The sequence below is a fragment of the Cavia porcellus genome, unplaced genomic scaffold (genome assembly GCF_034190915.1).
Source record: "Cavia porcellus strain 051 isolate PalLab524CR breed Dunkin Hartley unplaced genomic scaffold, mCavPor4.1 scaffold_11, whole genome shotgun sequence".
Classification (NCBI taxonomy): domain Eukaryota; kingdom Metazoa; phylum Chordata; class Mammalia; order Rodentia; family Caviidae; genus Cavia; species Cavia porcellus.
Genome location: NW_026947494.1, coordinates 34,186,214 through 34,408,575, shown reverse-complemented (window position 1 = coordinate 34,408,575; position 222,362 = coordinate 34,186,214). Strand labels below are relative to the sequence as shown.

General features: G+C 37.0%; 2 protein-coding genes across 2 annotated transcripts; one reads left to right on the top strand and one right to left on the bottom strand.

The window, feature by feature from the left end:
* Positions 1 to 51,309: 51,309 nt before the first annotated feature.
* Mroh2b (maestro heat like repeat family member 2B) lies at positions 51,310 to 116,050 on the top strand. Its single transcript, XM_063257868.1, has 42 exons — positions 51,310 to 51,853; positions 53,194 to 53,255; positions 55,897 to 56,007; positions 56,948 to 57,107; positions 57,799 to 57,897; positions 59,309 to 59,463; positions 61,863 to 62,003; positions 62,242 to 62,334; positions 62,429 to 62,495; positions 63,692 to 63,805; positions 64,604 to 64,677; positions 68,031 to 68,153; positions 69,487 to 69,600; positions 71,110 to 71,266; positions 71,401 to 71,441; positions 72,009 to 72,150; positions 72,660 to 72,703; positions 74,324 to 74,431; positions 76,324 to 76,440; positions 82,763 to 82,870; positions 83,391 to 83,543; positions 86,337 to 86,363; positions 87,339 to 87,458; positions 87,639 to 87,718; positions 96,049 to 96,184; positions 96,277 to 96,372; positions 96,629 to 96,718; positions 97,086 to 97,206; positions 99,342 to 99,439; positions 101,637 to 101,789; positions 104,619 to 104,776; positions 105,361 to 105,487; positions 105,978 to 106,165; positions 107,233 to 107,373; positions 107,761 to 107,875; positions 108,462 to 108,608; positions 108,821 to 109,003; positions 112,484 to 112,639; positions 112,983 to 113,114; positions 113,869 to 113,971; positions 114,919 to 114,984; positions 115,899 to 116,050. Exons 1-42 carry the CDS (start codon positions 51,838 to 51,840, stop codon positions 116,018 to 116,020), a joined length of 4,758 nt encoding a protein of 1,585 aa, XP_063113938.1. The 5' UTR covers positions 51,310 to 51,837; the 3' UTR covers positions 116,021 to 116,050.
* Positions 116,051 to 131,415: 15,365 nt separating this feature from the next.
* Positions 131,416 to 193,812, bottom strand: C7 (complement C7). Its single transcript, XM_003470267.3, has 18 exons — positions 193,664 to 193,812; positions 187,744 to 187,799; positions 185,538 to 185,613; positions 182,053 to 182,194; positions 179,933 to 180,080; positions 178,606 to 178,744; positions 173,789 to 173,959; positions 172,266 to 172,509; positions 170,171 to 170,284; positions 167,054 to 167,220; positions 163,488 to 163,716; positions 161,200 to 161,371; positions 157,415 to 157,502; positions 155,151 to 155,283; positions 146,875 to 147,066; positions 143,054 to 143,144; positions 134,073 to 134,257; positions 131,416 to 132,661 (listed from the first exon to the last, which is right to left on the bottom strand). Exons 1-18 carry the CDS (start codon positions 193,667 to 193,669, stop codon positions 132,480 to 132,482), a joined length of 2,535 nt encoding a protein of 844 aa, XP_003470315.1. The 5' UTR covers positions 193,670 to 193,812; the 3' UTR covers positions 131,416 to 132,479.
* Between the last annotated feature and the right edge of the window lie 28,550 nt (positions 193,813 to 222,362).

Here is a 222,362-nt window from a genome sequence, read left to right as displayed (position 1 = left end):
GTGGAATCTCAGAAGTGTTTTTTTTAAAAAACATTTTAAAGTTAATTGGATCTGCTTTATATTGCTTTATCATCAAGTGATTCTCATTACATTTTTCTTCTAGTGCTTGCCAAAATTTCACTGTACAGAAATCTGGGCATTTGCCAATCATGGGCATTTTCAGATATATAAAAGCACAGTTTTCACTCTAATTGCTAATGTTGTGATATAACTTAAAATTTAGTTAGCATATTTTAGGTATTCTTTGTTTATCTATCTTTCTGAAGACTAGTAATTCAGGAGAGACTAGCTGCAGTCTCATCCAGACCCTAGAAGTGAAGGCCTATGGGCTTAGGTCAGGCCGGGAGTCCCATTTACTTTTCTGTGTTGTTTACGCGTGTGACACGATGCAAGTCTGCTGAATGAGAGGTGAGAGGGGTCTTCTGGAGAACTTCTGAGAAGGGCTGTCTCATTCTTTAAGCTTTCAGAGAAAAATGACCTCTTCTTCTGAAGGTCACCATGTCTGAAGGTGATGCTTGAGAGGGTTGCAGGCATCTTGAACCCATGCAATTTTCATGGTCTAAACCAAAAGGGAAGAGATTACAGCAAAATCATGGAAAGAATCAGACAGTTACTATCAATCAACCACTGAATTGGCCATCTCTAGACTGTCAAAGATTTGGGTTTTACTGTTATAAAATATTTTTTCTATTATTTGAACTACTTTTATTCAAACAATAGTAGAATTTTCTGCTGCTTGTAGCTAAAATATCGTAATTCAGAAATACTCATATTTTTGTAGTTTGTGCCTTAGTAATACTGATAAATATAGCAGGATAAATTTTGCTGTTTAAATGACTGCAGTGTGTATAAAAATACAGAGTATATTTCCATTTAGTTGAGGATACCTTGTATCTACTAAAGAAGAGATGAATCTTCAGAAATTGAACCTAATAGGTAAAAAAAAAATAAATTTATAATGAATCTCTTGAAATCCAATCACCTCAAAGCTTCCCAAATAACCAATAATGAACTATAGGCTTACAAAGCAATCAATACCATGCTTATTTCTCTAAAGAGGGAATCCTAAGGCTTAGTAAGATACTACTAGGCAACAGATTTGTCACATAATTGTTTTATTCAACATTCACAGCAACTCTAAAAGATGCATGTTATAGGCTTCCTTTATAGAGAAGAAACTAAAAACTTTCAGACCAGTTACTTGCTAAATGTCATATATCTTTTAAAAGCCAGAGACAGAATTCAAACATGGACAACATAACTTAAGTACTAGGGCTTATTGTACTATACTGATGTTAATTTATTGATTTTATAATTGCACTGTGCTTATCATAGTGGTTTGGGGTCTGAAAATTATTTGACATTCATCTCATTCAACTGAGTTCCAATTTCCTTCCTTCTTGTCAGACTTGTGACTGTTTTGACTAGTAAAGTATGACAAAAGTGATTCTGTGTAACTTCAGAGGATATCATAAAGACTTTGAAGCATTTTCCTTGTTCACAGAAACACTGATCCTCAGTGCCTGAATTGCCAAAATAGAAATCCAAGACCCTAAGTAGACAAAGTAGAAAAGTAGCAAAGACCCTAAGTAGACAAAATAGCAAAGTAGAAATCCAAGACCCTAAGGCCACCACACTATTGTATAAGGGAACCAAAGGCACATGAAGAAACAAGGTACAGAGGCACCAGGCAACAATCACACGTTAGCTTAGGTATTGAGATATCCAGATCTAGACAAAAGGCAAATGAATGAAGGCTTCAGATGTTTCCAGATCCTTGATGTTTGAAACCTTCTGAGGTTTTGAGTCTTCCCAGATGAAGCTTCAGACAGCATTAAGCTGAGACAAGCCATCACCACTCTCCACTCCAAATCCCCAGCCCACAGCATCCATGAGCAATACAGAGAAACAGTTTCTTCACACTATTAATCTTGGATTGGTGTGTTATATAGCAGTACATAACCAAACTTAAAGAATTTCTCTGTTTTGGGATATATAAACAAAGTATGTAGGAATAAACTCATACTCTCAAATGGCTCAAAGAAAAAATAAATACTTTACATATAGAGAGAGAAAACAAAAATTTTATATGTGTATAGAATTTGTATATATTACACATATGTAGCTCATAAATATATATAATCACTTGCTCAGAGAAAAAATATACAGAGCTAGAAATTATATGTGTGTGTATAGTGTGAGAAGAAACAGAGAATTAGTGATTCTTAATCCATCTATGGAGTTCTTTGCATTATTCTTGAAGATATTTCTGTGACCTAAAAGTACCTAAAAATAAATTTTGGGGAAACTGTGAGTTTTCCACCATAACACGAATTAAATGGTGTATCTGTATAAAGCTATAGCTAACACTCAACAGCAGTATTCAATTTTCTATAAAACCACACAATAAAAGCCACATAATACCATTTCTATGCACACTGTTCATTTAGAAGGGAGAGAATCATAAGTAAAATAGTTTCTCTCTACCTCAGGGTGAAAGTCAATAATAACATAAGAATTGTGATTTTACCCAGAACACAACATATTTTAACATGTACTCATTTTGTATCTAAAAATAGCTTTATAGCTACAATACACAACGTTTGTTCTTTAAAAAGCTCCTGTTTGTATATTATTAAAATGCAAGTGACATCTAAGAAACTAAATTGAAGTTGGTGGCTCACCAAAAATAGACATCCAAGAGATAGTCATCCACTGAAAAAGTTATTTGCTCTTTTAAGTTTAAAAACATGTGAGATCAGATTAAGAAAACACTCTCAAAGAGCCCTCAAAACTGTATTCTGTTAGAGAAAGAACACACTGGCTGCACATAAGGGCTGACAGCAGTAGAATTCTATACTGAACACTGGCAATGATCACAGCCCAGTTTTGTACAACTTGTGGACATAGAGCCTGAGAAAAGATCAACAACAAGGCTGGGAGGCTGAATTTTCCTTGATGAGGCTACTGCCTTCCTTGTCTGATTAATATACTCATTTCATTCACAGCTAGAAATTTCATTTTTCAATGCTATAAAAATTTTGCTCCTAGTTCTAAACAGTGCCTTTGGTCTTTGGCGAGCTGTACCACTGGCCTCTCTTCTCAAAAAGAGTAAGTTAGCAGGAAAAAAGAAAGAGGGCTAAATCTGATGCTCTCAATGCAAAGTCATGAAAATCAATGGCCATAGGACATGCTTTCCTAGAACTATGGGCAACTGAATGAAAGATAATAAAGGAAAGTGGCTTCTAGGATATTAGCTACTAGAAACCATGACTTCAGCACCACAAGAGTGCCCACTGACTAGCGTGAGAAATTTCTGACCATGCCTTTGTTTTCACCTAGTACAATAGTTTCTTATTACTGCTCTAATGAATCAGCATAAACTTAATGGCTTAAAACAACACATCTGTATCACTTTTTGGCTCTGGGGCATTAGGAACAAAAAATTAATCTCCGTGGGTTTCCCCTTTCCTTCATACTTCCAGGTTCTAAGGCCACTGCATTCCTGCATTCTTGAGCCCTTTTCTTCATCTTCAGAGCCAGCAATCACATAGTTCCAACCTCTGCTCCTTTCCTCACATCATCCTCTACGCATGCTCTTCTCTCATTTTCTGTTATAAAGATTTATGTGGTCAGCCTGAACACAGTCAGATAATCTCCCTATTTCAAAACCTTAATTTAGCCCCAAGTCTCTTGGCTACATAAACTCATACGTGCACAGGATTTGAAGATTAGGAGCGAGAATCATGTTCCTGTTGGTCATGATTCTGTTTAATGTGACACCATTAGCCATACAGATGTAGGATCTTTATAGACTCAAAAGGTTTTTAAGCTAATTACAAGCCATTTTACAAGGCAGAAAACCAAAATCATCCTCATTAATACTAAGAAGAACATCTTGACCTTTGTGATTTCAGTCCCATGAGATGAAAGCATAGCAACCAGGGTCTTCTAAAATACTTATTATATGATCTTCCTTTCTCATAAATCTATTTCTTTTTTCATTCCTTTTCCTTTTCACAATAGAAATCATGTGAACAAAGAGTTAAAGAAAAAAATACAAAGCTCAGTCTTGGTTGTCTGAGTCTCAGGTTAAAATCTCAGAGGAAAATTCCCATAAGTCCAAATTTAATGGAGTGTTTGCTCCATATACCAATCAAAGGAAACGTTCATGTAAGAGCAAAGCAGCCCTGGTACTAACCCTCTGGAAGTATGTATGTGGCTTATGCGCAGTGAGAGTGGGATTAATTCCTTTGAGGCTGTAACTACTATGGTAGTGCAATGCCACAACCAACCTTCAAAGTCTATGACATTATCACACAGTGAAACATTTTGGATTGGAACAATGATGTTCCCTTAGAAAAAGGGACACTGTTACAAAATAAGGACTGTGATGAAGATTCCTTTATTATTCAGTGTTCTGTCACTATAACAAATACTTGAGGTGATCAATTTACAACCAGAAAAGGTATATTTTCATTTACATGAATATTTCAGCTAATGATTACTTTGCTCATTGATTTTACACCTGCCGGGAGGCAACATAAGGCAGAAATGAATGGCAGAGAAAAATTGATTATGGCCAAGAAGTGAAAGAGAAAAAAGAAGTGACCAAGTTTCTAGTCTCCTCCTGGTATGCCCGCAATAACCTAATGACTTCCCACTTGGTCCACCTTTTTAGTACTTTCTTTTTTATTTTAAAGATGATAAAACAAAACAAAACAAAGCAGATCAGAACAAAACAATGCAAGCAACATAGCAGTTCAAAGCAAGACAACAGGAAATCAACAGTGGCTACCACAGTGTCTCTTGTTTTCTTTGAAATAGTTGTGCTGATTTTCTATCATCTTGTTTTGAAGCCCAGTAATGCTTTTACTCTTTATTTTGATTGGCTTTAATCTGTTTTCTATTATTTGATTTCAGTACATGTGAAGGAAGGCCAGGGTTTTAGCTCAGTGGCTTAAGCCCCTGCCTGGTAGGCATGAGGTCGTGAGTTCAATTCCCAGTACCACAAAAAAAAAAGTGTGAAGATGTGGACAGCTCTTTTGAAGAGAACAAGAGACATTGTGGTAGCCGTTGTTGACTTTCCCATTGTCTGGTTTTGAAAACTGGTAATGCTTTCATTCCTTTGTTTTGGTCGGGTTTATACTATTTTGTTTTCTTTGAATTAATTGTGAAGATAAGGGTCAGCCTCTTCAAGGTGCTGCTTCTTCCTAGTTGCACTGCAGGCTGACAACCAAGCCTTTAACGCATGGAACTTCACAGGACACTTATCTACACCACTGTAGTTCTCAGACTGGTGGTCATAGAAATAATTTAAGAAGCCTTCAAAATATATTAGTTATTAAGGCCCACCTAAGATCTACTGAAAGAGGACTTAAACTTGAATAATAACACACATTTAACACACATTCAGTAATTCCTGAATCAAGAAAACTCTTTGAGATCTGTCTGAAATTGGCAATTTGTATCAGGAATCAATGCTGCCTATCTGCTCTGAATCTTAAACACTGACCCCAGTCCAAACTCTATCCTTCATCCATTTTCTTGCATCTACTCTAAAGTCTTCCCAGGCTTGTGCTGCTCTAAGCAGATCACCTGCTTTCCAGCACTTTTTTCTAATTCCTTGTTCTTTTAACCATCATGCCCAAGTTTTCTAGCTTGGTCACATGCATTGGTCGACTCTTTCAAGTTGGAACTCACAAAAGTACGTATTTACTTTTAGAGAATACTGTTTCATTCTTGTTCATTATCTGTAAGTGCATTTTGCTTTAAAATACCAACAGATGGAGGGAAAAAGCAAAGAAAATTGCAGTCAGTAAAATGAAAGTCCTGTCAAAAGTGGAGGTGTCAAATGCTGGAGAGGATGTGGGGAAAAAGGAACTCTCCTGCACTGTTGGTGGGAGTGTAGACTGGTACAGCCTTTGTGGAGGTCTGTCTGGAGGTTTCTCAAAAAGTTGGGATTGGAAATCCCATTTATTCCAGCTATTCCACTTCTAGGCATATTCCCAGAAGAACTGAAAGCATCATACCACAGTGATTTATGTGCACCTATGTTTATAGCAGCACAATTTGTAATCGCCAGATCTTGGAAACAACCCAAGTGTCCATCAACTGAGGAATGGATAAAAAAGTTGTGGTATTTCTATACAATGGAATATTATTCAGCTATAAAGAAGGATCACATTGAGATATTTATCAATAAATGGGTGCAGCTTGAGACCATACTCATAAGTGAAATAAATCAATCTCACATGTATGAATACCGAATAGTTTCCCTAATGTAAGTAATGATTCAAATATATGAAAATATGTGGCAATCATGATTCCCCATTATGTGGCCTTGAAGCCTTATAAAATTTTCACTTATTAATTAGAAAGGCTTTATTCCGGGCTTCTTGATATGGAAATATTTGAAGCTATAGTATATGAAGTTTTATCCAAATATCTCAAGGAAAAAGACAGACACTATGGTAACTATTATTCTTTTAAAAAATTATTTAGTTATTTCTTATGTTTATTTTAATTAAGGGAAAAATTTAAAAAATTAGGATATATAATAGTAACTCTTTTCGATTTCCTATTAACTTGTTTTGAAGTCCTGTAATGCTCCCACGATCTTGTTTTGACTGATTAGACTCTGTTCCATTCTGTGGGATAGTATCAGGTCCGAGGGTATAGGCAACTACTTTGAAGGCAGTAAGATTCACTAAGATGCCCATTCTGGTTTGACTATTGTCTCCTTTGGAAGTCCTGTAATGTTTACAATGTCTAAGTTTTATTGGTCTTGTTCTCTACTGTTTTGTCCAACTTTATAATATCTAATGAGATAGACAAATCTTTTTAAGGAAACAAGAGACAACGTTGATAACTATTGTTAATAACCGTATACTCTGTTCTACATCATGTGCTAAGTCTATCCTTGGTTTTCACTGACAGCTTTGTTCTGCCATATTTGACTTTATTCTCCCCCCCCAAAAAAGTAATAAGAACTAAGGAGTAATAAAATCTAAAATGTGTAAATTTTGTTGTAAAAAGAGAGGAAGGGGAAAAAAGAGCTCTAACGGATATAACAGCAAGTGTGTATAGGGATGTTGAATAGCTGACTATATTAATGTTTTTGGATCATTGAACACAGCTGTTTGTAGTCTCTCTGTTTGAATGTCTACTTTGTATTCTTTGATACTGTGATTTGAGCAACTATTTCCAAGATGATAATATGTAATCTATTAACAGGTGATTTCTTACTGTTATGCTTTTTTTTGTAGTTCTGTATTATATGTAACCTTACACTGCTTTGTTTTGTTTTGTGTTTTTCTCTTTTTCCTCTTAAATAAAAAAAAAAAAAAAAAAAAAAAAGAAAAGTGGAGGTGTCACATTAAGGGGTATGCAATTTATACTTTGAGTTAGTATTTTTGAAAAGAGGCATCAAGATCACCTACCAAAATCACCAAAGTGAACTTTCTGAATTATTTATAACCGTGCCCAGCAAGACAATGAACTAACATCAGAATGTAAATCAACAAACCACTGCCTTCATCCACAAAGTCTTCCTGCAACAAAAATACCAGCTAATCCAAGCAGTAACTGATAAAATTGATATGCATTCAGTTACAGGTCCCTTGTTTTATGAAAACTAGTCAAAATCTGTTCTCTTTCAGTATACTTGATTTAGACTACTTAGACAATAGTTATCACAATGTATGACAGGCACAGTTTCAAGCACTTTTCATAGGTAAATATACTGAATCCAGGTTTTATGAGATTAGGTACTATTTTCCTCTTTTTTAAAGATGAAGAAACCAAGCACAAATAATTCAAGTGATTTGTTCAGGTGCACACAGAAATGTGGTTATTCATTGTTCTTATTGCAAATCTAATGATTCAAAAATCTCTTAGCACAGAACTCAGGAATTTTTATTCCACATAGATCTTCACATTTTGAACTCTATAAAAGGAACCCATAAGTTAAATCAGGGAATATGAGAATTTAAATTTTACATTAGGAAGATAGCACAGCCTAACCAATAATGCTGGCTAAGACAAGTAAAAATAGTGGTGATACTGAGATCTGTTAGAGGACTTTTAGAATAAGTAGGACAAATAAAAAGAAAAGGACAAATATCAAAGATGTGCTGAAGATAAAACTTACTTAAATAATTAAATAACCTCCTCATCATCAAGTACCATAGTTAAGCTTTACATTATGTATCTCTCATGAGCATGATACAGCATCGCCCCATCCCAAGAAAACATTATATTATGAATTTTACTGAGGATTTAACAGGTCCTCAGGTGTTACTGACTTACAATGTAAAGACACTAAGAGAAAATCATCCCTTCCCTCTACAAAAAAGCCATAAATCCTGCTCCCACCTATCAACAGTCAGTTCACTATTTGCTGGGCTTCCCACAGCTGTGCTCCTGCTTTTCTACACCAGTGATTGTAATGAAAGATGAACCCAAAGGGCAACTTTTAACACCCTGGACAGCCTTACAGTGGCATCCACAGGATTGACTTTTCTAAATGATAGACAATCTCATGATTTTTTCTTGGACACAATCTAGTTAAGACAAATCTTTTACTTAAACCTTGGAATCTATCATAGTTCAGAGAGCCCTTGCAGCATGCATCCTCACTAAAAGGTCATGAATAACTGTGCCCACCTTACTGCCTACTCATACCTGACCTCGTGATACTCTTCCTTGAGGCCTGTTCTATCATTTTCAATGAACTCTGAAGATGCCGATAAAATTCTAGATGATCGATACTACTACCGCGGCGAACCGAAGGTGAGCGCCCAGCCGAGCCGAGGGGACTCAGGTCCACCCACTGCCTCCTCTGGCCAAGGAGCACACCACAGCTGCTGGCTGGAAGGAGGGAGCTGGGCCGAGCTGCTGAAACCTGCTCTGACCTCGCCTGTGACCTTCTTATGATCTGGAGAGCACCAGCACTACTGCCACTGCCTGGAGGAAGGAGCAGTCCTGCTGAGGAGGTTTGAGGCCTACTTATGCCATAAAGGAACCTTCAATAAGCCTGGGGATCTTTGCCATCCAAGGAGCTGGATTGTTACAAAACATGCAATTCCTGGGAGATTATGAGATCCTTGCTCTAGGGAGTTGGGGGCCCAATGGGCTTGCAGCCACACTATACTGAGCTTAACAGGATTTGGGATTGCCTGGACCACACCAGGTGGCCTTCGATCCCTCAGGGGAGCTTTGCTACCAGAAGGGGAAGCTGTGCAAATTGAGGAAGCTTTAGGTCTACCTGAGAGGAGCCTGGCAAGCCTCTTTTAATCGAGGGGCTCCACTGCCCAAGGAGGGAGCTACTGCAAGAGGAGTCCCAAAAGCCCAGGACATGAGTCAATTTACAACACGACCAGGGGAAACTCTGGAACAACACTTGAAACACAGTAATATAGGAAAATGACAAAACAAAAGAAAAAATGCAATCTCAAACATCCAACCCATCCCAAGACAGCCTAGGAGCCATGTACATAGAAGAAAATACATGCCATATACCTGAAATACCTGAAACAATAGTAACAGAAATAAAGAAGCAGCTCCGGGAAGCTTTGAAGGAATTCAAACTAGAAATAATCTATCAGGGAAAAGAAGAAATAATAAAAGAAATGAAGGAGATGCTGAACATATCTAAAGAAGACACAGCTAAAAAATTGGCGGAACTAAACAAAAGGATAGAATCTGTGGATGAACAATATAAGAAACAAACAGAATATATAAAACAGATGCAAAGAGATATAAAGGAAATCCAAAGCTCGCCTGAATGAATGTGAAGATAGAATTTCGGACCTTGAAGACAAGATTGCAGCCAGTGAACAGGAAAGGAAAGATCTTTCCAAAACAACAAGAAATCAAGAAATAACAATTCAACACCTGCAAGATGACGCAAAGAAAAACAACATAAGGTTGATAAGGATAAATGAAAAAGAAGGAGACAAATACAAAGGATGTCAAGAGGATATTTAGAGAAGTAATTGCTGAAAACTTCCCAAACATGAAATTGGAAACTGATATCAGGATCAGTGAGGCATATAGAACTCCAAATAGCCATAACCAAAATAAAACTACACCCAGACATATAATAATCACCATTCCAGAAATCGAACAAAAGAATAGAATATTAAAAGCTGTCAGAGAGAAAAGACAGATCACCTATAAAGGAAAACCTATCAGAATTACAGCAGACTTCTCAACACAAACAATAAAGGCAAGAAGAGCATGGAGTGAAGTATTTCAGACCCTAAAGGAAAATGATTTCCAACCTAGACTGATGTACCCTGAAAAACTGTCCTTCAAAATTGATGGAGAAATAAGATACTTCCACAACAAAAAACAGCTGAAGAAATTCATGATCACCAAGCCAATCCTGCAAAGAATACTGAAAGACAGTCTAGATACACTTAAGAAAAAACCACTTAACAAAGCAGACAATTAAATAGAACAGAAAGATAAAGATGCAACAACAAAAATATAACATGTGACCAATAAACCAATATAAAACAGTAATAACCATTAACGTAAATGGTCTCAATGCACTAATTAAAAGAAATAGACTGTCAGAATGGATCAAGAAACAAAATCCAACCATATGCTGTCTACAAGAAACCCATCTAACCCAAAAGTATACACACAGACTGAAAGTCAAAGGATGGAAAACAATACTTCATGCAACAGGAACCCCCCAAAAAAGCAGGGGTAGCTATTCTGTTTGCAGACAATGTGAACTTCAAACCAATAATGATCAGAAGAGACAAAGCAGGTCACTACATACTGGTTACGGGAAAACTTCAAGAGGAAGAGATAACTATCTTAAATATACATGCACCAAATTCCAAAGCACCCAGTTAGATAAAACAAGTAATATCAGAAATGAAAAACCAAATTAGCAGTAATACAATTATAACAGGAGATTTTAACACACCATTGACACCAATGGACAGATCAACAGGACAGAAAATCAGCAAAGAGATAAAAGAACTGGATCACACCTGTGAACAAATGGAATTGATAGACATATACAGAGTACTCCGCCCAACAACAACAGAATACACATTTTTCTCAGCAGTACCTAGGTCACTCTCTAAAATAGACCATATATTAACTCACAGAACATATTTAAAGAAGTGCAAAAGAGTTGAAATCATCCCCTGCATGTTATCAGATCATAGCGCTATGAAATTAGTAATTAATGATAAAAGATACTTCAAAATCCCATAAATACATGGAAACTGAATAACACACTCTTGAGTAATCAGTGGGTCACAGAAGAAATTAAAGAAGAAATTAAACAATACCTAAAAGAAAATGAAAATGCAGATACAACTTACCGGAATCTGTGGGGTGCAATGAAAGCTGTCCTCAGAGGAAAATTTATTGCACTGAGTTCCCACATCAGGAAAACAGAACTAATACAAATAAATAACTTGATGCTACACCTCAAACATCTAGAAAAAGAAGAGCAAGTCAAGCACAAAGCCAAAAGAAAAGAGGAAATAATAAAAATCAGAGCAGAAATCAATGCAATAGAGACTAAGAAAACAATACAAAGAATCAATGAATCAAAGAGTTGGTTCTTTGAAAGAATAAATGAAATTGATAAGCCCCTAGCCAAACTTATTTTAAAATGGGAAGAAAAAGCTCAAATTCATGCAATAAGGAATGAAAAAGGTGAAATCACTACAGACCCAATAGAAATACAGAAGATCATCAACACCTATATCAAAAACCTCTACTCTCAAAGGTTTGATAACACAGAAGAAATAGACAGATTTCTAGAAGCATATGAAGTACCAAAGCTAGGTCAAGAAGAAGTAAAACTGCTGAATAACCCAATTTCTATTAATGAAATCGAAAATGTAATTAAGTCATTACCTACAAAGAAGAGCCCAGGCCCAGATGGATTCACTACAGAATTCTACAAGAAATACAAAGAGGACCTAATGTCAACACTCCTCAAACTCTTCAATGAAATTGAAAGGGAAGCAATCCTTCCCAAGTCATTCCTGGAAGCAAATATTACTCTAGTACCAAAACCTGAGAAAGACCCAACTAAAAAAGAGAACTACATACCAATCTCCCCTAATGAACACAGATGCAAAGATCCTCAATAAAATATTGGCAAATAGGATGCAGCAAGTCATCAAGAAGATTATACACCATGACCAAGTGGGGTTCATTCCAGGTATGCAGGGGTGGTTCAATATACATAAATCAATAAATGTAATCCACCATACCAATAGAGTCAAAAGTAAGAATCACGTGATCATTTCTATAGATGCAGAAAAAGCTTTTGATAAGGTACAACATTCATTTATGATAAGAACCTTACAGAAAATTGGAATAGATGGTCTTTACCTCAATATAATAAAGGCCATCTATGACAAACCAACAGCCAGTATCATACTAAATGGCCAAAAATTGAAGGCTTTACTTTAAAATCAGGCACAAGACAAGGATGTCCCCTGTCACCACTACTATTTAATCTAGTACTGGAAATACTAGCCAGAGCAATTAGACATGAAAGAAAAATAAAAGGTGTAAAGATAGGAAAAGAAGAAGTTAAATTATCACTATTTGCAGATGATATGATACTCTACATAGAAGACCCTCTAAACTCCATTGAAAGACTCCTAGATATAATAAATAAATTCAGCAATGTGGCTGGATACAAAATCAATACTCAAAAATCAATAGCATTCTTATATACTAACAACAAAATCACAGAGAGAGAAATAAGAGAAGCCACACCCTTCATACTAGCAACCAAGAAAAGGAAATATTTAGGAATTACTCTCACGAAAGAAGTGAAAGACCTATACAGGGAAAATTATAATACATTGAAAAATGAAATTGAAGATGATCTCAGAAAATGGAAAGACATCCCTTGCTCATGGATAGGAAGAATAAATATTGTGAAAATGGCCATTCTCCCAAAACTGTTATACAGATTCAATGCAATCCCGATAAAAATACCATCAACATACCTCATAGATCTCAAGAAATCAATCCTAAAATTCATCTGGAGTGAGAAAAGACCTAGAATAGCAAGGACAGTTCTAAGCAGCAAAGGCAAGGCAGGAGGCATCACAATCCCTGACTTGAAGTTGTACTAAAAAGCAACTGTAGTAAAATCAACATGGTACTGGAATCAAAACAGAGCCGAGGACCAATGGAATAGATTAGAAGATACAACCACAACTACAAACACACTCAACCACCTTATCTTTGATAAAGGGGCCAAACAGGTTCACTGGAATTATGACAGTCTCTTTAATAAATGGTGTTGGAAAAACTGGCTCTCCATATGCCGAAAACTAAAACTAGACCCATGCCTGTCACCATATACTAAAATAAAATCTAAATGGATCAAAGATCTAAATATTAAAACAGAAACACCAAATCTATTGGAAGACAAATTGGGTAAAAACCTTGAAGACATAGGGGTAGGTAGAGAATTCATGAACAAGACTCAAACCGCACGGGAAATACTTCCCAGAGTCAATAACTGGGATCACATCTTATTAAAAAGTTTCTGCACATTGAAAGAAATCTCTAACATAGTGAAAAGAAAAACCCACAAACTGGGAAAAAATCCTAGTGATCTGTCCCTCAGACAAAGGACTTCTGTCTAAAACACAAAGAATTAAAAAAAAAATCAGACCCCCAAAATTCAAGGACCCCATCCAAAAATGGGCCTCGGAAATGAATAAACAATTTTCAGATGAAGAAATACAAATGGCAAATAAATATATGAAAAAATGTTCAGCATCACTAGTCATTAGAGAAATGCAAATTAAAACCACACTGAGATTTCATCTCACTCCTGAAAGAATGACCAAGATCAAGAAAACCACCAACAACAAATGCTGGAGAGGCTGTGGGGAAAAAGGAACTCTCCTGCACTGTTGGTGGGAGTGTAAACTGGTGCAACCATTGTGGAGGTCAGTCTGGAGATTTCTCAGAAAGCTGGGACTGGAAGCACCATTTGACCCAGCTATTCCACTCCTAGGCATATTCCCAGAAGAACTGAAAGCATCATACCACAGTGATATATGTGCACCTATGTTTATAGCAGCACAATTTGTAATAGCCAGATCTTGGTAACAACCTAAGTGTCCATCAACTGAAGAATGGATAAAAAAGTTGTGGTATTTTTATACAATGGAGTACTACTCAGTTATAAAGAACGATCACATTGAGACACTTATAAATAAATGGATGCAGCTCAAGACCATACTTGTAAGTGAAATAAATCAAACTCACCTGTATAAATACCGAATAGTTTCCCTAGTGTAAGAAACAATAAGAATACATGAAAGTACGTCGTAATCATGATTCCCAGTCACACTGGTTTGAAGCCATATGATGTTTTCACTCATTAATTGGAATGGTTTTAATTTGGGTGGTTTTATTTTATTGTCTGTGATACTACAAATAACTATTTTGAAGAAAATAAGAGCGTAATAGCTAGCACTGATTTAATATCATCCTGTTTTGAAGCCCCATCAAGTTGTTGTTCATTTGTTTCCATTGGTTCTAACATGTGGTATCTTATTATATCTTAATGTATGCGATAGTATAAGCAAGTTTTTTATAGACAAAGAGATAATATAGAAATTGATGTTTGGTTTCTGCTAGCTGGTTCTAAATAACCTGCAATAATTTCATTCTCTTGAATGGTTTCACACTGTCTTGATAAATTTGATGCTTATAGTATACGAAGTTAGACTCAAATATTTCAAGGAAAGAGTCACTATGGTAACTACTATTAATGTCAAGCTATCTGGGGGTGAAACACAACGATGGTTAAATTTTTCGGTTCTGACTGGTGTTGTTCTATTGATATGTTCTTTTTTTATCTCAGTCTCCCCCCCCCTTTTTCTTTCCTTTTTTTAAAAATTAATTTATTTCTTAGTATCTTTTAACTAAGGGAAAACTAAATTAAAAATAGTTCGATAGATTATAGTAATTTTTTGTTTCCCTATTAACCTGATTTGAACCCCTGTAGTGTTCTCCACATCTTGTTCTGACTGATTTTATTATATTGTTTCACTTAAGAGTATCAAGTTTGAGGGTATAGGTAACCATTTGGAAGGCAACCAGATATTCTATGATGCCCGTTATTATTTGACTATTATCTTCTTTGGAATCCTGTAAGCTCTCCAATGTGGTTTTATTGGTCTTATGTACAGTTTTGTTCAGTTCTTTTATACTAGCTGATAGAGGCTACTCTTTTTAGGATAACAAGAGGCATAATGGTAACCATTGTTGATCACCTAGTAATCCCCTTTTTTTTTTCTTTTTTTTCGTTTTATGCTATGTCCATCCTCCTGATCTAACCGACTCTGTTTTGCTTTGTCACATTGGGTTTTTCTTTGGTCTGTCTTGTTTTGTTTTTTGTTTTTTGGCCTTTTTTAAATCTTTTTTCTTTTCTTCTTCAAAGAAAAAGTTAAAAAAAATTATGGAAGTAATGAAAACTAAAATGTGTGATTGTTAGCATAAAAAAGAGAGGAAGGAAAGTGATCTAAAGGATATAACTGCAAGTTTATTTAAATGTGTAGGATAGAGAACCATATTGCTGAGTTTTTCTTGGATCATTGAACAGAACTGACTGCAATCTCACTGTATTAATTTCCACTTTGTATGCTTTAATTTTGTAATCTGGACAGCTGTTTGTAAGATGACAATGTGTGATCTATTAACTGGTGAACTCTTACTGTATATTTTTTTCTCTTGAAATTCTGTATTACTTCTAGCCTTTTACTGTCTTGCTTCGTTTAGCTTTGTTTTTCTCTTTAAATGAAAAAAAATCTAGATGATCTCTTTCCTAGATTGTATCAAGAGATGCTATTATGAAAAAAAATACTATCTGGTGAATGATCCTAGAGGCTCAGACTCTCTGGTAAAATGCTAATGGAGCCAGGAAAAGTGCATCCTCCCCCAGGAAGGAGGATAATCCCTAGGTTAATAATTCTCAGCAGCTAATATTATCAGACATGCTGATTTAATCCATTGGGAGACCTGAGCCCCAGCAATAAGTAATACACATGCAGATTTGTTCTCATGGAAGTGTAGAGACTGTGTGTGGTCAGGGAATAAAGGGAGGCCAGGGAGAGTCCTTCTCCTTGTTTATAAATCTAGTATACCCTGCACCACACCTGGGTGCTTCCTGTGTTCAATATTTGCTAGTAAGTTTCTCATAGGGCATTTACTTTTATTAATCTTGTGATACCTGGAAAAGCATGTTTTTTCATATGTTCTATACTGTATTTTATCTGTATGTTAAACAGAAGAGATGTTCTAACATATCTAACTTTACAGTTAGAGTCCTGAGATGATTACTTTACCTAACACGTGAGTGATCTGCTTAGAATTTTAACACAAGTCTTTCATGCTTTGAAGAATGAGGGTGACTAAGGACAATTTCAAAGTGTGTTACTTCAGTATCTTCAATCATACCTGTGGTTTGGGTAGAAATACGCGTTAAAGGAGGAAAATATTTTAGGAAAAAAACAAATTTAGTTTGAAATCTTTTAAGTGTCATATATAAAGAAAGACTGTAGGGTTTACTAACTACATCTCCTTAAATTGATGGTAATATACATGAATAAAGCAGGTCTGTTAAAAATCTTCCTGCTTCTTAGAATACCTGAGAATAACTGACACACAGCTATTAAGAAGCAAGTGATCAAAGTATTAGACTGATTAAAGTGAAAACAGAGAACAATAAGGGAAATATAAGATTAGCAAATAGGGTTAAAATGCACCATTAGGGACACTTAGTTCTTCTTCTCATAAGTCACAAGATTACCTTCTCTTTTTTGTGGATATTGAAATGAAGTATTAATTAATAATAAGATATTACAAACTTCAGCAAGTGTTGAGAAGGGTAAGAAAACAGAAGGCCATGGTAAGAGAATAATGAGGAGCTAGAACAGCAGAAAACCTCCTGAAAGGAGTTGTCAGGAGACATCTTTGTGAAGGAAACCTTCAAGCTGAGAACTAATGGCTCGTGCTATGGTATAGATCTGGGTGTCCCTCAAATGCCTCATGTGTTTGGATGATCAGAGGGACACATACTGATCAGTAGACTCATCTGGTGAGTTCAGTGGCTGCGCTCTTAAGAGGTATGACTTGGGTCATAGAGGAAGTGTGAGGAGTAGGTTTCCCTTGCTGGCTTCTCCCCTCTCCCTCTGCTTCCTGGTCACCATGATGGGAGCCATTTTTCTCTGCCATGCATCACTGCTGTGCTGATTCTGCCTCAGTGCCAGCAGATAGACGGGAAGCTTTTGCCAAAATAAACCTCTCCTCCTTTTAGTTGTGAGTGTTGAGCATCATGTCTCAGCCATGAGGACAGAGACTAAGACAAATTTGAAAAGCCAAACACAGAAAGTTGTTGGGACACTGTGTGAAGATCACTTTTAAAGAGCCTGAGATGAGGAAGAGTCTGGCTAATTTAACTTCTGCTGTCACATAGGTGAGAGACCAGTATGCTGCTGAGTACAAAAAGCCAGACAAATTTTGAAACAGTATAATTTGAGACACAAGAGCACCATAGAAGCAACAAAGTTGGAAGGGCATAACAGTTTAGAGAAAGAACTTTTGAAAAGTGAGTGACAGATCTACCACAGGACACGTGTAGAGGCTAAGGGCTATAAGTCAGGGTGAGGCACGGGTAAGGGGTCACCATGGGGGAATGAATAATAAGTGTTTCTTCTTGGTTGTTCAGGACTGCAATGACAGAATTGGAGAACTGAATTGGCCACTTTCTTCCTCAACACTGCATAGCAGTAAATTAAAACCTCTAAAGATGGGAGAAGGATTTCCTAAAGCTTCCCTGTGCTATACAGCGAAGAGCCATGGAAGAAAGAAACTGGAGTTGAGAGCCCTTGCAGGAGAGATGAAATGAGCCTGAAAATATCCAAAACTTTTTCCACAGGGACATTTGATATACAAGGATCACTACATTGTGTTTTATATTAGTCAGCTTCCCTGTTCCCGGCACAAAACACCCATCACCCACAACTTAATGGTGGAGAGATTTAATTTGGCTCATGGTTTCAAAGGTCTAGTTCATGGTCAACTTTATCCAAAGCAGGAACATCATATTTGAAAGGTGTGGTTAAACAAAGCTGTTCACTTCATGGTGGCTGTGAAGCAGAGCACAGGGAAAGAGTGCCAATCAGAGATAAATTCAAAGGCACACCCTCAGTGACCCAGCTCCTCCAACTGGCCCAACAGCACATTCAGCTATGAACATCAGTGGGTTAATCCACTATTATCACTTTTACTCATGTACAGCACCTTCGTGATCCAGGTCACTTCTGCAGGAGTCTCCAAATCCAGCTAAACTGACCATTAAGCTTAACCATTGCATAGCTCATAGTAAATTTTTTATTTTATTCTAGGTCATCATTTTAAGTAATAATATAAAATCATCCAATTTGTATTTTTAAAATAAGAATCAGGTAATTTACTTAAGAAGTTATAGTTTTCATCAAGATGAGAGATAATGATATCTTGCCTGAGATTGTTAAATAAATATAGACAGTAACTAGACTCAAGGTATATCTTGAAGATAGGATGATCAGAACTTGCTGATAGGTTGAATGCAATTAATTATTGAAAACAAGACACAAAAGATTAATTTTCAGGTTCTGGGTTGAATAAGATGAACAGGATGTAAGAGAAGGTATTTAGGAGCTAAGGGTAATTACTGAAGTTCACAGGTTTTTCTATGATTATCATATATTTAGTAGCAAAATAAGAATTTATAGGGACCTAACTTTTCTTTAGAAATTGTATTCAATAGTATTATCTTAGTGTATTGTATAAACATAGTGCCCAAAAAATGCACTGAAAGAAGCTTAGTTTCCAGAAGTAGTCAAATAGGAATTTTGTGACTCTTAACATAAAAGTAAAAATGCAAATAATGCCAGAGTCAAGAAATGTGAGTGAAAATCAACTTGTATATGGGAAGGGCTCATTTGATGAAGCTTCTATATCTCTACAACTCAAAGGAATGCAGATTTAATTCTTAAAATGTTACAGTCACTTTCCCGGTGAATTAAAACACATTTACACACAGTTTACCAGCTCCTGCTAATTAGAGGCATAAAATATATGTTAACACATCATTTTGGATTTGAGCATAACTAGTAAATGATATCTGTTTATTTAATCCCATCCAAGAACCCTATTCTTATTCAGCCACTTGAAAATGATGGTGAGCTTCTAATTGCATGAATTTTTCTATTTAATATAGAAATCTAAATTTGAATCTCTAAGTTAACCAAAGCTTAACAGAGGGTCATATCTCAGCTAATAATCAGAACGTATTTTGGTCCAGGAATTAAAAATAATTCCATCTTTACAACAAAAAAGCAAATAAATTAATTGGATTAAAATGTCTGATGCACTGATTGCTCCTCTGAGATTAACTTCTCAACTCTGTCAGCTAGGAAAGAATTAACAGAAAGAGGCAAAAAAGAATGATCAAGGTGGAGACTGCAGAGATCTAGGCAGAGCCAGAGCCAGAGACTTATCAGCAGTGTATTAGCATGTAGGCAATCAATGAGGAGCCCCTGGGGGAAACTGCAGGAAAGAATTATTTTGCACCTATTTCATGAAATTGCTTAATGGGTAAAGCAATTGCTTGTTAAATGTTTCAGATGGAAAGCCATTCAGCAGAGATGCTTCTTGCCAGTTTTGTAATTTCTAAATGTATTAATACAGAACCAAATTTGGCAGCGAGTTAGTGCAGTGTACCTTTGATTGCATGTCTTTTATAGGCTTAATTTTTTTCAAATGTAATTTAATTTTTTAAATATTTACAAGCTTAAAGCGAACCAATTTTGCAACAATTACCATTACTACTCTTACTATTACTATGGTAATAACAGTAATTCTTGATTCTAGCCAAAACAATGACATAAAATTACCCATTAAATGTTTTTATTACAAATGCATAATGATAAAATATTTTCATACAAGCTTTATTTGTATTCAAAACTTGTATTTTCCAGATACCCACAACTATAAGTAATAATTATGGTGCACTAGAACTCCAGACGTACTGAGCTTTGACGTGGAATCAGAATAAATACCTAGAGAATCAAATTCTAGATAATTAATTGGAAAGTACAATGTCACACACACCATAATGGTTAGTTTTTAACCATGAATCCAGGGATGACCAGAGTCTCCTTTCTATAACCAAAATTATTAAAAGACTGGAAATCATTATTAAAAGACTTTTCCTAACTGGAAACAATGTAAACATTTGAGATCTCAAACTTGGGTCAAGCTATCCTACTGGCTTAGACCATGATCAATATTCCTGCATGAAAGAGTCATGTTACCAAAATAAAGTCTGCTTCTTATCAAGACTTCCAACATACAGGGTAAATACAATTGTGAAATATTGACCTAGAGATATGTATATTACTTTGGAAAGAGAAAACACATACAAGTATATATAACTATACACATAAATCTGATACAAGATGACCTACAAAAACAATAGCTAAGATTAAAACATTGGCTTCAAAAGGACTTCAAAATCCTCATAGATGGGAGGGGAGGAAATGAAATGTGAAGACCACAAAATAAAGGCAGCTGATTGTATTAGCTCCTCTCACTATGAACAAATGGGTTTCATAAGATGAATAAATGAAAAAACTAAAGGTAAGAGCTGCATTGTTCTTTTACCTGGGCCCCATTAATTCAATGAAACAGTTCAGCTTCTCAGGTTCCTGATTTGGAAACCATCAAACATCTCAAGAGAAAAAAAATGACCCCAAATGCTGCATATTCCTCTGTGAGCTTCCCTCCCCTCCCTCGACTCTTGCTCTCACTTTCAAGATAAAATCAATAACTATGAAGAAATGTAGGAAAGCATAAATCAAGGAAAAGTAGACCAAAAGGAAAACTGAAATCACAGAAATAAAAATACAATCACTGAAGCAAGAAAAGACAAAATAAGAATCCAACTAATGAGAGAATTAGTAAATTGGACAATAGCAGTTATGAATATACCAGAATATAGGAGACAAAGAAGGAAAAAACTTCAAAGACACAAGGTTTGGACAACAGATGGGGAATATATTGCTCATAGTTTCAGAATTAAAGAATAAACACTTATTTTAGCCAGGCATGGTTGCACTCATCTGCAAATGCTAGCACTTGGGAGGCTGAAGCATTTGGATCTTTGATAGTTTGAGAGGAGCTTGATAATGAGTTCCAATTTGGACTATAGAACAAGACCCTGCCTCAGAAAAGTAAAAAAAGAAAAACCCCACAAATATATATAGCACGTGGTTAAAATTTTTTCTGAATTTCAAAAAGAAGTCTCCAGATAGAAAATATTTCACATATAATGCAACCATTTAAAGTAATCCAGTGATTGGTTTTATTATATTAAGGATGATATTTTTCTAGTGTGCTCACTACTCTGAGGACTTCACTTTGGAGCTTGCACCTGGCACCAGCATTTTTTAAATTAAACTTTCAACTAAGAAATCTGAGTAATTTCTTAAAAGAAATTTACAGTAAGGCATTAGAAATCTATGAAGAAATCAAGGAGTGGTGTAGCAAGTTGGGGGCGGGAAAGAGGAGCCCCAAGACAAGGCTCTTTTGTAATTACCAGCTCTGAAAGGGCAGCTGCGGGTTTGCAAAGCCAAGCTTTACATCAATTCACAAAACTACAAAAATTCAGGGAAAGGGGAGGTGAAAGGAATTAAAATGTATTATGCTCGGGTACCCATCCGCCAAGATAAATGTAATCATTATGTACTGCAAACATATACTAATGAAAAAATATTTTTAATTTTTTAGAGAAAGTAAACAAAAATTTTTTTCAGTTCAGGAACCACAAAGAAATCAGAGACCCTGATAAATGCCCCATGCTTTTATTGAAACATTACAGAGCTGAACCCTTCAAGTTATTCTGAACTAAACTACCTATAAGTCAATGATAGTCAAATAGTTGCAAAACCAAGACAAAATCTTAAAATCCACTAGCAAAAAAACCTCAAAGCGCCAATAGTTAACCTAAATAGCTCATTTCTAAACAGAAATAATGGAAGGCAAAGACCTAAGAACTGTAATTTTAAGGAGCAAAAAGGAGACATCTGTTGATATAGAATTCCCTGTTTAGCAAAGAATATCTCAAAACAAAAGTGATAAAAAGTATTTTGTGAGTAACACTAACTGAGAAAATTTGTCATTTCACACCTACACTAAAATTACAAAAATTGTTCTTTAAAGAGAAGGAAAAAAAGATCCAAATGGAAAAGGCTAATTTGTGGCTAAGTAAACACAGGTGGCATGAGTAGTGTGGAGAGAATATCTCTTTACCGGGATTAGAATAAAATGTGAAGGAAAGTGAAGTAAGTATTACACATCTGAAAACATCACCACCCAATTCCAGAAGACAGTAAACAGTACTCTGTCCTGAGTTCCCTGCATTGTCTAGAGCATGTTGTTTATTAACTTATATTATGGGTGCAGATTGAAATTGCAAGGTCTATTTATTAATTGAATAATAGTGAAAGTTACATAGTAAGTTAATTTAAAAAGGGATATTTAATGATTGAAAATACACTTTTTAAAAAGTCTAAAAGAGCAAAAAGAAATTAAGAAAAGGCCAAATAAGTGAATTAGATATAAATATAAACAAACCAGTATTATATTACATACATAAGAAACATTTATTTAGGCCCTTTAGAAAACAAGAACCAAAAGGAGACATGAAGTACAAAAGATTCACTGGTAAAAATGCAGATGAAGAGGAAATAGCTGTCTAGAGGGAGTCTCAGACCAGATGCAGATCCGACACCAGGGGAAAACCTCAGCGAAAAGGAGGACTGAGTGGGAAGAACTGAGGCTCACAGTGCAGCTCTGGGGAGGCCTTGGCCAGGAGGAGGCAGAGCCCCAGAACAAAGCCCAATGCAGAGTGAACCATCGGCCAGAAAAGGCCTGGCTGTACAGAGAAGGCCATGCTTACTCATTGCACGGAAACCTGAAAAAAGAATGACCTTGGGCTGAAAGCAGTAGAACTCCCAAAGCAATGAATGGGATTCTGTCACCTGCTGACATGCCTCGCAACACATTGTCTCACAGATCTGAGCAATGCATCTCATGGAGGCCACGGTTCATCCTTGGCACTGTGCAAATCCACATCCCACACACTTCCAGGGAGCAGCTTCTTGTGCAGCCTTCCTAGAAGGATTCATGGAAGAGGAGAGTTCATGAAAAGAACAGTAGCCCTCTCATTGTCTTTGATGTTGGGCTGCATCTGAGATTCATCCTCTCCTGCATCCAACCCAGTGCCCCTGGCCCTCAGTGATGGTCTATTTGAGGTTTAATACTTATTTAGTAACACTGCCAAAGGCTCATTTCTGAGAAGTCTGGGACCCCAGAAATCATACCACTCATACCCTTCTCAGGACAGGGTTGTTGCATGTGTCCACTCACAGTTAGCAATAGTTGGATATCTTAATTTTATCCATTTATGTGGTCATTATTATATATTCACTTTTGTGCATGTTTGAAATTTTTCATTTTCATAATAAGAATTTCAAACAATCAATATCAAATAGCTCTAGACATTTCATTTTCCTGTGAGATTTCAAGATGAAAAAAAGTGGGAATTTTTAAAACAGAAAACAGAAATGGAAGTTTAATGCGATAGAATTCAGCAACATGAGAGCAACAAAGCAAGAGAAAAGGAAACGAAAAAAATGGAGCAAGGAGGGTGGAAGAGAACCCTTACATATGATGGAGGATGGTGGTGATCCAAAATGGAAACAATTTAAATGACACATGTCAACGTGTCCTCCATAACTACACTGTGAGTGAAAGAAGTCACTCCTACATATGTTAGTTTCACATACAAAATTCAAGTGATAGCATCACTTTATCTATTTCCCTTCTTTGAGATGCTTTAATCGTGGTCTTTGAATTTGCAAGTAGACAAAGGGAAATTTGTGATTCAGAGGGAAAAAGTGGAAAATATCTTTTATAGGTTTAGAAATCAAGACAAATATCAGAAACAACAAATAATTTGACCACATGGCTGAAGTTAACAAGAATGAAACTCATTCTTAAAAAAAAACACTAAAAATCAAAAACTGTATCTCTTTGTTCATGTTTCTTTCGTGGACTTTTTTTGTTTTGTTTTGTTTTTTTAACAGCTGAAAACTATATAGTACTATATTATAGTAACATAACTTTCATGTTACAAAAGATTTGAATTTTAAAATTATCAACTTATTCTCCACTTCTTTATGTGCCTACTCTTGTTTCTTTAGATACTTATTATCACAGAGCAGAGAAAATGATGTATGTATAGAAATAAAAATGAAACATACAGATTGAATTTCTATAAAAACAGTTATTTTTGTACACATAGAATCCATAGTTTTCCTCTGTGAAGAAAACAACGTATGCTCTTGTCATATCAGTTCTTAGGTCTACTTTGTGATATTTTGAAGTTTAGTTATAGCAACCTTTACTTAACTATGTTCGAATCTATGAATCTTATGGGTTAAATTGTGGCCCCCAGAAAGATACATTAGCATCCTAATCTTGGTCCTCATCCACGCTACCTTATTTGGAAATAGGATCCTTATAGGTATAATTATTTAAGATGAAGTTATACTGAATGAGGGAGGCCAGACTGATTTGACTGATATCTCTGGAAAAGAGGAGACAGAGATGCAGACATGGCAGGGAGGTCACCATGTGATGACAGGGACAGAGGTTGTACTGCAGCTGCCAGCCAAAGAGTTCAAAGCCTGCTGGCCAACCTCCAGAAGCTTGGAACAGTGAAGATTCTGCTTTGCAGAGTTCAGTGGGAGTTGATTCAGTTGACAATTCATAACTAATCTCGCAATAGTGAGACAATGGATTTACATTGTTTTAACCCACCCTTTTTGCTGTGCTTTGTTATGACAGCCCTATGAAACTAATGCCCTAAGTATTTGGGTTTCTAGATTTTACATTTCAAATGGCCTGTGTGCACAGGGAATATTTATTTCTCTTTCATTCATAACTCACATGGAAGTAACAACTTCAAAACATTCAACAAGGGAGAAAAAGTTCCAGGACTCAAGTGGGTTACACAAAGATCACAAAAGAAAAATCATGTTATTTTGATTTGTTCCATCATTATAGAAAATACACAATTTGGAAGTTGTGTATAGTTTTTAAAGGAAGTATAATTCCTTCACTATGGAGAGATAGTTGTGTTAAATTTTTGGCAAGTTTCCTTAAAAACATACTTTGGCATCTTTATTATATAAGAATGAGACATATTGCACTATATGATAAGCTTGAGTCAAATAACAATTTTAATGGAAATATTCTTACAAATGTTTACTTATTTTCATTAAAATGTTTAGTCCATGTATTCTTTCCAATTCATGTACAGTTGGTCTCTGACTTACAAACATTAGAGTTGCAAACTTTCAGAGGTGTACTGTATTAGATTCATAGGTGTACAGTATAAGACTGACTTCTAATGATAAACAAATTTGATTTATGAATGTTCTCCCAGAACAGAACTCATTCATAAGTCAGGGACTTACTGTACTTTTAAATAAAAATTGGATTATACTAATGTATATTGTTCCATGACTTCATTTTTCACTTAATGTTTGGGATTTTTCATGGAAAAATATACAAAATAGTTATATCATTTCCTGTCTACAAATTACCATATTATTAGAAATCAGGAGATCATTAGTCTTTAGCTATTACAAATATCTGTGTACTAAGCATCACTGAACATAAATTTTTCATTCATCTGTAAGTACTTCTAATAACTAAGCTCTTGAAGTGAATTTTCCAGGTTAAAAATATGTACAAACTGATATGCAGGTGGCAAGTAAAAATACTCATCATGACAGAACATTAGAAAACTGCATATGAGATAGTACTACTGCAAATGTATTAGAATAGCTAAACTTCAAAATATCAACAATATCAAATGCTGATAAAGAATGTGGGGCAACAGGAAATCTAATTTCTGACTGGTGGAAATATCAAATTATATAACCATTTTTGGAAGGTAGTTTGGCAGCGTTTTACAATGTTACATCTTTACAGCGTTTGGTCTGATGACACTAAAGTCTTATGATATGATCCAATAGTCATGCTCCTTGGTATTTTATCGAAAGCAGTTCAAAAGATATGCACACAAAAACCTGCACAAAAATTTATTATACTTTTACACCTTTTGGTCAAAATGTGAAAGCAGCCAAGATGTTCTTCAATAGATAACTAGATAAGCAAACTATAGTGTATCCACATTGGAATATTATCACCACATTGGAATATTATCACCAATAAAAGAAATAAGCACAAAATAAGGAAAAGACATTGAAAACCTGTAAATGTATATGTGAAATAAGCCAGTCCTAAAAAGACTACACAACATATAATGCCGTCAAATGACATCATTGGAAAGCCTAAAGTAAAAAGACAGTGATTAATGGGAGGAGGGGCGAATGGGGAAAGGATAGGTACTGCCCATGAAATTTTAGGGCAATAAATCTATTCTGCAATATGGTGCAATAATCTGTATGTAACACTATCTATTTGCCAAAACCCATAGAAGTATATGCTATTAAAAGTGAATCCAAATATAAACTATGTACTGAAGTTGCTGATAGACTGTCAATGTTGTTTAACTCTAACAAAGGTACAATGCAAGCAGGGAGTGATAGGAGGAACTAGAGAGAGAAGGGATATCTGAGAATTACCTTTTTAGCTCAATTCTTTTGTAAACCTAAAACTACCTTAAAAAATAGTCTTTTAGTATTCTAAAGAATTTTTTAAAATTGATATGGCCACTTGTCCTTCATTTTAAAGCTTTCAGTTACAGTCAAATAAGCGTTGATAAATGTCTGTTTTTCTGTTCCAAGCAATACTGCATACAATAACTTTGAGAACACAAAGACATTAAATACTTTCTTCAAAACAGCATTTCATATGTGAAAGAAGGAATAGTTACAAATGCTAGTCACATATTAACTTTTATTTTTCTAATTATATGCTATGAGAGAATAACAAATATAATTGATGCTGCTTTGAACAGGCAACATTTAAAAGGGACACTCAGCTATATTCAACAACTGTTTCCTAAAGCTGTAATCAATAAATACTAGAACAAAAATAAATTAAAAAGATTAAAAATTGCAAATATCTTTCATCATAGCTGTAGAAAAATTAGAAATTACCAAAAGATGGTAAATATTTTGTAACCACGAAGTAAATGAATAATTATGAAAACAATGACTCCTTATCTATCAAAATACATAAGGGTTCTGCTCCTCAAAGCAAACTAAAAATGCACAAAAATTAAAAAGATGAAAAGATTGTAAAAAGAAGAGGATAATCATTACCCAAATTGTGGTTTTATGGACTTTCTAGGATGCCACTCACCATACCCTTTCTTATTAAACTCACAAAATTCCAAATGTACCCTATACACATTTTCAAAATAATGGCTAATATCATAAAGTATATATATATATATATATATATATATATATATATATATATACTCATAATCCAAAATGATGGCTTACAGGGTACAAATACTCTAAAAACTGGACACAGAAGCAAAATTATTTGGAAAATTGGTCCAATAATTTTAGAAAACATGATAAATATACCAAAAGAATGGAAGGCGTTGAAAATACAAGACAAAAAGACAAAACGTAAACATTTATAACCTAAAATTTTTAAATTGAAAAAAAATGCAAAAGATAAGATATTTAAATACATATACCTAAATGAAGAATTAGTAAATTATTTTAGGAATTCTATAAACCATCTTAGATCAAATAGGTAAAGAAAAATATATCAATACTGTAGAAAGAAAAATGAAGAGAAATTAAAAATAACATTACAGGTGTTGATATCTAGCTGATAAAAGTTGATAACAGAAGTTCCAGTAACAGGGAAAATGAAGAATAACAAGTTTAATATATTTAGGAAGTAATCGTTACCATTTTTCTCTGATATTAAGATAAATTCTTTTTTAAAGGACATATAGAGTACACTATGTGCAAAATTAAAGAAGCAAATAGAATAATGCCTTCTTTGATTGTTTTTCTATACATAAATACAAATTAATGGGACAATATTGTACATACAGTTTTGTATGCTGGCATTTTGATCTCATGTACACACTGACACTCAGCCGGAAGGCACAGTACGGCCATTCTGGTTACTAAAATATTGACGTCCTTCCAGTGTTTGTAGATGTCTGTCCCAAGTCCCCTCATTTGTCCCTAGCAAACCCAACTTGGATATTACTCCTGGACTCTCATATTCTGGCAACCAGAGGTACATTTGACACTGCCAGAGATCTCCAGAAGTCTCCTCCAGAGTGGTGGCCAGAATCCAATCTAAGCTAACACCTGATTAGCACAGGTTGATGAACATTTTCTCCATGCTCAAGCCATTCAGTTTTTAATCATCATGAAAAGCCCATGTTGTGTTTGTGCTTTATTATTGAACAATTAAAGCTTGAAAGATATTTTTACTTTACAGCTATCACTGTGATGAGCATCGATGCTTCATTGTTTACCTGTGAAGTTATATTAGGTAACAAAAGTGTGGATACTGCTAGAGCTGTTAGTATATGTTGCCTAATGTTGATAGCACTTTTTTAAATGTGTTGATAGCATTTTTTAAAGGCTGCAAAGCAAAAAGTGCCTCCAAGACTAGAAGACCTAGAAAGTGTCAGAGTACCCTAGAATAAGGGCTTTTATGATATCTAAAAGAAATTTGTACAGCACTTAAATATTTGAAAAAGAATTTTATCATAACATATTATTTCATTGGATATTCAAAATAATTCTGTTGTTGGGCCTGGGATTTAGCTCAGTGGCATAAGTGCCTGCCTGCCAAGCGCAAGGTCATGAGTTCGATCCATCGTACCAAAAAAATAAAACGTGCATTCAAAGAAAAAAATCAGTGGGAAGCTGAGAGTCAAATGACTCTTCCATGTGATACACATAAATACACTTCAATTGCTTGTAAGTTTGCACAAATGTCATGGATTTTTATCTCTAACGCAATAAGATCCATCATACCACTGTCATTCAACTTGTAGGACATAAATAAAAATTAGAGTGCTCTGTGAAAGAAACATGATAAATTCTCCTGATTACAGCATAGAGTACGGTGTGTGTGTGTGTGTGTGTGTGTGTGTGTGTGTGTGTGTGTGTACACAGAGTTAATGTTTTTACTTCAGGGGAAACTTTCATTTGGTCTCATTTCTCCATCCTACTTCACCTACAGGAATGGGCATTCTTGCATAACCAAAGTCTATATTCTTCAGCATTCAAAATATTCCTTCTAAAAATAGACTTTTTACATTTGAAAACTGCCATGACAACAAAATTTTTCCACCCAGTTCTGTAACGTCAGTTTGGCTTCAAACACATCACCTCCTGCACTGCCAGCATGCAGCATCCCTGTTATTTTAGAATTCAATCTGCTGAAGGCTCAGAGATCACTGTGGTGTGTCTGTTATTCATGTTTATTTTTAGAATTATATGATTTTCATTAGAAATCAAAAATCTATCTTAACTCAGTGGAGACTAGTGCTCTGCCAGAAACATTCTTGCCAGGAGAATTTCAATGAACCTGTTTTGAAAATAATTGAAAGAATTACTCCTGCGGAGGTATGAGAGCAGTACAATATGTTCATCTGTATCTCTCATAAGATAAGAGCCCTTGTAGATATTTGATTCATGTAAACAAACAATAACAGATAAAGGTTTTTAAAAAAATATTTTGGGATATGAATATGATAAATAAAACACAGCCCCATAAAGCAAGATTGAAATATATTGGATAGAAAACATGTTTGCAGAGGAAAAGAGATGAAACTCATTAAGTCCCTGTCAGGTTCCAAGAATTTTATGCAATTATAAGAGTAGATATTATTAGAAGTAGATCTCATGACTGTCCTCATTTTAGAACTGACAAAACTGAGTATGTAAATCAAAGAACCAAGATTCAGTGCCAGGTCTCTTTAATTCAAAAACCATTGATCTTTAAGCCTCATTTACTCCAGTGTGTGTTGAATGAGTGTGATATGGCATGTATGTTCCCCGTTCTTTAGTGTTTCTGTGTATACACCACTTACTGTGTAATTGTATAAGTCTGTCTCACTGTGGGAACAAGTGAACCACTCTAACTCAACTGCAGTCTCGGCCAAGTGACTTGATCTGGCCAGTTGGATATCAATAAGCTTAACACAAGCAGGCTTGATAAACATTAGCATGACTGAGTTTGGCCTCTTCTATGTCCTTGAGCAATATAAAATTCACAGGAAAAAATAACACAGGAAACAAAAGCACCCAGCCTGGATCAGATGAGCCCAGCAAATAGAGTCACATGAATGAATGTAACCAAGACCAGGAGCACCATCCAGCCACACCCCATCTACTTCAGCCACCGACAATCCATCCACACATCTGGAAAACTAATACTGCTGTTTCAAGCCACTGGGTTTTAGGATGGTTTGTTACATGATTTAACAATTTTGTGGTAATCACTGACTAATATATCGCTGCCTGTACCAAACAGACCACAGGCATTAGGTAGTAATTTCATGTTTTCTTCTTTTATCCTATGGGTGCAAAAGCCTGCGAAAGACTGGATATTGCTACTATGCACAATAGTGGAACATTTTTCAAACATTCTTAGGAATGTTCCCTAAGAATTTTTGAAATATTGTAATGTCAATCATAAATAAAAAGGGATATGTAAAAATTTCAATCTATAAAAATAAAACTTTAAAACAATTGACATGAAAAAATTTGACTAGTTTTTACTTTTTATTCCTATCATTTTTTTTGCAGTCCCTCTTAGCTCAAAGCATGTATTTATAAGATAAAGATTGGCGATGTAAGAATAAACAGATTGACACCAAGGACTTCTCAGCTTTCTTCATTACAGTCCTAGTACTAACTCCCAGGACAATCTTCTCCTACTCTTTGCTTCTGCAGTTGCTTCTTAGAGCATCCCTTTTTACTATATCTTAAACTTTTACACATGCTTTGGGACTCAGCTATAATTTTCTTTGTTTGGTAAAGAACCCTGTAACTGCTCTCCTTCTGACTTACCACTAACCATCCCCACTCCTGCCAAAAGTCATCTCTATGCCTCATTCTCCATGGAAATACGTCTGCACCATTTTTATAGCATCTTCTTACTTCCCAGATGAACTTTGATTTTTGTGCTTTGTGATCTATCCACTATGCTACAGGTACCAAACTGAATTACCTTCAGAAGTCAGAGCAGTAATGAGAAATAAAGAGCTAAAATGGTGATCTTAGATGGTAAATGTTCTAGTTGACTGAAAAGAGCATGTCCCATAGGAACAGAGAAAGTTAAAATCAGATTCACCTAATGTTTGCCAAAAGGCACATCTAGGATTAGGCTTTACAGATCCATTCATTTTAAAGAGATTTGGGGATCCACTGTTTTTGAGTAAAGTTATACATTTTGTAGAAAAATCTCATTTTAAAATATTGCTGTGATAAATTTCATTATTGTTCTAAATTTCTTATCCCTTTAATATATTTTCACACTTAGAAGCAAAGTACAATTCCTTACCCTATTTAAAAATGAGGTTATCACCTGGGTGTGGCAGTACATACCTGTAATCCCAGCACTCTGGGAATCCCTGGCAGAACAATCTGAGCCCAGCCTGGACAATTTAGCAACTCGGTAAGACTGTCTCAAAATCAAAAGAAGTTTTAAAGAGAAGAGGGTGCGTAGCTCAGGGCAAAGACCCCAATTTTGATCTCTAAACTGAAGGGGAAAAAATAAAAAGCTCAGCTTTGTGGAGCTACACATCTAACTAGAGCTTTAAATGTACTGGCAACTTCTAACCTCAAAATGTGAGATACATAGAACAGACTTGAACCCAGAACAGCAATCACCCTAGATGCCTGCAGAAACATAAGCAAGAAAAGTATATACTTCTTACATGCCAGGAAATTTCTGGAGGTGAACTTTATACAGTGTTATTGTATCTGAAATATGACCAAAACAGTTAACCAAAACTCTGAAGAAAAAAAAAATAAATCACAAAACACCCCCACAGCCAAGTTTAGCACACAGGATTCCAGGCGTCACTCTCCATCACTGAGTGATTTCCAAAGTATGAAGGCAATTCTTTATGTACTGGTTGCCAGCTTGTCTGAGGCAGAACATACTCGCTGGACACGTTACATGAAATGGGTCTGTTACATACAGATAGGCAGTGAGAAACAAAAGAAGCCCAGGAATCACTGTGAGTCAATCCCCAAAGTTCAGGAGTGTTCCCTAGGGTAGCTTGAGTCTTTCTTGCGTATTTTGTACTTGCTTCACATATGAGAGACCCTGGAATGCAGCCTATGCTGAGTTTCATATCCAAGCAACATGACTTGCTAATCTAAAGCACTAAAGGACATCTTCTTTTCAGGAGGCTACTGGAACAGAGGTCGAGCCATTCCAGGAAGTCCTGTCTCAGGACAGTACATTAAGCATATTCTTCAGTTACTCTTTAGAACTGCAGACAAGTCAGTTGAGGGAACTGGGATTATCAAAGAACACCATAGAACTGTCCTGCATCCAGGAAATACATAGTGTGTATATTTCAATTTAATTTCCCTGTCCTCCAATTTTACAGTATTGAACATTTCCTCCATCACAGTAAGCACTAATTTTTACTGGATGATAACTGTCATTTTGTGTCAAATCTCTCCTGTTTTATTTTATTTATTTTTTTGAGAGAGACAGAGACAGAAACAGAGACAGAGACAGAGACAGAGACAGAGAGAGCAAGAGAGTCTCATTATGCAGTAGTCCAGGCTTGCTTCGCAGTCACTATGCAGCCTAGGCTGGCCTTGCAGTGATCCTCCTTCCTCTACCTCTGCCTCTCAAGCACTGTTTCCTGTTTTAAATATAGAAATTTCTTGCTCAATATCATTATAGATAAGCCATTCAAAAGAGGATGGTGAATTACCACTAGAATAGTAAATAAATTAAAAACAAGACCATAATTTTAGTCTATCAAAAGTGGTCAGAGAAATTAATCTAGTGTTTTGGTTTGTTTTGTTTTGTTTTTTACTTATCAGAAAATTGGCATTGGGTAAACTTTATTTGAAATGAACTGCTGTAAATTTCCCAAATTATACTCAGTCAGGTGAACTATATTTATTCATTAAGTGGATAAGGGTTGGCTATTTATTAAAGGTTAACCATAGCCTAGGCACGTTGCTAAGCACAGGGAATGAAAATATATAGCAAAGCACACAAAGTCTTTGCCTTCATGACATTAATCACACAGCAGAAAACAACAACAAATGACTTACAGATGCAAGTGCTCTGTGTGCAGGGAAAGCGGGCAGTATGTAAGCAACGAGGGTGTGAAGATAAACAGCCCTTACAGACGGGAAAAATTTTCTTCTTTTACACTCAAGCACCAACTCTAGCTCTCATTACGACCACTTGATGTTATGGGAGACCTAAATGATTTCCAAAGATCATGCCACGCAGAAAGGTGGCGTATTAATTTCTAGGCTCCATAGAGTTTACCTCTTAGGAATGACACATTGATACAGTAATTCATGTTTATTCTAATCTGGTTTGCTACCTACTTCCTCAAAAAAACCCTTACATATCCTCTATGAATAATAGAAAAGACTCCAGGCATGTGTTTATTCCTAACCACACTCTCCACATTTCTCATGGAAGTCTTGTTGAGCTGCCAGAAATTGTAATTGACTTCATTAAAAGCATCCCAACAGTCAGCGCTCAGCAGAAACTGAAGAGAATGCTGGGAAATTGCCGCTGCTGTGCCAGGATGCTGAGTCTAAACAAAAAGGGATCAGGTTTTCTGTGACAGGCGGATAAGACAGAAGCTAAAGTAGCAACTCTGGATTATATATTACCCAGGATTTCTTTTTTAGAAAATTGTTTCTCTTTTTAGGTTTTTCATTGGATATCTAACATTTTTATGTTTCTTTATTATTTTATGACTCTTGATCTTGCAATGCTCTTACAATGTTGAATACCCCTTGCTTCCTGAACTAGTCACCCCCTCTCTACCTCTTCTCTGCACCTGTGTGCCCCAAAATGACATTCACTCAACTCTCCCCTCAGCCTTCATGTCTGCAGAAACACCCTGCTCTAGTCCTCCTCTTCAGTAGTCAACAAAACAACCAAACTTCCAACACCCAAAGATTTTATCTTCTAACACACGTTGAGTTCCTCCTGTATTCAATAAGGAAAGTAAGAAAGAGTATTATTTGTGAAATCAGGAGATCTTGGACCAGTTGCCAGGTCTGCAGGGTATTTGTCTCCTTAACCGTAAACATAGTTTAAAATAACTTATCTCCTTTACTTTATAGGTTTTGATGACACGAATTATATAAAAAGACTTTAAAAATAAGAACATACTCTAAGCCAATGCCATGAGGGTATTCACTCAACACAATGAACACAGGATATTTTAAAAAGGCCTGAAAATCTGGTGTTTTCATCCTTACAATTGTTCTTTTAGATTGGGACAATGCCCAAAATTTCTCTAAAACAAAACAAAATCAGTCACACAAATGAAAAACCTCATATATCTATCTAATATTATTATAACAAGTAAACATTGGGGAAAGACACCAAAAGAAGTTTACCAGATGATTCCACTTTGATTGCGCCAAATAAGAATGGATGGATACCTTAGAGAATGAGTCACAGCATGGATAAATTAAACTAAACAGAGAAAAATCAAGTTTGGCTGAACCATTGTATGTTTGGATAGGGCACAGAGAAGGAAGAAATTAGAACTAATTCCAAAGGAAAATGTGGAGGCAAACACTGAAGAAATTTCCATTTAACGATTTGACACAAATCTAGACAGTAAAATTCAGCCTAGTGGTAAAAATTATTCAGCTCTCTCCCCACATCTCTTTCACTTGATCCTCTGTAAGTTTCCTCCCTTATGAAATATGAGTAGAAATGCTCATCTTTTAGGTGTGTTAACAGAGTCGATATCAAAATAATGAAATGCACTAAGAATGTGTGTGTGCCCAATAAATACTTGTCCTAGAAGTTTATGGTGTGAAGATTTTATAAGCGTGCAGGAGGAAGAACTGGCACAGAGGACAATGTCATTTAAATTCTGTCCCTGGTGGAATATTCCTCCCTACAAAGGCTAGAAATTTCATGTAGTCCAGGGTAAATACAAGACAGAGGCAAGAGTCTCTAAGAACTGTGTGGAGATGTTCCAAAGCCAGAAGGCAATGAAGTATGCAGGCATAAAAGAATATAAGACTTCCAGGGTTGTTCTTGAAGGAAGGTTTTAGATAGATAAGGAAGAGTGAACACTGCAAAAAGTTAATTGATAATCTAAGAGATAAAGCAGGATGATGCAACCATAAATGGCTTACAACTTCTCCATGAATGAGGATAACTCAGGAAGGAAAAGTTAAAAAAAAAAAAAAGTAAATAAGGCAAGTTAGATAAGGCAAGACTTAGCCCTGTTAAGGGAGATTAAAGTTGCAGAGTTAACTCATGTGTCAGTGTACTGAGACAAACTACAGCTGTGGTCCTGAAACTGTCCATATTATTTAAGCATTTCTTTTTAATTTTATTTTTTTATTTTGAATAGAATAAAACCAAATGTGACAAAAAAAAAATAGAGTCAGTCAAAACAAAAGGATGGGCATAATACATGATGTAAAAACAAAATATAAGGTGATCAACTATGTTTATCATAATAAACATCTCGCTATCTTCAAAAGAATTGCCCATATCATCAGGTATAATAAAAATTGAACAAAACAGTACAGAACAAAATCAATAAAAATGAAACATTGGAGACATTGCAGGACTTCAAAAGAATAGTCAAACCAGAATGGGTATCATAGTAAATCTTATTGTTTTCAAAGTAGTTGCCTATACCCTCAGACTTGATACTATCAAACAAAACAGCATGGAATAAAATCAGCATAGAATAAAACAAGACAGTGAAGGCAATATCGGGCTTCAAATCAAGTTAAGAGCAAATCAAAAATGGTTACCATAATATATCCTACTATCTTTGGAATGAACAGCTATCCATGCCATCAAATTTAATGCAAGTAGACAAACTGGAACAGAGTAAAACCAAACTAAACAGAATGATGAAAACAATATGGGTTTCAAATCATGATACAAGATTAACAATGGCCGCTGCCTTCTCTTTTTAGACAATTCCTCCTCTTTCGCTTTGACAGGGTGCATTGTACATTTTGCATCCCACTAACTTCTTTAGTTTTTAGATTAGGGAGGTAGCCCACTATTTACCTAAGTGATTCTGAACCTTTTTACCCCTGAGCATGATCTCAAGTTGTATCCATTTACCTACAAAAGCCTCAAGGTTTTCTTTCTTTATAGCTGAGTAATTTTCCATTGTATAAAAGTGTTATGGCTTTCTAGCCAATCTGCAGCTCATAGGCCAGCTACCCCCACCTTTATCTGGCTCCTTGTCACACAAAGCATTGTTTTCCCACCTTTGACTTTCAGTCTATAAGCCCTCTTGGGTTAATTGCATTTCTTAGATAGAACATATTGACAGACCCTATCTCCTGATACACTCTGCCTGTGTTTCTTTTTATTGGTGAATCGAGGCCATCCATATTAGTGATTATAACCAACCTTCTCTGCCACATCTCTGCCATGTTATTTTTCTACCATTGGTTGTCTAGTTTTCCCCTTCATTCCACTGTCTGCCTTATTCAGTGAGCCCCCTCTGCCACTACTCCTGAAACCATGGTCTTTTTTCTCTCTATTTAGAATGTCCTTCAGTATTTTTTGTAGTGTTGGTTTGGTGGTCATGAATTTCCTCAGTTCCTCTTTGTCATAGAAGTATCTTGTTTCTCCATTAATTTTGAAGATAGTTTTGCAGGATATATCAATCTAGGTTGGTTATTTTCTTTCAGGACTTGGAATACTTCACTCCAAGCTCTTCTTGATTTGATGGTTTGTGTCAAAAAGTCTGCTGTGATTCTGATTGGTTTTCCTTTATAGTTGATCTGTTTCTTTGACAGCTTTTAATATTCTGTTCTTGTGTTGAATTTCTGGGTCTCAATTATTATATGTCTGGGTATAGATCTATTTTGGTTATAGCTGGCTGGAGTTCCGTTTGCCTCATATATCTGAATATCATTTCCTTTTCCTATGCTTGGAAAGTTCTCTTTAATTATTTCTGTAAATAGCCTTTATATTTCATTTGTATTCACCGCTGCTTCTTCACTCCTGCTTTTTATTCTTAAATTATAGACACTCTTGTCATCTTCTAGCCTTTGTATTGTTACTTTCTGATTCCTTGTTACTTTTAAGAGATCTTTCCTTTTGTGATCACAAGCTGAAAACCTATCTTCAAGTTTTGATAGCCTATCTTTAGTTTCTTTCAAGCAATTTTGCCAACTTTTAATTGAGTTCTTAATTTCCTTATAATCTTTTTGAATCTGTTTCATGTGTTCTAAATTTTTTTATATTCTTCATTAAAGGTTTCCCTCCTTTTTCTGTGCTCCTCTATTCTTTCATCTGTGTCTTCTTTAGAGGTGTTTTGCAATTCTTTTATTATGTTTCTCATATCTTCTTTTACTTGTAATAGTATTTCTGTTCTAAGTTATTGTATACCTTCATGGAATTGTTTCTTTATTTCAGTTGCTATTGCTTCAAAAACTGCAGGTGTGCAACTCCCAATCTCTTCTGTGTTTACATCTCCTGGATCAGTACTGCTTGGGTTGGAGGCCAGATACTGACTTTGCTTCTTCCTCTTGTCATGTTCCTGGTTTCTTCCAGACAAGTGGGTAACAGGGTCCCCACACTTCCTGTACTGGTTATAATTACTCGGAAGTGTGTTGGCTAGGTATTCCTGCTGTTAGCTGCTTTCCCCAGTCTGTTGGTGGCTACTGAAGTGTAAGCAGGGGCAGGGCAGGCTGGGTCTTCCCTTCTGAGCTGGTTAACCACAGGGAGTCTTCACCATGTTAGTGTGTGCCGGGCAGGTGGAGTTGACTAGGGATAGCTTTAGGGAAACCTCAGCAAGTGTCTATTGGACCATGCAGAGGGGTAGGACTCAGCCCAAGCAATTTCCAACAGTCAGCTCTGGACTAGGAGTAGCTGGATGAAGCCAGCTGCACTTCTGTATCCAGAATTATCCTGCCCAATTCCAAAATGGCACTCAGCCAATCTCCCACTCCAGCAGGAGAACTGAGTCCCACACACTCACCAACAGCTATTGCAGTTCTCTAGTCTGCTGCTTCCCTCCTCCACCACGTCTCCCAGCCAAGGCCTTCAGGCTTGCTAACCACCAGCTTCACTGTGCCCATGCATCTCTGGGTTCCACAGCACTTCTGGCATGGTGGTTCTGGATCCAGTGAAAGTGCAGCCAGCTACTGCCTTCTGTTTAAGTTCTTTTTTATTATTATTCTCTCATTGGGCTTCAATTCTAAATTTAGTTTCTTCCTGGGTTGAGGGGACCCACTTCTTTCTTTTTTTCTTCTCCAGAATGCTATATTCCAGCATCTGGACTGTTTCTCTCAGAAAGGCTATTTAGTCTGTTGCTTACTGTCCCGCCATCTTCCCAGATTCAATTTAAGCATTTCATAAGAGAAAGGCACAAGAAAAAAACAGAGAAGAGAAAATGGGCTACTTTTCAAGAGAGAGAAGGAAAGTAAATGATGAAAACTTCAATCAAACACTGCTGAAAATATTTAAGAAAGATTGATAAAATATATAAACTCTTGTAAAAGAAAAATGATGTGATGGCTGCGAATCTGAATGTCCCTCTGATCCCCTCCAGGCACCCCTGGTTGACACAATTCTTAGACTTCTTAGGAGTGCTATAAACAGCATTTTCTTTCAAATGAGCACTTGACAAAAAAAGTCTCTTAACTCTATAATTAAGGGAAATGATCCTATCATGGGAGGATGTAGAAAGAAAAATTTACAGTCTAATTGAGTGTCTATAAATAGATGGAGCAGAGTATACATTTTAAAAAGTTTCCTGTCTTATTATGTGGGAGCTGAAAATTGAAAATTCTAGTGCCAGTCCTAGACAGAGCCACAATTCCTGAGAGAAAAACACTCTGAACGTTAATCCCTCAAGGTCTTCCTAAAATCAGCTGGACCCAGAATCTAATAAACCAAGAACTGATCTTGGAGACAGGAGTAGTAATCCTCAAATTGCAGGGCCAGATCTCTCCGTTTCACACAGATCAAACAGGTCCAGGTGTGAGCCTGTGTGATAAAGGGTTTATCCTTTATCTGTCCCATTAAGTTGCTGTTTTGCCTCTTGAATGGGTGTTGTAAAAAGCCACCGAACACTGTGGTGCTCCTCTGACAGTCCATGATCCTCACACACTCAACTCGTGCCCATCAAAAAGGATCTTTCCTCTCTATATCATCCACAGTTGTGATGTTTTTCCATATTTGTCTGTTACTTGAAATTCAAAACTGAAAACTGCTTCCTAGCCTTACTTTCTTAGTTTCCCTAAAAACATTTATCTTTCCTTTCAATAAGCATGCTTCTGACTCACTGAAATTCTCTTCCTTCTAGCTGGCCCATTACTAAGTATTCTTAAAGCTGAGAATATCCTGTAGGCTACAACTTCTAAATTATTCAAAAAGTGTTTATTTTTAGTGTATTTATTTGCTAAACATCTCTATATGTCTAGAACTTACACAAGAAGGATAGAAAATTTTTTAAAAAACAAGTAAGATTCATACCTACTCAAGATAGAGATATTTAATTTGAACTTTTTATAAAACTAAAAGATATAGTCAATATATAGAGGACAAATTTCAAAATTAAATAGGATTCTAAGCCAAAACATAGAAGATCAAATATAGCAGAGTAATATATTTTTCTCATTTTTATTTATTTCTTATGCTGCAGATATGAGATTTCATCAGTTTATTAAATTATAGAAGTATATATGCTTTTGCTGAATAATTATATGATTCATAGGTATGCACTGTGGGATAAGTAGATCAAGCTAATTACCCTGTCCCTCTGCATCCTTATCATTTATGTGATAAGATCATTTAAGATGTACTATCTTTGAAACTTTCAAGCATACAATTTATCTTTACACCAGAAGCATGTACTATACTCTAGGTTTCCAGAATTTACCTACATAATAGAAACTTTACATTTTTTAACTAGTATCTCCCTACCTTCCCACTACAACTCTGGAAACTATAATTTTTAATATATGTTTTTCCTCTTAGTTAGTGCCTGATAAGTGTACATACTTATGAGGTACAGTGTGATGTTCAATACATTTAAACAATGAATAATGATCAAATCAATGCAACTAATATTTGTATTTCCTTATCATTTCTTTGCAGCCTTTCAGCACCTCTCCTTTATCTCTTCATCAACTATATAAGAGATTGATATAGTCACCTTACTTAATACACCTATATAAAATAATGTGGTTGAATCAGTAATCAATGATTTCCCAAAAAAAGAATTGCCTAGGTAGGCAGGCTGGGGGCTGGGTCAACAAGGACCACATCTGATCTGGCACTCACAGTCTGTCTGGAGCCTGAGTCCATGTAGATGAGCCTTGCATGAGGGTCTGCTAAGGTAGGGCTGATTCCTGGGTGCTCCGAGGCCAGTTTTGTGTGTAATTAAACCTGAGGCCTGAGTTAAAGGAGTCAGGCCTATAAACTGAGTCACTGGAACCTGGTCTTCAGAAATTGACCTAGAAACTGGGTCCATGGGTATCTGCCGAACAGTGGGGTGGGCCTGCAGCCTGGAGCTCTGTGATTGCCTGATCTGGCATTGAAATGGACCTAGATGTGGTCTACAAATACTGGCCTAGAATTTTGGACCACGAATACCAGTCTGGCAATCAGTTTCACTGAGATTAACGTGGTGTTAGAGTTCACGGCAGGATTTGGTGCACTGATTCTCCTTTGCTGGAATAGAGTATATCTCTCCCCACATTGTGCTGCCCAAGCTTAGGGAAAGGGTTACATGGCAACATGAAGCTTTTCTTCTTATCTTGTATATTTACTTTTTTTTATTTCTGTGCTACTGGACTCCTATTTTTTATGAAGATATATTCCTGCATGGGTAGGTTTTTCAAACTGACTGCAAAGGGATGAGCACTGGACAGCTTGTTGATATCACTTTTTTTAAAAAATTAGACTTAAAATTGCCTTGACTCAAATAAAATTAAAGAAGATCGGGTATACTGGCATTTCATGTGAAAGATCTGTTAGTTAGTTTAAGTACAGAAATCTGGAAGCCACTTTATTGAAGAAACTATTAAGAGATCACTTAGAGATTTTTTTTGCCTAGAAAACAGAAAATGTTTGAATTGTGAGTGGTTTTGGAAATCTTGTCAAATACTCTAAATACTGCCAAATTGGGGGGGAGGGGGAGGTTAGAGAATCAGAGATCAGAACAGTGGCCAAAAATAATCTTTCTAAATCCAAGGAAATTGGCTCATAAACTTGAACTTCTCAATAATTTCAGTTTTTTGTAAAAATGAAGCTATCTGTGTAAAAGCAGTGAAGTATCTGACCCAGGAAGTTTTCCAGCTCAGCTGCCACCCTCTAAGAACAAGAAGAGAAGGGTTAGGGAAAAGAAAAAGGGACCTACAGTGGGAATGAGGTTAATTTATTTGACCATCTAATATCCGCTTCAACTTTACAGTTTCTCATCCATATACATCACTTTACACATCAGAGAAGAGAGATTTTCCAGTCATTAGAAAGATACCCAAGCAAGCCTGATGTCTTAGAGAAGATGATCTTCCCACAGCAATGAAAGCTGTATCCAACAAGACAGCACACACCAGGACAAAATGGTCCTTGTGAAAATCACTAATTCAATTAATTAAAGTATACAGGTGGTATTCATGTATTGCATTTTTAAGTTACATTTTTGATAGGCAAGGATAATATCTAAAGGCCAACTTCAGACTTCAAATTTTTCTAAATACTGTAATTTATGAATGGAGTAACTTGCCATTTAGAATGCAAATATGATTCACACATACATACACTCAGGAATTTTCTCTTATATTACATAAGTTTGCTTTATAAATATTTATAAATGAATTATGCAGTGCTAATCTCTTTAACTTTATGTTTTAATTTTTTCACTTTTTGACATAATATATTCTTTCTACAAAAATGTGATAATATGCCCCCCAAAATGCAAGTAAATTATTAATTTTATTTAACTATTTAGTTAAGAGATAGGAGAGGATTTACTTTACCCTTTATATAGAAACCAAATTAATAAATCCAAAGTAGATTGACAGATTAAAAGAGATTTAAGAGGTGTATCAGATAATTTCAGTGGATGTGTCATCATTGTATTTTATTAAAACTCTTTTAAAAAAATAATGAATGTGGAAATTCAGTTCAAACTAAATACTTGATGATATTAAGAAATAGCTGTTTATTTCTAAGTATAATAATAGTATCATGCTTATTTTTTCTTTACAAAGTCTTTTCAACCATTAGAAAGAACTTTTAAAGTATTTGTGAATGAAATTATTATTTCAAGATTTTCATCAAAATAATTTTAAAGAAGGATTTAGAGGGAAATACAAATGAAAAAAGATGGTAAATGACTGGATAGTTACTGAAATTGGTAATAAAAGCATAAATACACACCATTAATACAAGTAATACAATTCTCTTCTGTCTCATTTTCTCATTGCTGAAACAAATCTTCATGTATGTATATTTCCACATATGAGTATGTATGTTTATGTATATGCATACATATCTGTCATGGTTTATGTTTGTGTCCCCCAGGCCTCATGAGTTTGCATTGTTCATTCGTGATGGTTCATTGCATAGTGCTTGGATTGATGGTGTCAGTGCTCCACCCACATAGGGGTGGAACCAGGATGTGGTGTAATGGCAGGAAGAAGGTGTGTTTTTCTCTTTGCTGGTTCGAGTTTGCTGTTGACGACCGCCATGAACTGCAGCCCAGCCATGCCTGTCTTGGAGCCAACTGAGTGTGGACTGAAACCTCCAAAAACTGTAAGAAATAAACGTTTCCTTTCCCAACTTTGGGTTTCAGGTATTTTGTCTCAGCGACGAGTAAAAAGTAACTAAGACAATATCTCTGTTTGTATGTATGATGTAGAGGCACAAAATCCTAAATAAATATTGAAAATAAATAATTTTGAGATTAGTCATAAAATAGTAAGTCAAGATTAAGTAAGCTTAACAAATTAAGGACAATTCTATGAAGTATATTTTATTGAATTTATCTTTCATACCCTAAACTAATTTTATAATCATGTCTTTACTGTAATTTATATTCATAAATTGTATTAAGGCCAATTGCCAAGCAAACCAGAAGGCAAATTCTATAACAGGTAAGAAAAAAGTGGCCACACGTGGCTGCCACTGCCTCCTAGTCATAGTTCTAGATCTAGGCTTGCGACAATCTTGTATTTTCATAAATACTAGGGACATGATAGGATTATTCTGATAGATATCCTGGACTATGTAGTCAAAAGATATTTATTACCTTCTTCTTTGCCTCCCTTGATTGAAAGACTTGGAAAGTAAAATACTCTGGTTTCCCTGCTGTATCACAGTGATCAGTAACTATGTGACCTGGTTCTTACCAGGAGGATGCAGATAAAACACACCACAGATGTCTTTACTACATATTAAAAATTGTAAAATCTCACATGGAAAAAGTTGGATATGCTTCTACTTCCTTCTTGCCTGGAATGCAAATAAAAGGTCTGGATGGATAGCAACAATATTACAAATAATATAATTAAATAATATAGCAAATAATACAAACTAATGCTGGTGGTAATAAGGCACAAAAGACAAGGGAACCTAGATCCATAGCACACTGCTAGAAAGCTGCTCTATTTCTGACTACTTGTTTCCAGATAAGTTTTATACAAGAAAAAGTACATATTTTAGCCTCAGGACTTATATTATGGCTGCAGAGGCCTCTGCACACCTGGATGGCTGAGCATTGTGAGCTTAATCCCGAAGAACCAACTTCTTAGACATCCCTTTTCACGAAGGCTGCCTTGACACACTCTCCTCAAGGCCAAGTGTTGTACTTTTGGTCCCTTGAACCTGAAAAGGGTGGGGTCTTGCAGATGTTCTGAAATACCCTCAACAACACACCTGTCCTATAGTTCTCATGCAAAGTACTTGGCTTATTATTAATGCTAACCCTTTTATTACTAAATTTTTCTCTGCTCCAAATTCACAGGTACTTTATTTCTGAAAAAACTGAACACTTTAAAAAGTTTTTAAAAGAAACGTTTATAGCTGAACTTCTCAGGGTGAATCTCACTAAGACCACCAAGTAGTATTCCTGCAACAGCCTGAGTATTTTAAATTTTTTCCTCCAGATTAATTAACCCATTTCCTTTAATTTCAGACTCTAACTTTCAGGCATGAACAAAATGCTGACAAATTTTTTTACCAACGAATAGCATACACGATCTCAAGTCTAGCTGCTAAAGGAGTTTATTTCAACTTAAACCTCCTGAGCTCTTGAGAAACTCTGATAGTCATTCCTAGGGAAAAATCTCAGAAAAGGAGGAATATAAGTTTCCTCACCATGATAAAGAACGCCTATGAAAAACAACAGTAACATCATAGTTAATACATTGATTGCTTTCCCCCACCAATCAGAAATAAGGTTATGGCTTTCTATAAGTATCTCCCATAAGCCCACGTGTTAAAGGCTTGGTCACCAGCCTTACTGCTATTGGGAGGTGGTGGAGCTTCCAAGAAATAGAACATAGTGGGAGAAAGATAAGCAATATTTCTCTTATAGGGACTCCTTCTCCTCTCCCTTCTTTCCATCCCTCCCTCTCCTTCCTGGATACCATGAGGTGAATAGACCTTGTTACTTTTAATGGATAATGTTAAATGTCAACTTGAATGGATCAAGAAACACCTAGCAGTATGTGGGTAAGCATAGTTCTGGGTGTTTCCAGACTGCCATATAGGTCAGCAAACTGAGAGGGAAGACTATCCTGGTTATGGGCAGCCCCAGACAATTAGCTTGTCTGGGTAGCCTGGGTAAAACAAAAGGGAAAAAAGAAAGAAGTTAGGTCACATTTTGAAGAGCTTCATTCTGCTTGATCAGGTGCATTTTTTGCTAGCATGGTCTGTGGACATCACCCTCCAGTTTCTTCACTCTTCAGGGGCAGATTCATAAGCAGTGACTGCCAGGAGCCTCCAGGCCTCTGAGCTCAGACTCAGGCTACGCCCTTGATCTCTTTTGTTCTGAGTTTTCCAGCTTCTTGGACCGAGAAGCTACTGGATCCTCACACTTTCTACCACACAAACAATCACTGTGGTCTCTTACACCTGTGATCCTGTAAGACTGCCTAATAAATCCTCTTGTGTAAGTTTGCAATCGATTCTACTGATTCTAGTCTTTGACAGACCAGATTTCCTCTGCTATGTGCTGCTGGCATGATGTACCATGCTGCCATAGACTTAAAGCAATCATGGGAAAAAACCTCTGACATTAAAGCCAACATAAGCCTTTTCTCTTATTTGGTTGATCAAATCAGGTTTTTTTCCACAGTAATAAGTATTATTAGTATTATGTAATCTCAATCAAAATTCTAGAATTTTTTGCCAAAAACAGCTGTTGATTTTAAAATTGATGTGTAAGTGCAAAAGACCACAGAAAAGCCAAAACAACTTTGCAAATGAACAGTTACAGGAATTACTAAGTTATTTTAAGACTTATAAAGGTATGATAAATAATGGTATCAATTTAAATGTAGAAGTAAATCAATTTGAAAAAATAATAGAGTCCAGAAACAGGTCCAAGATGTATGTTCCATAGATTTTTTTTTTTTTACAAAGGGGTAAAGCCAATTCTACGGCAAAGGAAACATCTTCTTGATAAATAGTTCTGGAATGACTGAATACTCAATTTATATCTGATGTCATGTACAAAGTAATAACAGTAACAAACTCCAAATGTAACATATATCTAAATGTAAAATCTAAAATTAAAAAACTGGTTAAAAATAGGAAAAATCATGACAATTCATGAGTCAAAGATTTCTCGGATATGACACTAAAAGCACCACCCATACAAGAAATAAAGAATAAATCAGAATTCAAAAAAAATTAAGATCATCTACTCTTTAAGACATTTAAAAGATGGAAAGACAAGCCAGAAAGTGAAATAAAATACTTGTAAATTACTTTTCTGTAAAGGAACTTGTATCCTGAATATATAAAGAGCTTTCAAAACATGAGAATACAAATAACCCAATAAAAATAGGCAAAGATTTGAACAAATACTTTAATAAAGAAAATAAGCCTAAGTAAATGTCATTAGCAATCAGGAAAATAACAAAGTGAAGCTAACATGAAATACGTACTGAACATATCAGGTGACTGCTGCTGGGAATGTAACATGTTGCAGTCACTTTTGGAAACATTTTAGCAGTTTCTGAAAAATTAAACAAATGTCCACCCTATATTATCTAACTGTTCAATTCATATACTATGTCCACCATATATTATCTAACTGCTCAGTTGCTCAGGGAAATTAAGCATATAACCATAGAAAGTCTTGTACCCAAATTCACAGCACCTTCATTTGTATTAGTAAAAGCTATAAAAAATATTTATCAATGTAAATAGACTAATTACAGTATATTTATACAGTAGAAAATCCCACTAATAAAAGAATTAAATTACTGACACACATGAATAATCCTTAAAATAATGATGTTGAGCACAGAAAAATAAAAATAGCTGCACCACACTGATATATTTACATAAAGTTCTAGACATTGTGGTTGCCTGGGGACAAAGGCACAAATAGGATGTTCAGACTATAAATCAGAACAAGGTAATGTTCAGAGTGGTGGATATGTTTATTATCTTGATTGGGGTGATACTTTCATAAGTGCACAGTGTTAAAACTTTTCAATTCCTACATTTGAAATATATATAATATTTCATATGCCAATTGTAATTCACCATATTAAACAAGAACCTTTGCAGTGTACACATAAGTTTGAGCAGAAATACTCCCAAGAGAGCTCCCTTAAGCTTCCCATATACCATGCGCCATTTTATGTAACTTTCCTCTTCAAGCCTTTGATTGCTGAGCTCTTTGAACTGTTTTGCCTAAGGGTGGTGAGGGTACACTCAGAGTTACTGAGACTACACTTTTTAATCCCTAAAGAATTCAATGGTGTTTGTAAGGAAAATGATTACTGTATTAAGATTTTGCAAGAAGGCTGTTTTGTTTAGAATTAATTTAGTTTTGGATAACATACTTTCAGTTGTAAATAGCAAGAGGGATTGATTAGTGTATTTATTTTTATAGAATTAGTATAGTGTCAAGAAGCAATGAGGAATTTTAAAAATTACATATTTTACTAAGGCAATTCAAAAGAGAAATGCTTTAGAAGAATTAGGAACTAATTAATTAACAATCAATTAGCTTTATCACAGCATGAATATGATTATTTCATAGAATCCTGAAAGAACAAATATTCTTAGCTTCAGAAACAATAAGCAGAAGACTTCAGTAAGTAGAATGTTGCTGAGATGATGTGATCTTATTGGCCTGCTTTTCCATTATAATAAATATAACAAGAACAAGCAAAATAGCAAATGACAGTAACTGGTGCAGCATCTTTCCTTCATATTTCTTATTCAATCTGCAGATTGGTCCATTTTACAGATGATGTAATTAAGACTAAAATGAACAGAGTAACTTTGCTACCAAGTATCTCTAGTATTTATCAATGAATATGTTCTATTTTCTGCACTTAATATACACCAAATGGTGAAATGGGCTCCAGCTTTTCACATTCCTGATCCCCTCTACCACTCACCACTACTGAAGAAGATAAAGGTGACAAACACTAACATTAGAACCAGCCATGAAAGTTGCACTGTTTTTCACCCGGATTCATATTATGGTTTTGTGCTTTGGCTCTTTTCCAACAAAAAATCCCATTTATATTTGAATGCTGCTGTTAGGAGCTTTCTTATCCAAAGTCCCTTCTGAATACCTGAAGGATACTTTTAAAACCATATTCTCAACTTTAAAGTGCAGAATGCTTAATGATACACAGAAAAGTAACTGCTGCATGCACATGTCTCACATTAGTAATTCCTGGTTAATATCTCTTGAGAATGTTTAATCAGGAAACATTAATTGAAACTCAGTCATTTGAAACACACTGTATTTAACCCTTTTTCTCACTGTCCAAAAGGCTGGCTGCTTGCAGCCCTTCTCTCTCTTCTCCCTGTCTCACCAGCTGCTGCTGTCTGTGCAGGAAGAAGGAACATTTCATGCTGAGTTTATAATGGGGAAGAGTATAAGAAATTCTTTAAGAAGCATCTGAAGTTCCAACTCAGAACTTCCTTTATAAATGGCTTTGGAGTTACCAAGAAAGTAAAAACAAAAACTTCTTGCTACTACAAATGATCCTGGAGCCAACTAACTGGATCTCCTTATTTTCTATAACTTAGAAATCAGATTCAGTCCAGGGAACTGGTTAATTTTGTCAAAGTAACACAATTAGTGTGAATTAGAACCTAGATACAATTTAAGTTTCTGATCTCCTGATCGCTTGCTGTTTCTTCTCTTTCCTTTTTATTTGATACATTAATCCTGCCTTGAGATTAAATTATTTTGAATGTATTTTGTCATAATAGTTGAACACTGTATATTTTCAATAAAAGTAATGGAAAACAATTTGATAATCCAAATCTTGGTAAATGATATAGAAAACTCTACCCATGTTAAAGAAGAAAAACCTGATTAGAAGATCTGTTTTCTTCTACTTAGGGTAGAAGAAAAACAGGTTTCTCTATGTACTGTGCAGAGGATTTATCTCTGCTTACAAGAACCAACTAAAGCATTAGCCCTGTGCTTCATAGAACTGTGATTTCACGCTCTGTGTTTGCACCTTGATTGTAACAATCTCCATCCTGGCTCCTTCACTGTGTTGTGTCCATGGACTGGTTTCTGACCCTGAACCTTTCCACTGTCAGTTCCTTGAGATCAGAAGATGAGTCTTTAATTATAGTGTAGGATCTCTACCACAGAGCTTTTTGCCTAACAAGCACTTGATAAATGTAATTCAACTCAACTGAATGATGTTAGAAATGACTATTTTGTTATTTAATATAATAGCGAAAATAAAGAGTTATAAAACAAGGAAACACATAATATAACAGGAGAAAAAGGAATCCAGAGAAGAGAAGACAAGAGACCAGGAAGAAAGAAAAAGAGGAAAAAGAAAAAGTCAAGCAGAAAAATGAGAAGTTACTAGCAAAAAAGGCATATTTACTTCTCTATGAGATCCTCATCTAATATTTCTTGCCCCTTTTTTGTGCTGAAACACAAGGGGCTGGCTTCATCTCAGGAAACTGACTAAAAAGAACAACAAAAACCAACAACAACAGCAACAAAAAGGCAGCATCCAATTTCTCTTTTAATATATTTTATAAAACTGATACTTTGGGCTGGGAAATGTCTCAGTGGCACAGGACTGCCTGGCCAGTGAAAGGTCATAAGTTTGATTCCTAGTACCAAAAAATTCCAAAACACCAACAAAAATAACCCTGACATTTTATTTGAAGAATAAAAAGGTTGAGTCAAAATTAAATTAATTTCAGTCTACACTAAAACCATTTAAAATAAAACTATTAAAACCACAATATTTAAACTTCTATAATGTTTTCACATTTATAGATTTATATTTCACCTTTATTACCTTGTTCATATTCTAGTCTGATAACACTTCATTTGAAAGGTGGTCCTGCTGGGATTGGGTACGAGCATTTGACAAATTACATCCAAAGGAGACTGTTAACTCCAGAGAGAAACCTTAGTTCTTCAGCAGGCTGATTTTAGTCTCCCTGACAAAGAGAGGTCTGGTAACAATACCGAATTGTTAAGGTAGCACATGCCACTTTATGAGGTTTGAGAAATAGTGCTTATCATGTTCCTTAGGTCTCAGAGAAATCAAACCTTATATGGTATTGACCTACTGTAAAGAGAAGTGCATCACCAAGGCCACCAAAATGGAATAAAGTGGCTGAAGTTAGCTGTATAAAAATTTAGAATTTTCTAACTTATCTGAATTTATTTTATCTAAAGGAATTTAGTGATGTGCTCTGACTGCCTAGTTGCTAAGAAATCAGGAAAGTTTTATACACAGAAATACAGAAAAATTACTCATCACCATTCATGAGAAAATGATTGTCAGATTACTTAAATGGTTACATTTCTTAGTATTAATCTTACTGCATATTGCTCTTTAAGGTTCTGAAAGTACAAAACTTCTGACATGTTTTTTCCTTATAAGGTAATGAGAGTTGCAGGTTTCACTCATCACCCCATTAATCACCTCTACTAATCACCTGAGTCACCAATTCTCAAATCATTCTCCAATGATAAATAAATCAGGGTGCTAGAAAACTGCAACTGCTATTCTTGTCCACAGCAGTGAAAACTCCCAGTTAAATGCTAAATATTCACTTATCCACTGATCCATGATAGGGCAAGGATCTTGGCCAGTGCTTCTCAGACTTTAATAAATGTAAGAATCACCAAGGGTACTCACTTAAAAATACAGTTCCTGCTTTCTCGTTCTAATTTACCAGGCCTGGTATTTGACATTTTAAATGAAATGAATCTTATGAATCTTATGACAAACCAGTTGTGGACAGTCAGAAGCAATGCTGACTCGGAAGCTGAGAATATTTTTAACCATCAGCCTGCTGAGAAACAAAATTCCTGGCTGTGAGGATAATGAATTTAAAGGTTGAGTTGTAAGCATTTGATCTTTGAATCTCAACTAAGCTTTGTTAATGAAGGAAAGATAGAGACAGCAGTCACCAAACCCCTCACCTCAGCCTCCTTAAACACCCAGTACTATACCCTCCATTATACACCATGTTAACATACACAAGAAAGATAAGAAATTGTGATCAAACAGATTTAGGGTTAAGAGGCAGTGGGGATCAGATTTAGGTCCATGCCAGCAAAATGAAAGCATTTTGGCAAGAAGTCTGGATTTTAAAACTTTTCAAACCAAAAAGAGAGAATGGAATCAGTCAAAGCCTGTGCCTGGATGATGACAAGATCCTGGTCAAGCCATGAGGAAGTGATAGACAGAGAGGCAGAAAGGGATTGGCTTGGCTGCTGTGTCAGTTAGACATTCCATTCAACTGCCCTCAGCAAGTATTCTTGTCCACTGAGCGTGCCCAGTTTGTGCCCAGACTGACTTTTACCAAATAGAACAATCAACAAGATCACCTAAAGGCTTTACCAACATCCGGCCAGGAAAGTGACCACTGAAAACCATCCCAAATTTCTGATCAATGGACCCAAATTTAGGGAGAGGAACTCCTTTGGTCTCCAACAATGGTTTAAGTCCTAGTCTCTAATTTCTTCCTTCTCCAACACTCTGGTCTCCACCAAAAGGACAATACTTGATGAGATGCAGCCATTTTGTTGGTCAGCAGATGCTCAGAAGCAAGAAAATGTCATGGTGGTAGAAGACAGCATTGTTCTCCTCAGCAGCGAGCCATCCCTGAAAGCTTCCAGATCACTGTGCCAATCAAGTGAAGGAAGGACTTTCCTTTAGGGAACCTTCTGTGAACATTATATGAGAAACTTGCCAGACTGCTTCTTTGATTTTTTTTTTTTTTAGCCTTTTTCTTTCTGATACTTAATCATTATCTCTCAGAAGGCCTAAAATAGCCAAGACAACTCACAGCATGGAGGAATCTGTAGGTAAGCATCACTGGGTCTGCAAGAATAAGGGCTCCATAGTGTTTTGTGGCCTAAGTAACCATAGGTCTGTGTCAGGTCTGGGAGTTGGCACACCTCAAAGATTTTATGGAATCTTTTGCTAAAGAAAGGTATTTCTTTCAACTCTCCTTTTATTTTGAAATATTAAAATTCTGTTGATTGTGAAAGACAAATCATAGACTGAGATATAACTGTGGTTTGCTTTAAAATTTTATAATCTACCTGATGAGAAAGTGGCTACATATCCAAGAAAATGAGTTTCTTATTTGTTTTTGAACATTGGAAAAATCCTTTGAAAATGTTTTCTCCAGTTTTCAAGTATTGCTGCCCTTCTGCTTGCCAAGAAGACAGTATTAGTAGGGTATGTTGTTGAATTTGGAGACTCATGGGAAGTCTTTACCTCCAAAAACTTGGTCTAATAACCTCCCATGTGACTAGAAATTGCTCAGTTCTTTGAGTGCTTTTTTTGTTGTTTGTTTTCTAGTACCTAATCCAAAAACATGTATTCATAGAAAGCACAGTTCAAACCTGTTAGGTCTTTCTTAGGAAAAAAGGTAAAGTCTGGTAAGCATGGAACCAAGAAGAAAGACTTGACTGACAGGCTCAGAAAAATAGAAAGAAAGAAGATGTGGGATAAAAGACCAGGGAAGTATCTATAGAAGAGTGGAAGATAAACAGCTGTGTTTCACCATAGTCTTCTGAACCTCAAGTTAAGAGTAAGGGATTTGGTCAGGCATGATGGTGCTCATCTGTAATCCCAGTGCTTGGGAGGCTAGGGCAGGAGAATCACCACGAGTTTGAGACCCGCCTGGTCTACATAATGAAACCCTGTCTCAAAAAAAAAAAAAAAAAAGGGAGAAAGAGAGAAAGAGAGAGAGAGAGAGAGAGAGAGAGAGAGAGAAAGAAAGAAAGAAAGAAAGAAAGAAAGAAAGAAAGAAAGAAAGAAAGAAAGAAAAGGAAGGAAGGAAGCAACCTAAGAGTAATTGATTCAGTCACTCACTCTTACAGCCAACTCTTATTAGGGAGGATATATAAAGCAATGTCCTCTTAATTGGAGGAATATGCAGGATTTTAGCATCTTTTATCTTCTCTTCTATATTCAGTTCATGTCTTAAAACAGCTACTGGGCATCTGCTAGCTTCAAGTATATCAGAGATATGAAATATGAATAATACACAGTTTCACCAACAAAGAACAAGTGGTCAAGGGGAAAAAGGACAAGGAACAGGGCTAGAGAGCCATCGGAGCAATTTATGACCACAGCAAAGTAAACAGGAGGGTATTTTTGATGGATATTTTAATTCTTTTTCCATGCATTTTAGAAATATTTGGAGATATTAACCTCAGTCTTGGGATGCTGGATAAAGAAGATGTAATCAGCAAGGTAGGACAAACGTGGAAAACTATTGTTGCCATTCAGTTTTTCTAGTCCAGTGATTGAAACAGTTCACACACCCTCTTGTTTACCTCAACCTTCTCCTGTTTCTCCTGCTTCTTACCTGGCATTAGGTTTTTTTTTTTTTAATTTTATTTAAGGAAAAAAAAACAGAAAAAGGGTACAAGTAATACAGAATTTCAAAAAAATAAATAGTAGGAAATCACTAGTTAATAGATTACATATTGTCATCTTAGAAATAGCTGTTCAAGTTACAAAATTAAAGCATATAAAGTGGACATTCAAACAGTGAGACTGCAAACAATTCTGTTCAATGATCCAACAAAAACTCAGCAATATGGTTATCTATCTTATAAGCTTAAATATACATGCATTTATATCCTTTAGAGCACTTTCTTTTCCTCTCTTTTTTACAATGACAATTACACATTTTGCGTTTTATTACTCCCATAGTTCGTATTACTTTTTTAAGAGAATAAAACCAAATGTGACATAACAAAACAGAGTCAGTCAAATCAAAAAGATGGACAGAGTACATAATGTAAAAACAGAATACAAGGTGATCAACAATAGTTACCATAATGCCTCTTGCTATCTTAAAAAGAATTGCCTATATCATCAATTATAATAAAATTGATCAAAACCATACAGAACAAAACCGATAAAACCAAAACATTGGAGACACTACAGGACTTCAAAGGCATTAGGTTTTTTCAGAAAATTCAGTTGTAAAATGTAATGGAAGCGATGATGGTACTGAAATAATCTCGGTGCTTGCTTCTGGTAGATGATGCTTTCACTCATGACTCTAAACACAAAGATGTGGAAAAATGGAGATGTCAGACTTACAGCCATTTGGATTAGTCTCCTTGTTTGTATCTAGGTTCCTATTAAAATCTGTAAATATTTCCTATACTTACCCATAATGCTATTTCACTAAAAAGTTTCCCTAAAACTGAAGGCTTTACAGATTTCAGCAACCACAATAACTACCTTTTATTGAATGTTTATCTAGGAAAGGAAGTGATGAATGTTTTCAAACAATTGTGTATTATGTAATACTCCTTCCCCACAACAACTTGAGGAAGTAAATATTGCTATTTCCATTTGACAGTTGAAAATGAAGCATGGAGAAGTTATATGACTTGCCCAAATAAGAACAGCAGGACTCTCTCCACATACAAACTAACTCCATGGGATACTCTCCTAGTAACTGTTCACTGTTGCCCCCTTGTGAAAGGTGGAGCCTTTACCTTTATCTCTTAATTCAGTGATTCGCAATCCTGACTGGTTGTTACAATCCTTAGAGCATTTTGGGAAAAAACAACTGCCAGCTCCCAGCTCCCAGTGACAGGGATTTTGGTTGATCAATCTGTGATAAGCCTGGACATTTACAGCTCTCAGAAATGATTCTCTCATTTAGGTACAGTTGACAAATTTTAATATTAATCTCTTAGTAGGCATTAGCTTACCCATACAGCACTATTTCTCAGACACTAATAAGGACTTGGGAAATTTCCTCCCAATTCCAGAAATACTGAAGGAAAACTTCTAAAGAAGTGACTAAAGTGTGTGTATTGTGAACATGCACCTACAAGTTAAGGAATGTAAATAGTTAGAACAATGAAGAGGTTAAGGTGTCAGTTGAGATACAGTTAGGTTCAGCATCACTGCCTCATAGCACATTAAGCTCTCCACAACTCAGTTGCTTCAGCAATAAACAGAAGTGTGCTAACAGCACCTAATGCACAGGCCTCTTGTAGCATGAATGAGACATTTCAGAGCAGGCCTGGTTCCATTCTAGGAAACTGTTAAGGAGCCTCAAAAGTGTCATCCTTGCTAATAAAACAGGCCTAAAAGGTAGAGAAAAGAAAAGAAGCAAGAGAAAAATTCAGAGCTAGCCAGGCAAACTCTAAAAGTACTTACAAGGAAGAAAACAATGGCAAACTATTCCTTAGTTTTTAATTTTCCAAGGGCTAAGGAGTAATGGAAAGAAAGCCATTTCCTACTTTAAACACTAGTACTGTATCCAGAGGCACATGTTTGAGGCTGCAGAGATTTAAGAACACTGGTTATCTCTTTCGCCTCGCAGAGGACAAACATGTAATCCCTAATTTAGAGGAACCCACTCATGGGTTCTGGTGAAGCCACGTGATTCCTGGCGCCGCCGCTCTTTCAAAATGGGATTCACAACCATCTCTCAGCAAAACAAGAATGAAACAAGGGCCTGCATCTCTCCCTGGAATCCAGTTTCACAGTGCCACAGTCTTTCTCAGAATCACAGTGTGCTTCCTGGTGCCATCCTCACTCCCTGTAGGAAGAGCAGCATTCAGGTGACAGGCATTTCCATCTCGCTCAGGAGCTCTGCCCCAATGACTCTCAAACCATTTGGATGTGTTGGTAGCCTGTCCCCACCTTCAGTAAGATCCTGTCATAGAAGTGCAACAACTTAAAATAGTTATGAGCATTAATTTTTTCTACACATGAAGTTTTTGACTCTTAAAAATATATATTATAGCCAAGAAACTTAAGTTAAACATATAGCTTGATTTGTGTTATTTATTTGGACTTCACCCAATTTCTTTATCTTTGCAACCCAAAAACCTGTGTGTATTTTGTACATTCACAGGAAGACATTTACAGTCATCTCACTTCAGTTATTCAGAATACTGACATTTTGGATGGCGCAATTGTCCAACGGTTGATTTATTACACTTCTAAGGATATGAGAGATGAACATGTGAGTTTGGCTTTTGGTGGTGAATCAGCACTGGCCCAGCAACAGGGTCTGTGTGATCTACCTACATATATGTGGATGCATAAAAAGCTTCTTCTCTATCTGCCAACAGCATCAATGACTTATTTGTTCCTTGTGGTAACTCTAATACAGTTACAATGTCTATTCTTTACCCTTTCACAGACAAGAAAACTGAGACAAATCTAAGGAAGACTATAGAGTAACATCATCTACCTTCCCTTTAGATGAAGATTTTTTCATAGTCTTTTAAAGTAACAGAGCTTTCTGCTGGCAGATGAAGTTATTAGAACCTAGCTTTCTTAGGTCTCGTGACTTCTTTTCTCTCATATGCCTCTCTATCTTGTACTGTCTGGTCTTTTCCAAATCTTAACTCATTAATTCCTTCCACTCACAGTGGGAGCCCTTTGATGCTTTTACAAGTGTGAGGTTTTAGTATTTTTTTCCTGGCCTTTTTATTCTCCTTAGCAGCCAGGTTGTTCAAATTTACCTAGCTTGTCATCAACAAAAGCAGGAGTCTCTCCCAATATTTCTAATACCAAAAATAATTAGGCCAAAGTAACATCAAATCAACTCTCAGCTTCCTGTCTTTTACTGTCCTCCTCGGTCGTTCACCCACATTAATTCTAATCACTTAAACAAAAATGTAAATCCTGTGCTTGTGGTTTCTGGTCAATTAGCAAGAAAACATCTATAATGCCCAAGTTTATAAGAACCCCATTAAAACTACTTTGAAAGCATATTAAAATTGCCTCTGCTTTTCTAGCTACTGACAGCTACCTAGAAATATTTTACTATGGATTTATAATGCCCTATTTTCCCTCTATTCCAAATCCAGAGGAATTTACAATATTATATAGACTATTTCTTCTCTGTTACCCACTCTGCTCTTTCTGTAGTTGTTACTACTTTTTTTTTTCCTCAGATTCCCAGAGAACTCAGAATGCTAGCTGGTGAGCTATTGGTGTCTCTGGCTGCCCATGATTTCAATTCTGTGATGTATGAAGTACAAAGTCACTTCAGGATCCTAGAGCTGCCAGATGAATTCATTGTGCTTGCCCTGGCTGAACTGGCAACAAGCTACGGTAAAAAAGAAATACTTTCCACCTTTTCCTTGCAAAACATGCACCCCCTAACTACTTGCCTAAAACCCAAGTGAGAGCAGATGATGGAAGGGAAAATACCTTTGTTTACTGCTAAACTCAAGAATTTTAACAAAGAGATGTGGACAACCATTTCTGAACCATTTATAAACAAGACGAGCCTGCTGCCCAGCAGTTAGCTCAGACTGCACTGAATTTGCTCTGTCTCCCACACTCACCTTCCTCCACATCTGGCTTTATGTTTGGACAAGCACATTTTCCACAATGAATATTCAACAAACCACTGAATACGTACCTGAAAAAATGATTTCCTATCATTTGTTTCTATACTACTTTATTAGCAGTGTATACTGAGCAACTGCTACATTGTTGGACCTTAAATACTGGGCAAACCTGTGTGAGAGAGGTTAAAATTAATGAAATAATTACCCAAGTAAAACAACTGCCATTAAACAGTACAGGTGGCTGCATTGCTAGTATCTTCTCTCAAATTAATCACTCCTTGGCTTTAAAGCGGTGGAGAGGAGATAGAAAATACCCTCCCATTGCACCTCAACATGCCTCTTCCATGGCACTGTGGCTTGCTTGAAGGTGCAAGAATAATCACAGTACTTCCAAGGGAAGAAAAATAATACCTTTCCTCTCTCCTCTCCTCTCCTCTCTTTCATCACAGTGTCCCAGAGTATCCCCTTTATGATGACGACGCTGCTCACCATGCAAACCATGCTCAGGCTGTGTGAAGATGACAAGATGAAGCAAACTTTCTGTATCGGTGGGTGTCTCTGTGAATCCCTCTTTGCTTAAGAGAAGACCACGCATAGTCTTGCAAATTACCTACTTTTTTCCTTTTTATTTCAATCTTGTCTTTTCTAATAATAATGGCTACCATTTATTGGGTGCCTATCACATAGAAAGTGCTCTTCAAGGAGCTACCTCATTGGCCCTCACAGCAATTCTTCAAGGTAAGCCCAGCCACAAATAAGTAGTCTTATCAAGGGAAATATAGTCCCACAGATGAAAATTTGAGTGCCATGAAAATTGATTAGATAGCACTTTCTCTGCAATGACTACGGAAGTTTACTAGCTCTTAGTAGTAAGTTCAATTCTGATATCTGGTGATAACACAATGTGTATTAAAGAAAAGTAAACAAAGCTACCAAAACACAAGCAATCATGAAGTCAAGAAAGCTAGGCAAGGGTACTATGGGGTGGGGGTCCCTTTACCCTAATGGAATGCATCTGCAGGAATCAAGAGTCCACAAAGAGCGTGTCCTGAAATTCCTAGGGAAATACATGTGTGGTGCAGAAAGCCTCCTTGGATGGGTCTAGGAACCTGGAGTCTTATTCCTGTGCTCCCAGTGACTTCTCTCGTTGCCTCTAAAAACATCAGATGTAATTGTTAGAATCCCTTCATGTCTAACATGACTTTGCACTACTATTTCATAACATTTAAAAGCATACACTGTCAGAAATATCGTCTTTAACTTCAAAAAAGCACCTTTTCCTATTTTGCACATTTCCTCTTGTTCTTCCCTCAATTAAGGTTAATTTTTTTACATGTTGAGAATTTGCTCCATTTGTTATATGTCTGTAACTGCTCTGAATCTGCTTTAAAATAACTTCAACTAACCTTTGCAAATGGGTAATATTTTACCATATCTTACAGATAAGAAAACTGGGACTTAGAAAGATTAAACAATCTGTCAAGTAACTAGAATATAGTAGGGCTAAACAAGTCAAGTAAAACAGTCTGATTCAAGGACCTGAGCAATTATACTAGATTTCTTATATCCATATCAGTAGTGACAAACCCATGTCATTGTGTGCTGCAGGAGGCTTCTTGTATCACTGAAAGTTCTAAAAAGTTCAGCACTGGTCTCTGTTTTACTTTTCAATGCCTTTATTAACTCTATTTACTTATCATAGGTAACATTGCATTTTTGCAAGTAAACTTTTAGTCTCTCTCCAGTTATGTATAGCAGTATCTCTTAGTGATTTGAATTTGTATTTTAGTAATTTTACTGAACACTTTGTAGATGTTTATGTGGTAGAGCAGTAAGATTGTACAGTTGTATGGGAGCTATGATACATTTGCTAATTGTCAGTATTCTCTTTTCACATTATTTTATGTTTTTTATCTTTGTATTTTTCTCAATCTATGACTGTATTCTTTTAAAATGCAGCCCTTGAGAAATTCAGCAAAGCCATTTACAAGTATGTCAACCATTGGAGAGATTTCCCCTATCCCAAATTGGATGCCAATCGACTCTCTGACAAAATCTTCATGCTATTCCGGTACATAATGGAGAAGTGGGCCCCCACAACCTCGCGATTGAATGTGAGTGTAGTCTCAGAACGCCCAGCTGGATCTCCTTCTGTACAGGTTACACCCTGCTTAGTCCAAGTTTAAATAGCATCACATTCTGGTCTTTGTAAGACATGCAGCATTCAACTCCTTCCCTCACTTCCTTTTCTCCACTTGAAGTCATTAAGAAATTTATGTTTTTAAAAAGCTTAGAGTAGTTTAACTATTAGCATGTCACTTTCTTTTCTATACTTTAAGCAATGAAGGTATTTATTTTTTAACATCCAGGGGTTGTTAAAGCTTTAGCAAAATTAGAACTTTTTAAATATTCTATAAGAGCTTTTTTCTCTTTTTTAATTCTATTTTATGTTTGGTGATAAAAATTAATGGGTTTCGTTGTGGCAGAATTGTACATGCACATAACGTATTTTGATCATTTTCACCTCTCATTTGCCCAGAACCCCTGCCCTCCCTCCTTCTCCAAAGTCTTTTCTTTGAGGTACTTAGGAAAGAAACTCCAGCACATATTTGAGGTTGTTCTCTTTGCTTCGCACAGGAAAAGCCAGGCAAGCAAAGATGATGGTGCCTGAAGTAGTTAAGGTAGCACAGGGAGGAAAACTTGTCCCCAAAGGCTGCAACCTTGGACTTGAGGTTGCTCACTACTGGGAAGAAGAATGCTCTAAAAAGGGACTCAGTTCCCCAGAAACATATGTGGCAAGTGAGAAAGCGTGTACACTTGAGTGAAAAGAGTGAGAGAAGAAAAAGAAGGAAGCATAAGACAGATAGAAATGAAACTAGAAAGTTGATTTGGCCACCAAGGGAACAGACTTGAATGTTACACAGGAGTTTGGACCTTTTTTTTAAGCAATGAGAAACCTTAAAGATTTTAACAAGGCTTTGACTACATTAGAAAAATCTCCATGATATCAACACCTAAAATGGGATCATTATAGGGATGAATTGAGGCATGACTATCAGTTAGGAGGCTATAGAGATTCTTCAAATTCATAAATGTATAGAGGGATCAATTAGTGTAGTGTCAGTACTCCTGATCAGAGTAGTCAGATTTTGAAGACCAGTATCAACAGCATTGGCATTAATCGGGTGTTTATAATGTCAGAAATGGAGGCATCAGAGATGATTCCTAGATTTCTGACCATGAGTAATGTTGAAGACATTCATCTGGACAAGCAAAACAGAAGGAATAATAAATCTGTGTAAAATGGATTTAAGGTAGACATTTTGACTTGACTATGGTACTTCCAAGTGCAGACAACACTATGTTTGGAAATATTCAAGGCTGGAGTTAAGAAAAAAAGCAAAAACTAGCTGCATAAGTTTGAGTATCGTAATTGCATTAATGGCTACTGAATAAACGATGTTAGATTAAGTCATTCAAGGTGAGTATGTAGACTGTAAAGTGCTAAAAATAGAGTTCTGTGGGAAAGCAAAAAAACAGGGAGAAATGAGAAAATAACTAAAAGAGCAAAGTAAGTTCAGATCTTAGAAAACTAAGCAAGTGAATAAAGATCTCCGGATAACATATATTGTTACTGGACTCAACCAAAAAGAAAAAAATTCTAGCAAATTATCTACTTTCCAGAAATATAGAAAAACCATCTAGCTGACACATGATCTTGAGTATATGGATGTTGATATAAATAGCCAAATTGTAGGGTAATCTGTTCTACAGTAAAATATAACCAACACAAAAAATAACCATGCATTATTAGCTTTAAAAGTATAGAATTATATATTAAAGAATGATGTCAGTTTTTTAAAAAACAACATATTTAAAAAGAAGGTAGAAAAAAGTAAATCAAATAAATAAAAAATACATTATGATACACTAAACAGTGATTATCCACAAGCCCTTGCAGGTATTATGTTTTTCTTATTCTACTACTTGTGATATCTAACTGTTTATAATCAGTAATTATTATACTTGTATGTTATATTATAGAAGTTGTTCATTTGCAGTGTCAGATGGAGGCCACATTAGAATGGACTGAGGGATAAGGGAGGTGAAAAGTGAGGACAAAACATGCGAATCATCCCTTCAAAGAGATTTGCTCAAGAAAAAAGAAATAAGCAGAATCAGGTGGGGATAGCACTGCAAGAGGCGGGAGTCAAGGTGACACAGGGCCACTAAATACTTCTAAAGATGAATGAAAGTTTTAATTCATTAAGCTATTGAAAAAAAATGCCTACTAGAGAAAGTTACAGAAATAGGAAAGAAGCATTGATATATACATATATATAATCTGTCTCAAGCAATGATCTACACTTGACATTTTTTTGGAGAATCTTCTCTTGCCTGAAAGCAGTGAGTTAAGTTTTTGAGGGGGGTCTCTAAAACTCACTATTTTGAAAAATGGTTCAAAGGCACAACAAAAAGTATTAGAAATGGTGTGCCTTGGCTTCCTCTGCAGATGTTGAGCCTGGTGAAGGCCCATGGCCCCACAGCGAGCCTGCTACTGCACCGGGAGGACTTCTGCGAATTTGTCCTGAACCAGGTATCCTGGCTCCTCAGCCAGTATGGAGACAAAGAGATTGATTTCCACATTACTCAGGTAAGAGCCACACCCTAAAGGACTCTAATCAGAGTGTTATCTAGAAAAGGATTAAAACTGTGCATTCCAAACTGTGGAGGGTTTGAACAGGACAGAGTGGGCCACAGTCTTTGAAGAAAACACATTACTGCAGGAAGAGTATGGGTTCGTTCCCACAAAATGTAACCATTTTTGTTCCATTCCTGTGCTGCGGCTTCACTGGCAACCTCTCTCTGACCTCCAAACGCTTCCATTTCAGAGCCTGAAGCAGATAATGACTGCGGCAGTCCTTTATGATGTTGACCTTCCTAGGGCATTGAAAAAATCCATCTTTATCAATTTACTCTTCCAGGTAAAAAGACCAAGCTATCAAATCTGATTGTATGATGTGTTTAATTCACTTTGCGTTTTTAACGTCTACTGCCTGATTTTTCTTCCCTGTTCAGATCTGCAGAGTTCCAGAGCCTCCTATAGAAAATGAAATTGAAGTTTCAAACTGTTTCCTCATTCTAGGTAGGACCCACCATCCAGAGGGTATTAATAAAAATATCTCCCAAGCGATAAAGACAGCAATGATACAGGATATTCAGACTTTGTTTACTTTCACCCCTGACACACACACACACACACACACACACTCACACACACACACACACTGTTTCCTCAGCTCACAGTATTCTGTACTGACCCTGCCCTGACAAGTTCCCGGAGGAGTAACATAGATAGGGTGACTGATCATGCCTGGGTGGCCAGGTCTGGAGGTGGGGTGCAGGACGGGGGCGAGAGGAGTGTTTGTTCAGGGAGATAGAATGTTCAGCTCTCAAACCAGAAATGTGCCAGGAAAACCAGCAAGACTTGCAAACCATGAGGATAGGAAATCGTTTTTCCCTTTGGTATCTGATTATGAACCTGTCAAATCCAGTTGTCACCCTTCTTTATTCTCCTTGATCATCCCTTTTTTATTCAACCCTTTTTAGCCATCAGTTCTCCCCAACTTTTACCTCCTTTTTTCCAACCTTTGCCTGTCTCCTTTTTCTGCCTTTCCGTGCATCACAATCTGTCCATCTCCTAGCTGGAATGCCTGACACAGACTGTGAAAGGAGATGCAGAGATTAGGGATCAGGATACAAAGCTAGCCTCCGCCATGGCCCCAGCGGCTGAGGAAGAGCAGTCATTTAATACCTCCCAATCCTCTTCTCTCCCCCAGGACATCACTTCTGCCTCACTGCATACCTTTCCATTATGCTCCTGCCTCTGCTAAAGAGAGTCTCTGTCTCTGAACTACTTTCCTCCTATTTCCCTCGCAGGCTAATTAACTAACTTATTTCCACCAGGCATTTCCTCACTCTTCCCTGCTCCTACTCCAACTGCCTCCAGCTTCACAACAGTGAAGCAGCACCCCAGTCTCTGCTTCATCTTCGCACACTGTCCTTTCCATGCTTCTGCCTGTGGCTTCTTCTTTTCTTATAAAGACACCAGTCACTTTGAGCAAGAGCCCTCCCTCTCTGATGATCTATCTATCTTAATTGTATCTACAAGGACCTTAATTTCCAGATAATCCCATATCCACAAGTACAAAAAGGTACAGAAAGTTCTTAGTAAGATTGACTTCTACAATCTTCACGATAATTTAATTGTTATTCACAAATATTTTTTTTACCGAAGATGAAAACAAGTTCTCACAACTTCAATATTTCTTAATCCTACAGCCCATTCAAATCCTGCAGAACTGGTGGAGTTTTTTGATGAACAAATAAGAAGTAGCAATGAAGCCATTCGAATGAAAATCTTGTCATTGTTGAGATCGGCAGTCAATGCTGAAGGTGAGCAATGAAACAAGCCAAATGGGTTTATTTTGTACCAATAAGTGAGCTAAAACGTGTGCATGTGCTAATGTTATCCTATATCTTGTGTAATCTCGCCTGCAAGTAAAGTTTCCTTAGCCTTCTCCAAACTATTCCTTTTAAATAGGCATTTTCAGTTATCTCTCTTTTTTCATGATATTTATGGATACATTTTAAAAATAGAGTTTTTTGAGAACCAAATTTAGGAGATCCAATATATTGGGAAGTGACCCATAATAAACAGAGTAGATGAAAGAAGTGTACAATTCTTTAGAGGATGGTACAGTGAGAAAAGAGCAGGATGCAATGAACTGTCATATTTCATTTATTCCAAGAAGTGTGAATTTTCATAATATTGAATGAATCTTTCAATTAATAGCATCTTCAAATATAACTAACCATTCATGGTGCACCATAAAGTTGATGATATTTAATTCAATAAATTGAATATTAATTTTTATAATATGATATGTCTTTAAATAAGCAGATAAATATGAAGTAGCATCACAAAACTTAAGAGTGGATCAGGTAGGCATGGTATGTTGAATCCATAGTAGAATTTAATATTTTGCATAAGATCAAACAAATGTAACATGAAATAAATAAATATCCTTGAAGAGTTGAGAAAGAAAATAGGGAAAAAATTACATTATGTAAGATGTCAAAGACAAAAATTTTTGCAATTATGTACCAAAATATTTGTGGGTTTTGGTCAATCTTAAAACCTATTGTACCACTATTGAGTCCAACCTCACACTTTCTCCCTTTGACTTTCAGATCCCAAACTGAGGAATCACATCATTTCAATTGAAAAAACCGTCAAAGTCATCATGAGTGACCTCAGTCCAAAAGTAAGAGAACTAACAGGAACTTTTATTTGATGATAGTTTTAGGAATCAGCAAAATGATTCTGATTCTGTAAGGATCTACTATAAGTTTTCTTTATGGAAGACTCAATGATCAATTTCATTTTCTTTTTTTTTTTAAGTTTATTTAAAAGGAAAAAGAAAAAACAAAACAAAACAAAGCGGTGTAAGGGTACAAGTAATACAGAACTACAAAAAAAAAAAAAAAAATTAAGAAATCACCAGTTTAAAAAAAAAAGAAATCACCAGTTAATAGATCACACATTATCATCTTAGAGATAGTTGTTCAAATCACAGTATCAAAGCATACAAAGTGGACATTCAAACAGTGAGACTGCAAACAGTTGTGTTCAATGATCCAACCAAAAACATTAATATGCTATTTAACAGCTATTTAACACCCCTAAACACACTTGCTGTTGTATCCTTTAGAGCACTTTTTTTCCTTCTCTTTTTTACAACAAAATTTACACATTTTGGGTTTTATTACTCCTTAGTTCTTATTACATTTTTGGGGGGGGAGAGAATAAAGTCAAATATGGCAAAACAAAGCTGTCAGTCAAAACCAAGGATAGACATAGCACATGATGTAAAACAGAATACCAGGTTATCATCAATGGTTATCAACAATGTCTCGTTTCCTTAAAAAGAATTGTCTATCTCATTAGATATTATAAAGTTGAATCAATTTCATTTTCAATGAACTCGATCCCAAAACAGATAAACTAATCCAGAGAGAAGCTAAGGGCTTCTCTTGTACAAAGGAAACTTTTGCCCAGGTCAGCACTATTTGCTTTTCAGATTTTCAAAATTAAGTGTTTGAATAAGTTCTTACTGCTTCCAAACAAAAAGTGAAGGAAATAGGAAAATAAGAGAGGGGGAAGAGGATGGAGAAAAAAGAACTGAATGGGGAAAATGATGAGAATCAAACTTTTGCAAAAGGGAATGAGATCAAGAGTTGAAAGAACCAGAGAGAGAGGGGAAGGATAGGAGAAAAAAATAAAACCAACCGAACAAAACAGAATTAAGATGTATTATGTTCATGTATCAATTTCCATGACAATTATGATTGTGTACTGTGACCATGTACTAGTAAAACTTTAAAAATTAAGCGTTAATGTAAAAACTTATATGTGTTCCTTTCTCAAAACAATACCTCTGAAACTTTTTGTTACCATAGATTTCCTGTTTTTTGACTAGAGATCAAGTCCTGGATGCAGAAGATAGCTCATTATTTCCTGATTATTTAATTAAAGTATTTTCATGTTACAAAATATAGGGCTTAGCCAGGCATGGTGGCACATGCTCATAATTCCAGCAGGTGGAAGGCAGAGACAGGAGGACAGTATGCTTTAGAGACCAACCTAACCAATATAGCAGTACTTCATCTAAAAATGCAAAAGAAGAAAGACAAAGAACAGGAAGGGAAGGGAAGGGAAGGGGAGGGGAGGGGAGGGGAGGGGAGGGGAGGGGAGGGGAGGGGAGGGGAGGGGAAAGGAAAGGAAGACCTTATGCTGTGAAACATCAAACAAATTCACATTTATAATTTTTATGAAATCCACATAAACCCTCGCAGAAGCCTATGAAGAGAACATTCCTCTAAATGGCTTTTGTCTCCATTGGCTAATGTGAAAATAACAGGAATTTTGCAAAAAATAAGAATGGAATAACGTATATATATGCAAACCTGGCCCAGTAACTGAACAAACCAATTAAAGAATGATGGCCTGTAGTCCCAGCACTCCAGGAGGCTGAGATAGAGGCTCACAAGTTCAAACCTACCCTGGGCAATTTAATAAATACATAAGTAATGGAAGGAAGGAATGGGGTTGCAGCTTAGTGTGAAAGCCTTAGGTTCAGTCCCCAGTACCACAAAATAAAGAAGGAGGAGGAGGAAGAAGAGACAAAAAAAAAAAAGAGAGAGAAAAGTGGGGAAGTTGTTGTTGTATTGCTGTTTAGAAAAGACACAAGGGCACAGGTACTCTAAGGAAATTATACAAAGTACGATTGAAAAATATTCTGAATAAATTTTAAAAATGGTTACAGTAAAGACGCATAATTGTTAACTCCCATCTGTCCCACTCTTTGCATACATTTATCCCATCATTCTTGCTGTTTTCTGAGGTGGTGCTGGAAGTCCTCCTTCATGAGAGTCTTTAGTTGCACTGGGTGGCCGCATTAATGTCCTAAATCAATACAGAATGTTTTCGTGGTTGTTTAGACTTTGGGGAAGCGTCAAAAGTCACACAGTGCCAGGTCTGATGAATAAGACGGGTGAGAATACATCACCAAGTTTTTACAAAACTGTCTGTATGATAGTAGCACGGCAATAAAACAAAACTGTTTTGTTTTGTTTTATATTGTTTTAATAATCCCTCATAAAGTGACTAAGCAAAACTTCTAGAACTACTTCAGAAAGTGGCAAGAACAGAGAATAAGAATTTTCAAAGCGAGGGGGAGTAGTTTGGGGAGGATTAATGACAATATGTCTTTACTGTAATTTGTTTTAATTTAAGCATTTGCCAAATATTTGATCCCCCCTTTTACTTTCTCTTTCTAACTTAGATACACTACTCAGAGCCTTCACTCTCTGACCACCACACAGTCATGCTTCCCTGTTCAAAATTATTCTTTACTTTTCACTCTTTTATAAAAGACCCACTCACTAAAAGTTGGATCTTAGCATCTTGGCCTCCAGGGAAGCAATCTAAGAAACAAATTTAAACCAAGCATTAAAAACATTATAATACAAGTACATAACATGTTTCTCTAATTCCTAATCAGCTCTATTTCATAATTTATAATTTTCAGATATTAGAAATACATTATTGTGTCAGTAGCCCAGAATCAAAACCCACTGATATTTTTACAAAAAAAAAAAATGCATCCTCTGCCTTATACAGTGGATGTAAAGACTACAAGCAGCTTTAAAATACAGGCAATTAAATTTAGGTTTCACCACTAAAGGAGTTGACACCAATTTAAGAAACAAAAATTCTAGTTTTTAGAGTTTTTTGGATTCCAAACTTGTGAATAAGCAACTGTGGATCTATAAGTCAATCTTTATTGATTACTTTTTAACATGAAGCAGTGTTTTACCCAAAGTTATCACACTATGTAGAAGACAGGATGTGTTTTGGGAAATAAGCAAAAAAAATTTTGTTAAAGAGAGCGTTTCCAGTGAATGTATAAGTCACTCCCTGATTATCCATTTATTATAATTTTATTCAGCTTATACTTCCATCTTGGAATGTTTCATAAAGCTCATAAAATAGGAAAATGTAAATTTCCATTGTGCTGAAACATAACATGTTGCTATTACATTGCTCTTGTGGTAGGTGAGGATCTCCACCCTTCTCCTCATCCAAACCATGTGTGAGAAGTCCTACATTGAAGCTCGGGAAGGATGGCCCCTGATTGAATACATCTTTTTCCAGTTTGCAACATCCAGCAGGAAACTGGTATAAAGACTACAGTTCTAGTTTTGAGTGTTACGCTGTCACAAGTGCAGCTGACTCAACTACGCACTAAAAAATCACTGAGCTCAGCCTGGTGTGGTAACAGGTGCTTGTAACCCTAGCACTTGGAGAGAGTGAGGTGGGAAGACAGTACGTTTGAGCTCACCCTGGGCAACTTAGCAACCTAGCAGCACTATAGCTCAAAATAAATAAATTTGAAAGTGCTGGGAATGTAGCTTGGTGTGAAGGTCTTGGGTTCAAGTCCCAGTACTGGGGAAAAAAAAGATGGGGGAAGAATGAGTGGAGGGGGAACAAGGGAGGGAAAGGAGGAGGGAGAGAGAGACAGAGAGATGGAGAACTCAAATTGATTTCCGAATTATATTTCAGTCTAATTATTTTCACTGAAGACTTTTCTCAGCCTCCAGTTCTCTTTGTTCCCTTTCACTAATATCCTTTCTATCCTACAATAAAGACAAGGTAGGTCTAGCCACCATTTTCTCTGAGAATATAATCTACTTCCAAAGTCCTGGGGTAGGGATACTTCAGGAGGGCAGAAACAGTGAATTGCTGTACAGAAGAAAAAAGGCACCACACTCACTGCACTGGTGTCTGTCCCACTTGGATTGCTAAAGCAAAAGGCCATAAACTGTGTGGCTTATCAACATTCATTTATTCCTTATAATTCTCGAGACTGGGAAGTCAGTGGCTGGCAAGGGCATGCTCCTTCACTGATGCTGTCTGCTCACGTTGTCATACACGGCAAAAAGCTAGCAGGCTCTCTGCAGTCTTTTCCACCAACCCACGCAGCAGGGAAGGATCTGCCGTTGTGCCCCAATCACCTCCCAGAGGCTTCACTGTCTAATGCTTTCATTTTAGAGGTTAAGATTTCAACCCAAGAATTTGGAGGACAAACAAATACCCATACTACAACTGCCACAGTCAACTTCCTGTAGATTAAAACCACTTACATAAGATCTTAGGCACCTTAGCAAGTTGCCAGAACTGAAATTACAGTCTACTTCACTAAGAAACAATACTTTGAAAATTTTAGTCCTGAAGAAAATGGCAAAGGCCTGAAGGAGAAAAATAAAACCTGCAAATCCAAGGTCATCACTACTTCTGCTTTTCTCTTTCATTCAGTGGAATATTTCCAAATCCATCCCTCCAAGAAGTCCCTCAAATAAGAATTTTATGTAGGAGACAAAAATCCCTAGATACCATGAGCCCTTTTAGCTGAGACATGATATCTTCCACTCTCGAATCTGAGAACAGATCCAAATAATGTTAGAGGACCCAACAGTAGGGATTATTATCTCCTGTTTCAACTTTCTTAAAGGAGAAACCAGTGAAAACTAACACCCCAGAAGATGAGATGCAAGAGAGATCTGTTCAAGAAACAAGCCTTGAGGTCTTAAAAACCCTGGACCCCCTGGTGATCGGAATGCCTCAGGTAAGGGTTCTTTCGTTACCACTCACACTTTGATCATCTTCCTACTTAGGAGTAAAAACATAAGTTGGTGCTGCATGTATCATCAGCCTTCTGTGACCAGGCTTGAGGAAGTGTGTCATAATGCCCAGGATCCAGCAAATAGCAGTTGCTCAGAAACAAACGTTAATTTGATGATTAAGATGACTAATACAGACTACTTATATCTCAGTAGTACATAACAATTTCTAAACACCTTAATGTATTAATTTTCTTCTTCCCCTAACCTATCTAAAAATAACATTGAGTACTTTGTGTTGGCTGGCTGTAATGCAATTAATGCCAAACGTTCCCTATTCATCTGGGAAGTCATACAAAACACCCATGCTGAGGACTCACTGGATCCCTAATTAATCTCCTTCTCAAGGGAAGGAGCCTTGGAATCCATATTTACTTTTCTTAAATGAAATAGCCTTTAAGGTGATTTTAGTGGCCAGAAGTACATGGCACTGGTTCAGCAAACAATCAACAACACCCAATATAAGTGGATCAAATGCTTCATCTAGGACAGTGTATGATTCTTGAATTAGCTGGAATATTTACTTCAAATACAGATTTCCAGGCTGCATACCCAACCTATTGAATCAGCATATTTGAGCGTGAGGCCCACAAGTCTAAAACCAATGTCTAATGCATCCTAAAGATCAAAACCTTCTGAGTAGAAGTAAAATTAGAGGCAAACTCTAAAGGACCTGCAATGCTAAACTCTGTGGTTGTTGAGCCAATGAAAATGTTAAGTAAGGGCCTAAACATTGAAAATGGCAGTGGTAGAAGTTATGGACTCACATACAGATAAACTATGAGGAAAGACACATGTGTCAGATCAGACACAGACCAGCAGTGGCGTCATAATGTCAGGAATGAAATATAAAAGGGCATGAGAGGTTTTCCTATGAAAAGGACTCTGCTTGGTGGTTAAATGCAAAGATAGAGAAAGAAGAAAAAGTCCAAGTCTACACCAAGCCTTCAACACCAAGGTTACCCACAGGAGAGCATTCTGACTAAATGAACTACAGATACTCCACACCTGCTGGAGCTAAGACACACAGAATCCCAGCTGCCCACTCCACATCCTCTTCCAGTCATTTTTCATGGGCAGTCCCAGTTCAACCTGGCTCTTCACGTAATGTGTAGAGCATTTTCAGCTGTCACACTGACAAAAGGAATACAGGAACTTTTTGAGTGAATCTTGGGGATGGTGAATTTCCAACAGCGTCTGGAACAATCTCTCACAATGAAAAATGTTGTTTTGTCTCAAATTCCAGAAACAAACCCAGGGAGAAACATCAACTAATGGTTACCTGGAAATGAATGTGCTATGCAGACATTTTATTTAATTATTTCACCTTGACTCGAAGAAATTACAACAATGACAAAAAAAAACTTTTCTAAATCTGAAACATGTAGAAAGGCTTGGGCAAAAGTCATGGAATACAATAACTAATCCTTGCAATTTCCCTGTGTTTCCCACAGGTACTATGGCCAAGAATCCTTACTTTTGTGGTACCTGGAGAATACACAGGAACCCTGGACCACCTACTTAATATTATCAGAATCTTGATTGTGGCAGAGGAGAGGAAGAAGTATACTGCCACAGAGTCCACAGCACTGGTCGTCTCTCCAGGAGCTGGTTCGTACATTCATAAACAAAGCAATGCCTTTCTTATACAACTATAAAAGTCTCATTTCCAGGAAGTCTGCCATGCTTTGATTTGAATTTTTCTAGCTCCTACAGTGATGATGAAAATTGTTTTCTCTTTTTAGTGAAACTCCCTTCACCACAGCAGCTGCTGGCAAGACTTCTGGTGAGTTACAAAGAACCAATGAAAGATAAATTGTAGTTGAAATAAGTAGCTCAGTTCAAAATAAAATAAAAATAAAAATTGCATAAGTACTTCAATCCAAAAGAAAGATTAAAATAGCATAATAATTTTTCTGCTCTACTAATGATGCCCTTAAATATATTGGAAAGATTATCTTCTCCTTCTAAAATACTTGCTAAATGTTATCATTTTTGAGTACTACTAAGTGAATTCCACATTGATTGTGTGTGTTGTCTTTCTTTTTATTGATTGATGGAATGATTTTCTTTTGTCCACACTGTCATTTCTTCAAGCCCTATTCCTCCACGTACATTATTAGTAGATATATTTAAGAGTTGAGGTTTTTTTTTTTTCACTTATTTTTTTTGCTGGTCATTTCCTGTATTTTTCCACCACTGAGATAGAAACACTGGGAGGACTATCTAAGTAATAACTTTGTTGTAATGGTTCCTTAAATCAATTTAGGAATCTAGAATAGTGACAAAAAAGAGGGGCAGTTCTTTTCAATATCTATAAAATTGTTAATCATTTCTCTCTTCCTTCTTTCAGGTAATATCTGTGCTTGCCAGTTTAGGGAAGTTTTGTGGAGTCAGTGCAATAGGACTTTTGAAGATAGTGCCTGAGATGATTCACCCAAAATTGATAGACCTGTGGAAAACACGCATACCTGAGCTCCTGCAGTCAATGGAAGGTACAAAGAGTAGAGTTAGGTCTCTATCCAAGGAGGCAAGAAAATAAGGGTTTCTGTATTTAGTATCATTATTATTAATTTTAGACAATTAAAATTGTAAACTTGGTATACGAGGATGACAGGTCAGTTTTTTTCTTGATTCCTTATATTCTATTTCTCTCTTAATACTGATGGTGGGAAATACAGTTTGCAAGAATTTTTATGTCTGCTCTGATCTTTTTATATATAAAATAAACTTTTTTGGCATTGTACTAAAAGATTACTACTAATTCATAAAATATGATCATTTTATTACTTATTTCTGAAATTGACAACAAAAAAACTAGAGTTTTGCCATGAATTTATCTGATAAGCACTTTAAAATTGCTAACATCGTGAATTCCACTTCAAATACCCTCTCTGAGCAAGCAGATACCTTGAAGTGGAACTCCAACATCTCCCAGGGACCTAATAAGTGAGAATTTGAGTCTTGATTTATTTGTAGTTACTGAATCAATTTTTATTTCTAGGAAAGAATGCTAGCATGGTGCTGTGGGAAACTTTCCTGCTTCAGGTAAACGTGCCTTCCAGACTTATCCCTGACGATGGATAGGAAAGAAGGCCAAGTTGCCTCTCTTGACAGCTAGATTAACAACACAAAAAGTGGACTCCAAAGGACAGTGAACAATGCTTTCTTTACTTGAGGAAACGATTAGAATGTTGGAAGTGATTTTTTAAAGGGTAATTCTCTTCTCAAAATAAAAACTAAACAAATACAGCAACAAAAAAAGAGAATAAACAGAATAATGCTTTTAACCACGTAATGTGGAATATAATCTTCAGTGTTCTCTCATACACACAAACTTTTACGCCTCTACAACTCAACAGGATCAAAAGCAGTACCAAATCCCAGCAATGGTAAGATGCAGGCTGGAGGCAATAAAAGATTTCAGCTTCAGGAAAGGCCATCTGGAGCAGGTCTGAACAGGGAGCTTTTAGTACAGCAGACTTTCACTGCATAAGCCGTCTACATAGGACATTACTGTGACTTCCCAAAAATATGAATTTTCAGTAACTATCCCACAGCATTCCCTACTCCTCTATTCACCACCTTTTGCAGAAACAAAATTTCTGAGAACTGTCATGTTTTTAGGACCTCCCATGAGTCATATTTATCCAATATAGGAACCAAAAAATGCCTACTTTACCAGGCCAAAATTGATTCTAAGATCTACCTCTCCTCTTCCTTCTCTGATATTTCCATCCCTTTCTCAACTTCCGGGTCTGTTTTCCCTCACTACCATTTTAATGTCATGCACTTGGAAAGAAGTTTATTTCTTTCTATCAGAAAACCTTCAAAACAGTTTATTTCCCTTTCTCCCAGTTTTATGGCTCTAATCTTCTTTTTTCCAAAACTTGTGTTCATGTGTCTTATTTCCTTAATCTTCCAAAACTGTTTTTCTCTTTAAGAGACCCATTGGATGAGCTCCTATTTTAAAATACATACAAATTTTTCACCAGCCTGATATTAAGTTCCCTTTTCTAACTTAAAGTGAAGGAAAATAAATATAGGAGAAATATTACTTTTAGAAATTGCATTGGGCTTTGTTCTCCAAAATACAAAAGTATGTTTTTCTATATTAGTGAAGCAGGGCAGACATTAAGGAACTGATTGTGACCTTGACTTAGAACAACTGGTGAACCCAGAAATATTTACTTACTCATTTTCAGAAATGCGCTGATACATCTAACTGGTTCTTTAAGACATTTAGCTCTTTATTTTAAAGTTATTCCATATATGTATTTTTACATATAACAAGCCTAACGAAGATTGACAAATGCAAATTTTCAAGTTTGATATTGAAAAGTGCTATCTTCAATTTAAGTTTCAGTTTGGATTATTTTCTATTTTAACTCTTTCAACAACTCTTACTTAAGTGACAAAAGGGAAGGTACTTACAGAGTTATTTCTACATTCCATGTCTTTTAATGTTAATGAAAGTTCAGAACATACAGAATATGGTTCTTAAAATGAAACAATAGAAAAAGCCCCCAAATAACCAATTATTTTGTGGTAAGAGGATAATTCCATGTAAAGCATAGTTATACTTTTAGAAGATAAGATAGAAAAAAAAAGTACAAGACAGCACATTAAACAGTTACAATCATATCTAACCTTCACTTGCTACAACAGCTGCTCAAAGAATCTTTAAGGAAGATCAGTGATGTGACCTGGACCATTCAACTGAGTCGAGATTTCAGCCAGCAGATGAACAGTTATAGCGACACCTCCACTGAGAAGGTTAGTTTCCAGTTAAGGGACAGCAGCATCCACCTTCTGATACAAAACTTGTCTGCACCGCAAAGAGGAGAGATTTTAAAAAAAAGAAAAGAAAAGAAAAGGAAACTCAAATGCTCAAATGCTGACATGTTTCTCCAAGTAAAGCGGGGACAAAATAAATGCGTGCTAAAGTAAAATTCACAGACTTTTTTAGAGAAGGAAAAAGAATGGATGCAAGGAGACAAAGAGCAGGCTCTGCCACAGCACTGGTTTGATGTCAGTTTATGCATTAAGTTGCATTATGCTTGTCTTGTGAGGCTGACTGCCAGAAATAATACACAATCAACAATAACTTTGAGCTGAGGCAGTGCTCAAAATCAGTCTTCCATTCCTCTATCACAAAATGATCACTCCACGATCCTCCACTTTGTAAACTTTAATTTTAAAAATGTTCGAATCTGATGTCTTTTGCTAAGGTAACCTAAAGGAAATTAATCTCTGCAGATTCTCAGAATCCTCACCTTTAATGAGAGACACAATACTCACCGCAGGAAGATCATAATATAATGAAAATTCAATAGATAAGGTGTAGAAATTCCCTAGTGAAGTGCTTGGAACAACATAGGTGGTCAGTATAAAAGTAGCTTTGAGCGTGGTTATTACAATGTTAATATCTTTCATAAATTTATTTTTCTGGAAAAATATTGCTTATGTTTCAATCCCAATGCTAAGTGCTTTTTCTAACAACTTGCTTATTGTTAACCTTCAGCTCGCCTATGTAATTTCTGAAATTCCTATCCATGATTGGCTCTCCAATTTGGTACAGAGTACTGTTTCTTCAGACTGATCTACCAAGCCTGAGACCCTACATTAAGATGATGTCATGCACACTGCTTCATCTTCTTATCACACAAACCTTCCCTGTGCACCTCACATCATACCATCCAACCAATAGCTTCTATACCCACGAGATTACTCCAGTTTAACTGCAGTGTGAGTAGTCAGAGAAATTTAAGCAATGAGTTTCCTGAAAGATTCTCAGTCCTTGTAAAGAATACAGTAATGTAAAGATGTACCAATAGCTTTTGCTACACAAAAAGCTATTCCTGTTGGATCAAAATGATAGTCACACATTTAGTTCACAAGTTTTCAGTTCAACAATTTTGAGATGGGGTAGCCTGGGCTCAGATTATCACTCTGGTTCAGGTTGTGCTCACTGTGATAGCTGAAGTTACAGAAACAGCTCCATCTATCTTTACCACCATATGTGCCCTCTCATCCCAAGTCAGAATGGTCTGCACAATTTATCCTGTGAGCATTAATTTTGCTTCCTCCTTTTCTACTATTCTTTCTTTCATTTCCATAGATTCCACTTTATGCTCACTCAATAGCTCTAACCGTACAAGTTTTGCAAAATCCTTGAAGTGAACCAGCAATTAGCCAGTTTTCTCTTCTACATGTGACAGAAATGAAAATCCTAAACAGAGAGAATTCTGCTGACATTATACATCTATAAAAGATTTGAACATTAGATAACTAATCAGTCATAGTAAAATTCTCTCCTTTTTCACACAGCATGTTTATTTGTTAAGTATGTATTACCTACCAGGAACTACACACTAGTAATAATGAATAAGACTTTAAGAGTCCAAATTTTGAGCATAGAGTGAAATGAAAATGAAAAATTACAAGAGGGAATGAAAGATATTATAATGGTGGGGAACGAGGTGTAGAGGAATGCAGAAGAAAAGCTCTGGTGATAAAGAAATAGTACGTGATACATGTGTTTACTAAGGGGTTATTAAATCACCCAAATTTCTTTCCCTCTGGTGACTATTGTAACTCCTTCCACTTTCCATCAGAGTCTTGCTTCTTGCCCTTTAAAATTCTATTACTCATCTTTTATTTTGCAGAAATTTCTTTGGAAGGCCTTGGGAACCACTTTAGCATCCTGCCAAGATACAGACTTTGTAAGCTCACAGATTAAGGAGTTTCTGACTGCCCCCAGCCAACTAGGAAATCAAAGACAGGTGAGACCCCTTGCTCTCAAATTCCTGTATGGTGATGACTATTTATCCTGTCCATGAAACCCATGACAATCTTACCAAGCCAGAATTACCCATTAATACATTCAGAATAGGCCAACAATTTTTTAAATGAAATTCCCTTATCATAATATCGGTATTTCATTTTTTAATTTATAGAAGAAAGCTTAAAAAGTTCATAACAAAATAATAGAACAATAATAGTTAATACTTGGCATAGTTTTATCTTTAAAATAGGGGCATAAAAATGTGTCCAATCAATGTTAGCACAAATCTTCCTTTTCAGTGAAATAAGAGACACTAATAGTATTACTGCCTGCATTTTTCCCCTGGTCTCTTCCGTCCTTTCCACTTTCCCGTATCCTAGTTCCTTTTTCCTTTTGAACAAATTTTTCCCATTTCACAGTATCTGTTGTACATTTTAGACCTTATTGATTCTTACCATTTCACACCAGAAAGACAATACTACATTTACACATGTGAGTCTGATTCATTTCACTTATGAGTATGATCTCAAGTTGCATCCATTTACCTACAAAAGTCTCAAGTTTGTCCTCCTTTATGGCTGAGTAGTACACCATTGTATCAAAATGCCACAACTTTTATCTATTCCTCAATTGCTGTGAATTTGAGCTGTTTCCAGGATTTGGTTATTACAAATTGTGCTACTACAAAAAAGGGTGCACATATATCACTCTGGTAAGATGCTTCTAACTCTTCTGGGAAGACTTATCCAAGAAGGGGAATAGCTGGATCAAATATGATCTCTACTCCTAGATTTTTGGGGATCTCTAAACAGATTTTCACAGTGGTTGCAGCAGTCTACACTCCTACCAACAGTGGAGAAGGGTTTCTTTTTCTCCACAGCCACTCAAACATTGGTTTTTGGTTGACTTCTTAATGATAAACATTCTTATTAGGGAGAGATGGAATCTCAGTGGTGTTTTTATTTGCTTTTCTCAAATGACCAATGATGTTAAACATTTTTTCATGTATTTATTTACCATCTGTATTTATCTGAGAAGTGAGCATTTATTTCGGATGCTCATTTCTTGACTGAGTCTTTAATTTGGGTCTGATTTTTTTCAGTTCTTTATATGTTCTACCCAGAACTCCTTTGTCTGAGGGACAATAGACTAAAAATTTTTCCCACTCTGATGGTTGACTTCACTTGTTTGTGCTTTCTTTTGATTTGCAAAAGATTTTTAGTAAGATGAGATTCCAGTTGTTGATTCTGAGAAGTGTTTCTCATGCTGTTTGGCTTTAGTTCATGAAGTATATGCCTACTCCTATATCTTCAAGACTTCTACCTATTTTCTTTTCTAGTAGATTGAGTGTTTCTGTTTTAATATTTAGATCTCTGATCCATTTTGACTTTAGTTTAGTGCATGGTGAAAGACATAGGTCTAATTTTAGTGTTCAACATATAAAGAGCCAGTTTTTCCAGCACTGTTTATTAAAGAATCTATTTTTCTTCCAGTGGACATACCTGGCCCCTTTGTTAAAAGTAAAGTGGCTGATGTACAATAGATACTGTAAAAGGGAAAGAGAAAGAAACAGATCAAAAGCAAAGAATAAGCAGGGTAGGGGAAAGGAGAAAACAAAGAAGGGAAAAGATTGTAGATAGATACATAGATAATATATAAAAGGTTATATCATATATATGATAGATTGCTGTGACTCAATGAAGCTTCTAAGTTTCTTGGGGTTAAGGACTGGCAAGAGGATGAGAAAAATAAAGAAAAGATAAAGCTGGGGTCAGATGGAGCCCTTATCCTCCTGATGGAAGGAAAGGTACTGCTCAACCAATGCAGCATATTTATTTATACCCTCCAAAAGTGAATGTCAATTTCAAGTCCACTGCCTAACAACTTGTTTGCCTGGCAGGCCTGGGCCCCTAACCTTCTTGGTGCTGGAACAATTTGTTTACATAACTTGTTTTGGTCTCTGTTTTTTCTGGGCTTGCTTGCTCCAGCTTAAATGGCTCCCTACAATAGATAACTATGGTATTGATCTCAATGCATCAAAAAGAACAGTTTGTGTTTTCATTGATTAATTGATCATTTTTTTCATGCTTGTATCTTGTAGTCTGAACTAGTTGAGGATAATAATACAAAATATATTAACTAGTGTTTATCTCTTATTATGTTGTTTTGAAATTCTGTAACATTGTTTTTCTTTTTTGTTTTTAAAATTAAAATAATAATAATAATAATTATTATTATTAAGTGGTTTAGTGTTTATAGTGTGTCTGCATCTTCTAATCTGTCCCAGTGCGCCCTCAGGTCTGCTTTTTTGCTAGTACCATGCTGATTTTATCACAGTAGTTTTGTAGTGTAATCTCAAGTCAGAGATTGTGACAACTCCTGCCTTGTCTTTGTTGCTCAGAATTGCTTTTGTTATTCTAGGTCACTTCTGTTTCTAAATGAATTTTAGGAATATTTTCTCTAATTATGTGAAGTATGCTAATGGTATTTTGATGGGATTGTATTAAATCTGTAAAACAATTTTGGGAGAAAGGCCATTTTCACTGTTGATCACTCCTAACCAAGAGCGTGGGATGTCTTTCCATTTTCTGATATCCTGTTTGATCTCCTTTTCCAGAGTACTTTAATTTTAATATATAGATATTTTACTTCCATTATTAGAATGATTCCTAAATATGTACATTTTTTAGATTCTATTGTGAAGGGTGTTGTTTTCCCTAATTTTTCAATGAGTTTGTTGTTTGTATACAATCAACAAATGCTGTTGATTTATTATGGTACTTTGTAATCAGCTACATAACTGAATTTGGTTATTAATTCTACAAGCCTTTTAATGGAGTCTTCTATGTAGAGCATCATGCTATCTATGAACAACAATAATTTATCTCCTTCCTTTCCTATTTTAGTTCCTTTTATTCTCTTATTGCTATGGCTTGTATCTAGATATCCCCCCAAAGCTTCCTGCAATCCTGGGTGCAGGCAGGGTTCTAGAGTTTGTGAATGATTCATGTTCCAGTGCTGGGAATATGAGTGTGGCCAGGTGGGTGTGGCCTACATACAATGTAAGGAACAGAACAAGTCTTCTCTGTATGCTTCTCCCTCTTTGCTCTTGTTGCTTTGCTGTCTTTTGTCACCATGAACAGTTGCTCTGTGCCATAACACCCCACCTTGGAGCCAGCTGATTATGCACTGAAACCTCCAAAAACTGTGAGCTAAATAAACCTTTCCTTCCCTAATTTTGTATGTTGGGTATCTTATTTCAGCAACAAGATTAGCATAGCCAAGACACTTATCTAATTACTCTGGCTAATATTTCCAGAGCTATTATAAGTATCTAATTTTAACAAAAGTTTGAAAATATTGAAAGACAAATTTCAAACTTTTTCATTTAATAAAATCATCTTTGATATATTTTCATGTTGGCTTCATAATTTAGAGGATAATCATGCCTATCAAGCTCAATGAATTTACAAGATGAGAAAAACTTTAAATACCATTAAATTTTCAACTTGTAGAGAGTGCTTTTGTGAAGCATTTACCCATTCCCTATCAAATATGGGCTGCAGAGTGTATGTAACTATACAAAAAAGAGGGCTGTATTAAAATTAAAGAAGCCAAAAAATTCCCCCCAAGTTCAAGAAGAACACTAGACTTTTAAATAAAATCTTATAGTATGTTATATTTCTCTTCAGAAATTCTGCAATGTTCAGGATTCTTTCTCCCACATTCAGTAGAAGGAATGACTAGACTTAAATTCTGAAACTGCTTCTGTGTTACTAATGCTTCTTTTTGTCCTCTGCATATATTCTAACCCTTTATTGCTCTTAATATCATATCTAATGCCATTTCCTCATCTTAGTAGCCTTTATTGTTCTGCTATAGCTAGGAAACAAAGTAAATTTGTTTTAGATACAAGTGCCTATGAAAGCTTTCATTTAATGTTTGGAAGTTTCACAGAGACAAATCTTGGCATCCCTCTGAGCTTCTCAGATACTTGATTTATGTAACCTCACAATCTTGAGTGTCCTGCAAGACTGAGTTACTTAGGATTCCACCTCATATGAATAAAGTGTTGACATATACTTTGTCATTCTCATTGAGACTAACTGATTTTCAAAATCCTAAGCATGACTCTGTTCATTACATAATGCTGGAGTTCAACTCTAGCATCAGAATAGCTAGATTTGAGTCTTGGCTCCACAACCCACTACCTATACTGCTCAGGTCCCACCAAGGTAAAATGAGGCAAAATAGAATTTGGCTTATTGGTTGTGTTCCTGTACAGTCCATGGTGAGTGGTTCCAGATAAGGGCAAGACTTTAGCTTGAAACTGTGTAGCTTAGAAGATCTTTTCTAGGGAGAAAAGACTGATGAAGTAGAAGTAATGAGAGATCTGTGTCAATCTGAGGGTCCAGTTGAAGTTAAAACCAGAAACTGGTGCTGGTTTCCTCAGAGGCATCCCTTGCTTTCTGGCAGCACCCAATACATCAGGCTCTAGGTAAAGTGGATTCAACCCATACATTTTGCCAGAATTAAATGACAGTAGGACAACAGGACACATACATCATAAAATACAAAAGATGGGGAGAGATAAATTAAGAAGATGAGTTGAAAGAGTAATAAACACAGAAAATTATGGGATAAGAGTACAAATGGAATAAAAAAATTAGAACATTTATATTTTAGGACATAGCTAAGTGGCATAGAGATTTCAGATAGTGGGGATTCAAAGAGTTGCTCCAAACATCTTCTGGTGATGGGAGCATGTTAGTAACTTAGTATCACTGGAACAAAATAACCAACACCTGCAATTTAAAGAAGGGAAGTTCATTTTAGTTCATTGTTTCAGAGGGTTCAGTCTATGATTTGTTGGATCCAAGGAAATAATGACAAGGACATTGGAAGAAAGGTATTCAATCTTTGCCAGCCAGCAAGAGAGGCTGACATTATTACTTCTGGGTCACACTCCCAATGACCTACTCCTTCCATCTGAGCCCCCTCTTCTAACAGCTATAAATTCATCCATGATTCATCTACTAATTCATCAATAGATTAATTCACTGGTGTGAGTGCAGTGCTCCCATGATGCAATCATCTTTCTTCAACACCCCCACCTTTGAACACATGAGATTTTGGGGAGATATTCTTTAAATCACAAGAAGAATTGTAACATGCTACTTGTGAACTAAGAGCAGTGCTGTTTGGGACATTGGTGGCAGCAGTCTAATCTATGAATCCTTATGATATCTCTAGTAGGATTATGCAACCAAATAAAATATAAAAGCATTCATGAACAAACTACAATCAAATGATACGTAATACAAATCACAGCAAAAATACTGTGGTGAATTCAGCGCTGGACAAGAGAGCTGGGTAGGGAAAAGTGTGGGCAGGTACTAATATAACCTCAGAGCACAAAACAAGAGCTACCAGCTCTCAAGATTCTCAACTACATAATATACAATAACATTTCAGTAGCGCCGTGATCCTTTAAAAAATCAGTCTGTATAGCTAATAATGACTATACTTCAAAACACCTAGGAAGAATGAGTTTTTAAATATTCTCTTCATAAAGAAACTAATGAAATTTAAGATAGTGAATAGGATAATCAATCTGATTCAATCATCCCATAATGTATACATGTATTGAAAGCTCACATTATACCTATAAATCTTTATGCACTCATTTGTCAGGAAAAAATAAAACTTCATTATAAAGAATGCATAAGATAAAAATATCAGTCAACTCAAACCTACACTGACTTCCCATCTAAGATTACAAATTCAAATGCTTGACTAAAACTCATCTCTAACTCCTGTCTTTAACCACCTCTTGCACTGACTTCCTCTCCAATTACTGGCTTGGTCCTCCTCAGTGGACCTCATGACCATCGTGTTTTCCATTTGAAATTCTTTTCACCATCTCTCACTTATTTCAAGGCTCTGCTCTGTGTTATCCTATTCATGAATGCATCTCTGGGGATCCTATTTCCATTTCACACTTCCTCAAACCCTCACCAGTCATTCCTTATTCTCAGGGTTGTTTTTTTTTTTAAATCTCTGTAGCACCTATTACCACCTGGCATACTATATATTAACACATCTATTGAAATTACATGTTTACCTGTTGCACTTTCCCGGTGCTTCCTGGTCAGTTCCCCTGGACGCATACTCCACAAGGTCAAGGAGTTTAATGTGCTTTGTTCAACACTGCATCCCCATTACCTAGAAGAGTCCTTGGTACATGACAGGTGCTCAGCAAATATATGTTGATTGAATACCTGGTTAAATTCAAAATCTCATGCTTCCTCTGATTTCAGGGAACAGCATCTATTTTAGGATGTTGTGCTGAGAACCACTTGGATACTGTTCTAAAAGTTCTTAAAACATTTCAAGATGAAGAAAAGTTTTTTATGAATCGATGTAAGGTACAAAGAATCATCTTCTTTAAAGTTCTTGGTCAGTACATGGACACACAATGCAATTTCTTCAGTGAATGTCCTTTTCCTATGCTATTTCACTCCTATAACATCAGGTCTCTATTCCATGTCAGAATGGTTCAAGCCTAGGCCCTATAGGCTGTGAGTAGTCCGCTCAGTGGTACTCACCTGGAAGGTCCTAATGAACCCCAAGTGTGCCTGTATTTTTCTTGTCACCAACTATTCAGGACTCATAGCTTTCCTTCTGCCTGCCCTAGAGGAGTGATCCAATAAGAATTTTAAAAGCCTTCTGTAGTTACCTCTGTTAGCCCCTCTGGTGACTTCTGATGGTCCTGGCTGTTCATGTTGGTGTAATTAAGAGCATATGTAATTTTAAAATCAATTTAATCATCCCAGTCCAAATTCTTAAATCCTATAGGAAGCCACAGGATTAGGAAAAAAAAATATGAAAGAGGAAAAAGGAAATCCTTAAGTTACATTATTTTTGTCTCCCTCTCCTGGCCTTTAGAGCATCTTTTCTGGGAAAAAGAACCTAACCAAGACTGATGTCATAGTGATCTACGGTGCTGTGGCCCTCCATGCTCCCAAGAGGCAACTTCTCACCAAGATTCATCAAGACATCATGGCCCAAGTCCTGCATCTTTATGGCCAGTGCTCACAGGTGACAACCCTCACAGGGTGACTCAGTTTCCAAGAGGGGATTCCCAAACCTTGCGAGCGTCAAGTCTCAGCATCCTTGAACTCAATGACCATAGTAAAGAAAGAGAGAAAGGGGGAGGGAAAGAGAAAGGGAAGGGAGAAGGAGAGGAAGAGGGAGAAGGAGATTAGGCAGATTTATAGGACCTGGTGTGTTTGGAAAATGAGAATGCATGCAAACAGAAATATTTACTATGAAAAAGGACAAGTGATTTCTTTCCTTCCTAAGGCCTTGGGAAATTCATATCCCAACTCTCCTGTGATGCCATCCCAGATCAGTTGTATCCATGGTATTCTCAGCCTTGTTTGAACTTAAAAGAATTACTCTTGCCCTACTTCTCTGTAGAGTTTCAGAAGTGCTACTCAGTAGTAGCTGTTTAACCTCCTCTAGGCTGATATTTATAAACCACCAGGACAGTGTGCCACATATAATTAAGTGGCATCTTATGTGTTTTTAAGTAAATAAAACATGTCGTTTATCAGACCATTAAAATTACCTCATCTTGTAATATTTTGCCCTTGCACTTACATCTCAGTCACCCTGACCTCCTTGGTACCTGCCAAACAAAAATATTCTGGCTTCAGAGACACAGAACTAAACTGGAATTCATCCGGCCATTTCTGTCCTTCAGAGCACTTTCTTTCTTTAATAGGCTGCTTTATACATACAGTACACTCAGAACAACTTTGCTTTCCTCACAAGCACTGTGTAGAACTCACTTAAGGATGAAGTTAAAAATATAGCTTCCCAGAGTGATTTTCCAGAAAAACTAAGTAAGTAGGTCCTGGGAGAGATCCGTAAATCTGTACACTTAAAAGGTTTATAAGCACTTCTTATCTGCATGCAGGTGTGAGGAGCTTTCATTGATTATGTGTACATCTACTTCTCCCCTTAGACGGCCTGCACTGCAATGTTAGCATCTGCACCTGAAGCTCCCCTGTCTCCTCTTTTGTTTTCTCCACAAACCACATGTTTGAGCCATATGCACTCTTGACATTTATTCTCATGTGTTTACAATAAGAACAAACTCACAGGGAACTCATAATTCTTTGATATAAGCACACATAAATTAGAGGTTTAGGGCAGTGATTCTCAGACTTCAGCTGCATGAAAACTGCCTGAACAGCCTGTTAAAAATAGAAATGCCTAATAAGTCAGTCTTTAGGGATTGAATCACTGAATCTGTATTTTCAACACGTTCCTCACAAGCTGATTCTGATGCTTCCAAATGTAATAAGCAATAATGAAAATCAAAAACATAATAAAAGATGTTTTATGGTAGTCAATCCTTGAGGAAACTTGCTATAGAAATAAAAGAAGGGTGATAGACAATTCTATACTCTTGACCAGGCAGAGTGGTGATGCCTATAATCTCAGCACTTGGGAAGCTGAAGCAGGAGATTTAGTTCAAGGCCAGCCTTGGCTACATAGTGAGACCCTGTCTAAAGACACATTTAAAAAGATGAGTTAATTTTAACATAAAAATATCTAATACCCAAAAAATGACCCTTTACCTTGAAACATATTGTGCATTATGTCTCAATGGAGAGAAAAGGGTTTTCCAAAGTCCAACATAAAGCCACAACATCAGAAGTGGCTCACAGCATGGGGTAAGCCAAGGTAGCAGGTAGATGTGGAGGGGGGTGTGTGCAACTCAGTTTTGTGTATTCTTCCCAGTTCAGTTCAACTGTGTGCCTTTTACAGGCAAACCTGAACATAAATACAGAATTAGCACATGCTGTAAGTATTCCCCATGTATTATTCTCATTGGGCAAGTTTGCATTTTCAACACAAGTATTATAGCAAATTTGACTGCACTCATAGTTCCTGAGTCACTTGACGGGTGATTGCACATTGTAACTTTTCATTGCTTTCACTTCTGAGAGCTTTTATCCTTTTTCCCCTCCAAAATCCATTAAGAGTCCCTTTAAGCTGATTGTGAATCCTGGTGACCAAAGGTTTGTCACCCTGATCCTGGCTTCTGTAACTCACTCTTGACTTACATGCTGGTGTATAAACTCTCACTTTTTAAAAAATATTTTAATTTTGAAGGTAGTAAAATACAACAGAACAAAGCCAATTGAGACAATGCAGTGAAATTGGTACACAGCTTCACAGCAGGTTACCAGGATAACAGTAATAGGTACCATAGTATATCTCATTATCTTCACAATAGTCGTTCTTTCAATCAGACAAACCAAATGCAAAATCAAACCAAATGCAGAACATTATAGAACTTATCAAAACAGAATATTGAATAGAGCAATACAATTAATCAGAACAAAACTAAACAGTAATAACAATATTTGCCTTCAAAGAGGTGGTAGAAGAAAATCTTCCATATTTGCCATACTGCATATGATCATCCTCCCAAGAGATGCTGAGACCTCTGGCTCCCACTTGCTAAGGGGGAAGATGGGATGTTTGATTCTCAGCCCCCACACCGGTAGGCTCATGGCTGCTTACCAGGGAGGCAAGCAGGTTGCTTTGTTTCCCAGCACTCTAAACTCCAACATGGCACAGATCTCAGGAGACGCTGGCTGGTTCTCTCCCTGGGGCGGCCACAACTTGCTTGAGCCATGGCTGCTTACCAGGGAGGTGAGCAGCAAACTCTCACTTTTCAAAAGAAAGAAAGAGAGAAAATAAATAGCACCCACACCTCTCACTTCTTTCCTTCACAGATGATGGGTGGGTCCTTGGAGCAGGAATCCTACTACTGCTGTTAACTGAGTACCTGCTTTTGCTTTTACTTTCCAGGTTCTGGGCATGTCTGTGGTGAATAAGGTATGAAATGGTAACTAAATGATAGAGATAGATAAATAGATAGATAGATAGATAGATAGATACACAGGTAATAGATGGATTATAGGCAGATGGTAGAAAGATAACGATAGATAGATGATAGATAGATAGATAGATAGATAGATGTTAAATCATGCTCATTTAAAATATCTCAAATGTAAATGTCCTCCTGATTTGATTCCAATGCAAAGGGTCAACTAATTACTCTGATTCTGAAGCCAGGATTCATGAGCCCAATCAAAGACAGAAAACAAGGAACTCTGCTGTAGTTGCAGGCAGTTTACAACATGAGCCATAAACCACAGCAGTGTCTTTCAAATTGTAGGATAGGTCCCACCAGTGGACTATGAGATCAAATTAACAGGGCACAAATTAACAGGCCACAAAGACCAAAAACATTTCAATTTAAAAAAAAATTAAAGGGAGAATAGAAAGATTTGTGTTATAATCTGTTTGTTTCTTCTTTGTAAGAGAATTTTTTGGTCTACATTCTGTACGCTTGAGTAACTAATTTGAAAATGATACACAGTGTATTGATTATGCTTATTCTTGTATTTTGTTATGAAATTTTGTTTTATTTTTTCGCAAAATAAAAAATAATAAAACCCTTACCAAAAAAGAAAACCATATAACATATAGCAATAGTAAATATCTTTTCATTGGGTTATGTATTAGACATATTTGGGCCAAGTAAATCCTGGATGAAAATGTGAACTGTTTTCTGCTGTGGGTTTATAGTCAGAGACTTGAAAGTCAGTGCTCTAGAGAAACTTCAGTCTATGATCAGGGTGGGAGAAGGAGGGGTAATCTTTGCTTCTCAACTTCCTCACAATTTATAACCTAGATTAGGGTGGAGACGAAAGGGAGCAAGATTCATTTCAAAATTAGGTTGCATGCTGATAGACCCTGCCATGGTGCCTAGGCTCTTAGCTTGGACTGAGAGCCATTTCACTTCAGGATATGGATCTGCAGATGAGCTTCACCAGAAGCATCACTGAGATTGGCATTGCGATCCAAGATGCTGAGGATCAGGGCTTCCAGTTTTCCTATAAGGAGATGCTGATCAGCCAAATGCTGGTGAGTATGTGGAGAAAGAGGGAGGAGGGCCCCAGTTATCCCACTTACAAATCAGAAAACCTCCTCAGTGGCACATAACAGATGTCTGCTGTCTTTCTGAACCTAGGCTACCTGAAGTTGGAGCTGCATCTAGGAACTCCCCTAAGGCCTTTTAAAGCATTGCACTTTCCTGTGTTGCAGGACTTCATACGGGATGAGCCCCTGGATTCCTTAGCTAGCCCTGTTCGGTGGAAAGCCTTGATCGCCATCAGATACCTAAGGTAGAGAAATTGTTATTCTAATTAAAAAAGTGTTTGCTCTCCCTCCTCCTCCCCCTGGTCAACGGACAAATCTATTGGATCAATGTGGTCTTCAGTACACCCCAAAGTGAGCACAATCCATTATTTTCAAATAAGAGAATGGTCTCCTTTCATTTAGCACGCTGCCTGAGAAGCCAATCATTTGATGACTGAGCACGACAAAGAGCTGTTCAGCAGACTCAGATTTATGGATAAATGAGCCTGAAATTGTCATGCCAAAAGAAAATCTCATTTGAGATCTTTGCCTGCAAGCAAAATTTAATCTTCCTAGTAAAAACACAAAAACCCTAATCACTGTCTAGTTGGTTAGCAACAGTAAACCTGAAGGAAATAATTTCAAGCACCTTTTTATATCAGATTTCCCACTGAAGTAAAATAAATACAATTTTACTGTTTAAATTTGGAAACTATTTAAAAATTTAATATATTTAAATATTTAAATAAATATTTAGTAATAGACATCTATAGCCACCCTATTATTAACATTTTGACATTTTCTCTCAAGTGTTTATTTCTTACCCCATTTTTATTACAAAGTTAAGATCCTATTTTACATGTGATTATTCACTCTGCTTTTTCTAATTTCATGTTATGTGATCCAATATTCTCAGTTCTTCACAAACATTTTTAAATTTTTGTTGCTGCTTAATTATGGCAAAATATGCTACACAGAATTTATCATCTTACCTTTAAGTGTAACAATTCAGTAGTGTTAAGATCATATTGCGTCCAATCTCCAGAGCTTTTTTGTCTTATAAAACTAGAATTCGGTGCTCAGTGAACAGCAACTCTTTCTCTTCAACCCCTCAAAAGAAAAGAAAGAAAAGGGAAGGGGAAGGGGAAGGAAAGGAAAGGAAAAGAGGAAAGGGGAGAAAAGCAACAACAGAAACAGAAGTTAAATCATATGGTGTTTGTCTTTATGTGATGGATTTATTTCCCTTAATAAGGTGCTTAGGATCTGTCTGTACTGCCAGATTGTTAATCATTTTAAGCTAAATAATATTTTATTTCATTTACTAGATGTGATCCAAATCTATGGTGAATATTTAAATTTTAAAATTGTGTTACAATAAAACACACATTGCAGTTAATATCCCTTGAAATTCTCCTGCTGTCTTAAAACACATTTATCCCAGCATCATTACCACTTTCTGAAGCAGTTTTGGATAAAATCCTTCATGACTGTCTTTAGTAAGTGTCTTAGTTCCTATCCTGTGACTAGACACAACATTCAATACCCAAAACTAAGAAAACATTAACTTTGGCTCACAGCATGTAGAGGTTTCAGTCCACAGTTAGCTGGCTCAATGGCTGGGAGCATGGCAAAGGGGCAACACAGATGAGAAACAGCTCCCAGCACAGTGACAAAAAGCAGAGAGGCATCAAGGGAGGAGGGGAGGAGGTAGACCCACCCCTGCGACCCACCTCCTGCCACCAGACTTCACCATCCAATATCACTTCAGCTCTAAACTCACCACTGGAATACTCCATTCATGAATATCGTGCCCCCAAGACCCTAAGACTTGGAAGTAGACAAAGCAGGCAAAGCTTTGGGGTGACACAATATGCCAAACCACAACACTAAGTGCAAAATACAGTAAATGCTGCTGCCAAGTACTAGCCAGTGAAAAAAGCAGGCTTATAGAAATGTCAGTGTGTCCCCATTCTCCTTATTCACCAAATCTGTCAGCGTGGAAATTCTAACCTTTCCCTAAAGTTGAAATAATCATTAAAAGTAAATGAGATCAATTCAGGACATTGAATAGTCACAAGAGTACAAGTAAAGACATTTACAAAGGAGGACTTCCAGAGCTGCTTCCCAAAGTGGCAAGTGCGAGTAAGTGTGTTCAAAGAAAGCGAGAGTGTTCTGAGGATAATTTATGTCAATGTGTCTTGTGCGGTAATAAAGTTTTTAAAATTTAAATGTTCATGGTATTTTTAGATCACACTTCATATATACTATACCTTATCCATTCGTCTGTCCATGAACACTTGGATTACTTCAGAATTTTAGTTCTAGGAAATAATGCTACTTTGGATATGGTTGGATAAACATCTATTTGAGTTACTTCAACTTTGGGGGACATACACCTAAAGCTGTGGATCACACAACAATTATATAGTTTATTTGTTGAGGAATCATCATATAGTTTTTCGTGCCAGTGACATCATTTTATAGTGCCAAGAACTGTGCTTTAGAATTCAAATTTCTCTGCATTTTCATCCGAACTTGTTATATTCTGGTGTTTTTAGAATAGCTTTCCTAATTTGCAGGAGATATCATCTAATTGTGATTTTGATTTGCATTTTCCTAGTAATTAGTGATGTTAAACTTCATTTCATGTGTTTGTTGGTCACTCACATATCCTCTTTACAGAAATATCTGCTCTGGTCCTTTTTCAATTTGCTATGTCAAGTGTGTTTTGTTTCTTTGTTTGTTTGTTTTTTCTGAGTCATAAGAGTTCTTTATATATTCTGAATACTAACCCCTTATCAGATACATAGTTTACAAATATTTCCTGCTATCCTTTTCTATTCGCCACTAGACTAGGAAGGCTGGCTGGCAAGTAAGAAGTATTCTATAGATTTCCTTTGGCTCTGTATGTGTATTTGATGTACAGAAGGTTTTACATTTTGATGTAGTTTCATTTGTCTATTCTTGATTTTGTTGCTTGTATTTTCAAGAAAACATTTGCAAATTTAATGCCATGAATCTTTTCTCCTATGTTTTCTTCTAAGAGTTGAATAGTTTTAGCCCTTATACTTGGATCTTTAATTCATTATGAGTTGAGTTTTGCAAATATCATAATATAGACTCTAATTGCATTCTTTTCCATCTAATTCCCAACATTTGTTTAAAGATTATCTTTAGACAACAAGACAAAGCTAAGTAAATGAGACTAAATCAGACTGAGAAGATTCTGCACTGCAAAGAAACATCCAACAAAATGAAAATACAAACTGTGGACTGGGAAAAATATTTGCCAACTATATTTTTGATAAAAGATTAATATTCAAAATTGATAAAGAATTTATACAACTCAGTAGCAAGAAAACATACAATGTTTTTGTCTTTTTTTTTTCATTTCTATCGGTACCAGGGGATCGAACTCACAACTGCCTGCTTGCAAGGCAGGCGCTTATGCCGCTGAGCTAAATCCCCAGCCCCTACAATTTTATTTTTAAAATGGGAAAAGATCATGAGCAAACATTTCCCCAAAGAAGACATTAAAATATATATATATAACCAGACCCAAACCCCTGTGGCACTGTGGGTGGCAAACAAGAAGTACTAATCACACACACACACACACACACACACACACACACTTGAATAAATGACTGGCTTATCCAAAAAACACAGGCTGTGATGATAGCTGTGGAGGTGCTGCCTGTGGTGCTTTGCTGTTTCACTAATGCTGCAGGTCAAGGGCCAGTGGTCTGATCTAGGTTCAGAGGATAGTGATACATAGTGTAGCCTCTAGGGAGGATCTCCTTCTGAGGGTTGCAGCCCTTGTTGATTCCTTGTGGTCTTGTTATGAAGTCCTATAACATTTCCATTGTTTTATCGGGTTGAGTTTTATTCTCTTTTGCTTTGTTTATGTTAAATCTGATGGCAGGAAAAGTTATTTCAAAGATAGTAAGATATATTACAGTAGCAATTTTGCATTTATGTGGGCTTATTCTGAAATCCTTTATTTCATTCATGATTTCTATTCTATTGTATTGTTTGATTTTTACTACGTCCAAAGTTATCTGCAGCTATTTTAATATCTTCAAAATCCAGTATGTTTCACATTGACATCACATCTTTCGGTCTTTTTTATTTTTGAGATGAGTTTTCACTGGGTTGCCCAGGCTGGCTTCAAACTTGCAATCTTCCTGCCTCAGCTTCCCAATTAACTGAAATTACAGGTGTGTGCCACCATGCCTAGCCTGACATCACATTTTTTAAAAATTTTATTTAAGGAGAAAAAGAAAAAAAAAACAGAAAAAGGGTACAAGTTATACAGAACTTCAGAAAAAATAAACAGTAGGAAATCACTAGTTAATAGATTACATACTGTCATCTTAGAACTAGTTGTTCAAGTTACAAAATTAAAGCATATAAAGTGGACATTCAAACAGTGAGATTGCAAACAGTTCTGTTCAATGATCCAACAAAACTCAGTAATATGGTTATCTATCTTATACACTTAAATATACAGGCAGTTATATGCTTTAGAGCTCTTTCTTTCCTCTCTTTTGTACAATGACAATTACACATTTTGGGTTTCATTACTCCCATAGTTCTTACTACTTTTTTTGAAGAGAATAAAACCAAATGTGACATAACAAAACAGAGTCAGTCAAATCAAAAGGATGGACATAATACATACTGTAAAAACAAAATACAAGGTGATCAACAATGGTTACCATAATGCCTCTTGCTATCTTAAAAAGAATTGCCTATATCATCAGTAAAATTGAACAAAACAGTAAAGAACAAAACCAATAAAACCAAACATTGGAGACATTGCAGGACTTTGAAAGAAGATAATAGTCAAACCAGAATGGGCATCATAATGAATCTTATTGTCTTCACAGTTGTTGCCTATACTCTCAAACTTGGTACTATCAAGCAAAACAGAATAGAGGAAAATCAGTCAAAACAAGATGGTGAGAGCAATACAGGGTTTAAAATCAAGTTAATAGGAAATCAAAGTGGGTTACTGTAATATATCCTGCTATTTTTTATTTTTTCCTTCATTAAAAAGATAAAAATAAAAAAGTAAATAATGAGAAAAGGAGATTGAGATAAAAGAGGACAAAACAACAAAACAGCACAGGTTGAAACATAACCATTTAAGCAAAATAGTGTTTCACCACGAGATAGCCCAACATAAAAGTAGTTCCTATAGTGTCTCTTTCCTTGAAATCTTTATCACTTCGTATACTGTAGCATCAAACATATCAAGACAATGTAAAACCATTCAAGACAATTGACAGTATTACAGAGTATTTAGAATCAACTAACAGAAAATGAACAATGGTTTCTGTATAATCTCCTTGTCTATAAAAGGTTTTGTTTATATTATCACATATAATAAAATCCAATAAGATATAACATGTTAAGACCAATGGAGACAAGAAAAAAAGCTTGATGGGACTTCAAAATAAGATGATATTAAATCAGCACTAGCTATTATGATGTCTTGTTTTCTCCAAAATAGCTGTTCCTACCATCCAACCTTCTCTGCCTCATTTCTGTTGAGATCTTTTTCTGTCATTAGTTGTCAGTATGTCTTCTTCATTTTACTTTCTGCTCCATTCATTGTGGCCTCTCTGCCACTGTTTCTGGAATCTTGATATTTTTCTTTTTTTAGAATGTCCTGCAGTATTCTCTGTAGAGTTGAATTGGTGGTTGAAAATTCCCCTAGTTCCTCTTTATCCTGGAAGCACCTTGTTTTTCCATCAATTTCTAGGGACAGTTGTGCAGGATATATCAATCTTGGCTGGAGGTTATTATCTTTCAAAGCTTGAATTATTTCTCCCCACGCTCTTTGTGATTTGATGGTTTGTGCTGAGAAGTCTGCTGTAATTCTGATGGGTTTCCCTTGTAAGTGATGTGTTTCTTGTCTCTGACAGCTTTTAATATTCTGTTCTTATATTGGATTTCTGGAATTTTGATTATTATATGCCTGGGTGTTGTTCTGTTTGGGTTGTAGGTGGCTGGAGTCCTGTATGCCTCATACATCTGAGTATCTTTACCTTTTGCTAAATTAGGGAAATTCTCCTGGATTATTTCTGTGAATAGCCTTTGTAGTTCATTTGTTTGTGTTCCTACTTCTTCTTTTACATTCTTAATTCTTAAATTATAGATCCTCTTATCATCTTCAAGTCTTTGTATTATTGCTGTTGTTTTCTTGTTATTTTTAAGAAGTTTTTCATTTCATGCTTGCACTTTACAAGTCTGTCCTCCAGTTCAGATAATCTATCCTTAGTTTCTTTCAAGCTGTTATGCCAGCTTTCAATAGAGTTTTTAGTTTCCTGGTAATCTCTTTGAACCTGCTTCATGTATGCTATGTTTTCTCTATTTTCTCCATCAAACAATTCTGCTCTTTTTTTCTGTTCTTCCATTCCACCATCTGTTTTTACTTGGGCGGTACTTAGCATTTCTCTAACTATTCTACTTATATCTTGCTTAGGTCGTTAAATACTTCTCTTTTGAACTCGTCTATGAGGCTCTGGAGATATCGCTTTATGTCTATTGGTGTGTTGTCTGATATTGCATGTTTTCTGTCCTCATTCTCCTTTACATTTACCTTTCTTGGATCAGTGTTCTCCAGATTGGGGACCGAGGACTCTTTCTTGCTGCTCCCTCTTCCCATACTTTTTGTTCCTTCCATACAAGCATATATAGGAGGCCCAGTTTCTATCTTTGTTGGTTACAGTTTGTTTGTATTGCACCAGCTCAGTGTTTCCACCCACTGCAGTATACTAGGAAGACACCGACCTGGGCATCCTCTGCTGGGCCCGCCCCTCCAGGTCAGTCAACCTACTGAAGACTTCACTGCTAGGGTGCACCGCCAGGTGCTGGGACCTGGTTTGGGCTAGCCTACTGGGTCTTAGTCTGTGGCATCACCCAAGCCAAGTGCTCCCCACCAATCCCGCTTGAGAGGGGAATATGTGACTAAAGTCCTGTTCCAGCTAGTCTGCCCGGTGCCAGAATATCTTCTGTTGGAGTCTCCTTATCTATGGAAGGGTCCCCGTTCCTCTCACTCAGCGCTGGTCGATGCAGGGCTCCCTGCCAGTCCCGCTATCAACTCTGTTTGCCGATTCCCACTCTCAGAGGTTTTGCGTCTCTCTTCTTGCTGTGTTGATTCAGATGCAGCTGCGGCAGCAGGAAATTCAAATATTGGCTTTCAGAGGCATGGGTTCCAGCTTTGGTGCTGAGATTTTATCTGTTCCGATTATAGCACCAGGATTGCATTTCCAGTTGGTTTCTCTCAGCTTAGTTCATTCCTAGGTCGGCAAGGTATATCTCCCCTTGCTTAGGACACCCCACACCACACCATTCCTGGATTCTAAGCTGACTAACTCAGAGAGCCTCCATACCTGCTGTTATCTATCCGCCATGTTCTCCCAGAAGTCCCCTGATATCACATTTTAATTTATGCTAGCCACAACTCAGGTCTTGAGTGAGCACATGTGGCTTGTGGCTACCATTGCTTACATAAGGCAGCTATACAACTTCAAGACTAATCTATGGTGGAAAAAAAAACAATTAGTGATTGCCTGAGTCCAAGACAGAGGAAAAGATGAACAGCAAAAGGGCATTAAGGAGGATTTCAAGAATGACAGAAATTTTCTGTATTAACTACTGTGATGTTTCCATGGGTATCTGTGAAAATTTACTACAGTACAGCTTAAGTGGGTGTCACCTCAGTAACTTAAATTGTATAATTTAAGTGGGTGTTTACTTCAGTAAGTTGATTTTTTAAAGGAACCAGACAATAAAAAATTTTAAAAATCTAGGGTTTTCCCAACTAGTACTGAATCTTATTCCTCTCTGAGGAAACCTATTTTCATGATTTCCTGATAGTATCATCTTTTCATTCCTTTGATAAGTTGATAAGTGACAAGTGGTCATCTAATATCTTAACTTTCATTTATTTAATAACAAATGCAGTTTTTAATATTTATTGAATATTTACAATTTCCCAAGTCATGTCACCTTTTGCTCAGACCTTCATTATTTCTAGTCAATAGTAAATGTCTGAAAGAAGGAAAGAAACAAAAGGACAGAAAAATATTCCTGTGTTTTGCTTATTCACTTATGCATTCATACAAACTAACAGAACTGAGTAAAATATAAGAGGGCAAAAGAAATTGTTAAAGTTCACTGCCAAAGGCTTAGAGTAGAGCTGAGAAAACCTCTCGGTCTCTGTCTCTGTCTCTGTCTCTCTCTCTCTCTCTGCTTCTCTCTCTCTCTCTGGCACATACATACACACACATAATAGAAGAAGAGAATAGTAATGTTTTACAGATTACATAATAAAGTGTTGATGCAAAATAGACGAGGATTTGTACTTCCCTGGAATAAATTAGGACTGAGGCATACTGACTATGAGCATCAAGTCTGATTCTATGTCCCCCGTCTCCATGCTCCTGTCTTCACCTCCTTCAACATCTAGACATTTCAGAAAGTGAGATCCACGTATCACCTGTCCAAATTTGATCAGCAACTCTACAGAGTAAGTTGTATTTCCAATCGTAATATATATTCCTCCACGTGATTCTCATTTCAGTAAACTGAAACCTCAGCTTCCACTAAGCGACTACCTCAATATTCTTGAAGAGAATATTCGAAGGCTGCTGCCCCTTCCTCCTCTAGAAAACCTCATAAGCCAGGGAGAGACAGACAATGATAAGGAGCACATTAATGTGCGTGGCAGTAAGGACCGGGTAGGATGAGAGATGGTGGTGGGGCTTCACACTCTCACTGCAGCCTCGTTCACACTCACGTCTGATTTCAGTTTCTCTATGAACGGTCCATGGATGCTCTAAGTAAGCTTCTGAGGACCATGATATGGGACAACACGAATGCAGAGAACTGCCAAGAGATGTTTAATGTGAGTAAGGCCACACTTGTGGCAGCGCCCTCTCTTCCTAATCTGTCCTCCAATGTGCTGTGAGAATCCCCAACTCATTCTTCACAGGAGGAAAGCTGGCGTGACCCAATGACTCCACTGCAGAGGGCCAGTCCTCTTCAGAACTGTTTGTGGGGAGGTGGGCACTCCGTTCCAGAGGAGATAGAGAGGGAGGGACTGTGGATATGAAATGAATATGAAGAATATCAAAGAAACGATATCTGTTCTTCACCAACAGCTTCTCCGAATGTGGCTTGTTTCCCCAAAAGAGTGGGAAAGAGAAAGAGCATTCCAGATTATGGCAAAAATACTGACAAATGATGTCGAGGCAAGTGATCCCCCAAAAACAGGTTCCACAGCGACTTCTGAGGCAACTCATGCCCCAACTCCTCTCCTGCCTGATGGATCTTGGGGCTCAGTGCAAAGGGCCTCCCAGAGGCCTCCTGAGAGGCTCCTCTAATTCCAGAGTTCAGCAAGCACCCTAGAATTAAACCAGCACCTCTCTTGGTATTCTTGCTTGCTTGGTCACTTCTATACTGCCATTAAGAAGTTAGACACCTTTCAGGGAAGTTTTTTTTTATTCAATTTCATTTTAAGGACCTGAGAGAAAATAAGGGACTTAAGATCTGGTACAGGGACTAACCAGGGACATCATGAAGCTGTCTTATCATACGGAAGCCTCCTTTGTCTTGCAGGCCCCAGAGAACTTCAAGATCGGTTCACTCCTGGGGCTCCTGGCTCCCCACTCCTGTGACACCCTGCCCACCATCCGCCAGGCAGCGGCTAGCTCAACTATTGCTCTGTTTGGTATGAAAGGTGAGAGAAAGGTGGGAGACCCACAGATGAGAGGAGATAATCACTGTCTTTGCCTTCAGTTTTTCTCCTTGTGCATCTATATCGCTTTCATATCCTGACAGGACTCCTCACCACTTCTGTATTTCACTGTTTTACAGTTCTAATACCATAATTACATACAGAATTTGCTTCTCTCTTGAATCTGTAGTGAATCATATTTTTCCTCAGTAACTCTGTTTTCCTGGGTTTTTAAAAGATGACACTGAAGCATTATAAAGATCCATTAAAATGGTAAAATGTTTGAAACTCTACAATTTAAATTACTGATCAACTGGGTATATTAGCAATTCTGCCTCTATCACATTATTTTCTTCAAGAGAAAACTGCACTATTATTACAATGCTAAGAGCCTTTCAAAGTTCCCTAAGACAGACAAATTTCTGGTGGTTTCACCAATTTACTAACCAAGACCTCCTCCTGTTTTCCAAGTATGAGTGAAAAAATATCAACACAAGAAAATATTAACAAATTTAGAAACGTCAGTATGAGGGTGAAACCAACAATCAAGGCCACCTAACCAGGTTAATTCACTCGGTGTTTCACCAGTGACAATCCTACATGGTGTGGCGTCCAGGAGAAGCCCAGAACATTGTCCCAGTTTAATGTCATCTCATACCCATGTTTAACTCTTCATTCTTTTAGGAACTCAAGATATTTACTGAGTTCCTTTCTATGTGTCAAGAACTTCTTTGATGCTGTGATCACAGAGATGTTACAAGTCTAATATCACATAATAATACCCAAGATGATGTATTAAAACCAAAAGGTAGGATTTGGTTGATGGGTGAGATTAATCATCAATTCAGAAGAAAACACTATTCAACAACATTAGAATAGATATGGAGGTCCTTTGGGATATTGGGAAGATGGTTTGTTAAGGATATATGCCTTGACCAATTCGATTATTCAAAAAGAAGAAGGAGGAGGAGAAAAAGGAAAAGGAGAGGAGAGGAGGAGGAGGGAGAGAAGAAGAAGAAGAAGAAGAAGAAGAAGAAGAAGAAGAAAGAAGAAGAAGAAGAAGGAAGAAAAGAAAGAAAGAAAGAAAGAAAGAAAGAAAGAAGAGAATTGCTGAATAAAAAAACCTGTGCGAGAAAGGGAAATCAAAGCAAGAAAGAAATTTGGGTTCCATTATTATTCTGTCTATTCTTTCTGTAGGCTATCTTATTTTATGTATTTTTTGTGAAATACATAAAATTAGGTCCTCTTACATTCTTTGTTAACAAGAAATCTCATACATTAACTCTTTCTTCAGTTAATCAAAAAAGCATGGTAGAGGGACAGAAAGAAGATGTATTGTTGAAAACCTTCTAGGCACAAGTAACTAGTATGAAACTACATTCAGTACTCATGAGTACTTATGAATGTTAATCAGTTTTAAAATGAAATATAGGAAAGTGAGAAAGATATCAGTTACCTGGACCACTGAAAGAAACATAGCTGGACTTTTAGCCCACATATGTCTGAATCCTAAATCCATGTTTGTTCCATTGAGGTAGGCTACCTTGTATAGAATGGTCTGCTTAGTTTCTACAACTAATATGCTTTCAACAAGCATAAAATTGTTACTGTATAGGTTTGTGTTTATAAATTAGTATCAACAATCACTTATGCAATTGCTGATATAAATTTCCTACTACAATTTAAATGTTTTAATTTTCCCCAAAGTGGTTCACTAAAAAATGTAGCTTCAAAAGATACAGCAGTAGAAGAGCATTATTAGAGCCTGGACATTTGTGCTAGACACACCAGGGTTCAAATTCTAATTCCCTTCTTTTTCTCACCGTGCAACTTCAAATAACTGCCTTCACATGTTTCTGCCCTAGATTTTCCATCTGTGAAATAGGAAAAACTACTTTCAGTGGTCTTTATGAGTGACAAATGAGACCAATGCACACAGATTATTTAGCGTGGTTCCCATGTGTAGAAGCCAATCAGGCTGACATAGCTCATGTTCAGAATCTCATCAGGCAGCCTTTGGTGTGTTGGTTAAAGAAAGCCAGGAGCAGAATTAGTGTCACATCAAAATGTAACCAGCTCCCCTTCAACTCTTTCTGGATCTTTGAAGTCTTATATATTTCTCTCTTTGTTGACTGTAGGCATTCATCCGGAAGTGGAAAGATTGCAGAATTTACAGGAAGGGCTGGAATGTGATGACACACAGGTCCAGATCAAGATCTCCTCTAAAATAGCTAAGGTAACAAGTATGGAAGACCGGCCAACAGGTGTAAAGGTGATTCTAGGTTAACTCCCAAACAGGTAAACTAGAGTCCCCATTTTGAATGAAGGTAATAGTTTAGACACTCAAGCTAAACAAAAGACATTTTGCCCCATCTTTTAACTTTAGGCACATGTGCCACTCCACATCTGCTCTGGATCATGTCACACTTAGAAACTTTGTGAACAAAGTGGCTTCCTTAGGATGCGCCATGCAGAGGGGTGGATTGGAAGGAGCCATGTGTAGTACAGTTAACACACATTAATAATAAAATTTTCATTTTTTAGCTTACTAAATTACAAAATAGCACAGCAAGCCAAAGTTTCATAATTAAATCAGAAAACTAATATGTCTGCTTAATAACAATAAATGCCTGTCTACACAGGCACAGAGGTGTAGGCACATTCAAATATTGCTACTGGTAACCGCATTTTATTTGTCGGGTCATGGATCTGATACACTCACATTTCCACAGGACTGGTTGTGTATGGCAGGCCCCATGCTCTCCCTCCCCTACAAAAGTTTCATTTTCACCCACATGGCCCGTGCTCTAGTAGTGTGTGATCAAGTCGTGAGAAATGCCGCTAAACGTCACATAACAATAGGGAAAAGAGGACATTCATTGTTAAAAGCTTACAATCTTGTGGGGCCACTTGAGTAGCTGTCCAGGGTTGCATGCACCCCATGAGCTGTGGATTGGATATGCCTGCTATTAGGGTAGGAAAAAAAAACAAAATCCTCGCCTTCTTTGCAATTCCATCCTGAAAGGGGTCTGAAAAGTTGATATAATATCAGATAATAACTGAGAAAAAGTTAAGTAAGGGAATAAGGGGAAGATGATTCTTTGGAGAAAGCTTTATTGAAGAAAAAAGAAAAGAGCATTCGGGACAGAGGCAAAATAGTAAGTGCAGGACCAATACAAGCAATTGTGTCAGGTGTTGAGATGTAAATAGACCCCCTCACTTAAGGCAGCATTACCCAAAATACATGTGCAACTGACATTTTCCACAGATAGCAATAAAATCAGTACACCGTGACAACATCCAGGGCAAACTGAAAAATCTTCAGGACAAGATGTATCGTCCTGATTTGGAGGAGTCTACAGGGGATAAGAGTGCTCCTGAGAGGAAGTCAGAATTACGTTTATGCAGAACTGCTCTGACCGCTGTGGGGAAATGAGACAGACTGGGAAAAGCAAAATTAACGAAGTGAGTTTGAACACCTGCGAGAATCCAGGTGTTAGATGAGTTAGCGTGGATCAAGGTGGCGGCAGCAGAGACAATGAGAAATTGATGAGGACAGGTGAGAGCAGCCAGCTGGGGAATGCAGCATAAAAACAGTGCTCTCATCCTTTCACTGTGGAATTGTGATAACTGAATAGGGCTGGCAACCACATTCATGGGAAGGAGCTCATTTCTTCCCAATAAAATATCGGATCACTTGATGCAAGGGAAAAGTCCATATGAACAGATATGTTCCATATGCGCAAGCCATTACCATCTTTCTTAGTTGAAACCCCACCTAGTATTCCTGACTCTCATTCAGGGCCGCCACCTCCTGCCTACTTCTCAGCACTCACAAACATGCACACTCATGTACACATGTGACTGTCAAACATTCTCTGCAATTCTTTCACCTAGAGGTCAAAATTGCAAAGCTTTATTTTCTTGACCTCTTATTGACTGCTCTTAATGGTGAAGCATAAAAGACCAAAGCACAGTCTATAATAACCATTTTCCATATGGATCTATCAGTCACCTGGATATTCAGCATAGCACTCAATGTGATAGAGCTGCATGAATTATCAAGGTTTTGAGTCATATTTCTATGATATATGAAAGTATTTCACAATATAAAAATTGCTATAAAATATTATGCTTTAGTTTTGCTGGATGCAGTTTGCTATGACTTTAGGCTTAGAGAGACAAGTGCCTCTGCAGGATTGAGATTCAATAATATGAAATGACAAAAAGACAACAAACACTAGGAAAAGATTGGAGATAAAAGTTCAAAAGTTCAGGCCTCTGCCCTATTTCCCCAATTAGTGTCTTCAGCAGTCTGCTGTTAGGAAAGCCCAGTGCTTTTCAGTATCATATAGCAGACAATAGCAAGTTATCGTTGTCCAGACACAAAATGAAGTTTTTAGCAACATGAGTCTTTCTGGGTACATTCTCAGATTGTCTGTAAATTCATCCCAACTGATGAAATTCAGATGTTTTTGGAGGAAACCCTGGATGGCCTGGAAAGCCTTAACCCCATGTGTATGAAGGCCTGTGGCATATGGATGATTGCAGCCCTGAAGGAGCACGGAGCTTCTCTGGAACATCAGGTGAGCTCACAGCTAGCAGCTGAGTTGAACAGTACTCAAGCCCTTCTAAAATGCCAGGACTGCTACCACTTCTCAATCTCTCCTGTAATGGGCAGCAGGCAAGAGCACACAGGACCTCAGAGGCACCTGGGAGTGGTATGCACACAGGTTCCTGCTGTGGGCCTTTTCCATTGCCTCTCAACTCTGTTGACACAAAAATTTTAGAGGATGTCTCCCTCTCTGGCTGGAGGAAGTGGCTCTGAACAAGGCCATTTGGGTTATACAAATCAGGGTTGGTAGATCTGTGATCAGTAAGGAAGAGCACGGCAAATGGAAGCATTTGAGATGGCCACAAAGATAGAGCTGCTCACCCCTCTGCAGCTCTCCTCACTTTTCTTTCTTGCCCTCAGGATGTAAGACTACCAGCAGGTTGAGGAAAAGTCCTCAATCCTTCCTTCCAAATAAATGTAAGCAGAATGAACAATTGAAAATCAGAAAGCTTAGTTAAGAACTCCAAATGGCGACACCTTTATCCTGCCTTCTGAGTCACCCAGAATAGAAGCTATTCACACATTAATAAAAAAAGGAACTATGAATGAAGGCATCTCAAGAAGAGAAAAGAAAAAAGTGCCTGTCTCCGATATCTCCAAGTCAACTATTTTTGATTTAAAATTCCTCTAGTTTATTTTGTATTTTGAGACAGAGTCTTGATAAGTCACTGAGTTCCCTGTTGCCCAGGCTGGGGTTGATCCTGTGATCTCCCTGCTTCAGATTCCCAGACTGCTAAAATTAGAGTCATGTGCCACCATGCCTAGGGGGTGCAGAGGTAACTTGTAATGCCTTTATATAAAAGCCATATTTATTTGGGGGAGTACCAGTAATCAACCTTATATATGCACAAGGTCATGAGTTTGATTTTAGATACTATATATATATAGAGACAGACAGACAGACAGACACAGACAGAGACAGAGACAGAAAGACAGAGACAGAGAGAGATTTTAAATAGAATAAAAAGAGGCCAGGAATGCAGCTCAGGCTGATGACCCTGAGATGGACTCCTGATATAAACAAAAAGAAAATAAAAGGGGGGAGGAGAAGGAAAGAATCAAGGGAGGGAGGGAAAGAAGGATGAAGGGAGAGAGAGACCAAAAAGAAAATATTTCTCTGCTAATTACTTTCCAATACATCATTTTAAAACCATTTATTGGGCAAATACTGTGTGATAGACACTGGTTAGGCATGGCAGAGTCAAGGTTGACAGATATGGAATTCCCATGTATTTCTGTGTTTAAAAGTTTCTTATGATGCATGGGCCACCACAGGACTGGGAACAGACAGATCCCAGCCTCTACCCACAAGTCAGCACCATTCACAGACCGGGGGTAGAGAAAACAAAGTCACATCAAAAAGCAAACACTATCTGGGAACCAGAATCATGCTCAGGCCACGGACTGGAACAGCCAGACACCAGCTCCTTCCAGTGCGCAGGCTGGCAAACAAGTACCACCAACACCCACACACACACCATATGCGACAGGCTTATCCAGATAAACACAGGCTGTGATGATAGCTGTGGAGGTGAAATGCAATTGGATGCCTGTGATGCTTTGGTGTTTCACTAACATTGCAGGTCTAGAGAGAGTGGTCTGATCATAGGTTCAGAGGGTAGCTGTACAATGTCACATCAAGTGGGGGGGAATCTCCTTCTGAGGGTTGCAGCCATTGTTGATTCCCCATGCTCTTGTTTTGGAAGTCCTATATCATTTCCATTGTTTTGTTGGGTTGGGTTTTATTTTCTTCTGTTTTGTTTGATTATGTCAAATCCGATTGCAGGAGCAGCTATTTCAAAAATACCAAGACATACTATGATAGCAATTTTGGATTTTCTATAGGCTTGTTTGAAATCCATTATCATATTCATTGTTTTGTTTTTATTGTTCCTATTCTATTCTGTTCTGTTCTGATTTTTACCATGTCCAAAGTTATCTGCAGCTATTTTGAAGACATCAAAAGGTATATGGTAACTATTGTTAATTTTGTACTGTTTTGAAGTCCTGCATCTTTTACATTGGTTTGTTTTGATTGGTTTTATTTTGTCTTGTCCTATTTAAAATAAAAAAAGAAGTTTATTTTACATGAACTATAAGTATATAATGACATATATCCACCATTATATCATACAGAATAGTTTCAGTGCCCTAAATACCCTCTATTCTCTACCACTTCTCATGATTTTTTTTAATTTCAAATCCTTACTGGTTTTTCTCTGACAAGGATGCCTTCCTCCTTTGTCTCCATTTTGCCCTTTGGAATTGCTACATGCACTTTAAGACCCGGGCTAAATGCACCTCCAAATGAGTGCAGTCACCTCTTGCTAACTGCCTGGAGCACATTCCTGTATAACATGTAGCTGATCATTTTTGGAAATAAATTTGTCAGCAGCTCCAAAGTTTACTTATGTGTCTATATTTCCAAACTAGCACTCAAAATAGCTAAAACAATCTTTCTGTTGAAAGCACCAGTTCTGACAAATACTCTTTATGAAGTCACTACCCCTTTGCAAAAGGGCTGTCTCTCCTTTATCTTTGGTGTGTCTTCCCGGTGCCTAGCACAGCCCCTGTCCAATGCACTCTTGCACTGAATTTTCACTAAGCTGAACTAAGAATAAATAATTCATCAACAGTCTTCATGAGTGAGAAATAAGCCATGTGAACAATCAATTTTTGTTTCTAATCATAATTCATCAACCACCACCCCCCACCACCACAACATGCTGATAGTATCTTTCTGGGCTATTCATGTAGAAAGGAAATGAAGACTGAACATTTAATTTGGATTCCTTTTTAGTTACTGGAGATCCTGAGCGTAATTTACCATCACATGCCAGTTCTCAGACAAAAGGAGGAAAGTTTTCAGGTCGTGCTAGAAGCCGTCTCGCAGATAGCCAGCTTCCACATGAATGCGGTGGTTCTCAGCCTGTTACAGAAGCCTCTGCCCTTTGACAGGTAGACTCTAACTGCATTCTGTCTATTCTTTCAGGGAAAGCTACTCCACAAGAACTACTATGGGGGGCCAGGGATGTACCTCAGTGGCACAGCACCTGCCTAGAAAGTGTAAGGCCCTGAGTTCAATTCCATTCCCCATATGAAAAAAAAAGAATTGAGGAAAGAATTATTGTTCAACAAAGCTTGAAAATATCTCCTCTGAACAATTTTAAAATTGGTATCTCAATCACAAGTAATGCTTTCCAACTATCTCATTGAACAATGATATAGGTTTTGGTTTTTGTTAAAAAAAAGTGTTCACCATAGTAATAAGTTCACCATAGAAAATAAATATTCCTTTGCTGTCTAGTTTCTAAAATGCACCTTTTTGCAACTTTTTCATCTTGATGGACATTTAAAAACCTCAGTAAACCTAAGCCCAGGGTGCTAAACTGTTAAGTAAAACATTGTCAGCCCCTGGCATGGCAATGTGATCCTCCTCCCCAGAAATTATGATTGTCATCACGTGGTCTTAAAGTCAGCTGGAAAAGCTCACAGTCCACAGAGTTGTGCCTTATCTTCAACTTCCTGCCTTGCCTCTCCAGGGACACAAAGACACTGTGGAAGGCACTGGCAGAAAACCAAACCTCCAGTGGCAAACTGATTCGAGCCTTAATAGACAAACTGGAGGCCAGGTTAGAAGATGACATCGCTGGAATAGATGCAATCGCAGTGAGTTGGACATCTCATCACTTGCCCGAAACTGTGGCTCATGCCATAACCTGTTCTCCCATGGAACATGGTGCTGCAGAATCCATCACATTTGTTCTTTCATATTCTGACTTTACTCCTATTTGTAAATTTGTCTATGGATGATCACTTTTGAGAGCAAACCTCTCATCAGCCCCCAAATTATACACCTATATTTCCAAACCAGCCTTTGGGATACCCAATGCACTGTTTTGTGTTGAAAAATTGCGATGATGAAAAAATGTTTCATCTTGCATAACTGGTGCCACCTGGAAGTTGTGGTGCCAGCACAGCAGCCCTGAGAGAGAAACACAGACTAAGTCGAGAAGTTTCCAAACAACAAGCCCTCCCTTTTGTGTATTTTACCTGAACATGATCAATATGAAAAACAATCACTGGAGGTAAAAACAAACTGGAAAATATGGCCTTGAGGAGAAGAGAGCATCTGACCAGAGGTCTTTTGTCCCCTCAGGTGTCCTGTGCTATGTATGAAGTGCTCTCAACAGGAATCCCAGTCACTACCTTATATCCAGAGCTGTTCGCTCCCCTCCTAAAGCTGGTCAGCTGCACACTGGGCCAGAAGATGCCCACTTCTGTCTTGAGCAACAGACGGCGTGTAATGCAGCAGGGGGAACGGCAGCAGGTCCCAGACCCCTGCAGGTAAATGGCCCAGCATGGGGCGGGGGGGCCTCTAGTGTGGTTCTGATTCCAAGCACCCAAAGAGGGGCTGCGGAAGCTGGTGTCAAACACTTATGAAGAAGCAAGGCTGTTTAATGCTTAGGTTGTGACACCAGGCCTTGCAGTTCTCTTTGCTTGATCAAATGTAGCTGCCCCAAATGAGAACTAAGGAGTAAGAGGCCATGCTTCCTTCCCTAGAGGTCCCTACTCTGTTTCTGTTGGCTTCTTTCATTAAGATTACTCTAGAAAAGCTCAAATTCTGTAATGTTTAAATTTTCAAAGGAAGGAAGAAAAATGGAAATAAAGACTATATGTCATCAAATCTAAGACTTCAGTAATTGAGAGAAGCAATATTATTTTGTGTACCATTGAGAAGAAAAAGACTCCCAATTAATCCATAAGTCAATGCTTTCTTATACTTTTAAATTTTCATTTTATGCTTCTCCAAAAGCTCTTTGAGGATTGTTGGACTTAGATATTCATTCTATATCATGTTAGTTTGTTTCCCTTTCCTTTGCCTAACTTGTCATTCCAACTGCAAATCATGGTACAATCTTTTTAAAAACATTTTACATAACACTTAGACTCCACACACAGTTCCATTAACATGTGTAACTAAAATGACAAAAGTATGAAGAGCTATATCTAAATCCAAGTGTGCACACGTGAATGCAGAAATAATAGCAGCTATATCATAATGACTGTCCAACAGCAACTGCACTTCAAATCCAATTTGAAGATGCATCTTGATTTCAAAAGCATTTGAGCATCAGAGAAATATGGCATTTTTAAATTTCCTTTTCAGAGGAATTTTTTTTCATGGGAGGTTGACAAAATTCTGTGGCATTATTAATCAGTTAATGTCATTTGAATATCCCCTTTGATTCAAGATGAAAAAGCATGAGTGCAGGACTGCCCGTTTTTCTGTTCCGCACATCCATTAACTGAAGGTTAAGAGTATATTCTGAGGGCAGAAACAGAAAACTTGGGAGATCACAACTCTCTGTATGGGCTTGACTTCCTTTTTTGATACCTACTCTTTCCTGTAGGCTCTCGACTACAACTCTGAAGTGCCTGCAAGCCCAAGCCATGCGAGAAGGCCTTGCAAAAGAATCTGATGAGGGAGAAAATTTATGGACTCTAATTAGCAATCCTGGTACTCATCATATAGGAGTATGTGCTCTGGCCAGGTAATGTGAAAATATTGTAGAACTAGGTAGATGTAAAAAAGAAAACCAAAAGCAAAAAATAAAAATGTAATACAGTCAAATTTGCTAAGAGTAACTCACTAACCTAGGTTTTATAGTCAAGGAGACCATTAGGAAAGAAAGTGGAAAGAGGGCTAGGAAGAGGGTGTAGGATCAGACCGAGCTCACCATTCTCCACAAAAAAAGAAAGTATTTAACTGGACAACATTAGACAAGCTATGTTTAATTTGGATACTTGGTATTGGGATACTTGGTGGTCGGTAATCAAGTGTTCCTTTTTAGATAAATTATTTCCTTAGGAATAAATAGATTAAAATTCTTTCCATTGTGTAGAGAAAAAAAAACTCTGATAAACTTTGCATTTTCCAGGAGCATGGCAGTCTGGCAATATGGCATCGTAGTGGCCATCATGGAGCATCTATTCCCCTCTCTCACTTCCTCTTCAGAAAACTACCGCATAACAGGCACAGCGTTCTTCTCAGAGGCAAGAAAAGGCAGCCATCGGCACATGCTCACTGGGTTCCTTGGGGTATTTCTATTAGTCTGGAGCTTGGGAGTTGAATGTGGAAGGGAGTCCTTCAGGGGAGCTTCAGTAATAGAGGGATCAGATCTTGCCAGAGATACTAAGCAGGGAGTGAAAGAAAAAATCACCTAAAACACCTCCTGCTTTTTTACTTCAGAAATAAATTTTTCAAGGCAAAAAAGTAAGAAAAGCAAATTTGGGAGGGACAGAACAAAATGTGGTCAAAAGTGGTACCCTTCTAGCTCTGTAGTAAAGGCTCTCTCAGCCAAACCAGTGAAGGAACAGCATCAGTAACTGCTGTTGTTCATTCCATTTTTCCACAGAGACTAGAAGCACACTCTTATCTAGGTTTTATTGTTCTTATCACCACATAATCTTGATTGTGGGCTGCTTGCAACAAGAGCTTAGCCTCTACAAGACCCAAAAGCTACATCCTTGATTTCCCCATTAAGGAGGCCTTCTGTGTAACTGTATTCATGACACCATCAACACTCCCCTGAAGGGAGGTCACTTTCGTAGCTAAATCATAGAAGTGTGTTCATTTCAGCTTATGAAAGAGCCAGTCCTTTGGAAGCACGGGAACCTGCGAGAGGTACTGATTCTGATGGACCAGAGTGCCTGGGACTCCAATGCCACTCTCAGGCAAATGGCTATTCGAGGGCTTGGGAACACAGCATGTGGGGCCCCTCACAAGGTAAGTGACATTCACAGGGAAATAATCTTTTTAATCAGAGTTTTCAAATAGTGTACTGATCCATACTTGGTAATTGCATAGAAATTGAAAACCCCAGTATATTTATTTGCTCAATACTAACAAAATTTCAATTTCATTGTGAGGGGACTCCTACCACATTCTAGATACACCAAAATCAATCTTTGAGATTAAGAGACCTTATTTTTAAACAGGTGAAGAAGCATAAGCAGATAATTTTGGAATCTGTCATCAGAGGCCTGTATCATTTGGCTCGCACTGATGTCGTCTGTGAAAGTCTGAAGGCTCTCAAAAAGATCCTGGAGCTTCTCACAGACCGAGATGTGAGCTTCTACTTCAAGGAGATAGTGCTCCAAACAAGAACCTTCTTCGAAGACGTAAGTGAGCCTGTTTAGGAATCTTTCTTCCTCACAAGAAGTAAGTGAAAAGAAAAAGCTTCATGGAGTGCTTTGTAGAAGGTGATGTCAGTGTCCTACCAGTATGCCTTGGCCAGCCCCGTGGTCTCTTGCACAGGTTTCCCATTAAGGCTGGTGATTTCCTGTGTCTTTTTGCCTGAGGATGCTTCCTGCCCTGGGAATCATGATTGACCTAAGTGGAATGGGCTGGAACTGGTGAGGGAAGAAACCCTGGGAAGAACCCCTAAATAGTGAGAGACAAGAACCTGTAGACACATTTCCCAGGTTCTTCACACCTCAGAAGGATCGAGTGCCACTTACCCACTCATTACTGCTCCCTTTCTTAGCTTTTGCCTGTATATTATGCCACTTCCCAAAGTTGCTTCCTAATCTCACCTTCAGTTGCATATTACCTTCCCTGAAATCCTCATTTCCAGATTTGCTTTAGAGAATACAAAAATTAGGACAATATTCACTGTGAAATTAGGGCTTGAATAAAGATGACATTACCTTTCAACATGGTCTTTTCCACTTTCCCAGTTCAAAGATTTCATTTCAAGTAGGGATGATAGCCCATGAACCAAATCAAGTCCATAGACTGTTTCTGTGATTTACTTTCTACCAGCTGAGTTGATTAGCTGGTAGAGACTTAATAGTAAAATTTCCCATCACTGGACCCAATACATTACACCAATAATTTAAAGAAGATGAGATTTAATTTCACTACCAATCTGAGTCCACGATCAACTAGTTTCAAATAAGAAACATCATGACACAAGGGCACTGTAAAGAAAGCTACTTAGTGTGTGACATCTGGAAAGCAGAGCAAGAGAAGACTATCAGGGTGGAAGGGTAAAAAAAAAGTCCGCTCTAAGTGCCACAGAGACCACAAAACCAACAAAGTCTAAAGTACTTACTGTTTGCCTTTCTACTGAAAAATTTTGTCAATGTCTGATGTAGGACACAGCCCAATGTTTTAAAAAGATCAGTCAGCAATCCTAGGCACAGGAGAGATATTTCCTTTATATCCTTCAGGAATCTACTTTTTGGTATTTATTTTTGTGTCATTCACGCCATCAATGTAAAACTTTATTTCACGACTTGCATCTGTTATTGTGTCATCCATACTTCTTCATCTCTTGTTGTCAAAGGAAATGAAAACCTTCTATTTGCCTCCTTTAGTGCATCCTACATAAACATTAAGGCTTTATTAAATTACTTATTTACCATCCAGTCTCCACAATTGAAAAGTCTTCATTTCCCTCAATATTCATCATAAGCTGAATTTTTCTACTCAATGAATATTTTATAAACCAGTGACTGAGCTGAATCTCTAAATGAGACCTGAGAAGTATTGAACAGAATTTAAAGAAAAAAATTACCTATCAGCTCCAACTTTTTCCAACCTATTAGGTCCGTTTTTTAAAAATCTCCTTCTGACTCTTGCAAATTTACTAACCATAGAATCTATAGATTTGAATTGCAGTATATGTCCACAATCAAAAATTTTTAAGTTTTATATTTTGTAGTTTACCTTGTTTGTGTGCTGGCCTAAATGTAACCTTTGAAACAGCTTTCTGCTTTATTCACACTTTCTCTAATTTACTAATATCACTTTCAAATCTCAAATTATCCTCAAGCATTTTGTTGGACTCTCACTCAATTTAGTTATCTTTTGTAAAAATAAGGACATTCTGTTTTTTGTTACATAGATAACTGATGGCAATCTTTAACAAAGGACTGAAATCACTCCTAAATTCCCCATGTTTTAGATTACTTGTGCTGTTGCTGAACTAATAATAATTACCTAGAATTGAGCCTTTAGTCTACCTAATAGTTTTGTGGTCAAGATAATGTTTCTCAATGATTTGAGAAAAGAAAAAATTTAAATTCTTGTTGGTTGTTAGGTTAGATCTTTCTTATGGGTGATAGGCATAGATTCCATCACACTTTCATATAAATAAACTTTGAAAAACTCAGGTTTTGATAATGACATGCTGCTTAGTGTCCACTTAGTGTCCACTATCTTTCTGGAAGTATATTTAATTCTATACTTTGTCCCTATATTTTTGTAAAAATTAATCATAAAATTGTCACCTCCATATTTATTCTCAGAAATCTCTATATATATATACTTTCATATATAAATTCTTTCTTGAAATTCACAAAACATACTGATGCTTTAACTTCTTTAATGAAATAGTAGAAATATAAATATGGTTGTCAAATATATTCCAGTCCTTTTGCAATGTTCCGTGCTATCTGAACAAATCACTTAACTCTGCGACCCATTTTCTCAATTGAAAAATGAAGACACTGGACCTGATAACTATTTCTTAGGATCCCTGTCAATACCCTAAAACAATATTGCCACTTCTTTTTTTCTGCTTTTTCATTTTTCTTTCATTTTATTGATGCAGGAGAATTCTAAAGTTGTTTCTTTTCCTGTTTTAAGTAAATGTGTCTTTATTTTGGGGGTATTTTGCTTTTGGTTTCCTTTAAAAAACAAGAGAGAGAGATCTTTTACAAATATATATCTTGACCTTAATACTAATATTTAAAGAACTATTTCCATTTTGATGTCTATTATTCAGGGCCTTTACCATACATTCATTTAGATATTCTGATGTATTCCTAATAAGTCCTCTGTTTTTCCTGGAATGTATCATTTTCCTTTTTCATGTTTTTTGTTCACTAAATAACATTCTACTACACAGGGGATATCTTTGTTCCTATGTACTCATATATTTTTTAAACTGATTTTTAAGCCTGAAAATAAAACTTCCAAAAAACTCATATAATATCTTTATTTTCCTTTGTTGGAACTATGAACTATAACAACAAAGTATATACATTAGATAATAGGAGTTTATCTTCCTTCAAATTCTTACCTTTTGGTTCTTGAAGTCATTGCCTACCATCCCAGACAAAACGCAAGGAAATTCCATAACTTCTCATACACAAGAGAAGAGCCAGGTACTTGTTTGTTTAACCTGAGGCACAAGGTCCCAATTTCTGAGCTCCCTTCACAAAGTATTTAGCATCTTGGAAAAAAAGTTGAGTATTTTAAGTAGTTTAGATTAAAGGTCCCATAACTGTACTAATGATGCCACCAGGTTAGCTTGCATAAAATTGACATGAATCTTATCCGGCACTCTGGTGCCAGTGATCCTGTTTAACATTCCTGCAGCCATGCTTTCCCACTAGTTACTCAAAGACAGAACTCAAGCCTGCAGCTCGATAGCATCCCTGAAACCCTAGATTCATGTTTTTGGTTTTATTTTGTTTTAATTTATATGGTTTGGGGACAAAGTTTCCAGTAGAGAAACAAAGATTTATTTTAATTCATAAAGAGCATTGTTCATGTTTCAGACTTTCCTTACAGAAGTAGGGCAGGACGGGGTGGGTGCCCTGAGGGTACCTCAAGGAATAACCTATGAGAAGATGCTCTTGTCACCACAGGAGCAAGACGACGTGAGACTGACTGCCATCATCCTATTTGAGAATCTGGCATCCCTAACAGGAAGACAGTGGAAGACATTTTTTTCTGAAGAGATAAAAAAGAGCATGATTTCATTTCTTCTTCATCTCTGGGATCCCAATCCCAAGATTGCAGCTGTAAGTGGCTTTCCATAGACACCTGCATCTCCTGTTCTTCCAGGGTTGAAAATTGCCAATAAGCTTGACCTAGATGAAACACAAACCAGGTCTGAGCTCATTCCTCAGGCCTGAATCTGAGAACTGTTTCTCCGGGTCTGGGTTCTTTCTTGTCATCTCTTCCCAAGTTTGCTGTTCCATCCCTGAAACTGCAAAACAAAACAAAACAAAAATGCTAAAACTGATTATATTGCTTTTGGAACCACTGATGTTTACTACTGCTTCCCAGTACTACCCAGCGTCTCTTCCTTCTTGGAATGAGCTTCCTGCCTTGTAGACTGTGACCCAGAAAACTGTTTCCTAGGCTTGTCGTGATGTCTTGATCATCTGCTTCCCTTGCCTGGGCCTTCAGGAACTGTATGGGATACTAGACCATCTCCTTGATCAAGACCTACCAAGAGCAAGAGATTTCTATAGGCAATTTTGTGGGAAACTGGTAAGTGTACAGCAGATGCTACATGAAAAATGCAGAACAATAGTGTAAACCATTCCCAGATGGGCCAGCAACATAAACAACCTCTGGTCAGAGCTGAGACCACTTTGCAGGGATGACGATGAGTCTAATGATGATTCCCACATTGCCCTCTTCTCATTTCTCATAGCATTAGGATCTGCTCTCCCAGGTTCCAGAAACTCACATCTGTTGATTCATTCTTAATCCCTAGTGCCTTCCTGAATAAATATAAATTGAACTGGCCATAAGAAAACTTTCAATCCTTTAATTAATCAATAAATGATTGCATGAATGTTCATTGGCCTTTAGAGTTCTGATTTGAGGACTTAAAAGATGATGTAGATAAAGGATCAAGGTATCACACAGCTTTCCCATTACTAGGACACTGTACCAGACACATGCAATTTAAAAGGGAGATTTAATTTGGCTCACGGTTTCAGGGATTTGGTCCATAGCAAATTGGCTCCAAAGCAGAAACACCATGGCTGAAGGTCATGGCAGAACAAAAATATTAGTTCAAGGTAGCCAGGAAGCAGAACAGGGAACAGTGCCCTAGAAGGAGAAGTAGAAAATAGATACATTACTTAAGGTCACATCTCTATGATACCCAGGGACAGTGAAAAATTGTGCTTTATTAATCCCTTTAGTATGTCTTAAACCAATCAAGCTGACATAATTAGTTCAACCACCACAGTCACTTTCCAGTTGCCCTCTTTATAATGTTCATCTCTTGCAGGCAAAGAAAAATCAGGAAATTCTGTGGATCCTCCACACACACTCATTCACCTTTTTCACCAGCAGTTGGGAGGTGATCAGGAGTGCAGCTGTCAAGCTCACAGGTGAGCTCCATCCACATTCCCTATTCAGATGTGTGTATTCTGTTCTTTCCCATGTAGTTTTTGTTTTGAAAAAGTTACACAAGGCTTAACATTGGTATGATTAGTATGACCCTCACTTCCCCATACAAGTTCCCAAAATAAGACTGTAAGAGAGCATGTTTTCTTTCACAGATGAAAGCTTACAAGTTTTCATCTCCTGACTTACCAACACTCACTTTCCTCCCATCAGAGTGTTCCCCTGCTAAACACTCCATGTTCCTCCTGGTTCCAAGTAATGGAGCCTTTTTCATTTCTCCCAAGTCTTTGCTCTAAGCCCACTCCTTTTCATGCATCCCTTCACCTCATCCCTTAATTTAAACCGTACTCAGCATTCCAACCTCAGTTTAAGCTGAGAGCTTGAGCAGCAACATGATACAAATAGAAAGCATGTAGATGTGGGGACCTGCAGATCCTGGTTCTGTGACAGGTAACTTCTCTGCATTACCTCTCTGCCACATTGCTAATATAAAGAAGAAATCAAATGAATCTCTGAAGATTTTCTATTTTGAAATTCTAAGTTGTGTCTTCCTTCAATTAACCCAGCCTAGAGTTAATAAGTCTACCCTCTTGGATATCTTTAAAATTAAAACCTACAGATTCCTTACTGGATTATATGTATGGTTGCCACAATTACATTATAAATTTGTTAAATATAAGAACATACTGACACAGGTTTAAAACCTGCCCTCTTTCCTCAGAAGTCCATGGTGTTAGCTTTCTCATGTACACTTGGGATGAGGGACCATTTGCAGACACAAGGCTCAAAACCCAGTAAAGTTTCTCCTAACATCAGCCTAGGGAAGGAATGCAGAGGGAGTTATGGAATCTTCTCATTCACTAACCAGACTATCTACCTTCTGATCAGGTAAAGAGTCTCATATAATCCACTTTTTCTCCATTGAATTTAGATGCCATTGTCCTCAATTTGACCAGCCAGTATGTGGAGTTATTAAGCAAAGAACAATTGACCACACGTGAGTGTCAATCCTAGTTTCTGCCCGGCTACAGTTATATTTTAAGGAAACAGAAGCTGTTATAGCTGCAAATTTCACATGAACCTGGAAACAGAAAATGTTTTATAAAATATACTTATTAGTACCTATTAATTTTACAAAATTTGGGGTTTCAATGGGCTTTTATATATGCATAGAACATATTTTAATAAGATTCATCTCTAGAAAAATCTTAGTATACAATTGTCTCTGAGGCTCTCTAGACCTTAAAACTTCTGTCAATTCAAAGCAACCCAACTGCAAACATTCATATGGGTCATTTCCAATAGAGTATGATTTTCTAATTGTGAAACCTACTGATCACAAGCTCAGGACCTCGTCCCTCCTCCTTCTTCCTTCGCCCCTCACTTCTCTCCTCCCTTCTCCCTCCTACCTCCTCCTGTCTGTTTGTCTGATTGTCTGTCTGTCTGTCTGTCTGTATCTATGTCTCTCTGTCTCTGTCTTTTCTGTCTCTCTCTCTGTCTCTTTCTCTGTCTCTTTCTTTGTCTCTCTCTGTCTCTCTCTCTGTCTCTCTCTCTCTGTGTCTCTCTGTCCCTCTCTGTCTCTGTCTCTCTCTCTCTCTCTCTCTCTCTCTCTCTCTCTCTCTCTGGAAACAGAACCCAAAAATTCGCTAACGCTAAGCCCTGACTTTTACCACTGAGCTACACGCCCATCCACTCTTCCCTTCTTTTAATGTTAAGAGAATTTCTCGACTTGTAGCTCCAAATTCTTCCTTTCAGAGTAAAACATGAACATTAGAACCTGAGTCCCACACAGGTGTGAGTCTCGATGATAGCTTTACAGTGTCTCATAAATCTGGCCTTGGCTCAGGGTGTGCTTCCTGCTGGGGTCTGGTTCTCTTCATTCACTTATCCTAGCTATTCTTTCCATTTCAGGGCTCCAAGCACTTCAGCAAGACCCCTGCATCAGTGTCCAAAGAGCAGCCGAAGCTGCCTTGCAGACCCTCCTGAGAAGGTGTAAAGAGACAAGTATCCTTCTGCAAGCCATCAAGAAATAAACTGCTAGGGTTTTTTAAAATTGATTCCTGTCATCATAACATTAATTCATAAATTTATGGAAAGTAAATCATAGGATGGGAGTCTTGTGTAAGAATGTCTTCATTCTCTATAATCTCCTTAGTGGCTTCCACTAGTAAAAAAAATAAATCTCATAAATTCACTTCAGAAATAATCTGTGATTTGAGTGGTGACAGCCACAGAGCTTTGCACAGGTTGGTCCTCTATCTTGGGATGTTTAAATCCCAGCACACATCAAAAAGTGACAGAACTTGACACAATTACACTACAGTAAGAAGAGGGCTACTGCTATTTCCACATATAAACCTTTCCTCTCATATCTTTGTCAGTTTTGAATTACTTTAACCCACACTCTTTCTAAAATATAGTCTTATAATAAAGCTTAACTTATCTATTTTCTGCTGGGTTGTAATTTATACATCAAGACTCTGCCAGATAATTTTCTGCAAAAGACCACTTATGAAATTGTACCAAATCTTATTGTTTCCTTTCCATTTTTTTAACCTACAGAAATACTGCACATCTTTGAGTTCATATTTAGGCTGTAAGTGCTAAATCCTTCATAGTACTGGGTAGAAATTCTTTATTCTTTGCCATGATTTTCAAGTAAACAGTTGCATGCATGAAATTAGGTACATAAAAAGAAGTTCCAACATGAAACTTGGTACTCTTCTAACATCAACATCATAATCATTTATTACCAACATTACTAATATATCCCTCTCAAATATCCTTGAAAATTCCTATGATTTTCAATTTGGGGGCAACAATGGTATATATATATTTTGTGCATCAGTGTTGTTTTAATTTGCATTTCTTAAATGACCAATGACATTGAACATTTTTTCATATATTTGTTTGCCATTTGTATTAATTCATCTGAGAATTGTATATCCATCTCAGCTCTCGTTTTTTGATTGGGTCTTTGAATCTGAGAGAACTGTTTTCTTTTATGTAGAAGTCCTTTGTCTGAGGGACTGTTAGCTAAAATATTTTCACAATCCAGGAGTTTTCTTTTCACTCTGCTGGTGAGTTCTTTTGTGTGCAAAACTTTTTAGTAAGATGTTGATTCTTTGAAGTACTTCCCTCCCATGCAGTTTGGTTTTTGTTCATGAATTCTCTGCCTACCCTGATTTCTTCAAGATTTCTACTGACTGTTTTCCAATAGGTTTCATGTTTCTGTTTTAATGTCTAGATCTTTGATCCATTTTGACTTTAGTTTAGTGCAAGGTGATACACATTTTTTAGTTACAGTTCTCTCATTGTTGAGACAAAGTATGTGATGCCCAAAGTAAAGTAAAGGAAGGTTTATTTCATATAACTCACCTGGCTCAAAGGCAAGATAGCATGGCGGAGCAGCCATTCACGTCCACTGTAAACAGCAACAGTGAACAGAGCAAAAAAGAGAAAAGACACACCTTCTTTCTGCCCTTACACTGAATGTCAGCTCTGTCCCTGGGTGAGTATGGTGCACTCACCACCAATCCCAGTGCTAGACAATGATCCAATCACAAACGCTGGATTCAGCTATATCTATGAGTGCATGAGGCTTGGGGGGAGCATCTGAACACAAACCATAACAGACATGAATCCAGTTTTAGTTTTCAGCATAAGGAAAGGCAGTTTTTCCAGCACCATTTACTTAAAAGGCTGTCTTTCTTCCAGTGAACTTGTTTGGCTGGTTTGTCAAAAATAAAGTGGCTTTGTCAAAGATAAAGTGTTGATTGTTGTGGTTGTATTTTCTAATTTATTCCATTCATCTTCAGATCTATTTTTATTCCAGAACCATACTGATTTTATCACAAAAGCTTTGTAATATAATTGCAAATCAGGGATTGATATGCTTCTTGCCTTGCCTTTGATGTCCAGAATTGCTTTTGCTATTTTAGGTCTCTTCTGGTTACAGATGAATTTTAGGAATCATTTCTCTAGATCTGAGAGGTATGAAAATGGTATTTTGATTGGAATTGCATTAAATCTGTATAACAACTTGGGGAGAATGGCCATTTTCTCTATGTTTGTTCTTCCTATCCATGAACAAGAAATGTTTTTCCAGTTTCTGAGGTCCTCTTCAATTTCTTTTTCAGGGTATTATAATTTTCCTTGAATAGATTTTTTTTTTTTTTTTTTTTTTGTCTTTTTCCTTTTCATCGGTACCAGGGATCGAACTCACGACTGCCTGCTAGCAAGGCAGGCGCTTATGCCGCTGAGCTAAATCTCCAGCCCCTCTTGAATAGATTTTTTTTTTTTACTCTTTTAGTTAGATTGATTCCTAAGTATTTCATTTTTGGGTGTTATTGTGAAGGGTGTGTCTTCCTTTTTTCCTCTCTCAATGAGTTTGTTGTTTTTGTACATGAATGCTATGATTTTTCAGTGTTGACTTTGTGTCCAGCTACATTACTGAATTTGGTTATTACATCTAGAAGTCTTTCAATGGAGTTGGGGGGGTCTTATATATAAAGTAGCATGTCATTTGCAAATAATGATAGTTTAACCTCTTCCTGTCCCATCCTTTTTCCTTTTATTTCCTCTCTCTTGTCTAATTGCTCTGGCTATATTGAATAGGAGCAGTGATATCTTTGTCTTGTTCCTGATTTTAGGTTTAAAGCTTTCAGTTTTTAACCATTTAGTAAGATGTTGGCTGTCAGTTTATCATAGATTTTTTATCAGATTGAGGTAAAGATTATTCTAATTTTTTGTAGGGTTTTTATCATGAATGAGTGTTGGACTTTATCAAAAGCTTTTGCTGCATCTATTGAGGTGATCATATGATTCTTGTCTTTGTATCTAATTATATGGTGTACTATGTTTATTGATTTGCATATGTTGAACCATCCCTGCATTCCTGGGGTGAATCACACTTGGCCGTGCTATATATAATCTTCTTGATGATTTGCTGCATTCAGTTTGCCAGTATTTTATTGAGGATTTTTGCATCTATGCTAATTACAGAGATTGGCCCACAGCTCTCCTTTTCGGTTGGATCTTTCTCTGGTTTTGGTATTAGGATAAAACTTGCTTCCAGGAATGATTTAGGAAGAATTGCTTCCTTTCCAATTTCATTGAAGAGTGTTAGCATTAAGCCTTCCCTAAATTTCTTGTAGAATTCAGCAACAATTTATCAGGACCTAGGCCTTTCTTTGTCAGTAAGGCTCTAATTACATTTTCAATTTTGTTAACTGAAATTGGGTTATTCAGCAGTTTTACATCTTCTTGATCCAGCTTTCATAATTCACATGTTTTTATGAATCTATTCATTTCTTCTGTGTTATTGGGTCTATCCAAGTACAGGTTTTTGAAGTACATATTGATGATTTTCTGTATTTCCACAAAGTGTGCAGTGATATCATTTTCATTCCTCAATGCATGAACTTGTGTTTTTTCTTTCCTTTATTTTTTGATAAGATTGCTAGTAGCTTATCAATTGTATTTATTTTTTCAAAAAACCAATTATTTGATTCATTAACTCTGGATTATTTTCTTAGTCTCAATTGTATTAATTTCCATGCTGGTCTTTATAATTTCCTCTTTTTGGGGAGCCTTGGGCTTGACTTGCCCTTCTTTTTCTAGATGTTTGAGATGTAGCATCAGGTTGTTTATTTGTGTTTATTCTGTTTTCCTGATGTGGGAATTCACTGCAATAAATTTCCCTGTGAGTACCGCTTTCATTGCATTTCACAGGTTCTAGTAAGTTGTATTTGCATTTTCTTTTGCTTGTAGATATTGCTTAATTTCTTCTTTAATTTTCTCTGTGATCCATTGATTACTACAGGTGGTATTGTTTAGTTTCCAGATGTATGGATGTTTCTTTAGTCATTAATTTCTAATTTGATGGCACTATCATCAGATAATATGCATGGAATAATTCCAGTTCTTTTGCATTTATTTAAGCATGTTCTATGGGCTAGTAAATGACCTATTTTAGAGAATGTCCCATGTGCAGCTGAGAAGAAAGTGTATTCTAATGTCATTGAGTGGAACACTCTATACACATCTACTAAGTCCATTTGTTCACAAGTTTGATTCAGTTGTTATTTCTTTACTGATTTTTTGTCTAATTGATCTGTCTCTTTGTGACAATGGAGTGTTAAGGTCCCCTGTTGTGATTATATTTCTTTCCTTATTTAATTTGTCAAGTCTATTAATGTTTGTCTTACATAGATGGGTCCTCCCATATTTGGTGCATATATATTTATGATTATTATCCCTCCCTGTTGAAGTTTCCCCCTAACAAGTAGACAGTGACCTTATCTCTTTTGATCACTCTTGGTTTGAAGTTCACATTGCCTGCAAACAGAATCACTACCACTGCTTTGTTCAGGTTCCTGTCACATGGAGTACAGTTTTCCATCTTTTGACTTTGTGTCTATGAATTTCCTTTTGGGTTAAATGCATTTCTTATATGCTAAATCTTGTTGTATTTTATTTCTTAATCCCCTCTGCTAGTCTGTCTTTTGATTGGTGAATTGAAGCCATTTACATTAATAACTGACATGAATTGGTTTATCTTTCTCATGTTATCTTTGTGTTGTTAGATTCCTATATTTACCCCTTTGTTAAACTGTTTGTCCTGCTTGTACTTTCTATTGTTGTTCTTGGAATTGTGGCCATTTCTGTCTCGTTCAAGGATATCTTTCAGTACTCTTTGTAGGGTTGGTTGGGTTGTAATGAAGTTCTTCAGTTGTTCTTTATTATGGAAGTATCTTATTGCTCCATTGATTTTGAAAGATAGTTTGTCAGGGTACGTCAATCTGGGTTGGCATTTGTTTTCATTCAGTACTTGAAATACTTCACTACATGCTCTTCTTGACTTGATGGTTTGTGTTGAGAAATCTGCTGTGATTCTGGTAGATTTTCCTTTATAGGTGATCTGTGTCTTTTCTCTATTGGCTTTTAAAATTGTGTTCTTATGCTGAATTTATGGGATCTTGTCAAGGTATATTTTTATTTTGGTTATGGCTAATTGGCATTCTGTATGCCTTATGTGTATGTAAGTTTCTTTTTCCACGTTTGGGAGATTCTCTGTGATTGTGACTGCAAATAGTCCTTTTATGTCATCTGTATTGTCTCCTTTTTTATTGGCACCTATCAATCTTATATTGTGGCTGTTTACATCATCTTGCAGCTATTGAATTATTATTTCCTGATTCCTTGTCATTTTTAAGAGCTATTCCCTTTCTCGATCAATAGTTGCAATCATGTCTTCAAGGTCCGAGAGTCTGTCTTCAATTTGATTCATGTGGTTTTTCCAGCTTTCAATGGAATTTTTATCTGTTTCATGTATACTGTTTCCTGTATTGTTAATTCAAGGTTTTCATCACTATCTTATGTTCCTGTATGTATTTATCTATGTCTTCTTTGGATATACTTACCAAATCTTTCATTATATTGTTTTTACCTGAGTGATTATTTCTGATCTGGTTTTTTTCATAGCTTCTTGAGTTATTTCTTTATTTCCCTTGCTATTATTTCAGAGATTTGAGATGTGTGATTTACAAATTCATCCATGTCTATGTTTTCTGGACTTCATCTGGATGGACTGGAAGTTTGAGATTGCATTTTGTTCTTTTGTTTTGGCATTTTCCTGGGATCCTCTGAATCAGTCATATACCAAGTCCTAGTTACTTTCTGTTCTTCTGGGCTGTCTGATAGCAGGCCTCACTTTGGTGCAGATGCCTTGCACCTGTTGGCCTCACCAAGAGTTCCTGGATGAGTACAGGTTGCTGGGCACAGCTTCCCAGTCCCTAAAGACCTCATAGATGATTCGCAGGCATGCAAACTTCCTGTCCTAGAAGGCCTCACCAAGGGTTCCCAGATGACCGTGGGACTCTGGAACACAGGCTCCTAGTCTTTGCAGGCCTCAGAGATGGCCCCTTGGTGTGGGTGAATCACTGGATGCAACTTCCCAGTCCCCACAAGCCTCACTGAGGGTCCCTAGGTGTGGGCAGGTTACTGGGTAGAGGATCTCAGTCCTCACCAAGGACTCACCAAGGTTCCTGAATGACTGTGGGTCACTGGGTATAAACTCCCCCCATTCCTTGTGGGCATCAGAGATGGTATCTAGATATAAGCAGGTCACTGGGCATAGCTTTCAAGTCTCCAAGAGCCTCCCCAAAGGTTCCCAGATAACTGCCAACCATGCTTTTTTAATCACTGTAGCTTTGTGGTATTACTTGAAATCTGGGGTTGCAATACCCCCCTGCTTTGTCCTGTTCCCTAGAATTGCTTTTGCTATTCTATGTCTCTCTGGTTCCATATGAATTTCTCCAGATCTGCAAAAAGTATTACTGATATTTTGATTGGGACTGCATTATATAATAGTTTGGGATGTATGGTCATTTTGTTTATATTGGTTCTACTTATCCAGAAACAGGAGATATCTTTCCATGTTCTGATATTTTCATTAATCTTTTTTTAAACATAGTATAGTTTTCATGGTAGAAGTCTTTCACTTCCTTGATTAGGTTAATTCCTAAGTATTTCAGTTTTCTTGATGTTCTTGTAAAGGGTATTGTCTCCCTAATTTCCCTTTTGGTGAGTTTATTATTGATGCCCAGAAATGTCATTGATTTTTGAGTAGTGACTTTGTATGCTCCTATGCTACCAAATTTAGATATTAGTTCTAGGAGTCTTTTGATGAGATTTTGGGTATTTTCTATGTGGAGGATCACATCATCAGCAAATAATACTTCTTCTCCTGTCCATATCCCTTTACTTCTTTCTCTTGTCTTATTGCTCCAGCTAATGTTTCAATAATTATATTGAAAAAAAGAGGTGATAGCAGACATGCTTATTCTGATCCTGATTTTAGACACAACAGTTTCAGGTCCTCTCCATTTAGTATGATATTGCTTGTTGATATATCATATTTGGATTTTATCAGGTTGAAAAGAAACACCTTCCATTCCTATTTTTGGGGGGGTTTTATCATGAATGGATGTTATATTTTGTCAAATGCTTTTTCTGCATTCATTAAGATGATAATGTGGATTTTGTCCTTGTTTCTAAATATAAAGTTGTGGTGTATTGATTTGTGTGTGTTGGTCTATCCCTGCATCCCTTGAATGAATCCCCTAAGTGCCCACCTCTTAATATCATCACCTTGGGGTTAGGTTTCAACATACGCATGCTGTAGAACACAAACATTCAGATTTCAGCACTTGTAAGGCATTCATAAACCTGACACAGAAACATTGTTGAAATAATGTCAGTTCTACAATGTAAATATTAATAATATTAACAAACTTATTATTATATTCCAAATACTTACATAAACTCAGTGGAACATAAAACCAGATGATTATTCTACCCAATGTGGACACATTCCCCATAACTGATGCTGTCCTTCTTGGAAGGCTAAAGATTAGGTGATTCCTCCAACCCAGGAACTCTCAGCTCACCATCTGATATTCCTACTCAGGAAGCTTCACAACCACTGCTGGACCCCATAAAAATACTGTATTCTTGCCAAAAAAAAAAAAAAAACAGTTTTTGCAACAGGAGAAATTTTTATCTCCACTTCTTCTACAATAATTGTTTCTATTAATACATCCCAACCTCTATGACTTTTCCTCAGTGAGTCATCTTTGATCTACCTTGATGCTTCTCTTTCCACTTGGTTTTCTAAGCACCTTCTGTGATTTAGCCACAGAGTTTAAATGCAAGCATATTATTCAAGCATGGAAGGCTCATTGAAGTTCTCAAAGAAATAATCACAGAGAAAAAATTGTTCAAGTACTTTTGAAGAAATTATACTCTTTTTGTCTCACTGCTTCTGCTTGCCTCACTATTATTTGTACATGCAAAAACTTTTTAACTCATGTTTATTATAGGACAGAGATTCTACAATGCACATGAACTAGCTAACGGGCTAACACTACTCTGTAGGGCTATTAATCATGTTATGTTGCAACTCAGTGGTCTGCCCTTTTAACTCAAGAGTGAGGCCAGTGCTCTGTGGGTAAATTAGGAAATTTTAGTTTGGCTGACCCTGTAATGAAGGCAGCTTTGCCAGAAAAGAGGAGAACAAAAATTACAGATGGGAAGAAATAAATAAGTTTCCAGTGAAGGAATCCAGAGGAATTGTTTATCTGGAGTTGTTCATAAACTGCCATAGTTTCAAAAGATAAAATTCATTATAAGGCATTTCTTTTGGAGCTTTTAACAGATTTGTATTATAGCTAAGGTTTTCTAGTGTTTTTATTACACAATTCGGTCTCCAACCCCACCATTATCTTTCAACTACCTAAGCATAGAATTACAGAAGGCCTGGTCACTCAGATGTAGCAGCGAAGTGGAGGCTAATCAGGAACCCCTGGCAGCAGCTTTCAGACTGGTAACTCTTTTCTGTCTGGCAATTCATAGCAAGCCTATGAATTATCATTTTCTGGAATTCATCTTTATTACTCACATCTTGCAGGTATTCTTTAACTGGAAAAGTAGAAAAAGTGACAGAAGGACAAGGAATATGGAGGATAGTGGAACTCATTACAAAACAATGTGTGTGTCTGTCTGTCTATCTGAAGTCTATGTGTTAATGTATTTATAAAACCACTAAGTCATCACCTAAAAAGAGCATTTGTTTCTACTTTTTTCATCAAACTTTATTTAGCCAACAAAATATTCTTATCTATTTGTGTTCCTTCTGGATAAATTGTGCTGGGTTTTATTTATTGAATTATGTAGTTATCCTGAGGGCAAGTTAAATCTGGAGAATATGAGTTACCACATATATATAACCCATACTTCTTTTTCAATTTGTGAGCCACCAAAAAACACAAGACAAGAAATATCTCCTTCTCTATTATCTACTCCATTCTGCAAATAGTCTCAGCTTACATAAGGATTCAATTGGCCAATGTCCTAACCCCATTCTTAATGACAAAGTGGCCCCAAAAGAGCCTCTTTCTTGAGTACCACTGGTCTGTTGTTTATGGAAGACGCCCCTCTGGAATGCAGTTACCAGTTTCTTCTCATAAGGATGTATGGAAATAACAGTGGCACCAGACTAAAGCAATGTTTCGTGTTTATCCTGGCACAGGAAATTATCCGCAACCTGCGAACCAAAAAAGAACATTTTCACGTTCTTTCTTCTTCTGCCCACCTTCTCACCTCCAGCCCACCCCTTCTGAAACAATCACAATCTTTCCATCTGGTCTCATTAACCCTTGGCTAAAAACCAAATTTTCCTACGCAATTGATGTTTTGAGTGTAGAGCTGGAGCATTGCCTTCAGAGCCTGACAGGAATAAATAAAAAGACAAATTGTAAGTCTTTGGTTGTCACAGCAGGGACTCCTATCATGCCATCAGCTTTCTTGTGCCCAAATGTGTGAACTGCTTGAAAGACCAAGGTAATTGAAAGGCAGTCATAAGCCTCTCTGGATTTTCAGATATTAACGGAAATTGCCTCCTACTGAAATTAGTGTCTGTAAGAGAAAAAGCCCGTTCTGTTTCTGACACAAATATTGCATACAATTTAACCAGTCTATTAGGAAAAGAAAACTCTCAATGGACTAGCAGATAGCAGGACAAATGTATGTCAATTCTCCCAATCCTATTTTAGAAATGACCTAATCTCTCTCTCTCTCTCTCTCTCTCTCTCTCTCTCTCTCTCTCTGTCTGTCTCTCTGTCCTCTGTATGTCTGTCTGTCTCTCTGTGTCTCTCTTCCTGCCTCTCTAACACATGCGTGCACACACACACACACACACACACACACACATTTATATGGTTTTTTTCTCTCCTTTCTCCCCTAACTTCCTCTTTCTTCTGTTCTTTGTCTACCTCTGTCTCTGCTTCAGAGAGATGAAGACAAGTATGTAGACCTGAACATTCATTCCATCTTGTATCAAAGTGTGCCTCTTACTTCATCTTCAAGTTTTTAATGACCATCTTCACTACCTATTACCCTAGCCTCAACCTTACGGTGCATGTTGTGACTTGAGTGTTTCCCAAAGGTCCATGTGTCAAAGTCTTGGTCTCCAATGTGGCTTTACTGGGAGATGCCTTCCATGGAGAATGTGGTACTCTGGGATCTTCCTCTCTTGTTTCTTGACTCTTAAAGCAAATACAGTTTTGTTCTTCCACACACTCCTGCCATAAAGGACCACATTCATCAGAAATCTGTGTGGAGCCATTCAACTTTTGACTGGAAACCTTCAGATCATGAGCCAAAACAAACCTTTTCTCTTTATAAACATTACCATAGTTATTTTGTTATGGTAATGGGGAGCTGACCAATATAACGAATTGGTATGTGTGTACATGAATATAAGGAATTTGAGTTGAAATAGAAGATTTAGGAAAAAAATGATAAACCACAGGGGCTGAACAAATTGACCAATGTACAAATCTTAGGCAAAACAGAAAATTATTGGCGATTTATGTGTGAAGTCATAAACTGTTTCAGAGAATGCTGTATAGAGCAGCACCTGTAACTGAGTGTCTACTCAACATGTGAACGGGCTTCTTACATGAACATGACATTAGCCATGATCTTCCCAGCTAAGCATGGAGCACTCATTCAATCATTGAGATATTTCATCAGATAAGCTGGAGTCCTGGTGCCACTTGTCAGATGTCCCTGCTTGCCACTCTGTACCCCACATGAATAGCAATAACTCTCTTCTGCTTCAAAGTACCCTGACAAGGCATGGGCACATGAAAATCAGTTTGGATAAGACTCATTAAACCTCAAGGAATTGCTAACTAACACTTTGTTGATTACTAAAATGTGCAAGATGCACAGGAAGACGTTGGGAAATCTTCCAAGGCACCCTCTCAATCAAGCACCTTGTAGTCTCCACATAGAAGGTAAGAAAGGTCTGTAAGATATGACTTGGATTCTGTGTAGCTCCCTGAAACTAGTGATGGTTAACACAACTGACAATTTCTTACTCCTCCCCTCCTTTATCTCCTAGGTCCAGATGACCTGGACCAGCACTGCTTTCAGGCTTCTCCTTGGCTATATCCCATTCTATTTCATGTGACCATCACCTGGGATAAAACATAAGGAAAGACAGGCAAAGGGAAAAAGGGAATTCTCATGCACCCGTTTTCTTTGAAGTTTATTTTGTAGATTTGAAAAACATTTTTATAGAGTCAGTGTTGAAAGTAAACTTCTCTTTACAGACCTACTGCAAGAATCCTAGTTCTCTTTAAATAATTGTGGATGTACCTGTTTGGCTTAAGGAGAGATCAATGTGTATAAGGAAATTTAGAAAAGAAAATGAGGGACAAAATTCAGTATTTCAATGTAATATGTCTCTACAAGGACATTTACTTCTTCCTTCCTCCATTGATTCATCAGCCTTTTATTTCAGCTTCAGTAGCTTTGCTGAAATTTTTTATAGAATATTAGTTGTTAAACTTGGCATAGGTTGAAATTGTTTATCCAAACTGCTTGTGACCAGAAAAGGTTCTAATTTCAGAATATCTTTCATTTTAGAATATTTGCATAATGATAATCCAATATTGGGGGGCTGAGGCCTAAGACTAAACACAAAATCCATTTATATTTCATTACCCTAAGATACATTGCCTATTATATACAATAGTTTTAGTGCATCTTTATTTTTACTGCGATCCATCATAGAAGGCCAGACGTGATATTTTTCATTTGTGACATCATGTCAGCACTCAAACAGCTTCAGGCTTTGGAGCATTTCAGATTTCAGATTTTCACATGAGAGATGATTCTCAATCTCTGACAAAATTTGATAACATTGACCATATTCTCTGTCTTAGTTAAGAAGTGCAGGTGATGATACATAATCAGCAGACATCTAACTCCGTAATACCCTAAGTTAACTGGAAGGACACTAAAGTGGCACCTTTCATACGAATTCCTTATTTAGCCTGGATCTCAAAGCTTACATCCATATCCCCCAGCCCAAGGAGGGGTTAACTCCATCGTAACCATAAAAAATACAGCTGAAAATCTAAATATTGTTTTCAATCAATTAAAACCTGCCTCCCTGTAATTTACACCTATTACATCTTCATCTTTCCTCAAAAGTTACTTTGGAACAAGAAGTTAAATCTGGGGGATCCTGGGGAAATGGCAGATTGATAGGTAGCAGGGTAGAGCATCTCTCTGAGAGAAACGCAGATGCTAGAATTTAATTAACATCATGGAGAAGAATAGATGAAAGGAGAGGGATTCTCACGACCCAGGAAGAAACTGAGGAAAAAGAAAAAGGAAAGAAAGAAAGAGAAAAGGTAGATGGAAGGCTGGAGCCAGACACGCTCTCACTGGAGCCGGTCCCACACTGTACTGGGCTCTTTGAAATCAGATGACTCGCAGTCACGCTGAAGTCACAGTCACACTGAAATTGGGATTGGTGAGCCCTTGGCAGGAGGATGGGCTGCAACAGAGAATGCAACTGGCATGGAGAGCTGCACTGACTTGTGGTGAGTGCTTGGAATTTGGTCCTGTGGGAGGGAGTGACTGGCTGGATGACATATGGGAGTTCCTGAACCTGGAACTGCAGTGGCGTCTGTCAACTGCTCCTGGCCCAAAGCGGACTGGTGGGATCTGCTTGGGCTGGGTCACGCTCCTGGTTGGGACTCAGACGAAATTGTACTGAACTGGTTACTCTGCATGGCACAGAATAATGTGGTGAAGGCACTCACTGGTTGACTGGCTTGGAGGGGAGGGGCCAGCCCACACTGCCCCTGCGTGCACCTCACTGATCAACAGCAAACTGGAGAGGGCAGCAATCCCCTAGCCAGTATGCTTCAGAAAAAAACATAAGCAATACAGAAAGGGCCTGAGACCTCCACCATACACCTATCTGAAAGAAAGCAGAAACATGACAAGAGAAAGAAATAAGAAAAAGCCTCCAGCAGCTAACCCAGGGAATATAAGTCCAGGAGAGGTAAATATAGAAGAGACTGAGGGCAACAAACATACAATATTGGATACAGCATCAGCTGACATAAATATCTTCAAAAAAAAAGAAGTATCTTCGTGACCTCGTAGATGAACTTAAAACTGAAATATTAATTCAAGTAAAGCAAGATATAAGAAGATTAATAAAAGAAACACTATGCTAAGCACCTCTTAAGGAGACACAGATGGAAGAATGGAGGAACCCAGAAAAGAAACCTTCAATGAAAAATATTTAACAATCCAGAACACATGAAACAGATTCAAAGAGATTACCAGAAAATTAAAAACTTCATTGTAAGCTAGCAAAATTGATTGACAGAAACTAAAGTTAGACTTTCAAAACTTGAAGACAGGTTTGCAATGTGTGATTGTGAAAGGAAAGATCTCTTAAAAATAACGAGGAACCAGGAAGTAACAATACAAAAGCTAGAAGATAACAAGAGGATCTGTAACTTAAGAATAAAAATCATGAGCAAATAAGCAGGGGTAAACACAAATAAAATACAAATCCTTTTCACAGAAATAACTAAGGAAAACATCCCACGCATAGAAAAAGGAAACAATATTCAGATATATGAGGTATACAGAACTCCAGCCAGCTACAGCCAAAACAGAGCTACACCCAGACAGGTGATAAGCAGGATCCCAGAAATTCAATACAAGAACAGAATGTTAAAAGCTCAATGAATGGGGCAGACAGTGGAATGAAGGAGAAAAGTACACAACCAACAGCAAAAATACAGCATAGCAGAGATGAGGCAGAGAGTATTGGCTATAATCTCTAATGCAGATGGCCTTGATACACTAACAAAAAGAAGCACAGGCAGAGTAGATCAGGAGATAGGGTCCATAAAGATGCTCTGTATAGGAAATATAATGAACCAGAAAGAGAGTCTGTGAACTGAAAGTCAAAGATGAGAAAACAATGCTCTATTTGACAGGGAACCAGAGAGAAATAGGGACAGCTCATCCCGGAGTTGCAGATAGGTTGCAAAGTCATGACACTTTTGTGTGGTGGAGAACTACTCAGCTATAAAGAAGGAAAACCTTGAGGCTTTAGTAGGTAAAGGAATACAACTCAAGATCAAGCTTAAGGGAAAAAAGTTCAGAACCACTTAGGCAGATAGCAGGTTGTGCCCCTAATCTAAAAATCAGAGGAGTTAGTGGGACCCAAAATGTACAAAGAACCTTGTGAAAGGGAAAGGGGAGGAACTGTCTAAAGAAAAAAAAAAGGAAGGCAGAAGACATTGTTAATAGTGTATCAGTATTTAAAAGCCACATTATTCATACTGTTCTGTTTAGTTTGATTTTATTCTGTTTCAGTTTGTCTACTTGTACTAGATTTGCAGGCACAGACAGCTATCCCAGAAAATAGCAAGATATATAATGGTAACTATCCTTAATTTACTATTACCTTAATCTGAAACCCTGTGTTACTTACACTGTCGTACCATAACTGATCTTATTTGAATCTGGTTTTTTAGATCCCTGTTTCATCTTGGCTGATTTTCTTTGAATTTGATATGCTTGATAGTATCAAGTCTGAGAGTAGAGGCAACTACTCTGAAGGTGACAAGATTCAATAGGATACCCACTCTGGTTTGATTATTAACTGCTTTTGAAGTCCCATAACATTTCCAATGTTTTGTTTTTATTAATATTTCTATGTACTGCTATGTTCAATTATACTACGCCTGATGATATAGATGATTCTATTGAAAATAATAGACATTATAGTAACTACTGTAGATAACCTAGTATTGTGGTTTTATATGTCTTTTTTGTTTCATGTGTTTCTAGGAATTTGTTTTGTTTTGTTTTGTCTTGTTCTGATTTGTTTTTCTAATATAGAAAGGACAGGTATACATGTAGAGACTCATGCATGGGTAGAACTTCTAAAAAGTTTATGAGAATTGATAATATAATGCATTATGAAATGAACAGCTACTTTGAAGAAAAAGAGACACTAAGGTACCAGTGCTAATTCTGTAGCATCCTGATATAAAATACAGCAATACTATTATTCCTTGTTTAGAGTGATATTAGTCTGTTTTGTTTTGTTTAATTGCAACATACATAAAGGTATGGACAGAGAACAAGAGACACGATGGCACCCATTGTTGACTTCCCTATTGTCTAGTCATGAGACCTAAAATGCCTTCATCACACCGTTCTAACCAGTTTAATACTATTTTGTTTTGTATGAATTCACTGTGTGTGAAGATATGGACAACTATTTGAAAGAAAACAAGAGACAATATGATAGACAGTGAAGATCTCCGGTGGTCTTGCTTTGAAATCTGTGTTTCTTAAATTGTTTTCTTATCATGTGTTTTGTTACATTTAATTTTACCATCTTTAAAATAAAAAATAAAAATTAAACAAAAGTTAAATCTGGTTCAGGCATAAAACCTCAGGCAAAAACACCTTATATTCTTAGGATATTCATAGAATATTTTCTAATATCAAATATACAAATCAAACATTCTAATACATAATATCTTTAATGAGTTTGCTAATCCTTATCATCTTAGAAAAAATGTTTTTAAACATATTTACTAACATAAAATTATAGGGATAGCACTTATATATAAAAACATATTTTAAATTCTAGTTAAGCCTTTTCATTTTACCTCCTGTAGCTGCTTTTTTGTTTTGGTAAAAGAACAAAGAATAAAAAGAAGACCAAACTATATACTTACAGAAAAATCTACGAGTATATCCGTATTAAGTAAGGCTGTTCTCAAATAGTCATTATTCAGTAGACCAGACATGAACTAATATTCATCTTAAAAGAGGTGAGGAGTGGTGATTGTAGGTCTTATGTTTGAAACATACTAACTAGAGAAGAGCCCCCAGGAGAAAACTGATTTATGTGTGTTCTCAGACAAGGAGGCAGAAGGCACCCTGTGACCTTAGCGCAATAGATTCTGCTCTGACAGTGAAGTTTCTTAGTCTGCTGACAAGAATAGAGATCTCGCAGCAGAGGACTCTGCAGGGCAAAGCATGACATTACCGCCCAGGGTAGAAATGATTGTATCTGTCTTTTTATCATTAAAGGTTCTCTTTGATTTCATTAAGGGAAACCAATCTCTCTAATGAGGAAATTGTATTCTTTCTGTTTTCCTGATCAATTTTGTGGAGTTTATTCTGGCGCCTGGGCTGGGTCACTCACACTTAATAGAATCATAAGGATGAATAAAGCATGCAGGTGTTTCTAGTCTAATCTTCTAATTTTACAGACAAAAAAGCCAAAGTCCAGAGAGCTTTTCCAAGAATACATAGCTAGCTCTTGCAGTGGTGAGTGAATATTGTCTTCTAAATTTAAAAAAAGAAGAAAAAAGAATATCTGATTCAAGTTTGGGGGAACAAAGGACTTGTTTACAGGGGTGGCTTACAGTTGAGAGGGAAGTGTATACTGGAGAGGAAGGAGAAAGAGAAACAATGTTTATTTGTGCTGGAAACCTGGTCTAAGTGCCAGTTGTATAGACTTTTTCACTCAGCTAGCACCTGCTGGATTCCAAACAACATGACTGAGCCGTCAGCAGCCTACTGGGGATCTGCAGCACAGGCCTCTACACTGGTAACAGAGATGCTCTGCCCTCTGCACCTCAGGACGCCTGCCTCACACTCAGACATCGTCTGTTCCTCGCCGTTCACTTCCATGCAGATGTTGATCCCTTGTTCCTGGCACTCTGATGCTTGTCGGCAGACACATCTGTTGCTTTGGGCTGGAAAAGTAAGCAAGAGAGGCTTAATAGTACATCACGGAGGTGGGTGACTCAAAACACATTACCTCTAAAGTAATGTCGTGGTGATTACATTGCTCCTGCCTTGAGTGGTACAATAAACCGTCGCCCTGAAAAGCAGTTAGGACCAGGAAATTGTGACATTTGCTCTACTCAGAATAAATTTCCTCTCTGTTGGGCCCATGTGATGCAGTTCTCTCCAAGTCAAGAACTCTCCAGCTCTCTCCTCACTCATACCAACATTCATGTGAATCATCAATAAAAAGTAACACACACACACACACACACACACACACACACACACACACACACAGGACCAGAACAAAAGGAATACTTCAGCCAAGCACAGAGTGTCAAGGATGAAATGAATTAAATTCTCTGAGGAGAAGACAAGGCATACAAAGCCTACATATTCTATGAAAACAAAACAGAACTGATTTGGGGAAGAAACTGGGTTATATGGAAAGGGAGCATAGCAGGAATATACCTGTTGGGAGTCTGCCAAAGGGAAATAACAAGGTCTTTCAGCAGATAATAGAGTCACCAGCCACAAATGACCCAAATGTAAGGACATGAGGGAAAAAGTGCCCAGGGGTAGTCCAGGATGAGAAGGCAGCAGAGAGCTAACAAAGACCTTATGATGATACAATCCAGTTCCCATACTGACAGAAAAACCCAGGACAAAGATGACTCAGCACCCCAACCCTTTCACATTCATAGGTTTGTCCAAACCATGGGCAGGGTGCCATGTGCTTGTAGTAAGTGCTACAGTAAGTACTACTTGTACATAACCTTAGTAAATATTGCATCACAAATCAAGAAAGAAACTCCTTTTTTCCCAAATCTTTCTGATTACTTCCAGGAGAAAGTGTCAGCTTGGCACTAGTACGTTTCTGACAACTCTCTCTTACTTAAATGCCCTTTTCACAAAGGGAAAATACTGTCAATCTTAGATCAATAGATGGGTAGAATGTACAGCTTTATTATGCTACACTATGTGTTTTTTCTAATTACTAAATATTTATGATGATACTTCCTTTTAAGGATGTAATTTAAAGTATCTGTTTTTAAAAGTTTTTTTGTATGTTTTTTTTGAAATGAGTAAATGATATGGATAACACAAAGAGAGAGCAAAAGTTAGAAGGTAGCTCAGGAGTTACCAAGGATTGAGAAAACAAAAGACTAGTAGGGATGAATTCTTGTTCTTTTAGGTATCTGATTCATGGCTCTTTCCATGGAGGAGAGCGGAGAGAGAAGGATCATGGCAAAATCAGTCTAAGCCTTTGACATACTCAAGTATCTGTTTTGATCTACTGGTTAACTAAAAACTAGATAGTTTAAAACCTCAGGAATGTTAGTATTATTATAACTACAAATGTGAAATTCTCCTTACCATCACATTTTTCCCAAAGTGAACATGCACCACAAGTTTTCTGGGCCAACACAGGCAGAGAACAGCTGTCCCTGCCAGCAAGAGTGTAATTTCTACCCCGACAGTGGAGAACATGCATCTTGCAAACTGTCAGAGGCACTATCCTTTTGCTTCTCTCATCTTGAGCACACACATCCAAGGAAGATCTGAAAAGAATGTTTAATTACATTATTTACAAGATTTTTGCTCTTGAAAGTTTAGAAGTGAAAAGTGAGCCTTTGAGACCATTAACCCATACATTATCACCCACCAAAAAATATGGAACAACAACACAAATCTTCATTCCTCAGGCATAATCCTCTCAGATCTTCAAAATGAACACATTTACTCCTTGTGTTTTCATAGTTTTTGCAAGCACAGATCCCATTTGCCTGTTGAATGGTGTGACCTGAAGACCTCCACAGCAATCCCTGCCTAGCTGTGCAGCAACAGGACTTTGCTCAGAATGTGGTAGGGCCCCACTCCATGTCCCCAAACAGACTGGGACCTTTGGGTCATCACTGGGGTCCTGGTTGGGCCCCACCCCAGTAGCCAAAAGCTGCCATGTGTCAAGCGACACGACCAGAAAGTCCCACAGAAAACTCTACATAGCTGTGCAGCCCCAGGACCTTGCTCACAACCTGAATGAGTGCTGCCCAGTGATCCCAAGAAGCCAGGGAACTTTGGTGCACCACATGACGTGAGCTGAAGCCCTGCTCAGTGTACTCCGTCTACTATTCAGCCTTAGTACATCACACAGAACCTGGTAGGGCCCAGCCCAATGACCTCAAGCAGCTAGAGAGCTTTGGTGAGCCATGTGGGATGTGCTGAAGGTCTACCTAGGACACACACATCCCATTTGGGAAGCCTTTGAGTGTCACTAGGGACCTGGTAAGGACTTCCTAACATTCCCCACTCAGCTGGGGAAACTCCTTGAAGGACAGACAGCTGTCTTCAATCCAAGAAACAATTGACACTTTGCATCTGTTGTAGTTAGGGGTTGTACACAGAGAACAACTAGGATTAGGACATGGAGTATACAATATTTTTATAATGATCACTGGAAGTTAACACAGGAGAATGCAGGAAATCTATCCACAACACCAAAGACATAGATTATTTAGTCAAGAGCCTAAACCCCACGGCAATGTCCCACATGAGTCCAAATAAAAACCCAGAGCCCAGGACAATGCCTCCACAAGTCCAACTGGAAGTCCAGAGCCCCAAAAAAGGACTCACACCAGTCTCTTTTACAGATCCATGCCAGGAAGACCCAAGGGTCAGCAGTGGAAGCCAGAAAGTCTATGCCAGTAGGATGAAGGAGCTGTGCTATTGGGATGAGGGTTCTACACTGGAGCCGAGAAGTCACACTCACAACAAAGAGCAAGGCTGTCCTGAAAGGCACCACAGCTGTCCTCAGCGACATGGTCCCGAGCTCCTCTGACAACAAGCACAGTTGGTACATGCCAAGAACCAGCGTGATGAGTTCATCCTAGAGACCAGGCAGCACATATCTTCCCCTCCAGAGCCAGGATGCAATGCTCGATGTGAAGACCAAAGCTTCTCCAGGAGAACCAACAGCTCAGACAGCAACTCGTAGGAGAGTCCATAATGCCTCCTTAACGCCTCAACCCTCTACCCTGGATTTTCAAGGGCCAGCGAGAGCTCACCGGACGCCGCTGGAACCGCGATGCTTTCCAAGGCACGGGCCCCTATCTCAGGGCAAACCCATTCCAGGGCACCCTGCCCTTCACAAAGAAAAGAGAACTCTGACCGGGGCTCCCACTGGCTTCTCCAGGATCGGTCGCGTTACCGCACTGGACGCCTCATGGCGACCATCTCCACCACTCTGGATTCGGGGATCTGAACTCGACTCCCTTTCGATCGGCCCTCTGTTTAATCTTTACAACCCACAGTTCCAATGGAACCTTCTTCTTGGCCAAGTGTTTTAAATTACTCTACTGGTGCTTTGCTCTAAATTTCAAAATAGATCTGGTCAAAAGTTCTCTAAAGTAACTATGTTACCATCCCAAAAGTAGACTGCACTGAAATTTTTCTGCCACCCAGGTAATATCTCTAAATACAAATAAGACCAACTTTCAGCCAAAGCACAATATACTACCTGGACTCCAGCAGACATTGCAGTCTTTCCCAACAGAAGCCTCCCAAGCTTCATCTTAATTGGCAGCATCTCCATCAGTACTCCGATCTTTCAGGTTCCAACCAGTCTCCAAAATAATATAGCACACAAAAGCTGTCTCTTTGGCCAGTCTCTCAAATATTTTCCAAATTAATTTCCAAAGCTCTTAAATCACATGGCCAGGCAATATAACAGCAATGACCCCACTCCGCTGGTACCAATTTCTGTTTTAAATTATTTTACTGGCCCTTGATTTGAAACACATAGCTGGCTGAAAGCCCCCAATAATAGCCATGCCACAGCCTCAATGTTTGATTGCTTTTTAGTTTCCTCTTCAAGATTAATCAGTCCATTGCCCTTTGTCTCAGTCTCAGGCAAAGTCTCTGGGCAGGAGCAACATGCAGAGAAACTTTCTGCCAAGCCATAACACACATCATGTGGAGTCCAACAACCAATGCAATCCTTCTTCCCAGCAGAAACCTCCCAAGCCTGGTCTTTACCATGATGCTTTCTATCAGCCTTCTGGTCTCCTGAGCTCTGACCAGAATCTCCTCTACAGAACAGCCTAAGCTGCTCCAGCTCTATGCATCCAGGCGACATGTCCAAACCTTTCCAAATTCTGTCCAACAGCCATTTCCAAAGCCTCTCAAAAAACATGGTCAGATATAGTCACAGCAAATGACCCTACTCCTCAATACCAAATTCTGTCTTAGTTATTTTATGCTCGTCACTGAGACAAAATATCTGATGCCCAAGTTGGGAAAGGAAAGGTTTATTTCTTATAGTTTTTGGAGGTTTCAGTCCACACTCAGATGGCTCCCAGGCGGGTGGGCATGGCTGGGCCGCAGTTCATGGCGGCTGCAATCAGCAAGCCGGAACCAGCAAAGAGAGCAAGACACAGCTTCTTCCTGCCATTACATCACACCCTAGCTCCACCCATAAGTGGGTGTAGCACTAACACCATCAATCCAAGCACTATACAATGAATGAATAACAAATGCACAATTCAAACTCAAGAGGTCTGGGGGACACAGACATAAACCATGCCAGCATCCAACTGCCTAAGGGGAACACAAGAAAATGACAAAATGAAAGAGAAAAATCCAATTACAAACCTCCAGCTCATCCCAAACAAGTCTAGAAGACATGGACATAGAAGAAAACTTAAGCCATACACCTCAGACTTCTAAAATGATAGCAACTGAAGTAAGCAAACAGCTCCATGAAGCTAAAAAGGAACTCAGATCAGAAATAATCTCCCAGGTAAATCTCCCAGAATAAACATAATGAAAGAAACACTGAACACATCTAAATAAAACATAGAGGAACATGGCAAAATGATTGAATGAACAATACAAGAAAGAACTAGAATGCATGAAACAGATTCAAAGAGATATCCAGGAAATCAAAAATTCCAAGCTGGGAAAACTGCCTCAATGAATTGAAAGATAGACTTTCAGACCTCAAAGACAAGATTGCAGCTAGTGAACAGGGAAGGAAAGATCCTTTAAAACTAACAAGGAATCAGGAAATAACAATTCAACAGTTGTAAAATGATGCAACAAAAAACAGTACAGGAGATATAACTGAAAAAAGAAAGTGACAATGCAAATGATATCAAAAGACTATTTACAGAAGTAATATCTGAAAATTTCCCAAACATGAGAAAGGAAACTGATATACAGATAAGTGAAGCATATAGAATTCCAATAGCCATAACCAAAATAAATCTACACCCAGACATATAACAATCAACATTCCAGAAATTCAACATAAGAACAAAATATTAAAAGCTGTTAAAGAAAAGAAACAAATCAACTGTACAGAAAAGTCCATCAGAATCACAGCAGACTTCTCAACACAAACAATGAAATCAAGAAGAGCATAGGATGAAGTATTTCAAATCCTAAAGGAAAATGACTTCCAACTCAGATTGAGGTACCCTGCAAAACTGATCTCCAGAATCAATAGAGAAAAAACATAATTCCATATAAGAACTTCATGACCATTAAACTAACCATGCAAAGAACACTAAAAGATATTCTAGATACCTTTGACTTCAAGAACAGTTTGTTTGCACCAAGCAGTGCAAACGATTTAACAGTGGAAAAAGGTAAAGAATCAACAGTAGAAAATAACATGACAAAAATAAGCCAATATATGTATCAGTTATAACCATTAATGGAAATGACCTCAATTCACCAATTAAAAGAAACAGACTGCAGAATTGATCAAGAGACAACATCCAGGGGCTGTTGATTTCTCTCAGTGGCACAAGGGCCTGCCTGGCAGGTGCCAGATAATGAGTTCAATCCCCAGCACCAAAAAAAAAAAAAAAAAAAAAAAAAAAGAAAGAAACAACATCCAACCATATGCTGTATACAAGAAACCCATCTAATACAAATGGAAATTCATGGACTGAAATTCAAATGATGGAAAAAAATACTTCATGCAACACAAACCCCCCAAAAAGCAGGGGTAGCTATTTTGTTTGCAGACAATGTGAACTTCAAACCAAAAATGATCAAAAGAGATAAAGAAGGTCACTACATACATGTTGGTTAGAGGAAAACTTCAAGAGGAATATGTAACAATCTTAAATATATATACACCAAATATGGGAGCACCCAGCTATAAAAAACAAATATTAACAGAAATGAAAATTCAAATAAGCAATAATACAAGTATAATGGGAGAACTTAATACCCCATTGACACAAAGAGACAGATCAATGAGGCAGGAAATCAGCAAAGAAATAAAGGAACTTAATCAAACTTATGAACAAATTGACTTAATAGATGCGTACATAGTATTTCACCCAACAACAACAAACTATACATTCTGCTCAGTTTCATGAAACATTCTCTAAAATAGATCATATACTAGCCCATAGAGCATGCTAAAGTAAGTGCAAAAGAATTGATATTATCCCATACATATGATCTGATCACAGTGCTATAAAACTGGAAATTAATGACAAATGAAACTGCAAAAATGCCATAAACATATAGAAACTAAATAATATACTCCTGAACAATCAATGGATCACAGAAGAAATTAATATCTACAAGAAAATACAAATACAAATACAAATACAACTTACCAGAACCTGTGAGATGCAATGAAAGCAGTCCTCAGAGGAAAATTTATTGTGGTGAATTCACACATCAGGAATACCGAACAAACACAAATAAATAACCTGATGGTACACTTCAAACATCTAGAAAGAGAAGAGCAAGTCTAGCCCAAAGCCAAAAGAAAGGAGGAAATTATAAAGGTTGGAGCAGAAATCAGTATAATAGAGACAAAGAAAATAACACAAATAATTAATAAATCAAAGAATTGGTTCTTTGAAAGAATAAGTAAAATTGATAAGCCACTAGCCAATCTTATTTTTAAAAGGAGAGAGAAAACTCAAATTCATGCAATAAGGAATAGAAAGGTTGAAATCACCACAGACCTTGTGAAAATATAGAGGATCATCAATACCTACTTTGAAAAACTTTACTCTCATACATTCGATAACACAGAAGAAATGGACAGATTCCTAGAAACATATGAATTACAAAGCTGGATCAAGAAGATGTAAAACTGCTGAGTAATCCAATTTCAGTTAATGAAATTGAAAATGTAATTAGAATCCTACCAACAAAGAAAAGCCCAGATGGATTTACAGCTGAATTATACAAGAAATTCAGGGGAGACTTAATGCCAACAGTCCTAAACTCTCCAATGAAGTTGAAAGGGAAGCAATTTATTCCTAACTCATTCCTGGAAGCCAACAACCTCCTAATACCAAAACCAGAGAAATACTCAATCAAAAAAGACAACTATAGGCCAATCTCCCTATATAATGTGGATGCAAAAAGTCCTCAGTAATCCTGGAAACAGTAGTCAGCAAGTCAGCAAGATCATACACAATGACTAAGTGAGATTCATCCCAGGAATTCAGGGATAGTTCAACATATGCAAATCAATAAATGTAATACATCATATTAATAGAACTAAAGATAAGAATGACATGATCCTTTCAATAGATGCATAAAAAGCTTTTGATAAAGTCCAATACTCATTCATGTTAAGAGCCCTATGGAAAATCAGAATACACATTCTCTACCTCAATCTGATAAAAGCTATCTATAACAAACCAACAGCCAGCATCCTATTAAATGGTCAAAAACCAAAAGCTTTCACTCAAAATCAGGAACAAGTCAAGGCTGTCCATTAGCACCACTCCTATTCAATATAGTACTGGAAATATTAGCCAGAACAATTAGATAAGAGAGAAAAATAAAAGAAATAAATATAAAAAAGAAGCAGTTAAACTATCATTATTTGCAGATGACATGATACTCTACATAGGAGACTTCCCAAACTCCATTGAAAGATTTCTAGATGTAATAGCCAAATTCAGTAATGTAGCTGGATATGTCAGCACTCACAAATCAATAGCATTCCCCTCTACAAACAAAAAACTCACTGAGAGGAGAGAAGAACCACACCCCTCACAATAGCGTCCCAAAAAAATGGAACACTTAATTAACACAACAGGGCTGGGGATTTAGCTCAACAGCGTAAGGCGCCTGCCTGGCAAGTGCAAGGTCATGAATTCAATCCCCAGTACTAAAAAAAAAAAAAAAAGAATCCACACAACAAAGGAAATAAAAGACCTATTCAGTGAAAATTACAGTATTCTGAAAAAAGAAATCAAAGAAGATCTCAGAAAATGGAAAAACACTTCTTGTTCATGGATAGGAAGAACAAACATTGTGAAAATGGCTATTCTCCCAAATTGTTATACAGATTTAGTGCAATTCCAATCAAAATACCACTAGCATATCTCACAAATCTAGAGAAATGATTCCTAAAATTCATCTGTAACCAGAAGAGACCTAAAATAGCAAAAGCAATTCTGGGCATCAAAGGCAAGGCAAGAGCCATCTCAATCCCTGATTTGCAATTATACTACAAAGCTACTGTGATAAAATCAGCATGGTACTGGAAAACAGACCTAAAGATGAATGGAATAAATTAGAAGATATAGTCACAACTATCAACACTTTATCTTTTACAAAGCCAAATGAAACTACTGACCACAGCAAAAGTTAGCCCCTCCCAGCCCCAAAGCCCTGAGAATTCACGTCTATTATACAGTGTCATCCATAATTAATGACATAAATCACCAAAGGAAGATGAAACTGTGTTTTTCAATGCTATTTTTAAAGTGTCTATGTTTGCAAAGTACTTCAGAAATATTTCCATGAAATGTGCTATCTTTTCTGTTAAGCATTAGTGATAGAATGGTGAGATATAGCTATTTAGAATTATGATTAATAAAAAACACATTTTTGGGTGTTGATGAATAATAAAGGCTTTATTTTAAGGAAAAACTCAAGACCACAAAGCATTTTTTGTATATCTGATGAGGTCAGAGAAATTCTACACTCATATGTTTTATTTAGCTCTATTTTCCTCTTTGACAGAGAGCTAATTTTACTTAGAATTACTTACATAACAAAAACATTTTTATTGTATATATATTTTTTGCTATGTTTATTTAAACTCTAAATAGAACTACTCAGAATAACTGAGTGGGCAGAGACCTATAATGCCACCTTGTTTTCAGCATCCATTACCATGAAATGGTATGAAAACTCACACCATGTCTATAAATAATGGGCTGTGTATAAACTACAGAAATTGAGAAAGTTGGAAAGAGAGGAAAGTAATTCAGTGTACTGAAAACTATATATATATATACTGCATATATACATATATTCAGTATTACCCACTGAAGGTTAAGAAGTTAAACATGGTTTTTGATGATCATAGTAAATGAAAGCCAAGTAATTAGTAAATCAGTGTTTTTAGTCTTAATCTGAACCATGGCCCATAGGTCTGGGGCTGATATCTCTCGTTTCTTGCTAGACCATCCTCCACACTTCCCCATCACCTGGGAGGGCAGCACATAAAGGACCACATCATTACTCCCTGACCCTCTGGCTTCAGGTGGATTTTATCAATGGGAAGCATCAGTGGGAGATGGAAGGCACGGAGAGAGTACAGTTGGGCATTTACTCCCCTGTCTCACTCTCATGATTATCTCTGAGATCCCTAAAACGAGAGTCAGCAGCCCTTCAGAGGTCATCTTTATGTGGACCTCTGTCTGGAGTTTCATAAATACCCCTATTCTCCAACTTGTAGGCCTTTGTGGCAACATGTGGCCCAGCTGTTAACATCTCAAAGACACTGCCCTAAGATTCATAGCTTCTTCTATTCTTCCCATACTTTATGAAGAACCTTGCTGTCAAACTTCTTGACATATTCTAATTGTGCCATCTGTATCTAACTAAAATTATGATGCAGACATCTAGAAGCCACTTCAAAGAAGTCCTATAATGGAGTGCTTTCAAGTTAGTGACATGTTTCCTAAAGAACAATATAAAAATCAGAAAAGTGGCTGCTCTTTTCTCCACCAGTATTGCTTTAAGAATTCAGGTTCTGTGAAAATTTTAGTCCAATCCTCTACAGCTCTAAAACCTTGAATGAAAATTTTGTCAATTCACTACGTTTTATATGCAGAAAAAGCAATGCTCAAGTAGTCTTAACCTTTCAGGCTAGCCAGATTAGGACACTGCTTAATACGTAGCCATCAGCCTGGTGACCCATAGAAGTAGCAGGCGGCAGATGTATCTGATTAAAATGTAAAGACCCTTAGTGGTAGGCAAGCTGTACCTTCAATTCAATAGACGCTAGCATCTTAGAAATCATTCTCTCCTCCTGAATAAAATAAAACATAAAAGTGAACAGAAACATCACTTACCCACATTCATAGGGCATTTTACAAACACATCTTGAACTCTGCACTTTCTCCCAGAGCTGACATTCAGGTGCTGCCTGTGTTAAGGGAACATCTAAAAGAAAATCACAAGGGAGATCCAATCATTGAAGGAGGCATTCGTTCTTCATAATAAATAGATAATGTTTTAATTTTTTAACCTAGGTCTATAATGTTTTCAATTGCAAAGAGTCTCTATAGGATATGAGGGTGATCTGGCTGTAGCATCTGTCACCCCACTGACCTCCAGGGTTGATTTGGCTAATCTGACTGACTAGGCATGTGTCCCCTTCCTCCCTCATTGATCCACATGAGTTCTTCCCAAAGCTGGATGCTTGGTGGAAGAGAACAACCAGTCCCCAAAAGAGGAGGATTGTTCCCAGGTCAAAGGTATACAAGTAGTTACACTTCCCTGCTAGAACCTCCAAACAAGCTCTCAAAGAGTCTCTATAGCAAAAATAACAATAATTATTATTATTCCTGTATTTAATAATAATAATAATTGTTCCTGTATTTTATAGGAACACTCTACAGATAATTGCACTGGTGATAATAACTACAATTTCTGGAGCATTTACAACAGGTCATGCACTTTTCATATATTGTTACAATTAATCCTCACTAACAAATGCTCATCTAGGGGGTAAGAACACTAAATGTCAGAACAATTAGGAAATTACAGTTAATTCACAACTTTAACAAATTGACCATGCCAGAATTTAAGTTCATATTTATCTGAATTCAAGGTCTGTAAAGCTGCCTTTCTTTCAAGAAGTTGGTGTTTATTGTCTGTACTGCATCTTGCCCACTGAGCTATAATGGAATATGGCTTACGTGTGGAAAAATAGCTGCCTTCCCAAGGAGACCTATAACCTCTCACAGGTAAATGTCAGGTAGTCTCCCTTCAACAATGACTAAATGTCTAAATGACTTATATTAATAAAATTCTGTCCATTACTTTGTTTTCTAGAAACAGATTAAAAAATTGGCTAGCATTCAACTTTTGAAAGAAAAAACATCATGATATATTTTACAGTGCACAGTTGATTCCCATCACCTTGGCTACAACTAGGTGAATAATTCAAAACACTTTAATTATTCCACTTCCTGCCAGCTTCCTTGCAAGGAAGTCACTGGCATATTCTTTGGGTCATAAATTTAGAATCTCACTGAATATAAAGTTAATCAGAAGACTATGCTTTTTATAAGAACTATGGAATCTTTTCTTACTTTGGAAAATTTAAGACATTTAGACCTAAGAGTACAATCTATGGGCAACATATAAACTTAGAAAAGTGGTAGCAACCTGCCTTGGCCATCACAATTACATATATTAAGTGCTTCAGTTTTAAACAGTATTATCCTAAATCCAATGTAGCATCCTGAATTGGATTCTCAATCATTAATGAGGAAAGTTAGCAGTAACTGGATAAAGTATGCAATTAACTGTTACGTGAAGTTATACAAGAAGTGAAGATGGTGACACATGCATGGAAATTATGTTTGCAATTTTTTGAAATCTAAAATTATTCAAAAATGTTTTGCCTTTCATGCTTTGTAGGCAGGTGCTTATGCTGCTGAGCTAAATCCCCACGTTTGAAAATGTTTTAAAATCATATTCTCTATCATTGTTTCTCAACCACGGAAGTGTTGCCCCAAAAGTCACATTTGATAATATTTGGAGACATTTTTCATTGTAACACTAGATAGGTGAGTGGTCTACTGGCACCTGGTGGGTAGAGATCATGGATGCCTACGAGTACCCTGCAATACACAGAACAGAGTCTCACAACAATGGTGCTGAGATTGAGAAACATTAATCTAGATGAGCCAAACTAAAGTTTGATGATAAAACCATATTAATTAGCTCTTCCTTGTTATTAAAAATTTAAAGTAAACTTTAAAAGCTTAGGTTTTACATGTTTGCTAGTTACCACAATTTCTTTGCAAAAAGAAAAGAAATCCTATTTAGGATTACGAAAAATTTTTGCTTTTAAGAATATAGCTTTAAGCCAGGCGTGGTGACTCATGCCTGTAATCCCAGCACTCGGGAGGCTGAGGCAGGAGGATTGTTGTGAGTTTGAGACCAGCCTGGGCTACAAAGTGAGCTCAAGGCCAGCCTGAACTGCACAGTGAGACCCCGGCTCAAAAAGACTATATATATATATATATATATATATCGCTTTATTGTCACAATTCATTTAACTGAATAAATGCATGCCAAAAGCCTTCCTAGAGTATGTGTTTTTTGCTCACAACAAGACTATCCTCAATGAAATATGGTCATGGAAATGAGGAATTATTTTTTAATGGGTATAGTTTTGACTTAGGAAGGTAAAATGGTTTTGAGTAGTAATGATAGTCATACCGTGTTGGAATGTGTTTAATGACACTGAATTATACATCTAAAAATGGTTAGAAGTGTAAATATTATGTTACACATATTTTATTGCAATAAAAACTATTGATCTGGTATTTTACTTATTTACGTTTTTTTTTTTTTTTTCGGTACTGGGGATCGAACTCAAGACCACCTGCTTGCAAAGCAGGTTCTTATGCCACTGAGCTAAATCCTCAGCCCCCTTATTTACTTTCTAAGCGGATATTTTAAATCACTAAATTTGGAGGCTGACAAATCTGGGATATTTTGTTGGTTGGTTATAAGGTTGTTTTAAGGGTAGTTATGATTGTTATCCATGTCTTCTGAAAACCACCCTAAATAAAACAAACTTTAATAGAATTTTTGACTGAGTGAAGAAAATTCATACTAAATTATGTTACAAAATGACTGAAGTAGACATTTCAGAAAGACAACAGTATCACCTCCTTCGGAACGAAGTGCAGCTTGATTAACTGTATAACATTCTCTTTCATTTTAGAATTATAGGTTCAGGTGAATTCTTTTAAGCATAGCAAATAAATTCATATGTGTACTTCAGCAAGTATAGAAAACAAAGCATTTGTCTTATACTATGGGATTTTAACAGTTTAAAACAGGTTAGAGCTGCATGGAAAATCTCCGTTGGGCCTGTTCCAATTCTATCCTTTTGTTGTCCTGTATTCATCACCAGAGGCCATATCTGTTATCAGTATCCTACTTCCTATGGTCTGCTCTGTCTTGTTAGTGCTAAATATCTAATTTGCCTAAAATATCACTCACAGAATCTAGTACTTCATCCCCATAAGAAGAAACTAATTTCAGCATTGAATTAAAAATCCTGCACCTCAGAAATAGCATATAAAATGACATGCAAGTGACATTTCTTTATTTTTATCACAAATATTCCTATTTATTAAAAACATAAACAAAGAAGAGATAAATTATTTTGAAATAAATCCATCCCATGGATTTCAACTCTAACTCTAAAAAGAAAGAGTTTGGCTTCTAAGTCCTTTTCTAACTTAAATTCTCAAAAAAACTTTTTAATTTGTCTAATGTTTAAAATACTGGATTTCCACCATTAAGAACAACATCATAAACTACAATATTTTCTTTCAATATTTTTTGCAGTGTGAAATGTAAATTATTTTTAAAGATTCGCTTTCAGTATTAGTAAACTCTGAAAATGAACTAAAACACACAGAACTTTACAGAAATTATTAACTTACAGGGAAAACCAAAAAACAGCTTTATTTTCTTGGCACACTAACATCTATAAAGCTAATCTTTGATATGGAGGATTTAAATTAAGTTTCAGAATACCCAGGGATATCTTTGCTGTCCCTACATAAGTCAGTGTCTGCCACATGAATAACTCTGGCACCCCATCTAACAACTGACCCCAGTACCCTAGAGTGATGCTCACCTTTTTGCACACATCGAACATTCTTCATCTCAGGGCTCCACTTAAGACTGGATCCACAAAGAAATACTGAAGGACCTTCTAAGGACATGCCTCCTGAGCAGGAAAGAGTCACCTTCTCACCAACTGCGTAGAAAGGCTTGTGAGGGTGAATCTGTATGCCATTCATCAGTACCTGTAGAGCACAGGCAATTTCTAAAAATAAAACAGAACAGCATAATAGGGTCATTGCTTCCCTAAGCCAACTTACTGAAAGCTGCATTAAACAGTGCTAATGCACCGGTTCTGCCTTTTCAAATTTGAGAACAAGAAGGAAATAAGTTCATTCTTAAGGTGTCTTTTTTCTTATTTTAAAGAGGGTAAAATTAAACAGAACAATATATATCAGAAGGAAACAATTTTAAGAAACACAGATTTCGGAGCAAGACCACTGGAGATCTTAACTGTCTATCATACTGTCTCTTGTTTTCTTCCAAATTGCTGTCCACATTTTCACACACAGTGAATACATACTGAACAATATAGTACTAAACTAATCAGAACAGGATGATGAAGGCATTTTAGGTCTTCAAGACCAGACAATAGGGAAGTCAACAATGGATGCCATAATGTCTCTCATTCTCTTCAAAATAGCTGTCCATTTCCTTCAGTATGTTGAAATTAAACATAAGAGACTAGACTAATATCACTTTGAACAATGAATAATAGTATTGCTAGATTTTATATCATAATGCTACAGAATTAGTACTGGGTATCTTAGTGTCTCTTCTTCATAGCATCTGTTCATTACATCGTGCATTATATAATCTGTTCTTGTAAACTGTTTAGAAATTCTACATACACATTTATTAATCTCTACATGTATACCTATCCTTTCTGTATTATAGGGAAAAACAGATCAAAACAAGACAATAAAACAAATTCCTAGAAAAACATGAAACAAAAAAGACATATAAAACCAAAATACTAGGTGATCTATAGTAGTTACTATGCTGTCTCTTGTTATTTTCAATAGAATTGTCTACACCATCAGGCATAATATAATTGAACATAGCATTACATAGCAATTTTAATAAAAACACAATATTGGAAACATTGTAGGACTTCAAAAGCAGTTAATAATCAAACCAGGATGGGTATCTTACTGCATCCTGTCATCTTCAGAGTAGTTGCCTCTATTCTTAGACATGATACTAGCAAGCATACCAAATTCGAATAAAATCAGTCAAGACAAAACAGTGGTCTAACAAAGCAGATTCAAATAAGATCAGTCATAATAAGACAATGTAAGTAATACAGGGATTCAGTTTAATTTAACAGGAAATTAAGGATATTTGCTGTAGTATATTCTGCTATTTGGGGGATAACTGTCTGTGCCATCAACTCTAGTATGAGTAAACAGACTGGAACAGAATAAAATCAAACTAAACAGAGAGACAAGACTAATGTGGCTTTTAGATCCTGGTGCACTATTAAAAATGTCCTCTGCCTTCCTTTTCAGACAATTCTACCCCTTTCCCTTTCTCAGGATGCTTTGTATATTTTGGGTCCCATTAACTTCTTTAGTTTTTAGATTAGGGGGCAACCCGTTATCTATCTAAGTGGTGCTGAACCTTTTTACCCCTGAGCTTGATCTTGAGCTGTACTCCTTTACCTCCTAAAGCCTCAAGGTTTTCCCTCCTTATAGCTGAGAAGTTCTACACTGCACAAAAGTGTCATGACTTTCCAACCTATCTGCAGCTGCTGGATGAGTTGTCCCTATTTCTCTCTGGTTCCCTGTCACATACAGCATTGTTTTCTCATCTTAAACTTTTGGTTTATTACCTCTCTTTTAGGTTGAGTATATTTACTACTCAGAGCATCTCGATAGACCCTATCTCCTGATCTACTCTGTCTTTGTTTCTTTTGTTAGTGTATCAAGGCCATCTGTATTAGAGATTATAGCCAACCTTCTCTGCCTCATCTCTGCTATTCTATTTTTCTGCTATTATTTGTCCCCTTTTCTCCTTCATTCCACTGTCTTCCCCATTCACTAAGGCCTCTCTGCCATTGTTGCTGGAATCCTGGTATTTTTTTCTATCTCTCTCTAGAATGTCCTGAGTATTTTTTATAAGGTTGGATTGGTGGTCACGAGCTCCTATGGTTCCTCTTTGTCATGGAAACATGTTTTTCCATTAATTTTTTTTTGTCTTTTTCCTTTTTATCAGTACCGGGTATCGAACTCACGACTGCCTGCTTGCAAGGCAGGTGCTTATGCCACTGAGCTAAATCCCCAGCCCTTTTCCATTAATTTTGAGAGAGAGTTTTTCAGGGTACATCAGTCTGGGTTGGAAGTTATTTTCTTTCAGGGCTTGGACTACTTAACTCCAAGCTCTTCTTGAGTTGATAATTTGTGTTGAGAAGTCTATCATTATTTTAATGGATTTTCCTTTATAGGTAATCTGTTTCTTTTCTCTGACCACTTTTAATGTTCTGTTCTTATGGTGAATTTCTGGTATCTTGACTATTATATGTCTGGGTATAGGTCTGTTTTGGTTGTAGTTGGCTGGAGTTTGGTATGCCTCATTTATCTTGATATCTTTTCCTTTTCCTATGCTTGGGAAGTTTTCCTTAATTATTTCTGTGAATAGCCTTTGTAATTCATTTGTGTTTATTCCTGCATCTTCGCTCACATTTTTTATTCTTAAATTATAGGTCCTCTTGTCATCTTCTAGCCTTTGAATTGTTACTTCCTGGTTGCTTGTTATTTTTAAGGGGTCTTTTCTTTCACAATCACACATTGCAAATCTATCTTCAAATTTTGAAAGGCTAACTTTAATTTCTGTCAAGGCATTTTGCCAGGTTTGCATGTAGTTTTTAATTTCCTGGTAATCTCTTTGAATCTGTTTCATGTATTTTAGATTTTGTTTATATTCTTCACCAAAGGTTTCTCTTCCTTTTCTGGGTTCCTCCATTCTTCCATTTATGTCTTCTTGAGAGGGACTTAGCATTTCTTTTATTAATCTTTCTATATCTTGCCTCACTTGGATTAGAATTTCAGGTTTAATTTGTCTATGAGGTCAAGAAGGTATTTCTTTATGTCCACTGATGCTGTGGCCAATATTTCATGATTGCTACCCTGGATCTCTTCTGTATTTACCTCTCCTGGACTTATTTTTCCTGGGTCAATGGCTGGAGGCTTTTTCTTGTTTCTTTCTCTTGTCATATTTCTGGTTTCTTTCAGAAACCAGATGATGGAGTTCTCAGGCCCTTTCCATATTGCTTATGGTTTTTCTAAAGCATGCTGGCTGGGGGCTTGCTGCCTTCTCCAGTTTACTGTTATATGAGGTGCACGCAGGGACAAAGAGGGGGCCAGCTCCTCTTCTTTGAGCCATTCAATCAGCAAGTACCTTCAGCATGTTAGTCTGTGCTGTGCAGACGTCACAGGATCCAGAGTTTTATCCCTGGCTGTTTGGTCCCAGCCAGGGGTGTGACTCATTCCAAGCAGATCCCACCAGTCCTGTTTGGGCTAGGGGTGGCTGACTGACACCACTACAGTTCCGGATTCAGGCTTGTCCTGCCCAAGTCCAATATGTCCTCCAGCCAGCCACACCCCCCATGGGACCCAATCTCCAGCACTCACTGTGAATTTTAATGCAGCTGTCCATGTTGGCTTCACTCTATGCTGTGCCACATCCTCCCACCAAGGGCCCTGGAGTCACCAACCCCTGATTTCGGCAGCAGAGACTTCAGTGTGCCCGTGAATCATCTGACTCCAAGGCATGTCAGCACAGCATGGGACCAGTCCCAGTGAGCATGTCTGGTTTCAGCCTTTCATCCACATTTTTCCTTCCTTTCTTTCTTTTTCTTTTTCTTCAGTTTCTTCCTTGGTCATGAGAATCCCTCTCCTTTCATCTGGTCTTCTCCATGGTGTTAAATTCTAGCATCTGAGTTGTTTTTCTCAGAGAGGCTCTCCACCCTGCTACCTATCAAGCTGCCATCTTCAGATCCCTCACTTAAGGTGTCTTAAAAGACATGTGCCATGATGCCTGCCATATATTCAACCATTGAATACTGATGATCAAAACAGTTATCTTTTTCCCATCCTGCTTTGAAGGCAATATAACAACTTTAAATGCATCAGCCTCCAAATAGAGTCCTTCCTAAAGCCCAGCTCATTTTTAAAACCAGACCTTTAACAGATGTCACTTTTCTCTCTAGAATGGTAACGTCCCTCACATATTCATTTGAATATCATTAGCTCCAATTAGACATGCTACTATCTGAATATTTTATTTTTATCTGAATATTTTAAAGCACCACAGTGTTCAATTTCTTTGCTTTTCAATCTCTATTCTTTCTTACTTAATTGCACTCATTGCCTCAATCTTCTACTTTAAAAAAAGCAGAGAAAAATTAGAACCATGCATAGCACATCAGAATCTATGGTGTTTAAAAACTCTTTGCAATCTCTTAATAGACTTTGTAAAATATTTTTAAAAATATTGCTCTATTTCCACACTATGTTCTTCAGGAAACTCAGTCATTCACATCATGGTTTGGTTCTGGAGTGTTCCCCCAAAGCCACATGTGTTTGGAAGATGACTAGATTATGAGAGGACCAGCACTGACTTACTATTAAGGACAGGGGCCTGCTCAGAGTTGGGTCACTGGGGGAATGTCCAGGAAAGATATGTCTCCTTCCACCCTCCTCCCATCTCTCTCCACCTCCTGCCCATCATGGGAGGTGCAGACTTCCTCTGCCAGGCCTTTTCACCATGTTGTTCCCGCCATGGACAAAGCCATGGATGCAGTCAACTATCAACTGAAATCTCTAAAAACCCTAAGTTCAAATAAACCTCTCCTTTCAACTAGGTATTAGTTATCGTGTTGCAGCAAAGAAAAAGTGGCTGAGACAGACTTTGAGAAGTAGAGTGATCATGGTGACTGTACTTGTCCATGAGGTTCAGAAGCCTTTGGAACTGGTCCACAGGAGAAATTTGGAAAGGCTTGGAGGTGCTAGCTAGAGAAACCCCAGGATACTATAAGCAAAGACTGGCGGAAGATTCTCATCAGAGCTCAGAAAACTAGAAAGCTGATACAAATGAAGACTGAATGACCAAGCTCAGGAGGTTTCCACTGAGAACAAAATGTCTATTGTCGTTTATTGAAAACTATGTGCATTACATTCTGACAGAAATTTGGTTTTGTTTTGCCTACATTCTAAGACTTCTCAAGAGGCTGAGTTTAAGCACAGTAGGTTAATTAATCTGGTGAAGGAAATTTCAAAGCAGCCAATGTCCAGGTGACAGTATGTTGTTTGCAGCAAAATCCTCAGAGAAACAGAAATAAAAGTCCATCTAAAACACTGTCATAGAACACTGAAGGGACACCTAGTAAACTGGTTCCCTAGGGTTTAGCTCACAGTGTTCAGCCATCTTGTCACTTGGAGGACTCTCTATGACTTAAGAAGACCAAGTCACTCCTCAAAATGGTAGCAAGGGTTGGCATTATCCAGATGGTGCTGGTTTAACAGGTATTCAGAATACTAGAAATGGAGGTCAGGGAAGGTTCCATCTGTATTTCAGAAGAAGGTCTGGGATGCTAGGCATCCTATGGATGCCCTTTGGAAGGAAGTATATAAAGCTATAAAAGTGAAGTTAAAATGCAGTGGAGAAAGTTGGAGAAACCAACAATGTGGGGCATCTGCTGAGGAAGTTACAGGAGGTGAGCAGAGCCAAGTCAAGAGAAAAATCATGAAGGCTATGCTGATAACACCAAAGGAATGGGGCCACTGGAACCCTTTGGAGCTTGCATCTAGCCACAACTTACCCTAGATACTAAACTTGGAACTACAAGATTTACTCTTTTCCCTGTTGGATTTCAATCTTGTTTTGGTTCCATTTCTTTCTATGCCCCTATTTATCCCTATTGGAATGGGAATATATCCAATGTCATTATATTGTTGGAAGCGTATAACTTTCTTTTGATTCTTATAGAGACTCACAATTAAGAATTTGCCTTGAGTCTTAACAAACTTTAGGCTTGGACTTTTAAGCAATGCTGAAGTGCTGTTAGAACTCTGGCAGCTCTTATAGATGGACCAAATGCATTTACATAAAGAAACAGATATGAGTCTTTTGGATATTTATTCTCAATGAACAAAATGATTAAGACAATTCATTCAAAAATAACATTTACTAAGTACGTATATTTTGCCAAATATGTGTGTTTTGATAGAGGCAGTGAGATAAAAACTCACATAATATGACCTCAGGAAGCTAATCATCTAGCCCTGGACTTGTTTCAGACAAGATGTGCTGGCTTCACAATCACTCTCCTACCGAAACAACTAGGAAGGAAAGCTACACAAAAGTACAAAGAAAAAATATTTTTAAAAGACTCAGAGAGCTATCAAAGTAGTATGTTTTTAAAGGTCTGAGGAAAGTCTAAGGTGGTGATCATGAGATCTTTGTAATTCTCTACTCTTTGAGGTATTTTTAAATTTGGAAGACACATGCACACATGCACATGGAAAAAGGAAACTAACTTGAGAAAGCTGAAGCCCTGAGACAGAAAGTCAGTAAGAATTTTCAGCAGCATTACAAAGCTAGTAGACCAAAGTTAATGGGAGAGACCTCACAGAAATCCTGTATTTTTTATGGGATCTTATAAAGGGTATGTTCTGGGAATAAAGAAAAACCAGCAATGAACCAGCCTCATTGCTCTCTAGAAACAAAATTTCTTAAAAAAAAACAACATATCCCAAAACTTCAAGTTACTTCTTTCATTTTCCCCGAGCAAAGTCTGGCTTTGACTCAAAACCAGTCTAACACTCGGAAAGACAAGAATTGACTAAAATCCAACAAATTAAGACAATAGGAAGAATCCCGCAGGAAATCTAGGTAATAAAGTAAACAGATATCAGCCTTGAAACAGCTGCAATTAGTATGTTGGAAAAAATGACAAGATAAAGAATCTCAACCAGGAATTGAAAGACTGAAAAAGTACAAAAATTTAATATGCATAACTAAAAACTGAAATTAAGAATACAACAGAGTTCTTAAAAGTTAGTAATACACAATTATTCAGGGAATTAATGAACTGAAGGGTAAGTGAAATTTGAATATTTTCTCTTCACTTAAAATAATATTTTAAAACATATATCTCAAACTCTATGGGGTCATACGCTGGTATAAGCACTGGACAGACTGGCAGCATCTACTGAATCAAATGCATATAGACCCAGTGTATTTATTCCCAATGACTCAGAAATGTCACTAATAGGCACACTCCTAAGTGAGAAAATAGAGGCATGTGCACTAGGGCTTTCCTCATATAGCATAGAACAACTGATTTGGGAGAAATAAATTCCTACAGCTCTGTCTATCCATCTGCTGAACAAACTTATTATATTCCAACTAAGACAGACGCCAAAGACAAATTTAGGTTGGTACAATATGCATATGTTCTTACTCACATGTCTATATCTGAACAGAACAGGATCCAAAGCACTTAAGGAAGTAGATTATGGCACAACCCAAGAAGTTGAACTCTAAGGAATGTGCTGATAATCACAAACTAAAGCTCTCTAATTTGTTCTAATTTGCCTTAGAAACTTTTAAATTACAATAAAATTTACCTCTTTGAACAGTAACATTATTAGCTGGAGAATGCCAGAGTCTTATTCTAGACACTTCTACTACTTAGACAGAATCATGTTAGCCTTTCAAGAAAAAGAGGTCAAGACTTGGGGCACATGGTAAGTAGTTGTTCATCATTACTCTACATTGTTATTTTGTATTAAGTTATATACTATAACTGCTCTATTTCATATCTAAAATATCCCTCAAAAGCTCCATGTGTTTGAGGGATAGAGAAAGAAGGAGATGAGGGTAAGGGGTACTAAAAATTAGCAAGAAAATGTATACATATCAACTACCACAAACATATACAAGAAAGAAAACTGGCCCTTGGGACAGTATATTCAACAGCGTGTTCATCCACTGAGCTGCTGAGAAGCAGGAGCTAACTGGAAGTGAGCAGGAGCTCACTGAGAGTATGACCTAGCAGTGGGTACTCTTGTCCCCAGCTCTTCCCTTCCCTCTTAGCTTCCTCCTGCCATGGGTTGAGCACGTTTTCCTGTACCATATTCTTCTGCCATCCCATGTCTGCTTTGGAGCTGGCTGACACTGACTGAAATCATCAACCACAATAAATCTCTCTTCCTTTAAATTGTGGATGTCAAATATTCTGTCCTTGTGACAGGAAGGTAACTTAGGATAAACAAGGCCACTCACTCTGACAGTGCATTTCTCCAACAATCCACTGTAAATCTTCTCCACATCTGGCAACAGGGTCTCCAACAAGAGAATATCCTTCTTTACAAGTATAAACTATGTTTTTCCCAACGGGAAACTTAGTATCTTCACCCTAAACAAAAATAAAAATGGAGAAAGGTTGAGTTTGTCTATTATGCATTAATAAAACATTTATTTTCCCTACAAATCATAGCTTCTTTTAGTCATCAGGCAATGTACATCCTATCAACTAATTTGGAAAATGGTTTATAAAATATTTTCCATGTATAGCACTATCCAACAATACTACTACCACCACTAATTGAAATAAAGCTATTAATGACATGTATACATGATGTATTGACCACTATACTGTGATGTATTCATTGGTCCCAATATACTAAGTGCTATACTTAAGCATTTTATTAAAGCTATTATTTAGTAAAGCATTTATTTACTGGATGCTATTCAAATAATTTCTTTCTCTTATATTTTTAGCGAGAGGCTGTTGATTGGCAATACTACCTCATAAGTGTTAATATGCATATACAGAAACGTCAAAATCCTGTCAGTTTTGTCAGAGTTTAAGTCTCACACTCATGAATTCAAGGAATCTATAATGCTGGTCTTCCCCACCCCACCCCTTCTACTCCACCATTAAGTGTGAATATAACTTTGTGGCTGGGTCAGATGCAAGAACACTTTATTAGCCTTTAATGCCAGGAGTTGAGCTTGCATGGTGAGGCAAAGAATTTAAGGTCCCAGCCCATATGAGATAATTGTGTTCATTTGAGTCACTCTGTTTTTTCTTCTTTACCCTCTGGTTCCCTGCCAGGAGAATGGTGAAGAAATTCTAGCCTGGAGCTGGTACCTACACAAGCTCAACACTAAAGATTACAGCAAAATTTCCCACTCTCCTCACTGGCTTTTGCTTTTGCTGTCCAAATCTGGTTCTATGGTGAAAGATGGTAAGAATCAGAGGGCTCAACTGAGTTTGAGGTTTGAAGAAAAGGGGGAAGGGTTCATGTTTATTCTTGATTCTAGCACCTAAGCTTTCTTACACCTTGCAAATAGACTTCTGTGCATCTAACTCAGCACTTCCTGGACATGGCTCTATGCCAGAACAGCCTGTGGCAATTTTTAAAAGTAAACTTTCAAGCTCTACCCCAAACCTATCAGATCAGAGGAAGCGGAGGGCAAGGAGCAAGTTACATCTCTTTTTAAATTCCCGGGATTATTCTGTCTGGCTAAGATAACAATGTTGAAAACTCTGTACTGGAATCTTAGGTGACAGCAGCCTCATGATTCCAAGGTATATAAGCTTCCTTGGCTTCACTCTCTGAGCCTGTTTCTGCAGGAACTCCCTGGATTGTGGTGACTATAGTCACCATACTATGTAGTGGGACACTGTGTGCAGTGGAGGTGCTAGCTTCTCTTATTCTTTCTCTCTGCAGTACCTACATTGGGGAAACCAGAAACTCTAAGTGATCATATATGTTCAAAAGTCAAGAGTTTAAGAGGCAAAAATTCTTCACAACAGCATCATTGAGGACATCCTGTTGACAGATATCTTCTGTGTGACCCATGATGAACCTTCACTGGAATTTGGGAATCAAGTCCTCACCACAAAAAAAGACTGAGAATATCCCTAAGTAATATAGTCCCAAAGCCAAACCAAGTGCCTAAAATGGCAAATGGCAGATGACTAGTAGTCCTTTCCTTTCGGAACTAGAAAACTATACAGTGATCCAAATCTCAATACAAAGTGACCTACATGTCTTTTTTTTTTCTGTACCAGGAACCAAACTCAGGACCTTGCAATTGCTAGGAAAGTACTATGCCACTGAGCTATATCCCCTATCTCTAATGTCTTTTGGCTCCTGGAATAAACATAATTCTTTATTCCAATCCTCACATTATTATTTTTTTAAAACTTGTTTCATTGGCAAAAACAAGGAAATTTATTTGTAGATTCTTTATATTCACAGTGGCAATGTTGAATAGCCCTCTGGCATGACTATGTTTCTAATTCAGTGGGTGGCAGTGTTGATTTCCCACAACAACAAAAGATATACTGACTTTTGTAAAGTCTGAATTACCTTGGGCCAAAGAGTAAAAGTCACGAACTAAAGTCACCATGAAAACTAAAATTCACACATATTTTTAGCTCTATTTTGCTATGGAGGAAGCATATAGATAATGGCCCAATACAGATATAGCACTTAGAATATTTTAAGAATATATGTATTTCTCTCATAACCAACTTGAACAAATCCATCTTTCAATGCAGGAGGTGATGAACAGAATTCTTTTGGAACCAAAGACAAAGGAAAGCAATGTGGTTCAAGCAATCTGAAAGGAGAGAGAAAAAGGTGATTAACATGATTGAATTCTATAGTTTAATAAATATTTTGCACTGTATTGAATTTTTCCTTTGTATCCAAAGGCATATAAAGTATAAGTTTATTCTGTGACATTTTTGTCCTTCTTAGAACCAAATACCTGCTTATCTTCTATGATATAAAATTCAAATAAAAACTTGATACACCAAAACACAGTAATTTAATTGATCAGTGTATATAAAAACAACCATGAGAGAGGGGCTGGAGGGAAGGGAAAGGGGATGAAAATCAAGAGAACTAAAGATGAAAATCTTGATGAAAATAGAGCTTTTGCAAATGGGAAGAGGACAAAAATTGGAGGGGACAGGGAAAGAGAGGAGGGATTGGGATGAAAAGTTGAAAAAGAAGAATTAGACCTATTCTATCCATGAATTGAATCCCCACGATAAATGTTACCATAATGTACTGTAAACATGAGCTAATAAAAAAGAGGTAACTCTGGACAACACACCTAGTGTATGTGACTTCTAGCGCTCACTAGTTTCAGAACTTACTTTTCTCCTGTTATTGGGCTCTGAGATTCCTTTAACACAGAATTAATTTCGTGTTGAAAATGAAGAGAATAAAGTTAATGATCCCAAAAAATCAAGAGACACAAACTTATAATAACTACTACTTACTAAGCATCTACTATGTGCCAGGCATGATAGCTGTTGCTTTGTACATGTGCATTACTTTAATGCAATTCATGTAGCCACTGGTTGAGACATTTGGAAAATAACAATGACACAGAAAATTTCAATACCTTGTCCAAGATTATGAACTGATAAATACCAGGGCTAGATTAATGTCCAGTCAGTTGGACTTCTACAATCATGTTCTTTCTGTCTCTCATAAGCAATAAGAAAGAGAAAGTCACGATGTCTACATTTTTTTCAATACCTAAAATGAATAGCACATTCTTAGACAAAAACTTTTTTGACAAAGTCTGAGGCAAGAATCCTAAGCCTACTAGACTCCTAACCCTGACAGTTTGCCATCAACAGAATCTTCCCTGGGGGGGAATGTGTAGTAACTAGAATCATAATGGTATCATCAGTCACTAAGCAGTAGATTTCAACAGTACCTCTGAGATCAGTGTGCCACCAGTATATCTACTCCAGAGACACAAAATCTGAGGAAAAACATTGAAATAGCCTATAAGCATTGCCTGCTTCTCAGCTCAAAGCCCTGCCCTTTTGCAACACTCTAAGGAAACCAGAAATGTAAAGTTTTGAGCAAATTTTCCTGTTTGTGGAGAGGATATTTCGCTTTCTCTGAACACCAACAAGAGTGAAAACTCTTCCAAATCCTCCCTAAAGAAGCATCCATCCCTCCAGTTTTATATCTAAAGTTAGGGAAATTAGGTTCACTCAGACAGAGACCCCCCCTCAGATCCTCACTCTCCCATGAGGGACATTTTTTTTTTAAATGTTTGGAGCAGAGTCTCTCTACCTAGTTCAGGCTGGCCTTGAACTCACTATGTATCTCAGGCTGGCCTCAGATTTGCTGCAATCCTTCTGCCTCAGCCTCCTAAATGCTAGAACTATAGCATGTGCCACTAAGTTAGGCAGGGCCAGCACTGCTTTCTACCATAACCCATATGCTTTCAGCTCCCTCAGTTGAGAGACACTGATTATTGTCAGATTAAATGGCATAGAAGACCTAGATATAAGATACGCCACTTCCTTTCTACCACATTCCCTTCTACCCTATCTGCAAGCATATTACCTCTTTTTTTTAACTTATGTGATATTCAAATTATCTTATTAGAATTCTCTCGCAAAACCCTGATCAGAAAAAAATAAAATAAAACAAAACAAAACAAAAATAACCTTGACCAGAAAACGCTTGTAACTATAGTGTAAACCCCCAGTGAGGGCCACGAGGAGAACCAGCATTCCTGAGGTCCGAGATCCGGCCATGGTGGGACTCAAGCAGCTTATTCGCCTGCCCTCTTGGTAAGCGCCCCTAGTGTGGGCGAGGAGGAGACCCACTGGTTCCTGTGAGCCTACCAGCATGCTGGCTGAAAATCAAACACCCTTCCCTCTCCCCTGCAGCTACTAGGGATAGATGTCTCAGCATCTCTTGGGAGGATGACCATATGCAGTATAGCAAATATGGGGAATTTCCTTCTATCTTCTGTTTGAAGGCAAAGATTGTTTTCACTATTGTGTTTTATGTTTCTTCTGCTCTATTCAATACTCCCAATTGGTTTTATAATGTTGTTTTTGGTTTTATTTTGCTACTATCCCAGTATCCTACTGAGAAATTCTGTATCAGTATTACTGCATTTTCTCAATTGGCTTTGTTCTGTCTTGTGCTGTTGCATTTTTACTACTTTCAAAATAAAATTTTAAAAATAAAGAATACTGTAAACAGAGAAGCGGCTATCTGAGACCTGGCCATGTTGGGACTTAGGCGGCTGCACAAGAAAGCAATTTGCCTGCCCTCTTGGTAAATGTCCCTGGCACCAACCAGGAGGAGAACCAGTCAGCTGTTCCCAAGAGCCTACCAGTGCACAGGCTGAGAATCAAACATCTCCCCCACTCCCAGTCAGCATCTGGGGACAGAGTTCTGAGCATCTCTTGGGAGGAAGACCATATGCAGTAAGGCAAATAAGGGGGATTTCTTTCTATGCTCTGTTTGAAGGCAAAGGTTATTTTCACTGTTATGTTTGTGTAATGATTGTTATGCTCTATTCAGTATTCTCCTTCAATTGGTTTTATAATGGTCTGTTATTGGTTTGATTTCTCTATACCTAACTGACTGGAAAACTATTGTGAAGATAATGAGATATACTATAGTACCTATTACTACTATCGCAGTATCCTCCTGTGAAGTTCTGTACCAATGTCACTACATTGTCGATTGACTTTGTTTTATCTTGTTCTGTTGTATTTTTACTACATTCTAAGTAAAAGAAAAATAAAAGAATAGTGTAAACAGTGAGGATGGGATAGGAAATTCTGGACCATGATACATTGCATCAACTATGCATTTTTAAGATAGCTTTTGCAAGTTCCTTGCACATGTGAAGTTCATGCCAGATGACCACAGAGCTAATCAGTGAAGATATCCATCTCAAGCATCTAGTTTTAGGCTTCACCTAAGAAAAATAGGGAATGGTATGCCCCCCTCCCCGCCTTCAATTCTTGGTCCCTGTCTCTTTTGCAAAAGATCTATTTCCCTATTTCCTATTGCCTATCCTTTATTTTGTTCTTTAATTATTTATGCTTTGGTTTCCCCATATGAGAGAAAGCATGAGATATTTAAGGTTGGTCATTGGAATTTTAGAGCTATGGCAAGTAACTTAGCCAAGGTTACACTGCAAGTAGGTGGCACACTGGCTGGAGGCCAAAGCTGTGCTCACATCCACTCAGAATGCTCTTCATAATAAATATAATCATCATGTACTGTAAACATGTACCAACAAATGTTAAAATTAAAAACAAACTGTGCACTCAGTTGGGCTTTATCTAGTTACCCAGCCCTATGTCTCTCTGGTGTCAGGAAAATCTATGCTGACACCAGTGCTGTGGGGCAAAGCAGTCACTGATAAAAATCACCACGTGCTTTCTTAGTCTTTCCACGGAGCCACCACGTGCTCTGTGCTTACTGCCAAGGTCACTGTGTTAATGTAACTGTGCAGAAGTCTGGTCCATTACCGCAAATGCTCCAGCTCTTCATCTTCACACTGCCTGGTTTCGGTTGTCTCTCCAATGCAGGACTTTCCACCTGCACTGGGATACGGGTTATTACATGCTCGGGTCCTTGTTTTCTTTCCTTGAACACAGGGACTCCACGAGGACCAGCAACTCCAACCTCCATCAATCCCACCTGTAAGACAATTATTTATGTAAGACAAGAGAGAGGCTCTTCAGCAAGTTCCTTGAGAGGATGACTTCAGAGATTATTTCTATGGTTCTTGCCATGTGTTTACTGGAGGAAGAAATAATTCTGGGAATTGATTATCTCTGCTGTGTTCACTGAGATTTCCTAAAATACCCAGAACTCTATACACTGACTCAGAATATCCATATTAAGGCTGCATCAGTGAACTCTTTGCATTTTTTAAATTTGTTCATTATATTATAACTGCTTCAAATCACTTTCATAGACACTGTATCATTTACAGTGTTATTTCTCCCAGATCAGTCAAGGTAGGCAACAGTTCTATTTCTAATATACATGGAATCTAACACAAAGCGTTTAAATGCTACATTCGGTGGAGAAGTGACTACTGACAGGGTCACACTCAGACTGTAACCAATTACGCAGCTGAGTCCAGACTTTCCTTCACCCCACAGTGTCTAATAAGGCAAATTCCTATAGCTGACAGGAGTTTGCCAAGAAAAGAACATGACCTACTACATTCTTCAGTCTGCTAACCCCAAAGCATTCCAACTCCCTGTCTTCCCAGCACCTCCTTGCCTTCTTTTATAAACCAAGGAAATGCATGAGTAAGAGGAAGTTTTTAAGTCACTGATTCTTCCTCCTTCCAGCATCCTTCTCCAATGTACAGACACTTTCTAACCCACGTCTTGCTAGTCGAAGCCTATTTAAGATTCATGGTTCCCTTGGTATTTTCCCCTATCACGCTCCTTGGGGAAAACAGGGACAAACTACATCATATCCTAAGAGCCTTGTTCTCCTAGTTAGACAGTGATCTCTAAGACCACGCTCGCAGAGCGCGGTATTCCAACAGTGTTGTATCCTGATGTGGGAGTATTTGCTAATCCTAAATTTCTTCTTCTCTGTGGCCACACTCCTCTTCTCCCTACTCCACAATGCTTCAGTATTACATCAAAGCTAAGCCAATTTATGTATTTTCCATGACCTTCCTTATGCTATCATAATTATATTTTACTTAACAAAGTAGTCCTGAGTACGTTATCAGGGGCCAAAAGTAACTTAATATGTTGTGGTTGATACCCTAGTCCTTACCAGCAGGCAGTGTTTCCATTATAATAGAAAACTAGAAATGTAAGCCACAAAGAAAGGAATCATCAGGGTGGAATTTCAATTCTCCAGGACAGGCTTGGGGGAACATCTGGGGATAAGGATGACTTACTGAGGCATGTCTATAAGCCACCATTGTTTAGCCGTGTATTTGTTCATTTATCAAACATGTACGTAATGATGTCTATAAACCTGAGCTTTATGTCAGGCTGTAAGAACAAAAAAAGAAATCAAACAGATCTGACCTTAAGGAATGAGCTTTCTGGAGAATACAGACATATACATAACTATAAGAATAAAAATAAACACTGATAAGTTGTACTCATACTCTGACCACTAAGGTGTTTAGCTTCATATAGCCATAAGTGTTTGAAGCATTATGCATACTATTGAACACACAGAAGATGTTCAGAAGATATTTATGAATGAATGATTGATGGTACTTTATGCAAAATAGAATTAGAGATGTTTCAAAGAGCTTACTGTCAGTTTAAGCAATGTGAACACACGCTCCACAAACCTGTGTTGCAGCAAAACATTAGGGAGATAATTATGGAAAATATTTTCACCATATTCTATTTTTTTGTTGTTTTGTTCTACATTGTTGTTGATGATTATAATGTTTTTGAGGCAGGGTCTGACTATGTAGTCCAGGTTGGCCTCAAACTCACGATCATCTTCCTACTTAGTCTCTTGAGTGCTGGGATTACAGGTGTGAGCCACTGAGCCTGACCCATACTCTATTTTTCAATTCAAATAGAGATGAGGGAGTGGGGCCCACAGTGGGATTATTAATTCAGGTGGATAGAAAGAGAACAGTAAAAAGTCAGGCACAGTAACTATAATACAGAGATGGGCAAGGGAGAGAGATATAAATTCAAACACAAGTTCACTTCTTCATATATCAGGAAGCACATCTCAAGGCCAAAAAAAGAAGGGGTTAAATAGTTTTCAATGTGTTCTTCAATCACCAAAGGCAATTCGGCACACTGACCTGCGTGATCCCCTACGAGGACCCCTTGCTCACATGCCACACCTTTGGTGTACGGTTTGCAGTTGCACTGACACTGAGTTCCCACCACAATGGCCACGCCACCATTTTGGCAAGGACGGCAATGGCAAGGGTCGAACTCATCCAGGTACTCCTCCAGAGCCCGCTTCAGGTACAGTCTTTTCACAGCAGCACAAGGTGCTTCCTTTACCAACTCATACAGAGGCGTTAGCTACACAAAGAAAGAAATCAAAGTCAGTGTTCAGAGCTCGAGGTAAAAATATTTTTCTTCTCACATTAGCACCATCCCCACAGAAACAAGTCAAAAGCTACTCTTATTCTCATGATAATATTCCCTCCTTATCCACCAGGGATTTGTCTCGAAACCTTAGCAAAAGCTAGAAATGGTTGATAGTACCAAACCTATGAACACTATAATTTTTCTATCCAATCTGTGATAAAAGCTAATTCATAAATTAAGCATAGGAAGAGATTAATAACAATAACGGTTGTAGTCAGGGATTACAAGGAAAACAATTATATTACAGAATACATAATTTATAGTATTATTGTATAATAGTCACCCTAAAAGTTAAATACAAGACGTTCAGGAAATCTATCCACACACTAAGACCCAAAGCATCCAACTGAGGGCCTGGCAACATCCTGCATGAGTCCTCATGGCAACATCCTGCATGAGTCCAACTAAAGACCTAGAGCCCATGACAGTGCTCCTTATAAGTCCAGCTGGAGGCCTAGAGCCCACAACAATGTCTCATGTAAGTTGTTATACAGATTCACCTTGGAAAGGCCCAAAGGTCAGTGGTGAAAGCTAGAAAGCTGTGGCAGGGGGATGAAGAATCTGTGCCAGTAGGCTGAAGGTTCTACAATGGAGTGAAAAAGCAGTGCTCAAGATAAGGACCAGGGCTCCCCTGAAAAGCATCACAGCTAACCTCAGCAACAACGAAGTCCTGAGCTCCTCTTACAATGAGAACAGCCGAGTTCCTATCAGGAAGTCAGCATGACAAGCTTCTCCTGGAGATTGAATAGCACCACCTCTAATTGTCCGGAGCCAGAAAGCAATAAAGACCAGAGCTCCTCCAAAATGAGCCACAGCCATGCTCAATGACAACAAGGTCCTGAGCTTGATGATGACTCAGAATCACAGCAATTCTGTTCAGCTTGTTACAAGTTGACCAGTCCACCACAGGTCATCAGTCTACCACAATAATTGGAGCAGTTATACTGTAATAAATCTTCTTTAAAATGCATGAATTGAGCTGGGAATGGTAGCACACTCTTGTAATCTTAGAACTCTTAAAAAAATGAGTCAGTAAGACTGCAAGTTCAAGCCCCACGTGGGCTATTTTATTTGAATCAAAATTTTTAAAAAGTTGTAAAGGACTGGGGATGTAGCTCAGTGCAAATGTCCTGAGTTCAGTTCTCAGTACTACAAAAAAATTATGAATTGTTTATTTCTGGAAATTTCCATATAGTATTTTCATACCACAATTGATTGACCCGAAACTGACACCAAGAAAAGTGAAATTGCAAATAAGGAGGAACTATGATAGAATTATTTTTTGCTCAAATAAAAAATGAAAACAATTCACTCTGTTGGCAACAAAATTGAGATCTGAATTAGCTACCAGAGGAATTTTTTTTTTAGATTCTGTAAGCATGTATACAATTTACAAAGCAGAATACTCGTTTTCTACTTAATGGATGATTATTTTGAAGAAAATATAGAACCATCCTTATAGAAAATAGGAAAAAAAGAAATGCACTTAGATTACAGAAAAAAAGTAAATGTAGAGTTAAGTTTCCTGACTCTGACATATTTCACGTTTTAGTGGAGATGGTGGGCATTTGCCTACAGAAGGTAAACATTGTCTGTGTTGGATATTTCAGTAGAAAAGCAACTTATAAATCCCAGATGTCCTGAAAAATTTTAAATAGCCTGCTCTCTCAGGAGAACAGGGAGCTGATTTATAGCACTTGCTAATTTTTTAGTGTCTTTTCACCATGACCAATTTCAGAATGCCACCAGGATGTCACAAAGCACACAGTTCAGAACAGGTGTGCACCATTGGCTCTTGGGAGCCAGGCTTTTCTGATCATAGATCTGCATGGTCTTTTTTCTTTCACTGTTCCTTTGCTGCTCAGCCAATAAGTTAACACAACAATGAAGGTTACCATCTTTATGAAAGGGTGCCTAATTCAGTCAATGAAAAAAATATTCATTTTTCCCTAAGATTTTTAAAGAATGGATGGGGCACTGACAATGAATACAAGCCATCCTAAATGTTTACAAATGACACTTTCAGAAGTTTCTTGGGGGAAAAAGACTCGTCCTTGCACTCCTGGCTTTATTCAAAGGAAGTGGGTTCAGGAGAGTACTTGAAGAGCCATTGTCAATTTTCTAAGTATATGAAGCATGTCAAAGTCTCTTAAACTCTGAAAATCTGGCTTTGCTTGAGATTCCCAAACCAGGGACTAGATCATAAAATTAGCTCTGCTCTAATGTTTGCTTTGAAATTTTGGATTAATTTCATTGAGATTGCCATATTAGAGAACAATATGAGCATCTCACAAATTTAGCATTTTCTTATGTTGATTTTTATCTGTAAAAAACACAGGGAGAACCAGGAAAACTGCATGCATCCTAACCAGTCCCCATAAGAATGCACGAAATGTACCTGCACACATATACCTCAGACATCTCCACCAGTTCACCACCTGTATTAGAAACCATATCCACTCATCTTGTGTTACATGTCCACCAGATTTCTGATTGTTTTCCTTCTATCACTCCATGATAACTCACAAGCTGCACCCAGCAAGCTTGAGACCTTTTACTAAGTAATATTCTCCCTCTCTCTCTCTCTCTCTCTCTCTCTCTCTCTTATTCTCTCTCATGTGTGTGTGTGTGTTATAAAACTGCAGCTGTTTTATTGATAGCCATGTTTTTATGAGCATCACAGGTGATTTTTTTTTTAGTCTTATGTCCCTAACGATTTTTCCCTACAAGTTTTGTGGTCTTTATTGTTCAATTTTGCATAGCTCAGTGACTTGGGGGAACACACATGTTGTGTTATAAAAAGACTGACTGTATCAATAAAACATCCTTAATTCTGCCAACCAATTTGGTGCTATCTTCAGGAACAGATGAGCCATAGCCACAGGAAGAAAGGTGATCTAATCTGACAGATGTAATAGCAGGCAAATCTAAATGCCTTCCCCTGGAAAGAATCCATAACTCCTCTGAATTAGGAGCTGAGGAAAATAAAATCAAATTTATGCCAACAGTTAAAAATATAAATTTCATCTTCAATTTCTCTTGAGATTTACAAGACACTTAACCTTTACAACAGAGATATTAAAATGCCAGATACCACACCTTCCATTTCTTATTATTATGTATATATTCATTTTACATATAAAACATAATTGGGATACAAAAAATACTAATTACAGCAGATTGTATTTAGCCACCTTGAGCTGAACTCATTTTCCCAATGCAAATAAACATGACTGCTTCCTACTGCTTTAAACAGAGCGTCACACACCTTTTGTTTTATGACTTGCGGAAGACTAGGCACAGATTCTGCCCAAAGAGAGTATCTCTTTTTGTTGTCAGCAGGATTCTTCAGATCCAGGAATTTAAGGCCAGATATGAGGGCTGAAGTTCCCCCTCTAACAAAGGATTCTCCTTCCAACATATTGTTCTTAGTTCCTACACAGGAGAAATCCACGGTAGTTAGTCAGAGTGCACAAATCACCTGACCATAAGAACATTGATGTGAAGAGTCTGTCAAGTATTTTTAAAAATCTATCAATTCTATGGCATCCTGGGAAAAGCAAAACCATAGACATAGTTTTAAAAAATGAGGAGTGGCTACATAGGCAGAGTTCAGAAACTATTTTGTGTAGTACTCTACTGGTAGGTAGAGGTCATTGGACATCTTTCTGAACCCAGAAAACAGACATCAAGAGCAAATCCTAATGTAGACTGAGGTTGAGTGATAATGATGCATCAGTGTGGATTCACCAGTTCTCACCAGTGTCCCGTCTGTGGAGAATGTGGACAGTGGGAGAGACGCTGCAGGCTCAGAGAACAGAAGTCTATCTCCAAACCTGTGGACTTTCCTCCCGACTATGCTGTAAACAAAAGCAGCTCTAAAAGATGATATTACTTTTAAAAGTAAAAGAAAAAATTAATTCCCTGACAGTAGATAGTATAAGAAAATAACTGTTAGTGGGTTTGATGATCTCAGTATAATGGGAATGTCATGTGTTGCAGGAAAATGGCCTCAGAACATGTATGCATGTATTTAAGGATGAAGGAATATGATGTCTACCATTTAATTTCAAATAGCTCAGCAAAAGTTATAAACATTTTTGTGTATGTATGTGATATGTATACTTCTAAATAACCACACAGTATTATAAGTGCAGCAAAATGCCAAAATATTAATTGTATATAAGTGATGAGTATAAGGATACTAAGTGCTACATTATTCCAATGTTTTGTATGTTTAAAAATTTTTGTAATAAAATGGAGGGGAAAAATCCTTGAAACTTGTATATTAACAATTTAAAAACTGTTAATTAAGAGGAATACACTTCCTAACATGTGAAAGATGTTCTGAAAAGTGTGAATGTTAATTGAATTCTTTTTTTCATTGATGCAGTTCATAACTTCAGAAATATTTTTATCTGCGTTTGTAATCAACTTTTACATAAGTCATGACTACAAACTCTTAATCACACAGATTGCATTCTGAGTGATTTCCATGTCCTTTCTTGTAACTGCAAAATTTGCAATTTGATAAATCAAGCAATGAGTTAATGAGAAATTATCACAAAAGCTTGATATTTTAAATAAATTACCTGAGTGCTTCCTCATCTTCATTGGTAATTATGTTTTTAATATTCAAATAGTCATCTTTTTAATATATTCAGGATATCACAAAGTTCATGTTCCAAACCACCAAATCACAACTAGTATGGTGACTGTTTATTCCTAAGCTCAAACCGAAGACCCTGAGGGTCTCAACGAGAGAAGCTTTATAATCAGGATTTTGACGAGCATGCCCAGGTGATCCTCCTGCACACTAAAGTTTGGCAATTATTGCCTTAATCAAAACATCTGTTCAAGGATACAGATGTTAATAAATTGGTTTTTATGTATGTTTAAGCTTGTAGCCTCTGTCTCCATATACCAGCAAGTCTCCTGTCCTCATTTCCCTGGCAGCACATCACAACAGTGCAGAGCTCAGAGTGTGAAGCCAGATCTTCATGTATTTGCATCTCATATCTGGTTGTTACAAACAGTGATCTTCAGCAACTCTTCTGTGGTTCAGTGGCCCTGGCTATAAAATGGAAGTGTCATTAAAATCTAACCCTTAGGTTGGAAAAGTACATAAGTTTCTTTTAAAATCACTCAAAATTGTGCTGCAATATAGTAAGAGCTCTGTGCTTGTTATATGCAAAATAAAATCAGTAAGGTTTCCCATCCCCAACATCTTCCCAAAGATCTCATTTCCATCTCTATTTCTAAAGCATTATTTTCCAACTCATTCCAAAACTTTTCCCTTTTTTTTGTTGTATCAATTCTCTGAAAATGAGTACTTGTGGCATATTCACTGCTGTATTCCTGGTGCCTAAGACAAGTATTGGTGCATACTACAGACTCAATAGTTAATGAATGAAATAGCGACTACATAAACCTGATTTTACTACTTTGTCTTTCTCCTTGTAGTCATCTACTAATAAGAATCCCTGCTTCCTTGCTGACAGTCAGTGCACCTGGATCAGTCTTCAACTTCATCCCAATTTCTGCCATCACCCAGAAGAATTTAAGCTCTGATACTGCTCAGTCCCTTCCTTACACAATACACAAAAGTCTCGGTTCTCTCCCTACGACACTACACAATCTCTACCTTTTCTGACAAATAAATTACAATCTCCAAAGACTTTTTTCATTCTTTCTTTTTTGACTTCTCTCTAGCACTTCATTCTGTTGACCTGACTCACCTCTACTTTCCATCTCTCCTACTTCTTATTTAACAGATCATTCCTTCTCCATTCCCCATTTTCCTCTATGTTTAATCAATCCCCATGTTAAATCCTTTAATGGCACCAATCAAGATGATATTCAAACTCTTTAGCACCTAAGTCTAGATCAGTGTTCTTTTGTAGTTTCCTCTTTGATTACTCAAAGACTAGCACAACACATTTTCCACCTTTTCCACCCTGGCAGCATGCACCAGAAACCATAACTTCACCAAATGTCCTTGTCACAGAATAGAACTGAATGTTGTTCCATTATTGTCACTTTTATAGACCTGCTTCCAGCCATCATAGGGGAAAGTTCACATGGAGAACATATTTACAATACAGAGGAGACATTCACCCTGCATGTCTCACTGTCAGGACATATGAAAAAGAAAACAGAAGCAAAAATAATCAAATATATGTATAACACAAAACAGAATTTCCAACACTTCAAATATCTTTGGAGACAGAGACAGAGAGAGCGAAGGTGGGAGAGAGAGAGGGAAAGGAAGAGGAGAGGAAGGGAGGGAGAGAGGGAGGGAAGGAGGGAGGGAGAGAGGGAGGGAGGGGGTAGCAAGAGAGGAAGAGACAGAGAGAGAGGGTGAGAGATAGTAAGCTTTATTTACCTGAATCTAACTGTGAATCTGCTCCCAGGTTCTCACATTTGCTCTCTGAATGTGATACAAAGATAAAATTGAAATCGGAGGAAGAGCATTTCTTCCCCTTTTCTGAACTCGAATCTGCAGGAGGAGGATGCAAAATGCTTAGTTTCTGCATTTATTGAATATCTTCTGTATGAAGTATCCGGGTATGGGTAAGGGAATGATATGTATATTTTCCAATACATGAAATGGTCCAAGTTCAGAAACAGAGATACATGTTTTATATGTTTTTTTTTTCCTTTTAGTTTTGGTCAGACAGAGGAGATGTGATTTCTACATGAAACACTGGACAATGAAGAAAGTGACTACTCCAGAAAACAGTATTGTTTACTCATGAACAAGCATGAAATAAAGAGATAAACACAGAAGCATAATGGTTTCCTACCCCTGTAAGGTGGATTCCAAAAGCTGACTGATTTCTGAAAGCCTAGTTCTACTGATTGCATCTTCCTCATTCTCCACCATTACTAAATTCTTCCCAAAACTTGAAACTTTAGAATGTTAAATTTCTACTTATTAGCAAGCATTTTGTCAATGCATTTTTAAAAACCAGAATAGAAATTAATTGTGACCTGGGAGTATTCCTCAGTGGTACAGCCTGTGCCTAGCATACATAAAACCCTGAGTTCAATCCCTAGGACTGCAAAAATAAAAGTGAGAAAATGTATTTCTCTCATGTAATCTTACTAACTTTATTATAATACTATTAATATTTCTTAAAAATAAATTATGTCCCAAAAATTGATATTTTATTTAAATTAGAACTTTAGGAAGCACATAAACTGCTGAAGTGTAAAAAAATTTACTCAAAAAATAATAATTCTACCAACATGGAAAGAAATTTTAAATCCTGTCTGTTTCTTTTAAATTCTTTATGTATCAGGTAAAGGCTGAAACTTGAGTTTAGATCAAGCTACTTGCTGGATTGATTGTTCAGAGAAATAATGCTTCTCTTTGCTACCAAAACCTATGTATGTGTATGGACTTCAACCTGTAAAATTAAAAAAGTTCAAATTCTAGATATTTCTCATGATATTCATTTAAATTTTATCTAGCAACAACCAACAAAACTTTAATGAAGCCACAGAAAAGTATTATGTTGCCTATAAACGACCTCTTCTGAATAAGGTAAGAAGTTTTATTCTTTTCCAAGGCTGTAACAGAAACTTTACTGAAAAGAAATGGAAGGGAAAAAGAAATGTGAGCATCAGCTATAACACAAAGTTAGAAAGAAGATTAGACTTGAAACATTGGTATGCCAAACTTCTTTGGAGAAGATGAGTAGACATCAAAATATTGATTCTACACCTGGGCAGAAGGCAAAGATGCTCCCCATGATATGAAGGCAATAATGCATGAATTCAGTGGTGTGTCCTGGCTCTCACAAAAGGCAATTGTAGCACCAAGTCAGCATAAGGAACAAGATTAAACTGACAAGGAAGTCAGTAAGGATTTAAAATCCTTCACAATCCATGAGGCTTTAAATGAGTTCTCAAAGCAGACCTCAGCCTCTTATTTTTCAATCTGTGGAACAGGGATCATAGCACCCAACTCCCGGATTGGTAGTGAGGACTACTGGCAATAATGCTACTCCTGTTCCAAAGAAGGTCAGCAAATTCAAGCTATTGCTGCAAGTATTTGGTAGTAAGTATGTGACATTCAGAGCATATCTCTTTAAATGAATGACAGAGCATACAAGTAAGTAAAATACTTCTTTAAAACATTTTGATTTCTGGAATATCAGTAAATTTGTCATTTAGCTTTCTTCAAGAGATATTGTTTAACATGAGAAAGGTTACAAAGTATTCTAAAAATCCAAAACCCTCTGGAGACAGCCAATAATGATAATGGCTTAACTCAGGTTATTATTCAAAAGAGTAGACAGCCATTTCTTAAACTACATATAATTTTTGAATAGAGTATAGTGGATTCTTGCAATTTTGGACTCTTTTGCAATTTAAATCTGTATCAAATTTTAAAGCTCAGAAGTTTAACTACATGTTATTCTCTGTTAAAAATCCCTGAAATGTCTTGAGATAACAATTTTTCAATACTGTACCTCTTGCTTTGACTTTTGCTGAGTCCACATAGAATACAACCTTGTATTCTCCTCCCAAGGACCCAGACTGCAGATAATGAGTCCCATACTGCTCAATCAATCTTCGGTAGGCACTGTAGTCATACAAGGAAGGAAGGTAGGAGAGCTCCTTCCAGAATGGCTCAGCCAGTTGTAAAACTTCTGGGTTGTTATTAATGAACTGAGCCACCTCAACGGTGTTCTGAATAACCAACAGCTGATAATTCTATGGGGGAAAGAAAAAATAAAGAGTTTTAAGTAGAAGATAAATAAAAAATGTAATGGATAGTTCCCTGTCCAACATCTCCATCAACTGCCACTACCAATCAATCCAGGCTTTTTAAATTTTTATTTTTAATGCATGATGAGGTCTCTTTGGGGCCCACTCTCTTTAGGTTATTCAAGGAATTTTACAGTCCCAAATAAGAATAAAATCTGAACAAGTGCCTGGTAATGTATTTTATATAAGACCACTATAACTCTGAGACCCAACTTGCTATTGCTACCTCCTCAACTAGAAAAAGAAAAGCAATTTCATCTACTGCTAATGAACTTCACAAATCAGTATTTAAATAATGTGTCCTGAAGGTCCACATCTTGACCATGACTTATAGGAAAACAACTATATAATTTATCCCCACAATAGTGTAATTAAACACTAAGGTACTTTATAATGAGATATTTTAAACATTTCCTAAGCATCTTTTAATGATATTGAAGACAGACCTACCTTACACCAAATCCTTACTAAGTGGACAACATAATATAAAGATGACAAGTATTTTTAATAAGCTCATATTTCCACAACTGTCTTAGACATAAGACAAACAAAATTAATATTGCTTATATCCCCTTTGTGCAATTTATTAACTAAACTACTGACTTTAAGGGTGAGATAAAATATGCAGATTGTGAGACAACCAGTAAGATAAATTCTTTTACAGTAAATATATATTGATTAGTACAATCCATCTTAACTATTCTGGTGTCTCAATATTAAAATTTTGGTATTTCAGAATAACAAAGTATTTTTTAAAATGAGTTTTACATTTTTCAAATGAAATTTTTGGTACATCAAAAATGATTAAATATTTTTAAAATATTTTAGCTTCATGCATCTTCTAAAAAGATTAGCATTAACTTTTAGGAAGTACATTTCAAACATCTACTGCATTTTCAAACATTGAGTATAACACTTAAAATAGTAACATCAGTATCTATGAGTGAGAATTTTAGGATAGTTTAAAATGGAAGATTTGAAGATAAATTTAAGGTTTTCAAATAATAACAGATACTTTGGCAATAAAAGTATAAATAAATAGATTGTCAAAGAGAATTAGCAAGTATTACTGTACCTTTAAAGAAATAATATTGTACTTTAAGGAGATACTATTTCCTTAATTTAAACAGGAAAGCTGATCTTTTTGATACATACACTTTTGTTAATGTTACCAACTTTTTAAACCAATGAGATAGGAAAACATTAGCTGATGTTTCCTACTAACCTTTTCCTTAAACTCTTCTTTGAGACTTGAAGCATGATTGTATGAACGGGATAATGACGATCTGAAAAAGAACTTGCTGCTTCTTGATGATTCATATTCTGTCAACGTTTGTTTTATGTAAGACCAAGTACTTTCATAAAATTCATAATTAAAATCATTATTTATTTTTACCTACAAAAAAAGAGAAAATTTTCGCGATGATCAAATTAAAGCCTTGGATATCCCCAAGATACATTTGTATCTAGATGCTTTCATTATGTAGCCTTCCCCCAAAGACAAACTGCTGCACTGACATAAAAGAGTTATAAGACCTTTAAGCCTAGGTCTGTGTGAGTCTGAGGAGGGAATTCATGCTACAAGTATTCTGTTAACAGCAGACATCATATCAGTGACAAGGCCAAGTGATTCACAAGATGTTTGCTTATAAATATATCCCATTTTTCATGAAAGTTGAAAATTAGTTTAGAAGTTAATATGGTAACACAGCTACATTGACAGAGAGCTACAAAAGCATTTGGCTCTTGATTTCCTATAAAAAGAGAAGAATAGAGATACAAATAGGTGGTATACAGCAATTGGATCATTTGAACTTTGTTTTGGAATGCGATATGATGCAGATTTAATGTTCTGATTTTACTTGGCTTGAATGAATGCTGTGATACAATCTTTTTCTTATGTTAAGTGATAGAAGAGAAGGACATCCCAAAAGAATTTTAAAGACCATAGTTTTGTCACAAGTGGCTGAGAAGCAACAGCTCCAGTTTTCATAGAGACCAGTATTTATTTATCCATTATTTTACATTATATCCAGTGTCAAAAGGAAACACTCACAAGAGGCTGGTAAGTAATGTAAGTACCAGAAGCATTCATTGAAAGTCATAGTGACAAAAAATGGGTGTATATCCTATCTAAAAAGGACACACAACAATTGAATCCACCAAGCAACCACATTATGTAGCTACAAGATCTAGTATGGACAGAGTTACTGACATTGTTTCAAAAACCTTTTTGAGTAAATGTCTCTTATTTCTTGAAGTAACAGGCAATGAATTTCAAAAGAAAACAATTTTCATAGGAAAAAAGTAAACATGCAAAAAAAAAAACTCTGCTAATATTCAAATTGGGGACACTGCATAGTTCCTGTGTTTTGGGTTTTTTTTTTTTTTTTTTTTTTTTTTTGTCTTTTTCATTTTTACCGGTACCAGGGATCGAACTCACAACCGCCTGCTTACAAGGCAGGTGCTTATGCCGCTGAGCTAAATCCCCAGCCCCGCTCCTGTGTTTTTATATATAATAATATATGTCTGTGTTTGAGACCGAAGTATGAATAAGCAGTGAGAAAACAGAAAAGATAGAAATGATAAACTTTTAAAACAAAACTAAAAGAAAAGAAAATGCAATCATTCTAAATGATGCTTGTGAAGACAAAATGCATGTTGTTGGATTATGTGTGAAAGTAAAAATGTAAAACTCTTGTTAATTATAACTGTGTTAATTGTATATGCCCAGTCAAAAAAAGACTAGAAGAAAATAAATCAAAGTTCCAAAATACACTATTTATTATATGACTTTTACTGCATGTTGAAAATTATGCATTCATATTAAAAACAAGTGAATTTAATCACTAGAACATTATTTCTACTACATCATAAAATTGATTTGTTTAAAAGTCAGATAAATATCATAGTATTGGAGCCAGGCTGCTATTGTTCAAATCCCATATTTGTCGTCTATTATTTCTCTGATCATGTGTAAGCTATTTCTCAGGTTTTTACTCAGTTTCTTAATCTGTGAATTGAGCCACAGACAGTAGACAGACAGACTATCTCTTTGGGTTATTACAGACTGAATTATCCATTACCTTTGGGACTGGAAATGTTTGGGGATTTCAGCTTTGCTTAGATTCTGGGCTATTTACATGTACATAAGACATCTTACAGGTAGGATAAATCTGAATGCAAAATTCATTTATGTTTTACATATATCTTAGACACATAGTGTGAAGGTAATTTTATGTGTTCTTTAATCGTTTTGTGTGTTAAAAAATTTCATGGTGTGGAATTTTGCACATCAGCTTCATGTCAGTGAAAAGGTTTTAGATTTAGAACATATCCAACTTTGAATTTTTAGATAAGTGATACTCAACCTGTATAAGGAAAAAAAACTCATGAAACTTTTGAGCAGTGTTTAGTACACAAAGGCTATTTCGTAAACTGTTTCTATCATGACAAATTATTTCTCGTTAAAAAGTAAGTTTAGAAATCTGTGATCTTGTCTTCATGCCAAGAGAGAAAGCAAAAGCTCAGGTAATGTAGCCTTAGTTAAAATTTTCATTTATAATATATCCTTCCTACCATTTGGTATGTTGTCTGGGTTCTCTCTTTTTAAAAAAAGTCTTGAAGTACATTCATGATCAAATGTAGGAAAATCCAAGAAGTTTCTCCTACATAAGCTTTAACTCAAACCCATCTGTAACTCATCCCAGGCGGACAATGAATGCAAGAACCCTCAGGTATCGCTCAGGCTGATATAAGCAGAGCGGCACTTTCCCAAGCAAACACGGAGTAGGAATGTGCTGAGGTTTCAAAGACCTTCCTTGTTGTGCAAAAAATACAAGTATAGCAGAAAACATGCCTGACATCAAGGAAGTTGTTTACCCAAGAAGAAACAAGGTTTGCCCTAAAAACAAAATGACAGAAGCAACCTCACAATGCTGATGGTAAAAACAGAGGCAAGAGATAAGAGATGCATTCATTCAGTTTCGTGTTTATTTACTAATAAGTCGCCTTCCTCATTGTAGACATGTGAGTCCATAGTGGGCCCTGGGTCGATTTATGTGAACTATAGAAGACATTTATTGCTTCTGTATTTGTATCTGGGTTTAGCACTTGAATAACTGACTCACTGCCTGTTGCTTCCATTTCTCTTCCCTCGAGCTGCTCAGTAACAGGCTATAATTTCCCACTACTCTGACAAACACCCTCACATTTGGTGACTGAAAAGGCATTTTAGATGCCAACCCAAACCAAATCCTGCTGAGGCAAATGAACGTCAGAATCACACTGTTATCAAATTATTCCGCTTCTTCAGAAACTATGGAATTTTAGTATCTCTATTCAGGTAAGTAAGAAATGCTCTTCCTTTCTACTTCCTCTCCTCTGTAACTTCCCAGATCTGACCCTTCAGAAAATTTACATGCAACTCTTCCGGTTATAATTGCAAAAGAATTAGCAATATATCGTTCTAGGAACAGAGGAAGAAAAATTACATACTTATACATATCTCACATTCTCCCTTCTGACCTTTTTGTTTAAATTATAATACATATAATTTACATGTAGAATTTAAAATTGAAAAAGAAATTCAATGCAGTCCATGGAAAGAATAAGATGTAATAGAAAAATAAAGTACTACAAAATCTGACAAATTGGATACGTGTTTTACTATTCCTGATTTGATGACTTTGGAGTAAATTGGATGAAATTCTCTGAGTCTCAACTTCCATATCCACAAAAAAGTAAAAGACTACTTACCTCACAGGCTATTATAATGATTAAACTATTCCACTGCCTACAACAGAGCAGAATCCATGGTAGATACTCAAAACTTGGTAGTCACAGTTATTTTTCAGATCAGCTTTACATTTTATTTTGTGTTTCAGTAGCTCTTAAATGTAACTACAGTATTTTATAGACCTTTCTCACTTAACAAATGAGTTCCATTCCTGTGACTGGATAGTTAAATGAATTGGTCACTAGATGGGAAATTGTATATAAGATGTACATTGTAATATTTGGAGCAAAAAATGGTCAAAGGAAACATCAATATGATGACTTTGCCTTTATTTGCATAACTCTTACATGCAGTACTATATAAAAGAACATAAAGCTACAGTAATGTACAGTACTCAGCAAAAATTACAGTTCTGTACTGTAGAAGCCACCATAAAGCCACACTGCCACTCATGTTTTAGCATTGTAAATCCAAATGCAAGTCATAAATCTGAGCAGTGGATCATACATATAAAAGCGTGACTTGGATGAAAATCTGAGCAGTTGCCAAAGAGGTAGGTTGTTAAATGAGAAGTATTTACATAAGAGGATGGTGAATTTGCTATTTATACCCAAAGCTACTTGCTAGAGAGGTTTAATCTCAGTAGACAAAAGGCCCTTCTGTTGGAACATCATTGTAGTTTTAGTTTAAAAATTTGGAAGTCATATATAAGGAGAGCTGAACTGAAAATTTTGGTTCTGAGATGAGTGGAGAAGAAAAAATGAGAGAAGGAATCTCGGCAAGGAGAACAAGAATGAGAAAACAGAGTAAGACCAGAAACTTGACTTTGTGAGGTGATCAAAGGCTGGTATGAGACGGGAAAGGAGAGGAGCAGCAGTAGGAACAGCCTGAACATGTTTGCACTACTGCAGCAGAAAATCTTCCATCTATCTTCTCTCCAGATCTTCAAAAATGTCCCATAATGTCGTTACTGTTTGTGTGAGCAGATTTTGTGTTGATAACAGGGAACAAGATTGAATTTAGTTGTGTCTGACAGAAAAAGCATTTGAGAAGCACAAGCAGAGAAGAGGGAAGAAAGCAAGAAGAGAGGAAAAGGAGGAGAGAAAGGAGTCAATTCGCATGACAACCTACCAATTAAAAGTGTTGTTGTCCTGTATCTCAGTTAAAAAGTGATTCTTTATAATCAGGTTGGTCACTTTGCATAATATAAGTAAATCCTCACCAATCACCAAAAAATGAAATCACATAAATAATATCTGACAATCTGTGGATTAGAAATCAACTGTATTGATGTAATTAAGTACCTGGAATGTGTAAGAAAGGATATTTCCACTCAATCTGTAGAATTGCTTTCCATCCGCACTGAACACTTTTCTACACTGGCCACCAAAGCTTTTGGTATTGATGACTCCCTTCTTAAACTCACCAGTGAGAGCATTATAACTGTTAAGGGAGGAGGAGAAGGAGCAGCAAGGGGAAAGAAAAATCAGTTAAAAACCAGAAATAGTAGTTGCTGGGGAAAAAATCATTAGAGAACTCCGGAAGTTCTTAAAATACTTTGCTGTTAAGTACTTCTGTGAGAAAGCAAAAATAAGAGCAGCGTGCTAGTGCACACCATGTATCATCCAACTTCCCCTGCTTGGCATAATCGCCAACACTAATGGCTGGGAAAATCCAACGTCCTTTCAGCCTCACAGCATATTTTTGTAATACGCAGGCTTGTTGTATCTATGGCAACAGCTGGTTTTGAACTGAGTCTATAGGTGAAATCAATAAGATTAAGGTTACTCTAGAAGAAAGCTTATCATCTCTGAATATGCTGAATAGCACACTCCTTAACGTAACTTTATTCTATTTCTGATAATAAATTTTAAAATTTTACAGGAAATTCAAATCTAATCAAAATAAAGTATTTTATATCCTTAAAAACTTAATTAATAGGCCAGGTGTGATGGCGCACATCTGTAACTCCAGATCTCGGGAGGCTGGGACAAGAGATAGTTGCAAGATTGAGCCCACAAGGGCTACGAAGTGAATTCAAAGTCAATAGTGAAATCCTGCCTCAAAGAGACAAAAATAAAATGAAATAAAATAAATAAAATTAAAGCTTACTTCAGGTAAGCTGATGCAAAAATGTCCTTGGAATTTGTTTCTAAAATGCAAACACAGAATTTTCCCAACCTTTCTTGGAAATGAAGGTTGTCAACTAGGTTAAGCAATCACTTTTTAGCCTGGTTACAACATTCTTGTTTTTCTCTTTCCACTCTCATTCTGTCATCACTATCTTGAATAATCAGTCAGTCTGTCTGTCTGTCTCTCCCTCCCCTGTCCCACCTCCCTTGTCTGCTCCCATAATATGACCAACTGTTCAGATTTCACTGGGAATGATGCTGGTCTTTCAGGACCAAAACCAGACCATCCCAGAGCAATGGGTTATGCTACATCTTACTACGCATATCTACGGGTAAACAGATATGAATTTTAAAGATTGGTTTAGGATGTGGCAAAGAGCTTGAGCCACTAAAAGGTCTTGTTTATTGATCCAGTTTTTATTAGGCTCACAAAACTATGAGAGAAAACAAAATTAAAAATTAGAACCCACTGATACACCCAATCTACTCAGCATCTTACCCAGTGCCAGTAAGTTCTATGTTGGGAGGAGGCTGATGAATGTCACAGGAAGGTCTGCTTTCTGAGTCTTCACATCTGTCCTCATCAGCTCCATCTGGTTCACAGTCAGAATCCCCATTGCAAACCAAAGATTTGCTGATGCACTGACCTGAACACAATGGGGGGGAAATCCCGTGCAAATACAAAGAGAGGAGAAGGAAAAGGCAGCCTGGGGTCAAAAAGCATTTTCCCTCACCCCAACGCTGCACCAATACACTTTCATAAAGGTGAGATAAGTCCTCAGAATGTCTAGGGTTTGACAGGTAATTATTTTGCTCTCTACTTTGCAGCATACGGAACAGATCTTCACCTTGGTCAGAAGCAAAATTAAAAACAAAATTATGGCCTGAAATCAAAATTCAAATCCTCACCCACTACCATCAAACAATTTTATCTAAATCCTCCAAAACCCAATTGCTGCTAACTACAGGAAATTGATTGATCTCTCGCCCTCCAACTTTTTTTCTTTCTAGAATCACTAACTAGTAGTTATTCAGATTACAAGATATGGGCATAAAAAAGGATCAAACAAACAATGAAAGCACAAACCGTTCTTTTTGATGAACTAACAGAGACTAATAGTATAGTTATCTGTCTTGTACACATACACACACACACACACACACACACACACACACACATATATAATCTTTTCCCACCTTTCTTTTTTTTAATTTTAAGAGAAAGAAAAAGATCACAGAAAAAAACAAACATAAAAGAAACATACAACAACAAAAGCAAACCAAAACAATAGTGATACAGGTTTTTAAAACAAGATGATAGGAATTTAGCAAGTGTTGTTATATTGCATATCATTATCTTCAAAAGAGATGCTTAGATTACAGAAAAAATCATGCAAAATGAATCAAACAATATGATCACTAACTGTTCTTTTCTTTTATATTTTGTTTTTTCTGTGGCCTTTTTATGCCCATATCTTATAATCTGAACAACTACTTTGAAGCTAACAATGTACAATATATTAACCATTACTAATTGCCTATTACTTTGCTTTGAGATTATGAATCATCTTTATTGTTTCTTCATTTTAAAATAACAAAGAATCAATTTAAAAATTTAAAAATATTAAGTTAAAAAACGTATTGCCACTAATCTCTTTCAAAATGTTTCCCCTCACTTTGGACACACTTACCCCTAATTCTTGCCACATTCTGTAGCAGTTCTGAATAGCCTCTTGCATCAGTGTCATTAGGTGCACTGTTGACTTTGCCTCCATGGCTCTGAGTCAACTTAAAATAGTAACCTTTCAAAATCAGTTTGATTTTGAGGAAGAACTAAAAGTTGCTCAGTGTCAGATCTAGTGAACAAGGTAGATGAAAACACTGTCATGTGTTTGTGAACCTAGCTTTCTGTGAAATAGCACTTAGCCTCAGCGTTCACCATATTTCTGAGCACACCTCATAAAGACACTGATTCAGAAGGTGTCAAGAACAAGGGCAGGGGAAGGAAATAAAACAAATTAAGATGAGATTAGTGTTTGTACTAGTTGTCCATGAAGCATTCGCTCTGCATCACAAATATGTACTTATAAAAGAAAAAAATAACAAGGGGATTAGTGTGCTTGAAATGAGGGGTGTATTTTGAGGCGGATTCATTTCAATGTGTCTTTTATTATGATGAAATTTTATTTAAATATTCACTGTATATTTCAATCATACCTCTCTTGCTTCTTACTTAGTTCTAATTACTTTTCTTATAAACATAATAATTGCTATAGGAACACTGTTTCTGCTCAACCTCAGGTATATACACCACTGCCTCTGCATCTTCAACAGAAACACAAAAGCAAGAACAGTTTGGCTATTAATAGGTACAGAGCCATTCAATCCAGAGCCGGAGAGCATCACAGCCTTCGGAATCAGATGCCTCCCTTGTGCTTGGAGGAATGATAGTTAAGTGTGTGATGATCTATACCCTCAAAAATCTTACTGATATTTGGAGGAGATTAATGTAGAGGTCAATTGAATTTCAGTGAAATTCAACAGTTTTATATGGAGAAAATTAAACAAATAGCGCTGGAATTTGAAGTCTGCAAGCTGAGCCTCTGAAAGACAGATTACCTGAAAAACACCTGAAACGCTCTCCACAGCCCCCTTCCGTTGGACACCCTTGTGTGGGTTCACAGGATCGTGTTTCAAAAGCATTTCCAGTACAATTTTGACCCCCAAACTGTCCATAAACAGCAACTGTCCGCCTGCGAGTCTAAGCACAAAACGGGTGATGTCTTTGGTTGTAATTACCGCCGATTTTCTTTTTCTGAGTAACAAAATCTAAGAAAAATTAATTCAATTTGAGAAACAATGTCCGTGAAATTTTGCTTGCATGCTACAGAAAACCTGTAAGATTACTAAACCCACAGACTCTCCTGTCCTTGATTTCAATGACACTTAGAGCTCCTAGGAGCTTTCTTAGAAGTACTAATCTAAGTGTCATTGAAAGCAAACTTTCTGGTTTAAGTGAAAAACACTTTTTAGTGAATCTTTGAAAGCATAATTTGAGCTGGGTGTGATGGCTCACGCCTATAATTCCAGCATTTGGGAGGCTAAGGCAGTTTGATATCAGCCTGGGCTACAAAGTGAGCTCAAAGCTAGCCTGAAGTAAAGAGTGAGACCCTGTCTCAAAAAGAAAGAGAGAGACAGAGAGAGAGAGAGAGAGAGAGAGAGAGAGAGAGAGAGAGAGAGAGAGAGAGAGAGGAAGGAAGGAAGGAAGGAAGGAAGGAAGGAAGGAAGGAAGGAAGGAAGGAAGAAAGGAAGGAAGGAAACTTGAAAGAAACAAGGTTAATCATGTAAACACATAAGCAAGTAGATTACAATACAGAATGTGTAACAGTAGAGCCATGAACAAGAACCAAGCAGCACTGAAATTTGGAGGCAAGAATCAGCTTTATTTTTGCTGGAGGATCCAACCTGGATCCTTCCCAAAAAAGTCGAGCCCTGAAGGCTCAGGGAGGGAGGCTTTTATGGGGGAGCAAAGCAGAAGTACAGAGGCAGAGTGCTTGTCATCTGGGGATTGGCTCTTACAATGTGCATCACAGTGACCAGCCGTCTCTGGAGACAGGAGTAACAGAAGCAAACAAAAGGAACTGAAGTAAACTGGAGGGTACTTGGGCAAAAGAAACTACCAGAAACTGAAGTATACTGGCTGGGGACCATTTTCTGCTATAAGTGGATTACTGTCTTGCCCAAGAGTTAATTTTAAAAGGTGAAATGAATTTTGGCGGAGGGATATTAAGGGTACTAGGAATAGAGATGAAGATGAAGATGGAGTTAGGATTTACTCAGCCATCGTACATTGAATTAGAAATACAGATTCCTTGGGACAAGTGGTAACAGAACTGTAATTTGAACTGAGTCCATTTGCATTAGCTGGATCCGAGCCCTGACTTCTTTCATTGTGTCCAAGCAGAGGAACCATGAGTGAGGAGTGGAATACAGCACGATTGTTGATACATGTTCAGTTCTGTTTTAAATTGATAAAGATGAATCTCAAATGTGAGTTATCAATATGTTCTTTTCTGAGGTCCCAAAGCACAGATGGTGATGTTTGTCTAGGGAGTGTTTGCCTTCTGTATGATCAGGGTGCCCTTCCAGTTTGCCCACCCTCAATAGGCTCATTATCACCTGTCAGATTCTGTTCTTATGACCCTTTTTCATTTTCACCCATCTCTTTCAAAATAAAAAATTGTTGTTATAATCTGGGAGCATCTCCACTGCATGCTGACCTTCACTCAAAGAAAAAAATTACTTGTGTGAAAAAATGCTTTCTTTCTCTCTATTTGAGAGTCCTTTCTCATTTACAAATTATAAAAGTATTTTATGTGCTTGGTGTCTCTTTGACTTTTGTTTCATTACTCATGTACCTTTGTCCCTGGAACCAGTGTTGTCATCTACAGTTGCTAGAAAACAAATGCTTTATTGTGTAACTTGTTTTGAAAAATACTACACATGTAAGAACGAAGTAAAAATTTGAGGGAAATGACAATCCTTCAAGTTATTTCTTATATAATTTTGTTTTTTAAAGATTTAAAATTACACATATTATATATAATATTATATATATCAAATTAAACATTTTAAAGCAGTTCAACCATTCAAATGATTGGAAATTTTAAAGTAAATATTGTATTTCTAAGAATTTATACAGAGAGAATTATGAGAAAAAAGGATGATTATATATGTACAAAAATGCCCAGTAAAATTTTATTTATAATAAAAAATGGAAGCAACAACCTATATATGAAATAACAGGAAGTGAATAATTTTGATACATGTGCATAAGATCATAGTAAAAATGTAAAGTGAAGTGGAGTTAGGTTCAAATAGTATAATGAAAACCCATGATGTAATAGTTCTTTTTTAAAAATTAGCAACAGAAAGAAAACGAGCTGAAAGAATAAACACCAAAATGCTGACAGATTTGTTTCTTTCAATAGAAGTAGGACTGGGACATGGGATACAGCTCATGGCACAAGCGTCTGCCTGGAAAGTGCAAGATTTTGAGTTCAATAGCCAGTACCAAAAAAGAAAAAAAAAAAAAAAAAAAGAAGTATGGACATTCATTTGTTTCTTTTGTTTAAAAACAGGATCTCACTATGTAGCTCAGGCTAGCCTTGACCTCACTATGTAGCCCAGGCTGACCACAAACTCATGGCACTCCTCTTGCCTCAGTCCCCCAAGTGCTGGGATTCTGGGATTACAGAAATGTTCCATAACGAAGCTTTTTTTTTTTTTTTTTTTTGGTCTTTTTGAGACAAGATCTCACTATGCAGTTCAGGCTGGTCTTGAATTGACATTGTAGCCAAAGTTGGTCTCCCACTTGCAATAATCCTCCTACTTCAGCCTCCCAAGTACTGTAATCAGAGGCACGCACTACCATTGTTAGCTCATAACCCAGTTTTGACTGTTGTATTATTTATTTACATTTTAGTTTTTTGTTGAATGTTTTATAAAGGGAAAGGACATTTTTTATAATTACTTATAATAAGGTCAATTCTAACATTTGTGTTATTCAAGCACAATCATTATTGTATTTATTATTAAACTTTAAAACATTGCAAAATGATTTTTTATGGTTGTTCACTATTTGAGAAGAAACCTAAAGCAGTCATTTTGTTATTTGCTAGTGTTGGCTTGAAATGAGAAAAAAAGGCTGAAACCAGTGAATAAAAAAAGATTTTGAATTTCTCCTAATTCTATTTCATGGTATCCCAATTTATCTAATAACTAGTAAGTGGCCTTTAACTTTTAGCCTCTGTACATTGCCAGTCACAGTCAAGATTCAAGAAAGTAGAGCCAAGGACATAGCTCAGAGGCACGGCGCCTGCCTGGCAAGTGTGAGGTCAGGAGCTCAAACCCTGGTACCCCTCAGTGAAAAATAATTTTTAAAAATTCAGGAAGGTCCTCAAGAACAATGAGTGTTATCATTATAATAATAAGTATTAAACATGCCATAATTTTCTCCCTTCAAAATCCTACAATAATTTCCAACAAACATTAACACTAACTAATGCATATTCTAAAGCTAATACCATGTTAGCCAGACCTACCTGAGTCTTGGTGCAGCCGTTGCATTCTGTCCACTGGCCGTACGGATTCCACTGGCAGTCAATTGGAGAGGAAACACTGTCCCAGTGTCCAAGTATCCATTGGAAAGCAGTTGGACAGACAAGCAAGGGCACATAAATAACACACAAAAATGATCAAAAATAGTCACAAAACACACACAAAATAATCCAAACTCTTTAAAGGTGTTTTCCTAAGAGATTCTGAAAGTGTCCTAAGATATATTAAAACAGAGGAAAAGAAACTCATTTTATTAAAGATTAACAGTAAGCAAACATCTGTTATATACATGGTACTATCAAGCTATGTAGAAATAACAAAAAGGATATATCATTGGCCACAAATAGAAAGAATAGCAGAAACGTGGATGTACAAGTAACTAATAAAAATACAATATTAAACATATTTAATAAATTTCATAATGGATGTCACAACTTAAGGTGTTATAGAAATAGAGACAGAGAGTGTTCATAGAGTTGGAGACATAGGTGAGAACATACAGATAAAAGGTTTTAGGCATGTGAAGGGATTATAAATGATGAGTCAAAGAGTTATCCAAAAGTTTAAATGAGAAACAGGAAACTCTAAGATTACCCTGTGAAAGTGGATCAAAGATCTAAATGTTAAAATAGAAAAACTTAACTGGTTGAAGAGAAAATAGGTAAAACTCTTGGAGTCACAGGCATAGAGAACCCCAGTGACACAGGAAGTAATACCAAGAATAAACAAATGAGGTTAAATTTTAAAAATTTCTGAACATCAAAGAAAACAACCAAAAAAACTTTAAGAGACATCATGGTAACCATTGTTGGTTTTCCTATTGTCTAGTTTTGAAGGCCTGTAATGCTTTTGTTCTTTTGTTTTGATCCATTTCATACTATCTTCTTTTGTTTGAATTCATTGTACATGAAGATATTAGCAACTGTTTTGAAGAAAACAGACATTATGTAACCACTATTGATTTCCCGTTGTCTTGTTTTGAAGTCCTGTGCTGTTTTCATTGTTTTCTTCTGATCTGCTTTGTTCTGTTTAGCTTTGTTTTGTTTCATTCTCTTTAAAAGAATAAAAAAAAAAAAAAAGTGCCTCGTGTGGTGGCTCACACTTTTAATCCCAGCACTTGAGAGGATCACTGTGAGTTTGAGACCAGTTTGGGCTACAAAGTGAACTCAAGGCCAGCCTGAACTGCACAGTGAGACCCTGTTTCAAAAAGACAATAAATAATAAATAAATAAATAAAATGAAATTTAAAAAAAGAGATGGAGGCAGGGGAAAGAAAAGGAAAGAAAGAGGATGAAAAAAAGAATTGAGATGTGTTATGTACATATATTAACTCCCCATAAAAATGTAATCATTACATAATGTGAATGTGTAGTAATATAAAATAAAAGCTGAAAAACAGATGGCTCTGTCAGATGTAGGAAACTTAAAAACTAGCAGAGGCTAAACGGTAATTTTGGTTTAAATGTTCCCCATGTTCACTTAGGCTATTTGTCAAACACACACCAAGTGGGGCAATGTGAGTTTAAACAATTCCACTCAAAGGACTTGCGGAAATGGAAGGTTGACCCTCGTTATGATACAAGCTATGGAAAACACCTGGCTTAGCCCGAGGAAGACATGACAAAACATAAAGAAATCAGGAGTCCCAATTTCTGGATTCCTAGCACATTTGCAAATAGTAGATGTCTTAAGCCAAATGGACTATTGTGTACTGTGAGGCAGTCAGATTACCTTGAAAGAAAGAAACCCCGTTCTGCAGCGTGCACACCTCAGGAAATGATTCTGGTATTTTTTTTACAGATCTCAAGAATGAATAAATCTATTTTCTTAAAATATTCTCTACCTTTGAAACCCAGAGAATGTTTCATAAGGATTACATTCAAAGTTCAAGTGCTGTTCTAGGAAGCGGGATTCTCTGAATCACAGATAAAGCCACAGCACTGGGGCAAAAGCTTGTAGGTATTTTTAGTCTTCAACTATCTGCTTTACAGAGGAAAAAAAAAGCCAATATAAGAATAAGAATAAAGCACATTTTTGTTATTATTGCCTTTTCCAAAAATACAGAAAAACAAAATATGTTGGAGGGATAAACATGCTCAAGCTGTCATGTGAAACTTACATCATACTAAAAAATTTCCATACAAAATTAATACTTTTAATGGCTTCTACACACAATCAAAATGTTCTCACCTTGAAAAAACTTGCAACTCTCCTGCAAATCCCACCAAAATAAATAAGCTTATTACCTGGAGAAGAAAAACAATAAAGCATTAAAGGTATATTTTAGCTTTCATTTTTTTCCCTTTTTTAATTAGTATGCATTTGAAATATACAGCAAATACATGCATCATGGGGAATTGGTATGCGTACATATATATATCAAAGCTTTCCTTTTTAATGAGCTGAAAACTAATACATTTGTATAATTACTGATTTCTAGGTTTGGAATATAAAAAGTGAAAGAACCATGTAAAAACCTAAGTGACTGCTTTTCTTTTAAGACACCAGATCAAATACAAGTTTGATGGTTCTTTTAAAAATTAAAGATAGAACTACCATATGACCCAGGAATTCCACTAGTGTGCATGTATCCAAAGAAAATTAAATCAGTATGTGGATGCAACATCTCCAGTTTCGTGTTCATTGCAGCTTTATTCTCAATAAAATAGAAAATCAGGGGTTGGATGTTTAGCTCAGTGGTGTAAGTACCTGCTTGGCAAAAGGGAAGTCTTGAGTTCAATTTCTGGTATCAAAAAGTAAAATAAAATAAAATAAAAAATCAACCTAAGTGTCTGTCACTGAATGAACAGATAAAATATTTTCTAAGCAAAGGAATGGAAGTACAATACTTGCACCATAGAAAAAGAAAAAGAATTACAACTGTAAGTGTGTTTAGGTGTGTTAAGATAGATGACCATATTACTAAGTTTTTGTTGGATCACTGAACACAACTGTCTGGAGTCTCACTGTTTGAATGTCCACTTTGTATGCTTTAATCCTATAACTTGAATAACTATTTCTAAGATGACAGTATGTAATTTATTAACTAGTGATTTCTTACTGTTGTTTTGTTTTGTTTTGTTTTTTGAAATTCGGTATTACTTGTATCCTTATACTGTTTTGGGTTTTTTTCCTTTAAATAAAAAAAGAAAGAAAGAAAATGTGCCCCACAATGGAATACTATTGAGCCTTTTAAAAAGAAGGAAATCCTGCCATCCGCGATAATGCAAATGAACCCACAGGGCATTATCTTACAAAATAAGCCAAGCACAAATAGAAATATCACATAATACCTCACTTATAAGTGGAACTAAAAACTGTTGAGTTTATAGAAATAGAATTACCAGCAGCTGAGAACAATGGAGTGATGAGGAAATAATGGTCAGAGAATAAAATTTCAGTTAGACAGGAAGAGTACATTTAAAGGATAGATCTACTGTACAACGTGGTGATTTATTATATAATAATGTTACATATTCTTGAAAACTACCCGAGAGAAGATTTTGTAAGTGTTCCCACCACAAATGTAAGTATGTGAGGTATGCACAACTTTTACTTTTAATTTAACAAGTGGAAAATTGGAAGGTAAAATTCTATGTAATTCTAAGGCCTATGTCTCCTACTATTCATTTTTGTAGCAACAGGAAGGGACTGGATGATGCGTAGGCAAGCAAACTGAAAACACTCCATCAATTTAAATGACCTCAGGAATTTCCTTAGAGTGTCCGCATTGTTCCGTCCCTAACTCCACTGCTCCCTCCCTAACTTCAGCCACCACAGGGACACCTACAGGGAAGAGAAAGCCTGGAAAGAGCAGCAGTGTTGAAGCCTGAAGAGTTAAAAGGGAAAGGAACTCTGTGATTGAGTAATCAAATTTTGAGGTATAAACTGTAGGCAGGGGGCGGTGACTCTCATCTTATTCCTTAGTACTGTGGGTGGTTCCCTCAGAGCTTCAAACACCCCTGAGGCCTTTTATAATCAGCTCTATGTGGTAGCACAAGCCTAAATATTGAGGATCTGACAAGTTACAAAAATACATGTAAGATGTGATTATATTTCATTTGAAAACTCACATGAGTCTTAAAAAACAAATCTAGAAAGAATATAACAAAGGATAATAGTTTATTTCTGGTTGTGAAATTATAGGTAGTTTCCATTATCTCATTTTTATTTATATCTATTCTACTTTTACTGACAACCGAAGGTAAGGATGCATAATTAAACTCTTCACTGGTAACTCTAAGAATATCACACCCATTCAGATCACAAGGCGGTTTTAAAAGTCTTAGAATCATCCCGCATTTCAAGAGGCCAGTATCTTTGTCTTCTACCTACCCAAACATCTTTTCTCTCATTGCACCTATAGAGTTTCTAACATTTTTTCCAGACTCTTTCCTTAGCCTTCCTAGATCACACCCTCTAATTTGATATCTTCCTTTTAGTTGTAAAATCCTACTTGCCTCCTTCTGGCTTTTGGAACTGTGGACAACAGAGAAAAGAGTAATCAATGAAGTATACAAACATTTTTTCCTTTAAAAGAAATGTGAAACATATAATGTTTAAGATATTTTTAAAACTTTATAACCTATATGGGTTCTCTATGTACTTTCATTCTGTGTTATGGCAACTTTTTTTTCTCTTAGAAAGCATGTCTCTGAATTTTACTCATCACCCTTAGGCACTAACAAACAGTCATAGTTTTAAAAACTAAAACTTCCAGAGAACCTAGTATTCAAACTTCAGTGCATCATTGATTTTAAATTTCTCAAGTCTAGCTTCTGAGTGCATCTCATAGGGAAAGTATGGGGCCCACATCAAAAATCCTCCACCTTACTCCTGTCACCACTGCTCAAGCTGCCTGTCTTCTTCCAAGTCAAAACAGCAGTCAGAAAAGATTTTTCTTGGTTGATCCAGTAGGAATCTGGTGATGGTAAAACAGAGAGTAGCTGTCTGAATGCTGGCTCTTTATCTCTTGAGGTGTTTTGCTGTTATTGATGGTCTCCCTACTGGAGAGCTATAAGCACTCCGCCCTCACACCATCACTCCGCGTTCAACAGTGCCTGCCCTCTAGGAGTGCTTTCTGTGCTGATCCCCCATGTTGGGTTGTTGCATCCTGTCTATGGTCAGTCTCTCAGGCAGACATCTTGACTACCCAAACCTGATTCTCTGTGTGTGTGTTTGTGTGTCATTGGGTATTGAACCCAGGGTCCTTACATCTCCAGTCCTGTTTTATTCTTTATTTTGAAACAGGGTCTTGCTAACTTGTCCAACTATCTCCCGTTAAGGTCCATTCCTGGTTCATAGGACACCTGTACATATGCTTGTCCTGCCAGACCCTGAATGTCCAGGTTGCACTCAGAGCTGCTGAGTTGATCTACTCTACTGAAGACAGGCCTGTGCCTTTCATTTTTCCCCAAATGTGCATCGAGTATCATTCTCTTTATTCTTCGTATTTCAAAGAACTCAAGCTTGCATAGTGTTGAGTTGGGGATGTTATGAGATTCACCAGAAAGATTTAAGGTTACTTTTTATTTTATAATATTGCATACAATTTCTAACATCTCATTTTAAAATCTGAGGGTCCTGAATATTACTCATAGTTTTTGACTCAGCTAAAACATGCATCATGAAAACACTCATTTTTAATATCCAGATAGATGCAGTGTTTGTTTTGTTTTGTTTTTTGAAATAAGGTCTTTGACTATAAATTCATTATGTATCCCAGGCTGGCCTCAAACTCACCATTCTCCTACCTTAGTCTCCCACCACCATCCCAGCTCATTAGATGACTGTAAAAGAATTTCAACCAAATTTTAGGGAATAAACGTTTCATCATAGGTATCTTAGCCATCAGCTTCCCCATACACTTACTTTTTTTTAATCCATCAAGGTGTGTTTGTTGAAAGGCCAGTTCTACTCATGAGTTATACAAGCTGACTCTACTAACAAAAATAAATCTAAAAACTTTTTTGGCTATGATCCTGAAACGGAAGCAGTTATTTTTCCTTTCCTTGAGAAAGAATATCATGTATAAATAAGGGAGATAAAATAGCCACAAGGAAATAAGCAGCTACATGAATGACAAAGATAGATACAAGTTGACTCTACAAAAGAAGTAGCTTAGAATTAACTAGATGATAAGACAGAGTATTTTTGTACTGTGTCAGCGTAACTCAGCTGGAACTACAGCCTCCTAGTTCTCTCCATTCTCACTCCTGGATGAGTTGTAACTCTACCTGATACTTCTGATGTGTTCCAACTACAGCCCTCATTTGAGCATCACTGTTTCTGATCATGCCTCACAGATTCCTGACTGAATTCAGTTCCAGGGAAACATCATAAATGGCTGAAAACAGGCAGCTAAGGAAAAGCTTCCTTGGTTTTGAAGTCCTTCTCAAACATCTCAGACCCAAATTATCTACCATAAAAGAGGCATTGAAAGATTCACAGGGGATTCTGAAATTATCTCTCTGAATTAATTTACATGGGTAGAAGAGGAAGCTAAGGATTATTCTCCTTAAAAAGGCCAGGCATAGAAGCCATTTCTAGTTTCTCAAGAGTCGATGACTTTCTCAATTGTTCTTTCCTAAAAACATAGTCTTTCCAGTTTACTTGAAAAATAAGAATACCTGTTTTCAAATATAGGTAGGGATTTGGCATGCAATTTAGGGTAAAACCATTGCTTTGTTGTTGGTATTCTATCAACCAATTAAAGTATAAAAGCATATTTATTGTGACATTAAAATATCCAGAAATGAATGTGAAATACATTTTCAAGCACAAAACAATTATTAAGATGTCTCCTCATAAAATAAGTTGATTGACAGTTAATATAAATATTAGGAAGAAATGTTAGCTAGATGACTTTAGTGAGAGCATCTCATTCTTTTGGAGATTGCAAATATTCCAAACTTTTAAGTAGAAATACATGGTAGAGTAATAGGGATTAAACTGTATAACTCTAACTTTGTAAGTCTACTTAGTAGTGTAGCACCTAACGTTAAACAAGTTAACTTATGAGTGTGTGTTTAATTTTTAATTGTTTAATTCCATATAAGGTAAAGGTCATTCAAGACCTGTATCTTATTCCTCTTCTCCTCCCATTAGAGAGTGAGTATGAATCTGTACAGCAAATGGAAAGCATATGAAAGCAGACATAATCCAGCTAACATGGATGCAAAATCCTTCCTCCAGTTATTACAGTGAAACATCTTTAAAGTTTAAATACCAAAATCTAAAATAATAAAAAATTGAATTTATTTGGGCATCACAAAAGTCTGTGAAGGTGATTTCTGTCTTTGGTCTGTATTTGTCGGGGGAAAGGGGGTTGAACCCAGAGCCTTCACACTGAGCCACATCCCCAGACCTTTTAGTTTTTTTGAAACAGGGTCTTGCTAAATTGCAAAATTGTCCAAATTGGACTCTAACTAGTGATCCTCCTATCTCAGCCTTTCAGAGTACAGGGATTACATAATGGTATCATCATGCCCCAGCTCTGCTTTGGTCTCATCTTTAGTTGAATAGTAATTTTTAAAAATACATGGCCATTTTGCACTGATCCAATATGTACATACAGTAAACCTTCCTTTTTATCCCTTGACCTTCACCACTGCCCATCTACTTATGCCTTCTACTGTCACAATCCTGACTCTTTCATTCAGGATCTCACATTCTAAAGCTTCAAGTGTGCAAATTCACTTTCCTGTAAAACTCCTAGAAATGTTCACCCAAGCCTCACTGCATGTCTCCAAACCAAAACAAAGACCCTAAGAAAAAAATTTCTCTATGAAATAACAGTAGTACTGTTGTACTTCTTTTTTATTTTCTCAGAATTCTCATAAACACTGTTTTCAGTTCACTCTTCCCACACATCTGAATATATACTTTATCTAAAAAATAAGAAAAAGTGCTTGCCTTTGGCCAAACTATTAAAATAAATTCACTTTGGCTGAACTATTAAAATATATTTTAATAATAATTTTTAAAATTACTTTCAGATATTTTCTTCTATAGTTCCCATGTCCTTCTCCTTATTTGATTTTTTATAGTTAAGTATTGCCTTCTTTTTGAGATAGCATCATTTACAAAAGTAATGAGATTATTATCTTACCTTCATGTTTGGAAAAGCATTCAGAGCATAAAAGAAGGGGAAATTTTCCTTTGTAAGGGTCTGGTAAGTTTTCAACAGCAGGAAGGGACAGTAGGCAGTGTCCCCTCAGTGTCTCCTGCTCTAGATTGTCTCAGCACTCTTTTATAGAGCAAGTAGTCCTGAAACCTCACTCCTACCCCACCCAGATTCTCCAGGGACACAAAGAGCCTCTCTCTGTGCTTCATCTGTGCCTTGAAGCCAGATGCATCTTATCAATTACACAGGCTTTAGCTACAACCAGCTGGAAATATTTGGAAGACACAGATATGTTTCTGAGAAATATATCTGTAAATCAAGAACGACAGCAAGTACTCTCAGTTCAGTGTTTAAGAGATTTCCAACCAAAAGTGACTCTGGGTAAGGCAAAGGATAAGCCTCCTTCCTGTTTCAATCAGCTAAACTGGGCAGATGTTTCCATGATATTCTCAAAGAACATTATAAACCAGAGTTGGAGATTAAACATTTTGTGAGGGAAAAGAGCTTGCCTTGGTTCATTACTATAACAAAATACTTGGGACCAGGGTTTTATTAAATAGTTTTTGTACTTCATGGTTCTAGAGGTGGGAGTCCAAGAGCACCATGGCAGCGTTTACTTAACCTATGGTAAAGACTTTCTTGCTGCATCATTATATGGCATAGTGCATCACACAGAGATGCCACCTTGAGTCTCTCTTCCTGTTTATAAAACCATTGATCAATGCTCCCCTCTCATGATCTCATCTAATTCTAGTTACTTTCCAAAGGCTCCACCTCCAAATATAATTAACATGAGTGTGGGGGTTAAGTTTCCAATGCATGAAATTCTGGGGTCACATTCAAACCATAGGAGATTTAAATGAAAACAAAACACTCAGGAATGAAAATTTCCCCAAAACAAAATACAGCCTAATGAAGTGCAATGTCTGTTTTCCGTGCTTACCTTACACAGAATAATCACACAGAGCACCATTTGTTGCAAACATATTTCAGAGCATCACTCACTTTCTCAAGAACTTCCTATAATCTCTTAATATTCAGATCTACATGTTGGAAAGGTCTTGTCAAAGTCATCATCCATTTCCATTTTCTCTCTTCAGTTTTTTCCCCATCTCTGGAAAATCTCCATTTGTTTGTGGCCCTGAATCAACTCATTTGCTAACATCATTTTCACAGATTTTATTAAAGTTTGTATTTTTTGTAAGATTTCAGATTTACTACTGGAATTAAGCATTAAGCTGCTACCGCATTATGGCTAATGTACACTTAAATGTTAATAGGTGAAAAAAATTTGAGTTGAGAATAATTTAAAAATAAGTAATCCACTAGCGAATACTTTCCAGTTGTAGTGACTTTTTCTTTCTGTATCCAGAGCTCTTCGGTAATAGAAATAATCACATGCCCCAACAATGGAGGGTTTTCCAGATACAAAGATTCTGTATATTTTGTTCACATGCTTAGCAACTTGTGTGGAGGAAATTTTGCTCTGATTCCTGAAATACTATTATTCAACTATGAATCCCAGTTGTCATAGATTCTTCTTAATTACTCAATGTGCAACTCTACATCCAGCAACACTTTTAGTTTGGGTTCCCCCAATATATTCAGAGATTTTCATTTGTTTAGTTTTGTTTTGAGAGGTGATCTCGAAAGTGTTCTGTTGGTAGTGGAGATACAACACTGAGAAGAAAATCAATACAAGATGCTTCACAGAGCAAAAGATTGTGAAGAATTTGAGCACAATCCAAGTGAGAAACCCTTGAAAACAGCAGATTGTGTCACAAGTTAGTCCAACTAAGAGGTAAGGAAACTGGGCTACCAATACTCTGTGTGCTACTGATGTTGGCTTCTTCATTCATCCACTGAGTCTGTTACTTTCAGGTTGCTCTAGGCACTAGAATTAAAAGGTCCTAAAGTACAGAGTTTCAAATATTTGTTACATATGCAGGTGATGATTGCTTTGGTCACCTAGACTAGAGTGCTGAGGGGATATGAGTGTGACACTAACAGCATTTCCTACAATATCTATTCATGCATGCTACTAATTTGTTCCTTCAGCAAATATTACATGTGAAAAATACTAAGGTGTTTAATAGGCTATGAGCTTAGTGAAGTAGAATCTTTGAGTTATATCTGTCTGTACTTTCATTCCTAATATACTATAAAAGAACATATTTGTACAATATCCTTAATCTAGAAGACGATTCAAATGAATCTGTGATAAGTTAAAGTTTCAGTTGTTCAGCTTTAATATCTCAAAAGCTCTCAATTCTACAAGATTTACAAAAACTCCCTTTCCACAAATAACTGGCAAATCTTCACCTCCACACCTTTGTCCTTACCTGAGCATCTCTTCTGTCAGGAATTCCAGACACTGGAGCCACTAGAGCAAGGCCTTAAGTATAGGTAGGGGTAATAGTGTGTGAGATTTGACTGCTAGAACAAGCTGTGTGGACTTTATTCAAAGGTTGGTGGGAACTTGCCTACTGAAAGTTCTTAAAGAATCAAAGCTGTGCCCTGGGATGAATGAAGCAGAGCAGTGTGCAGGTACATGGAAGGAGTGAGGAGGGAAGCCAAAGGCATGACTCGGATTTATTTCAGTAATCTAATCAGCACCTTAAAGAAGAGATAAAAAGACCAAGAGGATTCAGAAGCCTAGTGATTAAACATGGTTTCAAAACTGAATAAGAGAATTGGAAGAATTTAAGAACACCTTGAAAGGAAAATAGAAAGTCAAAGAGAGAAAAAAAATAGTTTTGGAGAGGGAACATTTTTACTTCAGGGAAGCACCCAACAAATAAGTGAAATGTAGATCTTTGGGGGGAGATGTGAATTCCATTTGTCCAGAGTATAAAGTTGGAAGCACAAGAGTCTTGTAGAGACTGATTACGATGAAGCACAAAACCACAAGAAATACCTCATTAAATGAACAAAAAGCAAAGTCATTAAGGAGTGACAGAGAATGGTTATGGAAGAGGAAGATCCTAATGTATCCACAAACCAATTCAAGAGTATTTGAAGAAAGAGAGGTCAAATAAATTAGGTGGAAAGAATAAATATTGAAGGAAGAACATGTCTCTGCAATTGTGCCATTATTGGTAAACTTAAGGCAGAGTTCTCTGGTTTATTTTCCACAGACATCTAGCATTGCAAGGCATTTTTTTTATGAAATAAATTCATGCATAAATAAGCAACAGTGTATAAAATAGATCAAGATTTTTCAACTTCTAAACTACTTTCATTTGAGCCCTGATGATTGTTGCCTGAGAGTGGGGTCATCACAGGCAATGGAGGATGTTTCGTCTTCCCCACAACAACCAAAAATCTCCCCAGATTCTGAGAACTGTCTCCCACAGTAAAGCCACAGTTGAGAACCACTCTTACAGATTCTACACTCAGCAAATGGCCAGTGTTAGGTTCACATTGTAAATTAAGTATTCTGAAGTTTCTGCTCCAAGTAATTCTTTTAATTTTTTCAACTCAGAATTTCTCAATGACTTCCGATTTTATAGTCCTAACAAAACTGATAATGATCACGCTGTAACATATGTTGTCTGAGCCGATACAGAACCAGAAAAGGGGGAAAGCAGATTTCTGCCAAGCTGGAGAAGCATCAGTCAAGGCTCAGCCCTTTCCTCATCTCCATAATCCTCCAGCTTTTCCCCATTTGCACTTGCTACCTTTGGGAATATCTCAAAAACTGTTTAACATCCAAAAGGCCTCTTGTGAAGTTTCAGGCCACTATAATGTCAGTATGCTGTTCTGCTACACCTCAGAGAGATGTTTAAAGTCATTTTAGCAAGCTTATTTAATTTACTAACCATTCTGTTTTGTTCTGAGTTGTTCCAACACCTTCAGCCAACTGTAGGGGTTTAAGAACAAACTCATTTGGGAAAGGTAAAGCTCTTTCTTTCCTGCACTGAAATTGAAAAGGTCAGAACTGAACCTTCCAGGAACTGAACCAAAGAAGCAACAGCATCCTCTAGTGGCAAGTTACTCTGGACCCTTAAATAAAAAGAGCATTAGGCTCTAGAATTAAACCACTTAGTGAGACACGAGGAATCTTAGGCTCTCAGGCTAGTGATTTTAAGGAAGTTCAGTACTCCAGGTGGGATTCTTCTTTCCATTCAACTGTAACTACGTAAGTTTGAGAATGAAAAATGGATTCTAGGTAAGGCTTTATCAGAAGGAAGATTTCAGCAAAATGATACCTGTTAAATGCTTTATCATTACACCTAGAGATACTGCCCATCTCTGCAGGGCATTAGACATTTACTGCTGGGCACTAATGTCTGCATTAGTTCAAGTGAGGTCACTAGATAAAACTCCTTTTCAACATTCTGGTTTTCATTTTTAAAATATTATTTAAAGTTTAAATATTTTAAGAAATAGAGGAAATTGCACTTCTTTTGGAGAAATGTCATTATTCTTCATAACACTAGATGAGCCTTTTTCCTGGTTGCCTGATAGCTGCAGATGGCAAAGATCAAATTACAGTCAGGAGGCAAAAAGACATGTCGTCATTATGGTTTTCAATAGTGTCGAGCCCTTGCTAAATTTAGAAGGCCTAGAAATTTTGAGTTTCTAACTGTCACTTGAGTTTTTAGTTATCTGCACTGCACATCGTGGCCGTAGCCTGCAAATTCAAGATATATTTGCTCTAAATTTGAATTGTCAAAACAGCTTTCAGAAGGAAGATACAAAACGCAGAGTTCAATGGTTCATAACTGCATTATGTGAAGTCCTCTAGAGTACAGATTAATACCAAAGGACAAGATCATTTATTTGATTAACTCCTCATACTTGTAGTGCATAAGGGAAAAAAATTTTTTGAGACTAAAAATCCACTATGCAATAATCAATCACTTATGGAAAATATCAGGCTGCCCCATTATTTCAAACTTTAAACTGTCCTTAAACAGACTCATTGCTGCATATCCCAGAGGCCAAGAAAGAATAAAGCATGAGAGGTAGAAAGAAGTGGAAAACTTAATTGTACATACTGAAGTGTAGGAATTTTCCTGAAAGCAAAAATGTAAAAAGTATATAAATTAGTATTTCACAAGTACAGATACATGCTTTGAAGACAGACTAGATTCAAATCTTAGATAAGCTGCTTAGACTCCTACCTGAATAGTGAAAAAACATTATTTACCTCATACAGCTCTAATATTAAGTGAGATAATCCAAGTAAAACAGCTATTATCATTCCTGGAATGTAGGAAGCTTAATTCAATACATATGAGCTACTAAGCGAAAGAACAGAAATAACCCAAACACCCCTTGGTAGTAGGTTGTCTAAACTGTATACACATTAAACAGAATATTATGCAATCAAAAAGCTAAAGAAGCTCTTAATGCACTGATATGGAAAGAACTAAAACAATAGACTTCCGGGAGAACATGGCGGACAGATAACAGCAACTACCGGAGGCTCTCTGAAAAACTAGGCTCAGAAGCCAGGAATGGTGCGGACTAAAGAGAATAAGCAGGTGGAGATATGCTCTGCTGACTCAGGAACGAACTGGGCTGAAAGAAACCAACTTGGAATGCAGTCCTGGTGCTAAAACAGGAACAGAAAAGCCTCGGTGTGGAGGCTGAACCCCGCACCATTGGAAGCCGCGATTTGGGTTTCCTGCCGCAGCGGCTGGCTGCCTCTACATCGGCTCGGCAAGGAGAGAGACGCGGGGAAGCTCTGAGAACGGCAATCTGCGAACGGAGTCGAAAACAGGACGGGCAGGGAGGTATGCACCGACTAGTGGTGAGGTGAGTGAGAGAAACTGACACTCCACCACAGTTTGACTCCAGTGGACTTTCCGGGCCCGAGCAGTCCTGCAGGAGCAGGGCGCGGTGGTGACTCCAGCCACACATCCCCCTCTCAGGCGGGATTGGTGAAAAGTGCCTGGCCTGCGTGACGCTGCTGGCGGACCGAGTAGGCTAGCCCAACCCAGATCCCAGAGCCTGACGGTGGCCGGGAGGGGCGGGCCCCGTGTAGGCTGCCTGGTGCGCAGTGGTGAGCGGGAACACCTAACCGGCGCAATTCGATCAGGCTGTGACTGACAGGGAGAGAAGCTGGGCCTCTCATATAAGCTTGCATATATAAGAAACAGAGAATATGGGAAGAGGCAGCAACAAGAAAGGCTCCTCCGCCCCCAATTCTGAGAAACAGGCAATAGCGGACACTGCACCAATAGATATTAAGTGCCATATAGAGAGCCTCATAGACCAATTCAGGAATGAAGTTATCAACGACCTGAAGCTAGAAGTATGCAGAATAGTTAGAGAAATGCTAAGCATCACCCAGGAAAAAACAGATGGTGGAATGGAAGAACAGAAAAAGAGGGGAGAATCGTTTGATGGAGAAAACAGAGAAAGCATAGAGTACATGAAGCAGGTTCAAAGGGACTATCAAGAAACTAAAAAGTCTATCCAAGACTGGCATAACAGCTTAAAAAAAACTAAGGACAGACTATCTGATCTGGAGGGCAGACTTGTAATATGGGAGAATGAAATGAAAAACTTCTTAAAAATAACAAAGAAACAAACAGCAATAATACAAAGACAAGAAGATGATAAGAGGAGCCATAACTTAAGGATTAAGAACATAAAAGAAGAAGTAGGGACACAAACAAGTGAACTACAAAAGCTACTCACAGAAATAATCCAGGAGAATTTTCCTAATTTAGCAAAAGGTAAAGATACTCAGATGTATGAGGCATATAGGACCCCAGCTACCTACAACCCAAACAGAGAAACACCCAGGCATATAATAATAAAAATTCCAGAAATTCAATACAAGAACAGAATATTGAAAGCTGTCAGAGACAAGAAACAGACCACTTACAAGGGAACACCCATCAGAATTACAGCAGATTTCTCTGCACAAGCCATCAAATCACGAAGAGCGTGGGGGGAAATAATTCAAGCTTTGAAAGATAATAATCTCCAGCCAAGATTGAGATATCCTGCACAACTGTCCCTGGAAATTGATGGAAAAACAAGATGCTTCCAGGATAAAGCGGAACTGGGAGAATTTGCAACCACCAATTCAACTCTACAGAAAGTACTGCAGGATATTCTAAAAAAAGAAAAATACAAAGAACCCAGAAATAGTGGCGGGGAGGCCACAACGAATGGAGCAGAGAACAAAATGAAGAAGACAAACTGACAGCTACTGACAGAAAAAGAGCTCAACAGAAATGAGACAGAGAAGATTGGATGATAGGAACAGCTATTTTGGAGAAAATGACATCTTAATAGGTAATACTGATTTAGTATCATCTTGTTTTGAAGTCTCATCTAGCTTTTGTTCTTCTGTCTCCAATGGTCTAAATAGGTTGTATCTTATTGGATTTTATTATGTACAATAGTATAAGCAAAAACCTTTTAAAGACAAAGAGATTATACAGAAACCATTATTCATTTTCTGTTAGTAGATTCTAAATACTCTGTAATGCTGTCATTCTCTTAAATGGTTTTACATTGTTTTGATATACTTAATGCTACAGTATACGAAGTTGTACTCAAGGACTTCAAGGAAAGAGTCAATATGGTAACTACTTTTAGGTCGGAATTATCTGGTGGTGAAACACTATTCTGCTTAAATGGTTATGTTTTGATCTGCGCTGTTTCGCTGTTATGCCCTCTTTTATCTCAATCTCCACTCCATTATTTACTTTTTTATTTTTTTTATCCGTTTAATTAAAGGGAAAAAAATAGCAGGATATACTATAGTAACCCACTTTGACTTTCTATTATCTCGATTTGAAGCCCTGTATTACTCTCACCATCTTGTTTTTGTCTGATGTTCCCCTATTCTGTTTTGCTGGATAGTATCAGGTTCGAAAGTTTAGGCATCAGCTGAGAAGATAATGAGATTCATTATAACGCCCATTCTCGTTGACTTTTATCTACTTTTGAAGACCTACAATGTCTCCAATGTTTTGGTTTTGTCGGTTTTGTTCTTTACTGTTTTGTTCAATTGTATTATAACTAATGATATAGGCAATTCTACTAGAGATAGCGGGAGGCATTATGGTAACCATTGTTGATCACCTTGTATTATGTTTTTACATTATCTATTATGTCCACCCTTTTGACTTGACCGATTCTGTTCTGTTATGTCACATTTGGTTTTACTCTCTTCCAAAAAAGCAATAAGAACCGTGGGAGCAATGAAACCCAAAATGTGTAATAGTCATTGTACAAAAGAGAGGAAAAGAAAGTGCTCTAAACTATATAACTGCATGTATATTTAAGTGTATAAGATAGAAAATGATATCACAGAGTTTTATTGGATCATTGAACAGAACTGTTTGCAGTATCATTGTTGGAATGTCCACTCTACAAGCTTTAATTTTGTGACTTGAACAATTAATTCTAAGATGGCAATATGTAATCCATTAACTAGTGATTTCCTACTGTTCATTTTTTTTCTCTGTAAATCTGTATAACTTGTACCCTTTCACTGTTTTTTTTTTCTTCTTTTCTCCTTAAATAAAAATAAATTTAAAAAAAAGAACTAAAACAATACATTGTTAAGGGGAAAAAAAGAAACAGCACAGTGTGCTACTTTGGGATTCACATGAGGAGGGAGAATAAATAAATATTCATATTCACATGAAAAAATTTCAGGAAAGATACATAAGAAAAAAATAGGGATACATGCAGGAATGGAATAGGGTGAGACAGTGGAAATGGAATAAATGGAAAAAGATAAAGTCTTTTTACTTTATGCTATTTTATATTTTGAGTACATTAATGAATTCATTACATATCAAAAATTTAGTTCTTTAACTTTATTTTGTTAGCTGTTATTACTTTGTTATGTGTAGTACAACAGCATGTGCATCTTAATTATTTTTGTCCTCTGATCATTGATTTATTTTGCTTTTGTGAAGGAACTTAATAGGGAGTCAATAGAGGTTAGTGGCTTCCTTTTCTTTCACTATGTTTAAAATGAGAAAAATATCTATTTTTGTTTGTTTGTTTGTTTGTTTTGTTACTGGGAATTGAACTCACAACCTCATGCTTGCCAACTATATCCCCAACCTGAAAGTAGATTTTCAAAACTGTCCAAGCACAGGAAGTAACTTCTATGCTTACAGGGGTAACTGAGTTACACAATTGGACTCTATAAAACAGATCTATGAAAATGGACATATTTGATATTTTATATCAATCAAGCATGCCTAAAACTGTCTCTTAACTGCTCCTCCCTCATCATAGACCTACATTTGTAATAGAGATAAGTAAAAATATCAATATTATCTGTAGGTAGATAAAAACATAGAAACTACAGTATTATCTGCTTCCAGTAATGTGGATGTGAATATTTCAAAGTGTTAAAATATTTGAACTGGATATTCAACAGTAATTGGATTTAAATTTCCTCCTTAGTATTTCCTTAAAAAAAATCCTAAGATTGTATCCTAAGATACAATCTAGCTTCCAACTTCTGGGTATATATTCAAAGAACATGAAATCACCATACCAAAGAGATTCCTGTGTGCTCTTGTTTATTGTGGCACTATTCACAAAAGCTAAGATATGGAAACAACATAATTACCCATGAACACATGAATGGATGAAGAAACTGTGATGTATACATACACAATAGAGTATTACTAAACCATAAAGAAGAATGAAATACTGCCACTTACATTAAAACATATGAAAGTGGAGAACATTGCAAATACAGAAAGGCAAATACCACACATTCTCTCTCATATATAGAAGCTAAAATAAGTTGGTCTGAAAGTAGAATAGTGATTACTAGGGCCTGGAAAGAGTGGGGAGGAGGAGTGGGAAAGAATGAATTGAATCAGATCTATCTTCATGTGTAGAAATATCATACTGAACCCTTCAGATGCACACTGATTTATTTATTTACCTAACAAATATATCTTCTATATGACATTATGCTAATAACTGGGAACCACCATATGAAAATGAATACGACAGCTGGGAATATAGCTAAGTGGCACAAACACCTGCCTGGCAAGTGTAAGGTCGTGAGTTCAATCCCTGGTACCAAAAAAGAATCGAGTATGACAAATCATTCTTGAAGAACATATATTCCAATGGGATATATAAATATGCAACTACATCAATAAAATTCAAGGTGATAAGCATCTCTGAAACATTGTTGAGTTATTTTCCTCTTCTTCACTGCCTCCTACATCCAGTCAATAAATTCCATAGAATGTGCTTCTGCTTATATAACTTTTATTCTGTTCTATTGCCAGAGTACTTGCTAGGCCCTACATATCAATTATTGCCTTGTCTCTCATCGAGCATAATTTTTCATTCAATATAATTCACATACCGTAAGACTCATCCTTTAAAAGTGCACATGTCTTTTGAAGTATTTACAGGGATATAAAGCCATCATTGCCATAAAATTCAGGAATACATTCATCCTCCTCCAAAGAAGCTCCATACTCATTAGCAGTCACTTCCCGACTCTTTGCTCTCCAGATATTACAACCCTTCAACTGGTTTCTGTCTCAATAAATTAGCCTCTCTTGGCCATTTTGCATAAATGAAATCATACAATATGTGGCCTCTGTGTCTCATTTCTCTCACTTAGGATGATTATATTTCGAAGTCCATCCATGTTGCAGTGCATACAAATACTTCTATTCTTTTTGTGTCCCAATAACATTCCATTGTATTTACATATCACATTTTGTTTAACTGTTCACCACTTGATGGAGCTGGGCTGTTTCACTTTCTAGCTTTTGTGAATACTGTTGCTATAAACACGTATTTACAAGTTTGTATGGGAATACATGTCTTCAAGTCTTTGAGTACACCCTCATGAGTAGAATTACAGGTCATATGATAGCTTTCTGCTTAACATTTCGAGGAATTGCCAAACAGATTTCCAAAACAATTCACTATTTTATATTCTCACCAACAATGTGAGATTTCCAATTTTTCCACATCCTCACCAATGCTTCACACTCCAATTTTTAAATTCGAGCTTTCTGAGGGTATATGAAGTAATATCTTGGCTTGGATTTTTGATTCTCTGATGGTTGATAATTTTGATGTGCTTATTGGCCTTTTGCATGTCTTCTTTACAGACATGTCTATTAAAATCCTTTGTCCTTTATTAAATTCTTTTTTGTTTTTGTCATTACATTGTAACAACTTTTCATATATTCTGAGTACCAGGCTTCTATCATCTATCTTATTTACAAAGAATTTCCCATTCTATATGTTGTCTTTAATAATAACTTCTAATTACAAAAGTTTTAAAGGATAAATGTTTTTAGTTTTGATGAAGTCCAACTTCTCTAATTTATCTTCAGTTTCTTATGCTTTTGGTATCATACCTTGAGAATTCAATTTTAAATTATATTGCAAAGTTGCAGTAATAAAAGCAGCATAGTACTGGCAAAAAAAAAAAAAAAAAAAAAAAAAAAAAAAAAAACCAGAAATGTGGATCAATGGAACAGAATCCGGAAAGCAGAATAAACCCCAGACACGTATAATTATTGAATCTTCAACAAAGGGGCAAAAAATAAAAATAAAAAGAATAAAACCTTACACTGGGGGAAAGACAGCCTCTTTAATAAACGGTGCTGGGAAAATCAGAGATCCACATGCAGAAGACTAAATCCATGTGTCTCATCATGGACTAAACTAAAATCAAAATGGATGAAATATCTAAACATTAAAACAAAAACAATCTGATAGAAGATAAAGTAGGAAAATATCTTGAAAAATATCACCACGAGTAAAAACTTTCTTAACAAAACTCCAGTGGCACAAGAAATAACTCTGAAAATCAACAACTGGAACCATATCAAATTAAAAACTTTCTCCAAATCAAAGAAAACATCTAAAAGAATAAAGAGACCGTTTACAAAGTGGGAAAATATTTTTGCCAACTACTGCCTTAGACAGAAAGCTGGCATAGAAATCCCAAACTAAAAGATCCAATCAATAATTGACAATTGACAACAGAGGTCCCGCCAGCTGAGAGGGAACCAAGTAGCAGCACCCCACTGTGCGGGCAGGGAGAGAAGATCCCCGCATCCTTGAAGTCCCCAAGCAATTGGCTTTCTCAGAAGAATGCAAGCTGTGATGAAAGCACCTGAAGTAAGGAAAGAACTCAACACTTGCCTTGTTTGATTGACTTTGCAGACCTAAAGCCATTAGTCTAAGCAATCTATTTAAAGGATAATAATACGCAGTATAGAACTATTGTGGATTACTTACTGTCTTGTTTTTGCCACTATCATTCTCATTGTTTTGTTTCATTTTCTTATTTTGTTTCCACGCTTTAGATAGATACATGCATAATACCAATCTGAGGATGAAAAATGAAGATCTGTGAAGTTGTATAAATGGTTCGTTGTCATGTGGACAACAAATAGTTTAGAAAAGTCATAATTAGAAGTTGTATGCACTGTCCTCTCATTTGGTGAATAAGTTTTAATTCCTCCCCCCAAAATAATAATAATTAGCATTTGAAATCAATAGACATTTCTCAGAAGAATTATGGATAGTCAATAAAAACATGAAAAATATTCAACATCTCTAGCTATTAGAGAAATTCAAATTAAAAACAACACTGAGGGCCAGGGTTATAGCTCAGTGGCACAGCGCCTGCCTCGCAAGAATGAGGTCCTGAGTTGGATTCCTACTATCAAAAACAACAACAACAAGGAAACACTGAGGTACCAAGTTACTCCAGGAAAAATAGCTATCATCAAAAAATCAAATAACAAATGTTGGAAAAGTTGTGAGGGAAAAAATAGACCTTCTCCATTGTTTGTGGTGATGTAAACTAGTACAACCGTTATAGAAATCAGTGTGGAAATTGCTCAAAAAGCTCAAATGAAGAATATGAGACTGCTATTCTCCTTCTAAGTGTTCTCACAGAAGAGCTAAAGATGTATTCCAGTGGTACATGGGTATCCATGTTTATAGCAACATAATTTATAATAGCAAAAACTTGGAAACAGCCCATATACCCATCAATAGATGAGTGGATAAAAAGTACTACTCTGACATAAAGAAAGATGAACTTGAGACAATTTTAGGTTAATAGATGCCTGGAAACTATAAAGTTAAGTGACATAAATCAGACACACAAGTTAAATATCACATTCTTTCTCTTATGTGGAAAACATGAAATATAAATAAAGAGCAATATAAAACAAATACTAGGAGTAAGGAGATCTTTTTTCAAATGGGAAGGATATCAACAGAATTATGGAAATGATGGATGCCAAAAGGGTTTTTTTTTAAAAAAAAGAAAAATGGAAATAAAGCTTTTGCAAACAGGAAGGGGCACAAGCGTTGAAAGGAGCAAGGAGGGATGGGAGGAAAAGGAGACAAAAAGAAATGTCATGAACATGTACAAACTCCCTGTCATGAATGTAATCGTTATGTATTGAAAACATGAACTAACATAAAAATGTTTTAAAGAATCAATTGTCAATTCCCAAATCATAGAGACTTACCCCTGTTTTCTTAAAAGAGTTTTGTAGCTCCCTTTATGTCATCCATCCATTTTATTTTGTGTATTGTATTTGGTAAGAGTATAGCTTCAATTTTTTGGACATGGATATGTAGTGATCCCAAGATCCTTTATTGAAGACTTTATTTACCCAAGAAATGTTCGTGGAATCCCTGTTTAAAGTATGTATATACATTTATTTCCAGATTCTTAAACCTGTTACATTAGTCAAAATCTCTCTTCTTAAGGTAGTATTATTCTATTTTAATTGCCTTACTTTGTAATAATTTTTTTTGTCTTTTTCGTTGTTTGTTTTTTTTTTTTTTTTTTTTTTTGTCTTTTTCGTTTTTATCGATACCAGGGATCGAACTCACCACTGCCTGCTTGCAAGGCAGGAGCTTATGCCGCTGAGCTAAATCCCCAGCCCCTACTTTGTAATAATTTTGAAATCAGAAAATGAACCAAGCAGTTTTTCTTTTTAAATATGATATTGACTATTTGAGGTTTCTTGCAAACTCAAGTGAACTTTAAGATCAGCATTTTCATTTCTATGACATAAGCTATTGAGCTTTTGATAAGGGCTTTTTTTAATCTTTAGATTTTATTGGGCAATACATATACCATCCTAAGTGTATTGTCTTTTCATGAATGAATATGGTAAAGCTTTATTTACTTAGATCTTTTTGAACTTCTTTTGGAAGATTTTAATGTATAAGTTTTGAACCTTTATCATTAAATTTATCCTCAAATATCTTTTTTTATATAATGGTAAATGAAATTTTAAAATATTCCTTTATAGATTGTTCATTCCTAATGTGTTGAAATAAAATTGACTTTTGTATGTGAATTTCATATCCCACAATACCTATGAACTCTCTTATTAGGTATTAAGGTACAATTTTTTTGTTTGTGTGAATTCCTCATTATATTTTTACATATAAAATCATATCATCTGAAAATACAGATAGCTTTACTTCCTCTTTTCCAATCTTCTTTCTTCTTTTGTCTTTCTTCTTTTGTCATGACACAATGTTGAATAGAAATAGCATGAGGATACTCTTGTCTTATTCCACATCTGATGATGAAAGTTTTTAGGTCTTCAGCATTTAATATGATGATTATATGATTTTTCTTCGTAAATGCCCTTCATCTTATTGGTGAATATTGTACTAAGGATTTGCAAAGGAATAGATTTAATACAGGACACATAATTTACAGGATTATTTTATAATAATATTCACCCCATAAGCGTCAAATTCAGAGAAATACAAAAGATCTATCCATGCACTAGAGAAAATCCAGCTGAGGGATCCCACAGTAATGTCCCACATGAGTCCAGCTAAAGACCTAGATCCCATGGCCATGACCTCCACAAGACCAGCTAGAGGCCTAAAGGCGATGACAATGTCTCATGCAAATCTGCATCAAGAATATGCATTGGGAAGGCCCAAAGGTCTGTGATGGAGTCTTGAAAGTCTGAACCAAGTGGGTGAAGGTTCTGTGCCATTAACTGAGGGTCTGCACTAGAGACAGGAAGCAATGCTCAAGGTAAGGACCAGAGTTCCTCCAAAGAGAACCATGGCCATCCTCAGTGACAGCAAGAACCCAAGCTCCACTGGAGGAGAACAGCTTCATATCAGGAAAATCAGTGTGACAAGCTTCTTCAGCAACACCGTGCCATCTTTCCCACCAGTTTTGTTCTTATACTGTTGGTAACCTCAAGCAGGTCTTCCATGCCCAGAATCAGGCTGATTCAGTTCAGCTGGGAGCTCCAAATTAACCATTAGTTAATCCATCACAGTTAAGTTTCTTCCTATCTCTGTTTTGTTGAGTGTTTATGCCAATAAAAGTGATGGAAATTCATCAAAAATTTTCTGTATCCATTGACATGATCATGTGCTTTCTGTACTTTATTTTATTAATTTAGGGCATTATACTGATTGATGTTCATGATCAAAAGAACTTGCATTCCTGGGGTGAGTTTTCATTTGGCCACAGTTTGTACATTTGGTCCTTATATGATGCTGAATTTGGTTTCCAAATATTGTCTTAAGGAATTTTGTGCTTACACAGACAAGAAATACTATTCTGGAGTTTTGGTGACATCTTACTCAGATTTTAGTATCGGAGTAATACTAGCCTCATGGGATGAATTTAAATATGTCCCTCCTCTTCTGTTTTTTTATGAGTGTGAAAATTGGAAGGACTCCATCTCTATCTACTCCATCAACCCATTTGTGATAGTTTTAGAGTGCCTGACAAGTATGACTGTCTCAAAATATATGGGAATACATGCTTTTCTTTTCCTTTTTACATATAATTTATATATGAAAACTTTGGGTGTAGGATATGTTGAGGAAGAAAGAGAAAGGCAGAAGGATGGAGAAAGGGAGCTGGGAGGGAGAGGAGAGAGAAACAAAAAGGAGAGGGAGGGTAAAGGAAGGGAAGAGAGAAGAGAAAAAGAGAAAAGGGAAAGAAAGAGAAGAAAAGGGAAGGAAAGGGAAGGGAACGGAACAGAACGGAAGGGAGGGGAAAAATGAACGTTATTATGTTTTGTGCCTGAATGTCCCCCAAAGCCTTGTGCAGTCATGGTATAGCAGAAGATGCCTCCCCCCAGCCAGTAAATTTCATTTTTGTTAGTTGCTCAGGTAATAATTCCAGGTACAGTTCTTGTAACTTTTGTCTCTTAGAAATGGCTGGTCACTATGATGCATAGCTGGGTGCTCTGATAAATATTATAAGAACTAATCCCAAGTTGACAAATCTTTCTGCCTCTGTATTTCCAGCTTGCTTATCCCATATCAGCCCTAGACCACCAGAGATCAGGGTCTGATATTCTGAGAATGATCCTCACCAGTGCTTGTTGATGTAAATAAATGTGTCCAAATCCTGGGTGTCATTTTGTTATTTCTGTTTTCCATAGCATCTGGTGCATCAGCCAGGAAGCCAGGACATGCTGACCTCTTTGGTCACTAATCACGGCCCTCGAAGATGGAGCAATTACCTCTCTAAGTACTGACAGGAAGACATGCCCTCAAAAATTTTTGAGTCCCCTCAGATGTCCAGAGGAGGATTCCTGGCTTCTCCATCAATGAGCTCACATGAGACCCCAAAGGGAAGGGGCACAATCTATCTGTCTTTCTGCCTGCCTGCCTGATTCCAATAAGACCCCAGAGAGGACCCCAGTTAGTCTGTCAGTCCTGCTCAACTTGAGCAGAAGGGGAATCTGATCAACTCTCATTAGTCAGGACCACCCTCAAGGGAAAGGAGTTGCTATGTTTAACCTCTGAGTGCCTGTTGAATGAATGTATGAGTGAGTGGATTGGATTGGCCAGTATAAGCATCACACTGCTCCATCTGTGAACCAAGACTGGGAAGCACTGATCACAGTGACTGATGGGGCCCACACCTGTAGTTCCATGGCAACTGAAGTATGGCATAACAGAGGTCTTATACTCTACTTAGCTAAATCTTGCTTAAATCCCCATGAGAGGAATAGCCAGACAAGCATCTGAATAGTCTCTCTCTGAAGGGTACCCACCATTGTCTGTCATGCAAATGTAGGAAGTCAGAGATGAGAATTAATTAGTCAAAACCCACAGTCTCAGACTGCAGAAAAAAGGGATTTTCTAAGATTACAGAGCAAAAAGTGAAAAACAAACCACTCTCTGCGTCTCAAAGAAAAAAGGGAAAAAGAGGCCCATTCCTCCTGAGAATTCTGCTAGGAACCCTTGTCAGCCATTACAGTTGCTGCTAACACCTACAGCTTCACTCCACACTCCTGATTTCTCTTCTTCCAACCAATTGAACTGTTTCTAGCTAGCCACTGTCTGTCTTTGACCGTAGATGTCCTCCCACTGAACCTTCTGCTTCACAGCTACGCCTGGTCATATGGCATCATCTAGTGCTCACCTAAGATGAATGCCAGCAATTCCTTCTGAATTCAATATTTTGACTGAGGAAAAATTGAACTGTCAGCCCTGATGAATGAGTTGCCATGGACTTTCCAAAGGTCACTCTGCCTAGAAACAAATCAATCATTTCTCAAAGACATCAAAGAAGGGGGACCAAAAAAAAGATTTACATCTATATGTCAACAGTTTATAAATTTACATCTATATGTCAACTGTTACCAGTGTTACCCAAAAGCTTGATAGGACAATGGACACTAAAAACTAAATGTCCCTTCATCTGTAAGACACACAAATAAACCTGACTATCCAGGCCCACCTCACCATGCTAGGCCTAGATGGATAGCTCAGACCAAGATCTATCAAATTGGGCCCCTGAGAGCCCACAGTCATTGCAGAAGTCAGGGGCAAACCTGTGACCTTCCTGTAGACAATCAGACAGAACTCTTTGCCTTCAAAAGTCCTCTGTGTCAAGAAATTACCATCATTGGGGCAACAGGACTCTTCCTCTCATCCCACTGCCAAGAACAAATTTTCAACCTGGAGGATGTCTCACCAAACAAGAATTTCTGTATACGCCATTCCCCAGATTGCCTCTAGTAAGCAATCTCATCTTCAAGTTAGAAGTGATCATCTCAAGCCAAGGGTTTAGCTCAGCAGTACAAATGCTTTCCTGGAAAGTGAGGGGTTGTGAGTTCAATCCACCAGTGCGAAGAGAAGAAGAAGACATACCCCATACATCCTTTTTGGAATGTTAATTTGGCAGCTCTCCCACTATTTTCAGGGAGAGTCTAACAAGATTTGGCCAAGCTCCCAGCACCTTTTCTCCAAGACATCCTGTTTCTCTGTCCTTTCCAGGTCTGTCACAGTCCCCTGAACAAACAGTATAAACTGTCAAATTGCTAAATTCACCTGGCTGCAAAGCCAGTTCAAAACCTCCGACCTGCCAATGCCACCATTTTTGCCCTCCATATGTGTTGTCTCAGTCCTATGCCACCCATAGCCTGGTCCCTTTATTTGGTTAAACCCAAGATGCCAGGCTGGCAAAGCACAAAAGCTCTCATGTGATACTGGCAGAAACCAGTTACAAGAAAGAGACTTGAAATTTCTTGGAGCTGCTGCTGGCTTCTATAGAATCTGGATCCTTGACTTCACAATAAGAATGATACTTACTCAGCCTGTCAGTCCCTGGGAATGCTCAGTGGTCTACCTTTATAAATACTTGGATCCAGTCACGAAGACTGTCTCCCTGCTGGGCCTTCATGCTCTAACAGCCACTATCCTTCTGATTTTAAAAAGCTGACAAGCTCAGGTAACTATCCAGATGCCATATGCTATGCTATATCTCACCCAGTACCAAAGCCTCTTATATAAGAATTCTTGCCTGATTCTCATGGTGGCCATGACTACTTGGCTGATAAACTATTTATTGGTAAACTATTCTTGAACCAATCATAAAAATGGACCTCCTGACAGATGCTGAGTATACCCTTATTTACAGACTGAAGTATCTCTTTTAAGAATGGAGTCTGACAGGGTAGGCATGCTGTGGTCACCTGGGAAAAAAGTTCTTCTGGCCAAAGCTCTCCTATTGCTTCCTGCTGCTCTTTGGAATTCTGCTACCAATGCAAAATACTTTGATCCAGAGGCCTACGCCTCCTCCAAGGATCCAATTGACTGAAATATCAACCCCAGCCTGAAAAATCTTACCCAGTACTTCTAGAAGATCAGAGCCTGACCTGCCCCTACTGCTTGTCTCAAGCTGCAGAGCTAACACCCATACCCCTGCAGCCAGCTCAGGCTTCAGTATCTGTATCACTTGCAATATAGCGGGGTCTCCCCTTTTAAAGATATATAAATAGATTACATAGAACTAAAACATAACCCTATAGAAATAGGTTATAACTAGCTCCACAAAGGTCAGCTATACCTGTAGACACTCTTGCACACACGTATAAACAAGGTGCATATTAACTACCTCTACAAGTTTCAGAAGTCCAGCTTTAGATCCATTATTCCATAGGTAGAAGAGCCCATCCAGATAATTTCTAAAAATTTACCTGGACAGCTCCTCTGCTGTTCACACTGAAGAGATGATGCACCCAAAGCCCTGCTGTGGTCACTCTTGATGCTGTCCAGTCCACACACAGCTGAAACTTGAGGACACTATTCACAGGATTGTTCCATACCTATTCTCCTTGATTTTTATGTTGCCTAACCAGTCCTCGCTTCCCCATCCCCTGCTAACTGTGACTTTTTGCCTTAAACTCTGTGGACACTTGCCCCAAAAGACTAAAACAATCAAACACTTGCCCAAGAATTAAGCAGCATCCAAAGCACACTGGACACTCTCCTAGATCATATTAACTCCCTCACTACCTTTTCAGAGTAATATTATAGAAACAGACAGAGCTAAATTATGTTTCTTCCTAAAAGCAACTTAGGAAAAAAAAAAAAAACCTCTACAATAAGACAATCTTGGACTCCAAAGGCTATGTGTTATGGCTTGAAAGAAATGTTTTCTACATTTTGCTTATGTCCAGAAACTTTGCCTGACCCGGCCATGTTGGGACTTAGGCAGCTGCACAAGAAAGCAATTTGCCTGCCCTCTTGGTAAATGCCCTGGCGCTGGCCAGGAGGACAACCAGTCAGCTGTTCCCAAAAGCCTACTGATTCACAGGCTGAGAATCAAACATCTCCCCCACAACTCCCCGTCAGCAACTGAGGACAGAGCATCCCTTGGGAGGATAACCATATGCAATATAGCAAATAAGGGGTATTTCCTTCTATGTTTTGTTTGAAGGAAAAGGTTATTTTCACTGTCATGTTTTGTGATGATTGTTATGCTCTATTCAATATTCTCCTTCAATTGGTTTTACAGTGGTCTGTTATTGGTTTGATTTCACTACACCTAATTGACTGGACAACTACTATGAAGATAATGAGATATACTATAGTACCTATTACTACTATCCCAGTATCCTGCTTTGAAGTTCTGTACCAATGTCACTACACTGTCTCAACTGGCTTTGTTTTATCTTGTTCTCTTGTATTCTCACTACATTCTAAATAAAATTTTAAAAGAGAAAAGAAAAAGAAACTTTGCCTGAGACTGAGATTAATGGTGGCAGACTAATTAACCTGGCCAAAGGAATTTCAAGGCAGTCTTATGCTAAGGCAGTGATTTGGCTATTGTTGGGAGTTTTTAGCCAGATCTATCCTGAGAATTAAGAGCAAAATCCAGAATCCAAACATGAGTTGGACCAAAAAGGAAGCTCCAGGAAAACTGTGAACTGCAAAGATAGAGGAGAGGAGATCATAATTACTGAGAAGGAACAGAAGAATAGAAAAGTTGGCCTGAGGGCATCACAAGAAGCAGCAGGACTCCACCCCTTGCAAAATTCCAAAGGTAAAAAAATTTTGCTTTGATAAGACAACCCCAGAGCACCATGTTCCAGAAAAGTGACTGCAAAGATTTTTCCTCAGAATTTGATTCATAGTGCCCAGTGATTCAAACACTTGACCCATACAGCTAGGAGAGAGGGAAGCTTTCTCCAGTTGCCAGCAGACCTTGGCATCATCCCCGTGGTGCTGGTTTTGGGTTCATGCAGAATGCAAGAGTTGTAAGGTTAGGAATGCTTCCACCCCTATTTTATAAGATGGCCTGAGAGGCCAGGCAGTGTGCCTCTGAAAGGTCAGTGTACCCCATGAATGAACAGTGTGTGAAGCTGTGAGTGTAAAGTCAGACGTCAATGGAGACCCCACAAGTCTGGAAAAGCCAAGCACATGGATAATCTGAGGAAAATTATAAGAAGAAGCAGAGCAGGTCCAAGACAGAAACCATGAGAGCTATAACTGAATGTGCTGTAAGGGCTAAGCCACCTGACCCCTTGGAAGTTCACTCTTGCCTCAGATTGCCTCAGATGCTGTACACTGAACTATAGGAATTAATGATTTCTCTACTGGACTTTGAGCTTGCTCTGGTCCCATTCTTTTGTATCCCTGGTTTTTAATGTCTATCTTGTGCCATTGAAAGTTGGAAGTGTTTAGCTAGGTGCAATGTCACATTCCTATAATCCTTGCACTCAGAAGGCTGAAGCAGGAGAGTCACTATGAGTCCGGGGCCAACCTGGACCACAAAGTGAGTTCAAGGCCAGCTTGAGCTATATAATAAGACCCTGTCCCACAAACAAACAAACAAACAAAAGGGATCTTGGAAGTTTTCAATTTTCATTAAATTTATACAGGGGCTCAGAGTCTCAGTTTCACTTAAATATAAAAGGAGTCTTGGGCCTTGGACTTTTCAGCAACACTGAAACTTTTAGGACTTTGGAGACTCTTAGAGATGGACTAAATTCCTTTTGCATAAAGGAATGCACATGAGTCTTTAAAGGACCAGGGGTAGAATGTTATTGTTTGTGTCTGGATGTCCTTCCAAAGTCTCATGCGATCATGCAGGAATGGGCTTTATGGAGTGCCACACCCACCCTAGCATGGGTAGCCTGCAAGCAATATAAGGGACATTACAAGGCTTGTTGTCTCTCTCCTTCATTGTTTTTCCTGTCTTGTGCTACCATGAACTGTTGTCTCTCTGCCATTTGCCAACCTGCCAGATGAATTATGGACTGAAAACTCTACAAACTGTGAGCTAAATAAATCTTCCCCTTTTTAACTTTGAGTGTTGAGTATGTTGTCCTAGCAACAAGAGAAAAGTAACTAAGACAAATGGTTATCCTCAATTTTTTGGTCTAATAATTATGTAATTCTTTATGTCTAAACTATCCTTACTAATTATCCTCCTTCCACTCTTTCACTTATTTCTAGCATTCATGTTAAATCCAGTATACCTGTTCTTGCCTGTACCCTATAATTGGTCTTACTTTAAATTTATGACTACAAACTTCAACTGGACTTTTTGTATCAATCACATGTATTGCGTAGCTTAATTAGTTATTCACTATATGACAGAGCCTGGGCAGGAGCACTGCCAGTTCAAATGAGCCCACACACCATCCTAGAGAAATATGTTTCATTTTACTTAGGTCAAAAAGACATATCAGGGGTTGGGGATTTAGCTCAGCAGCATAAGCGCGTGCCTTGCAAGGAGGCAGTCATGACTTCGATCCCTGGTACCGATTTAAAAAAAAAAAAGATATATCAGCAGGCCATGAGCAATCCCTCAAGGACATGTCAGCAGTTCACAAAAGACACATCAGCAAGCCACAAGCCCATTGTTTCTCCAACCCATCCCCTCAAAAGCCACAAAAAATTAAAAAGAAAAAAAGCTTCAAGTGATACCTTCTCTGTTCTGTTCACTTACAGAGATCCCTCTGAGTTTAGCAATAAAACTGCCTGGACTGCTGAGTTTGGGTCCATCTTTTCCACTCACTATGAATATTGCAATTTCTTTTCTAAGCCTCTTCTCATAAACTCACTCTCTGGTCATACTTCTTTCCCTACTTAACTAAGCCAACTGAACAGAGACAGGAATATACTCCCACTTTATCTTGCCTCCTGTGACAGTGAGTTACTTTTTTTATGCTTGTAACTCAGTATTTAGAGAGTCTACCTTGCATTTCTGTTCTCAGGTACCCTGAAGGGAAAGAAGATAACTTTGGACTCATACTGAATCTTTTTTATTTCCAGAGTCCCTGGGATACCAGTAGGAGACATTGGTTGAAAACATTCTCAGGCAAGCATTCTAGTTAGGAAAGGGGCCTCCGGACCACCTCCAACCCCTGTTAATATACTGATGTGTCTTGAGGCATTGGAGTGGATATAAAAATCGGTCAAGTGATGCTACCAAATTTTTAAGTGACAGGAAAAGACCTCTCTCTCTCTCTCTCTCTCTCTCTCTCTCTCTCACACACACACACACACACACACACACACACACACACAGGAGCTTAGTACAATCAACACTGAAATTAATCATTATATGTAGGCCCTCTGTGATATTCCTCATCCGTTCATCTTGTCATGGGTCTATCTCTACTGGCTTCTGTTTAATATTGATAATTGTGATGCTAGGTGAGACAGTGATATGGAAAAAGTCAATTACTATGATTTAGACTAAAACAATGTGAGAACTCTTATGCTAAACGACAACTATTTTACATTTCACTTTTCATTTCATACCATTGCAAATAACTGCTGGATTACTTTTAACTAGTGACCTTTTCACCTCATTGAAAAAACAGAACCTATTGCAAGAGCATAATGTACACTCCTATCACCAATCCACCATCCCTGCAGTGTCTGTCTCAATGTACTCAGCTTCAACTTTTGTTACCAAAAGTGAACACAAGTTCCTGGCTGAGGCAAATTCCTGATTTTCTCTACCAGATCCCACCTTGTTCACTCACAACTGTAGATTAACAGTAGCTCTCATTCTCTTTAAAAATTCTGCTTAGGAAAAACCCTGAAGTTGGTTAGAACACATCGCCACTTCTTTTATAATTACAGTTTTCAAAATGGAGCAATTAAGCAGCCCTTTTCCAAGTACAGATATTTGTTTCCTTAAACACACTACATTTCTAAGATTCACTGATGTTCTGCATTTGGACCTATAATAGGTATTCAGAGCACTTTACACGATGTCTGATGTCAGTAGATCCCAGGGATATAAGTCCAGCTAGACAACTTCTCACTTTTTTAAGAAAAAAAAAACTTTATCTAATGTTCAACATGTTATCAATGAATGGCTCCTATGAAGTACTATAGAACATATTAAGACTCATTCCAAGAAAAAAAAAAGATATTATGCTTTCTACTGCAATAGATTTCCCACACCTTATGCTGGGAAAATTATTTTCACCCTCATAACCAAATAGCACTCTGGTGACTGATTGGTTATGTAACCTTTTAAAACAAAAATATAAAACTGACAAGAATTAAGCTCATTGGTGTAAGCACCTGCCTGGTAAACATAAGGTTGTGAGTTCAAGCCCTGGTATCTGACTTTAAGTCCTCTTGACAAGAATGTAAAAAAAAAATACTGCCCATAATTAAAATTGGATTTTAGATCACTTTATATTGCATCTAAAAGCAGTTTGCAAACAGACAAAACACGGAAACAATGATGCAGATGAATTAAGTTGCCAGGGAAGGAACGATGTTTTTGAGCCTGATACTTCCAGGATGCATTAAAGCAGTGGTTCTTGTGAGTTAGTAGCAATGTTAATTTATTGAAAAGAGTTTTTCTTGTGTACCAGTGTGTCTTCTGCCTTTTCTTTTGTGCCTTCTCTTTCAAAACAAAAAATCCTCTCATAGCAATATTCAAGTATTTTCAGACATTTTTCCAAATAATCCAGACCCAATTATTTCTCTTCTATGACACCTGAAATTATAGTTTTAACAATTTATTCTTTACTTCAAACAATTCATCTCCAAGTTTGGAAAAGTATTTCACTTGAAAAGAGTATTTATTATGTAGAAGAAAAGAGAAAGAAGAGGTTAGGGAAAAATATAAGAAAGAAGGGGCTGGGGATTTAGCTCAGCGGCATAAGCGCCTGCCTTGCAAGCAGGCCGTCATGAGTTTGATCCCCGGTACCAATAAAAAGGAAAAAGACAAAAAAATAGAATAAAATATAAGAAAGAAATTAGGCAGTGCATTATTAGCCTTTCAATCTACATTGCAGCAGAGCTGAGCAAGTGTTGCCAACACCTCTACTCACAAAGCGTCCTATTCTAGCTTCTGCTTCTTCTGCAGCTCACTCTTTGCTGTGACTCAGTGGGTCATCTTCCTCTACAAAGGCCTTGGCTGCAGCATCACCATTGCTACTCAAAGACCGCCATGACTTGGACAAGTGGGTTAGGTTTCTGTGGCTGATGCAATATATGAGTAAACATGTTTCTGGCTCCTTGTCCAAAAGCATAGGGCGGTGGTGGCAAACCTATGGCACACATGCCACTGCAGGATATTTGCATCACTGAGAGCTCTAAAAGGATTTCTCCTCACTGGCATAGAGTTTTGTATAGTTTGTCCTTCCACAAAGCAAGAGATGGTCTCCTTCTGAAAGAACACTGCTGACATGTATCAACAGATATTTCCACTGTCTAAGCTTTTCCTTTTCTCTTTAAGCAAATGTTCTTGGGAAGAATAAGCAAGTATGCATAATTTTTGGGCTATCTTGCTGGAAACTAGGTCCCCAATAGCCAGCTCTGGTCACTTTTTTCCTTCATCTACGCATAAGATTTTCTCAGAAATTATTAGACAGCTAATACTGGGGAAAATGCCAGGTAAATAGAATTTAAAGGCTTGGAAGACTGGTGAAAAATCACTAGGTCTGGTATTATGTGAGGCCTAGGCTGAGTTGTTAATTTAGCTTCCCATCGCAAAAAGAAAACCATCAATAAGAATGAATCCCCATGACCTACTTTCATCTTAAAGGTCACACAGGGCTCAACATATTTCATTGAGGAATTGAATGTCAATATGAGTGTTGATGGAGATAGAACATATTCATACCATCTTCTTCCAAAACTAAGACCTAGGACCAGAAAATAAGACCTAGCCTTGAAAACTAGTCAAACTATCAAAAATGCTACCCTAATCTGCCATCACTAGTCTCTTGGTTGGTAACAAGGCAGGTAAGACAAGTGTAGGCTGTTTGGGGCTGGAATTTTTGATCTCTGGTTTTCAAGGTTGATTATTTTCCAGTTAGGTCTTATTTGGGGAGAAACATGCTACAATAGCAAAGACATAGGTGGAAAGTTTTTCTTCCAGTGTATAATCCCAATAGTCACAAGTTATGTGGAGCCTTTTTGTTTTTCCTACATGCTATGCTGAATAAAATCACTTAGATTAGTTTAACTAGAAATAGTAATTAAGGAAATCATGTAAGACATATATCATACTTACTATATGAGTCACTGGCCTTCAAAAAATTGCAGGTGTCATTGAATCCTAGACAAGCTTTATTTATAATATCCAAGGGAATATTCTAGAAAGAGAACCAGCACCTGACCACTGACTTCTATGTGTTGATTATTCCATGCTGGGCAAAGGAAAAAAGACTGCCAATTTGGGACTAGAGATGAGGCAACTCAGTAAATTGAACATATAAATGATCTAAATGCAATTCATATTTCTAAAATCCAAAATTATATTACTGATTATTTTGCAAATCATGTTTCCTCTTATACTTACATGCCAGCATAAACTATATAGCAAAACCCTGGGCCCCCCCAAAAAAAACTTAAACATATTACATCCAGGTGTGATGGCATATACCACTAATCTCAGTACTCTTGGAGGCTGAGGCAGGAGGACAGCAAGCAACCTGGGACCAACCTGGGCAAATTAGCACCTTTGTGAGACTCTACAACATAAAAAATTTTTAAGAAGGAATGAGGGTATAGTTCAGAGCAAAAATCCTGGGCTCAGTCCCTACTATGACAAAAAACAAAATGCTGTATAGTAACAATTATTATTGCCAAAATATTCATACAGTTGTTTTTAATGAATTGCATAGATATCATAATATCATTTACTCAGCCATTCTGGGGTTTTCTAATCTTTTATAAAAAAGGCAAGAATGCACATTTACCTGTGCATACTTTTTACCTGTATTCACCTATAAACACATTAACAAGAATAAGCATAAAATGAATTGCTAAATTTGCTGGGTCAAAAGTTACATTTATTTTAGGTCATAAACACTGGTCACTCCTTTTTGATGTTTTCTTTCATATTTTCTACATTGAATGACCCTAATAAGTGTTAATTGCTGGCTTCTTTTGTATGACTTTATACCATCTGTCCCAGAAAGTAGAATGACTTGCCTGATTGGTAAATTTTGGAAGGTTAAAAAATTTTGTTCGCCCCCAAAAACTTATGTATATTTTATTTTTTTAATAACTGCAGCCAATTGCTTTACCTAAAGACTATAATAATTTATATTTTTACTAGGAAAGGAAGCTCATCTTTACCCAACACTTTTATTACCATTAATCTTAACAAACAGCAATTGGAAAAGGTTGAAATTAATGATCAAAAGTGGTTGTTGAATTGGTTATAATATTTCACTGGGTATGATTTTCCCCATCCTTTACAAGCAAAAATAACTGAATGTTGAATACATTTACTTTTAGCCTGTGTATCTGGTATATTAAAAACCCTTTCCCAATTAACTAAAGATAAAAATTTACTGTCTTCCCCCTTTAAAGGACAACATTATATGCAAAGTATAATACTGTATACCAGCTAGGTTAGACCTGATTTTAAATATGTGTAAAGCATTCAAAAGATCCAGAAGATGGCTGTAAAATGATGTCCTTTTGTCTAAATTTTGGAGTTTGTGGGGAATAAAAGTTCAAATAGAAACAACCAAAAATGTGTATATTGTTGTCATTTTTTATATTCTCATTTCTATAGGGGATGCAAGGCAGTAAAGAATGAAAGCAGAGGTCTCACAGTTACAGGGTAGAGAAACCAAGAGCAGGCAGAACACACACAGGGCTAAAACAGGACCTGCTTCACATGTCAGGTCACTAGGGAAATTCTTACTCTGGATCCACATTTTCTCATAAGTGAAATTATTAAAAATATCGCTGCCACAAGACTGTTGTGAAGATCAAATGACATAAATATATAAATGTATGTAGCCCACTGGAACACTAAGGATGTAATGAGCACTTGATAGGAATTAACACGAATCCTCACAGAACTACTCAAAGACTTGGAATGAAATTCTCATTTAGGAAATAGCATATTAAAAGCCTCTTATGAGAAAGGTCCAGACTAATGCTTTGAAAGAGATTATAAAGACTTAGGAAAATGTCTTTCCTCAAGGGATGTGATAATAATTGCTAAATGAATAACTACCGGTAGGAGGTGGTAAAGAAGAGGTGCTCTTTAAAGTAAAGATTCTTTGCTCTGAGAAATCTTCACCCAAAACAAAAAGAAAGACTAGTTTCTAAGGAGAAAGGAAATGGCATTTGAGAAGTCAAAGGACTGGTAATTCTCCATGAAACTGTAGTTGCACTGTAAAGAGGTAAAACTTGGAGCTAATAAGTACTGGTTGTATCCCAGTGTCTCTCAGACCTTAAGGTATTTACAGGTAACCTTAAAATACCCAAATGGAGACAATGGTTTAGTAAGTCTAGTGTCAAACGGGATGTTGGTGCTAGTGAGTTGAGAACCACAGTTTGAGTAGCAAAACTGTACAAATGGGAAAACAAGAAGTTTTGAATAAATCATAAAACAATCTAAATCTGCAGGCAGTTATTCTAAGGTCAAGATTCTGGTTCAAGTAAGAGGAAAATTAGGATGTAAAACTGGATGTAAATGTTT

Coding starts and splice junctions, on each gene's coding strand:
- Mroh2b (XM_063257868.1), top strand. Junction 63,806..64,603: donor ATCGGCAGTCAATGCTGAAG/GTGAGCAATGAA, acceptor TTTGACTTTCAG/ATCCCAAACTGAGGAATCAC. Junction 105,488..105,977: donor CTGGAATAGATGCAATCGCA/GTGAGTTGGACA, acceptor TTGTCCCCTCAG/GTGTCCTGTGCTATGTATGA.
- C7 (XM_003470267.3), bottom strand. Junction 170,285..172,265: donor AGCAAAAGTCAAAGCAAGAG/GTACAGTATTGA, acceptor CTCCTCCTGCAG/ATTCGAGTTCAGAAAAGGGG. Junction 157,503..161,199: donor GAAGAGCTGGAGCATTTGCG/GTAATGGACCAG, acceptor CTCTCCTTTCAG/ATTGCTTGAACCACATTGCT.